The 243,793-nt window shown below is 39.8% G+C and overlaps 9 protein-coding genes, 3 long non-coding RNA genes and 2 other non-coding genes across 24 annotated transcripts; 7 read left to right on the plus strand and 7 right to left on the minus strand.

The window, feature by feature from the left end:
* Nucleotides 1–1,475: 1,475 nt before the first annotated feature.
* On the plus strand, nucleotides 1,476–10,427 carry shox2 (shox homeobox 2). 2 transcript variants are annotated; one of them, XM_086079782.1, is made up of 5 exons: nucleotides 1,476–2,079; nucleotides 3,067–3,278; nucleotides 5,307–5,364; nucleotides 7,306–7,394; nucleotides 9,281–10,427. In XM_086079782.1, exons 1-5 carry the CDS (start codon nucleotides 1,818–1,820, stop codon nucleotides 9,536–9,538), a joined length of 879 nt encoding a protein of 292 aa, XP_085935908.1. In that variant the 5' UTR covers nucleotides 1,476–1,817; the 3' UTR covers nucleotides 9,539–10,427. The 2 variants fall into 2 exon arrangements, with proteins under 2 accessions (XP_085935908.1, XP_085935907.1); XM_086079781.1 differs by having other exon boundaries at nucleotides 1,478–2,079; nucleotides 9,245–10,427.
* LOC147171274 (uncharacterized) lies at nucleotides 3,067–13,108 on the minus strand. Its single transcript, XR_015095491.1, has 3 exons — nucleotides 12,968–13,108; nucleotides 12,775–12,861; nucleotides 3,067–3,290 (listed from the first exon to the last, which is right to left on the minus strand). It is a non-coding gene; the product is annotated as an uncharacterized LOC147171274 (long non-coding RNA).
* A 61,472-nt stretch (nucleotides 13,109–74,580) lies between these two features.
* LOC147171275 (uncharacterized) lies at nucleotides 74,581–98,224 on the minus strand. The gene is made up of 4 exons (XR_015095490.1): nucleotides 97,903–98,224; nucleotides 96,669–96,705; nucleotides 74,714–74,863; nucleotides 74,581–74,654 (listed from the first exon to the last, which is right to left on the minus strand). It is a non-coding gene; the product is annotated as an uncharacterized LOC147171275 (long non-coding RNA).
* On the plus strand, nucleotides 97,793–164,122 carry dock10 (dedicator of cytokinesis 10). 8 transcript variants are annotated; one of them, XM_086079776.1, is made up of 58 exons: nucleotides 97,793–97,880; nucleotides 98,910–99,090; nucleotides 131,709–131,828; nucleotides 132,189–132,278; nucleotides 132,528–132,610; nucleotides 134,309–134,381; nucleotides 134,629–134,760; nucleotides 135,482–135,616; nucleotides 136,066–136,252; nucleotides 136,531–136,616; nucleotides 137,695–137,778; nucleotides 137,917–138,075; nucleotides 138,168–138,386; nucleotides 138,443–138,565; nucleotides 139,214–139,296; nucleotides 140,181–140,303; nucleotides 140,378–140,457; nucleotides 140,534–140,721; nucleotides 141,864–141,929; nucleotides 141,999–142,091; nucleotides 142,178–142,301; nucleotides 142,390–142,511; nucleotides 142,653–142,736; nucleotides 142,943–143,035; nucleotides 143,227–143,345; nucleotides 144,182–144,251; nucleotides 145,000–145,113; nucleotides 145,207–145,278; nucleotides 145,348–145,494; nucleotides 147,044–147,127; nucleotides 147,214–147,310; nucleotides 147,448–147,480; nucleotides 147,606–147,784; nucleotides 149,505–149,621; nucleotides 149,698–149,815; nucleotides 149,899–150,020; nucleotides 150,743–150,857; nucleotides 151,065–151,131; nucleotides 151,329–151,376; nucleotides 153,237–153,338; nucleotides 153,671–153,783; nucleotides 153,854–153,969; nucleotides 154,941–155,078; nucleotides 155,157–155,339; nucleotides 155,417–155,527; nucleotides 155,749–155,964; nucleotides 157,198–157,255; nucleotides 158,231–158,332; nucleotides 158,764–158,870; nucleotides 158,945–159,067; nucleotides 159,824–159,937; nucleotides 160,603–160,749; nucleotides 160,817–161,027; nucleotides 162,345–162,535; nucleotides 162,633–162,733; nucleotides 162,815–162,953; nucleotides 163,077–163,149; nucleotides 163,317–164,120. In XM_086079776.1, the coding sequence occupies exons 2-58, from the start codon at nucleotides 98,983–98,985 to the stop codon at nucleotides 163,370–163,372; spliced, it is 6,558 nt and encodes a 2,185-aa protein (XP_085935902.1). In that variant the 5' UTR covers nucleotides 97,793–97,880; nucleotides 98,910–98,982; the 3' UTR covers nucleotides 163,373–164,120. The 8 variants fall into 8 exon arrangements, with proteins under 8 accessions (XP_085935902.1, XP_085935901.1, XP_085935906.1 ...); XM_086079775.1 differs by lacking the exon at nucleotides 97,793–97,880 and having other exon boundaries at nucleotides 98,843–99,090; XM_086079772.1 differs by lacking the exons at nucleotides 97,793–97,880; nucleotides 98,910–99,090 and adding an exon at nucleotides 123,303–123,831 and having other exon boundaries at nucleotides 163,317–164,121.
* A 1,227-nt stretch (nucleotides 164,123–165,349) lies between these two features.
* Nucleotides 165,350–168,609, plus strand: LOC147171277 (uncharacterized). Its single transcript, XM_086081256.1, has 3 exons — nucleotides 165,350–165,925; nucleotides 167,153–167,378; nucleotides 168,404–168,609. The coding sequence occupies exons 1-3, from the start codon at nucleotides 165,586–165,588 to the stop codon at nucleotides 168,528–168,530; spliced, it is 693 nt and encodes a 230-aa protein (XP_085937382.1). The 5' UTR covers nucleotides 165,350–165,585; the 3' UTR covers nucleotides 168,531–168,609.
* A 783-nt stretch (nucleotides 168,610–169,392) lies between these two features.
* cep57 (centrosomal protein 57) lies at nucleotides 169,393–174,130 on the minus strand. Of its 2 annotated transcripts, none has more exons than XM_086080696.1 (11): nucleotides 173,937–174,130; nucleotides 173,544–173,709; nucleotides 173,214–173,402; nucleotides 173,020–173,141; nucleotides 172,831–172,959; nucleotides 171,085–171,162; nucleotides 170,890–170,988; nucleotides 170,488–170,550; nucleotides 170,175–170,410; nucleotides 169,781–169,925; nucleotides 169,393–169,663 (listed from the first exon to the last, which is right to left on the minus strand). In XM_086080696.1, exons 1-11 carry the CDS (start codon nucleotides 173,985–173,987, stop codon nucleotides 169,532–169,534), a joined length of 1,410 nt encoding a protein of 469 aa, XP_085936822.1. In that variant the 5' UTR covers nucleotides 173,988–174,130; the 3' UTR covers nucleotides 169,393–169,531. The 2 variants fall into 2 exon arrangements, with proteins under 2 accessions (XP_085936822.1, XP_085936821.1); XM_086080695.1 differs by having other exon boundaries at nucleotides 173,544–173,712.
* Nucleotides 174,131–174,358: 228 nt separating this feature from the next.
* Nucleotides 174,359–201,237, plus strand: mre11a (MRE11 homolog A, double strand break repair nuclease). Its single transcript, XM_086080159.1, has 27 exons — nucleotides 174,359–174,433; nucleotides 175,264–175,309; nucleotides 175,451–175,583; nucleotides 175,969–176,129; nucleotides 176,206–176,293; nucleotides 176,874–177,015; nucleotides 177,095–177,209; nucleotides 178,662–178,847; nucleotides 178,911–179,082; nucleotides 179,217–179,297; nucleotides 179,375–179,504; nucleotides 179,920–180,020; nucleotides 180,184–180,354; nucleotides 180,435–180,494; nucleotides 180,562–180,721; nucleotides 181,268–181,354; nucleotides 181,433–181,497; nucleotides 181,572–181,630; nucleotides 182,024–182,102; nucleotides 182,223–185,091; nucleotides 185,208–185,321; nucleotides 185,402–185,523; nucleotides 193,204–193,350; nucleotides 197,938–198,239; nucleotides 199,940–200,074; nucleotides 200,153–200,180; nucleotides 200,265–201,237. The coding sequence occupies exons 2-20, from the start codon at nucleotides 175,290–175,292 to the stop codon at nucleotides 182,262–182,264; spliced, it is 2,052 nt and encodes a 683-aa protein (XP_085936285.1). The 5' UTR covers nucleotides 174,359–174,433; nucleotides 175,264–175,289; the 3' UTR covers nucleotides 182,265–185,091; nucleotides 185,208–185,321; nucleotides 185,402–185,523; nucleotides 193,204–193,350; nucleotides 197,938–198,239; nucleotides 199,940–200,074; nucleotides 200,153–200,180; nucleotides 200,265–201,237.
* tmprss4a (transmembrane serine protease 4a) lies at nucleotides 182,953–195,841 on the minus strand. 2 transcript variants are annotated; one of them, XM_086080162.1, is made up of 13 exons: nucleotides 195,702–195,841; nucleotides 190,146–190,197; nucleotides 189,924–190,067; nucleotides 188,913–189,065; nucleotides 188,691–188,817; nucleotides 188,495–188,614; nucleotides 187,613–187,656; nucleotides 186,744–186,906; nucleotides 186,481–186,647; nucleotides 185,389–185,484; nucleotides 185,173–185,315; nucleotides 184,932–185,084; nucleotides 182,953–184,460 (listed from the first exon to the last, which is right to left on the minus strand). In XM_086080162.1, exons 3-13 carry the CDS (start codon nucleotides 190,033–190,035, stop codon nucleotides 184,449–184,451), a joined length of 1,290 nt encoding a protein of 429 aa, XP_085936288.1. In that variant the 5' UTR covers nucleotides 190,036–190,067; nucleotides 190,146–190,197; nucleotides 195,702–195,841; the 3' UTR covers nucleotides 182,953–184,448. The 2 variants fall into 2 exon arrangements, with proteins under 2 accessions (XP_085936288.1, XP_085936287.1); XM_086080161.1 differs by lacking the exon at nucleotides 195,702–195,841 and adding an exon at nucleotides 193,005–193,380.
* Nucleotides 201,024–207,528, minus strand: il10ra (interleukin 10 receptor, alpha). Its single transcript, XM_086080160.1, has 7 exons — nucleotides 207,254–207,528; nucleotides 206,857–206,977; nucleotides 206,559–206,728; nucleotides 205,447–205,604; nucleotides 205,211–205,373; nucleotides 204,625–204,743; nucleotides 201,024–204,108 (listed from the first exon to the last, which is right to left on the minus strand). The coding sequence occupies exons 1-7, from the start codon at nucleotides 207,342–207,344 to the stop codon at nucleotides 203,350–203,352; spliced, it is 1,581 nt and encodes a 526-aa protein (XP_085936286.1). The 5' UTR covers nucleotides 207,345–207,528; the 3' UTR covers nucleotides 201,024–203,349.
* A 1,222-nt stretch (nucleotides 207,529–208,750) lies between these two features.
* On the minus strand, nucleotides 208,751–208,872 carry LOC147171282 (5S ribosomal RNA). The gene has a single exon (XR_015095691.1). It is a non-coding gene; the product is annotated as a 5S ribosomal RNA (ribosomal RNA).
* Nucleotides 208,873–209,050: 178 nt separating this feature from the next.
* Nucleotides 209,051–209,169, minus strand: LOC147171283 (5S ribosomal RNA). The gene has a single exon (XR_015095690.1). It is a non-coding gene; the product is annotated as a 5S ribosomal RNA (ribosomal RNA).
* Nucleotides 209,170–210,734: 1,565 nt separating this feature from the next.
* On the plus strand, nucleotides 210,735–224,848 carry tmprss13a (transmembrane serine protease 13a). The gene is made up of 13 exons (XM_086079992.1): nucleotides 210,735–210,922; nucleotides 213,673–213,847; nucleotides 216,414–216,524; nucleotides 216,747–216,920; nucleotides 218,157–218,283; nucleotides 218,370–218,465; nucleotides 218,622–218,665; nucleotides 219,218–219,380; nucleotides 219,447–219,625; nucleotides 220,383–220,481; nucleotides 220,766–220,911; nucleotides 222,558–222,710; nucleotides 224,006–224,848. Exons 1-13 carry the CDS (start codon nucleotides 210,905–210,907, stop codon nucleotides 224,018–224,020), a joined length of 1,500 nt encoding a protein of 499 aa, XP_085936118.1. The 5' UTR covers nucleotides 210,735–210,904; the 3' UTR covers nucleotides 224,021–224,848.
* A 357-nt stretch (nucleotides 224,849–225,205) lies between these two features.
* On the plus strand, nucleotides 225,206–240,535 carry fxyd6 (FXYD domain containing ion transport regulator 6). The gene is made up of 8 exons (XM_086079993.1): nucleotides 225,206–225,355; nucleotides 228,611–228,664; nucleotides 229,783–229,806; nucleotides 229,974–230,009; nucleotides 231,374–231,448; nucleotides 238,611–238,647; nucleotides 238,758–238,807; nucleotides 238,933–240,535. The coding sequence occupies exons 2-8, from the start codon at nucleotides 228,616–228,618 to the stop codon at nucleotides 238,968–238,970; spliced, it is 309 nt and encodes a 102-aa protein (XP_085936119.1). The 5' UTR covers nucleotides 225,206–225,355; nucleotides 228,611–228,615; the 3' UTR covers nucleotides 238,971–240,535.
* Nucleotides 240,536–241,767: 1,232 nt separating this feature from the next.
* LOC147171286 (uncharacterized) lies at nucleotides 241,768–243,445 on the plus strand. Its single transcript, XR_015095517.1, has 3 exons — nucleotides 241,768–242,494; nucleotides 243,045–243,080; nucleotides 243,375–243,445. It is a non-coding gene; the product is annotated as an uncharacterized LOC147171286 (long non-coding RNA).
* The last annotated feature ends 348 nt before the right edge of the window (nucleotides 243,446–243,793 follow it).

Consider the following 243,793-nt stretch of genomic DNA (forward strand, 5'->3'; position numbering starts at 1 on the left):
TATTTGGCGCACCGCTCGAAAGAAACACAATGTGAGGATCATGCACGTGTGTACAACATATTATATTCATTATTTGCATTGACAATGATCTTTTATGAACCCAATGTTTCCTGCTAAATGTTATGCTGCCCTTCTCACGAGTGTTCAGTTAAGTGAGATGTGTTCATGTTTATGCAGGAGCACAGTAGGCTAAAGTGTGCTCACATTTCTCTGCACCCGCTCGTTTGCAACCTTGAGCTCATGTGCACGAGGTCATCATCGCAGTACATAAGGTGAGAGTGTTTTCTCTTTATATATATTTTTTTAAATTACAAAATAAATAAATAAATCACAGATGAATTCACGATTTGCCTCGAACTAATTAATTTGAGGAATTGGGGGGGCGGGGTTGCTGAGTAACAAGATGCGCATCACCTCAATTAGGCTGCTTTGCTGCAGGAACAACAGTAATTCATGCCTAAAGATTCGCACTGAAACGTCGTTAATATTTCATCTGGGGGAATTATTATCATCACTGCGTGGAAATTGAGATACATATAGATTAACAATAAACACGCCTCATTTAGCATCACGTTGCAAAAAAAAAATCCCTGCTCTTTTCTCCTAATTGCGCTCATTGTTTATTTACAAATATAGGCCATAATAATTCCAGAGGTAATTAGCGTGCCCATTGGCAACCTACTAGCAGAGAGGCGCGTTAATTGAACGTTTAGCTGTTATTTAACACCATAAGCATGCTTTTAAAAGCCCCGCTGAGGATTCGTGTAAAGCCATACATAGTATTCAATTGATTTGAAGCAAACATTGTCTTGCAGAAATGTATATATATATATATATCTCGAACATTCATTCAGATAAAGTGAAGATGCATTTCCATTACTATGTGACCCCCCCCCCCCCCCCCATGTGATAAATGGCAATAAACATCAACCCAAGACCCATTTTGGGCCCTGAGCTTTAGCTTGGGAAAACCTTTGAATTACACTCTGCTGTAATGAGGATCATTTCATTATTTGCAATTGCTTTCCGATCGAGTACCACATGCCCCCCAAATCAGAAATATGTACAAAAACTCTAAATAAAATGTCACTGAGTGACTCTTTTGTTTTTACCATTGATCAGAGATGCTCTCTCTCCCTCTCTCACACAAATTTGCAAGCCACTCCCCTGCAGAGAGAGAGAGAGAGAGAGCGCGATAGAGAACGAGCGGGATAGAGAGTGCAGGAGAGAGAGAGAGAGAGAGATTCATTGCATTCTCTCGGGTGTTTAAAAAGTAACTCGGGACAATAGCAGCGAATGAGCGCTTAATTAAATTAATTATAGTCCTTCTTGTCAATCTTGGATTAATGGCCAATAGTGGCTGTGGTTGTGGTGCTTAATGTTTTTGTTTTTTTTTCACTCGTGAGGGTGGATGAAGGGAAGAAAAGGAGCGAGAAGGAAGGAGGGAGGGGGAGGAGGGGTCGGGTGGGTGGGGGGTTGTTGGGTGCTCATCCCGGCATCCTGAGGGGAGGTAATTTGCACGGATCAAGGGGGCAAGGCGCCGCAAAGTATAAATAGTGTGACTTCAATCGAGGATCACCAGCAGGTTCCCCAACTCCGCTATACCAAAGGAGGGAGAAATTGGCCGAGGAAGACGCATCTTTATGTCCCATTTTCGGGCGCCTTCCCAGAGAGTTGGCAGCATCACCTCGTCTCGTGGCCGCACCATTGATGTCTTAAGCTGCCGTGGAGCAAAGGGAGAGAGGGGCTACGGCGAGTCTGCCTGACTGATTTTTCCTTCTTTGAGAGGAAAAAAAAACAAAAAACGAGAGTGTGTGATGGAAGAGCTTACCGCCTTCGTGTCGAAGTCTTTCGATCACAAAGTCAAGGAGAAGAAGGAGGTGATCACCTACCGGGAGGTGTTGGAGACCGGCGCGGCGAGAGCGGCCGGCCGCGGCGGGGAACCTTTAGCCCCGGAGCCCGGGAGCCGGGAGGAGGCGGCGGTCGTAGCCCGGAACGTGGCGCTCTCGCCGGGCAGGGAGACTGACATCCTCGGGCCGGAGAGGACCAGAGACGCCGGCAGTCCCAAACTCATTGACGGTAAGAGTCGATGTGGATCCGCTTGGAGAAATAGTCCATTAAGCGACTCAATGGACTCATTTATTTGGTTGCTTATCACATTTGGGCAGCGAAAGTCCATTGCAACTGTTGTTCAAATCCTTGTAGACACTTTTTTAAGTTAATCATCAATGATGGTGAAAAATCATAGACTATATATATATATAGCAATAGGCCTACAGCAAAATAAAAATACACAAATAAATATATGATTATAAATTACAATTCATTAAAAGTGGGTAACTTTTTGTTGAATGCACATTTAGTTGTCATAAAATATGTTATGCAGTTACAGCATCCACGTGTGCTTTAGGTGCACAGCCTGCTTAGATGGTGAGTGTGTTGAGTTTTACATGTACGCGCATTAAATAGCACGGATATTCGTTAACTGGTAACATGACAACAACAAAAATGGAGTAAATACACTGGATCAAACTGTGCCCTCCAAGTCTCCTTAACAAATAAACAAATACATAAATTATTTAATTCTGTTAATTTGTATTTCTGGATTATGTAAAAAAAAAAAATAATATTGGTCGTGATTTTTTTTTTTTTTTTTTTTAATAGATCAAAATGTGTCAACACATGCTTTTTAAAGCGGCTTGCCTGTTAAACGTGGCCGTGACCGGCAGCTTGTTTCCCGCGTGGATCTCTCTCTCACACGCACGCACGCACATGCAGAAAAGCCCCCCAGTAGTGGAGCACACTCACACACACACGATGGCCTTGCATATTTATAAGCACTTAATAATTAAAGAGCTTTATGTAGCTCGACAAAACATCCGAGCGGTGATCCGCTTTTTGAGGTTTTGGGGAGGGGAGGTCTGGTTCACTTTCCCTTGCTTTCACCCCCCCCCCCCAATTGAGGCCGACCGTTGCACCATTCGTCAAATAACGTGTGAAAAACGTGCAAGTCATGTGGCTTCACTCTGTCTGATTTTTATTTATTGTTATTATTTTTTTTTGAAGGCACCACGGATGTGAAGGAGAGGAAAGAAGAGTCCAGTAAGCCGATGGAGGACGAGGCGCAGACCAAAATCAAGCAAAGGAGAAGTCGGACTAACTTCACGTTGGAACAGCTCAACGAACTGGAAAGGCTCTTCGACGAGACCCACTACCCGGACGCCTTCATGCGAGAGGAGCTGAGCCAGAGGCTGGGGCTGTCCGAGGCCCGGGTGCAGGTCAGGAAACACCTGCTTGTCACACGCAGCAAGAACAAGGCATGCATAGCAAAGAAGTGAAATAATATAGCCGAAGAGAAGATATCCGATCCAGTCGTCTAAACAATAATAAAAAAAAATATTATTATTATATTTGCAACACATAGCAAATCAGGCATGCAGAACTTATCAATAAATATATGAAAAATCTGAAGTAAACATCTCAAAGATATTAAAATATATTCTAAATAATCGAGTCCTTGTATTTTTTTATTATTATTTTTTTCTATATAGGTCTCCGTGTGTAATATATAGTAACAAAGTTAATTAAATGAGAAGCAGATGCTCACACATAATAAAAACCTAAAATGTCATGTTTATTTCCGTTAATTTCAACCTAATAGCACATGTGGCTTACTTTTGAAAATAATAGAATTGTGTGTTGCGTGTAAAACAAATGTTGGGAACATAATTAAAAAAAATAACACGGAAAAAAAACAGTACAGTACACTTATCAGTTCAGTATTTTAATTAATAATAATTAACTCCAAATGACTTGATAAATACACTAACTGACTAAGTGATTTTTTTTTTAATATGGCAAAAAATAAGATATAGGCCTACATAAAAATACAATGTTGTTTAAAAAGTAATAATTGGCTTTAAAAAAAAATCAACATAACGTTTGTTTTACATAAGGAAAAAAAATGAATGGACAAATGATTGTATCACAATGCTTATATGTAAATGCACTTTCTTACACATATTCAACTAAAACTATGTAGTTTATTTGATTCCAAATATTGCCCCCCCCCCCAAAAAAGCCATGTATATCCTTTCGTATAGCAATTAAAAATATATATATTAATTTTTTTCCCCCCACTTCATTTTGATCTATTCTTCTCCAAGCAGCGATGCTTATTCAATTAATGCATCTTTAACGATCTCGCTTGGGGGGGGGGGGGGGGGGGGGCTTTGTTGACGTCACGAGTATGTGCACATGCTTTTCATCCTCAGCATCCAGCACGAGTGCAGCTTTGCCTTGCTTATATGTGTGTGTGCATGTAACATGTTGTTGGTGGTGAGGGCCCACGAGCAAAAAGACCATCTGGACAGAAACCCAATAGGGCGGTGGGAATTTTATAGCGGGGAGGAGGGGGGGGGGCATGGGGTGGTTTCTTCAAGCATGTATACGAAGAGAATTAACATACAATTGATCTTTTTGTGAAAATATAAATGCAAATAATAACTGTGGTCAACAGAAGAAGTTTAAAAAAAAATCTGGGGGGGGGGGGTGTCTCTCCCACATAATTGTGATGAGGGATCTGCATAAATGCGCTTGTTATCAAGGCATGCTGCGTCCTCGCTGTATATAATAGGCTATATATGAAACAGTCTTTATTTTCTATTTCTTCCTGCCTCAATCGATAGCTCTGCTTTTATCACCGCTATAAATTCCAAGTGGACCGCGCACAACATGTTCAACAAATGAAATCCGCCGACAGCCAAATCGATAATATTTTCTATATCACAACAATACATGCCACGGAGTATTTGTGTTAATTTAACTAAATGTGCTGTTCCGCCGTGTAATTTGCGTTGAAGTGTTTTTTATTAAAAATGTTTGGGCACGCAGTCATTAATGTTAGCGGTCATTTAATGAGAGGAAAGCGATGCAATGAGAGAAGAAGAAGAAGGGAAAAGCATCATCATGGCTCCTACTCGATAGCACAAAGTCCATTCAAAGTCTGCTGGGACACTCATGCAGATGAAAGATGACACCAGCGCTGACAAGGTTATTTATTACAACCCAATCTCCGCAATTCGCTTGAATAAAAAAAAAAAAAAGTCGATATTGTATTTTGTTTTCGTGCATATTGCCACGTTTGGCTGCAATGGCTCCCTGCTAAATGCACTGGGATTTTTCACTCCTCTGGGGATTTTTTTTTCTCTCCCTTTCTTGTGGTTATTGTCACTTAAGAGGGATTACCAAGACCCCTCCCCCAATCACACAATTAATATGAATTTATTTCACATGTGTTGCTGTAGGTTTGGTTCCAGAACAGAAGAGCTAAATGCAGAAAACAGGAGAACCAGTTACATAAAGGTACATGCACACGAGCACGCTGAGAAATGTGAATTTTCATGCTATGGTTGACATATGGTGCATTCTTGCATGATAAAGAACACAACAGACGCCAGGTTTGGTAATCAAGAAATTCAATGTTCTGGAAAATGACTTTTTCATTCCTAAATAGCAGTGTAAATGTAACAGTCTGCTTAATTGTGGGAACATAAAAAACTCAACTTAATAATAATTCAATCAACACGTAAAAATGATGTACAGGAACATTGTACCTAAACAATAATAATAATAAAAACAGTTCAAATGTATTGAACTTGAAGTTAAATCAGTGCTTTTCAATTATAGTCTGTTGCGCAACCCCCAAGAAAGAATAATGTGATATATAATTTGTCTGCGAAATTGTTAGAAGTACACTTCTGCATAAAAAAAAGAAATATAGATCAAATTACAACCATAGGAATAACTTCATGGGTTTTTTTTTGTCGGTCAGAAAATATTTTACATGAATCAATTTGCTTGAAATATATATTAATATATATATATATATATATATATATATGTGTGTGTGAAAGAGATCACCACTGCCGCCTACTGGTGTGGATGTGCAATTACACATTATTCTTGTATGAAATAAACAAAACAAAAAAACATGTTCGCCACCCCATTACTCGAGACATAGTTAGCTAGTTACTTAGTTACCTAGCTAGTTAGTTAGAGAGAGTTAAACACAACTGAACAGTACTCAAGATTGTGAGTCTTTCCACATTTGGCAAATCACTGGCTGACTGTCTCATCATGTTGGCTGCGTTGGTTTCCCCACTTTCACGTTATTGGGAGGAAAATAATTATTTACTAAGGTGGAAAATGCTAACTCGTTAGTAGCAAGAGACAGGACAAGCAACAATATAATGAAAACTTGCATGCAGCGAGAAAGTTCAAATACAACCTATGTCTCTTCAGACATTATACAGGGATGGAAGGGGCACCCAAAAAAACAACAAAAAAAAACGAACAAAAACCCCAGCCCTGTCATTTTGACTTTCACGTGCACCTACGCATGCTCACAGCCCATTTTGTACCAGAGAAGTCATTTTGTCATAAAATCCAGTCAGGGTTTCATGAAATAAATAACGAGATCAACACACTTGGAATACAAGTAGGATCAAGTCTAAGTAAAAAAAGCAACATTTTGCCGAGCTTAATTTGCTCACGCAATTTTATTTGCCTTTGGTGTAGGCTACTTCTATCTCGTGTATTTGCTAGTTAACGGCCAATCACAGCCCACACCGTTTTACACACTAGGATTAAAAACAAACAAAAAAAACCCACAATGACACAAAAGTCTCTTAATTCTCCACAATTCTTAAGTGATGCATTTTACGTGGGTCTAACACCGCTTGTATTATGAATTTGCCGAGCAAGGTTCTGGATACGTGTGTGTATTTTATTCCACGATGACTGGACGGAATGACAAAACAAAGACATCCTTCACTAATGTTGTTTGCTTGCTATGGTGTAAAAACAACAGATCTAATTGATAATGACTGTAAGAATCAAATGGCTTGCTCCCTCTGAATCGTGGGATAAAATGGAGGAAAATACGTATTAAATAGCAGCGCGTTGGCCCCAAAATATGCCTTGTATGCCAGAGGGCCAGTCCAGCCCTGATCGTGAACATGATGCAATCGGCGCCCCCAAACACAGACTCGTTCTTGCCTTCTCCCACACACTGGTCCGCTAACATACTCATAGTATATATTTCTTCAGATAGCATAAGGTACATCATGCACCTGTATATCCGCTTAATGTGACACATTTTTTTTTTTTTTTGTCCGAAGGAGTGCATAAAACACGTTTAATGTGACCCCTATTCCATTCTCGTGCTTATTTAGTATGCAATTTCCCACTCAGTGGTCAACTGCTTGCGGATGAGGCTCTCATCTCAGCATTGTTTTCTACCAGGAGTCCTGATTGGAGCAGCCAATCAGTTCGAGGCTTGCCGCGTGGCGCCGTATGTCAACGTGGGAGCTTTACGGATGCCATTCCAACAGGCAAGTGTCTCGTTGAAGGGGTCCTCAAATTGCAATCTTTGACTTAAAGCTTGATTGTAGAACATTGTGCTTCTTTCTTTCTAACACAAAAAAATACTCTTAGGACATCTGCAGTATGTTTATTGTTGTGATTGTGAACCTTCAGGGGACAGTGTGCTAAGGGCATAGCATGATAAAAATGTGTACAGTATTTCAAGCTGTTGAGTCCCAAAAGGCTGACTTGAGGATAGATTTTCATGTGTGTGTGTGCGCATTATTGACGTCTATAAAAAAAAGCACAAATTCCAGTTTCGTGGTGTAAAGTGGAAATGTGCACAATAGGTTTGACTTTTGTTTGAATGGATATTCCACATGCATTGAAAGGTTTAAAAACAAAACAAAAAAAAAACATAACAGGCCTATTTACATGTCATGTGAGGAACCCTATACCGCTTATCACCTAAAGCAATTTCTGTGTTTATATAATCGAGGGCCTACTGATGCTAATCGTATTGAAGATATTATTTGTCCAAATTCCAATTGATAAAATATTGAAAATATAATTAGTAGAATATGTAAATTTTTCATGCACAGACTGTATGGACGCCCATTGATCATTTACATTTTGGGGGCATTTTGTTTTATTGTTATTAATATTATTAATAGAATGGTTATTTAAATGTTTCATTATAAAATTGGACAGAATGCCCTATGGTCCACTAGTTTTAGTCTCCCCACCCATGGAACATTACATCAGCAACTGCTAAGCAGCGCAGTGAGAAACGATCCAATTTCATTTTATTGGCTAGGAAATTATTTACTTACCACAAATAATGCATCTTTTTCTATCAATGCCAGCAACTTACAGTGACAGGTAGAGCAAAATAAAAAAATTAAAATGAATGGCAGAAAGTATAATGAACCTCCTATCTATTTTTTTTGTTATTAGGACATTTTTATTTGTTAGTGTGCCTTGAGATAAAAAAAAAAGTTTAAAATATGTCAGTTCACTCTAAAAAATTAAGGTGTTTCAGAGGTTCAATATTATACGCCTGGTTCTATAATATATAGCAATACTGGGGTTATTTAGTGGTTCATTATTGGTACATAAAGGTGATAATTCTTTAGAACATGCAAGATTCTACATTGTCCTACTGAAGCACATGGAGTTCTTGAGATATTTATAGAACACAGAAGTGTATAAATATACCCACTGATGATTTGGGATTTACTGATTTTGTAAAAATAGAATTTAAATATATAAAATTAGATTCTAATTGAGTAATATTTAGAACCATTGCAAAATGGTTGGTTCAATGTACCACAATGAATGAGTGCAAAATACTACCGAAAAGTGTTTTCCTTAGATTTTTTTTGAGCATGTGCTTCTTCTAGTGGTATGCAAAATAATCACTGCTTAAGTACAGTTCAGTTGTATTTAACTTTTAAAGTACAACTAATTTGCACTCAAGCTTTAAGAACTGTTTGTTTTTAATATTTCATTTATGTACATTGTGTATGCAAATTTCATGTAGCCTATAATGCTTTTTACTCGTTACTTAAGTAGTTTTTTACTCAATTTGAGCACAATATGTCACTTATAAGAATAGAATATCTATCTCGTTTAGAGTTTGTTTGTTTTAAATAAAAGGTTTCCTCTGACGTTTGATTTGTTTATAGAATTGGATCACATCCTCTCAATGGCCCACTTATCTTCTAGCCGCTCCCAAATCTACACTAAAAATCAGCAGCAGCAGCAGAAAAAAAAAAAAGAAGACAAGTTTAAGTGAATGTCCCATGAGCCAATGCGAATTTAACGCATGTTCTTCCCCCCTTCTCTCCCCCCACCCCCTCCTGCGTGCGTCCCGTAGGATAGTCATTGCAACGTGCCGCCCTTCTCCTTTCAGGTGCAGGCGCAGCTGCAGCTGGACAGCGCCGTGGCGCATGCGCAGCACCACCTGCACTCGCACCTGGCCGCGCACGCGCCCTACATGATGTTCCCGGCTCCACCCTTCGGCCTTCCGCTGGCCACGCTCGCCGCCGAGTCGGCGTCGGCCGCGTCCGTGGTGGCCGCCGCAGCCGCCGCCAAGAACACCAGCAAGAACTCGAGCATCGCCGACCTGAGACTCAAGGCCAAGAAACACGCAGCCGCGCTGGGCCTGTGACGACGACGACGACGTCGCTCGGGAGCGCGCACGCACGGCGGACGCCACCGCCAGGGTCACGCGAGGACGCTATTTATGTTTTTCCGATGAAGGACAACTATAAGAATAAAGGCTATTTAAGAGATTATGAAAGGTGACTGCTTTGATAGCCTGTGGGGAGGGATTTTTCTACGCCAAAAACAAACAAACATGGACGGCCCTTGTGGCAGGAGCAGGAGGAGGAGGAGGATGCAGCTGGCGGTCGAAACTTTGTCAAACAAGTCGAACCATTCTGCAGTCTGTTTTAACATCTTATTATTAATAATATTATTATTATCAGGACTTATAGATCGAGGCTGGCCTCGTTGTAGTTCAACAGCTCCCTGCCAAGAAAGGAAGCGAAGGGATTCTTATCCAAAATGTTTGCATGAGTCAACACGCTGACCAATATGACCTTTTTTTTCTTTTCTTTTTTTTTAAAGGTGACGCCAGACACCACAAATGTGAGATCATAATATATGTTTTTTTTTTTTTGCTATTTGGTGTCACATCTCCTTTTAAAGGGGATGCTTATGTTATATATATGACAGTATATAACAAAAAATGACTAAAGTGGTACGGGCACATGTAAAATATGTTTATACACAAAAAACATGCATTATTTTTGGTTCATTCTTTTCATTTGACTTCATTTGTGTGTAAGCTACGTGCTTCCTGTATGTAATTTTATATATATATAAATATATGACAGTGAAAGTGAACTCACCTGAGGCACGGGTTTCTTAAAAAAAAAAAAAGAAAGAAAAATAATACTCATGACAATACCTTTTCCATCACATGTGAAACGTGAATCCATCTAACCAAAATGTTTTTGTTTTTTTTGTTCCTATAATAAATTAACTCAAAGTTCTTTAATGACTTGGCAATTTTATTGTAGCGGTGAGGGGCCCTTTGTTTGGATGTTATTTATTGGTAAAGAATTGTTTTTAAATAATTCATGACTGTGGCGGACGTCTTTTGATAACGTCACGAGTGACAGGTCCGTTTAGTGAGGAACATTGCTTGTTCCTCTGCCAAACTCATGCATTATGCATGCCTTTTGGTCATGGAACATTTGGAGAGGCGGACTGATCATTTTCACTATACAAGCGAACACAACAGGGAGATAACAGATAAAGAGCAGTCAAGTTTGGCACCCCCTTTCTCAATTCTTTATTTATTTACAAAACGTCTTTAGTTTTGTCTATGCTGCCAGACACATCCCGAAAGTAGTGATTAATTGTTAATTGACGTTGGCAACAGTTGAAACCGTGGTGGTCAAAAAGGGCCTGTCCGCCATTTTTGTTCAAATAATGCCTGCAGATCAAAAAGGAGGCGGCCTTTGTGTGAAAGCTTCATTAACGCCTGCGCCTCACAAATTCATTTCCTGACATCTTAATCGCATTTTATTGAACAAACACGTGACGCGCAGGCAGATCGCCTTACAATCCCCAATTTCCGCACGCAACAACAGTGTCCCGAGCTATTAATTAATAGCCAACTCGCACCGAGTCTGCGTGTGTGTGTTGGCATTCGGGGGCAGGATCTAGACGCCAAATCTATTGAATTATTGATCGCCGGCCTCGCCAGTAATGGAGGAGACGGAACTGGGAAACTGAACTGATCGTGGGAGTGTGCATTGTCCCACTCGGGAAGAGGCTCTCACAGGCCAAAACATTAGGAACACCCGCATACGGTATTGAGATCTAAAACAGGAGGGTATAGAACAGTACTATAGGAAACATACTCAGTATTACTCATCCATAGCCATCTTGACGGAATCAGAACCATCTTTATTGGCCAAGCATGTAAAAACACAACAAATTTGTGTCCGGTAGTCAACTTTCTAAAGGCGGAAAAGTGACCAAAGCTACAGCAGGCCGGTACAATAAAAACAACAGTAATCAAGACACTGGTTAACAACATGGCGTCCGGGTACTTCGGCTTCCTACCACATTCCAAAACATACGTTCGATTAAATTTAAGACTAAAAAGTCCCTGCGCTGAGTTTGGCGGAAGTTCAGCACCTTGCTCAAGGGTACATAGTTGGGAAGGAGACCAAGCTCTATCCAACTAATTGCCAATAACAGATTTGAAAACAGACCCTTGGTCTTAAAGCTTGCTGGGTTGGGGAATCTTTTTTCCCCCCAATCGGGTTCCATTTCAGTACTTTACATTTTGTACAGTGGAACCTCAGTTTTTGTGAATCATCTGTTCCAGAAAGTCTAACTTGTACCAAACCCAAAGTAATATTTCCCACAGCAAATAATGAAAATCAAATTGATCCGTTACAGTCACCTGATTCTCAAAAATACCAAAAAAAAAATACATTTCCCAGTGAATAACTATAGTTTCACATACAGTAATCAAAATAAATGACTGATAAAGTAGATAAATGTACATATTGGGTGAAATGAACTCAAAGCAATAACAATGTTTCCGGTCTGCGCAACAACAGTCGGATAAGTTGCCGCAATGCTGGCATAACACAGCCTTTCAAAAGTTGGACTTTGAAAAATAAAAGCACCTGAGTAACAAATTCACCACACTTTCTTTGGCGCCATGGTGGCATTTTTAAGCAGTCACATTTCAAACTATTATGTGCTTGTTTATTGAGTGAGATGGCAAAAAAAAAAAAAAAAAAGCCATGGGGCCAAGAAAAGTGTAGTGAAACTGTGCTTTTATTTTGAAGGTGTGACTTTTGACAGGATGTGTTACGCCATTGTTACCCCAGTTTCTACTAAGTTTACTGTTAAGTTAAACATTGACAAAGAGAGTTACGCTTAGCGACGACAAAGCTTCACCTTTCAGTTTGCTAGCTTAATGCTAACACGCCATCTGATAGGCTTTATGCCCATTTGTCCAAAAGTGGAGTTGTATTTTTCCTCGATAAAATACACATGACGCTTTTGGAGGACTGCTGGAACGCATTAATGACATTTACATTGATTTCAATGGGAAAATATGATTTGAGATGAGTTTTTGAGTTACAAGTGAGGTCATGAACAAGGGAACAGTTGAACTTTTTTTCTTTTTTTTTACGGGTTGGGTGCTTGGAGGTTTTAGCAGTTTTTTTTAGAATTGCATGGGCTGCATCAAATGCTTTTGTGGGCCAAATATGCACATAGACAATTTTTTTTTACAAACAGCTGTACAATTCAACAGTGTTAGTGATTCTAAAAATCTGGCAAGTGTTTGGAACATCTTTTCGACTTTACCTCCCAGGACCCGTGTGAAGGCTTCTGCCGAGAAGGGAGGTGGCCGCTATCAGGCCGCCCCAAGATGGGGTGCGGGAGTGGAGGGCCCTGGAGACAATGAGACGGGGACACACAAGTGCCCTGCTGATTAGACACACAGACGACCCCCACTCTCCTCTCAACACACTCTTAAGATACACACATACGCACACACCCAGTCTGACGGGAGCCAGCCAGGCTCTCACGGGCTTCTCGCTGTCTTTATTATAATCTCACATCGCCGCCTTCGCCTTCATTCCTCGACATACATGCTTCACCGCCCTCCATTGTGCACAGAGGAGACATGAGTAGTCAACTGCTGTAATCATTGCTTCTGAAAATGAATCAAATCCAACATTGGACGTTGCGCGCGCACACACACACATACACACACACACACTGGTGAGTCACAAACAGCACTCCATCCTTCATATCAACTGGTGCCGTCTTGTTGCTATATTTACCTCAGCACGGCCCCTGAGACAAATGTGCAATGCGCTCTCGTTTCCCCGCACTGGGCCCTTTTATTTATCAAATTAGAGCATGTTAAACACTCTCAGGCAGCCGCTTGCACTGACAGCCAACCAGATTGTAAATACTGCATTTATCTGCGTTGAATGAATTTGCGAGGGGAGGTACACTCAACGGCCACTTCATTAGATACGTGGACGCCATATTACAAAATTGTACAGCAAATTAATTTAAAAATATGCTTGGTTGTAGTTTGTAGTGGTGTAAAAGTGCATTACACGTTTTACCTAATATCTGAAATGCACAGTTGTAAGAAGATTGTGGTAGTATAGTATAGTATATCCAAATATTTTCATCATACTGTACAGTAAACCACCATCTATTGTGGCACCAGTGCAATAATTCAAATACCTGATATACTGTTAAAAAAAAAAAACTATATTTAAATACTCCCTAGGCATGTTTTTTTTCTTTTTAATAGCATTTATGACACTTGCTTTTTAAGGTCTTTAAACACACTTTAAATAATATAAATACATTCAAAAACATACTGGAAGCAAGCAAGAAGAAAAGATTATACAAAAGGTCTACCGCCCCCCTCAAAGTGTTTACAGGAAACAAATCCCAAACTAACAAACTTTATTTATCCTACAATATAGATTAAAAAAAACCTGCCCAAAGGTGTACATTATGAAAATAACCTACAACCATTATTTTATGTAGGCATAAAATCCAGGATGATCCAAGAGTGAGACATTCAATAATCTTTCTCATCTCTTTAGCAAAAATGAGGTTCATCTTGAAACACTTCCTGTTTTCTTCTCTTCTTTCAAATTCACTCTGTTAAACACAATTGTGCGTCGCCCCTTGGGCCCAAAAGTGGAATTACACAACCAAACTAAATAACAAAATTGAGTTATAACTGGACCCCCCAAACCTACCAATAAAAAGAAACCTCACCTTTCAGAGTGGCCTTTTATTGTGGGCAGTCGACGGCACACCTGTGCACTAATCATGGCGTCTAATCATCATTTTATGGCACACCTGTGAGGTGGGACGGATTATCTCGGCAAAGGAGAAGGGCTCACAATCACAGATTTAGTGAACAACATTTGAGAGAAATGGCGATATTGTGTATGCGGGAGAAGTTTTAGATTTTTGAGTTCATCTCCTAAAAAATGGGAGCAAAAACAAAAGCGCTGCCTATATTTTTGTCGAGTGTAGTTCAAATGTAGACAAGATGGACGCCATAGTGCTACAGTTTGAATCATCTTTTATCGGTCTGAAAACAAAAATGGTGTCGAACATCTCTACTTTTTTCGCAATATTTTTACTCAAGGTTATAATACCATCAAAATCTGATACTGGCCAACGCCTAATCAGCACTCAGAGCATTTTTGACACCAAGGTGCAATGTAGTTCTGCCACAATAAACATAAAATAGTGATGGTGTGAATCAGAATTAAGCATGATGTACTTATAGGCTACAGCTATGTCATGGCCCAGCGTCCAGTGAGCGCACGTCTTGTACTGCACCAGAGATGACAGCCAATAGATAAAAACCCGACTTCAAAGGCATCAAAAGGAGCCAAAGTGCTGAAACTCCCTCCCGTAGCACTCAGGCGAGCAATTAGGACGCCGCATCTCCGCCTGTTATCACATGCGCGCGGGCCCGGGTGGCTGACCGCAGCACTCGGTGTGGGTTGCAGTCTGGCGGAGGACTGCGGCATGCCGTATTTGATTTCACCGTCGGATGAAAAGTGGGTGTTTGCGCAGTTTTGACCCCTACTGCGATTCGAGAGGCCCCTCCAGCGGTGATTACGTGCACAAAAAAAAAAAAAAACAACAACAGCCGCTATCCCCTGCCTTCACACTGCTTAAGTAGCACCAAAACAGAGGTCAGAGGTGAATAACAAATCTAATTGTTTCACTGTTTCCTGTTTTAGGTCCCCTAGAGGCAACCTATACATTTGTATGCACTTGCCACATTTTTTTTTAACGTTATTCTCTTCCAGTTGCGACTGGCTGGAGATAACATAATGTTCAGTATACCTAACTCTCTGCCCTCACACGGCCATTCCAGATTGGAGGGGGTATTCTTTCCATTTGGCCTTCTCTACTGCGGATACGGCGGAAGGTTTAAAGTGCGGTCCAAATGAGACAAAGAGAGCGATGAGGGCTGTGCAGGAAACATTTGGCCCACGAGCTGGTAAGAAGTACAGCGGAACCGCGTTTGTACACACACTCTTATGTTACAAGAAAGCCATTTGGAACGCGCACCGCAGCGTGTGACTCGAGGCCGTCTGAAGTTGACAGAAACGCATCATTTTGAAAAGACAACAAAACAGCAGAAAATATTTGCATGGCAGCGATCAAGTATCTTTTTAATGTGGTGGAAAAAGCAGGGAGGTCCCCGCACCATTGTGTGCACAGTGAAACACTTTTAAACAGAGAGATGCATGCGGCGCAGTGTTAAAGTGGTTAGCACGCCTGCCTGACAGTTTTGAGGGTCAGGGTTAGAATCTCAGCTTGCATGTTCTTTCCGGGCTTGCGTGGCTTTTCTGACATTAATGTGATCTATAATTTGCATCCTATCAACAGGCCATTTAAAAAACAAACAAACAGATATATAGCTGTTGCACAAGTGTGCACACCCTCTTATAATATAACCCTCAGGACATGGCTGTGTTCAGAATTAACCAATCACATTCAAACACATGTTAAATGGGAGCTAGCACACACTTACCACCATTTAACGTGCCTCCGATTAACCGTAAATAAAGTTCAGATGTTCTAGTAGGCTTTTCGAAAGTCGAGCGATCATGTCAGAGCTTTCTGGAATGCAAGCATGTTATAAAAATGTAAAAAATAACTTTCATATGTGCAGAGAATTCACAAAAGCATCACCCAACATTTTTTGGGGCGTTTTATGTGGAGCTGGAATGTATTGATGGCATTTCAATTAATTTCAATGGGAAAAGCTGATTTGAGATACGAGTGTTTTGACCTCTGGGCTGTTGGGGTTTTGTCATAATGGAAAATAAAGCCTTCGTTTTTCAGTAAGAGCATCAATCACCTGTGAACTGTAAATGTTACTCTCTTAACGCCGCTTGTCTTGCCATCGCCGTAAATCTATGTTTGTGCCATAGAAAAATCAATACATCTTATTTAGGTTTGAAAAAATATAACTGCGCTTGATATACGGTTGCAATTGACTTTTCCTGTCCTTTGCTCTCTAACTGCAGACAAGTGCTAGGATTTTACGAGACTTAAATATGTGCATTGACCAAACATTAGCTCTACTTAGTAATGAAAGCACCCACAACTATTGGCATGTGTCAACAGTTTATTATCATGATGAAGTAAAATGAATTTGTGCCATGAAACCTCAAGGGCTGAGCTAAATATGTGGGCACATTTCATGTGAACTGCTCTGCGGTGTCCACTTGAGTTTATATGGGGTCCAGTTACATGCAGATCAGACGGCTGGAATCTGTTATTGATTATTTTTTTCTCATTTCCTGGCTGCCACAGTCTGTCTGTCCAATCTGCTCCTCAATTAGAATAGACAGAAGAACTCTTCTTTTTTTTCCCTTCAATGTACAAAGCTGACTACTTGGGACAAGGTTTTAAAATCCAGTAAAAATGCTGGGTTAGCGTTATAATAATTCATTAAAAAATAATATTATTACATATTATTAATGACATTTATTAATTTAATACTTATAAATATGATACTTGTATTAATTTAACATTATTTTAAATTATATTATTAATGACATTAATTTAATAATTAAATGAATAAAAATCCAGTAAAAATGCTGGGTTAGCGTTTGAATAGTTAATTAAAAATTTATATTATTATATATTATTAATGACATTAATTTAATACTTATAAATATTATAATTATATTAATTTAACATTATTTTAAATTATATTATTGTTATTATATATATATATATAAAATATATAATAAAATAATTAATTTATAAATAACATTTACAATTTAATAGCCCTGATTAACCTTAACCCATTTGCTGGGTAGATGTGTATTTTGCACAGATTACTTTTACCCAGCAGATTGGGTTGAAGAAGAGCTGAAGCTGGTCGGCATTTTTGGACAGTTTTGTGAATGGTAACGGTTGGGAAAACCCTTTACGCCATGGGCCTTATTTCCTAGACAAGCGCCTGTGCACTTGACGTAAAAACGGGCGCATCTTCATTTCTGTGCTGGGTCGGGTCAAGTCTAGTCTACCGTGTTTGGGACCCAGTTGCCCCTCGCTGGGCGTTCTGGTGGAAGGAGCAGCCCTGGCACATATGGCAATTTGTTGACAAACACTAGACTAGATTTTAGACTCGCAAAAAGCAGGTCTGATTGGTGACGAGGTGGTCAACCCAATTTTTGTGGATTTAATCAAGGCGCAGGCAGATAGATACGGCTTAACCCGTTTAAACACACTTTGCATGCGCACGCCCCGCGAGTCAATTTTTGCTTCTGCAATGTTAAGGACTGTGTGCGCTTCGACTACCCTGGTTTGATTTATTTGAATGGAAATGAGAGGAGCCGCTTTCACAACGGCTCAAAACATCATTATATTACTTATTTTAGTCATTTAGTGAGTTATTTGAACTCTTTCGTACTTTCCTGCCTTCATAAGCATTCACTTGTTTTTTCTTAAGCTGCCACCCTCTCCTTCCCAAGCCAAGCCATTCCCGACACAGTGAACAGCTGCTATCTTAATTCTAATTGCTCCTAATATTCTTTCCACACGAGCATCGCTTTATGATCATTTTTAGTCGTCATTATCGTCTCGTACAAACATGGATGATGTACCATCAACAGATGGATTCAGTGTCTAATAAATAATCTAAGAAGTTTTCCTAGTGCATATCAATAGTTGTGTGAGCTAGTGGAATATATGCTAAGAGTTGAAGAGCTTTCCATGTAATAGAATTTTAAAGCAGGAAAGTGCTCATGTTTTCCGAGTGCCTACTTTGGATTTCATTGATCCTGCCACTTGTGTCCCCTCACTGATACAGCAGTATTGACGGCGGCGCTAATTCATTCCTCAAGTCGGCATTGTCCCCAGGCAGACAAACACGAGCACACGTTGCGCGCCCACGCTTTTATTACACGCTCATAAAGACTGTCCGTCAAGGTGCAGTGTAAAGACGTTGGCCGGGATGGGCATGTTGAGTTGAACCTGCAGTGGGCTCGCATGCGTGGGTTGGGGTGAGCCACTGACGGGGAAGAATGCATCGTTTCAAGAACAGGCTGATGCAAATTGATGTCACGAGCTGAGAGAAGGGCAGGCAAATTTGCGAAGAGCTGCTGACTGGGCTGCATTACAGGGCCAAGGAGGCATCGGAGGAGGCAGGACCCCCTTTAGTGGTGCCACCTTCTATTGGATTACACTGTTGGCTCAACTATTTGCCAACGTCTAATTAAATAGGCCCGTGTGAGCTTCCAACACTGCGGGGGAGGGTGTGTGTGAAGGACAGTATCTCATTGTGAAACGGGATGTAAAAATAGATCTCACAAGTTAGCCACTTGCTCACACTTGGCGACCTTCATTTTGGAATATGCCACTACTACATTTCTGTTTGGTTGGCTGGTGAGAACAAAACGTGTTCTTTTAATAATCAACATTTCTGTTGAGCGAGATGTACGCGTTGGAAATGTTTTCATATAAATATTGATTGTGAACTGTAGCAGATGAAAAATGGCACAATACTTGATCATTGATTTGATCAGAAAATGGATAAATAGATCTATTTATTACTCTACAGTTGACACCTGCCATTGATATGTATTGGGAAAAAAACCCACACTGCAACATTTTAAAAAAATGCAGATAAGCGCTAAATATATTTAATGTTTACAAAATCTCCTTCTCTGACATTAATTTAAAAAAAAGGATGAACATCGCCAGTTATTCAGGTGGCTGAGAGTTTTGCTAAAGCCAACGCTATTGTTTTTTGCTATCTTAGTTCAACAGCTGTAAACAAGTTCATACACTTACCTTGCTATGTGGCTTCACATTCTGCTTCCGTTTGGCTCCGGCACAGATGAACCCTATCTACGCAAACTTGATTGACTTTCTAAGTAATCATATTGTGAGAATAGCTGAACTCACGTTGGGTATTGTCAGGGTGGAACGTGAGTGGATGAGAGATAGTGGTCCCAAATGCAGGGAAAAAGGAATCATTATGGTATTTTTATTAACCATAGGGAGAAAGGTGAGCAGCAAATCTTGACTGGACTGGTCGCCATGACTGGACGGGACGCGGGTGGACTGGTCGCCGTGAATGGACAGGACATGAGTAGACCTGTCGCCATGACTGGAACGAGCGTGACGTGACAGGACCTGATTGGCCTTGACTTGACTTGCTGTGGAGTGACTTCACTTGGCTCGGACTATGGCTTCTTGGCTGTGACGAAGACGACTTGGCCAGCTGTGGCGAGGACGACTTGGTCAGCTGTGGTGAGGACGACTTGGCTAGCTGTGACGAGGACGACTTGGCTAGCTGTGGCAATGATGACTTGGCTACCTGTGGCAATGATGGCTTGGCTAGCTGTGACGAGGACGGCTTGGCTAGCTGTGGCAATGATGACTTAGCTAGCTGTGACGAGGACGACTTGGCTAGCTGTGGCAATGATGACTTGGCTAGCTGTGACGAGAACGACTTGGCTAGCTGTGATGAGGACGACTTGGCTAGCTGTGAAGATGATGACTTGGCTGTGGCAATGACTTGGCATGTTGAGGGCTACTTGGCGGTAACGATGGCTACTTGGCGGTAACAATGGCTACTTAGCTGTGACGAAGACGACTTGGTTGTGACGAAGACTTGATGCACAAACTTCCACACATACTGTAACATATGCAATGCACACACACCGACTGGACAAACAGACTAAATACACCAACACTATTTAGACACATCTGGAGAAGGGAAGACACACACACAGGTGGACGAGGTTAGACATAACGAGACAAGGGGAGAAACCAGGAACACAAGACAAAAAACACAAATCATAGACAAGAACACCTATAACAAACAAAAAACCCAATCCCCACAGAACCGAAACATGACAGGTATGACCGCAGTTCATCTCGTATTTTCACTTAGCTAAGGTTTAGCTAACAGTGTTTCTATAACTGTAGTGTGTTAGTGGAGTTATTAATAGGTAGTTGAAGTTTGACCACTAACTCAAAGCTAACACAAATAAACCAACCAAAAATGTACTATTGAGATCAAGCCTGGGAGCCAATAGCTTGACTTTGGACTTCACTGGCTGCAGGGTGAGGATGAAGTGGAGCTAAGAAGGGCAGTGATGATATGAGCTGAGAGTGTGGTATGTTGGACAAGTTGGACAGAGTTGTCTGAGATGAGTGTGTCAAAGAGCCAGCACTTTGTTGCTCTAAAGCATGTTTAAGAGACTGCTTCTTATCTTAACGATGACAGACATACCCTTTAAAAGGGTCACATGAATCACACAGTGTGCAATGTAGGAGAGTCTGAGGTAAGTTTGAGGAAGGGCAGTGTACGGGAACGTCTAAATAAGGTGCAAGATGCTGTAAATAAAGAGCTAATTAAAGTTTGATGATGCTGCGGCACAATGCGGGACCCTTGGGACCCTAACACGAGTTCATAGCATTGTCATAGCCTTGATTGACACCAGGTGAAAGATGCGAGCGCGTGTACAAGGTTGCATCTGACAGTTACCTGGAGGAAGACATGTTGTTGACATATTAGCCATAAAGTCAAGGTCATCAATCCTCTTGTTAAACATCTTCCCAGTCTCTTCATTCTTCTGGACACTGAAGTGCAGATGAAGCAATATAAATGAGTAGTGCAATAGAGGAACCCGAAATTGAAACTGGGGGGGGGGGAAACATTAAGGAAAATTGGTGTCTATTATTTCAAGTGGCCTGTCGTGGCTGCTCAGTAGAATATAGTTGAAATTTACAGTAAGTCAATGTAAATAATAAATAACAAAATAATAAAATGCATACTGCGAGTGGCAATGCTACGTCAAAAGTCAAGGTGACTGTTTAATAGGCTACAATAAATGAGCAAAATGAAAACTATTAACGTGCTAATCTTTTGAATAAACAGGAATTGAGCTAATGAAATTTAAAATCTAATTTCAATACTTCTATCAGTAATTTTCCCAACTGAACTTAGAGCAGGCTAAAACACATCAATGTGGCGGCCATGTTGGCAGTGGCGTTGTTTCCACTAAAAGCAGTGCAGGGACAAATGTGGCGGCCATGTTAGCAAGGCCGATTGTCCCATCAACAGTAATGGACAGCATGGACATTAGCTTAGCATCTCAATAAGCATTCAGCTCAAAGGAGTGTGTCGTGTCTACGTATTAATATCCACGGCTGTTTTTTTTAAATATTTTTTTTTTACAAAAGGTGCTAAATGTACTCGTCTTTCGAACATGCTACTTGTGGTACAGTACACTTTTTTTTTTTTTTAGCATCTGATAGCAACAGCGTTAGTTAGCAAAAGCGCTAACATTGTGTCGAATAAAATGCAACCAGATGCTGCCATTTATCATCCCTACATACTGGTTCAAGCTTTATATATACAAAAAAGTGCGATACTGGGCATTTTTAGGCAAAAAAGAAAAAGTACTGCATTGAATTGAAGTACTTCGATGTAACGGACAATCGACTCTCATGGCCGAGCCCTTCCCCCAATTAGTTAATTCAATTCAGGTATTTAGAACTGTTGGGGAAAAAAATCATCCTTGAAATATTTATCCCAACTTAGACCAAAAATTAAAATGTATACAAAGATGTTAAATGACAGAAACCATATTGTAATTTCCCCCCTGCTATGGAGTGCTGCGAGAACATTAGAGCGTGACTCAATTCACAGCTCCTTTAGCACTCAAATGAGACTTTACGAGGTGTAATTGTAAGCCGCGCGCCGCTGCTAACGTCAACACTTTTTCATATTAATCACGTTTGTTTACTTTATTGCCCAAAAGCCATCTCTCTTTCTCGAGTGGGCTGGATAAATACTGCGCGCCCTGCTCTCCGAGTGCTACGAAAGCGGTGATGCAAATGTAATACATCTTTATAAGATTTCCTTTGGGTGATATTTACAATCCCGACACTCACATCCACAGCGATTTTCACTCAGTACAATTGGAAATAATTGTGTGTGTGTGTGTGTGTACAGTAGAGGAGGGTAACAGTAACATGCTGGAGAAGCAGAACTTCTCATAACAGCTCATTCAATTGGCTCCAGGATGGAAACATGAAACAAGACGCCGGCTTGCAGACCGCAGAGGGGCCGTGTCGTGCGTTTCGGGGTGTTCCGTGGACACAGAGAGGAGACGGTAGCGGTGTAAAAACACATCCCCGTAGCACCATTATATAAGCATACATACGGGACGGCAAAAATGGAAGACGACACTTTAAATGACATTATTATAAAATGCAATACTCCTGGAATGATCCTTTATTAAATTACGCCCTATGATCCAAGATGAATTTCTCGCTTCCCTAATCCATCAAGAGGGGAATATTAAAAGATAGGCCTCCACTGGCATTAGACGCTCACTCCGTCTTGACTTTCATTATTCTGCATTAGGTGGCTGCTGGGGGAGAGCCTCTTAATGAGAATTACAATGATTCACTGGCCTCGGCCCCACTTCTGACAAGTCAAATATTAACTCCTCAGTCACAGCTGTCGGAATTAAAATACTTTGTAACGCCGGACGCGCTAAATTAAATTGGCCTTTTATGTTCCTTACACGGCTGACCCCCGTGGGGCCGGCTCGCCACTCACAGCGCCTTCCACGGAGCGAGAGGGGCGCGGCAGTTCGCTCGCGCCGCTCTCACCAAAACAAATATGTCGATCTTGCGCGCGTCAACCTGTCATCTCCTCCGATTGGCCACCCTTCTCGATACCGGAGTATGGCGGCCCTGAACACAGCAGCAAATAACTGAACGAAATGTTACCAGCATATACAAAAAAAAATAAAAAATGACTAAACTAGTGCTGTAACTAACAATTACTTTGACAATTGATCATTTTTTTGTCAATTAATCGATGAAATAGATTTTAAAAACAGGTTTTAATTTTCATCCCTTTCAAAAATTGACAGTGCAGAAACTGCACAATCATAAATTCATTATGATTCAGTTGCTGGTTTAGTCTGTAAAGTCAGGGGAAAAAAGTGCAAAAATGTTGATTTCCAAAGGATCCTTGCAAGTGTTTTCTCTTTCCTCAGCACAAACAAGCAGTCTGCTTTCATAAGGACTACATCAATCTGAAAATAGTTACTGATGAGAAGATTTGGCCATTTTTTAATGAATAATTGATTCTCAAAAATAATAGTTAATTAATTTGATATTTGATTACTGGTAATTGATGTACCTCTTAAGTAAACACAACAGGAAATGTATAAACCCGAGCAGATAAAAAACGTGCAGTACACATATACATGCAGGTACAGACGTACAGATGAAAAAGACGGTCACAAGTGCTCAATAAGCTGCAGTAATATTATTTATTTTATTTTTTTCCCCGCAGAGGAAGAATAATGTATGCCTGTGAGTTGTTATATTGTCAAGTAGTACATTTGTTGCTGTTCAAATATCCATGGCTGAAAGGTTTACAATGCAACAATATGGATGCTAGTTTTCTTAGCATGTCAATGGCATTTTGCATTACGGGTTAGCATTGTGACAGCGGACGCAAGTACATAAGACAAAGTTTTTAAATACATAAGATGTAATTTTCTTAGTTTCATGTTTATTTTTACAGTAAACATCAACTGGAAACGACAATAAACAACTTTAATCCTATTTTCTGAACAACTGTTCACTGCCGAGCTGCTTGTTGTGAAGTTAGCTTATACCATAGCTAATTGTTCAAACTCAAATTTGAGCTTGCAACACAAGACACGAGTAACCAATGCAAGATCTCTGCCATTATTTTGGGAAAAAAAAAATCCCGAAAAATTGCGATTGTGATATCATATGCGATTATTTTTTTCCAAGGTCCTTTTCAATGACTTTTTTACCCGACAAAAAGTTAATTATAATAAGCAATATCAGATCTATAATAGATTACAGGATCTTAAGATAAAGGCTAATGAAGCCTTAATATCACAGTTTTTTCTACTAGATACTAGATGCCAGATGTCGTCTTGTTCGAGACACATTAATTGACATCAACACTTTAATTGTACATGTGCGGCACACATCTGTGGTCGAGCAGACACTCAGTTTACAAAATGAGCGACACAGCCGAAAAGTACAACACATAACGGTGAAGTTTTGTTTTAAAACCAAGATCAAACAGATTAACACGTTAGACACTCGTCTCAAGGTCTCATGAGACAAAAAAATATATATATAAATCACACCGAAAATGACGTGCACTTATGGCGCCAGGTTTTAGTTACAGCTGTGACGTTCCTGCTCCCCCCATTCTTTCCCTCCTTCCGCTCTGTTTCAATGAACATTTAAATCGCTGATTTCACGATTAATAATCACATTTTGTGCAATTAATCGTTGAGCCCTAATTTTCGGACACAAAAAAATTTAATCTGATGGGAGCGTCCAATCGTTTCTTGTTTCCAGTGGAAAAGCTTAATGTTCCATCTATGCTCCATCTTAAGTCAGGTAAACTTCTAGTTTAGATCTGAATTTAGGCTTATGCATCACTCCGGCCCTGAGGTCATGAGCATGAGCGGAAGGAGAGCTCCTCTCCCCGTTCCTCTGCATCTTTTACTTTCCCCCCCGCCAGCATTTTTACTCCGCTGGTGTTGCCAGCGCAGCGGCGAATCCCTCAACTGCACCGTTTTGAGCTCCTTACCAACAAACCATCGATTTCGCTGGGCAGCGAGAGTGAGCAGGGAAAAAAACACAACTGGCAGTGACCCCTCAGTCTGAGTGTCTTTTACTCGAAATCCCTGTATTAAACACAAACAAACAAACAAAAAATATTTATATATAAAACACACACAGATAGAGTTGCCCCGGGACATGTCACCTCTCCCCTTTCCAAAGTCAAGTGAATGAATAAAGAAGTGGATGGGCCTGATAAAGAAAGACAAAAACAGCCAAATGGAAGACAGTGGAGGATTAATTCAGTGGGCAGAAGGGTCCCGGTGTCAATTTATGCTATTCTGATCCACCCCACTGAAACCAGAGCCTCAGCCCAGCCCCGAACAAGCCACCTTTGACCCTCATGACAGACACGCTACAGCTACTCCGTATTCGTGCGCACTTTATTTGGACTAAAACCACTGCTCAGGCCCTACTTCACAACTCTGCAGCTTAGGTCACACCATTAGCATAAAGAAGTATACATAAGTCATGCGGCAGGCCCACTTTTCTTAGCCGCTGCATTTGTGCTCGTTGCTACGTTTTAAATCTAATTTATGAAATTAAAAACATGTTTGACCCAGGGTTAGCATAAAGGTTATTAATTACCACCAAGAAAGTAATTACTTCCCGTTCAAAGCGCATTCCGTTTGGTGTGGAATGAATCTCACAGTTGCCTTTAGGGGGGTGAAGAAAAAAAAAGAAGAAAAAAAAGAAACCCCTTATTATGTAAGCCATTTGAATTAAGCACCATTCTGACCTTAAGATTGAATATCCAACATTTTCATGGATCTCATTATGTGCTCATAATTAGCTTCAAGTGCGAGGAGTACATTTGAGCGCTTGTATTAAAATGGGTTGGAATGCTCCTGCAGGGATGCGCATAAACGGCCCCATTACGGCGCCGGTCGGTCTTGGGAGTGGGCCGTGATTTAGAGGGCGCATGCGGCGGAAAACATCAGTCACTATTTTAGCGTTAAATAAGCGGCGTGAAGGACTGTTAACGCCACTTGCTTAAGCTCTCATTCATCAGTGCACTCTGGCTTGTCAATACAAGCAGCGGCTCGCAATCAAACAACCATTAAGAGCAAACGGCATCCCGATAAAGGAGATTCCCTTATTGAGGTAATCACTGTGCGAGCGCGTCGCAATTAAAAGCGCGTGGTGACAGATCATCGTTTGAGGATGCCCTTTGAAGCTATGCAAATTGATGGCCAGTGAAAATATAATGTGTCATTAGCTCCAAAAGTTCTGATGCTAGCCGGCTGGTTTGACATTGGCCTTTTTAAAAGACCATCCACATTGTCCATATTGATCAGTTATTCCAATGTCTTTCACAGGGAATCTTCAGAACCTCCATTCTTCTCCACATGCCTCCGCCGCCAGTCCAGCTATTCCCCTATTGATCCCTGGCGGCGGGTGATTGGTCGAGCCGTAATTTGAGACGGACATTGACGGATGAGTGCAAACTGTTTTTCTTTGGCTGGGGGGGGGCTGATGATGAAGTCATAATGCGAGTGACATGGTCAGACGGGGACCGCAGCGCAATAGCGCAAACCTTTAGAGAGAACGATGTCGAGGAGAGGGGGTCGGTCAGGGTGGTCGTCGGTGGTCACAACGGTGGAGACATAAGTGTGCACAATTGCGCAACCACATGATTTTAGTTGCTTATTTTTCTGCCCCTTCTCAAAAAGTGTTGTAGGCTACACGTTACTGTAGGTCCCAGTTATGGTGAGAAACGTTTTAAATGCAAAAGAAAAGTTACAACAATACAAAAAAACGCAAAAAGGATTAGAACAGGGGTGTGCATACTTTTTATATACACTCTAGTTAAAGCCAAAGAGAAAGTGGAGTTGTTACTAAGGAAGGACACGAGTGGATTCTTGAGTTTGTTGACAATGAAGAAAGACACCTTGTGAGAAATCTAAAATGAGAAGACATGAACAGCTCGATAATCAAAAAAAAAAAAATAACACAGAGAAAGATAACGGTAATGTACATGATAATAAAATCAAGGAACGTGTGGTGTACAACCACAAGACCATTCTTCAAATTTTTTTGATTTTTTTTTTTCTTAATGAAACTGTATAGGTACCATGAAGGTTCTTTTTGGGCCATGTTGAGATCTCAAGTGCTGTTTCTAAGACACAAATTCTGAATGTGATCCAGCAAAAAGTCTGTTCTGTTTTCAGCGCACGGAATAAAAAGGTAAGTGACAAACGCACCATATTGAGGACAGTGTATATATATATCTTCTTTTTTTGGGGGGGGGGGGGCAATAATATGTTCTATACAGCCCCAATAGTCTAAATATGGTATTCTGGTTAATATTGCGTTAGTGGAATATCAGTTAAGCAGCACAATCCAGCAGTTTTTTATCCATCTCGGGGGGCGGCCATTTTGCCACTTGCTGTTCTCTGAAGATGACATCATTGTTGCTCAGGTCTCAGGTAACAACCAATCACAGCTCAGCTTTAGAAAACAGGTGAGCTGTTCATTGCCTGAGCAACTGTGATGTCATCTTGAGTCCACAAGTGGCAAAATGGCCGCCCCCCTGAGATGGATAAAAATGGTTGGATTTTGCGTCGTAACTCATATTCCAAGCATGTAATATTAATCAGAATGTCATGTTTAGACTAGCGAGGTCACATATAAAATATTATTATCAAGATATGTTTAAGGTTAACCCCCCTTTAATGATCAATTAATCGATAATCATGCTCATTCCTAACTTAATGATCCAACTCCTGCACTCGCGTCGTGGCCAGCGATAGTAGATTTTGCATGCTAGCCACATACTCCGTATCAAGTTGTTTCTCAGCACCATTTGTGATTACAGCCTGGCGTCGGGTTTTAGCAGCATCTCTGTCGGTGTAATTGCATGCATATTGGGTTTTAATAAAAGTGTCGAATATCATCACGCGGCGAACACAGTGATCACCAGGCCGCTTCCACTGTTTGACAAGTCAATCTTTCATCGCCGCTTTCTGCGCTAATGCTATTATACGCGCACACACAGGAAAAGGCAAGGGGCGACGCTAGATTTAGAAATAACATTTGCTATTTATTTTATATTTTTATACTTGTGTTCTTTTCCCTCCCTTACTGCATGTTTCTGATGATTTAATAATGCATGCACCGCGCGATCACGTGTTGTTGGAAAACGTTTTTTTGCCAGTGGTGAAAACCGGGGACATTTTGATTAATATTTTCCATTTATTTACCGCGCTTTGAGCTAAAATTAGAAGGCCACCTCTTCCCTCGGCAGGACAGCAGTGACTTTGGTTTCTCAGCCAGGCCAGTGCAACACACACATACATACACACACCCCCACACACACACAGGTTGCAGGGAGGGTAGGAAGGGAGGGGGGCTGGCTCGGGAGTAATTTCAGCGGATTGTGAGCGGACAGTAGCTCCGCTGGGAGAGCTGGCAATCATGGGGGAAACAATGTTTACATCGATCAGCTGTCAGGAAGATTTATGGCCTCATTTTGCTGTAATGGAGAATTAGTGGGGAGATTATCAGCGACTCAACACCGCCGCTTGTTACCCGTGTCCAGGCCTGGCAATTTGTCTCTCCCCAGGAGCGGCCCAAACACTTGTGACAGCACCGGCGCTTTGCCCTAATTCAATCAAGAGAAAATGTTGGAATTAATTTGTTACAAGAAAATTTAAATATCTTCCAGTTCAACAGTGGCCTATAGCCACCTGAGAAACAGATACGGGGCAGGGGGGAGAAAAGGGAGAAGGGGAGAGAAAGCGACTGATTTATTGTGCTGGGCAAGTTATTGATCCGGTTCGATCGAGGCCTGCGCGCGGAGGGTTTAATGTGTAATAATTTCCAATTTAAAGCTCCTTCTCAAGATCACGGCTGTAAGGAGAGCAGAGGAGAAGACAGGCTGGGGCCGCGTCGCCGGCCTGCTGCTAAGGCTTAGCCATACAAAACACAAATGGCTTCATCTGCTGGCATCTGCTATTTGACAGTTACAGTGAGGAGTAGGGATGAACAATTAATCAAATTCAAATTCAAATCGACATCACAATGTAATACAGTTAAAAGTCAAATTTGCAAACGCTACAATTGTGGGGGCTGGGGGCGTTTGGTCAGCTAGCCTGGTAGGCTTCATTTTTGTATATACCGTTTGTACAGTATATTTCCTTTTTTTAATGATATCGTGTCTAGATAAATTCAGTGCTTAAGAAGTGCAGACCACATGTATCATGAAACATGAAAATTGGAGGTTATAAAGCCACAGATTTGTCTGCGTTATTGTTGTAATCCAAGTACACAGCCTCCATCGAGCTCTTGTCACCAAGTTTATCATAGTTTTAGAATTTTCATCATAGTTAATTTGTTATTTCATTTTGAGTAACCTTTATTCAAATTTTTGTTTGAATTAGTCTTCAGAGCAGGTTTGTTAGTTTTTGTTTTTTCGAAAATGATGCATTTATTTTTATTAGTTTTAGTTTTTTTTAAACATTTTGTGTATTTCTTGTGTGCAAGTTTAAAAAAAAAAAACATCAAGTATTGTGTATGGTGTAACTTAAAAAAATATATAATTTTTTTTTTAAAACAATCATCCGCAAATCAAATACAGGTATGTCTTAAAATGGTCTCACTTTCCATCCTATTTGCCAAGTTGCCAACTTCCAAAGTGGACTTTGTCATGATGAGGGATGGTGGAACCAAATGCAGGGAAACAGGAATCAAGTTCAACGCGTGGTACTTTTATTAACCATAGGGAGGAAGGTGAGCGGACAACCATGAATGGACGGGACGTGAGAAGACTGGTCGCCATGACTGGAACGAGCGTGACGTGACAAGACCTGATTTACCTTGACTTGATTTAACTTGCCGTGGAGTGGCGATGACTTGGCTGGGGTTATGGTTTCTTGGCTGTGATGAGGACGACTTGGCTGTGGTGATGACTTGGCTGGGGTGAGGACTTGACACACGAACTTCCACACATAACATAGACAATGCACCCACACCGACTGGACAAACACAACAGACACCAATAACAATACACCAACACTAATGAGACACACCAACCAGGAACACAAGGCAAAAAAACACCAACCACAGACAAAAACAACAAGAACACCCTTAAACAAAAACCCCAATTTCCACAGAGCCGAAACATGACATATTTGTGACTTGAATTCCTGTTGCGAAGAATTAATCCCAGTTGTACAGTGTATTATATAATTTTTTATGAATATTATTTGTTTCATGTTAACCAAAAAATGAGAGCACTTATTACCGAGAGTCACGTTTCAGGCTGAGTTAAGTTACAAAATCAGGAGAGCCATAACAAACACGCAAGTTCATCTGGTGCTATTTTTTTTTTTTTATCAGCTGCTGCTGCTGCTAGATGACGTCGATTCGAGGCGACACACAAAAAAAGGACCAAAACTTCCTTCCTTCTTGCCAAACAGCAGAAAGAAAGATTTAAAACATCTTCACAATCATTTGCGTATGACAAGAAAGGATCAATTGCAACGTCAAGCACGCTGAACATTTCAAAAAACATAATGCTCATTTTATTTAGATGCTGCAAAAGCAGTGATTTATCAACATGTTGGAAGCTTTTGACCCAAGGTATCTATTTCCAAGCCATGCAGGTTAATTTGATCATGTTAAATTAATTTATTAAGGCTCATGTTTTCAGTATCTTCTCAGGGTGGTTCCTTCCGGCGTACGCTGGCAACACAATCACCCCAAACGCACCGACTTGCTCGACCTCAGCCTTTCCGCTGGCACCCTGAGGACTGCTGTCAGCGTGTTGACCTATTATTGATCAAGCCACCCGCCGGCCGCTAAGCAGTCCTCAATGAGAGCGGGCCTAGAAGGTTAACAGAAGACAGCCAGACAGCAAGATAAGCATCGCACGTCGTGGTCACATGACACGGGGGCATGTTCCTGACACCATGCTGGATTTGATTTTGTGCAACATTTAGAGGTGAGATGAGGCCAAGACAGATTACGTTGCGTGAAAATAAATCCAGTGAGAATAATTTATTCAGAATATATTTGCATTTCCTCTGCATCTACACTGCGTATACACTAAATTGCAATGACCTTAATCACAACTGCACACTCTAATGAGTTACAAGACTTATTATTGAACTGGTGTAGGACTGCACTGTATCATTTTGAGGATGGATTCTTATATTTCCTGTGTCCAATATTTAAGGACTCTTAAGTAGTTTAAGGCCACCAAAATATAACTATAAAACATTCAGAACATTTGTATACAGATGCAACATTTCTGGAGCTTTCTCTACAAGCATTACATGCCAGCTGTTTTGTCCACGAAAGGCACACCTGGCAAATAGGCGATGCCAAGAAGTGGGCAGAAAGCACATACACTACCGTTCTAGCTCTACCTTCGGTGGTTCGGTGTCTCACCAGCAGCCCATCGACGAATAAATGCCCCACTTGCCCTTTCGCTTCCTCCAACCCACTCGGCTCTTAAACACAGAAGACCTGGCATTTATTCACCTGTGTCTTTTACGCAGAAGTGTGATAGTGCTTGCAAGTGTGTACATGCTAAAAAAATTAATAAAAAACGCGGGGACAACCCACTCATCAGTGGGTAGTTGAGGATTTTGAGCAGATTGGGTTACTGGGTTAGACGAGTTGAGAATTGGATTTGGGCGGGCTGAAAAGCTGAAGATGGTCACCGTTTTGGACACAGTTTTGGGTTGTGCACTGAAGTTGATGGCGGCGGGTAACATCACTAAATTCACACACAGGGATTTTAGTTCAAAAGCCTGAACATATTTTGGGGGACTACTTTTGATTTTTGATTTTATTTTTTAAATGAGGAATTAAAGTAAAAACTGTCCTTAATGTGCAATCACAAATATATTAAACTAGTTGTCACTGCAGCTATGTCCCACTACCTGCGTCGCAAACTAACTCATCACTGCCGGCCGGCCCAGTTCAAAAGGAGCTTTGACTACAGCCATCAATGGCAGTGAGCTAAACTCTTGTCTTGTCTTTAGGTGTCCATAAAGCAACTGCAACTTTAGAGTGATCTCCAAGACAAGTTCATCAACTTTCTTTGCCACACACTCTAATGCAAGGGGTCTACAACATGCAGCTCTGGAGCCATATGTGGCTCTTAAGTCTCTCTCCTGTGGATCCCTGTGTATCTAAAAAAATATATAATAAATTGTAGAATTTTATTTTTATTTTTTTGGATAAAATATTCTATAAATGGACTAAAAAATTAAATATTTAAAAAAAATGTCAGTCCAAATTTTGATGTTGCCAGAAAAGGAAAGTTGAAAGGTAGATAGATGATAAAGCTTTAAAATTACCATAAAATGTCCAAAAAGTGACCATAAAATGTCCAAAAAGATATAAAAGCACAAAATTACCATAAAATGTCTATGAAATTGCTAAAAATACCACATAATTGAATTTAAAAAAGGCAGAAAATTTAATATTTAAAAAGTAACTATAAAATAAGCAAAAACAAAAGTAGAAATCCTAAAAAATTACCATAAAATGTCCACAAAATCGCCAAAATAGTCAGAAAATGTATTTAAGTAAAGGCAGAAATTTTTCATGCTCAAATGTATTTTTTTTTGTAATTTATTTGGTTCAAAATGGCTCTTTACACAGGAAAGGTTGCTGACCCCTGCTCTAATGCCTAAAAGGACTACTAACAAACAATAACTTACCAACTTACCAAGGAATCCAGATTTTACGTATCGGTGACTACTCAAGATTTGAGTAGTTGCACTCGTATGTTGAAATTTGCTGGCAATCGTAGCTGTTAGCCTCACACCCTGACCTATTCAAGCCACATTTCCTCTCCCCCCTCCTCCATGCAGCTTTGTTTATTAACATCTCAAGGCATTTCCCAATTAAACTCTGATTTCTAATTCCTCTAGCCTACAAGACGCTGTCTGTTCCCAACCGCTGACGTTTGTGTGAAACACTTTTTACAAATTACCAAACAGGCGGGCTCTTATTAAAAAAAAAATCTGATGCGTACACATTAGCATGAGTTAATTGATGCCTAATTACTTTCTGCTGCCATGCATAAATTTGGGCTGCCTTCCCTCTCTGCGCCACAAGAGACCTGAGACGAGGGCGATGATTTCCAAGCTTGCCATAAATAAATGAATAAACATCGAGACGGGCCAGAGAGAAGCTGGTCTCACAGAGTTGCCAGGTGGGCAGGGTTAAAGACCAACTATGTAGGCGTACACACACACACACACACACACACAAGCTTGTGTGCACACAGCGGGAGCAGGTGCTAATACAAATGATCTTTGAAACTCACGAGAGGTGCCAGGCTAAGCACTGAGGCACAGCCTCCACACTCCACACAAGTCCAAAAAGCACACTCGTCATTATTTATTCTACCTGAGCATCGCGCTTACATCCGGATCGGAGCGGACGATGGCGGCGGCCTCTCTGCCTCTCTTGCCTAATTTGTCGTAATTGGTCGCTCATTAGGTGAAGCAGGTCAGAGTCGTGGGGAGCAGGCTGTCAGGGCGCGAGGTTAATGACAGAGAGGAGAGACGCGGACAGACGCATTGTGAAGTCCTTAAAAGTCAACCGGCTATCCTGCACGCTGAGCTCTGTGAACGCAGCTCACGGCACGGCAAAAGCAGTTTCGAGCTATGAGACTTTATAAAAGTATGTTATGTGACTGTATTGAACAACTAATGACAATTTTTTTTTGGGAAAGTCAAAAAGCTAAAATTAAAAAAAGATGGCTCATTTTGGTCACAGGTATCAAACCCCCTCTCTCCGTAAAAATATTTTTAGGAAGGGCTAATGGAGGGTATTTTACAGGGCGATCGATCACATGCTCTTCAGCCTCCCTGGCAAGGTCTATTCAGGGGTGCTCGAATGGTCAAATCTCAAATTCAGGATTGCAAAACAATTCTTCTAATAGGAACTAATGGAAACACATCCCAAACCACCTTTATATGATAACGTCCAAAAGTATCTGGACAGTTCTCATACTTTTGCCTATGTATGCTACCATAATAATTTTAAATAAGGTACTTTGGAATTACAAACAGTTTTATCAGATTAGCAGTATTTATTCAATGAATTTACATACCGTAACTGTATAACCATTTTGAATGTGATGATGACTGCATCAAATCTAGTTCCCATCACTCAAATGTGAGCTTCTTCACTTGGGATATATAGCATCATCAGTATGGCCTGACCAATATGGATTTTTTGGAGCCGATGATGATTTTGAAAGAAAAAAAAATCCCGCTAACCAATTAATTTGGCCGATTAATTAAAAAAAATACATAATGAATAAACTAACTTTTGTTTTTGTTCTCTCAATGCTTACAATGATAAAGACATCATTACAGAAAGAACATTTGACTGTTTACACAATAGCTAGCCCTATGTATGTCACAAGTCAAAATGGTGGTCTTACTCAGTGGATACGAGCTCTCCACTCATTGAAAAGCATTGGACTTTGGTTCTGTGTAATTTGATTAGTGAGGATGTTTTCAAAATGTGATGAAATGACGACGACAACAATCTAGCTGCATAGGCAAAAGTGCAATGTGAACAGAAATTGGACAAAATTGGTCAAACGTTTCATGAATGTCCTTACAAACTGCCAATAGACACTTCTACATTATTACATTATTTAAAAATGAAATAATCAAAACCACTTATACTGTATATACAATTGAGTTCTTAGGTCATCTGAATATTGTGCATTATGATAATAATGTAAAAACTGCTCCATTGAAAATGGCAATGTGTGACGAGTGAGCCTGGCCAATGAAATGCCCGGATGTTCGGAATTGTCCATAGCATGTTTGAAAAATCTGACTTGGCCATGGCAGAATAATCCACGTATTACAAATACATCTGGAACTAAAATTAAGGGGCTTCCGAACTTGTACAAACTGTCTTAAAAAATGAGGAATTAAGATTAAAGCGGAGGATCATAGGGTCTAGCCCAACCGCTAAGCGACTATTAATCAATTAAGGGGAGTGCCCAACACTTTTGTACATATAATGTATACAGTGCCTAACTTTTCATAGCACATTAATCACTGCATGGCTGGCACACACATGCCTCTTGTTTGAAAATATGAGCCAGTTGGAGAGCGCCCGGGCTGCTATTAATTTCTTTCTAAACGACCACAGAACACATTAAGTGAGCTCTAGCAGGACATGGCGGCGTGAAACTGATAGCATGAGGAAGCTCAGACCGTGAGACTGCACTTAGCATGTGTCCCCCTCATCCTGGTCCAGTGCAACTGGAGTGCAACTGTAACTAAATGAATGAAAGTGAGCTTGTAAGAGCTCTTATGGGTTCTATAGATCTAACCAAAGAATCTTCATTTCGCCGCCATTCCTGTGCCTTTTCCCATCATAACATGGGAATGGATTACTGTACCTAATTTAGATTGTGTTTCATCAATTGTGTCTTTGCGAAGACTCAAAGCTCCGCTGTGCATTGCGGGTAATTATCAGCTGCCACTTTCCCCGACATAATCAGCTACTTTTGACAGCTGAGTTATTAAATTGTCCCCCGTACCTGATAAACATATTAATTTATTTCAAGATAGATAATTTCATCAATGCAGGATTGATATCGAATATGTGGCAGACGATGCCCTCTCCTTTTTAATTATACAAATATCACAGTTGTCAGAACACTGACAGATTTTTCTGATTTTCTTCCACTGCTGGTTCCCCTTAGTGAAGTTTTGATTAAAAGTGAGGCGCGCACACGGCGCTGATGCTTGTCTATAAAAGTCATTTTGAAAGCTTTGTTTTATTCTCAAGTGTATCTGATTTATAACATCAGGAGAAAAATAAAACATTTTATTCAACGTTTTTTTTTTCAAATTGATGGACTGTATTTAAAAGGAACATTAAACCATCACAACCTCTTATAAATCATCAGCGGTTTCCTCAAACTTGGGGCCACGTCAGTTGAACTGAAATGGATGTGGATCGTGCAGGTGAATTATTTGAGAATGCATGTGCATCTACATTCGTTTCAAGGTAAAAATCTGCTACTCAGGACGTTCAAGTTCTTTATACATACAAGTGGAACCTCGGAGTTTGAGCGTCTCGGAACATTGAACTCATTTTTGCAGTTCGAACACCCAAGCAAAGCAAGCTCAATCAAATGAATCTATTGCAAGGTCACTCAGGGTAACTAACATGTTTCTAGCATACAAGCGTGAAAATGAATTTTAAGCACTATTAATTATATACACAATGAATTTGTTGCTGAACTTGTGGAAGGTAGCATATATACTCGGCTCACTTTGTGACAAACCCTGTTTTTGTTGTTTTTTTGCTCTCGCTTGTATTATTATCATTATTATTATTGTCAACGTCCTGTCAATTTATTGCATTGAGCAGCCTGACAAGCGACACCATAGCTTATTTGCATAAAAGACTAATCCAACGCACAGGGAAATTAGACCACCCTATGAGGTAGCTCACTGACACAAAATACAACTAACTCCAAGCACCTCACTGAAGCAAGAACAGGGCAATCTTATCAAAAGTGTAGAGAAAAGGGAAAGTGTGCCCAAATACTGTCAATCCAAAAACCAGTAGGAACATTAACATTTCCTGTGAAGCTTCAGCTTTCCTGTTGTAGGAAATTTGGAAGCTACTGTAATGTGTGTGTGATGACCCAACGGCGACAGAGTACACACAGCTGCGCAGACATTGTCCTGAAGCCTCAAATATTGTTCCACGACAAAAAAGGATATCTGGGATCGGCGCTGATGTTTATACAGCTCATCATCTCTGTTAGCTTTGTGCGGCGTACACATCCACACATTTTGAAAAATGTTGAAGATGAAAATTGGCGATTTAGAGACACCATATAAAAATATATATTCTACATGCCGTATATACCTTCTGAGGGCGCACTTGTTCTGTTTTCTGTTCTCCAGATGTTCAATAAACAGTTGAAAAGTTCATCGGGGGACTAGTCGCTCTCCTTTCCTACATCTGAGGGCATTACTGTAGTAATGGTGCCTTGAGATTTAAGTTTAAATTGAAATTACTGTTATGAATGGGAATGGCATTTTATTCTAGCCTCCCCAGAAAACCCAACAAAAGCATTTGTAATGTAATTTTAAGAAAGTGTACTTTCAAACACATGTTGTCATAACCTAATTAAATAGAATGTAAACAATTTAAAAAAAAATCACTGTGGAACCTTTTGTCTACAGTCATGCAGCTACAAACAAAATAATTTTTTTTTCTCTGCACAATGCACTCTCTAACCCAGGTGTCATCATTATGATGCCTGTAGTCTCCAGGTAGTCCACTTGGGCTTGGTCTAAAAATAGCTCACTGCTCCCCCCCCCCCACCCCTTTTTTGTGTATTTTTCTTAAAAAAAAAAAAAAATTTTCAAAAAGGTTGGTGAGGTTGTTAGTATTGTTATATTGTTCGTTTGCATGTGTTGCTTCAGCGTTTGTTATTAAATCTCCGTTCAATCAAGCCAGAGCAAAAAATAAATAAATAAAACAGCCAAACGATGATTTGTATACTAAAAACTCGTAAGTCAGGTCACTCCTATCTCAAGACACCACAGTATATTATACAAATCATTAAAAAAAATGATGATTCCCAATTAATAAATTGTGATATTGCAAACAAACAAAAAAGGCACTGGTTTAACTTACAAATTGTCTTTTCTGCCCCACCCCTTGCCCTAAGTCAGCACCAATGAACGGTATAGAAAAAGGATGGATGGTTTGATAAGATTCAAAAAAATCGACTGGTAAACTAGTATCAGATTCCCCGAAACAAGATCAACTTAATAGTTGAATTCCGTGATTGATATTAATACGGTGCAGCCCAAATCCTCATCATTGCTTAAAAAAAGTTGACCTGATTAAGAAGTCAGGGGGTTTTGGTATGGTTTGTTTGAGGTGACCCTTGCAGACCGGGCCCTTGGCCCACAGCAGTGTGATTGACAGCTGAGGTTGACCTCATCAGTGGAGGTAGTTCCCTCAAGACTGATCATGATGAAACCCTCACTAACAACACCAGTGATGGGACACGGCAACACCTCAAGGGTTTTCTTTTTTTTTCTTTTTTTTTATCCACTTTCCTTAAAGGTAACTATTCCGTCCTTTGTGGTCTCTCTGGAGGTAAAACTCTCATCCAATGGAAGACTTTCCACACTTGCGAAAGCGTTGCGGGTAACAACTCAATAAAAGGATCGTCAAGTTGTAAACGAAAGTAGAACATAAGGTCTGTGTTGATCATTAGCTATTAATTTCACTCAATTACCTAAATGGTACGCGGTGCGTGTTGAGGAAACAGGATCTAAGACGGCAACATCAGTTAAAAGCGTCTAATGAAGTGCAGCTGAATTCATCATGAAACAGCAAATAATTAGCAAACTGCATCTCGGGGGAGCACTTCAAAAGGAACCTCAAAGTGGTTCGCTCCCTTCAAAAGGCGAACATAAACACACCGCTTAGGACTACACAGGCAGCACAAAGCTGTCCCCCGTGCCTTTCATTTACGACAATAAATAATGATTCATCACCAAAAAAGTTTAGAGGGTGTATTTGTTTGCGTCAGAAGACGGTGACCTTTGCGGCGCTTTTCGCGGAGATTAAAGCGGTGCGGCGTCCAAACATACACGGCATCAACAAATTTACATAAAACCAGGCCTGTCGCAGCTTTGGTCCACAGTTAGGATGGTTCAGCTCGTCGGATTTTGCGGGGCCCTGCTGGGACCCGTGCATGGCAGCAGTGCTGAGAGACGCGAGGATCACTCGGCCGCGCGACTGTTGGGAAAAGCGCAACGTAATTAAAATGACACAAACAAAGTGAATCTAATTAGGAATCCCCACGCTGGAGCTCGTTAGCGGCTGACACTGCTAAATTATTTCCCTCCGTGGAAATAAATGAGGCCACTTGTCTGTGCGGGTTTGAGGGCTGCAAGGTGCTCGGGGGACAGCGAACGCGGCGTGAGTAATTATTGTTAAAGTGCAACTTGCAGAGTCAAGTGCCGCCACACCAAGTCATATGCTCTTAACATATTTTGACAAGCACAGTGAATCTTCATTATTCACGTCGGTTGCGGAAAGCGGATTAAATCAAAACACTTTATCAAAACAATACTCAAAGGTATATTATGTATCCTTTGCGAAAAATGACTCATATAACTACAGCTTAATAAGATACTTACAGTAGTTGTGAAACTCTTCTTTGTTTGTGTCTGCAGGACTGCATTGTACTGCCCACGAGTGGCCAAATCGCGCACACTATAGTTATGACATGTTTGTATTGGGTAACATTATAGAGTCCTATTTTTTTTTAAATTAAAATTATTAAATGTTTTTTAATTAAAAAAAAAAAAATCAGAGTTTTTTAACAGATTATATGATTTTGAAAAAGAAAAAGGGCAGGCAACAAGTACAATTACTGATAAGTACTTTAACCATTTCATAAAAAAAATTTTTTATATGCTATTGGTGTCAAAATGAGAGGGTTAATTTTGAGTTAATTTAAAGTTCCTTTAACACCACAAATTTTTTTAACGTGCAATTAATAACCACCCCTTACTTGACAAGCCTGTATTGGGAGAATTCTAATCGCATTGCAGCAGAAGATCTGAGTAAATATGTAAACTGATGCATTAGCTTCTCGCGCTAGCAAGCTCACCACTGACCACAGTGTCGTATGCTTACGGAATAGCTTTAACTATTCCAGTGAAAATGTTGATTTAAAAAAAATTGTTACTGGAACACAGTTGATGAAGTTCTCAGTTTGGTGACAGTTTGTTCAGTGGAACCAAAGGTTAATGGGAATTTTGGTTTTGAATATTGACATACGTAACAAGTCAAAATGGCGGTCAACTTGGTAAAAGGAAGCTCTCCGCTGACTGAAAAGCATTTCAAAATGTGATGTAATGTCATTATAACAATCTGCCCGGTTTGTATGCTAGTCACAGGCAAAAGCAATGCCATATGTCGTTTGTTTGCATTGCGTTGCATTGGGGAAATATCAGAAATGCTTTATTGATCAAATCAAGTGATTTGATCAAAGTGAATTATAGTCAAATTTTGAGGTACCATACTATATAGGACACCTGAAAACATACTTTTTGCTTGGTGAACTGGGGTCATACAGCTCGTGATGACTCGCCCGCATGCCATTCCACCAAAAAAAAAAAACACAAAGTCATCAAAAAACAGTTGGTGATCCTGTCTCTCAGTCTGCAGTCTGGCATTCAGACTTGCACCTTCACTCGCTCATTCATCCGCGCGCACGCCTTTAGCTTGTGTGGTGAGGTAAGTGAATCCAGTGGCTGGTAGTTTTGAGGGAGCCAGGGGAGCCATTCAGAGCCCATTAGGAGGTTAAGTCGTGGAACCTCTCCATTGTTCTGCTGTTTGATTCCTGCCCTGTGACCCACACTCTGCTGGCCGGAGCCTGGGAAACCCTGTTAGTGATGATGAGGGGAAATAAAAGACGATCGCGCGTACCCACAGAGGCATGGCTCGCACACACACTCGGCAGAAATACACAAAAGTGTGGAAGCACTGACAGTCGGATGAGTCTCTGCGGGCCGATGGCTGATGTGTAAGGGCGGAGAGATTTCCGGCCAGACGACAGTAGCAGAACATGTGGCCAACACAAAGGACAAATGAGGAAGTTGGTGATGGTGAAAAAATGAGATGCCGGTCCAATAAAGCATCCTTTGCAAGGTTCAGTTACAGCTAATGGCTTTATGAATCATTAACGAATAACACGGCATTCAAATCATTAACATAAGAAAAATTACTTGTGGAAAATCCCTTAGTTAGGAGACGGATGTCATTATCAGAATGACATGAGCTATATTTTGTCTAAGCTTCCAATCATCAGATTGAGCTGCTACCTCTTAGTGGCCGCTGCAAAATGAAACGACCTCCAGTTTTGTTTTGCTCCATTAAGGGACAAATACATCTTTAGAAATCTTAAAATATTTTTCTGTTAGGGGAATCAAAGGGTTGCAGTTTGGATGATGGATACTGTAAAGCCACAATTTGAAGCTGTAGAAAATCCAGTAACTGATCTGTACTGTATGGCCTACACACATTGGGGGTTCCAACTACACTGTTGCGGTACCTAAAAAGGGCGTGTTAGACGCACATTATGTTTTCAGAACAATATAAGAAAATAAGCTTTATTGTGTGCAAATGTCACTATTTCCTGCTCACAACAAAAGCTCTGAACATATTGCAACACCTACCGCAATTTTTGTGAAATGCTGCCCCAAAGTCAGATATTTTTTGGCAGCAACAATCACAAAAATAGACCCTGAAAACCTGAAAGGACTGGTTAAGATTCACAAAAAGAACCATGGCGAAATGAACTCAATTCTACCACGAAAATATGTGGGGGCTAATCCGAGATATCGAGTTAGCATTTAGGTAACCAGTAGAGATGAGAAGTAACGAAGTACAAATACTTTGTTACTGTACTTAAGTACTTGTTTCAGTACTTTGTACTTTCCTGAGTCTCAACACTGTCGACTCGACGCAGGGCAGTAGCCGATGTAGACCTATTGTTGCTCCATTAGCTAGAAAAATCCGGTAAAAATACTTTTTATTTCTACTCGTCAAGTAGATTTCAAAGCCTGTACTTTTTTTTACTTTTACTTGCGCAATATTTGAGTATGCACTTTACTTTTACCAAAGATGTTTTTTACAGAAGTAATTGTTTTTGTAATTTTACTCAAGTAGAGAATGTCAGTACTTTCCCCATCTCTGGTTAGGGTTGATTTTCAACACAGGTGTGAAACTCAAGTACCGGGGGCCACATCCGGCCCGTCATATCATTTTACGTGTCAAAGCAAAATATGTGTCAACTTTTTTTGTCGTCACTTTAAAAATGTTTGCAAGCACTTTTGGTTACCAATGTTACGTTTAAAAAAAAAATCGAATAATATTTGAACTTTTTTTTTTACTGGCCTCCGACTTCAGAAGTAGTTATTCACCATTTTATTGTGTAAATGTAATATGAGGCAATCGTTTATTTAATACAGAGACTGTATTGAATACAGCAACGGCGAGTAGTTCGCCCTCTTTTCAGAGTAAACATGGAGCCATACAGCATTTCATGATGCATTGGCAGTGAAACAAGTTCCCCCCTGCTCAGAGAAGATGAAGTGCAGGTTTGAAAATGCCTTTAGATGAGATCAATATCACTCACCGCGCGCCGGGCATGAAGATGGAGCCATAACATAGCTAATCTACAAGGAGGCGCAAATAAGAGGATCAAACAACATCCCATCTCATTTCACAAGGAGCCCATGCGAGCCCGGCCGATGGAAATTAGTCCAACTGGATCGATGTGTTTATCTGTTTATTTATATCCTTGATCCACACATTTGGAGGAACGTCTTTAGATGAGGAGAGTGGACGAGAGGCGCGAGAGGGGGGAGGGACGGGGAGTCGTGTGGAAGATGACAGCCTGGTGGGTGGGAGGACATGCAGTGGGAAAGGGGGGGGGGGATGCTGGATGTCTTGTTTGGCTGATAGTAATCTGACAGCTATTAGAGGGCGTAGGGTTAGGGACCTGCTGGCTTGGGGTGGTGGGTGGCGGTGGTGCTGTGTGGGGGGGGGGTGATATGATATATGCTTCCCCTCACACTCAAACCAGCCTCTGTGTGTGTGTGTCTATGACTTCATTCTTCTACATTCAATTCCCTCTTAGCCTCAATGCCCCACCCCCCACCCGCCCCTTCGTCTCCCTCCCCCCTCCCCATCATTCATTCCTCACTGCCCTCACCACCACCGTCTTCCCCCGCTTCCACTGTACATTTGGGTGTCTCGCCACGTTACAAGCCGTGCCCTTAATTTGACAGTGTCACAGAGATCCATCTTCATTCTCTCACTCGTTTCATAATCTGATCCTCTTCCTCTAGCATGCAATTAGTGCCCCTCCCCTTTTTATGCCCACGCCGCGCGCCGTCACCGGTCCCCTCGCGGCCCCGAGAGCGGCGTTCCGCTGCCCCCGCTGAGCGGCCTGGATGATTGCTACAGCTTTCCCTGTGCAATCCATTTAGAGCCGGGGCCCTGTAATGAATATGTACATTGAGAGAGACCTCCGTGGGGGGAGGGAGGGTCACGAGCAATCAACCTTGAATTCAATTATGCCAGTGAAGGTTAATGACTGTGCTCAGTGGTCAGAGGCACGCGCCACAGCGCCCATTAAAGCAGCTTGTCAGAAGTGACAGCGCACGGGGGGAGGGATGGGGGAGGAATCGGCGGGATGGGGAGGAGTCATGTGACGCACACCGCCAGCTAGATGGACAGATAGATAAAACGCTGTCAGTCAGAGGTGCTAGATTACATTGAGTTGGCCCCAACAAATCAGATTGTAAAGTTCTGCAACCTCCTCCTCCCCCAGCCCTCCCCCTTCCTCCCTTCTCACTGTCTCCCTCGGGGTGAAGCTGAGCACGCTAGCTGTAATATGATTAGTCTACATAAAGACGTGTCTGGAGTGTAATTCACTGCTCACTAATGAGGCCCTGTCTGAACCCAGGACAGATGAATCGCCACTACCCACTGGCGGTGCTCGCTTACCTGGAGCCGGGTTGCACCCCTCCCCTCCCAGACCAAGCTCACCTTTATTCCCTCCTAATGTCCTTCCTTCACATCGCCCTACAAGACCACCAGCTGGGTCGCAAACCGTGTCCCCCGCAGTCTGATCCATCACACGCAGAGCTGTCAGTCATGTGACTTTCAATCGCCTCCCAAGGCTTAACTTTTGACTTTTCTTGGACTGTTAACTCAAATTTCAAGTGCAAAAAGCAAAAGTCTTTCCACTGGGAGAAAATCTCTCTCATTTGCTCAAATGAAGGGCGATTACCACATTTGCGATCCCTTCTTAAGGTTTCTCATTTTTTCGCCTGATGTTTTTTATTTATTTTTATTTTTAAAGTTTTTCCTTGCCCTCTTGCGGTTCGATCAGGGGATGTTGTTGATATTTGTCAACTGAGGGCATGTGAAGCCCTTCGAGACTCTTGTATGATTAAGAGCTATATAAATAAACTTGACGTGACTCAAGTATGTGACATAATTGAAAATTAATACTGGATTACACAGATGGTTTAAGCAAACGATACTAATTGACACAATTTAAGGTATTAGTCAAAAAGATGTTACAAGACGGAAATTGACAGGTTTAACAGTTACCGTAAAATCCCGTGAGCACGCACCCATGTACAATATGCCCCCCAAAATCACCCTGAAATGCATTTTTTCCTGCGTATAATATGATCTCCTGATTTGTTGGTATCATTTATTATCAGAGTGAATAATATGAATTAATAAAGATTCAAAACATACCAATTTAATTTCTGTGATTAAGGAATTTCAAGTTTCAAGATTTCAAAAATCATGTTTTTGATATATATATATATTTTTTGACTTGCACTGTATGTATATATATATATACCAACAAAAAAAATCTGAGGGGATGTAATATTCTGAGAAAAAACTCAAATTTGCTACGATAAAAATCACAAATTTGTGACTTTATAAAGTGGCCCTAATACGCCGCTGTACTTGAGTTATTTTAGCAAGCTACTTTTTTTTAAACGTTGCTTTTAAATCTCTTTAACTCCTTTTAATTTTAAAATGTATTTATTTATTTTCAACCGAAGGTACTGCCTAGGTACTGGTAAATGTCTAAACAGTGTGAAAAATATCTGTTTCTTATTAAGCCTCCTTAGTTTTGTTTACAAAATTTTTAGTGCTGCTCACGGTATTTAACAGTAAATTGATTCAAAAATAGATGTGGTGGAAAAGAATTGTCATAGTTTTTAAAAAACTAAAGAAATAACAAAAAATAGAATGGAAAAAACATTTTCGTTAGCAAATTAAAATAAAAAACAGGACCTTGAAATAAACGAGAAGTATTTGAAACTACTGTACATTTCCATTTATGAAAGTAACTGAAACTAGAATTCATCCATTTTCCGAACCGCTTATTCCTTCAGTCTTTGTTAATTAAAGGTAAATGGAAAACGTTATTGTCATCGTTTTCATATATGGCACACGAGGTGCAGGTTCCTCACTCGCATTCAGGTTTCTTGTAAATTTTCCACCTAAAACATGTCATTGTTTTAGTAGCAGTCAAACTATGTTTAGGTCCAAGTGCACACAACCTTAAGCCACTTAACTTCTTGCCTTCATACCAACTCATTAGATGGCATAAGAGATATGAGTGCATAATTAATTCAAATGAGATTTTATATGACCGCAGAAAATAGGAGGTTAAGTGGGTCAAATGGACGACATCAGCTCACAAACTGGACATTTATTGGCACCATCTGTACATATTGCGCGGAAGAGTTGGACCTGGCAGTGAATGCACAAGATTTATGAATGGACCATCTCGGGTCGTGGACATCTCCTCCTCCACCGCTAATGTGTGTGTGTAATAAATGTGTGTGTGTGTGTGTGTGCCGGAGTTAATACTGCTTAAGCTGCCCAATATGTGAATCTCCCTTGTGCTTTATTTCCACGGTATCCATCAAGACGGAATATCCAAAAGCAAATTTAGGGATGGGAGGGAAAGTTGGCCATCTCCTTTAAATAGTTTATGTTGTTCGCCGATGAAGAAAATATCAAATTTGCGATGAAAATGTATGGAAATTGGATCAATGCTATTACGGAGGCGACTTTTTAAAGCAATATCTCCTTTCCAGCGACAGTCCATGTGCGGATGATATATAGACGGTCGTCAGAGAGACTTGGGAGGTTCTTTGCTCCTGTGCAGCGAACCTCCTCGTCTGTTATTGCATTTCAGCCAAACAGGATCAACATGCATACTTAGGAATGAAGCTCCCCAAATAAAGCCGCCTCCCGACGTCGCCGTCACTCTCTGCCTCTCGTCTTCACTCACTTTATTTGTCATCAAGAATCTCATAGCCTTCTCGCCGCAGTGAAGAGTCAGGTTATTGTAAATAAGATGAGATTTTCCTGGTGAACGTGTGTGTGTATGTGTGTGTGTTTGCACAAGAAGACAGAATGGCTTTCAAATGGTGATTCATCAGCTTGTCGGAATCAGGCATCTCTGAGACACTAATAATTGTGTGTGCGGCTTGGAGTGACAGCCCCTCACACACACACACACACACACACACACACGCATCTTTTGCACTTGAGCTGACCCTGTCACCCATCCTACGCTCCGGCACGTCTTACAATGGGCCCGTCCAGCAACGTCAAGGCAGCCATAATTCGTATCATTTGATGGCCGCGCTCGCATTCTTCCAGTTAGTCTGCCAGCGGAATGGTATTGGCTTTCCAATCAATGTGCTGATTGTTATGAAGGAGGTGGCTATTTATTCAAAACGGAACACTTTGTCTGTCTTCACAAGCTCCTTTGATGGCGCTGATATCGATTTTGTATTCATCACAAGTGCCTATTGCATTTCTGCGTCCACAAACTGCAGTTTGAAAAAACAAAACAAAACAAAAAATATCAAATGATCGCTGCTATTTATTGTCCTTAGTCTGTGGATATCTGAGTATTGAGTACACACATGCACTATTTCTAAAATTGAATGTTTTTCATCTGAATTTTTCAGGTAATGTTTGAATTTGCAATGCAAACATGCATTTATGTCTCAGGTGGAGGTTTGTTAAATTTTTTATTTTTTTTTGCAGAGTCCTATAATTCCATACATGAATGGTCTGCCATGGTTATTCATGTTGCAACTATCTGAAGTAGGTACAGGTAAGTGCCCGCGAGGTAACCAAAACATTTGTCATGGCAGTCAAAGCACAGATGAGAAATCTGATCAGCTGCAGCAAAACTGGTTGCATGCAAAGCCTTTTTCAAAACTTTAAATAATAAAAAAAAAAGAAGGAAAAAAAAAGAACACCCAGCCGTCTGTCACTGTCACTGACCAATAGTATAGGGTTTGACTTATGAAAAATGGCCAACTATTCATTTTTTTATATTTATTATTATTATTATTATTATTATTATCATCATTAATATTATTATTATTTTAGTCCCCTAAAATAAAATTTCAATTGACATTTTCACTTCGGGGTATACTCACTTTGGCTGCCAGAGGTTTAGCTAATAGCAGGGTTTTTTTTGGGGTTTTTTTTACCTTTATTTAAGCAGGTAAAAATGTTTGAAAACATGACGTGGAATTGACTTGGATTTTGAGGGAACAATATACAGCAGGGTTGACCAATTTCAGTCCTCGAGGTCCGGAGTCCTGCAGGTTTGAGGTGTTACCGCCTACCAACACACCTGATACTAAAGATCAGGATCGTTCTCAGGCATGCCGATTATATCAATCAGGTGTGCTAGTGGGCGGAAACATCTAAAACCTGCAGGACTCCGGACCTCGAGGACCGGAATTGGTGAACCCTAATATACAGTTATAGAAGCTGTCCACTGATGACTACTTTTCATTGTGTCAAAGTGTCATTTCTCCAGTGTTGTCCCATGAAAGCATCATTAAATATCTGCAAAAATGTGATGAGTGTACTCACTTTTGTGACTCCTATGACATCATCTTCATTCAAGTCCCTCTTAATGTCTTAACACTCACAATCCCGTTTAAGGGCTGTTCTTGTCTTTTGCCGGCAGGCTACTCAGGACAATGAGGCCCTCAAATGAATGCAGGGAAGTGTGATAATTATTGCTATTCTGAGAAGCAGACCCAGAGAGCAGGAGAAAGAGGCAATTATTGTTCTGCAGCTAGGGAGGGGAAATACTTGTTTCCTTGACCGGACCTAAATATTTACTCTCCTCTAACGGACAGCTGACTCACGCTCGAGGACGACGGCACGCACGGAAAGACCCTTAGCCCCCAATCTGCAGCGGGCCTCCTCCACTCCACGTTCCATGCACACACACACACACACACATACAGGCATGTTTCCTCTCAGCACCGCACACACCCAGCTTCCTTAACTGATTAGTGGACTGCGGTGCCATGTTAGTGTGACGATAACCCATTTCCCATTTTCACCATCAACTCACGGTCCCTTTTCGTGTTGTGGCGGCGGGTGACAAAAGACTGCAGGAAATCAGCCTGCTTCTGTGTTATGAGCTTGTGCCATTCAGGAAGAAGCTTGCGTCATTAAAAACAAAACAAAACGATTAGGGCTCGCTAATTAGAAGTTAGTCTCCAGACATTTCACTCTCTGGTTAGTAACAAATGGAATGCATTTCTGTATTTAATGTGATACATTGCTGGTCAGATGTGTGTCAGCCTTATGGAAAATACAAACCTAAGTCAAAGAAAAGTGTATTGTGATTTGGAGCAGAGCTGTCAAGATTAATCGATTCATTGACAAGTAATCAATCATCACTATTTTAATAATCGAGTAATCGATTGGAGCCATTCTTGAAATTGTCCAAATCCTCCTTAGCATATCATCAGTACAGTCATTTATGGACTACAAGCCGTTACTTTTTTCACTTGCTTTCAACCCTGCGGCTAATAAAAAGGTGTGGCTTATCCATCAGATCACAAGGGGGCGCGCTATAAAGGAAGCGCAAGATCGTCAGGCAGAGCAAAACAAACCAAGTGAGCCCAAATGCAGTAGGAGAGACAGAACATAATACACTATAATGCAAAAATAAAATGAATGTGATTAGTTGATGAATCAATTGAATAATCAATTATAAAAATATTCAATAGTGACAGCATTATTTTAGAGTAAGGGTGGGCGGACATGTTGGTTGCCAACCGGGTTGTTGTTGTCCCTCTGTCCCATATGTTTAGGACATGTTTCTTCATCTTGTTTGGCCAATTTGTGTGTTTGTGTGCGGTCTATCTGCCGCCACGATCCTACACACACACCTGTTTGCTGCACAATATGGCATGCCTTCTGTGTTCAATGGAAGCAAAAAGTAATACAGTGCATGAGACAATGCATGGGCACAAGATGAAGCTAGTGTTCATATTTGAAGAGTTTTATTAGATTATTATTATCTTTAGTGCTTCTCCTAACTTTCTCCTTTTTTCTGAAATGAGCGTGGCAAAAAAACAACAACTCAAAAGCCAAAGACAAAGCAAAATGCTCGAGTTAATATTTTGGTACTCACTGAACTAAAATCTTGTGCTGAAATTTTGCATGATGCCAATTGTCTGTTGGTTAAAACAAAGATTTTGTGCAAATCCCGAAGAAATTTTTGTTGGTAGTGAAGCTAAGCGGAAACAAAATGACACATTTTCAGTAAATCTGCAGTCTCAGATTGCTACTCCTTGAAGCCTCCCTTGATGGAATCAGAGAAAGATCACATCTGTTTCTATATGATAAATTGTATATCTACGCATGACTCAGAGAACTTTTTCGTTCCGGCTGCATAGAAGCCTCGATTCTGAGAAACATTTAACGATTACTGCTGTGTTCACTGCCTCACTCCCCTATGAAAACAAGAGACAATAAATAATAAATGTTTCTCTTTAAGCTGTATTCCTAACATGAAAAAGTAATGCTTGCTAATACCCGTCTCATATCACATATTTTAGTGGGATTTAATGAACGCCGACGCTCGAGCAAATTAGGTGCAGTAAGTTCCTGTTAATTACAAGTTCAATTATGTAACTCGCATGCATTAATCACAATGTTGTTTCTCCACGTTCTATTTGAGCTTAAAACACAAAAGATGAAAATGGCTTGGCTGCTGAATGGTCTCATATTAACATTAATGACTTGTTATTTCTGCAAACACTGGAATCATATCTACTCTGATAGCTATTGATAGTGCCTAAATATGAAAATAAATATTATTTAAGCTGCTTATTGCCACTCCCAGTCGATGTTTACTTAACAGTTTCAAATAGAAAAATAAAATAAAAAATATGGATAACAGCTGCACAAAGTCACCAGCATTATGCCCATTGAATTATCCTGACACATAATCTTGCTATATACTTCATATTCTATTTAATATTACTGTAAGTTTTTATAGAGTACATTACTATAGAGTGCTATTTTTCTTATTAAATAAATGTGTAATTTTGTGGTGAGTGTTTTGGGGTGTGCTGGAACGGATTAATGGCACTTGCATGCATTTTAATGGGGAAAGACGATTTAAGATACAATTGTTTTGAGTGACAGGCATGGTCACGGAAGGAATTACTGTAATTTCCCAAGAATAAAATGCAAGAAAAAGAAAATGATATTATCATTGGATTCCGCTTCACTTGTTCTGTGAGAAAAACAATTTTAAATATGCAATTTTCACGATAACCGTGTAAAAGAGGCATTCGTTTGGCACGATCCTGAGCATGAACATTGGCAAGCCATTCAACACACTGGATCGGTAATACCAACTGCACAACAACAAATACTACATTCAACAAGAACAGCGGCTGGAGCGAGACAATAAATGTCTCCCTGAGGTCAAGCAGAAAGTGTATAAAGACACACTTCCTTCTAATCAAGTCCAGTAAAACAGTTCACTATTTCCTCTGTGTGCTTGAGTAGGAGGAAATAAGCAGCCAAACAGGAAATGTCAGATGATAAAACCAGGAAGTAAGAGTTAGATTATCATTCAACAGAGGAAGAGAAAGTTTAAACACTATGATAGTGTCCAAAATATCAGTTGTCCATCAAACAACCAAAAACAAGTGACCTGCCTACAATGGTAAGACTCCGGAGTTTGCTTCAGTCCACCATTTCTACTGAGCCTAATCCACTATTCAAGAACCAAGACAACCTATTGGCATCCATTAATCCTGAATTGGCTCACAATCAATGCCCTCCCCAATAGCTTCTTATTCATTCATTTGTCAATACTTGCAGCTCTTTTGGTGTGTCCAATCCTTTATAAGGCACACATACCATTTTTACACTGAGGTTGGACCTCTTACCATATATACATAAATATTAAGGAATTTATATACATTAACCCCTCAAAATTCAGCAAAAAACACCAATAAGCATTCAAGTTTTCCATGAAGAGTGGATGGAGAATGGGGGGTTAAAACCCACCGCCTCAAAATGATTATTATTATTATTTTAAATCAAGGACAGACAAAAATCTATGAATTAACTATGTATTATTCAAACATATTTTGAAGCTTTATACATATTAACAATACAAAATACTATGTATGAGAGGTGCACGTTTTATTGTTGTCCAGTTGGGGTCACCATCTTCACGTTTTATACTGTAGTATCTGTGATTTTGAATGTATGCAGCTGTTAAAGGGTGTGTGATGTAGAAGTCAGCGAATAAGAGTTGAACGTTGTTGTTGCTGTTAACTAGCTAACTGTTAGCTAGCGTTCACCAACCTGTTATTATTTTTTATTCAGAAAGCCCAATGCTTACCATTTCAGTATAATTTCAAAGCTATGTGTTTACTAGGTAGATACATGATAAGATACTTTAAAAATATATACTTTTTGAGTCGTGGTCTGGTTTTGCAAAGAAATCCTATCAAAAACCCGTTTGCCAGACTTTCACCAAAAAAGAACCTCTAAATTGCTGAATTCATATTCATTTATTCTAATTTGCACTTAGAACTTTACAATATTATTTAAATCGTATAGAAGCTACTGTATACGTTCAACATACTGAGTCGAGCCCGGTGATTAAGGTCCCTAATGGCTGCGTGTTGTTGTGAATTGTGAAACCTCCATAATGATGTTGTCATGTCCCAGCTGATGACCATCTGTTTAAGTGTTGTGCGCATTTGACAGGAAGCGATCCCAGCACGTGCCACAGACGCCATCAGATTCACGTGTGAATGGGCGTGTCATTGCGCACAAAGTAAATCAATTAAACGTAGGGGAATCTCTCGGGGGAGAGGCTGAGGGAGAAATGGGGGTGAAGTTTCCAACCCGCAAATCCCTGTAGACCTTTAAAATACACAATATAACTCAAAATGTAATCTGCGTTTCCATTACAAAGCCCAAGCGAGTCTGGTTGTCATGGTGGCAAGCACATAAATATCTCAGATTTATACTTTTGAAGATGATGCAGCTAAAAGATAAACGGAACATAGTCGGGTTTAATCAGAGGATATTAGTAGACATCATCTTGAATAAATAAAGACTGCAGGCACAGGTGAGGAATTGAAAAAGAAGTACTTTGGCTGCAATTAAACAACACAGTTCAAGGGGGAAAAAATACGTTATTTTCTCCCTTGTGGGACAGTTTGGATACGAGCTATGCCAGCACAAAGAGAAAAATAAAAACATATAATTGGATATCTTCAGATCAGAATCAGGCCAATTTCATATGTGCACGCAAAGCAATCAGAGGAAAGAGAAACTATGGTACAATTTGCAGAGAACATTAAAATGGGAAAATAATAAATAGCCAATATGTTAACCAACCGTTTCAATTGGTGATTCCCAACCACTGTGCTAATTTCACTTAATTGATGTAAAGATTAGGATTTAAAATGTCCTTGTGTGTCTTTCTTCAATTTCTATATCAGCGCTGTATTCAGATAAACATGCCCAGATCACACATTGAATAAGTCAATTTGTGAGTCAATTGATACAACCATTATTTCAGTATCTTATACTTTTGGGGACATTTTTGTTTGGTGATGTGCTGAAAATGTTCTAAGGTAAAACATAAAACTAAGGGGGGCGAAGCTGCAGTGTGAATCCAGCCTTTGAGGTTGTTGTGTCCCAGAGGGAAGTGGGCGGGGTCAATGGGGTGGTGGCGAGTGTGTACGCCTTGAACGAGATGGGGCAAGCGTCAAGGGTACGCTTAGCCTCTAGTCTTCAGGAGGTAGAATTTAATCCACCCCTGCATGGGAGGGGGGGGGGGGGGTCTCTCAGAGCATTGTCCTAAAATCTTAGACCGTAGCGCAAAAACAAGAGTGGTCAGATTAGTTGCGCTAAATCTGAGTATTTGATGCAATTCTTGGTAAAAGTCTTAGTTCTTTTTTATGTTTGTGCGATGTCACCAAAAGTTTAAGACTTTTGAAAGAGTTGAGATTTAAGACAATTTAATGGCAATTAAGGCTTTGTTTTTAAATTCATGGATTCTATGCCTTTTAAGATTTTTTTAAGGATCCGCAGGCACCTTGCAAGCTAGTATATACGTTCCCTTATGTCACAGTTTTTGGGTAGTTTGCGTCTTTATTTTCTTCTACTGCCATCTCCATTGCAGGTGTTGTGCAGTTCTGCTGCGTCATCAGCCTGGACTCTGCAATGTAAAACTCTGTAAAACTTTTTATAATATACAAAGCCGTATCAGTTGAAACCTCAATGAGTATTTGAGTCATTGCTGGTAAACACAACATTTTACATCTCTGAAACTTTTATATGTTTTAGAGAACATTTGTGAGTTTGCATTTCATGACAAAATTTGCTAGGGTCACATGAACTGTTAGATTAGGCCTCGTAATGATTAGCTTGGTGACTTGAGCTAGGCCGTTGTGTCGCTGTGACCTGTCAACTTATCCAGTTGAAAGCAGTTAAGACCATCAGGTCACACATTTTCACATGGGCTAGGCTGAGCCGTCCCCCATGTGGGTGGGTGGCCAAGACAGTATAAGAGATGAGACCATTTTGAATAGATTAGACCTTCTTCCGCATCCAGCAGAAAAGGTACACAAGCTGTATACTCGATCTTTCTGGCATCTAGTAAATAGTTCAACTGAGAATATGCAGTCTCCTGGTTGTTATTATTGGTAAAATGAGGATTAAAGATAAACGAACCGGTGAAAGTTCCCATCTGAAGTCAATTTCAAGGTCAAATTATAGTTTAAAAGATGAAGTAACTCAAATATGCACCAATCTTCTAAATGATCAGATTAGGCATCCTTGTTAAATACTCTTACCTTTTTGAGAAGGCAGGCGCAGTAGTTCCTGACATATAAGGGTCAAAGGACGAGCACCCCTTTTTGCTGAAAATGTCCAAATTTGACAGGCCGTGAATCCGAAACCACTGTGAATCCGAAACCACTGCAACAACTGACCTCAAATTTGAGATTTTGTTTTGTGCTGTCACTATCAACAAGTACAGCAAGTTTCCTTAAAATCAAAATCTGCTTGGGTGATTTGGCATGGAATGACCCCCAATCCTCTTTCACCTCCATACTCCACTCTGACCTTTCACCTTAACTCCCGGCGTGGCAGGGGGTGAACACAAACGAAAGAAAAGAACAGTGGAGACAAAAAAAAAAAAGAAGCAGCAGAATTTTAATTGACACCCTTTAAGTTATCTGCAAGATAATTATGGCCAACAGCTGTAGACCAGCGCAACATTCAACAATGGGATTTATTAGCATTCTGGTGCAAGTATGTCGGGAAACGGTTGGGCGGCAAGCGCATAAATATGTACACAATCAATATGCGCTGGAATCACTTGTACACAAAAGAGGAGAGGACCCACAAGAGAGGCTTGAGTTATTTTGTAACATGGCGGGGTCGCGTCTCTTTAAAATCCACACTCGCCGCTTTGCCTCAAAGCCACGGCGGAACCCACTGAGTTTAAGAATATGCGCTCGGCGTCTTAGTCCTAATGTGGGAATTAATTAGGAATTAATTAACATGACACTAAGGAGCTGCTACTTTTAAACACGCGAGGGAGGGGGTAAGGGGGGCAGAGTGAGGGATAATGCGGAGCGAGCGAGACAAAGAAGCTATGTATGTTCGTATGTATAAGATTGTCTCCAGGTTATGAATTAGAGAATGTGTGTTGAGTTTATTTCTCCCGGCGAGCTATTAAATATTTCATGCTCCACACACACACGCACACACACGAACCTGATCCACGCCACAATTAGAGGCCCATTATCCTTGTCGGGCCTCGTGCTCCCAACTAACGGGGCCTCCAAAGCAGCAATAAAGAGCCCTGTGATGAGCAATGATAACACAAGATGATGAATAGCATACTTATCTTTAGGATTTATAATGAAATGGCATAGTTCGGCTAACCCTCGTGACTCTGCGGGTCATTTGTGAGCTGAACTTTTTGGAGAGAAAAAAACAACGATTCACACTATTTGGTTTCATTCATTTGATTTGATTTGATACATCATGCTTCTGTGCCTTGGCAATAAGGACACAGCATTGCAGCATATTGGCAAGCTCATTTGCTTTTCATAGGAGAGTGTCGGCTCAGAAAAAAAAAAAAAAAAAAAAGTGCCCCCTGGGATAAACACGTGTACGGGGGACCGCGGGCTCGCCGCCCCAGCAGCAGGTGGCCCATTGCTGCCTAATGAACACCGCAATCTGTTACTATCGCAGCCGCGCCTTTCACCACACAATTAGGCGACTAAGCATGTCATTATTCCGGGCCAACAAGAAGAGCCTCTTCTCTAATTCTATCTTTTCATTCCTGTTTACTCACCCACACTCCCCTCATTAACGAGAGATTTTCCAGTCTATGCTAATTGCTTTCAATAACATTCATTTTAGTTGAAAGGAAACGATTCTGTTAATTGAGGAGCGTGGCGAGGGGAGGGAGAGAGAGGAAAAGAAGAAGGGCTCGGTTTCATTTTCAAGTGCGGCCATGAGATGACGCCTTTTGAAAAAGCGCTCCACAGGTTCACAGCTAATGAAATTAAGTGATGCCGGCCGTGGCAAAAAAGAGAAGCCCAAATTAAAAGCAATTTATTTTCATTGAGGCATGTGGCACTGTTCGGGCACAATTAATGGCCAGTGCGCTGACACAGGGATGCGGGCCGTGACAACGAAAAAGGTCGAGAGACAAAGATACAAAGAAATGACTGGTGGCACACAGCAGTCACAGAAAACAAAAGGATGAACCAGAATCATAACTACAATCAGTTTCATCTATTTTGTTTCAGTTTTTGCTTCATACTAATAAATACATAATGCACAACATAATGAGCAGCAATATTTTCAATTTAAAAACATGTTTCTAATATATGTTTTTTTTTATATATATATTTCATTAGGTCCAAAATTAATTACATTATTTTTTTAATTGCATTTTTATGGTCAGTCACATTTTTCTTCATTTGAAACTGCATTGTTCAAGGAAAAACAATTGGTCATTTTATTAAAAATACATTATTTTTTAACCAAAAATCTAACTATGATTGTAAAAGTACTGAAGTATAATGGAGCCAGAAAAGGTCATATGTCAGAATGTAATTGGGGGGTTGGGGGATTAAAAAAACATTTTTAACAAAAAAAAATTCAAGTTACAAGCATTTTCTACTTCGGAAACTGCATTGTTCAAAGAAAAACAATTAGTCATTTTATTAAAAATAAATAAACTATGATTGTAAAACTACTAAGTATAATAGAGCCGGAAAAGAACCATACATCAGAATGAAATTAAAATAAGAAAATTGAATTTCGAATCGCTGCTGCCACCTGTGGCCAAAAAAGGAAACTACACACACCCTTCTTCACGTCACATCTGCAGACAGAGGGCGAAAAAATTTGAACCCGAAAACCAGTCTGAAAACTATTGGTCAGAGGCTTGCAGGAGTAGCCATTAAGAACAGCGAAGGTGTTCATCTACTTATTAGAAGACGTTTCAGTCATAAATGGTCAAATAAAAAGGCTATTGTTACATAGAGCAACTTTAAACGTCCCAAATCAAGGTTATCTTTTAATGCTAATCTTTTTCAGACCTGGCATTCATTAAACACTTGTAAATCGGATATTTTCCATGCTACTGAGTCGTATTTTTTGTTTTATCTTTCAACATTCTGTAGGTTGTTCATGCATGACTGAAGTGTTAGGGCCCGATGTCACAGAGTCCCTAACATCTCCATAACACTCAGACACGGTCAGTCGGCTGCCTAACCAGCCTTTCTATAGTCGTTTCGTGACGGCAGACTGAGCGCGTTAATGGGGCTGTCCGAGCAGACTCAGCTGGGGGTGACAAACATAAAGAAGAAGGGAGGGTGGGGGCAGATGAGGTGCGAGGTATGTTCGCACTCCGCGTGCGGCCTGTAAAGGCATCTGGAGACCACAGGAAGGAATACCAGACAGAGGAATTACAGTGTGCTGTGGTGGATTGCGATAAGAGTGACTCGATTTATGAGGGTTTTTTTGTACTTGCCTACTTATGATTTTTATTGATTTAAAAACATTTTTTTTACCCGTCTTTAATGCATGACTGATTTTTACTCCATGCACAGCACTTATGCAGCAATGGCTGTTTTAAAGTGCTTTATAAATGAAATTGAGTTGAGTAAATGAACAAATTAATTTCATTGTGCTGCTGTAACCCTAAGGGGTGAGAAAGAAAATGGTTAATTTACAGTTCCAGTGGGCATTGGGTTTGTGTGCTGTTTCACCAAAACCATCCAAATCTCCATCCATCTCCAACTGTCATTCAGCCAATGAGAAGTCAAACTAGTACAAAGTGCGTCTCGGTGGAGGAGCTGGGATCGCAGAGCTAGCGGCAGATCAGTGCGCTTCATTTCCATAGCATTTGCATGATGTCGGGACATGAGCTACAAATAGGTATGAGTGTGGGGCTTAATTAGAAATGAGCCAGGCTTTTCAAAAAACATCCTTTTGCATCATAATTGAGTACGCTGAGCGCCGGGATAAGTGGCAGTGAAGGGAGGCGGCGATGTTTATTTCTGAACACGCTCAAAGACGCTTGGCAATTGCACCTAGCCGGGGCTAGGAGATACTTCTGCTGTTTTTTTTATTCGCTACTAAACAAAACAAAGATGGGTGCTTTGAACCACACCCAATAATATGACAACATAATGAAACAGTTTTGTATGCAGAGCTCGCAATTGTTTCTCTTTGTGGGTTGCTTATGATCAAGGGCAACAGAAAAAGGACCACAGCCAGTTAAGTAAAGGGAATTGCAGCATAAGAATGGAGTTGACGTTTGAAAAGTAGATATCATGCAAATAGATTTTGTCTTGTAAAAGGCTTCTAGACCTTAAGGCAGTCTCTTTATATTTCATATCTATATTCAAATCTCATCCTAAGACTACTCAAATTGCCCACGTCACACGCACGGCCGACTACATCATACGCAAGTGGAGATCTTCTTGCAGTTCTTTAACTGTCAATGCACTTGGCCGGGAATAGGCTGTGTTCCCTCCCACAACGGCGCACTACAAAGCTCTCCCTCTTCTTCTTCTGCATTAGTCTTGCAAAATACCAAAAGAAAAAAGACTGCAAAAATGTGCAAAGTTAAACTGCGCTTTGCGCTAGACTTGCGCTGAGCACAAAAATAGGAACCTACAGGGTTGAACTGATAAGTTGATTTTACCGCTCCGCAATGACGATTAGAGCTTGCAACAGATTAATTGCCAATCACATGTTTTCCCATTAACAACATGGACGACAATTTGCAAGGTAACTGATGAAGAGTATGGTGGGTTCGTGCAGCAAATTAGCAGCGGTGACTCAAGTATCAGGAAATATTTGACTAAAAATGACATTGAAATGACATGAAACTTGAGATAGACGATACCGATGCTGATTATTAGCAGCCAAGTAGGTCGATAACCGATATTTAAAGCCGATATTAATTTTCAGTAGAAAGAGGGGGGGGGGGTGATATTGGCCTAAATTTTTTTTTTTTATTGCGAATCTTGACTTTGTTGTAATGTCTTAAAGGATGTTTATTGAACAATTTTTCAGACTTTTCAAAATACAGATTTTTTTTTTTTTTTGACAATGGACTTCATTTTAAATTTCTAAAAAAGAAAAAGACAAAAAAAGTTCAGGGAGCTCCCAAGGTTATCAGTACGTCTTAAAAACTTGATAGTAAAAGTAAGTAACGTTGCTCTCTATAGTTTTCTACAGTATGGATTGTTTTTTAAAATTAAAAAATACCTGAAATCTTAAAGGTTCATATTTCTGTTTTAATGTCGAACAAAAATGAAAGGTTCAGAAGGTTCCTAGGGTGAGCAGCATCTCATAAAGTTAACTGGAAATTTAAATACAATAAATAGTTGCCTGAGATTAAAATGGTTTTAGATTGACCTTTTATCAGCCTTCTGAAGGCCGATACCAGCACTAATCAAAGTGGCCAATATCGGTGCCGATATCTTATCCTATCCCTACAAGGAACAACTACAATATTTGAGGAAATATGACCCACATAATTTTTTTGTCTGAAAAGAGCTTGTGCATACTTGACATTAATTTGCCCAAGGGTCACATACTCTCATTTGACCACCCTTATATGCGCTTTGGATGTGGAACATACGATTGGATCTTTGTTGCTGTTTGGCCCCATTGTGTTCTTATAGAGTAAAGAAAACCGGCTTCTAACGGCGTTTTGCTTTCGAGCTCGCCGAGAGTAACGAGTTGGGAAGCTGGGGCGTTTAGAGTACCTGGGGTTACCAAGGTTACCAAATTGAATCGTCTCCTCAGACATTGCTGATCTACATAATTTGGTGGTATCATTCACAGCGTCTCACAGCCTGGATGATGAATGGCACCGACAGAAGATAATATTTCTGCTTGGATGTAATAAATCTTATGTAAAGTGCTTATATACAGTAGAGAGGAAGGGGGTGAAAAAACACTCTTATTTTTTTGTTGATTCCACCGTCAATGTCTTTCCTGAATTTATGCTAGTCTAGGTCTTTTAAACAAAACAAAAAAATCCACATTATGTTTAGTATATTACAGGATGACTGAATTTGAAGTTGTGTTTTTAGATGCATATGTGACTATTTTCTACACTGTACATTTTGGACAGGTTGATCCCCTCAGAGACCTTCCCTCTCTTTGCTTGTTACACTGTGGCCCCTGGACCAGTTGTATTGATTGCCGCCCCTCTCCATCCTTTCAAAGAACAGCCCGCAGTGTCCCGCTATTACTAAAGGCACCCCGGGTGCTGTGATTCTTTGACCTCTGGCTGCTCAGAACCGCTGGGTGTGACCCCTACATGAGGCTTGGAGGCCGGGGAAAAAGTGAGAAGCCGGGTGAGGTATTCGCAGTTTTGTGATCATTGTCTGCTACGTGTTTATCATCACCATTTTATATTGTAACATTTAAAGCATCTTTTTGAGTGGACAGCAGTACATATAACTAGTAGAATAATTACGCAGTAAAAATGTTTTCATAGTTTAGTTTTTAACACATTTGTTCCCAAAAACGTATTCAAATGTTCCATTTTAAATATTGCCATGGTCCCAAAAGCCTTTGTTTTGTCTTTTTAAATTTTTTTTTAATGCAAGAGCATACACAAGGCTTTGATGCAGACTCTGAGCTGAAGCTTAAAGCAATGGTAGTTATAACAATAGGTAGGTGGCAGCAGAGTATAAGAGATCAACAAGGGCCATGTTGCAACAAGCTCTTTTCCCCAGAGTTTTGAACAGGTTTGTGAACAATGATGAAACTTAGCTATATTCTAATAATAATTGCTGCAAAACGGAAACAGATCAAATACCGCATACTTTTTTTTTCTGATGAAAAAAAGAGACTCTAATCTTTCTTTGGGTAGGTTCCATGTTTTTATAGCAATAGAACGCAATATTCTGCGGGCCTTGCAAAATCAGTCAAAATCCAGTAAAACGGCCAGGAGCGAAGGGGGTTAACAGAAAAGAAGCATTAAAAAGGCTGAACTCTTTTTCATGTGCATCAACGATGATATCCACATTTGACATGCGTATCAATACTACAAGAAATGTTTTTCGCCGCAGCTCTAAAACCTATACATTACTTTTAATCCAATTTAATATAAGAGTGGGCTGAAAGTCAAAGGCAGACCATGTCTATTAGAGAGATTACTGATCTAATTGTTTACTAATTACGTTTTTCAATCTTCCTATTATGTCTGTTTTTAATAACTCGGAATCAGGTGTACTTGACAGTAATGAATGGCTGATTTTAGAAGATTGCCATCTCGCCCATTACGGGCAGAGTGTGTATGCGAGCCTCATAAAAGGGATAATTGTGCCATCTTTGCTAGCAGACACATAAAGCGCTGTGTGTGTATTGACTGCCTGACAGGCTGTGATTCCAGTCACGCTAATGGCTTTCTCAATTCTCCCGCTCCATCCATCAGGCCCTGAGAGCACCCCGTCATGTTTCCAATTAATGGAGGGAAAACTATAAAAGTAAAAAGTCCGCTTGACACGGTGGACAACAGCGTGTATGAAAACACTGCCAACGCACACACTTTACATCAGCTTTAAAACATAATGACAAACTTTTAGCTAACACTTGTTTGGTTTGAAGCTAATCTGTGCCTCAACTTTACAGCCTTAGTTTGTGATCATCATAATGTACCGCCCTGCATGGGTGCAGCGGTGGGGGCTCCATGGAGGAGATAAAGGAAAACTTCCACTCTGCCTGGGTGAGAGATAGTAAAGCCCCCGTAATTTAGGCAGGAAATTACGGAGTAAGTGGCTCGGTGGCTGATAGTCAAATGAAGCCAGGGCGGCTGGATGCCAGCTCTCATTAACCGGCTGGCCGCTTTCAACGAGATCTGGAATCTTGAAGGCTAACTTAATGACAAGACCTGGGTGCATATGAAAACACTCAAAGGACAACATGAGGTGTCAGACACACAAATGAACAGCTTCACAACCTCCTCAAGTATTTTCCACCTGCAGAATCACTTTGGGAGCGAATGGCTTCATTCACATGCAGAAAGAGTCGACATTACACTGCACGAGTGGATCCAAAAAGTCTACACACCCTACCCAAATCCCATGTAACAGTATTTGAGATGTGACTTTTTTCAATGATGTGACCTATAACCTGTACAACTCAATTGGGGGGAAAAAAGTTTCAGGAGGGAAAGTAAAACAACTGAGACAATGTGGTTGCACAAGTGTGCACACCTGCTTAAATTGGGATGTGACGTTCACGCCTGCCACCATTCAAAGTGCCTCTGATACAAAGCAATCTTCAAACGTTCTAGTAGGCTTTTCCTGAAAGAATTTTGCTTTCAAGCCTGAAGGTTTTGTGCTAACACTGAATACTGCTATTATAGAATAGATAATTATTTATAGAAATAAATTTGTACTACTTAACTGTCAGGAGTTGAGTAAATTAAGGGGATACACAAAACGGAACCAACCTAAAATTGTTGGTATTTGAAACAAATGACCATACTGGATCCAATTAGTTTCTTATCATACATGTTTAGTTCAAATGGATTATATTGAGCAATATGAGGTTTTGCTTATTATAAAATGTAGGCATTTCTGTGAACAATTAGAGATGGGTATGATAATTGATAAGTCAATTCCAGTAACTGATCATTAATTGATTAATTGTCTATTTTAATGATTGAGGCAAAATGGAGGCGTGCTAATTCAGTCAAAGAAAAACAATTTATTGTCAGCTATATCCACGTTTTCCTCGCTAATCTTTATTTTATCCAGTCGAGTGAAGGAATTTACTTAAATACAGAATAGCAATCCTCAACAAAATCGATTGGACAAACCACTGAAATATCTATAATTTTAAAAAAAAGTCGATTTACAGTACAATAAAACTGTATGCAGTAAGTTACCCACCCAAAAAAACATGCTAATGAAAAAAGTAATATAATACCTCATTGCTGCTCACTTTCCATCTTGGACTAGAAATGGATTAGGAATTAAACAAAATGCAGACAACATTGTGCTCCTAAATTTCAACCAACAGAGAAAGCAATTTTCTCAATACAATTGTGTTGTCTGACGGCGGCTAATAGTCTGAGGATCAGCAATCTAGCAATAACGTCATCAGAGGCGTAACAGAATTAATTTTAAATGATTGACAGTCCTTCATATGCATACCACTAATCTCTGTAATTCCCCATTACCACACTGGACTGACAACGCGAGGAGGGAAATGGCTGTTGGCTGAACAATCAACTGGGACTCATTTTTCACTATGTGAAGTTCAATAACAATCAATTAGAAATTAAAACTATATATTATGTTTCATGATCGGCTGCACCATCTCAGGTCAACTCATTTGTGACATGAGTGTGCGGCTGAAAATTATAAAATGAGTAAAACTGGTTTATACAGCACAAGCGTTTAATTTGCTGGACCGCATTACCAGTAATGTCATCTGGAAGCTAAGAAATACCCGGCAAACATGAAAAACTGCTCGTTGGTAAATATTCATCCCGGCTGCCATTTTCTTGAGATTTGCAGGGAGTCGTTTTAGATTCTGCAATCGTATGTGAAAAAATGATATTCCAATGAACTGAACAAATGTATTTAGGGATGCACAGTACTGTATACTCGGTATATGGTAACAATTTTAACTACGGTACAGAGTTGAACGCTTGTTGATGATGTCACATTGTCACTGTTTCGGTCTAAGTGTGAAAATGGCTCTCAACACATCTGACCACGAGGCCGCTAGAAAATGGTGGAAAACGGTCCTTGCTTGTTGAACAGTCACTCATCTTGCTGCTTTCCCGACTGCTTTCTAACTACTACGGAATGCTAAACTAGCCTACGCTCAAGATGAGACTGGATAGCTAGCGGGGCCAAACATTTCCTTCCATGATACGGAGCCTTTCCTCTAAGTTGCTATTCCTTCACTAGCTTCTTCCCATTAGCTACTTGTCTGACAATGTATCTATCACTAAAGGACAACAAGCTAAACATGTGACACGTCGAGTAGAAGGAGAGAACAGGCGAAATGGAAAAGACACATTATCTCTAAGCTAACATGAAATGCAGAATATGTATAACATCAGTTTATCTTTGGTCCACAAAGGTTTATTCATTTCCATTAAGCCATTAAATTTGTATAATCCTAAAATACAATCAAACTGTAATAAAAAACATAACCTCCCAGGTGGAAAGCATCTGCGGCACGTGCACAGCAAATTGCTGATTTACAGCTTTGTTAGGATTTCACCGTCCAAACCCATTAACTTCCCGACCACTAATATGTTTAATGAGATGGCATTTAAAGGCAAAAATAAACAGAAGTCAACTCGCTAAGAAATATGCGAAATAATTAGAGCTGTGTTGTATTGTGCCCGCACGCCTCCTCACTTTACGCAAACGGAGCTGAAGGTGGGGTAGCTACTCGAGGACGGCGTGTAATGGTGCGTGGGAGTCCGACATAACCGCTGCGTGTCCATCATCATCAAGCATCCTCGCTGATGCGTGCAGCTTGACTCTTCCTAATCACTCAGGAGAAGTAGCATTCCAACTTGACACACTTGAGGTTATGAGATGTTGATGTAGTTATTTTTCACTTGACTTGTGCTTGTTGAATGTGACATACACTTAATTCTGTTCTCGCTTACACACTCACACACACGTACACAAACACACACACGCACACGTTTTCTGCTGCAATGTTTTTTTGTTGTTTTTTTAAACTGGGCTTGGAAAAATAAAAGGAACAGCAGCTGAGGGATAAATGCATTTTTCATTATTATAGATTCTCTACACTTCGACGCTGGCAGAGAGCGCAACCTCTGCTTAAACATCTCCCCTTTGGCCCGCGGCGCTTCCCCGCATTTGGATGCCGGCCAAGCAAAAAGTAATTTAAACATTACATGAAATTTAATCTCACATTTCCAATTTTTAGCCTTAAATTTAGGCACAATGAAAATGTCACCCATGAATTATGGAATCAAGCTGAATTTCTCTTACCAGCTTTAAACTAAACGTCCATGACAACAAGGTGGGACGCTCGGGAGACTCTGCTGCTCCCACATCCTGATGAGGCGCTACAACCAATCAGAAAGTGCTAAATGAGACGAACAGATAACACCATTTTGGGGGTTTTCCACCTCTTGACAAATGGCAGCAGAACATATCATCTACAGTAACCACCGGCAGCGTTGCTTCATCCAATTGATATTTCTCTTGCGGTGATGAGAATGCTTCACTTGAACCTATTGTTAAGACACTTTGTAATTGTACACCAAACTCTTACGAGAAGATTCCCTGTTGAGCCCCATTTATCACAGTATCTAATGTTAAATCTTATATTAAGACATTATAAGAGTGTTGAGAGTTATCCCAAGATCACCTGTTAAAACGGGTGATATTTCATTCTCTAAGCGGAGCATTACGGCAAAGATAATACATCCACTTGATGTGTCTCCCACCCAGACCAAATTATATTTACTGCTAAATCACATTCCTCACGGTGCCGCGTTATTAGAAAATTGCATGTTGTGCGTTTGATTTATGTCCCGGCGTATCTAGACACAAAAAAAAAAAGGAGACATCCACCCACCCACACTTGCAGGTGAGATGAGTTCTTGCAGATTGCTGTTAGTGTCATCCTGCAGGCTAAGTGTTGTATATTAAAGAGACATCGCTACGGATTGTCACCCGGGCGCCCCTCCACCTAGCAATGGGCCATCTTTAATTACGGCCCGACAGAGGAGAATGCATCAGAAAAGGCCTGACAGAGCAGGCAGCGTGTAGATTATTTTAATTTGTGCCCCGCCTCTAGGTGAGCAATGCGGCCGGCCTTGACCCTCCTCTGACTGCACGGATTAATGCTTGGTAATGACTGCTGAGGCTATCATTGCGGCGGGCATCATTAATTATCCTTATTGATTGTCGCTTTCAGAGATAAAGCGTTCTGCTGACTAGAAAATACCCTCCATGACCAAGGTCAAGGTAAGGAAAAAAAAAAAAGTTGGATAATCGCATTGATGTTCACCACACCCACAACAGACAATAAACATGGCTGCCACACATTGCACTGATGTCTTAACACTGTTCTGTAAATGTCACGTCATGTATGACGACAAGGTTATAGTAAAGAGTATACAAGCAATGTACTGTTCACAAAGTAACAATATTATTTACACTACAGGGCTCAAGTCACACAGTTCAGATTAGGGTTTGGATTTAGCATTCACTCTGAGAAATGGGGAAAAGTCAGGCACAGCTCATGCCCAGACACGATTAATTTTGACCATAGATTATCCTTAAGCGTGACAGCGGATGGCTACGTCTAAGGTAGCACGGGTTGTGTTTGAGCAATAAACAATTACATGCAATAAAGTAAAGCATTTAATAAACGTTTGCGTATGACATTTAGAATATTTGTTCATGTAAAAATATTATTTCTATTTAAAATTATGCGAGTAATTAACTAATTAGAAAAAGAGGAGGTTGAGCGTGTGCAGTGGATCAAAAAAAATGTTGAAGACGGCCTCATAACATTAAATGTCAACAGAATTAACACATAACTGGTGCTCTTCAAATTTGGCGGGAAAAATGTTGATAAAAAAGCCTTTTTTTATTGAGCGATTAATTGTGATTAATCAAAATTCTAAAATGGGATTAATCTGATAAAAACGCCTTACAAATGCAATTATGCCATCTAGTGGCAGACAAATGACCTCAACACAAATCAATATCACACTCGTTTTTTACAGTGCAGTACATCTTTTATTATTATGAAATTACTGTATCAATGACTGATGCTGCCATATTTCTATTAGTTTAAAAAAAATACACTTTTATGTTAATGAATTTTTTTTTTTTTTACATTTTATCGTACATTTAAAACAGATATAACATTTGCGATTAATTTTGAGTTAAATTGAAGTCATCCGATTAATTATGATTAAAAAATGTAATCACCTGACAACCCTAATTTAAATGTCTTTTAAAGCATGTGGGAGGGTGAGAGGGACTTTATTTTTATTTTACCTGATTTTGACAATCGTAAAATTACACACACATGCAAAACCAATGTCAACATCAACTGCCATCAAACTAAGAATGAGAATGACTGCACCAAATAATACAGTCAAACAAAGTAACAAAATCTAACATTAATATTTCAACGCAAACGAGGAAAAAAATCTGACGTTGTAAAATCCAATGAATTCAAATCCCACCCAAAAGTGGGAACTGCATGGGGATGGCGTAGATAGCGACAGGGGTGAGGCAGGCTGGCAGGGAGCTGCAGTGCTCAGCCAGATTAAGTTTCCATCGCTGCCATAATGGAGGAGACGGCAGGAAGTCAAGGTTTTATATTTACACGCCTCTACATCACCCTTCCCTCCCAACCAAAGAACTGGCCGTCCTGGTTCCCAATACCCAACCCTCCATATGTCCACTGAAGAGTCTTGTGCGGTAATGTAATGTTGTGTCATTTCCCGACAGGTGAAGGAGGGCCCCTGACGCCTCGTGAGTGTCTGACCGAGCGTCTCCAGTGCCAGACAAAAAAGAAAAGAAAAAAAAGACCAACGCTGCCGACGTGAAGTGAGTGTGACAGAAATGTATTCTCTTTTCAAACGCTGGCTGCAGCGAGGCCGGCGCAATATAAACCCCTTGTCCTCTCTCGTCTCTGTGATTGGCACATCTTCATATGTGGCACCCGGTTCTTCCTCAACCTCTCTCATGTCAAACGACAAATATAAGCATATATGCGCATCCAAAAGGGAACGGCAAGAAGGAGAAGTCAGTGAAGAGGAAGCACATTTGAAGTAACAAGGCCTGATGTATTTTTGTAGCCCTACAAAATAATACCTTGACAATCAAATTAGGAATGAATTCATCAGTTGTGGTAGTGTCAGATCCACCCCAAAAATGCATTTAGTCTTGCTTTCAAAGGGCAATCGGCAAGCAGACAGTGGCAGACAAAAGGTGAAAGAATAGACCTTCTTTAGTTAGTAGCCGTTTGAAGTGTATCAGAAGCAGCCGTCCAAGGTCTGAAAATTCATTACTGGTCAGGAGCTTTGAAAGAGGACTATTGCATGTGTGTGCGTAGCCCATTGTATTCAGAGCGGAATTGCTAAGTAGTTGCCTAAGGCCATGAGAAGGCAGCAATGGCCAGGTACGGCTAGCCATTACTGCAGGGCATCAGAGTCTTTCAGACTCTCTTGAGAAAAAGATCATACGGACCATACACACACATATAGGTAGTGTGTGTCTGTTTGCGTCTCTGCAACAAAAAAAGACGCGGTCGACGTCTGCATGGTAAATCATGAAAGATTTTAGGTGCCTGAAGTCTGGTTGTGGGTTAAAATGTCTCTGCCTGCTGTATGTCACATACGTAAACATATGAAACACAAGATGGAAAACCAAGAAAGTGTGGGACTGTTTTGTTGTACAACTGGCAACAAATCAATACATGACCACAAGACTGACAGGGCGGCCCAAATCGGAGGCCGAAGGCGCAAGGGTATGGCTAGTTTATGCTTGCAACACAGGGTTGTCTCTCTTTGTTACCTAATCTCTTCACAATTTGATCAAACATTAGATTTCAGATGGATGTTTTCATCAAGCGGGAATATCCTTGGGGTGCACGGTCACTTTCCTCCAGGACCTCTGAGACAGGCGCGACAGCAAAGACAGTCCCAGGATGCATCAATCATGGAAGACTTGAATGGGAATAGAAAAAAAAAACTATGTCCTTGCAGGGATGGTTGAAAATAGAAAACTGCTGTAATACATGGAAGAAAAAGAGAAGATATTTACAGGGATGACAAACCAATCACCTTATTTATGCAGTACGTTAGGTACGCACTGGAAGACTGTGGATAAGGACTAAAAATTACAATACCTCATCTGCCGTCAGCAAGTTTGTTGTCAAAAACATTACTCTACTTTTTTTCTATTTCGTTTAAAATAGGGGTGCACCGATCGATCGGCTGGCCCATTTATCAGCTTCGATTTCCTTAATTTTGGGTGATCTGCCGATAAAATAAATAATTAAAAATAAACCGATCTTTTGCACCGATCTGATCTCTCTTCTCAGAGGTCGGAAAAAGTATCCTCTTCTGCTGAGATGATTAATAGGCTTTTATTTGTATTGAAGAGAAATACTTAATGTACAACTTTATTTTGAAGAAATAACAGTCTGTGTACACAAGCAAAAAACTGTGCAACGTCTTAGCCTTTTCGCATTCTTTTTTTTACACACTTTATTAAATTCAGTAATATGTGCTTTGCGAACCGTGTTGCATTGTGGGATATGGTGGCCATTTTAGGCTAGCAGTATCCATTGAGAATGTAAAGAAATCTTTGAAATTTTGAAAGACAGCAAGTTAAAAAGAAATAGCGGCAAGGGGACTTACGAGTACAATAAACACAACCACGAAGCCTCACTAACCTCGGGATTATACCACATGCGCCTGCGTCTCCGCTCCGCTCCGGCAGCGGAGCTGATTAGTTTCTATTCTATCAGTTTGTTCAAATTATACCGGCTGTGTATGCGCTGCGGATCGACTGCGGATCAGCTGCGTCGTGCCGGAGCCTGCCGCACGGATAGACCTATTTTCTATTTTTGCCGGACGATGCATCCGTCGGCATCCGTCAAATGGCAAACTAGCACAGAACACATTGAGCGGGACAGGAAGACTGACGCAGTTTCAAAATAAAAAAAATCTGGTTACTTTTCAGAATAAAATACTCGCCAGATCCTATTTCGCAATCATGTCAGAAAAACGTCATAATGCTTAACGCTTAATTCACTGCAACGAACATGGACGAGGAGAATTTCATAATGGAGGTGGATTATATATGACAAAATTGATCCTGCAAGGAACATCATAGTAGAAGTTGTGGGGAGTGGACGGTGAGTTCAATCAAAGGAAGCCCACCTCTATTGAGCACAGACTTTGTGTGTTTGTCATTGTTTTTAATGCCACATTATGGCGCGCGATCACTCGAGACACGACGGGAAGTTGTCGGCGAAGGAGCTGCCGGACCGCAGCTGTGCGCGGCCGGTGAGTTTTGTCCATAAAATTGACGAGTCCGGAGCACACAGTCAAGACGCAGCGGAGCCGCAATGCACACGCATGCGGTGTAATCCCGGGGTAACACTATCGCCAGTGAGCTCTCGAATCGTGGCCAAAAGTCCTTTTTGAGCCAGCTAGCCAGTCATCGCTAAGGAAAAGTTGTTAGCTAGTCCTTCGGCGGATTTAGCTTTCCGCAGCCACGCCAAGACGAGTCGTGAACTGAAAATAGTGCGTTAACCGAGTTAATTTAAATTAGGACGGAAATTGAACTAACTGGCTCATTTGTAAAATGAGGTTTGACTATTAAATGTTTTGTACCTTGACAGCGTGCGTGTACGCTAGTCTGCATTCAAAACAATTGGAGCGGTGTAGGGGTGCTGTGGTGTCGCAGCATGATGCCCATCTATCTTTCTGACATCTCCTAACCCAATCCCACTGGGGCTAACTGAATTCAATCCTCGACATTAGATAAGCACACAGCCCTCCCCTACATGTGTGTAAGTGACTTGGAGCAGATCAGACACAGTCGCGCAAACACACGCATAGAAATCCATGTTCCTACAGTGAGGTGTCACAAAGCAGAAATCAAGAAGAAAGGAGGGGGAAAAGCCAAAGGGTCCACAAAGACAGACTGAAAGGGAGGGCAGGAAAAAGGTTTGACGTCCTCGGGATGCACATCCTCTGTTGCTTCCCTCAATCTTTCTCCCAACTCAATCTTTGACTCTCTTTGCCCCCCCCGTCTCGCACTCGCTTCCTACAACACCTCTTGTTCTCCCCTGCTACCTCTCCACTGATTGTTTGGGCTTCTTGGTGCCCATCGCTCTATGTTTCCATCAAACGCAGCATTTATCTTATCATTGCCTTGACAACTGCCTATTAGTCCAAAAAGAGTCTGCGGGCTGTGCGTTCCCATGGCGATGACACGGTGACATTGCCAAACAGCTCTGAACCCGCCTGCCGAGATAGTGTACACTTGTCCTCCCGCTCTGCGATTCCCTCTATCTTCCTCTTTGCTTCAGTAAGAACCCTCTTTGGCAACAGACCTCCTGCATGGATCTCACAGTTCACCGAGAGTGAGTCATACATCACAACCAGAGAAGCCTCAAGTTAAGTTAATGTCTTATGAAAGACAAAACTGTTTCCGGCGACATTTTTTGAAACCAAGTAGGCTTTTTCTGCCATTTTTTGTGCTTGGTTAATACGGAACACAGCTATTTCCCAGTTATAAAAGGCTGTGCATCCTATTACGTACACACATTACTTTAGTTGTTTATTTTTTCAATTGTGTTGTATCATCATAAATTATATTATGTATAGCCTATATGCCACAATAATGGTGGAAAGGGGTTTGAAATGGTTGATCTTAGCCTCATATTTTTTATTCCACAAAAAAAATGTCATGAACAGGGGTGTGTACACTTTTTAGATCCATTGTATATAGGAGGTAGGTTTCCATCCACCCATTGTTGTCCGAATTTTCAAGAAATGCGAAAATAAAACTGAATGGACACGCCAGATATTCTAAAAAGGGCCCAAAATTAGCAAAAAATGTTTTTTACGCTTAGAGTGGGTGGATTTTGAAGCATATCGAAAAAAGGAAAATGCGAATTTATGCTATGGAAACAGGTTTTGCGAATAACCGCTGGCGAGACCGGATACACGTCGCACGTTTTAACCGGATATGACATCACGCGTACGTTTGTAGTCCCAAAGTAATGTTGGATGATAAAGTAAGGTATGTTTGGGGAGACGACAAAACAGAAAACTTTTTGGAATTAATTAAAGAAGCAAATATTAACGCTATTTTAGATGGAAAACAGCAAAGAAATGCTACGGTTTATCAAGAATTACAAAAGTAAACTCATACGACGCCATCGTACGGCGCAGTTGCTTCCTGGTCTTCTTCTTCTTTTAAATTATTGGTGGATCACATCTCTATGGTATATACCGCCACCTACAGCGGCAGAGTTCCCTCTCAATATTCGCAAAAGAAGAACAGATGGAAACGGGCATAAGAGTATTTTCAGTAAATTTGCTTAAAAAATTTGAAACAATTGGATGGAAACCTGACTTATGTCATCTTGGTGGAGTCACGTGTGGCATTAGTGTACTTTTTTTTTTTTAATGTTGCACAATTAATCAGAGGCAAAGCCTGGAAAAATACATGTACTGAATACCAATGGAAGCAGGTTTACTTCGATTGAAGCGGGTCAGTACAGACAGTCCTTCTTATTTTGTTTATTTTTACGAGGCAACGCGTCATAAAGACGTCACTGAAAAAGCAGGTATTTTGACGAAAGCGTGGGCATCCGTCAACGACGAGCTGACAGAGAGACGCAAGTGCCCACCTCTACAATTAATGCTAGTTGATCGTTTCAGTATTGCTTTCAGTTTAGTGTGTATTTATTAGAAAGTCGGCGTGCCGTATGCACAGAGATCTACAATCTAAAACATGATGGAATTTATATCAACAAAAATAGTTTATATGTGAACTAATTCCTGATTTATTTATATTGTGTTTCTTCACCTTAAAGGGATACTTGACTCACTGAGCTATTTTCAGTAGTACAAAATTAATATGTTGTCCAGAATTAATTTGATAACTTCATTATTTTTCATGTCCTTTAAAAACATTTTCCAACAAAAGGAAAAATGTTTTTTTTGTTCATGAAAAATAATTATGTTATCACATTAATTATAGACAAAATAATATCTTATCTGTTAAAAATGGCTCAATGAGTCAAGTATCCCTTTAAGCACCGATACAAATATTACCATTAACACCTCTTGCAGGTGTTATTGTAGGTGATTCAAGTAGTTTACAGGGTAAACCAACAGATTAGGTGACGTGGCCTGCCACTGTTTGTGCACTTTCATTCATTATCTGTTTTGAGTGGATATAATGCCGAAATAATTAAAATTGCTATCTTGTAATCTGATTTATACTTTGTAAGTACAGAGAGAATGAACACACACATACACACCCAGACAATCAGTTTGCCGCTTATCAGCATGTTATCCTGCGTCTGGTGATTCACTACATTAGCTGCCTCATCCAGAACCAGCAGGAGAGAACGAGGGGTCTCGAAGGGCAACTCATAGGGGCCCCGGCTCTAATAATAGAGCGCAAATCTCAGGCATTACTGCTCTGACAGGACAGTGTGTCATCGTTGCCGCACAACTCATACCAAGTGGTGAGGCTTCAGGTTAACTTGTGCTGTTTATTGAGAGGCAGAGTTTAAATGAATGGATGTGAACTTGCTGCTAATCCAGCTAGACTTATGGCTTTAAAGGATTGGGAAAGGCTAAACAAAACACGACAACGACAGCTAAAAAAAAAAATGCTAAGACTGCTGTGCACTTGTATTGTTGAAACAGTGCACCATTGGGACTGACCTTCCATATCCGCCTAAGCAGGAAACCCTCATTGGTTTCAATGATGGCGAGCCATAATCGCATTTGGGCGTCCATTGATTTTAATTTCATAGTAAATGGCAGGTAACAAACCGCGGGGCCACTGAGCACAGCAGCCTGTGATAAACAGCTAAAGAAGTTCATCCACTGCACTGAACTACAGCTTGGCAACAGAAAAATCAACACTAATCGGATGAGAGGCAGCAAAACAAATTCTGCTGTTGTGCTTTCAACGCGGAACTCCTGGGAGGAGAGAACAGAGGTGAGAGGAGAGGAACGTGTGATAGGAAGAGGGATAAAGGTAGAAAGAAAAGTGCAGATGAAGTAAGAAAATATAAATGGGCAACGGCGGGAAGATGAAAGAAAAAAAATGAAGGGATGAGATCAAGCGGCTCTGCTTGGTTTCCCCCTTTCCTTTTGGATGATGCTTGCGCATAATTGACTAATGAACAACAGGGGAATTGCAGTGGATTTGCAAATTGCTACAAATCACATTCATTACTGATTTTCCAAAGCATACCATCTTTTTCCCGCAATGATAGAGCTTTGGTTTCTTTCTATCTAGCACACATTTCCAGGTTTATTCCTTTGAGAATTGTAAGGCAACACATAATTAATGGCTATGAATAATAGCTTAAAATGTCAAACAAGCCCTACATAGGTTTTTATATCTGGAATATGATATGACCTGTAATACTCCAATGCAAGAGATGTTCTCAAAAAGTAATTAACAGTGGCATGCGAAACAATCAATGGCCAAGTACAGTTCTGTTCTATTTAACTCATTTGCCCCCAAAAACGTATAAACATGTTCTATTTTAAATGTTTTAAGTGTCCCAAAGACATATTTATAATTTTTTTATGTTATTTGTAATTTATGCTAGAGCATTCAGAAGGCTTTGATGCGGCCTCTCAACTGCAAAGAACGGTTGAAGAAATTATAGTTATTACACAAGTGGCCAGCAGGTGGCAGCAGAGTATAACAGATCAACCAGGGCTACGTTGAAAAACGGCATTAAAAATGTACTGAGACTGCAGTCAAACTTATTTAAACATCTATTTAGCATATATATTTTAATGATTTGTTTAAGCTCCACAGAATTTGTGAGTTAAGTAGGCTAAAAATGAATTACAGGTAACATGTTTTTCTTTATGAAAATATGTCACAAATAAAATACAATTGTTGAGCCAAAGAGCTTGTGTTTTATTTTTTGTTTTGGTAGGCTGCTTTTTGTTTAATTAAAAGTAGTTATTCAATGGTCTTCCTAATTCTGGAACACTAATACATACAGTAAATAATCAAAAAATGTGATTCGTTCCCATTGTATCTCCTTGTTTTGTCTTCCCCCTCACTGTTTTACTTTCAGTAGCCTACATCCCACGTCTCTCCTCTCCTCAGTAAAAATGCCAGATCAACAGAAACGTCACATCCAGGATAAGCGCTTACTTTCTTTGCTATAATTGAAGTGCCTTCCTACCTTAGCGTCTGACAGCTCCTTTTGACAAGTGATGCGTTTTCTGAAAGCGAATCCGCTTTCTTGGGCTCTGAGTGCTATAGACAGCAGAGATCAGTGAGGGTCAAACTGAATGCTGGTCTCCGCGCTGACTTACTGCTGCCTCTTGCCATCGCCCAGCATGCCATTCATTTTTATCATTAAGCTAGTCTTCTTCCCCAAGCTGATATGGTCTTTGTGTGTTCTTGGCTTCAACTCCAGCCAACTCGTGCTTTACTAGAAGAGATTAGTGACAGTCCAGCACATACTGTAAATAAGAAGAGCAGACCTCGTCGTCAGCAGCAAAATGACAGCTATAATAAGCCTTTTGTCGAAATGTTTAAGGCCACAGTGATGGCTATAATTGCATTAAAAATGCATCATATTACAGTATATACGCCACAAGAGGAGTCATGTTGATGAGCCAACAGATCATTAGGGCTTAAAGCATCTGGTAAATGAAATGACCTAAATCTGGGGTGTCCAAGCATTTTCCTTTGAGGGCTGCATACAGAAAAATAAAAGGGTGCAACAATGGTTACTTCGACATTGCCCGAACACGTTAAAAGCAGCAAGTCGAGCAATAATGTAGACTATAATAATAATTAATTATTTAGCATTTTTTAACACCTTGTAAAGAGACAGAAAGTAGAGGAAAATATTGCTTCTGAAACTGACTTTTTAAATTCATGAGACATCATAAAGAGAAATGTTGCTACTGTTTTAGTTGTAAGTCGTTTCTTTGAATATATAGAAAAGCTTAATAAGTCAAATTCATTACTTGTACTAGAGAATTGTTGAACCAATTTAAGATTACACAGAGAATTGCTAACCAACTGAATAAAAGTGCTTCAGGTGGTACCACGCGATTGAATTAAGTTAATCCAAAGTTATATAAATTAATTAAATTAATCCAACTTGAATATATTAAGTTTAATTAATTATGAGTTCATTAAACTTAACATAGTCACCAGCCGGCGAGTGAACCTTCACTTGCTTCTTTGACCACTCCACAACAATCAGTCATCATCACTAAAGCCCCCCACACATCGAGATAGAATGAAAATACAAATCAAGTCCTGGAAATGTTCCTAAATTTTACTCCCTCTGCCACTTCCCCACTCTAATTGTGTGTGGATGATATTAAGAAGAACATATTTCCCAAACAGGAAATGAAAGGGCTTGTTAGCAGAGGGAAGCAAGTCAGGGAAAGACAGAGATCAGAGACAACAGCCCAGTTTGCATGAACCATAAACCCACCCAGCGAGCGAGCCAGCATTGGTCTGCATAAACCCACACATAGGTCACGTCTGCTTGCCTTCATTAGTGTTTACTGGCAGTTTCAAGCTTGAACAATATTGGTCAGATTGGAGGATTGTTCCATGTCAAACCAATTTAGCCGTTCTTGGTAAGGGTTTGTTGCTGAGACTAAAAAGATGCTGGCACTGAGGTGAGAGGTGTTACCGTATTATAAATCAATTCAAAAATGCCGATGAGAACGGGGCATGTGAAGTCACGCTCCACAAATCAAGACATTTGTATCTCAGATATTTTGTTTTCAGTGGACAGTTGATGAGATGGGCTTTGAGTCATGCCAGTAAACATTCTGCTCCAGCAGGGAAATACCCCAAAAAAATCCAAAGTGCAGTGGCAAATGGGAGAAGGGGGGGGGGGGGGGGCGCTGTGGCTTCATTGCAGTGCCACTTCCCTTGTGCTTTATCATCTGTGTAGAGTTGACTCTGAAATATGGCTTGTCAGTGTATTTTCTTTGGGTGGTGGACCGTAGCCATGTTTAACTCAACTAAGATATATTGCATTTTGATCAAATGCTTGAAAAGTGGCACAACCGATCTGTGCTTATTTGAACTGTAATGCTGAATACACAAATCAGATGGGGCGTTGTAATGAGACAGACACACACACACACACACAAACACACTTCTGCACATTCCCCTCTGCCCCATGAATAGTTGCTCCGGCTGGGCTGATGCTCATCCAAGGTTAAGCATCCACTGTTCTGTTCCACTCAGCTGCATAACCATAACAATTTAATGGCATGCTATTAGACGGCCATCACACTTAAAGCATCATGTTCACACCACAACCGCTGCCCGAGTCCCACACGCAGAATGTTAGTTAAATCAGCTTTAAGTTCAAATCGTGCTGATTTAACACTGGAACTCATAGGGTAAATGAAAATTTCATACACAATAGGTGCTGTTCCCTAAAATATTTCAATTAACAAATTTAAACTTTACATTTCCCTGTAACATTTCCACCTTAAACTTAACATACCAATAATGCTATCCTTTATCAGTACATTAGAACTTCTTAAGTTGAACACAATCTGTTCATTGATGCTGCTTCTCCAAGGTACCATTGAACCCCTATGTACAAATAAGTAATGTTTATTTATGGTTATTAAAGTTACATAAATGGTCCAAACTGGCAAAGGGACAATTTATGTACCTTTTGTTTACATGTTAAGATGCAAACAAGTGCTAATCCCAGGTGCCTTTTGAAAGAGCCCACTCTTGTACGGAATGCAGGTTAAAGAAATAAAAAGTAGTACTGTAGTAATAATCTAGAATCTAGATTACTTAACTTATTTGCTCCCAAAAACGTACAAATATGTTCTATTTTAAATATTGCCAGGGTCTGAAAAACATATTTTTATGTTGTTGTTTTTTTATGATAGAGCATACAGAAGGCTTTGATGCAGCCTCTGAACTGGAGAGAAAGCTTAAAGTAATGGTAGTTATTACAAAAACGACCAGCAGGTGGCAGCAGAGTATAAGAGATCAACCAGGGCCATGTTGCAACAAGCTGTTTTCCCCACTGTTTCAAACAGATTTGTGAATAATGATAAAACTTAGCTATATTCTAAATGCTAATTGCTGCAAAACGGAAACAGATACAAATGTACTTTTTTTGCTGATGAAAGAAGAGACTCATCTTTCATTAGGGTGGTGCTAGGATTTTGTGGCAATAGAACAGAATATTCTGTGGGCCTTGCAAAATCAGTAAAAATCCAGTAAAACAACCGGGAGCAAAGGGGGTTGCTTCAGCGAAAATGGCTGGGAGTGAATGAGTTAAGGACAACTAGATGCACTTTAAACTGTCAACAGTTCTTCTGAAGTAACAAAGAAAAAATTTGTCTTTTTGGCCGCTCTTTGTGGCATGCAATGTTGAACTTCTTCCTTCATAAGGTCATTAATAATAATCATTTAAGTATGTTTATGTTGCTCGTGCTTCGTTGAATGTATGTCTTAATTAACTGTCACATTAAATCTTCCCAATCGGAAACTAATCACCAATTGGGGGTTGGGTGGTTGATGACAGACTTTTCCAATGAGGATGTAAACGAGTAGTGAATCATTATTTCAAGACTTAAAATGTACTCAATTGACTCATGAAAGAACATTGTATTGTTTTTCCTGTCACAATATGTTGCTGGCATAGATAGATGGACACAGAAACATTTGTAAATAAATAATAATTTTCTGAAAAAATATTAAATAAAATCCTAGTGATCTTGCAATCACTGCTCTACGTGTAGACTCAGTACTTCAACTTACTGACATGTGACAAAGCTACAGTGGTATGTATATTTGGATGTATTTAACCTGAGCCCCAGTTTTGGCCACAACAGCAAAACCCCAAAGCAAAGTGAGTCACTTGTGATTTATTTCATATTTCCATTTGATTGGGGACTGTTGTGGGGCAATCAGGCACTCTGCGCTGCGGTGCGGCTGAGCTGTTTACATAGCACCGCTGGAGACATGTTGACATTGAGGAGGGCTGAGATGAATGGCGGAGCCACTCTCAAGGTCTGGACAGCATTTAGATCTTATTGCCCGTTGTTAGGAATGACAAGTCAACACGGGGAATAAAATGAGTGAGGGTGGGGGCGGGTGGTGTGGGGGTTCGGTTTCACAGAATGGGCATAAAAGAAAGAGGAAATTAGATTGAGCTGGAACAAAGAGGAGAGCAAGTGGGGAGTGTTGTCGTTCATTTTGTTGTGAGGTTTGCGGTTATTTTGGTTATTTGCCAGTACTAAGGTCGACCAAAGGATTCACATAATATTTCATTGAAAGGCACTATAAATGTCTCGGGCAAAATTATTATTATTAACTCATTCACTCCCAGCCATTTTCACTGCAGCAACACCCTTCACTCCCGACAGTTTTACTAGATTTTGACTGATTTTGCAAGGCCCACAAAATGTTGTGCTCTATTGCTATAAAAACATTGAACCTACCAAAAGAAAGATTAGAGTGTCTTCTTTCATCAGGAAAAAAATTATATTTCTATCTGTTTCTGTTTTGCAGCAATTATCATTAGAATATAGCTAAATTTCATCAATCATCATTATTACAAACCTGTTTAACCTTGCCCTGGTTGATCTCTTATACTCCGCTGCCACCTGCTGGCCTTTTTTGTAATAACTAACATTGCTTAAAGCGACCTCTTCAGGTCAGAGGCTGCATCAAAGCCTTCTGTATGCTCTAGCATAAAAAACAACAACATATAAAACAAACTTATAAATATGTTTTTGGGACCATGGCAATATTTAAAATAGAACGTTTGTATATGTTTTTGGGAACAAATGAGTTAATTGATTATTCAGAGTTACAAGGTTAAGGTGGAATTGATTGTTGATTAATTGTATCTTGAAGCAAGATGGAGTTCACTATAACCAGCAGGGATTGTGTTGGATCCATGTCATTGAGGTCCAATCATGATGGGAAATATAGCTTAAAATACATTAAGAATGCAACAATCAGAAAATGTAATGCCCACCCCTTATAAACACTTTTACAAATTCACAGTAGCTGAAGGAGCAGGACATAAGGTTAACACCGTGTTTCCTGCAGCTGCCATGCAAATTAGAAAGCCAGTTGACCGTAGCGTGTACCAAACTAAACGTGACAGTACCTAATGGGGTGTAACACAACTTGGCCGGGCAGTGAGATGAGAAGCATCCGTAATTACGTATGCCCTGACCTCTCACACTCGCCAACTTCAACTCTTCTTTAGCAAAGCCATGTGTTTGTTTGCTTTATGTTTTGGTACAAGAGATGAATTAGTGAATTCATTGTTGACACAAAACTAATATTTTGTAACATTTATTGAGCAGGAGAAGCACACGTTTCAAAGTTACCCGTGCACATTTTATCTGTACAAAAGCCTTGACAGAACGTGACAAACATCAGGAAGAAGGGATAGACTAATTATCGTCCCAGGCATTCATCTGTGCCGATATTTTGAGGAATAAGGACATCAGCCTTTTTGAAGAATCATACAGCCTATAATACTTCAATTTAAAACTTTAGTAAACTATTTATTTAAATTTTCAGTTAACGAGATGCTGCTGACCATTGGAACTCTTTACACGTTCTTTTTTTTTTTTTAACATAAAACTAATAGCAGTGCAGCAAAAACCAGTTTAAACCAGTCAGTGGCGGCCGTGGCTCAGGGTGTAGAGACGGTCGCTCATTAACCAGAAGGTTGGCTGTTCGATCCCCGCTCTCCCCAAGTCATGTGTTGTTGTGTCCTTTGGCAAGACATGTCACACATTTTGCCTCCAGTGCTACTCACACTGGTGTATGGAAGGTGCGAATGTTTGGTGGTGGTCGGAGGAGCCGTAGGTGCACACTGGCCGCCACACTTCCGTCAGCCTGCCCCAGGGCAGCTGTGGCTACTTAAGTAGCTTACCGCCACCACAGTGTGAATGTGTGAGTGCATGAATAATGTATCCATTCCTCTGTAAAGTGTCTTTGAATGTCTAGAAAAGTGCTATATAAATCAAATGCATTATTATTATTATTTGTAAAAATATATTATTTTTTTATTAAAAGAAGATGCAAGTGCATCAAATCTAACCGAATTGAATCATTCCACTTATATCGAGATACGTATCGAATTGTATTTTATTGGAGAGATATCTTAGAAGTACATGGCACGTATACAGTACTGACAAGTTCATTCAAATGTAAGTAAAATGACAACAACAACAAAAGTCATTCCATCATAACCTCTTGAACTTGGAAAAAAAAATCATAGTTGGAGTTTGTATTTAAAATTTTGATGTCAATATTTGACCTTTTAGTGTACATGAATATCGGCTCCAAATATCAGTTATCGACCTCCTCGACTATTAATCTGAAAAAAACATATCAGCCTATTTCATCCCCACCATTGCAGTGATAGAGTGTGAGAAAACTATGGAGAAAAAATTACAAAAAATCTACAGCGCAGCACATTTTGAGCTGCCGTGGCCATTTGGAACCTAAGTGTAAATCGCTGCCGTTGGGCCAAAACCTTGTAAATCACAATTTAGCAAATTTTATATTTAAAAAAATAAATCTATACTTCTGGTCAGTTCACACATGGGTGCCATATTTACGAATTATTGACCAGTCTTAAGTGTTCAAAATGGCTTGTTCTATTTGATGCAATGTTAATAGTTTGAAAAATAATAATAATTTTTGGGGTCTCCTGAAAAGTGATGATTTTAGAGGTACAAGGTTTTGGCCCGATACCAGCAAAATGTAACCTAAGGAAGACCCGCTTGGCTTAACATGAAGAATTTATGGCTGTGACATAAAATCTGATAGAGAGTTGGAGGATACTCATCCTGCAAACATCTTCCAGATAACAAAATGGAGCTACATTTAACAACATGCTCCCAAAAATTACATTCCTGATAAAGAACATACAGATGGTGCTGTCACACAAGCGTCTCCCATCTTATCCAGACTAAACCCCGGCGGGATACGTCAACAAAGCCTGTGGGTCACTGACGGTAGAGAAACAAAGAGCCTTCAGCTTTTTGAACTTCCTAGTCAGTGTTCAACTGTTCACATCGAGGTGCATCAAAAACCTGAAAAGTTTGGAGAGCCTAATCAATTTACCAAAAGGTTGTTGTTGTTGTTTTGTTTGACTGTCGAGCAAGAGTCAAATCTTTGAAAAGCAGAGGCTGACATCTTTGGGAAAAAAAGACCTGCACTGAACCCACGCCTTTGTGTTCTTTTGGTCTTTGTTTGTAGAAGGTTCATACATGGAGGAGGAGGTAGTTGGCACAGTGCACCAACCTCAAGTAGCCTACACACATGCACACACACACTTGAACGCACGCTCATTTGTTCTGTCCTTAAAAGCAATGTATAACGCCGTTAGATTATTATTTTAAGTCGAGCTACTGATTTCAATGCCAAATGTCAAATCAGATGCAGATGACTAGGAGGGTTCTTTATGCTAATACGACGATTAATATTCTGATGATATGTCTACATGAAGCCTGAGTGTGTTTTAATATCCCCGAGAAGGTGTGTGTCTGCGTGTATGTGCGAGCCGAGCTACACGCAGAGATGATGATGGTGGTGTACCCACGGGCGAGCCGACGCACCAGCTAGCCTGTGTCAGCTCGACGGGAGCGCCTTGCTGTTTTACCGCAGGAAGTAACACAAAAGAGCAGCAGGAATGTTTATGAACACCTCCAATCCCCGAGGACCTGCGGGCTGACCTGATTATCGCCGGTCTGTAATTCAACAGTCGGCAAGGTGCTGTTACGCCTAAAGGGGCCTGAAGGAGTGTGTGTGCATGTGTATTCCGTCACTGATAGGTATCATTAGACATCATTAGAGGGTTGGATAGAGTCTCGAGCTACTCGGCTTTTTGCATGTAAGGCTGTTTCTGTCAGACCCGCTCCGGGAAGATCACTCACAGCGTAGCCCTGAAGCGACGCATGCACACGTCGAAAACACACAAACAGACGCACGCACAGTGAAAACCGAGTATTTATCAGTCAAGCTTGTTTTGTTATTGCAGGCATTCTTTTGACATGAGCTCTGACTGTGGCCTTTGTAAAGGAGGAAATCAAATAACAGGGCCGAGAGGAGCGGCGCTACCATCCCCTCCAGCATATACAAACAGAAATAAACCACCGCAGTCTATGTCTAACAATAGGAAAACAACTTTTACTTCAAGGATATTGCAAAGTTTCAGCAGTCATGCTAAAAGGCATGTGTATGTATCTGCCTGCTTAGCCATTCTGAGACACTCATTTCCCTAGACAGCTATTTGTTTAGTTATATTTAGCATCACAGTTAGGATGTGTCATGAGTGATTTGGTTGATCAGCTGTGGATTCGTGGAACTGGTCAGGGAATGTAGCATTTGAACTGGTTGAGCATTTTTTATTTTTTATTTTTTTTAAGTAGGAAGCGGCAGTGAGGACCTTGCCCCCAATCATCCCGGTGACCTACACTGTGTAGTAGCCACCGAACATCTCAATACATCATTGGACCGAGCATATCAATGAACAGACCAGTGAAGAGGCTGAGTGGAAGTCAAAGCATAGCTGAGTGCTGCCATCTTCTGGCCAGTTGCCATACGGAAAGGAGAAAGACACTACTGTAAAGTGATTCAATAATCAATCAGGGGCTTGGCGAGGTCTCTTAGTTTTGCCTGAATGTTACTCAATCAGAAGGTTTGTTCTTGGGAACAATGGAAGTTGGACATTTTCTGTTACAGCATGACAGTGCAGTCGTGTACAAAGTCAACATGCATATCTCAGAATAGAGTTCTGACTTCAAAATCTATAAACTTTTAGAATGAACTGCAATACAAAAATACTTTTTATTTGAGTAATCACCTATGCCAAGTACGCTACTCTATAATGCCATTGTCTTGCAATTGTGATTGAAAAAAATTATACTGATCCCCCCAAAAAATTTAAACACCCAAGAGCCGAAGCATTAACTGTTGTCAACCGTGTTTGCCTTAAATGATCTCCATACGGCTGACATGGCTACTCCATTGAAAAATATTTGTGTGTCAGCTCGGTAAAGTGCCACCAGTATCGTATTCTAGGAGCATTTTTATGACTATAGTGGAATCTTTATTTTTATTATACCCTAGATTCAATGGTCAGAAAATAGTGTGCAGTCCACTCAAAATGCTCTTTCTAAAGTAGGTGTTCAGGTCTGATAGTTCCAGAATTGGCCGCAATTTACCACAAAGCCAGAAGATGATGCTTTGGTCACGTTTTCAGGTTGCGCTGCTCTTGTCATAAAAACATTTACAGTACAATTGAGCTAAAACACACGTCAATGTGGCGGCCCTGGCGGCCATGTTGGCAGCAGCAATGTTTCTAAGCTATCAAAAGTTTGATAAAAGCATGGACATTGGCATCGCTATAAGTGCACAGCTCAAAGGAATGTGTTTGTGTCAACCTATTTATATCTCCTGTATGGCTGTTTTTTACTTCACGTTTTTATATTTATTAACAATAATTTTGTACTCCACTGGGCATTTTAGGCTACAAAGTTCAAAACAATTTTGTACTGTATTAGATGTTTTGAGTCCACAAAAAAAGTACTTTAGTTTGATGTAACAATCTGCTTTAACGGATGACCCCTGCCTGCCCCAATCAGTCCATTAACTCGACTGTACAGACGCACGGTGACGGTATCAGTGCATCCCTGCAAATATAAAACTTAGCATCTTATTAAAAAACAATTACAGTAAACAAAGTTCTTCTCTTTTCTCTTCAGGTACGAGACCAGCTGTAAAAATCTCATGGCTACCTCACGCTCACCCCGGCACACTCGTCAAGCTGATAAGTGGTGACGCATAGTGAGTTATTGCACTGACTACCAGGCCGCTGGTTCTTCTCACAGCTATGGTTTGATCTTTTATTTACAGCTCTTTTTGCTCTGTATTTCAGGACAATTTTCCTATCTCTTTGCCGTCAACACACTACAAAGAAAGGCCAATGTCTTTGGGCAGTGGTGTGCAGAATCGAAGAAAACGGCTAAGGTGCTTACGAAACACAAATTTTCACTGGTTCAGTTGGCTACTTTGGACTCTGCAATGGCTTGGTAGAAAGAATGGAGATGTAAGGAGGCCGTGTTAGCTTGAAAGGCAAAGTAGCCAACAGATTAAAACATGCTGTAGACACAAAGACGAAACATTACATAGTCAATGTGGAGGACAAACCGTTTGACTTCAAGTGCAGTTGCATATTATTCACTCAAGTGGTTGTCTGCATCAGGGAAATAGAACCGCTACCTCAAACGATTATTCTGCCATTAGTTTTCTGCAGGTCACGATTGTGGCATAATGCAATAGCATTTATCTATTTCATTCATTTTAGGTCTTAGAGAGCGGCACACAATTTAATTACCCATTCTCCTCCCTGAATGTTGGAGCGGGAGCGAGCGTCTCGCCCTCCTCCCGCCGCTTGCTCACTTCTCGTAAAGGATCGAGGGTGCCGAAACAATGATGGATAGAGTCTGAAAAGTGCATTATTTCTGATGCATTTTTGATTATTTCTACCCTTTCCCTTTTTTTCCACAGGTAATGCAATAAGCCTGATACGCCCTGAGTTCTGTCAGAGACATGCTATTGCAACAGCTCGGGGATCGCTCCCTATCAGTGGGGAAGTCATTGTTTCTGAAACAAGGAGTCTTAGTTTTATTTTTCATTTACTTAGTCTTCTTTTCTTTTTCTTTTTTTCTTTTTTGCCTGTGTCTGTCTTTTCTCACAGCCTTTGAGACTTTGTCCGCCTATCTGTCTTCAGCTCGGAGACATTCTCATTTGGACCGGTGCCTCGGATGCCCCAACAGATAGTTCCTCATTGAAGCAATTTCAAGGACCTCTTCAAAGGGAACGAATCAATAGTGCTCAAATGTGGGGTTAAAGCAGAGGTTATGCTGATATTGTTCAACTGCAAACACTCCCTTAGCCCCTTAATGCCAGGCAAAGCCCGTAACCTTGCGTTTTGGTTAATAGAATTCAATCTGTAAAAAACAGCGGATCGATTTCTCCAAATATAACCCAAAACAAATAACTATATACTTTAAAACAAAGCAGACTATAATCCTCAGGGCTAATCCTCTCATGACGGAACTTCCGACAATCAAACAATGCAAATGTTTTCATCGTCTATAAAACACAGAAGCTGCCAGCAAGAATTGATCCCTAAGCCCCGCAAGCTTTTTGCAACCAAACCAACAGTGGGGAGTTCCTTTGTTTCGTGATACAAACGTGCATGTTTTGTTGCTTGACTTTATCAGAATTTATGCAGGATGGGCGGATTCACAAATTCTAATTTCTTCATTTAAATCCAACACATTTCCATTATGTGCAGGATTTATTTTTAAAAAAACAAGGCATTCAGTAAATCACTTCTTCAAATGTTATTTTAAGTTTGCTCAATTGTTAGTAACCATGTGAATTTTAGTATATCCAAACAACATACTTTGATGTAACAAACATGGTCTATTTTTGATGAACGATAAAAAGTAAAATTATGTTTTGCACAGTTATTCGCTCTTCTGGGTTGTTTCTTCCTATTCAACTATCATTTTATGTGCATGTTTTACATGCGTGATCTGAATATCTCTATCATTACATTCATTGTGTCATTGATTTATAGAGATGCCAACAACAAAGCCTCGATTAGATCTGTTTCAGCAATATGTAGCTACTGTTATGCTGTAATGCCTGTCAATACAAAGTCTAACACCAAAAGCTCTTTTGGCGAGCTTGACTACCTCCCATACTGTGACTGTACCATATGTCCTGCACCTTACTAACCCCTTTTTTGACAAATCGGTGTTCAGCGCTACTTTTCTTTGATTTGGGCAGGAGCTCTACACACGCGGAGCTGCATCGCACCACTGGGTCACGAGCGCAGGTGAAGCAGTCCAGGTGAGCTTGGCAGGAGAACGCAGACTGCTGCTGGCTGTCTTTAGGGTGTGAGGCTCAGATGGGCTCTGATGCCGACTTGGCATCCCGCTTCACACACAAACATCGTAACACCAGGTGAGGCAGTAATGTACACTACACAGCATTGGCCAGGCTCCATCAAGCGTGTGCATTTGCCACAGTCCTTTTTTGAACATACAAAGAAACTACCTGATCCCTCATTGTTTTATTAGTGTGTGTTAAGCATTATTGCTGAGGGAAGCAACAAACAAGAACCAGATCTATTAGGGGTAGGGTGTTTTGTTTTTGTTTTTTCTTCTTTTTTTTACCAAATTGTTACAATTCGACACTTTCTTCGACTAAGTCGTTTTTTTCCAGATTTTATACTAAACACACAAAAAAGAGCCATTTGCATCACGAGGAGATGATTAAGGCAAAAAAATGACTTTTTAAGAGGGTGACGAATTCATGTAAAGCATAATTGTAGTTTACGACAAAATATTATTATTTTTATTTTTTTTTATAGGACCACTATGGAGAAATGCAGAGAAAAGGCAAATATAATCACAGAAAGCATTACAGAAACACGTCATAAGTTACTGGAGGACGCCATCTCAACACAGCACAAGATCAAATTATAAATACTGCAGCTGAGAAGCTGCTCCCCCATTTCAGTAGGTGCTGTTATTTTGGTTAGCAATAGATTAATAATAGCAATATCAGATAATAACAACTTTACCAATGTAGTGTTTTGTATCTCAAGCAAGATGGTGTTTTTGTTTTATTTCTTCAAAAGTCGTGATTTTGGATACACTGGGATGGCAATCAACGGTGCTGTTACGCAATTTTTGCGGGATGATTTTGACATGCAACAGCTGAATTTTCATCCTTGTGTTATTTAGGGTTTTTCTTGCATTTCTTTTAGAATTTAGTGTACAGAAGCCAGCTTAGGGTAATGGGAGTGTTCAACTCTGCTGATTAGGATCAGGATGAGGGTTTATAAAGATAAGAACTGTTAATGAATCCAACCTAAAGATAATTTTCCTACCAATTTGTTTTAAAAAAAGCTAACAACAATCAAGATTTTGAATCCTTATGTCCTCAAACGAGTACAAAAGTTCTCCCACATACATAGAAACACACAGACACACACAGTCAGCAGATGATTAGCAGGCCGGATGTCTCCTGGCACGGCCTTCTCTGGTGACATTTTGTCAGTGGGTGAGTGCGGCACCGTGGCCGTGCTGATTTGATTGGCTTTGTACTTTGCTGTCGTGGTGACCTGCGGAAGATTGATGGAGGGGTGGGGCTGGGGTGCATGTGGGTGGGTTGCACCTCGGTGGATGTGTGGAGGCATTTTAGAGAAGGGACAGGCTTAAAAGGTCAAAGCTCTGAGGTGCAGCCTCTAGTATTGACTTTACAGAGATGCAACTCTGATGTGAGTTGAACACCTGCGATGATCCCACAGCTTTGTGGGTGTGTAAGCATCAACATGCTGCTCAGTGGGCTTTGGCTTGATTGCAATACTTGAGAGGAAGAAATTGCCTCTGGGATCAAGAGGGGAAAACATTATTTCCGCTTAGTCATAACTATTTAAATTACAGGATGTATTTCATGTTTCAACTTGCCACATTTTTATTTGTAATTGATACTTGTCTCGGCATCACGACTTGGACTGTTGCGTCATTTTGACAGATTAAGTAGATTCAGCTTAAATTCTAGCTTGTAGTAGTAATCGGTTGTAGCTTTTAATATTGATCACAGGGCAGTTGTCATGATGAAGGATGGGCAAAAAGTGAACTGGTCAGTTTAACTTTTATGATGGAATTAAACATCCAAAATGCTTCAAATAAATGGATGGAAAAAGAAAAGATTATTTCATAGTTTGTATTTTAAGGCCGTGTACGAGTGACATGCCGGAACAAAATCAAAGTGGCCATTGCAAAAAAAAAAAAAAAATCACAGTTGCCAACTCTTCGCCCTATAGCGCCCACTGAGTACCGAAAATCTACGGGCTCCACATAGGATAGTAATTCCAAAGCTTATGCATTTCTGTCCTGAGAAATATGTATGATTATTTCCATAAGATTTATGATGCATTTTAACGCTGGTCTGTGTCATGTCCGCACTTGAACTAAAGTAACCAGAAATTGAGACTAACTCTTCAAGCAATTAATCGGGGATGCTTGTTTGTGTGGACCAGGGCTCATATTTTCGTGTTTAAACTTTAATTAATTATGGTAAATGGTACTTCATTTATATAGCGCTTTTCCACCGTAAAAGGCCCTCAAAGCGCTTTACATTTGACTACTCATTCACCTACTGATGATGCAGCATCAGGAGCAACTGGGGGTTCAGTATCTTGCTCAAAGATACTTCGACGTGGTCACAATGGCATGGGATCGAACCCACAACCTCTGGGTTGGGAGACAACCACTCTACTACTGAGCCACGCCGCCCCAATATAACCAAATCAAAACTGTCAGACATGAACACACCCACAAATTAATTAGTTCCTTTGTAAACTATATTTTTCCTTCTCTTATAAGTCTGCATCTTTGGTTCTTCCCTCACATTTCTCGTCTTCCTTCTTCCCATCCTTCTCTCAGCACTAGCCAGTGTGTTTTCTCCAGGACGTTTCCCATCATTGTTCTTCAGTTCACAGCACTCATGCCTCTATGTTTCCTGCCCCGTCTCAGTCTGTGCCCGGCTCCATTCGTCTTACTGCCACCTGGCAGCACTGGCTGCCTTTCAGCGTTTCCTCGTCTGATGCCGCTCTGTGGCCTCAGGATCTCTCACTCTGGGCGGCCCCAAGGCTGGGGAACCTGCCGGGCTAATTGAAGGAAAACAAACGCTGCGCATTCCAGACGCTTACCGTGCAAAACACTGCTTATTAGGACTAAAAGTCAAACTTCATGATTCATTAAGAAGAGGAAATGTGAGCAGACAGATCAGCGAGGCTAGAGAGCCGTGGAGAGATGAAGCCAAGTAGGAAATGGAAAAGTGTGTGGGAAGGCGGAGTGTGTGTGTGTTTATTATTCTAATTGTTGAAAGTGTGGCACCAGAACTGATATAACAGATGTAGTTTTTGTATTATATCCAGCACATCTGACTTAGTACAATCTACTCAGTGGATATGTAGTCTACACAATACATCCATGTTTAAAATCAAGGTGTTGGTGAGAAAAGACACCAAGATAAATCATTTGAAAACTTTTCCCACTATTATTGTGACTTAAGAGTATAACCTGCACAACTCAATTTGAAAAAAAAAAAAAGCTTTTAGAGCGGGAAAGTATATACAGACAACTGGTTTCACAAGTGGCAACATCCCTGAGTAATTCTGGATGTGACTGTGTTCAGAATCAACCAATCTGGGAGTCAGCACACACCTGCCACCATTTAAAGGGGCTCCGATTAACCCAAATAAAATCCGGCTGTTCTAGTAAGCCTTTTCCTGGCTTTGGGGCGGCATTTTACAACACAAACATGGTCTACGGAGAGTTTCCACACAACATCAGAGAAATCTAATTGTTCAAAGCTATCATTCAGGGAAATAGTAGAAAATAGTTTCCAAGGCAGTAAAGAAAACAGTCAAGACCGTAATTATTAACTCTCTCAATACATATGACGTATCAATACGCCATGAGCTTTTATTTTCTTTTATGCAAGAGTGTACAGGAGTGTCTGCCGCATCTTCTGACTGAAGGATTCGGCTTGACTACAATGTTATTTTAAAAAAGGCCAGCAGGTGGCAGCAAGTATAAAATCAGCAGCAAGTATAAAATCAGCCAGTATCAAGCAAGGATCTTGTTAGGAAGAAAATAAGCTAGTCGTCTGTCACTACTACCGTGTTGTAGAGCAGCGGGGAGCAGCAAAGAGGAAGTAAAAAATAAGCGATCTGCAAAACAATGCATTCTCATCGGCTCATCAAAGCATAACGGCGGCGATCGAGTTGCTGCACGTCAAGGAACGACGCTTCGTTCGTCGAGCAAACGGCTCATTTTGTCGGACGACTGGATGCTGTGGCAGGGCTGCGAGTGAATTGTTTATTTTTATGTGCAATAAACTGTTATTTTGTTATCAAAAGCACTTTTTGGAACGTTGTTTTATTGCACGAAAACATTGTTTAGATGATTGAGCTATCACAAAAGTCGTTGTGCTTTGTGCGTTGTTTTTTTCTCAGGAATTGGAATTTCGACAAAATTTGGGTATATTCTAACGCTAATAACTAAAGAACAGAAAAAAATAGAAATACAGAAGAGATGAAAGAAGAGAGTCTAATCTTTCTTTTGGTATGTTCCATGTTTATATAGCAATAGAACACAATATTCTGTGGGCCTTGCAAGATCAGTCAGAATCCAGTAAAACGGCTCGTATTGAAGGGGGTTGCTCTAATGAAAATGGCTGGTATTCAATGAGTTAAACGGAGAGAATATGGTACAACAATGACTTTTCCAAAAACTAAACGTCCCTTCAGAATCAATGAAAACATGACTAACTGGTCAAAGAGGCTGACAGCCATATTAAAAGAGCGGCAGGAATTTTTTTTTAGTACATACAACCATCTCCTTTCGTCTGCTTAGGACTGACTGGACTATAAGGTACGCAACAGTTTGCAAATAATTCTACAGTTTAGAGGTCACGATGATGGAAAAAGTTTTAACAATTTATCTTGGTCTTTCTTTTTTTAGGTCACACAAATTTGCCATTTGAACATGTTTATGTAGTACATGTAATATATATCTGTGGTGACATACAAACTAACTTATCACCACACGTCACGTGCACAATGGGCTAACAGTGTGTGTTGCAAGCAGCGCATTTTGTAATTGAGCGCCTTTCTCTTCCACCTCCTTGCATGCAGCAGCTTTCCTTCGTGTGATATTTTGCTTTGCCTCTAATGAGTTGTAAGTGGCTAATACTTTCTTCAGCAGGAAACTCGTGTCAAACTAATTAACTTTTAATGAGAGGAAACCCACTGATTAGAGTGTTTTCCTTGGCAAATGAGCCTATTAATTCTGTTGGTTTGAGGAATCGGGTGAGAAGGCCTAAATCACTCCTCCTCTCGCTCTCTCCCACACATCAACAGACACAAACATAGATACAGAGATACAAACACTCTGACCAGCTGCGAAAGCTTCCCCACTCACAAATTCTTCCTTTAACCCACTGCCCACTACTGCTCTCTAGTGACGAAATTCTCAAGATTTTTTGTTAGGTATTTCTTTGTCTTTATTGAGTTTGGATCTAAAGTTGTAGCAGCAAAAGCACATTTAGTTATAAAACCTATTAAAACCTAGAATAGCAGAAAAGCACGCAAGTAATTAAACAACTTACTACCTTCTAAAGATGAAGGATAATATTCTAAGACTAATTATGTTTTTCCCCTGAGTATTACAGCTGTTTAAATATGTGGTTATTTGTTTCAAGGTCCTCTTTTCATGTATTTAAAATGATAAAGAAATTTAAAAAAATTGAGAAATGTGAGTAGTTTTAATTACAGAACAATACCCTAGTATGAGATTTTCATGACAATGTTTGTTAACCTGGTTCATTCAATTATATACAATATTTGATCGATTCAGCTGCAATTCTATTGATAACACTGGGGAAAACAATTTTTGTTGAGTTGGGTCTGATCAAAAAAGGACCTACTTTATGGGTCAATTTGACCTGAGTAGAGGATCGGTCCATTCTTGACCCGCAGTTGGGTTATTTTTGACCCAACAGTTTTTAGAGTGTATCTTGTGCTAGGCGAAGTCAGAATACCTCACTCGATCCTTCTATCTTTAATGCTTGCAATAGTATACCAACAACCAGAAGATTGCATATTCTCAGTTGAACTATTTACTGGATGCCAAAAAGACCGAGTACACAAATGATGTGGAGCGGATCAAAGGTCTAATCTGCCCAAAATGGCTTCTACTTTTATTATACTGCATCATGCCTTGGCCAACCAATTTAGCCCATGTGACAATGCATGACCCGATGGTCTTAACTGGTTTCAACTAGATAAGTGTGCCAGAATGCAGATAGATAGGAAGATGCCGAGCCAGGAGAGGTCACAGCGGACACAATGGCCTAGCTCAAGTCACTTCTCTAATAGGCCGAATCTAGCAACATCAAGATTCTGAGCTCTATTTATCCCGGTTTTCTTAAAAGATATTAAATAAATGTGCATGCATGGAAATAAAACACTAGTATGGAATAGTTATCCATCCATCCATGATCTAAACCGCATATCCTCACGAAGCTTTGAAAACTAAGAAAACGGCATTCAACGAAATGGAACTTAAAACAGTATGCCCATGGTTAAAGGTTAAGATGAAAAGCCAGCACTAATCATTTGAATTCTTACTATGACAGCATTGTGTTTGCAGATATTGATAGTATTGACCTACTGATAGCTGCACACATCTCTGACCGTCGCAATTGGGACTGCATGAACAAGTCGTCATGTAGCTGTAAATGAGTCCAATCACTTCGACGTGGCCACTAGGGGTGAGGATCGAACCCACAACCTCACGGATGGGAGATGACCACTCTACCACTGAGCCATGGCGGCCCTTGCAGAGGGTAAAATGTGGAGAAAAAACTTAACACGCTAGAAGAAAAAATGCAATTTTGGAATCAGCATGCCAATATTAGTTAATATTAGATTTTTTTTCCAAATTGCTCCTCAGTGTAATCCATGTGAGAAAAAAGCTAGTGCAAAATGTAGATAAAAAAAAAACATAGGTGTCAGCAGTTACTCATTTTGTGAGGCAGCATGTGTCGGAATTAAGCTTCCGTTTAGAACTCTGTGGAGCTGGCATGCAAATGACACAGACAGGGGGGTGGCATACGATGATTGACAGACACATTTTAATGAAGGTGGTTGATATTTGATTGGCTCGCTAAGGTGTGTGGGTTCAACTGCCAACAACGCATCAGAAAGCACCAACTTAGTAGAGCTGCATGGCATGCAATGGGAGCAGAGAGCCACTCTGCACTCTTCCCTGAATGGGCCGGTTTTGATGTTTTGTGATCGGCGCAGGCCTCTCAGAACCTGGCAAATGTGCCCGTTTCATCTCTCAATTACTGTCAGGGTTTGAAGCGCTGATGTTCCACCTTCATCTGTCACAATATGGCTCAAGTTTGTTGAAGTATGTGAAATAAAGGCGAGCCCAAAAACAAAAGCGGGAGACACGCGGGCCCAGCAGCTGTTGAGGTTTCAAAGCCTGCCCGAGCACTTAAGATGAAATCCATTTTGTTTCAAGTTGCGCACCCCGCCTGCCTGATGAGGGCTCAAGGGGTGAGAAGAGAGAGAGACAGATGGAGATTGAGAGAGGCAGAGGGAGCGCACCACAGAGAAATCTGTTTGATTTGTCAGAAGTTTTTTAATTTAATCTACAGCTGTCAGGATGCCGGCGATCCAAACCTCATCGTCGCCTTTTATCTGACTGATTTCACCCCAGGCACCAGACACTCGTCTCTAATACACACACACGCACGCGGCGCACAAATGAGAAACGGCCGTGAGAGGATGTACAACTATTCATTTGCTAAAGAACACAAAGAGAGATGCAAATAAAAGTAGAGGACAAACAGTGATTCTAGTATCCGGGATTTAAAGTGACTTTGTAAAGCTCCTGTGTCAAGCAGATTACAATAAAGTACACCAAGTGGCTCAAAGACAATTGTTTGACTACAAAATAGTACTGTCCTAATCAGACACTTGGGTAAGCACATCAAGATAGATGTGCATATATACCAAACGCAATGGATTAATGTGTAGGGCATGAAGAAGACTTGTACATCGGAACCTCCAATGTTGAATACTGTTTTCAAAATTAAACCAATTTGGAGTTCAAGCAAAATTTCCTGGAACAATATGCCTCAAAAGTCAAACAAAACTTGGTGCTCAAAGCAACACTATGACTGACTTCATGTAACAACATTAACAAATTAGGGATGGGTACCATTCGTTCGTTATGTTCTGCATGTGACGATTTGCCATGGTCAAAGATTTCTCCATTTTGCTATTCACTTTACATTGATGCTGTTTGTGTGTCAGGATCAACGTAAAAAATAACATTTAAATTCAAAAAAACAATTTTGTTAATAAAATAAAATACAAATGCTTTAAAAAAATGTTTTTAACTGAAACTACATTTTATGTTTACAAAACTAACTAAAACTAACTGTCATTATAGCAAACTGTCCTTAATGCATGAGCCTTTGGGGATGATTTTAAATGTGATTTTAAGTACATGTATCTCGATATTAACCGGAATAAGAACGTTTGAAAGTGTGTCACACATAAGTGATGTCATCTAGCAGCAGCGGCCAATAAAAAAGCACCTTAACGTTGTCGCTCCTAGGCCACAATTTTCTGTGCTTGACTTTTGGCCCCAACAATGGCTCTGCTCGCCTGCTTTTTCATTTAACTCAGCTAAAAAGCAATGATCTGTAAGAAATTAGTTACTTTTATCATTTCACGATGGTGTGTATTAAATATTGCTCACAAATATTACTTTTTTTTTTTAATGAAATCTAATACTGAAACTAACTAAAACTTAACTAAAATTAAGCATTTTTAAATAACTAAAACAAATGTTTTTAAACTAACAGAACCACCCTGAAAAGTAATTAAAACTTAAGTAAATAGAAAAAATAAAAAATAAAAACTCAAAACAAAATAAACTAACTAACTAAAATAAAAAATCCAATACCTACTATTGTAATCCTGACTCGTATTCGATTTTTCGGTTACTTCCCTTCAGAATGTTAAAATGTTACTCAATACACAGCCTGGATAGTCTAAAAAGGTTTTACAATATCAACAGTTTGACTCTGGAACAAACACATTGACATTTTGAAAATAAACAACTTGAAAGTCAACTAATGTCACAAATTGTAGATTGTGTTTGACTTAGGTTACGTTTTTTTTTTAATAAAATTAAAATTAAAAAAAGATAAGGAAAAAATCCATAAGCACACAATTATAAACAATTGACATGCAAATTCTGTATGAAGAAGAGTTGAAAATGTTGGTGTAAATACCAAGCATTCAAATGAAAGCCATTGCTCATGTTAATTCTTTAGCTCCTTCTGTGGCAAGTTGCTTTCAGCATAAAGTGTTGTTTTCGTGACAAGACACATCAGAACAAATGCTGGAATTTTTCCCACGACTTGTCCTCCACAGTTGGAGGCACATATGTTCAAAGCCGCTGCACTCCATATGTTTTATAGATTTACTTCCTTAGTGCCTATCAGCCGCCTACTTTTTATATACTGCGAGTGCATATCTCCCTTCATCTTAAGTCTCTGTCCAACAAGAAGTCGTCCACTTTCAGATAGAAAAAAAAGCTTGCTTTCCCAACACTTGTTCTCACATTATTTTTAATGTCTGCATTCTGCACTCACTAACACTTCTTTATAAACTCATGATGATCCTGTGGATGACAGCAGATTACAACTATACTTTAAAAAAAATATTTTTTTTAATTATTGAAGGCTTAATACAGCTTCAGGTTGTTTGTGAAATGTGAACTGGCTGTGTATATATTTTTTGCAATCCAGGTCATGAATGAAGGGAAGTGGACTAATGATAATATTCTCTTAAGAAGCTTTTTGGAAGATAAACAAGCACAATTAGAATATTAACTGTCCGATTATCTCTTTGCACTTTCTTGCATCATTATGTTTCATACTTATATGGGTACATTTTAATAAATTTGAATACAGAAGGGAAAGTATTTATTTCAGTAGTTCAATTCAAAAAGCCAAACTCATATTTCATAAACATATTCACAATTAGGAGATCTATTTATCGTAGGAGTTCCATTTTTTTATTGAACATCTGAAAAAAAGTTTCCCACAAAATTCTAATTTATTGAGCTGAACCCGTAGTAGGTAAAGCGACCAATGAAAGAGGGAGTGCAAAGTCCCTTGAAATGTCTATTAACGTTAACAGCAGATTGGTGTTAAAATTCCCCTGAAGATCCAATTTGTGCAGGGAGTCCAACAATTTCAACATTGCATGGTGTGATATTGCCACCCAGAGACCAAATATGGTATAACAAAAAGAAGAAAAAAAAGACTGGTTGGCTAGAGGGGCCTTAATAGCCAACATGAATTGTACTGTAGGGGCAGTACACCTGGATTCCTTACTAATTGGCCATTATGATGGCATCAGAAAGTTGTATTATAAACAATTTTAGCGGCAAAGTTCTGTTTCAACCTGGGATTTCAAACTTGTTCACATGCCACCTAGTAGTTACGATTGCTCTCAGGTTTACGTTATGATGGCGAAAACATTTGCTTAAGGTGTAACAGTTAGTCATTCAAAAATGATGATTTGGCACGTACCTTGGTTCCAAGCACACGGTTCGGGTGATATCGGGTACTGTGATAGAAGAAAAAGAAAATGCAAAACAGGCCGCTTATGAACAGATTAAATGACATTTTAACTGAAACATCAACACCTTAAATCTAATATTTTTAAGAAAGTGCAAGATCTTTTTTTTGTTAAGAAAATTAAGGATGCTTTAATGTCAGCATATGTTGCTCCAAAACATGTATGTGCCCTTCAGCATTACCCTTTACAGATGTGGGCAGTCACAGAACCCCATACAATCACAGATCATGGCTTTTGAATTTTGCGCTAATAACAGTCTTGCTGGTCCTTTTTCTCTTTGGCCCGGAGGACACAACGTCCACGATTTTTAAAACAATTTTGAAGCGTGGACTCTTCAGACCACAGCACACTTTTCTACTTTGCGTCAGATCATCTCAGATGAACTCTGTCCCAGAGAAGATGGTATTTCTGGGGGTTGTTGAATCATTGTGTCCGCCTTGCATGGTCGAGTTTAAACTTGCATTTGCAGATGTAGCAATAGAATGTTTTTGAAGTATTCCTAGCCCATGTGGCAATATCCTTTCACAAGGATGTCAGTTTTTTTATACAATGCCGCCGGAGGGATCGCAGGTCATGGGTATTCAATTCAACGTTGGTTTTCGATCTTGCTGCTTAGGTGCTGAGATGAATCTTTGGTATAACATAATGGACCATATATGTTGAAATCCCTAAATTCCTTGTAATTGTTCTTAAAATATAGAATATTTGCTGACACGGTTGTTCACAAAGTGGTGAACCTCATACCATCATTGCTTGTGAAGAATCGAGCCTTTTGGGGATGCCTGTTTTATACCCAATCATGACACTCACCTGTTTCATCTGTGTAATGTTCCAAACGGGTGTTTTTTTGTTTTTTTTACTTTCCCAGTCTTGTGTTGTCCATGTCCCAGCTCTTTTGGAACGTGCTAAAGGCATCCAATTCTAAATGATAGAATTGGGTACTTAAGGGGGAAATTAACAATGCCTCTTCTAACAGGTTATGAAGCAGAACAGTCACACTAGTTGAAGTAAATCTTAAATTGATTTTAAAGTCAAAATAACAACAACATGGGGATGCCTCGACACAGTAACCACAGCTTTCTTTAGCTGTGCGTAGCAATTGTTGGCGTTTTCTCCGTAAATATGCATGACAGCAAGTCACAATCCAACTATTGCGAAAAAAGGTAGAACACAAATTTGACTCACATTGTTGACGCTTTATGTTGTCTTCCACGTCGTGCCCTTTAGCCACGTGCCCGTCTAAAGCGATAGTTGTTGCTAATGGTAAATGTTCCACGCTAGCTAATAAATGTCCACACTAGTATAGCTAACTAGTAAGCTAACTCTCTTGATGGTTTATGAAAGCACTTCCGTTCAAATTGTGTTATTCCGTCTTTAATGGGATATTTTATATTAACTCTCTTCGTGGATGTTTTGTTTGTCACAAATCTATAATTTCCACGCACAATTATGTTTATTGTTTATAATTACCATTATTAGTCCGCCAACTTGAGCCCACCAAACTGAGTTTTACAGATAACTGATGTAGTGTTGCTGTTATACACCAGGGGGCGGCACAATACTTCCATTGTTTTGCAACATAGACTCTACTTGACACCAAGACAAACGTGAATATGAAAAAGTATTCACAATACTGTAGTCTACATGCTCTCCAGTTTGTTTAATTTGTTTGTTTTAATGAGATGCTGCAAATTTTGTAAGTAACCATTCGCTGCCACCGAGTGTCGCTGTGGACTCGTGTTGTAATTGTCTCTTTGATCGTGACTGGACTCTTGATTAATTGGCGTGCTCGTTTCATTTCATGTGTGATAATATGGACTCTAGAACGAACACATGAAATATGTTATCGTCATATCTGTAAAGCATTTCATGCGCCAGCATTAGATTGGTTCGTCACCGTTTAGCACGGTGGAAAATAAAAGCTGTTGCGTTAAGAAGCGATAGTGAAAATTACCTTTCCGTTTTACGGTGAATTACAAAAAGAGGATACATTTTGCATCCTGTGCGACCTACAAAATAAGCGTCACGTGCGTCCTCACGTGTAGTGTAACGACAACTGTCTGATTAATATTTTACTTTGAAACTACAACCAGGACGTGCTTGATTGAGTGTTTGTCGCCAAGCTCCCACTTCCCAGCGCGTATACTACGGTGTGTGCGTAAACAGAGGACTCTGTCTGCTCATGTTGGCAGCGAGGAGGAGCAGATCTGACTGCGGCACGTTTCACCGGACTGTACGGACCCCCGCGGCCGCTCGGATGACGACATGGCGTCCGAATCGACCCGGAGATTCACCAAGAACCTGCTGAAGCCCGGGACCGCTGCGGAGATACGCCAGACAGCTTGCAACGCTGTCAGACACTCTACAGTGGCGGTGAGTAAAGAGCCGGTGTGAATTGACAAAAAAATGTAAAATCGCATTACTACTTGTGGACCCACTTTAAAGGCCGAACATTTTAAGTGGAGCTGATTTTGAGAGGATGTCATGTGTACACATCCTCTGCAGACCACTGCCCCCCATCCAGCTGTGCGGGAGCTGCCATTGACATTCATCTTGCATCTTTCTATGCAGTGCAGGCATCAGTGCAGCAATGCTTCGTTTTTATTGATCCCACAGGGGGCGGATGGCATCCACTGTCTTTAAATGCTTAATATGTCTCACTGTTTCCTTTTATTTCCACTTAAACCTGGTGCAATGGCTTGTAATGTGATTATACACGTAGTGTGGCGGTAAGGATGTGTTTCCAGTGCGTCTGGATGAATGAAATAGTGGCTTGGCTGTAGGTTAGTGGGCTGCATCTGGAAAATGGAGGAAAGGACCCGACAGGGAAAACACGAGAGCAACCAATGCGCTGTATTTACAACCATTTCCCTCCCCATTATGTGACTATATTATGAGAAAGGTAGACTCCAGTGGGTGTGTCACGCCTCATAGCGAGGAGACTCTCATGAGATATAAATGGGGAGGAGGGGTGATCGGTGCAAAAAGAAAAAGAAAAAAGAAAAGGTACACAGCATATTATATGAAGCGATTCATGTTTTCGATATGCGTGGAGAACAAAATCTTGTGGGTTTTTTTTTCTTTCTAGTTATGTGTGTGTCTATTCTTGAGATTTGCATAAAGAAAGGTCACTCCACTCACTCCACTCTGCTCTGTTTCTCGTTCTCCTCACTGTGGTGTTAGTGTGTCAGTGGGACACAGCTCAGCGGAGTGCACGATTGATTGCAATACAAGAGTGGACATTCAGTTTAGTTTGGTTTGGGTTTTTTTAAATTGTAAATTGTAGAATGCTTTTGGTCTGCGGCGCCGCCCGGGAGACAATATAAAAACACGTATAATACTGTGTTCCTCATTTAAAAACAGAAATTAATGTGACTTACACATATGTTCTCATGATACTGAACACTATCGGATGTACACATTCATGATTCACATGTTGGGTACATTACAAAGGAGACGCTTGCACTGCAGTACATCAAAGTGGAGCTTTACCGTTGTTTAGCGCTTCAAGACTTATAACCGGACATATGATGTAAAATGGACTTTTAATTATTTGTATACAAATTGTTGGGTCTCCAGATTGCCTGTCTACCCATTAAACATGGAATTAAACAAGCATGCACATTTATTTTATCTGCCTATTGCTGTAAATGTGTCTATGATCTGTTTGGCACTGGCGCCCACTGTTATGTAACAAAAGTGGATAATTAGCAGAATTACCACTACTCCTTCACCGAGTTTCTCTGCCAATGACACGATCAGCTATCCTGGCCGAATTTCCAAAATGAAAGAACCACTTTGAAGTGGTGCCCGAAGCAGTAATTAACAATAGTGGCTTCAAGCAAGGTAAGCAGAGCTGTGGTGAGTTTTTTTTAAAGTACAGATTAGCTTTAGTTGACAATCTTCACTTCTAAAAAAGTGTCACTTGACTGCATGGTGAAGTTTCCAATGCTGTTGCGCAAGGCAGGGAGCATTTCCATTGTCTGAACTGCTACGGTCCATGAGTTGAAATGCCTTTATTCCAAATTCTGGGCTCTGCTCCCGCATGTAGAGGCAAGCAGCAGAAGAAAAAAAAGGAGGGCACAGACTTGCCTTTCATTCACCAAAAGTAACAATTCAGTGGATATCAAGTCGACACACTTCTGTTTAAATGGCAGGTTTTTGTGATATAAAAAAAAATGAGACCAAGATTAGTTAAATTTTCCACAGTTATTTTGTGACCTAAAACCAGCACCATTTAATTTGAACTCTTAGACAATCTGAAATGACACAACTTAGTTGATGTGGTTGCAGAAGTGTGCACACCCTTTTCAACTTGTCCATCTGTTTAGAATTCACCAATCACCTTCAAATTAACATTAGTTAAAGTACCTGTGATTATCATCAAATAAAGTTCAGCTGTTCTATTATGTATAAAAGGTCAATTTTAAAGTAAAGTGAAAGAACATTATTCAAATTAAGCGCACTCATACCTGTTATTAGTGGTGAACACAGCAGTTTAAGCACATACTGTACAATGCAAGTGGGGCCGATGTGACACTGGAAAACTTACATTTCTGTACATTCACACTGCCCTACTTTAAAATGGCCTTTGTGACCTCTCAGTGATTGATATGGAGTTTTCATCAGGTCCAGTCTTAAGTTTGTCCAAAATCTTGATAGTTTCCAAATGGAACTTGAAGTCAGCTGGCTTTATCTGGTGGAATCTTCAATCCGGGTTAAGCATGTGTCTAAATGTTGCTGGTATGAGGCGGCCGCTGAGCACAAGCTCCGACTAAGCGGGCGTGTAAAATGTCCACAGGCGTTGTGAGCGCGCTTGCATGGATGTTTTTGTCAGTGCGTTAATGCATGCCCCCTTTTTTTTTTTTGTTGGTGAAAGAAACCAGGTCAGCAGAATAAGGCCCTGTGGCGTAACATTCAATGAAGCGTGAGCCTCTCGTTCTCACTCTCATTGACCACACTTTCTCTCGCTTTCGCTGTCATTTCTGCTCATTCACCCATTTTCTAGACTTTCTTTAGTTTCACTGTTGTAGCCATGAAACAGAAATCTGCTTTTGCCTTCTCCTTTTGCGCCGTCAATTCACTGGATCCTTTGTAACTCCTCTTTCTTGCAGACCCCCCATCTTCAAATGTTTCGAGGCATCATGGTGGTCTTGATGATTTGTCTCATGGCTTCAGTCTGATCTACAGTACAAATATCGCGATTGACATGAAACAACCAACCGCACAATCGAATGAGATCCGATACAAGTGCTCCAATCAAAAATGAATACTAGAGCACATATATCAAGCTAACAAATCTGCTGCCTTTTGTTTATTGTGACTCTCACCAGAATACAGCAGCATATAGCCACACGTGTCATCCTTGTGGCAAGTGCGGCCTGCTGGGAGGAACCACATGACATATTGTGTTGTTGGATGCCAGCCACACAAACCACACAAACCACATTCCTGCCCTTGCATCCCATCCTATAAGCCTGTATCCATTTAGGCCGCCACGATTGAGACCTTGTTATTGGATGGATGCTGCGAAATTGCCACGGTTTTGCCCACTCCATAGATCTGTCATAATTGAGCTCCTCATGGTCCGAACCAGCAAATAGATTGTTCTGAATGATAATGTCACTCCCCTGTAAGTTATAGTCCCACATAGTTACCTCCCAATACCCACCACCTAGGCTTTGGAACTGTTTTGTTGGTAGTGGAACCTCAAAAGTTGATCGCCAGCACTTTCTGGAAAAAAATATACATGTAGCACAATATTTCAAGCAAGACTGTAGCATATTTTGCAAAACTTTCATCAAATTCCGTGAGCCTATAGATCAGTAAGTGTTGAAATGCTGATTTTAGGCACTTTTGTGTGCATTAAAGGGGAAGTCAACCCCCAGAATAGTTTCTTATGTTCTATGCAGCCCCACTGGTCTAAAAATGGTATTCTGGTTAATATTGTGTCAGTGGAATATGAGTTAAGCATCCAAAATCCAGCACTTTTTATCATTATCAGATGGCGGCCATTTTGCAGTCGACTGAAGATGACATCACATTTTCTCAGGGCTCAGGCAATGACCAATCACAGCTCACCTGTTTTCTGAAGCTGAGCTGTGATTGGTTGTTACCTGAGACCTGAGCAACTTTGATGTAATTTTCACTCGACAGCATGTGGCAATATGGCCGCCCCATGAGATGGATAAAAACGGATGGATTTTGCTGCATAACTCATATTCCATAAATGTAATATTAATAAGAATGTCATGTTTAGACTAGTGAAGTCACTTATAACATATTATTGTCAAGAAATGTTTGAAGATGACATCCCCTTTAACAGCAAAGGGACTATCAAAGCAGCACTGGAACTTATAGCGACGTAGCAGTAACGCAGCCCCCAAATTGTCTGTGGCTAGAACCGCAATTTTTGAATTTCCTGCGGGATGATAAAAGTAAGTTGACATCAGTAATAAAAGAACCAAATGTACTGTCAGGTGAGGTGCTTAAGCTTAACTCATTCACTGCCGTGGCCATTTGTTTTCATCAACTGGAATCAAAATCAAAAGCCTGTTGATGGTAACGTTGCATCACTTTGGTAGTAAATCTTGGCTTGTCACATCGATTATGAGGGAGAAAAATGCGAACAAAATGGAAGTCAGACAAGTTTAGGCAGCTCACATTTGAAAATAGTTTGTTTACTAAAAAAATATAATATAAAAAATAGCTGATTACTAAAGAGCCAAAAAAGCTAGAACCACACTTATTTTATTTCTAGTCAAAGAAAATAATTTACCGTATTGTCACAGAACACAACATTTTGTAGGTCTTGAAAGATAAGTCATGCCTGGCCTTGTGAATTCTGGAAAACAGTTCACAGTGAAAGAGTTAGAGCCAACATTACAGGCAAGTATCGTTGTAACAAGTCCTACTTTTTCTAAGGAAAAAAAATCTAAATTCAAACAAATCAGAGGTCAACCTGCAAATGGACTGTGTTGAGTTTTTTTGCTCTCCGCTTGGAAACAAACACAAAAGTCCAAGTCTGAAAAACAGACATCAGGAGAATATGAACAACATGGGGATTTTTTTTGTTTTTTTGTTTTACAAAACAAGGCTTTAAAGGCTTTGGTTTCAGCGTTCACACAATAATATATTATCACTTATTGTTGTAGCTTACTGGCCTCAGTCACCAAAATGATTACGCAACAACATAGCGGTTTTAGTGGCGCTCAAGTCACCCAAACTTTCATGTAATCGTTGACCACTTCAAATGTTTTCCTACGTCAATCCTAATAAACCCAAGAAATCTTGTAGTCTGATATGCGCTTCCCTGGAAGTAGGAGAACAGCTTACCAACGCGGTCGTGTGAAAACGTGAACGTCACCCTTAAAGATCGCAACCTTCTTCTTTCCTTTATTTTCAGATTTTTATCAATGACCTGAAGCATGTGACTGAGAGAAAGGTCACATCTGCCCAACATGTGTGTTTGTTTTTTTATCCACGCTCTTTCTTAAGCTTTGCCCAGTCTGTTGTCTTACTCCCTGCCAGAGAGAAATACGTGCAATTTATCAAGCATCTGCTCTCTGATCCTCCAAATGGACTCCTTTGGCATTCCATCTTGCGCTGTTTTTTTTTTCTTTCTTGCTTGCTTTTGGTTGAGCTCGGGGTGTTTTTCCTCTTGTAATAGTCTGTCTCTGTGATCTTGGAGTGAAAATAACACTACCGGGTATGTCTGTCTGTCTGGAGCTATAATGTGTGTCAGACAGGGTTTGAGCAATGGGGGCATTCTGGGAAGATCCGCCTGTGTGATATGAATGGAGCGTATTCGTCCAGGCTCTTCCATGTCAGTTTGACTCTGCTCTCTCTTCACGACAAGCTGATTTGCCTGGGGTGCATCTTGCTCAATTTGTGACCTGCCAAGTTATACATGAAGTACATAGCAGCGTGTATATGTGCTCCCAAAACCAAAAAACACGGAATAAGACCGACTCCTACGAAACAGACAAACTGTTGATGCTGAAAATCAATTGCCCCTGAGGAGAAGAACCGCTTATATTAACAGTGAGCTACCCTTTTGCGTAGATGTGCTGCTGTTACCACGGCAACAGAGGAAGGTCAATTAAGATGGAATTCTAACAGGAAGCCCTCCTATCACTCTTTGCATATCTCTTCTCCTTTGTCTGGTCCACTGTATGTAGTCCCATCTCACTTGTTGCAATTCCGTTCCTTTTGATGTTTTTTTCTGTGTATAATTGCATCTTTTATTTCCATATAATTCATATGTAGCTGCATAAGACAAGAATCAAACTCAGATCAATCATTATACCATAAAAAAGGGAAACACAAAGTAAAATGGAGATGGTTGATGTGGCCTTCATTAGGCCAAACCTGTTACTTGCGTCTCCTCTTAACTCGTGATTTACAAGACTAATGTTACATGCGGTATATCTGGTCGCGACACTGGCCAGTTTACTTGGGCGGCCCGCCCAAGTATTAACATGGTGTGGGAAAACACTGACGTGTTATAATCACGTAAGTGTGACACAAATATTGCAAATATCTCAGCAACGATGAAATGTAAATATTTTCATAATTCTAATTCGTTAATTGTAGGTTTATATTAAAAAGATTCTGAATTGTCTTAAAGTCAGGTTCTTCATAAATGTAAGAAAATACTTTTAAATTCATGTCAACAGTAAATTTCAAGAAAACAGTAAGAAGCACCAAAAAAATGGCCTTTAAAATTCAATTTCTTTTGAATTTATAGGAAAAGGAGATATTAAAAAAAATCTGGCTCGAAAAGGAGAATCGATTGGATATTGGTGATTCGATTTTTTTTGTAAACCCAGCCCTAATATTTATATTTATAAGTTCACATGTACCGGTGACTAAAAAGCAAAGCACAGAGAGTCTTTCGCCGATATACACAACAGCAGTCAAAGGGCCGATCATTGTCGACAGACTCAAAAACAGTGCTGAAGGATTTTGAATGTTGTTATTTTTCCTCAGTATTGCAATTGCAATTTTACATATGATTAGTGAGACTTTTTCAAGGTCCTCTTCCCGTGTATTTTTTTTAGCAAACACAAGCAATAAATTAATCTGTATTACAATAAATAAAATCTGGTTTATTATACCTAAATGTGTTGGGTCTACAGATTAGGCGTACACAAAAATAAAGGCAAATGAACCTTTGAAGTAATTTGAAAGACAGTTTATCTACTTCAGATAAACACTTTGACCTGCAGTGTGTTAAGCATTCACGACAACATCACAAATTTCGACCAGACAAATGTTGTGGCAAATGAAGTCAGTAAATCATAAACCAGATTACAACAATAAAGAAAACAAACCTGTGGATTTGACACTTTAGGCGTTATATGTACTGGTTAAACCAGGCAAGTCGAGAAGATCAATAAAAAAAAATTTGTTTTAAAAAATACAGAACAACTAATATGATTTGATAATAGTCTTCTAATGGTATAAAGAGGCTTTTTGGGTGTAGTCATCATGAGCATTTTAGTGCTTGAAAGATGCAGTTTGTTTCTCAAGGACTGTAAATCGCCCTTCCTGAGCATTTCCTGTCATTATCTTGCATAACTTGAATATCATACATGATTACAGTGGTTATTCAAAATTAAGATCTTCAGGATGACTCTCTTGTAATTGGAAATTTGTCAAAAGCTGCCGGAATAGTGTGACTCTAAAGTTTAATAAATAAACTCGGAGGTCAAACCATCTTCACGCTTGATATTCAAGATGTCAGCCAATCCAACGCAAGTGTTGTTACATTTTTTATTTATTTTTGCATTTTTGTGATGCCACAGAAGTCCATATACCCTGCAATAGACTCTGCCTCTCACCCAAAGTAAGCTGGAATAGGTTCCAACACACCTTTGACCATAATGAGGACAAGCAGTACAGAAAATGGATGGGTGGATAATCATAGAACTGGAAATGGAAGTTAAAGTCGTTCACATCCATCTGTCCTGGATGTTCAGTACAATCCAAATCCCATATAAATGTTTTTATTTATTTCTACCGGGCTTTGATCAGCATCCAAATGGTTTGTGGTTTGACCATTAAGCTTTCACTGTAAGTAGATAATTAAGGAGGACAAGCAAGACTCACTCTGGCATATTCTAGTGGAAGTACAGGGTTGCTAACAAAAACATGCATCCTCCTGCGGTTTTGTAGTGAGGGTGTGGACGTACTGAAATCACATTGTGTAGGTGGTCTCGGCCTCTTGTGCCCATATTGGCGCAGCGTTGTAACCGCCAATGTGACAGGGGTCACATTGACGCATCGCCTGGCAGCTGCCGTCCTCTTTGTAAGCTCAAGTACGTACTCGCACGGGTACAAACAATGTGATTTATTGTGTCTTTGGAACATGCGCCGTTGCCGTCGCCCCATTAGCTAAATGTACGCCATGTCATCGGACATTTCATTAGGTACACCTGCGCAATATCTTGAGATCTTGAGAGTACACAAGCTGCTTATCAAAGACAATAATGATTTAGGGCTGCTATGTTGAATTGAATAACTGGGATAATTTGATTGCCAAAAAAGGTTCAGAACTATTTTTTTACACCCATTTTAATGTTAATGCACTCCAGGTGAAGAAATAAGTTGGCGCATTGGCTAGATGCTATGCTAAATGCACTCACCATTATCCAACCTTTTTTGCTCGGTCCCGTCAGCTATTGGAAGCTGGATGTGCAGTTTATCTGGTACTGGTCCCACACGGTAACATTGGAAATATGCTGCTAGAAAAGCTCAGCTTGCCTTGTGTCTACCACCGACCTCAGTATTAGTATATATGATTCTTAGACACAAATGCAAGAAGTAGTGCTACTTCCGTCGTTTTTGAGCTCACGCCAGCGAGCGTTGACATTTAAATTGACTTCTGTCTTTGTAACAAATGGGGAAAGGGGAAAGTGACGTATGCCATAAAGCAATCAGCACATTTGTAGTTTTTGGTGTGGCAGTGTTCCTACCATCCTCCTCAAAGTTGCTTAGTGCCAGTAAAAATGATACAGAGGCCCTCAGGCCATGTAAAAAAAAAAAAAACATACAACTAGTTTTAAGTCAATGTTTCATCAGAAGAGTTATGAAAATACTTGATTAAGGTTGAAAAGTTCCTTAGTGCAACTTTAATCTCTGAAAAAAGCATAAATCAGGCTACCTTCTTTCTGTGCAGTCAGAATCTCAAATGTCTAATGTTCTATACTGTACATCTTGTGTTTGTGTCACCTGTGTTGAAACTTTTGAAAGCTTTCGTCTGCAGTCTGTTCTTTCACACCTCCAAGCCTCCGTTTGTATCACATCTTGGTGTCTTTGTATGTCAAAGAAGATTGTGAGTCATGTGTCACATCTTGAATTGTGTTTGTGCACTCTGTGACAACGTGGAACAGGAAGCCACTTTCTGCCTCTCTGGCTGCAGTCATTTTGAATTTATGCACACTCCTTCGTGTAGGGCCTTCATCATTAGTTGCATGCAAAATGTGTTGTGAGAGGCTCTCTGCAGCAGGACAAGTGTCTATTCACTTCCACCTGTAAAATCTCCATAAATTCAACTTCCTCTCTCCATTTTGACACTTTTTTTCACCCTTTACAAGTGATTTTCAGTGAGGGCCATATGGAGGGGAAAACCAGAAAAAAGCCATGGAAATAAAACAACTATTCTTTTTTTTTATGACAATTTCTCTTATTCAATAAATATTCAAAATACAAATATATGTGCAATATTACATTTGTCGCTTATATTTTAGTTGTAATCACATGATTACTGAAAAATAAAGGAAAAAATAATATTAAAAAAATGTTTTGTTTTTTTCAGCTAGGTCGACAAATACACAATAATTTTTGTGTGTGTATGTTTTAATCTAAACTGAAGAGTTTGGTCCCACTCTTTAGTCCCACTAAACAGAGTAAAATGTACACTTGCAAGAGAGTAAAATATTAATAAAATATAATAATATATAGTAAATTTTACTCAAAATAGTTTTACTGTGTACGAGAAAATGTGCCTATCCCATGAAAAAAATTTGTTAAAGATTTTTCATTCAGAAAAAGTACATTTTGTAAGGAGATATTTTGACTAATTTTTACTAGTTTATTTAAAAAATAATAATGAAGTCACTTAAGGGTTGAGGAACAAACCCATCTCATGCCGCTCCTATTGCGTGTTAGTATATCATTGGTCAGCTGGAATCTTCGTACCTCTGAGGAGTCATTTTTGGTCTCATTTGGATATCAGCAGACAGTAGGAGTGGCACAGTTCAGGTGGTGGCAGTCTCCCAAGCTGAAGGTTGTGAGTTTGTTCCTTAACTCATGTGTTTTTTTTATTGTATTGAGTCAATTTTACTCTAAACAGAGTCTATTTGTTTCCACTCTCTCGCTCTCTCTCTCTCTCTCTCTCTCTCTCTATATATATATATATATATATACTAGTATATGTTATATACTAGTAAAATGTACAAAAAAAAATTCCTTCTAAAATTTACTTTCTGAGTGAAGAAACTTTACTAGGTTTTTGTCATGGGGTAGGCCAATTCTCTTATACACCATAAAAATACTTTGAGTAAAATTTACTCTAAATATTTTACTCTCTTACAAGTGTACATTTTACTTTGTAAAATGTACTCGATACAATAAAAAAAATACAGTAACACACGATTTGTGACAACTAAATCTCTTTATATTCGAACTTTTTTTTTTTTGAATTTTATTCTCACAATGTTTACTTTAAACTTTACCTCTTCTTTCAGTCTGGATGGCTGATTCTCAACTTTTATGTTACGTTAACGCCTTGTTGCATCAGCAGCATTTGCAGACAAGAGAGTGTTGGGGATTAAACAAGATGAATAGTTCTTTGACGTTTGTTATGACTGAGCTGCAGACTGGGCCGCGTTAGCTTGATAACAGTGGGACCGTGCACGACCAGGACTTGGTGTGTTTCTTCTTCTCAATGACTCATTCAGACACAGAGAGGGAGAGAGAGAGAGAGAGGACAGAGAAATAAAAGCAAAGAGATGAGCAAGAGGAAACAAAAAGAAAGCCTGTGCTGTCTGTAGATGAATCAGGCCACTGTTTGAATGCTACACGATGCTGTACAATGAAAGTAAGCATGACATGGTTGAATGTGATCACAAATAGGAAACCTTCTGGACACCGATTTTCATCTACTGACAGATTGAGACGAAAGGGAGGTCACGGTGGGGTTTGCTACAAGTACAAGTCACCGACGACTCCGTTGGGTCTCAACCGTAACTTTTCGCCTCATTTTCTCTGAAGCCTCAAAGCCAGCCTCAACCTTAAAGGATGCCGCCGTGCACTCGGTTATCTAAGGTCTCTTCACAGGCCTCGGGGTGGAAAAGGGGGGATGTTGGGTCCACTCCACATAACTGCACTAAGAATAGTTCACTGACTCTCTTGTGTGTGAATTGAAGTGTTGTGTCTCTGCCTCACTCTGCATTCCAGAGTAGGAGGCCTGAATATGCTGCTGCCATTATCGTTTGCCCCACTGCCCTCGCCCTTGAGCATCCACACACACATTCATGCATGCTTTGGGACGCTTTACTGCAAAGTGTGTATCTGCGAACCCTAGCTTGACAAGAGTGTGGCGAGTGAGTGAGTATGAATGCCAGGTTGTGGTGATCTATAATAATAATAAGACTAGGATAAATAATTTCAAAACTTTTCCAAATTACTACGTGTAAACTCACTTGATTGAAAAAGCCTGTGATTAACACCAAATCAATTTCTGTTGTTTTAGTAGGCTTTTGAAGCCCGAAGCTTTTATACGAACACTGTTTAGTCTTCTGCTTCTTGAAATCACAGACGAGAAAGTGAGCACGAGCTCAAGCCAAAGTCTGGAGCTGTTAAAACAGAACCGTTAATCCATTTTACACCCTTTAAGATCCGCCTGTCTGACTGCTCCATGTAAGCTTTGATCAGCTTGACTCACTCAACAATAATCCTGTCCGGCCGGACCTGTCCCTTTTGACCCGATAACACAAGGTATAAAAAAAAAAACAGTAATTGAGACGAGCTGCCATTATTAATCTTTCGGCACTAGAGCCAAGCCCAGGTAGAGCTACGCTGATAAAAAGCATTATGTCTGTGGCACAAAGCAGATAAAAGAAAACTTCAATCTCTTGCTGCCAATGTAACAGAACTATTAAGAAGAAGTACCATTATTAATCTCATGGGTTATTGAATTCATTGGATTACTGTTTGAAATTGCAATCTATTCCCATATCTAGAAGACGTATTTAAGACATTTTCTCTTAGCATTACAAATGTAATTTGACAAGATTATCATATTTTCTAGAATTCTAATATAGCAGCAAGAAGCTGTAATTGATCGGTGGTCTCCCAACATTGCATTCTTGGCTAAACTGAGCATTCACCCTGCGGCATTTTCCGCACTCAACATAGGGTACGAGCCTACAAAGTAGATACTGAAACTACAGTAAATGATACTGTATGTTATAAATACATTCGACTTGCTAGTTTGATTTGTTCCGTGACCATGCTCGTAGTATTTCCCCATTTAAATGAGTGTGAAATTAATCTGCTCCAGCCTCCCAAGTATAAAATAAAGAAAAACAGTACTACAGTATTTTAGCGTTTTTTTTTTTTTTAAATAAAGAAAAACAGTATTAAAAAACATAATAAATGAGAATATAATTACAGTATGAACAGTTGTATTTTATTGGATGTGTGTCTTTAAGGGGTGTGGCTTATTGAGTGACGTCATGTGCACCCTACTCCCTATATAGTGCCCTACTTAGGGGTCGCGCCATTTTGTAGTGGCGTCCGAATGTCCAGAGAACGAAAATGTAGGGCACTCAAAATTACCCACAATGCACTCTGAAAAATAGTGAACATCGATGTTCACTAAACCGGGTTGATATAGACCACAATGCATTGCGATATGAAAAAAACATGGCGCAAGCGCGGAAATGAAATCTGATGCATTAATATATACTACGAAAATAATTAATTCGTTTTAGTTGAACATGTGTACAACAAAGGAAATAAAGTACAATTTTAAAACATTTTCATTCACGATTAATAGTCGGTGATTTATGCGCCGGTGCGTCGTAAGAGTTACGGTGGTCACGTGATATGCGAGGAGGAGAAAGTAGTGAGCTGGCTGTCTGAAACAGAATGAGGGCACAACATATTAAGCCACTATATAGTGGAGGGCAATGTAGTGAATGTGAGGGGTTAGGGGGACAAGGGTGGACATTCGGACACAGCCTCTGTGTGAGCTGTGGACAACAGCAAGTTTATATAACGAGTGTTGTTATTATTTATTTGTGGGTGTTGCCGTTGGTCCACTTCTTGCCCACATGTGATGGATGGCATTAGAGTACTTTGTTTAATGTGATGTCATTCGTTGGGTTTTTGTCTCCACCTGTTCTTGTCAGCCCTGTTGCTTGTGTCTCTTGTCCAGGTGTGCCTTTTTTTGGGCTAATCAGTGTATTTTTGTTTTTTTTACCATTTTGTAGTATTGTACTTTTTTTCCCGTATTAAATATTGTCGAGTTCATTCTTCACTCCTTCCTTGCTTCTACTTCGCCACGCCCCTCCACATTTACTTCCACAGCAACACCACAAAAACCCACTCCTCTGAAATTTGTCCTGATTGTCATTATGTGTGTACCTTTCTTTATTTAACTGAGAATGGATGTCAGCTGTGTTTCGTAATTGCACTTTCCCTGCAAAATGCAGTATATGAATGCATAAAATTTAACATATTCCCTGTGCTGAGGCCATCCATAACAATTTTTCCTGGACTATTGCTGTTCACAAAGAATGCTCAGGCTCTGTCTAAAAGCTCAAGTTATAACAGATTCTATTTCTAGTTGCCTCAGTCTGATACTAAAAGAGGCCCGCTGGCTTGCATTTTAAAGGCGACCTGGCGAAAACGCTGAGTCGCTGCAAGTCATAAAATGTGTGCTGAATTCAGAGACACGGGATTAACTCTTAGCTTTATGTCTGCGCTGATTTATCTTATGTCATTTGATTGTAGTTCTAGTGTACAGTGTATAAGTGAGCTGGAAGTAGACATGCAACGGAAACAAGACATGGAGGGGAGGCTCTAAATCAAGAAAATGGAGGAGGAAATTTGGGGAGATGAAGGGGGAGGAAGAGGATTCAGTAGGGCAAGATTATATGAATGAAAACACAGGTGGAAAAGTCTTCAGCAGTGTGGCGTCTTTGGTCTATAGTGGTAGCTCGGGGATAGAGAGCAGGGCTTAAGTGGGCGTCTGCTGGATAGCTGCTGTTTGTTTTAGTTTAGCCAGAGGTCCCGTGTAGGATTTGTGTAGGTGTTACATGCCGAGTGACTGATTAATCCATTGCGAATGAGGGCTTTTGCAGAGTTAAACTTTTTGTATTGCTTCCTTGATCTGGCTTAAATGAGGCTTATTAATGGAATATGGCATTAAGTACAATGCTAGCTTGCTAACAATGCTAACAGTCTTGTCCGTTTGACAAGTATGAAAATTCATGACAAAGCTATACCCTCCTGTAGCAGAGCCATCTACTGCATCTGGTTGGTCACTGCACCACTAAGCACCAATGCAAGTGGACTGTAACAGCAAAATAAAAAATAAAATCATCGTATTTGTTTATTTGATCGTGTATTTTATTCTTTTATGAAATTGTTAGGGCCGAAACTTTTTATCGAATTGATGCTTTTTTCTGTCTTTGTGGCTTTGTGATTGTTTTTCCTTCACAGACTAATGATACTGAGACACATGCATCGTTCAATGTATAAATAGGTTGGCCTGCTGGCAGTGTGCCAGGGGGAGTAGTCCATAAAGTTCGGGATTATTTAACACTTAAAAAAAATGCATCTGAAATGTGTCTACTGCAAACTGCAGAACTGGCACGTCTATGATTGCTGACACAGGCTAACATAAATAATAGCTACTTTAAAAAATGTACCGCCGCTAGTTGCTTTGACGCGCACGTCACGCACCAGGCCAGGTCCCGCCTTTTAAAGCCACACAGATATTATAATGTAGAACGTGAGGATGGTGACCCCAAGTGGACAAAAACAGTATGTGCGCCTCAAATGCTCTTCTATTACGTCAGAGGATTGTTTAATCCATGTAAAATCAACTTTTATCTGATTATTCAATTAATTGATGGGCTGGTTGGCAGAATACTCCGTTGTAAAAGTATTTGATTGCTGCAGCACTAGTAGAAATATTTTTTTTAAGTAAAAATAAAAGCCATGTATGTAAATGTAGTACAGTATTGTTTTCATTGTTGTAAATAATGAATAACAGAAAAAATATAACATTTGTGTTAAAATATGTCATTTCACAAGAAAACTATTTTTTTGTTTGCCACATTTTTTCTAGTTTTACAACTTTTTGTCAGTCTAATGTGTGTCCTAGCCATTTGTTCTCAAACAATTTTTCCCACACCAACACATAATGGCTCCATTCTTGGCCTATTCATGGACATTTGCTCAGATGTTCTCACTTAATCCTGCTAACAATTACACTGACAAAACTTTGGTGGGTGAAATTACACTATGAAACTGTAGAGAGAGCCAAACAACTCCATTTTTTTTACTTTGCATCTGCTTTAGCAGTTTGTAGTAGTGGACCACACTTTATTTTTACATACACTGAATCTACAGGGTTGATTTAGGATGAATATAGCAGGTTCAGGGTGAGGACACACTTTTCAAGCTGACAGAGTTACAGGAAGCAGCAATCATTGGGGATAATTTCCGAGTGACAGCGACCTCGACATGCGGTGGAACTGGAGGAGGGCTTGTGGCTTTTTCGGAGTTTGATTTGGCTCCAATACAGACACGTTTCATCGTGGTTGCTATGCTTCTCCCTTACCCCCTTACCTAGTCCGGAAACTAGAGCTGTGTTACTGGATCAAGTGGGATCGCAGTGAGGAAGTGGACAGATGGCAGCGCTGGGAGAAGAATCATAGTCTCATATTATTATATTGCAATCTTAGCCTTTGATGAGGAGATTAAGATCAGCACAGCAGGGTGAAGTGAACCTTTCATTGCTTTCCCTGCTTTTAATTAATGTCTCATGAAAGCCAGTGTTAAAGAGCGGCTCTGTTGCCTGCTGCTGCTGCTGTTGTTATAAACCATCCCTGGAGTACGAGCATTAACCTGTTTCTCATTTAAACGGCCTTTGTTTTCTTAATTTCAGTGTACCTCTGTTACCAAACAACCCTCTCTCAGAATGTTGCTGCCTCATCTGTTTGTAAAATGGTGGGTTTCATTGCGAATATTAAATGCAGAGTTTTCAGATGTTCGAACAATACAACCGAGGTCCGGGCCAGGCGTGAGCAGCGGGAGGGAAGTGGGAGAGTGAATTAATGAGGCTGCAACTATGTGACACTAGTTCTGTGTCTCTCTGGTGCTACTGTTGCTACATGCATTCGTTTGCTAAATAAAATCTCTTGTGTGCCCCATTTTATGACTTTGTTCGAAATATGCTTACACAGGACTTTAGGTGAACAGCAGGACAGAGTAGTGAATGAATGGAAATGTCATTAATCTGTTCCAGCCTCTTTGACATGTTAGGGAAAAAGAGCTCTATAATTTTGTACTAGGCATTGTCCGATTACCGGTTTGACGGTTTACCATGGTTTTAAAAAGTCAAGGTTTCAATAAGTACTAATACTGGCTGCCACCAATAATGAGCTATTCTTCTTCTTCTTCTTTTTATTTTTATTTTTTTAATTTTTTTTGAGGGACTAATCAGGGCACACTATAATTGGCTGCTTGCAGAGTTGAGTAAACGAGCTGCCACTATAGGGGCAAGCAGAAAGGGGAGGAGTGAGGACAAAAGACAAGACAAAATAGACACTGCAAACACGGCTGCCTTTTGCTCAGTTGATTAATGTGATATGTACAACAACAAAAAAAGGTGCCAGTGGTTACTAGTTAGCCCCAAGGACAACATGAGCAGTCCACAGTAGGGCTGCTCGATTATGAAGAAAATTGTAATCCCGATTAATAATTGAAATTACGATTAGGGTGATCATTAAATTTTTGGTACAAAACAAGAAAATATTTCAACATAAAAAATATATTAAGACACGTTATTCTCTTTGAAACACTATATTTATGCAAGTTCATTTTGGACCAAACAGGATTTATTAAATTAGTTATTTTTAAATAAAATAAAATAAAGATGCAAATATATACATTTAAAGAACTCAAAATAGTATTAATAATCTTTTATTTTTGTTCACAATTATAATAATTGAAATTGTAATTGAATTTTGATTAATTGAACAGCCCTCGTCCAAAGGTCTATTCACAAAATACCTCACCAGTCGTGGGACACTGTGACTTACTAAGAATCAAAACAGAAGAAGAATTAAAACTTTTTTTTTGTTTATTTACACTTGAAAAAGATACATATAAAAAAAAAAATTACCCAAACATTTTCCAAAACAGTTATCACGGTTATCATGGAGGGAGGTGCAAAACAACATATGGAAACAGTTGCAAGTTAAGCGTTCTGTAAGATGCAATAATATAAAGTTGTTTTATGTAGAGGATAAAGAAAACATGCCTGTTGCTCCACAGTTTGCGTTCAAATTTCCATTGCTTGAAGAGTTTTAACACCGTTGCACCAATGCTAGTGTTAGCATTCAAGCTAAGATGACTAAAGCAAAGTGTGGTTGTTTTTAAATACACAACAATCAAGCCTCTTTGTTTTATTTTTAGTATGCTGCTTGTTGTGAAATGACCATATACACTCTTCTTCCTCACACACCCGTTCCCAGCATTCCCATTCACAAATCTGTGCCCCATCTCCCTCTCTTGCGCCTTCCTTCCACAACATTCATACTGCCTCCGGATTTCACTTCTTGGTTAAAGACATTTTAATAGCTTCCTTTTCTAAATCAACCAGCAGCCAGCCACCAAGATAATATCTGTGTCTCTCGCCGCCTCCTGCAGATTGTGTTTTAAAGTAACAACAGATGGGCGAGAGTTGAGGATGCTTGCTCAGCCTGTTGTGTTTCGCTCTCAGCACTAGATGGCATCGATAGCGTACGATGTCCTGCTGTCTCCTCAACTTTAGAAGCCACAATCCTCAACAGGCAAGCGCCCAATTATAACAAAAAAGTAGAAGAATAGCTCTTTTTGATTTGTGATTTACAGTGAGGTGGAAGGAAAACTAAGAGGCCATTTTGTAGAGTGCAGATCTATACTGAGGGGGGTATATAAAAATGATGGTGTGTTCCTTGGATCTGCTCCAAATTGTCAGGAATTCTCCATTGGCCCATGATTTAACAAGGCCCGGGAGAGTTTATATATATAATCCTGTTCACAGATGGATATGTAATCCAGTAGTGACAGGTAATAGCAAAGGTTCCTTGAGTTTAAAAAAACAAACAGTCATTTGGCAGTGTTGTACCTTGTGTTTACCAACATGCTGTGATTTTATTTTTTATTTTTTACATTGTTAAGTAGAATCTCAGTAAATCATTTTTAACATGCCATATACAAATAACAAAACATCTTGGTTGTTAAAAACATACTGGTTTTTTTTGTTTTTGTTTTTTAATCAGCGATAGTTTTGAAAGTTCAGTACAACAGGTAACCACACACTCAGCTTGGAGTTTTACCACCTTCCTGTTTGTGCATGGTTGGTGTGCAGTAGTGCACACTGAGGTTTTACTGAGAACTCGGGTCACATTAAGAGTGCTACAAATACTTGGCAAATATCAATTTCTTGCATAGAATTTTTTTTTTAGAAATTGAATTAATCCATTTTAGGGACAAACTGAACCGTTCTGTAATGTTAATGTATCAAGCTCTCTCTCTCTCTCTATCTCTTTCTCTATCTCACTCACTCACTCACTCACTCACTCACTCACTCACTCACTCACTCACTCACTCACTCACTCACTCACTCACTCACTCACTCACTCACTCACTCACTCACTCACTCACACGTTTGTTTTACTATCTTTGTGGGGCCATCTGATTGACATAATGCATTTCCTAGCCCCTTCCCCTAACCCCAACCATAACAAATGATTACCTACCCCCATTCCTCAACCATAACCCAATTCAAACCTGAGCTCTAAAACCAAGTCTTGACACTCAAAAAGAGGTTTAAACTTGTGGGGCCCAGCAAAAATGCCCCCACGTGGTCGGGTGGGCCCCACAACTCTGTAAAGTCCCGAAATGTTAGCCCCACTAACAAAAACAAGACCACACACACCGACTGGCTAACAGCTAACAGCTAACAGCTAGTCAACTTTACAGTCTCTTTTGCTGACGCCCATGTCACTCACCATGCCACGTCCCGCATCTTAAAGCAGTACACACTCAGTCACTTGCCACATTAGAACGTTAAAATGGCACCCCCAAGTGGACAACAATAAAACACCTCTCATGCACACTATTGTATTTAATACTGTAATACGAAATCAAATGTTATCTATTTCTATTCTAAAAATGTTCGATAATTCCATAAATAATTTTTGCGCTTCTTTTGAGGCATATTTTTTTCATACAAATTGCATGAGTGTCCAAATTTTACAAGTTTCCGATGCACTGCCCTTTTCACCTTGAATGAATGTCACATTTGAATATGCAAGCATGCAGTCTTTCGTATGTAGTTTTCTACAAATATGTTCTCTTTGAAATGTTTTTTTCTTTAATCATCAAGAGAGCACAGCCATTAAGAGGCTTGCCGTGTGTACCCCATCTTTCTCCGCAACCTTGCGCCATTAAGTGCCAGCGTCCTTCCTGTGCCGGTCGCCATGGAAACCAGAGAATGTTTTCCCCATCGAAACTCATCGGTGCTCTGCGCCACATCAAACGGCATGTTAGTCCGCTGCCAGCTCTTCAGGGAGCCTAACTATAGCCCAGCTAACTGCTTACGAGGCAGTCTCCAGGAGTTTTATCAGGCCCACATAGGCTCGCCTTCTTTGAAGCCGGCAAAAACGGCACGCATTTATCTATTGTGTAAATAGTTGGACCACATACGTGATTGCGGCGCATGCGCACACGTGAAAAGCGAGCAGTAGTTCTTCATGGGACAGAGGAAGAGCATGCTGAGGTTGCACAGCTGTGAGACATTAGCCGCACAAATTGATGGCAGCACTCTACCCTGTATATCCCGATGATGTTATCTTTTCATTTTGATATACATGCATTGTGCATGTGTAACCCTGGTAACTAACAGTACGCCTATTTCAATTTAAACGCACACGAATGTGTATTAAAACTTCACTGGAAAGTAGCCAACAGCTGTTTTCATTTAAAATTGTAACCGTCAGCTGAATAATTGTTCGCTGCAGCCTCATTCTTTTATTTGAAGTCACGCTTTAGACTAATGGTTATTGCCGCACATATATCCTGTCCCTCCCCGCACAGAGAGCGGCTGCAAAATGTGTTGCATGTCTGGACGATTAAAGGGACAGTCAGTGATCCCTAGCGCCATCTAGTGGTGAATTAATAATTCATTCATAAAAATAAAAATAAAGAATTTTTATGTCACCAGTATGCAAAAAAAACCCATACTTTTTTACATATAATCGTAATCACTAATTATATTACATGGCTGTAGTCTCACTTTACTAGAGCTACAATGTTTCGCCGCCATCTTCCTGCTACAAATGCCCAATGGACAACTTGTAGGGGTGTGCCAGAAAATCGATTCTCATTTAGTACGATTCAAAATAAATTTTAAATGTCCCAAAATCGATTTTATTTAAATTATTTTATAATGTGTTCCCTTTGTCTGTGTGTGCCTTTATTGGGAGCGCTGTTCATGTTGTACCCGATTTGGCCACTTAGGGGCAGTGTGGTTCCACGAGGTCTGATACACTGTTAAGTTGTAGCCACATTAGAGAGTAGAAGGAAAAAGTCACGATCAAGTTATTCCAATAAAAGTTGTTTTTGCAGCGTGGAGCCGTTCTTTTGAGTGATAAAAGTGCCGCGAGTAGCGCACTAATTAGCGTTAGCGAGTCAGACTGGAGTAGATCATTACGATTCCTTGAACATCTATAAATTGAAGCAAAAATCATTGTGAATCAAAAATCGTTCTTAATTGAAAATCGATTCTGAATCGAATCGTGAAACATTCAAAGATTCCCACCCCTATTAGCCTGAGTGGTGTTTACATTGAGTGTCGGACCCAATGGGTCAACCGCCGCTTACCTTCCACAGCTGGGGCCTGCAGGTGACTGACTCCCGTGATTCGGGCTCCTGTCACTTGTCACCTTCTGGTCTGCTCTCGCAAGCTTTTACAAGCTCCTCCCACTAGCCACTCTTGTTAGCCACTGCAGCCTATGGCTCCGACTAACTCCCGCTAGCTGCTCTTGTTAGCTGCTCTGGCTAATTCCAGCTGGTGGTGTCTTTCAGCTTTGCTCGCCGGGCTTCACAACGGCTGCCAAGTCGCCGCCGCTCGCCGAGATGCTTGTTTGCTCGCGAAAAATAAGAATTGGTGGTTGGCTTCCGAATGAGGTCTCTCTGAGCCACCGTAGTGTGCGTGCTCCTGCGTGCTTCTAAATGTTATTCTTTGACCACTAGTTGGCGCTAAGGACTACACACTGAGGCTTTAAAGAATGTTTCAGTAAAGCAAGTGCTTTGTGGGCATGAACAAAATGTTTATTTATATATCCCACCACAGTAACTGGCCATGGAGGACCATGATATTGGGAAACTAGAAAATGGCATTCCCACCATGCACTACAGCTAATTTTAGCTAACAATAGTACAGTTTGGAACAGTAAACCTTATTCTGGCTCGTGTTTTCATCACAGGCGGGATGATGATAACTTTGTCAGCTATTTAAATACAGTCTCATTTCGGATTCAATACAATCCAGAATGCTGGCCTGGGATTTATTTTTATTTAGAATAATTTTTTTTCTCATAGGGCCATTCTCCCGTCACATGTGAAACATTCACAATTCTGTTGTTCTTCCCGGCTTTAAGCTTCAGCGATAATTGAGACCTTATAAATCAATATTTATTGTGTCTTAGCTTAGATATGTCAGCATAAGTAGTTTAGCTTGTTCACTTCCCTTCTCAGAGATACTAAAACAAATGTGCTGTGTCACGTATGTGACTCACAAAAATACAATTTTGCCAAGTTGCTTAGTCTGCCTCGCGGAGGAAATAGGCAACTGACCTGAAATTTAGGTCTGGCGAATAATTTATCCTTATATGTCTTTATTTGTATTCGTCTTTGAGTTGAGTGGGCGCTTATGATTTTTTTCTTCTTCTTCTTCTATTGAAGCTTTGTGCAGGCGATTAGTTGTAAGTCTCTTTGCTTTTGTCTCCATGTGGCTGGATGCACATGTGTTGTGCTGTTTATATATAGGTTTGTAGAGCACTATAATAATTCACGTGGGTGGTGGGCGGGGTGCCCAGAAGCAACTCGACACAGATCCATTTGGACTAATTATGACCTAAGAAGATCGCCATGGATACCTCAGCAGGAAGCAAACTGTGTTAGAATGTGTGGATCTATATGTGTCGCTTGATAGCGGTAAAACAATGCATAGCCAAATTATACGTTTTATGTCGAAACTGCTTCTAGTTGACCTGAGCTGTGCGTAACTGTTTTCCCCCCCTATTGTCTCCCTCCATTGCCTGCTTAAAATATTAGGCTTCAGAGGTACTTTTGTAGTTTCACTAAGATTATTGCTATAGTTGATTAGCATAATTATGCAAAAATAACTGATTTCCAGTCCAACAAACCTTATAATAGTAAACTATTAAAACACATTATAGTTGAAAAAGGATGAAATGATACTTAAACAAGAGAATGGTGTTCATGTGTCGGCTAGCGATAGTGTTAGCAAAGCTTCATGGGCTAATGTTTCCCAATAAATCCCCTTTCCTATTTGGCATTTTTACATGAGGTCTTAATTGATAGCCCAAAATGCCTACTGGACTGTATTTATCCCTATGTTGTTCTGTACTAGGAATACATCGATAGTGGGCGGCGATATTCAGCATTTTGACGAATATCGGCATTGGCCATTTTGAAGAATCATACGCCCGATAATAGATCCATTCAGGGAACTAATTATTTACATTTTCAGAGATCCTGCAGGCCCTGCACCTTCTGTTTTTGATAAGATAAGTAACATTTTGATACAGTACTTGAGATATTTTGAGGTTTTGGAAAATGTTATTTACTGTAGAAAAACAATAGCGAGCTACTTACTTAAGTTTTATATTTAAATTTTAAAAACATGCTACTGCCTCTGGGAGATCCCTGAGCTTTTTGTTCAATTTTTAAAACAAACATGTTTCATTTGAAAAAAAATTTTTTTAACTCCAATATTTAATGAACTCTAAAAGTTCACTTAACATATTCTTAAACATTCAAAAAAATTAAGAGCTGGAGTTTGTGTTTTTCAAATTTTGATGCCAATATTTTACCTTTTAGAAAATAAATATCGGCTCCGAATATCGGTTATTGGTAGTCAAGGACAACTACTAATAATCGTATCGGTGTTGGCCCTGAACAAACCATATCGGTCTGTCTCTATTCTGTACAGTATTTAATTGTAACCACACCTGATAAAAATAAGGGAAACACAACTTTGGTCTACAGCTGACACTAACTAACTAATTAATTGCATTTATATATATTTCACATGGGAAACTGCCTTGGTTCTTGAACAATTTTGGCTGGCAAAAGGAGTTGAACTGAGGTTCCATCATGCACTGTATTTCAATTTTCTTTAAAAACACAGGAGCCTGGTTGGTGGCCCGGTGGGTGGTGTCTGGTCGGTGCTGGATTTCACTTTGCTTTGTTTTCTTTGGTCCTTCCTCGGGTCTCCTGACGGCGGTGTTCGGTTTAGGTGAACGGTATGGAATTTATTTTAATAGGTTTTTGGTGAACTAACGAATACACACACACTCGCACACGCACGCACGCACACACATACACATACACATACTCACCCACATACAAAAAAAAAAAAAAAGAGCAATGATGATGACATTACCGAATGAACAATACTGAGCTCTTTAGAAAATAAAAAATAAAAACACAGGAGCCATGCACTGTAAAAAAATAAAAGCGCATTACAAATAAGACAACACCAGAGAGAATATTGAGAGAATGACAATGTTGCAGGATGTATTCTGTCGTCCACATGCTGCATGCTTCAGCCATAAAGCCGCCCACTCCTTATTTTCCCTCCTCTTTCTGCTCTGTCGCTCACTACTCTACAAGTCTGCAACAAGCTCCCTAGAGCCTCACATTCTGTTCATGTTACCAGAGTCTCTAGTCTGGAGCACAGTGGGTAAGCTTTATGTGTCACGGGAAGTAACACACCACTAAGTCTAATCTATGCACATTTAAAAAAAAAAAAAAGCTCAGTCTGCAGCAAAAGGGCGTGTTGTCATCACTGCGGCACCACCAATGGTTTCTGCAAAAGCGCAGCCAGGGGAACTGTAAGGAGTGGTGGGATTGGGAGGGTGAATATTTAAAGAAAGTGCAGCAGAATGACAGTGAGGAAAAGTGATGTGGGTTTTTGTGTACTGTAGCAGCTGCTTCTGGTCATCTGACGCTTATTGCATTCTGCCATTTGTCTGGGTGAGTTGGGCTGGGTTGGTCTGGGCCGTGCACAGATGCAGTCAATGTGTGTGTGTGTGTGTGTGACTGTGAGAAAAAGAGAGAGAGGGGAAGATAGGGAGAGACGACGCCAAGGCTGGCTGTGTGTATTCTCAGTCATAGCCACGGGAAGAACCGGAATCCGGAGCAGGGCAGTTGCGGAAGCTTGTCAAGGGAAAGGTTGCAGGCGGTTTAGTCGGGATGGAGCCTCCCGTTCTTGACGGGCTTTGAACAGGGCTCAGCACCACTGGCTGGACCAGCGGCTGCTATTGGACTCACCTACCGCCTCTTTTGACTGGGACAAGACACGCCACCAGGTGACACTTGCCCACCTCTTGGTGTCAACATCAAGGGATTATTATGGGCTGTTCTGCCAGTGTGGTCCTACTTCTACGCTCAGTGGGTGGGGCAGACTGCGGTTACATGTGTTCACGGCTGGACCAAGCGTCAATGGATGCTGCAACACCCGCCCTGGAAGGCTACACAACTGCCAGCTCACCTCTGACCATCGTTGTTATGGTAACCAGTACGGCTGCACCTCTGCCTAATGCATGTGTGGGTGGAACACTAGTGCTCCTTTTGTGTACGGTATCTTAATTGGTTGGATACATTTTAAGCATGCACTGGGGAAAAAAAAAACAATCTTTAGAATTTGCCCAATAAATGTAGGGTAACAATTTGCAACCAATTTAATTGGGTAAATATAAATTATACATTGTGGTTAATTAGCATTTTAATTCAGTAATTATAAAATACTTAAATATGTTGGGTAGAGTTTACCTCACAATTCTGATCACGGTTTACAACAAATGACTAATCATAATTGAGTAAAATATACTCACAATTTCTTAGTAGACTCAAAATAATTATTATTAGTTACTAGTGTTGGGCTACGGCAACTCCAATCGGAAAAACTACATTACACCCATTAAATTAGAGCGATGTGCTCGTTAAAACTCGTACACTGTAAAAAAATTAAAAAATAAAAATAATTCAGAAATACTGCTAGCATTTTACAAGGAGAGTTTTGAGTGCATTTTACCAGTTTATTAAAAAATAAATACATAAATAAGGCTACTCAAGGGTTGAGGAACATATCCACAACCTTCAGGTTGGCGGACAGCCACTCTTCCACCTGAGCCATGCCGCTCCTGCTGTGTGTTAGTATATTGCTAGTTTCAGGTGGAATCCTCGTACCTCCAAGAGCATTCTGGTCTCATTTTGAACACAGCAAGCAATGCAGTATAATGGCATAGCACAGGTGGCATAGCACAGGTGGTAGAGTGGCTGTCTCCCAAGCTGAAGGTCATGAGTTTGTTCCTCAATAAGTGTAAGAGTGACTTTTTAAAATAAACTGGTAAACTAGGTATTTTCTGAGTAACTATCACTCCCTATTTTTTACAGTGTAGAGTGGTGACTAGTGGCTGTTGGGTATATTTTACTACATTTTTTTCTGTATGTTCTATTCAGTTTTGCCAGTTCCATAATAGATAGTGTAAATTTGATTTACCCTACATTTGATCATCCCCTTGCTGTCAAGTAGAGTTTTGTGGATTACATTTACCGCTCTCTAAAATTGTTTTTTTACAGTGTGTGTACAGTCATCCTTTGCCATATCACTGTTCATTTTTCACGGTCTCGCTTTATCATGGATTTTTATATCATACATATCTTATTTTATCCTGCGGATTATAGGCTATAGCGCGGGATTTTTCAGTGATCATGTTTCCAAACGGAATGTTCCTGCAATAGAATGTAATAAAATCTTTAGCGTCATTGTAAAATGTACAACAAAATTAAAGTGCCAAACCAGGAACGTTTATTAGGGTGTGGGAGAGGTTAATAAGAGCGCGGGGAGTGTCATAATGCTTTAAAATATATAGAAATAATCTGATGTCTGTTGTGGCCCCTTCACAGCTGAGAGGTATAATGGGGAGGACGGAAATGAGGGGGGAGAAGAATAGAGGTGGAGTATGGGGTCATACATTAGGAATTTAGTTTCTGTGGGAAAAGTTTGCCGACATATGGAGAGAAGACTGACTGACTGAATGAATAAATAAATGCATGCAGAAGCAAGTTGGTCTTGTAATCAGTGATTGTATTACTTAAAGTCGAATGTTCCTAAACAACTTTCCAGTACAATGCTGTATGTCAGCCATCTGCGAGGTATCCGTGTATGGAATCTTGGCCTGATTTTCTTTTCACCCCAAGCAAGACCCAGGTTTCTGCAAGTCCAGTGGAAAAATGTTCAAGTTTTGGCACGGTGTGATTTTTTTACAGTCAATTCCCTCTGTTTCTCCCCTTGTTTCTTGCTTTCCCACCATAAACCTTTCACGTCTCCGTTCTTCTCTTTAGTCTCTATGGTAAACTGGAGTTGATGCTTTACACTTGCAAATCTCAGTTTTTACAATCTGGAACATATCAGCGTATGAGTGGGACTTTCATGAATCTGCTGTACTAGAAGGTCACATTTACTCAGCATGTTACAATGCTTTGCAGTTTGAAGTATTTTGATAACAATGCAGTGAACTACCACTGTTCATATCATGTGAAAAGCAAAAATGTGTGAGTAAATGACACCAGTCCTCAAAATGTTTCATTGCCAATATTAGTAGTTTAATAAGCACAATGTATACCCAAAATATAACTCCACACACACTGTAATATAATTTTGAACTTATTTTACATTACCCGTAAAAATACATACTGATTATTTGCTAGAAAAAAATCAAATTTACACAAGCAGTAAAACTACCTATTTTTGATCAGTTTAAAAGAGGTAATTTCCATCTTATTAACTTATTCACTGCCATTGACGGCTACAGACGTAAAAAAAAAAAAATCCCACTTTTGTTAACATGAGTATGAAAACCTAGTGGGTTTTTTTATATTGTATTGGAACAGATATAACATTTGTGATTAATCGTGAGTGAAGTCATGCGGTTAATTACGATTAAAAATAGTACTCGCCTGACGCCCCTAATTTTTTATATTATTTTCTTAAAAAAAAAAGGATTATTACAAAATTAGGGGCATCAGGCAATTAAAATTTTTAATCGTAATTATTCGCATGACTTCACTAGTTAACTCACGAATAATCACAAATTTTATATCTGTTCTAAATATACCCAAAAAACTTCTAGGTTTTCATACTCTTGTTGACGAAAATGGGAAAAACTAAGCTAATAGAAATAGTTCAAATACATTTTTGACGTCTATAGCTGTCAATGGCAGTGAATGAGTTAAGTCAGCGAGCCGATAAATCAGTTAGACCCTAGTACACATTAGAGACTTATCTTTTCAAAAACATGGTACATTTTTAAACACAATTATAAGGCTTCATCTGCGAGAAAGACATAGGCTTCATCAGTAGACCCTGGGGAACACCAAAATTCAATTGCAACTTCAGTCAAGAAGCAAACTCAAACAATGTTTCTTAAAATTTTAAATTAGTTTATCGTATTGTAATATTTTGGTAGCTGATGTCTGTGGTTTGTCCGATTATGAAACTTTTGCCATCATACCCACATTTTAAATAAAATTGCACTTCTTGCAATGTAACACCTGATGTCACCAATTACATCACCTTACAGCACCTTTCAGTAAGAGAATGTCATTAAAAATTAACAATTAAAACTTTACGGTGCTCATACATCCTCTGTAATTTACAGCATTTATTGTATGTTTTGTATTGTGATATTTAAGGAAACACTAAAGTCAAAAACTAAGTTGCTGTTTTATCACTTTTTCATTAAGCTTTGTTTTAATGATCTAAAGCAAGTGGATCATGCCTCTAGACTCCCTCTATAGTCTCCCCATCCATCTTGAGTACCTCCATCTTTTCTGCTCGAGACACTTTTCCCAACACCTCTTTCCCTTAGTAGGGCAATAATAAATATGCTCGACAACGATACAGACCACCAGGAATACATTTGGTTTCTCCCCAATGTTTCCATTCTTGGCAGTCTATCTGAATTCACCGTGTTGACGTATTCGGCAAGATTTAAAATGCTCTCGTTGTTTCCCAGTTACTCTGTTGGGAATCCCTGAGCTGCGAGCTGGCCAGTAATGGGCTGTTATGTGCCCTTCTCTCAGCTGTACTTCGTCAAGAGCGACGTCCGTCTGCCTCACGCCTGCTAAGTGGGAGTTGAGACAACCACGGGAGGCCGAGCAGAAACGTTGAAAGGTTAATAGGGGGTGAGCAAGGAAGTATTGAAAAGACAAGAAGAATCAAAGGAAGAAGTTTGATGAGTTGTGGACAAAACAGAGGAAGAAAGAAGTTGGTTGAAGCATCTGGAATGAGTAGAAGAAGAAGGAGGATGCGGACGATCAATACTCCTGAAGAGGATTTATCATAAGTTTATTAATGATCGTTACGTGAGGTTAGAACATTAAGATGGATGTCTTCCACTGGAAGAGCTTCAGTATATCTCTCCGCTTGGCAATATTGCCAACATTCAGACGTATAGACATAAATATATACTGTACGTCTGCAATGGCGGCATTCTAGCACAATACTATGCTAGAGTTAAGCAACCTTTGTTAAAAACGTTCCTTTTTTTTTTTACATAGCAGAAGTTCATAGAGTTTGTCTACTGTAGGTTATTTTTTGACTCACTCAATGGGTGGCCATATACAGTTGTAAATCCAACCTAGTGGGTGAGTTTTTCCAATTGCTATTCCTGTTGACTTTAACAAACGAGTTCCGGATCAACTCAAATAGGTTACTCATTTGTCTAATGCCCCCCCCCCCACCCCTGTTTTTTTTTCTTATTCGAACTTCATTAAAATGGTAAACAGAGTGCACATATAGCGCTTTATCTACAGTACACATTTTCCAAAGCCTCATATTTTTTTAAATTTATCATAACAACAACGCATTGATCCATCTGCGTCAACCTACATAAAGGATTTACTTTTTAGTTTAATATAACTTACTTTAACCTCCAGTATCCCTTGGCCAGTGGCAGAATCCCGTTTTTTTTTTTTTCCTCCTTCTTTTTGTTGATCCCATTTTAAATCCATCCGTGTTGTGATGTCCTAGCCTCATCCTAGCTAACTCGAAGCTAGTTCGTCTCTCAAATCTGGCGTCCAAGTTTGCGGATTCTTTTCAGTTGTTGCTCGGACAGCGTGAGAGGCCAACAGCGAAGTAATGACAGAGGCGTTGATACCTTGTCTCACTGGGCCTTGTTGACTGACTGTTTAAAAGTTAAATGTACTGCTCATTAGCCAGCTAAATATAATAGTTTTCTGTCAACAACTAATTATTTAGTGTGTTGTTCACATACAGTTCATGCTGCGCAGTGCTCTCTCTCTTTCTCTCATCCACTCCCATCTATTATGGTATAGTGTAGTGTTAAAGTTAAAGTACTTAAAGTAACGTTAAAGTCAGTCTTTAGAAAAATACAAATTGTAATGACGTTTGTGCTAAACACAAGCTTGCACCAAAACGTGCACTCTGTGTAACATGATACGAGTTCCAAGCCATCTTCAGAGGCTGTTTCCTCTTAATATTGTTCTGCTCTGAGGTTTTATCAGAGGAAGTGCATGTCTATGTGTGCACAAGTGGTTTATGACTCTGCCCATACAGTGCTGAGCATATTTATATCCGAGATTGAGTTTTCCGTTTTGCAGATTAGTTTTTTCTTGTAATGCAGACTTCAATTTAAAACGGAACGTTTTCACATTGTGTCTGCGTTTATGAACATACTGATGGGCAGTAATGATTGAATGCAGTGTGTGTTAACCAAATGTCAATCTCATTGAAATCTCTTATTCTCTGCCGGGGAATTTGGAACTCTGTGCGTGTGTGTGTGTGCGTGCGTGTAACAACTTCCTCTACGTCCACGTGCGTTGAATTGTGGTGCCAGTTCTGCTTGTGATAAGGCACATGCTCTGCAATGTGTGTTTTAGTTGTCGAGTATATTTTTGTTACTGTTTAAAGTTTTGCTTCTACCACTTGGATTATTTTGGCTTTATAATGAGCTTCAGGAGCAAAATCACCATAAGGAGAAAAATCAAGAGTAAACGCGTGAGGTCGGATTTCACCAGGTTGAGTATTGTATGTATTTAATAATACATTTATTGATGTTTGCCTGTTATATGCTGTTGCTTTTGGCATTTCTAGTATCTTCTGGCAGGGCCTCTGTCAATCACTGCACCATTTTGGCATCTTTAAGTACTTCAGTGCCCCCCCCCCCCACTCCCTCCCCCACCTTCAAGTGTTTAGAGTTCATTGAGTCCAGTTCCAGTCCAGTAATCAGCAGCTAACAGGGAATTTTATTTTCAAGATGAGAAGCAAATTCAACTGTGTCGATATTAATGATGCGTACAAAACAGGCTGAGGCAGGTGTCCTTAAAATCATTCTCCCGTGAAATGTGCAAGTGTCATGTGAAATGTCAATTCATCGGAAAATTACACAGTTGGTACTTCAATAATATGGCATGATTCACAAAATGTCTCAAATTGTTTGCTTCAGGTACTCTTTGGATGGCAAAACTCCAAAACACTATAAATAATAAATAATAATAAAATAAAATAAGCACCTTTTTATTGTTATGGCTTGGTCTTCGTAAATCTTGGCTATTAGTCTTCATCGGGGAGTCAACCAAAGCATGGTTGGTTGGAAGTATTTTTTATTAATTTTTTTAATCTATATTTAAAGTACCAGCAAGGAATATTTTGTTCACATGCTACTTTAAAGCTACTGTGATAAATAACTACATGGCGTTTTGGCAAAGTATTGAAGTCAATATATGAATAATTGCTGATTTGATGATGCTAGTGAAGCTAATGCTAACTCAACTTGTCTGAGCTGGTCCACCAATATTGTAGAACAGAAGTAAGTGATCTGCAGTTGTCGCGGTAACAACAGAGAGACCGTTCTCGTAATTACATGGTAGCATGTGCTAATAAAAACGACTATATTTTTTAAACTAAATGTTATGTTATGTTGAATAACTTTTTATTATTAGTATTACATCTTTGCTTCTGTTCTGTTTTTCATGTAATTCATTGTGTGTTATATGTACTACATTATGTCGTAGAATGGATACTGACTGAACTGTTGTTGGGTTACATTTGTTAATTCTGTTATCCTTATCGTCATTAATAAACCATTTTGGATGTAGTATGTGGTATTCTTTGGAGAAAAAAAGAAGACGACATTTTTCCAGTACTTCTAAGGTAGAAGTTTCCGGCCAGTCCAGACAAATAATAGAACTCAAAAGTAGATGGGAAACTTGATAAGATGTGGTTCATAATGGTTTTCTACATCCAATCATTTCTGGCTCGCGGCGCTATTGCTAAAACAACTTGAGAGGTATCCGCCGGGGCTTGCAATATTGTTAACCACTGAAGGTGAGAAAGTTGAGAAGTTGTCCGGTGGGATAAATTGTGTCTACAACCTAGCATACAAGCTTTTATAGCTTAACTGACATTACTTTTATGGCCCTGCAAATATTACAGACTGCTAAGGCTGTGCATGTTCACGGAGGCTAAGGCAGCCCTGTTTCGGACTTCTTTTTTTTTTTTTTTAAAGAACTTACAGCACTTAGTGGTATTTGTGCACATGTCTCTGTGTGTGGCGAGTGAATGTGGAGCTTTAAAAAGGGGGACCGAAATAATTCATTTTGTGAATATTTGTGTCATTCTCAGTTCATGTTAGGAATCGCGTTTTGCGTCAGAGTGGTTGCTGTGCGCAAGTGTAACATGTATTCTTGTACAGTGAGGAAATTCCAACCATATCACGGGTAGATTAAGTACAACGCGGATATCTTCTTTCGCCGCGATGTCATCAAGTGCTTTGGGGTGTGCCCCAGCTGGCCTTCAGCGGTAATAGCCACTCGGGTACTTCCTGCGTGCTGTTTTTAGGTCCTAATGATGTCACAGCACCACACAGGAAATGTTGTGATCATGACTTTTCCCCCCAGAATGGTCAGATTGTGTCGTGCATTACTGCTTCCATGTTTAAACCTTACGTTGTCGCCGAGGCTGCATTTACATCAGTCAGTGCAAAAAGGCACGTCATACTTGATGACTTTATAATGCAAATTTCAAGTCCCAGTTAGATGCGGAGGCTATGACAGACTTGCAACAATAGGAACAGGATAGTTCTACAGTACTTGTTGTAACCTTGTGAAAAGTAGAGGTTGGAGCATTAATAATACAGCCACACAATAAGCTGCAGTAATACTGTATTAGTCGTTTTGTGCAGAGGATAAAGAATGTCTGTGTCTGTATTGTTTTAGTGTCTGCCTACGTGTGTTGCTGAAAGGGATATTACACCGCAACATTAATACTATTCACTAGGCTGTCTATGGTGCCAATCTATTTGTGTTAGCATTCAGGCTATATACACATGAAGTTGATAGCTTGTGTGTTATTTGTTTTGCAGCAAGAGAAGCCCAGGCTGATTGATCCACTCGATTATGAGGCCGTCATCTCGGAACTGGGAGCGGAGCTCAAGCAAGACCCTCTTAGAGAGCTGCTGCTGTTTCCTGACAATGATTTCACAGTAAGTGTACGTGCGTGTGGTTAATGCAGTCAGAGTAGAAGGTTCGTCACTTAATAAGATCATAGCTTTCAGAGGGTATTCCCTTGTAGAATATGCAGGCGTTCTGGCAGCAAGCACTCACTTGACGAGAGTGGAAATATGTTTGACGTCAAAGTCTACATATGCAAGGCAGCAGTCGATAATTGCCGCTCATTGGTATTTACTTTAGTTAGTAATAATTCAATTTGATTTAATTTCTGTTTTTCTTCTGCTGGATTCCGCCCATGAATCTAAATCAGTGAAAGACAGCCCATTTTGTGCATTTTTTTCAAGAAGCTGTTGCCACGGTAACGCATCTCTTCACTTTCCTTATCCCCGCAGGTATCCACAGTGCCCCAAGAGAGACGAACTCTCAGGTCAGCTGTTCCTGAGGGCGCCGAGCTCCAGGCCGAATGTCTGCTGGTCAGACAGGTCAGTTGCACATTGATGCAAATGTTTGTGCTTGTTTATTACGGGGGGGGGGGGCTGGACCTCGTATCATATTGAGACGTTTTGGACAAGTGCAATATGTACCCTAAGGTACATATGTGCCGATGTATGGTACAAATAGTCAGGTTCCCAATATGTACCCTATTTTAAGGTGTTTTTGGGAAGGTTAGCAATAGCATCATATCAGTTGGAGTCCATTGAATCCTACATCATCTCCGTCCTCTCCACCAGGCCTGCAAGTATTACAACTCGGATCTGAACGTGGTCCAGTTCAAGTATGACGATTATGCTGGAGACTACCGCCTGCTGCCAAGGTAATAACGTCGCCGCCATTAACCTGAAATGCCATTAGGCCATGAAGTAGAACAAGATGGCAGTGGGTGTTGAGTGAAAAACGAGGCAGAGAATGCAAGGACAAAGCAATGCTTCATGGGTATGAGGCTGGGACTGATCCAAAACAGTCCAGCAATTCAAACCGCAGGAATGTCCTCTTTCTATATCCCATGGGTTGCCACTGTCAGTTCACATGACCTCTGAACTAACCGGAAGTGGATTTAAAGCAGGATGAAGACAGATGTTAATGCTTTTAGTTAGTTTATTACCAGACCCAAAGCCATTATTTGTGTTTTGGTGGAGGAAATCTGTCAACACTAATGGGTTTTTAAAAGAACACCACCAATTCTCTCCATATGAATAAATAAATAAATCTGAGGCCTCTCAAGTGTACGACAAAGCAACAGGTGGTGACAAAGAACATTTAAAAAATTTTATACTTGATGCCTGACTTAAAAATCACATTGTTTTCCAGTTTTGTGGATCATTTCATTTATTTCTTAAGTAATTTAACTCAATTTTTAATTTTGTTAACTCTAGATTAGGTAGATTTAGGAAGTTTCATTGATAATTGTTACAAGCCAAGCTATGCTGGCTGAAGTGTTTCATAGTTGTTAAGGTTTCTAAAAAGTTCTACGTTTTAACCCCTTTAGGTGCTTTAAAGAGAGTCCTTTTTGAAAATGGCACAATTGTGGCAATGGTGGATTGAGGGAAGTGGATGTTTAAAAAAACATATACAGTATATATTTGGCACATTGAGAAACATTTACCTTGTTAAGTTAAAATAAATAAATATATAAATATCCATCCATTTTCTCAACCGCTTAGTCCTCACAAGGGTCGCGGGGTTGCTGGAGCCTATCCCAGCTGGCTTTGGGCAGTAGGCGGGGTACACCCCGAACTGGTTGCCAGCCAATCGCAGTAAATATATACATATAAGCAAACAAACCTTCTGTTTTAATTCTTCTTAGTAAGTCACAATGAACCATAATTGGTGAGATATTTTTAGAACAGTGGTCCTTGGGGCTAACTAGTACCTACTGGCACCATATGTTTGTGTTGTTGTTGTATTTTTGGCCATTTAGATGTTTACATTGTCAGTAGTCTTAGCCCTGTCAGTTTCTCAAAATGTCAGTATCCAGTGGCCTGAACCAAACTTTGTGTAGACAAAAACCTAACATGTATAGAAAAATATACACTCATGTTTGCGCAAGCACAGCATTGAGTTAAACAAACGACATCCTTTTTGAGCTAAGTGAAATGGAGTGTAAACCGTTGGCTAGCCGGAATATACAGCTACTGTACGCATGTGGTGTTTTTACCGCTAAGTTTTGACTGCAGCGACATCCATCTGCCAATCGGGAAGCATTCCTGCGTCAGTCCGCAATCACCACAAATGCTCTTACTGCGCCGGTTATTTTCGACAGCTTTTACCACCACGTGACCTTTAGTACAAAGAAGAAAGAAAAAGTCTTTCCGGCAATGGTGTTGCGAGCTGCAAGCCTGCTCGACATTTCATCGTCACACACAAAGCAAAGCAACAGAGCAGGGCTTATCCATTGTTGACTCCTTGGAGCCAGAGAGTCACTCAGAGAGGATTAATTGAATCATCTCTTTGCATACTTTATCATCAGAATTCCACATCCTCTTTTATACCGACTCCTTTCCTCCTTTTCTAGGAAATTATACAAAGCTGAGAAGCTGCCATCCCATTCTTTTGAGATTGACTATGAGGACGTGGACAAGGATGAGGTTGGTAATGGCCTTTTTAAAGCGAATGCTGCATTAATGTGCCGGGAACATCCTGGCTTTATAATGCTAAAATCAGTTTATCCTGGAGCCATCAAGCTGTTAAAATATACTCCCATGGAGAAGTGAGCTCATCATTGTTTACGCACATCATTTGACAAATTGCCCAGTCGAGGATGTCTCCTTCTCTTCTATTGATCTCCAGGACAAGAGGATGTACTTTATGTGTGGGCGTGTTTGTCTTTTGCAGGACACCACCTCCCTGTCCTCGTCCAAAGGAGGAGGAGGAGGAGGAGGCGGGGGAGGAATCGGTGTGTTTCGGTCGGGCTGGCTCTACAAGGGCAACTTTAACAGCACCGTCAACAATAGCATCACTGTCCGGGTGAGGACGCACACTTGGCATGCACTTTTGCATGATCTTTTTGTTGTTATTCGTTGTCAACAGCCCTTGCAGTGCGCCCAAAATGAAAAATAAATAAATGAATAAATAAGTAAATCAATAAGTGAATGAAAGTGAAAATAAAAATGAATGAAAAAAAATAATTCAAAAATTAAATGCAAAAAAATGTCAATGGAATAAATATATATACATAGATAAACAAACTAATAAATAAACAAATAAATACATACTGTAAATAAATAGAAGTAAAAAATAAATACAAAAATAAAAAACGAGATTCCAAAAATAAATATAAATGTAAAAATAAATGTGGAAATAAATACTGCTAAAATACTCTGGTGTGTGTTTTTGTGTTTTTTTGGGGGGAGCAACTGTATCTGCATTTAAGAATGAATCAGTAGAAGGTGATGAATTGTGGAGGCAAAAACAAATACAAAAGACCGGGAGCTCTTGGTTCATCATAAAATCGTGTCAATAAAATACCATCAAAGCTCTTTCGAGATAACTTCAACATACTTCCTTGGTACCGATTGCTAATACAAAAATATGCCCAGAGCCACAATTTTTTTTCATTCTCTTTAATTTCAGGGAATAGTATAAGGAATGAATTTGTTATTGCATGAATAACGAACTGCAGATAGGCAGGGCTTCACAGTACTGTTCACCGCACAGTCTTGTATTGAAATGTATCATCGTCGCACAGTCCTTCAAGAGGAGATACTTCCAACTGACTCAGCTGACCGACAACTCCTACATCATGAATTTCTACAAAGACGAGAAAATCTCCAAGGAACCCAAAGGCTGCATATTCCTCGACTCCTGTACCGGTGTGGTGCAGGTATGCTCCAAATCTTACTAATTGATGCTCTAATGCGATGTGTATTTTAAAGGGAAAGTCAACCATAAACATTTCTTGATAATATGTTATATGTGACTTCACTAGCGTGTGAAATATGGGTTATGCAGAAAAATCAAGCCGTTTCTCACCATCTGAGGGGGCGGCCATTTTGCCACTTGCTGTTGACTGAAGATGACAGAAGATTACAGCTCACCTGTTTTCTGAAGCTGCGCTGTGATTGGTTGTTACCTGAGACCTCAGCAACTACTTTTACTTGACAGCAAGTGGCAAAATGGCCGCTTTCTTTTGCTGCTTAACTCACATTCCACTAACGCAATATTAACAAGAATACTGTATTTAGACTAGTGGGGCTGCATAAAACATATTATTGTCAAAAACTATTTTTGGGGGTCTACTTCCCCTTTAATGATATTAAATGGTCCACCTAGAATAACCGCTTAAGGAAGCACGCCTTTGAGCTGAAGATGAACGAGGTTACATACTTTGTGCTGGCCGCGGAGAGTGAGCAGGACATGGAGGAGTGGATCAGCACCTTGACGCGCATCTTGCAGATCACGCCGCACGACGGGCCGGCTCCGGATCGCAAGAGTCTGGATCTCTCTGACCATCGCCAAGGTGGGAATTGTAAACACATGAGTCACTCGTCTTTTAGCCTCTAAATTAGGTTGTGAGGCGTACATCATTATTCTCTGCGTGGAAAAAAATGCTGCATGGCCATGAAGATTACATTGCAGTAGACGTTTGACTGTTTTATAGTCCATGAATGCCACAACATTCAGAGTCATATTTAATCCTGAGTTTGATATATGCATCTCTTTTTGTGCTTAGTGTGCTGCTGGAGCTGTTATACAGAATTAAAATGCTTCATGATGCTGTGTTTGTTATTCCTCCAGATGTGTTTGACATGTCACTGAGCGATGGTTGCTTACAGGAGAATGAAGACACTACGGAAAACGGCATCAATCCCGAGCTCGCTAAGGTTGATTCTTTTTTTCTTTTTATTTGTATTATGCCCAAAAATCATTTTTAAGGAGATAAAATGTATTGTATCGTAGTATATGATTAGATATTTGAATTGATATTTACAGAGGAATATTAGGGCTACTCTGAAAGTGACAATTTTATCAAACCATTATTAGAAAATAATTGTAACAAGAATCAAAATCATTATTTCATTATTTTTTGTTAATGTAATAATGTAGAAATAATTACTAAGCAAACATGACTGCTACACTCTGTCCAATCACTTAAGGATTTTAATTCATTAAAACATTTCTTATAAAAATGCAACTTGTAGTCTGTGAGGCATAGCATCATTTTCTTTATTTCCATTACATCATGACTTTTTTTCATGTAAAAATATAACTTTATTTGTGCAACATGTCGACCTTTCTTCTCACAGTACTATGACTTTATTCCCATTAATTAACATTCATTGTTATAAGATGGCACTTTATTAGTGCTATATTACTTTATTTTATTGCCGTTACTGTACATTATCTTCTTACATAAATATGATTTTTAATTTCCATAGCTTTACATTTTTGGGTAATTTGCCAAAATATATTTTATTTTATTTTAATTTTTTTATTTTCCAATCATTATTACTTCTTTTTTTCTCATAATGTTGTTTCTTCTTTAAGTAAAAAGCTTGGAAATTTCAAAATATTCGCCTATTGTGGTCCTCACTGATACTTTTAGCCGTGGTCAAACAAAACAGCTGAGAACTGTTTATAATCTTGGTGTTTATGCTATAGTGGTTGCATGAATTTAACAATCTCCTCACAACTTTAAGTAAACAATCCACCAACAAGGATAGAAAATGAAGTCATGCAAACATGACAACTAACAGCAAAATAAATCCACAAATTATTGCTTGAATCTCATCTAATTGCTACGTCCTTGAAATGATCATAATTGTTTCTATTTTCAAGGAAAAGCAATCTAATGCTCATGGTGCAGACTTTAGAAGCGCCTGCCTATTTCGAGCGTGCACAAGCCGTGTGGTTTTTGGTTTTCTGTCATATAATTATCATATCTTGTCTCCGTTTGTGCAGTATATTTCAGAGACGGATGACGGAATTCGCTGCGCCCGGAGGGAGGAGAGGTTGAATCTCTTCTCGCTTGACCCTGACACTCCTGTATGTATCACTGTACCTGCGGTGTTCATATATTGCCGTTATTGAGAATAAGTACTTCCATGAGTTGCAGGTGTAATGTAGACTTTAGGTGTGCCTATTCTAATAGCCAGTAAGCAATCCGCAATCTGTCAACCACAGGTCCTGAGGAGCCCACGAGTGGAGCATTCATCGAGTGAAAACTCCACAGTGCGTCCTTTTGAGGAAAAATTAGGGAGAAGGTTCATGGTGACGTGTCGATCGCTGAACTTCATGCTGCAGGGCTGCATCAGTGAGAATGAAACGGGACCTGTCACAAATGTAAGGACCTTTTTTACACATTCTTATTTTTTCAATTAAGTGAGTGAAATGACACCTTTTTTTTTATTTAATCTTCCCGTATAATCCACCAGATCGAGCCCTTCTTCGTGTCGTTATCACTGTTGGACATTCGAGATGGCAGAAAAGTTTCTGCTGACTTCCACGTGGACCTCAACCACGAGGCAGTGCGTCAGATGCTCGGAGGAAGTGCTTCTGGAGTTCAGGAGAATGGCGTGTGCGCTACCGGGGACAAGAAATCCGCAGAAAGTCCGAGCCTGGACCTCGAACACTGGCTGTGCTTTCCCAAACAGGTATCAACTAGAATGTGGCTCATTCATAAACAGTCATTAATCATTTGTCGTTGTAGGCCATATTCTCCGTGACCAACCCTCACACGGATATCGTGTTGGTGGCCAGAGTAGAGAAGGTGCTGATGGGAAATATTGCTTGCGGGACCGAGCCGTACATCAAAAACACAGACTCTAGCAAGGTAAGAAAGTGCTTTTTGGTTCTAAATTTTGGCATCAAAATTTTCATATTTTTATGAAACTGTTATTTGGTGTTTTTTTTGCAACTGCAGTTCTATGCATATTTGATTTTCATAATGGGCTTGTTCTAACATCATACTTTGTTCTCGCCATAACTCATCTGTTTAAACTGCCTGCAAGCACAAATTCAAATTTTAATAATAATAATAATAATACAAAAGTATTGTGACTGCTGCAGCAATTGTGAACGGGAAGAAACCGTCCTATAACAGTTCCTTTTTTGTGGTAAGTCTTTCTACAAAATGTTGCCGTGTGACTAGGATTTTAGAAGAAACTTTGTGAGAGCAGGCCTGCCGGCCCACCATTTTGATTATACTGGTTCATCCCAGTGATTTTTGATGGGGTAAAGGTCTTCTGCATCTAATTCATCCAAGCATGCCTTTATATGGAGTTTGCCTTGAACACTAGGAGATCCTTTTACAAAACTGGAACCACAGAAGATCCCTTAGACGTAATGAAATAAACCAAGGGGTCTAGTACAAGCCTTGATTGCTTATTTAATTGATTTACATTGGCTTTCCAATACTCTGGTCCATATCATCAGCCCTACCTTGTTAATATTTCCTTGTGTGATGTGATCATGTCTGCAGATTGTCCAGAAGATTTTAAAATCCAACAAGCAGTTCTGCAGTAAACTAGGAAAGTACCGAATGCCATTTGCTTGGTCCGTCAGGTCAGTCCTAGATATAAGAACTCCTTGTACATTTCATGTATCAATGGCAACTCAATGTGCTTCACACTAGCAAAGATACAACACCTGATTTTACTTCTGTTGGCATCTTATTCCATTTGCGTGCGGCATAACAGCTAAATGCAGCTTCACCATGTTTGCTTTTAATACTAGCTTCAATTTGTTTATTGGTCTTCCCAGTTTAAACCTAAAATAAATAGATAGTTTAATGTTGACACACAATGCCGAATGCCAGAGACAGGTAAAAAAAAAAACGGGCATTTTCGTCAAACAAACAATATATACTGTACATGTAATATGACGTAAATCACATGCAAATATTCTTTCTTTTTTATAGTGAACACCCACTATTCGCAGGGGAGAGTGATCGAGCTGGCCTGCAAATAGCAAAAATCCACGTGTACTACGAATGACAACAGAGCAGGGAATAATTAATCAGATAATTGGAAAAAATCTAATGAAATTAATACAGTTATTTTTTTAAAACACAGATAAACTTTCAATATGCATTTTCAAGGAAAAAATTGGAAAAAAATAATGAATGTGAATCCGCGATTGCCGAAGCATGAGTATGCAAGGGTCCACTGAACTTTTATTACTGCAGCTTACTGAGTCACTTATTTGTGTAACTCTTCTCTGTGTATTATGCATTTTTGTATTATACTGCCCCCTGATGGCCAAGGCGTGTTCACCAGAAGGCACACAAAGTTAATACTCAAAAAATCATCATGCACATTTAAATATATATACTGTAGCATGCTATTTATTTATTAAGAAACTGAAACGTTGATTTGAGAGACAAGTGCTTGAGTTATGAGCATGTTCACAAAAAGTAATTAAACCCATCATCGGTCCATGTACACCAGGTCACTTTTCAAGGACAACCAGGGGGCACTCGACCGAGAGTCTCGTTTCTCGCCGCTTTTCAAACAAGAGAGCAACAAAATTTCCACAGAAGACCTGATTAAGCTTGTGTCAGAGTACAGAAGGTACACTTCACTCACCATCACGGTCGGTCTTCTCCAAGACAACTTAAATTCTTACAACATTTTCATCTAATCAGGGCTGAGAAGACCAGCAAGCTGCAGACCATTCCAGGGACTCTGGACATCACAGTGGACTATGTTCCCCTGGAGCTTCCAAGTATGCTTGATTACTTAAGATCATTTTCCTCGCTTTTGTAGCACCCATTCTTCATGCGTCGTATTTGTGCTTCTAGACTGCGTGACATCCTCCTACGTCCCCGTCAAGCCTTTTGAGGATCTCAGCAAACAGCAGCCCACGGTGGAGGTGGAGGAGTTCATCCAGGACACTACCAAGTTCACTCAGCCATACCGCGTCTACAGGAACCACATCTACGTTTACCCCAAGCATCTCAAATACGACAGCCAGAAGAGCTTCGCCAAGGTAAAGCAGTTGCCATCACGCTAATCATTTGTCTGCTCTCAATCCTTGGAGTTCCCTTTACGTTAATGACAAGGGAAATGTGGAAACTGTGAGTTTTACCGATTAAATGATTAACAATGACAATCATTCAAGATTTCATGACCTGATATGTTTCTCATAGGTGGTTTTTCATGACTACAAAAATGATGAATCGATTAGCAAAATTTGTTATAAATTATTTGAATAATCAGATAGCGGTCGAGTTATCAATTACTTATACACCGCTACTATTTTGTCACTATGTTATGCAATGTCATAATTTACTTGCGGACCACTTCTCTGTTTTTTGGGGAACACCAGTGGGCCGCAGACCACATTTTGAAAAACATAGTTTTTAGCACAGAGAAGTTTCTGACTGTCTGTTTGCTTCAAACTAGGGGTATCAAAATTAGTGCGTAACGCAACAATTTTTTTTTACGCGATTAATGACCGCCTCTTACTTTGAAAGCCTGTACTGGGGGAATTCCAGTCACAACGCAGTAGACACGTCCTCGTCAAAATTTAGCAGTGATGCATGTAATAATAATGCATATATTTGCGGAGACTGGGGTCAAGTTGCATTTTACCATTTTTAAAATGTGCAGAATTTCCCAATTTACTTAATGTTAAAGATTAGATAGCTCTTAATATGGAAAGAAAAATGCACTGAGCTGTCACCAATGTTTTACAAATGCAATTATGCCATCTAGTGGCAGAAAATTACCTCAACACAAATCAATATCACCCTCGATTTTTTACAGTACAGTACATCTTTTTAATTTTAACTCAGTTTTATGAATTATTATGAAATTACTGTATCAATGACTTAAAGATGCAGCCATACTTCTATTGGTTTAACATTTTGTCCACTTTTTTGTTAACGTTTAGAACAGATATAAAATTTGCGATTAATCGTGAGTTAACTATTGAAGTCAAGCAATTTAATCGCCTGACACCCCTTGTTCAAACAATATGTTGCCAGCTGAAACATTTGAAAATCTGCATTATGCACTGGAAGCCTCACACCTATTTTGTTTAGTTCTACACTCCAGGTGGTTCACTTGTCTTCTTCCAAGCAGTTTATTAGCCCATTATGAACGTTACAGTGCTCTTTTTGTACCCAGGCTCGTAATCTTACCGTCTGTGTGGAATTCCGCAACTCAGATGAAGAACCTGCCAAACCTTTAAAGGTAACACGGTCTCCCAAATAATTACACATTTTCTAAAAGTGAACTGAACGCTGTTTTATTTGTGTCCAGTGCATTTATGGCAAGCCGGGGGGTCCGTTGTTCACCTCAGCAGCCTGTTCCACTGTCTTGCATCACTCTCAAAACCCTGACTTCTATGATGAGGTGGGCTCGTTGCACGGAAATTGATCACGCTTTCAGCATGAACACATAACATTATTATTTTTTTGTTTGTCTTTATGCCAACGCAGGTGAAGATCGAGCTCCCTACCCAACTTCATGAAAAGCACCATTTGCTTTTCTCATTTTACCATGTCACATGTGACATCAATGCTAAGACGAACGCTAAGAGGAAAGAAGCACTGGAGACCCCCGGTGAGCTTCATTAGCATGTAGCGCATCAAGTCACAGTGTTGTCATTTTTACTATAATGAATCCTGTGTTGTGTTTATAACTTTGTTAGTGGGCTACTCTTGGCTGCCTCTCCTCAAAGAAGGCCGTCTGTCATCTCAGGAGTTCAACATCTCCGTCTCCAGCAACCTGCCTCCTGGATATCTGGCCATCAAAGAAGCCAACAATGCCAAGGTCTGTTAGAAGATTATTGGACATTTGAATATTGTCTCTCAGAGATGTACAGTGTCACCAATCTGTATCCATGCACTTATTATTGGAAAACTTTGAACTTAAGTGATCCCCTTATGTCTTCTCTGTTTTCTCTCTTGACAGAATGGAGCAGATGTAAAATGGGTCGATGGTGCCAAGGCCATCTTCAAAGTGTCAACTAATGTGGTGTCAACTGTGTACACTCAGGTAGGCCTAATATGTTAGTGTCTCACATACTATGGCTGTCCCAATGTCTTTTTCGAGCCAAACTGAACCACTTTGATCATCTCTTCTCTTTATATAATGCTTTTGAGTTGGAAATTTACTGTGCAAGTTCTAGATACTTAAAATGGAATGAGTCCAACTTCTAACTTGGAACTATTTCTCCTGGATTCCTCTCCCGCTGGCGCCAGGACCTCCACCTGAACCGCTTCTTCCAGCAGTGCCAGAAAAGAGAGCTGGACCTCTCGCTACCTCCTACCTCCAACTTCCTCAACTGCCTGAAGGTTAGAGGAAAAACACTTCCTAAAAGGCCAAACCGTTTTGCATCTAATCAGTGTATCATTCGCGTGTCCAACTTCATTTTCCTTTCCTCGTCTGAGCGGTTTATGAGCTTTATTTAATTTATCCTCCCTCCTCCTCCTCCTCCTCCTCCTCCTCCTCCTCCTCCTCCCCCATGTTTTCCACCCTCTCCCAGGGTCTCCTCAGTATGGAGAGAATCCCAGTAATCATCCGATTTCTGCCGGTGCTTTTCAACCAGCTCTTCAAGGTCCTGACTCAGAATGACAATGATGAGGTCACTACTGCCACCACCAGGTAAACATTGCCACTGCGGGCTTTCTGACGGCGGCATTTACAGTCGTTGACAGACTTAAGTGGAGTATGCACACGATTTGTAATATCTTACAGATGAGGGGGAAAAAAAGTTGTGCTTATTGCTCTTATTTTGCGTGGTGCACTTGAGTGACTGATACAGCACATCACACATGCACACAATACATATAAGGTGCACAGGACAATAAAATGACTAGCTAAGCCTATTTCTTTGTCATTGCTGTTATTTTAGTTTGAGCTTTTTTTAATACAATTTTGTTCGTTTTTATACAGTATTGTAAGATTTTTTTCATATCGCCAACCTCCCCTCAATATCATATCATGGTAATATCATATCATAACATTTGGATATCCTTACATCCCTAGCGTTGAACGCACACACATTGATTTGTGATTGTAAATGTTGAATAGGTGTTACATCTGTACTTGTTGGTCCTGACCGTTTTCCGAAACAGATTGGAGAAGAAAAATCAATCTTGACACACACTATCTATGAAAATCATTCAGGATTTAATCTTCCACAATTATTTGACAAGGAATTATCAGGAAAATTTGGGCCTGATTATTGGTATGTGTATACCCAGCTTTAGATGGAGAATGAAAAATGAGGGTCATCTAGCAGAGATGCGCAATGTAGATGGACAAAATTGGTCAGATTCTTTTTTTTTTTCTTGTTGCTAGGCAGAATTGATTCGGTGCAATTATTTGTGCTCCATATGCTGAGACTGAGTTTTGCTTCTAATCATGATGTTGCAATTGAATCACTGGTCTGTATTCAATATAAAAGACCATCTGTTGAGGCAATATTTTTTTTCCAGAGTGCTGCTCCACATTGTTTCCAAGTGCCATGAGGAAAACCTTGACCACTATCTGCACTCATATATTAAGGTATGCTATCCACTCGCCTGTGGGATGCATTTAATGATCCTTGGGAGCAGGTGTGCCGCACACACGTGGAGATCACTTGATGATTATGATAGCGGAAGGACTTCACAGACAATTTGATTTGCAGAAGGGAAAAAAACGCACGCAGAAAAAAAGGGACTTTATGTGTTTGCTTGTGTAGATATTTGTGTGTAGGAGCTGGCAGTAGTGTGCCGGCGGCCACGCGCCCAGAGAAGTATGCAAACACGCATGCAGAGAAAGCGGAGGAGGAAGAAGAGAAGCTAATTGAGTAGGACTTTGAGCCGTCTCAATGAGAAACACAAGGCCTGTTTGTTTTGAGTTGGTGGGGGAGAAACATCAGAAAGAGAATTAGCGCGGCGCGCAAGAGGAACCACAAGGGCTGTTTCATGTTGGCCGCAATGTCGTAAAAACGCTGCGGAACTTGGAAGAGCTTGTGGCAGAGACAAATGGCGGGAGGGCTCGCCGCACTAAATGGAAGTGTAGTTGCCGTGGTAACGCATTGGCACGATATTCGCTTCTCTGCATGTGTCCTCTAGAAAGGATGGAGAGGGGTGTAATTCACTGTAGCATGAATGGAGTGAGCCGCTATTCACGGGGGGAATGTTATACTGTTCTCAAATCACCTTACTGAACGACTTAAGTGAGCTCACATGCATTTGATTTTTCTGACTGAAATGTCTGTCCCTAATTTTTATCATCAATCGTGTCTGTGTCTGTCTTCATTTTGTAGTATGTGTTCAAGTCAGAGGCCCACGGCTTCAGGACCGTGCATGAGGAGTTGGCCAAAGGCATGACCTTTGACCTGCAGAGCAACGAGCAAACAGCCGTTAAGAATGTCTTGAAGGTTAGTCTTTCATAGCTTGATCAAGTGTTTCATTGCACAATTGTTCGAAATAAGAATAGATGTGATGACTACAATGACGACATCTCTTTTCAGTTCTCCTGGTTCTTCTTTGAACTCATTGTAAAGTCCATGGCCCAACATTTGGTTGACGGAGACAAAGTAAAGGTAAGCCGGCGAACTGATGCAATACCGTGATGGACGAGCGCTCAGTGATATTCCGTCTCTTCACGCCAGCTCCCCAGGCCGCAGCGTTTCCCCTCATCCTACCAGAGCCGCGTGGAGACGCTAGTGGAAAAGGTGTCAGAGCACATTTTCTGGAAGTACAAAGACCTGGCGGAGGAGTCGCGTAGTGCCAACTCAGCTGTGGCAGCGTTTGTCAAGGTGGGATTTTACTTGATTCATCCGTTTTCTATAGTGCGTAAAATTGAAAAGGCATTTCCATTAAAGGGGAAGTCAACCTTTAACATTTCTTGACAATAATATGTTATATGTGACCTCACTAGTCTATACATCACATTCTGATTACGCAAAATCCAGCCATATTTATCCATCTTAGGGGGTGGCCATTTTGCCACTTGCTGTTGACTGAAGATGGCATCACAGTTGCTCAGCACTCAGGCAACGACCAATCACAGCTCACCTGTTTTCTGAAGATGCGCTGTTATTGGTTGCTACCTGAAACCAGAGCAAATGTGATGTCATTTTCACTCGACAGCAAGTGGCAAAATGGCCACCGTCTGATATTAATAAAAACTGCTGGATATTGCTGCTTAACTCGTATTCCACTAATGCAATATAAACCAGAATGCCATATTTAGACTAGTGGCGCTGCATAGAACATATTATTGTCAAGATTGTTTTTTAAAAAACTAAAATAAAAGCAAACTGAAACTACTATTTATGTGTATAAAACTAGCTAAGAGTAACTACAGTACAATTATAGCAAAAATTTCATTTCTATGACCTTTTATCTTAACCCTGTTAATTAATTTTGTATATGAGCTTGTGTCGTTTTAAATGTATCTATTTTTGGTATTACTGTATGGCCATACAGAAGAAACAAGGGTGAACATTGACAAGGTTGATAAGTGCTTTAGAATTGTAGTTTACATTACTGAATTACACAATACTGTTTTTCTTGCACTCCACTAACACTCCATGTATTTAACTCATTCACTGCCATTGACGGCTATTGACGTAAAAAAATAATTTGAACTATTTCTATTAGTTTAACATTTTGTCCACTCTTGTTAACAAGAGTATGGAAATCTATAAATGTTTTTATTGTACATTTAGAATATATATAAAATGTATAATTAATCGTGAGTTAACTATTAAGTCATACGATTAATTACAATAAGAATTTTTGACGCGATTAAAAAAAAGAAAAGAAAAGAAAAGATGATTAAAAATTAGGAGCGTCATGCGATTAAATTTTTTAATCATAATCAATTGCATGACTTCACGAATTAACTCACGATTAATCATACATCTGTTCTAAATGTACAATTTAAAAAAACCTAGGTTTTCATACTCTTGTTAACAAAAGTGGGGAAAAAATAAACTAATAGAAATAGTTCAAATGAACATTTGACGTCTATAACCGTCAATGGCAGTGAATGAGTTAAAAAGAAAAAAAGCTAAAACTCATACTAAAACAGTAAAAATAAACTAAAACAAATAATTTTCTTCATTAATAAAAACGTAACATACTTGCTCAAAAAGACGAAATAAAAATGTGTAATGAAACATCCATAACTATTCAAACTCTGGCCATGATAAGAAGTACAGATATAGATACACTTGCGTGATCTGTAGAGCTGGAAATATGAGCATTTTTATACTGCTTTGATATTAAATCTTATTCGATTTTGTGTGTGTTCTACTTTGTGATTTGTGTCAACAACTACATCGTGTTGTGTCCCCGCAGCGTTGCTTCACTCTGATGGACCGAGGTTTCACCTTCAAATTAATCAGCAACTACATCAACATGATCACTGCGACTGACAGCAAGGTAGACACCCTGACAGAGAATCGCAAAAGAAAAACCACAACAAACGTTCTCTTTTGTGCTATGTATGTAATCTTGACGTTTTCCAGATGCTGTGCGAGCTGAAGTTTGAGTTTCTGAGAGAGGTGTGTAACCACGAGCACTACATCCCCCTCAGCCTCCCCCTGCCCTCCGCTCGCATCACAGGTAATAGACGGAGCCATTTTCCATCCGTGTTAACAATCACGCCCTCACTGCCATTTGTCTGTTATGGTGACAAGTTGTCTTTCTTTTTCATACCCCGTCACCACTTTCTGGTTTGTTCATGTTTGTGTTCATGTCAGACCATGCATCCCCAGAGCCACAAAGCACTCATGGTAAATATGTGCACTCTTGTTTGTGTGTCCAAAACATAGAAAATACATCAGGGAAGCATCGTTTATTTTCTCGAATTGTATCATGGAATCCCTTATGAAAAGCAAACACGTGTGCTATGTTGCAGCCTCAGTGCCAGAGTACAACCTGACCGGAGAGTTCTGCAGGAAGCACTTTCTGACGGGCCTGTTATTACGAGAACTGGGGCTGGCCTTGCAGGACGAGCAGGACCTCAGGCACCTGGCTTTGGCCACTCTCAAGACTCTCATGGCCAAACACTCGCTGGACGCTCGCTACGCCACCAAGGTAGACAAAACATGTCGCGTCTACAGAGCAGATACATTGCTTGGAAAAAAAGGATTTGGCTAGACCATTTGGACACATTTATGCTTCTAACCTTGTAAGAACGTTTTTTTCTAATCGACAATTAGTCTGTGCCCCAATATAGAAAGTAAGGTCCATCAAGTCTGATGGTTTTGAGAAGAACCAGAACTGAGATTGTGAGCCAGGCTTTCTCTCTGGTGCAACATTAGTGGCTTTTGACCACATAAATGTCATTCTGATTATGCCACTCCCACACACTTCCCAGACTCGCATCTCCTTTTCAGTAATGTGTTAGTAAGGTAATGGCCTGCTGTCCAAATACTTTTGTCCACATTGTATATGTCCAAATAGATTTGTATTCTGAAAGTAGGAATTATATTCGACTTGGCTCTTAGAAGTTCTAAAGTGTATTTTGTAAGGACTTGCTGTGGCTCGAATCGAATCTGCACCGTCTGCTTGAAAGGTAGCAGCATGTCAATAAATACAGTTAAAGTCAACCTTATACATTCTTTCTTATACGTGACCTCACTAGTCTAAACATGACCATCTGATTAATATTACATTTGTGGAATATGAGTTATGAAGCAAAATCCAGCCGTTTTTATCCATCTCAGGGGGCGGCCATTTTGCCACTTGCTTGCTCGACTGAAGATGACATCACAGTTGCTTAGGGCTCGGACAACAACCAATCACAGCTGCCTTCTGATATTGATTTTTTTTTTAAACTGCTGGATTTTGCTGCTTAACTCATATTCCACTAACACAATATTAACCAGAATACCCATTATTTAAACTAGTGTCAAGAATTTTTGGGGGGGTTGACTTCATCTCTATTAAATCAAGCGATCATCGATCGTTCTCGAATTTCTCAGTTCTCAGTTAATTGTCTTGAAAGCAGTGAATTACTGAGCACGGCACATCATTTGGACTAAATGTACTCTAATCAATTGAAATCCAATACATGGGACATTTGTTGCAGGTGCAAATTGAAGTACCGTGGAGCAGACAATTGCTCTGCTGTTTCTGATTATGTGCTTCCAAAAATCATAACAATATAACTATTAGCAATCATCAATTTGGAACAAATTGGACAGTACTGTGCAAAACCTTTAGGCCATTACTGGCTTGTTTTATGAGCTTTTTTTTTTCAGTAGTCAATAGGACATAGACTAATAGGACATAGCAGGATACACAAAACTTTGAGGAGGAATTGTGCAATTACTCATTACATCCTTTTTGATAAGGATCTAGATATGGGTGTGGTTTTTTGTTTGTTTGTTTGTTTTACTATGTGAGTCAACAGTTATTAAAGGAATACTTGACTCATTGAGCCGTTTTCAGCAGTAAAAAGTTAATATTTTGTCCAGAATTAATTCGATAATTTTTTCATGTATACTTAATACCTATAAAAACTGAAGATGACATCACATGTGCTGAGAAAGTAGGTAACGACCAATAATGGCTCAGCTTGCTGACCAAACCCAGAACACAGGTGAAAAATAAATAAATAAATTAAGTATCAAATTTATTATTAACTTTTTACTGTTGAAAATGAGTCAATTATCCCTTTAATAGTTCATCCTTGAAGGAGGTCTGCGCTCTACTTAAATGGCATTCCCGTTTTTATGATCTGAACTGATGCAATGGTGGGCTAGGACTTTTGTACAGTATGTGTTTGTGTTCTTATTATCATTCTTTCCAGGAGAAGCAGGCAAGAATCGCTTCACTTTACCTGCCTCTGTATGGTCTGATTCTGGACAACATGCCTCGCTTCTTCCTCAGGGACTTTTTCCCCATTTACTTGACCGCTAGTGATCAGGTAAAGTGAACTAGCAAAAAACGTATAGCAAGCTGTGAGCCGCTTTACTTACATTCAGCCCCCTGCTGGCTCGCAGGGCTCTCGAGACGACCTCAGCGTCGGCGGAGGCGTGGCCGGAGGGACGCTCCCTGTTACCCGCCACGGCAACTCTGTGGATGCCTCCTTCTCTAAAGAGGTGCTCAACTCCATCACAGGTAGTGTGTGCATCGACATTTTCTTGGAAGAAAAAAAAAGTGTGATTGAGGTCACTGACGCCCCCTCGTCTTCCCTGCGCTAGCTTTCTCGTCTTTGGTGGTTGCTACGGGCAACCAGGCCGACTCTCGGGGCTCCCTGATCAGTGTGGACTCCAACCCCAGCAACAGTGACAGGAACAGTGAGAAGATGGATGGATGTGAGAAGGTGAGAATTGCTTGTTGTGAGGCTTTTCAGTAAAGGTTCAGTTTGGACGTGTGATTTATTCAACTAAAAAAAACTCATTCAACTGCACATATTTATTTAATCAGTCAACTGGTCAGCAATTTTGTTGTCAATATCCACTTTTATCCACACTGCGCCATGACATTTTGGCAGGAGATTGCGTCGAGTGTGTTTTATTGAAGCATTCATGGCAAAAAGCCAACCTGCTTAATGTGCCCTCCCGTTTATCAGGATGATGCAGTGCGGTTCTGCACCACTGCAAACTGCAAACGCAATATTAAACATCGTGTTGAATCAATACGCCATGTAGGCTACAGTGTGAAAAAAATGATCTCCCTTGATTTACACCTTTTATCTCGACACCATGATACAGGTAACAACTAATCACAGCTCAGCTTCAGAAAACAAGTGAGCTGTGATTGGTCGTTGCCTGAGCCCTGAGCAACATTGATGTCATCGTCAGTCGACGGCAAGTGGCAAAATGGCCGCCCCCTCAGATGGATAAAAATGGCTGGATTTTGCTTCATAACTCACATTCCACAAATGTAATATTAATGAATCTGAATGTCATGTTTAGACTAGTGAGGTCACATATAACATATTACTGTCAAGACTTTTTTTGTGGGGTTCACTTCCCCTTTAAAGTGCACTCTTACAGACTGCTATTTTTCCTTATTAAAAAAAAACAAAAAAAACATTTTCAGTTCGCTCGGCCCCAGTCACTCATCGGCTACGGGTCTCGCTGTGACAAGCTGGACCAGGCCGAGACACGCAGCCTCCTCATGTGCTTCCTGCACATCATGAAAACCATATCTGAAGGTAAGAAGGAAAGACCAAGTGCTGAATATTCATCAAACAATTCAGTCTAAAACTAAGGAGTTTTAGAGCCGCAGTGAAAATAAAATGCTGTTTGTGTCTTAGGTGTCTTAAATACTTTGTGTTTGAATTGCATTAAAAGACTGACTATTGTTTATATACATTTCAGTTTTATTTGCCTTGTGTTTTTTTTTGTTTTGTTTTTTGCAGATGTACTTGTTTCCTACTGGCACCGGGCCATCCACCAGGAGATTCTGGACTTCTTTAAAATTTTAGAGTAAGCGCTTTTCTTTCTACATCATAGAGCACACTCGGGGAATGTAACAAGAGTTGATATCACGCCGCCCGAATAATTGTGAAAATGTACATGAGGCCTCAAAGCCTGCTGAGGAATGCTGTAAATTAACTCGTGTGTTTAGTTTTGAAGCAATACACTGTAATAGTGTTGTGTTTTTGTGTATTCCCTTTATTTAGGCTCTGTCTACAGCACTTCAGGTTCATGGGCAAACGCCACATCGCCAGGTACGCCTCCTTTTTTAGTCGCAACAACATCGCCTTATTAAGTCAACATACATACACATGACGAATGGAGCATGCATTATTTATGGCCCACGTACAAACTACAAACACAGGTGGAGCAGGAACACTAACTAATGTGCGCCGCGTATGCGTGTGCACACGAGAGACAAAAACGGGGAGGGGCGTCTGCACAGCTGGATATCGTATTTGGCAAGCACAAAGTGGGGGTTGTTTACCCGACAAGACGACTGGAACCGAGCCACTGGCGGCCCTCGCTCCAACTTCTGGTTCCACCCCGGCTAATTAAATTAGCCCCCACTCGCTGCGATACCATGCGGGCTGAGGGAACACGCGGCTTATCGCGCGCGAGAGCATTAAAAGAGTAAAGATAGCTGGAAGCCGAGCTCACTCTCAGATGTAGCGCAGCCTGTCTGGGAGGCTGTGAGCTACTTAACATTCGTCTGTGATAGCGGGCCAAGGGGGATACACGCCCTGCGTCTGCCTCGCTGTTGCCCTCGTTTGATGCTCGGCTGATTGCTCATTGAAGTCTTCCTGGGATGAATTATGCTGGCAGGGTTTTCAGCCAAACTAGCTGTCAACCATTCAGTTATTAATTTGACCAATGATTGAATTGCTGTTTGTTTGGTTTTTTTTACACATGCATAGTGCAGGCATGCATCACTGTAATAATGTTTCACCCATGTTGCAACTGCTTGCCTTGTAAGTGACTTTGTTTTGATGGATTGCCTTTGCATCAAGTGAGCATGTCACCATTTGCATATAATACTGTACATGCATGTGACCACATTTGGTGCACTTGCACTGTTGGCTCAGAAGACAGTAATGATCGGGAAATGAGTGAGAAGAAAGAAAAAGTGGATATTTGAAAGGTCGATGGCAATAATCGCCCTGTTCATATATACTTGCACTAGGGCATTTCAGCGACAGAGGCTCTACGTGCTTCACTTTTTAGAATTAATTTCATTATCCTTAGAATGTTAAATTTAATCAAAGTGTACCTAATGCTGACTTTGCGCTATTTTTTTATTTATTTTTTGCATTAGTGTGTGATCTGGCTTCATTCGGGCATCAAACAGCACCACCGTGCATTTTAAATATCTATTTGTTGGGATCCGGCTACTAAGCTGCAGTTTAACTGGTATTCACCCTTCCCCTGCCATGCAGTTTATTAACTCATTCACTCCCAGACACAGAAGCAATCCCCTTCACTCCCGGCTGGTTTACTGGATTTTGACTGATTTTGCAAGGCCCACAGAATATTGTGTTCTATTGCTTTAAAAACATGGAACCTACCAGAAGAAAGAGTAGAGTCTCTTCTATCTTCAGAAAAAAAGTATATTTCTATCTGTTTCCGTTTTGCAGCAATTAGCATTAGAATATAGCTAAGTTTCATCATTATTCACAAATCTATTTAGAATTGTGAGTAAATGGGCTATTTTTTCAACATGACCCTGGTTGATCTATTTTGCTCTGCTGCCACCTGCTGGTTGTTTGTGTAATAACTACCATTGCTTCAACCGTTCTATGCAGTTAAGAGGCACTTCTGTATGCTCTAGCATTAAAAAAACATAAATTTAAATACGTCTTTGGGACACCTAAAACATTTAAAATAGAACATATTTATATGTTTTTGGGAGCAAATGAGTTCATGTCATTCTCCAGCTTCTACTTACCACTAACATACTTGAATGAGTCAGTAACTATATGCCAGTAAAACTATGGGTCAAACCGGACCTTTTCGCAGCCTTATACAGTGTTTTGCCCTATTTGCACTCCACAGATGTTTTGCACACTCACTAAGCCCTACTAATGTTAGCTGTGATGTGATTGGCTCGTGAACAGGAAGCTAGCAGCGGCGCTAAAGCTGGCCCAGTCCACCCACGCCAATGGCACCATGAAGGTCCCTAACCATCCTTCCCAGCCCTCAAGCCTCCTCCCACAATGGTAACCAGCCTCTTGCCGCTTGAGCAGCAATCACACAGCCTCTGTTTTAACATTAAGCTACAAAACAATGCAAATTGTACTGCAAGCAAAATTAGGGTTAAATATAAATGTATTGCATTTATTCATCAGTGATGTGACCGTCACATTATGTATTCATGTGTAGCTGTTCTAAGCATGCCCCCATCCTTTTGTGTGATTTATTCTTGTTGTTCTTTATGTGCTAATAAACTGTTGTACTGCCATCCACTTTTAATTGTTCCTTGTTGGATAGGGATGAAGTACCTAATGAATAGTCCAGTGACTATAATAACATCTGCATATCGTTTCACCAGGATGGCTTCCGCCGGAGGGGACGGCCACCGACAGGCACGTTCCCAAACCATGCCCATCATCCGGGGCAAGAACGCCCTAACCAACCCCAAACTGCTGCAGATGATGGAGACCGGTAGGACATTGCCGCCAAACAATGAATAAAATGGCATTCATGTCATTAAATTCCACTCTCTGTCATCCAGATGGGACTATCCAGGACGGGGACAGTCTGAGTCCCACTGATGCTGAAGCGAATTTGTCTACTGAGGTCTCGCTCACTGTTCTCGATGTTCTGGAGTTGTTTGTGCACCATCACAAGGTGTGTGTTTTCCTGTTAACATTACACATTCTGAAATGACATCACACACTGTAACATAGAAAACAATGGAATGTTGAAACTTTTTTTTAATTCAGTCTAAACCCAACCAATCACAGGACCAGGCTATTATTAGACCCTTTTTGTCCCTGAGGACCAATTGATGGGGTTATTCAATTAACTAAAAAAACAAAAGTTGGTTCAAATAAATAACCCACATAACAAAAATAGGCTTGCTTTGTGGGTTATTCATTTAATTTTACCCATCTTTTTGGATTAATTACCTCAAAAAATTGGGTTGTTTAATTTTTGACTCAATTCAATTGGGTTGTTTCATATACCCAAAATGTTGGGTCAAATGAATAACCCACAAAACAACCCAAGAATTTGGGTTGTTTTGTGGGTTATTATTTCATTTGGCCTAACATTTTGGATAAAATAACTCCAAAAGTTGGATTGGTTAATTTTTGACCAAATTCAGTTGGGTTATTCAACTAACTCAGAAAGTTGGGTCAAACGAGTAACCCACAAAACAAGACAAAAAATTTGGTTACTTTGTGGATTATTCGTTTAATTTGTTTAATAAGTCCAGAAATTGGGTCGGGCCATTTTTGACACAATTTGGGTTATTTTTGACCCAACTGTTTCACGTATCAATATGTAACAATTAGCAATCAAAAAATACAAAACACTGTAGAAAGGCTAACTATTATCATTGATGTTGCGGTGTTATAACCTAAACTGTCGTTGGCAGTATAAATGTGGATACCACTGAATTGTAAAAATCACATTAATAAAATTTAAGTACAAGTACTATACTGCATTTATTTTTCTTCATACCTTAATTTTGAGAGTCCATTTATTAGTGCTTTCAGTTTTCACAGATCACCAAACATGACCTTGTTTAGGTTAGTCTATGATACACTGCCGCCCCCTAGTGGAAAAGCAACCATGCTTGTTGCCTTGACTTCCAGAAGCAGCTGCTGTTGGATGACGGACAGAACGCACTGATGAAGAAGGTGCTGGACACCTACTTTCTCTTCTTTCAAATCAACCAATCGACCGCCACCCTTCGCCACATCTTTGCTGCACTCAGGCTCTTCGTACAAAAGGTCTCATATTGATCTTGATACATTGATCCACTCTACCACACCACAGGTGACATTAAAAAAAAAATCTCTTCTTGTTAGTTCCCCAGTGCGTTCTTCCAAGGCAAGGCGGACCTCTGCGGCTGCCTGTGCTACGAGATCCTCAAATGCTGCAACCATCGCTCCAGCTCCACCCAGACGGAGGCGGCGGCGCTGCTCTATTTCGTCATGAGAAAGAACTTTGAGTTTACCAAGGGAAAGTCGATAGTGCGCTCACATCTTCAGGTAAACGTGCTGTTTTTGTATTCTCACCTGGAGTGCACTTGTGAATACATGTATCGTCTTTTCTTGACCAATTTTAGGTGATCAAGGCAGTGAGTCAGTTGATAGCCGATGCTGGCATTGGAGGCTCGAGGTTTCAGCAGTCGCTGGCCATTGTTAACAACTTTGCCAATGGAGATGCTCCACTCAAGGTGAAGCCGCTCAAAACCAACAGTAAACTAGTGCCGTTTTTTTAAAGTGTGATTTGCGAAAGATTCTGTGGTAGTGGAGGGAAATTCATCAAAATTGTTTCATTTGGAATTGGAAAGGGGAAGAGTCCAGGCCGTAGTGCAGTGGTTCTTAACCTTGCACTTTCACTGAATCCTTCTTTATTGAAAAATAAAATCAAGGCTCACCTTTGTTCCTTCTGCAGAATTCTCCCTTCCCGGCCGAGGTCAAAGACCTGACCAAGCGGATCAGGACGGTGCTGATGGCCACGGCGCAGATGAAGGAGCACGAGAAGGATCCCGAGATGCTGGTGGACCTTCAGTACAGTTTGGCCAACTCGTACGCCAGCACGCCCGAGCTGCGGCGCACCTGGCTGGAGAGCATGGCCAAGGTCCACGTCCGCAATGGGGATCTCTCCGAGGTACTTGGAAGGCGTCTTTGGGGCTTCCCTCCTGTGTGGAGTTTGTGTGTTCTCGTGCATGGGTTGTTCCGGATACTCTGGCATTTTCCAAAAACCTGCATCATAGGTTGATGGAAGAATCAAATTCAGTGGTGGGCAAAGTATGTATCTGGGGCCACAAACGGTCCACTCTGTTGTTTAATCCGGCCTCCCAGCAAGAGTCCTGAGCATTTATTTACAACCCCCCACCCCCCCCCCCCAAAAAAATTGGTTTTAAATGAAAATGTAATTAGTTATTTTATCTTTTCAGTGAAATAAGCAATTTAATTAATTAAATAAATCGTTAATTACTTGTGCAAAGATAGTTAAATTAACGGTATGTGAATCAGAATATTTTATTGTATTCATATTTGGTTAACAAATGAGTATTAAATCAATTAGAAATAATGCAATTGGAAATATGCTTACGTTGTTTTGTTTATGTAAAATGTAAACAGCAGTTTCGTTGAAAATTAAATTAGCTACTTCAAATAAAATTAGTTACTTCAAATATGTTCATATTTATTCAATTCTTTCATCGAATAATTTGTCAATCAATTTATTGTACATAATAGGATAAAATAATATTACTAGGATTAAAAAATATATATATATACATGCCAGTTCACTTATTTAAATGTATAAAATAGTTGGTTTAATTGTTAAAAAAAATAATTGTACATATTACAATTAAAAAAGTATGACGCATTTTATTTTAAAAAGATTTAAATTAATTTTGCTGTTTTATTCCAATAATTGGTTTGTTTAAAATTATTTTTGTTTTTATTTTTTATTTTTCAACATATGTGTTTATGTAATTATTGTGAATAATAATTTGATACACACATTTTTTATTATTATTTATGATTAATAAATTATGATGATTGCAAATTTAAAAATAGCCATGAGTTGTTTTATTACTAGTACATATTTAACACCTACATTTTTCTTTCTTTTTTTCTTTTTGTGTTTCATTTTTACATCCTCTACAATGTCCTGGCCTATTCAGCCCAAAACTTCACTGCTTTTAAATGGTCCCCAGGTGTGAATGTGAGTGTGAATGCCTGTTTGTTCATATGTATGTGCCCGTGATTAGCAGGCGGCCAGTCCGGGGTGATACCCAAAGTCAGCTATGATATCGGTTGTAATTCGATGGATAGAAGTGATTCAAATTACATTTTAATGCGAATCTTTTTACCCCCCCACCCCCCATAGGCCGCCATGTGCTACATCCACATCTCTGCTCTGATTGCCGAGTCGCTTAAGAGGAGAGGTGAGTGCGCACGCGCTCCTCCTGCAATAGCTCCCTTGCAGCATGGTTTGCATATGTATGCTTCTGCACATGCACATCATATGGACAAAAGTATTGGGACATCCAACAAGAAGTGAACATATGGAGTTGAATAGGTTTAGCTTTGATCAATTTGGATGCATGTCTCAATAGTTTTGTTCATATGGCATTTCTCTTAGTCTGAGTCTTTTCAAACATGGTCACTTCTAACCTAGAAGTCATGATCAACCAACCGTTTCTCTCTCTCTCTCTTTGCTAACGGTCCATTCTTGCGTTACGTGTGGGACATTCTTTCAAAAATTATGTTATTCTTCCGGGCTATAATCTTAGGCAATAATTGAGAATTTGAGACCGTATAAATTGTCTTAGGTGAGCTTCTCAGCATATAGAACAAGTTTAGTATTGACTGCCTTAGTAGCTCTGAGAAGGGAAATGAAAAAGCTAAAATACTTACACATGCTGACAGAACTAACCTAAGACTCAATAAATATGCTATTATTTATAAGTTTTTAATTATTGCCTTATCTCAAAAACCCTGGAAGAACAACAGAATTGTTGTGAGAACATCACACGTGACAGAAGAATGGCTCTAAACATGGTTACTGCAAGGTCGTGCAATTTTAGCTTTAGCATTGCCGAAAGGGGCGTGGTCACGGGTTATGATTGCATTGAACACTTTTGGATGTCGGACCACAGAGAATGACGATGGGCCTCCCTTGTTCATAAAGTTTTATCATTCCTGCGGCTGAATTCCTCTAGAATGAATCGACTAACATATTGCATGTCACCTCTTCCCTGTGTGCATTCTTTTTCATTTTTAACCTTTTGTCTGGCATAGTTTTGCATGCCCTGCACGCATGTGATGAACACAAGCTGTCTATCTGCTTGTGGACATTCAAATGTGTAAACCTCCTTCCTCCTACTCCTCCCCCTCCTCCCCCCCGTTCCACCAAACAGGCTACTGGAGAGCAGACAAGGCCCGGATATCCAACGTGTCCCCTGAAGAAAGTCCCGTCTTTAAATGTAGCTCCTTACTAACCACCTCTCGAGAACAAGACAGTGAGTGTGCGCGCCTGGGGGGATGTTTGGGTCAGGGCTTGGTGATGCTGAAGCAAGGGATTATGGGAGGAATTGTTGCGATGTGTTGAACAGGTGGATGCTGATGCACAGCCAATACCGTTTTCTTCAAATTGTGCCGTCAATTAATCACTGATTACGTTGTAATGCTAACACAATGCAATACACTGTAGAGAGGCTAACAATTAGCATTGATGTGGTGTTTTAGCCTAAACTGCTATTGACAGGTATACTTGTCAATTACTGTATGTTTTTCTGGGTTTTGTCACACAGGTCAAATGTCACACCCGTTGCTACTCTAAATGAGGAAAGAGAGTAATTGTGTTGTAAAATATTATAATCCTGTATGGTATGCTTCTGCCACGTGTGATTGGCCCACACTAATGTCCTTTTTGTTATTGCCGCGACCCCAGCATCGTTTTCTCTGGGCTGGGCGGCCTTCATGTGCATCAGCCCTAACGTGAAGGAAGAGGGAGCCATGAAGGAAGACACGGGTACACAAGACACTCCTTATACTGAGGTCAGGGGTCGCTCCAGGCTGCTTACGTCTACGACTGCCAGTCGAGTCTTAATGGGAACCTCCGTGATGTGTAGGACACCTTGGTGGAGCAGCTGGAGCTGTGCGTGGACTACCTGTGGAAGTCGGAGAGGCACGAGCTCATCGCCGATATCAACAAACCTGTTATCGTTGTTTTTGAGAAGAGGAGAGACTTTAAGGTATGATAATGATCTATAGCAGTCATTTAGTGGTATGCAAAAAAAAATCACGGATATAAATGTTAAAACTGTAGGGTTATAATAGTTTGGGATTTTTCTTTATAGTTAAATTATTTGTTTTAATTCATTTAGTTTGTTAGTTTTAGTATTAGGTTTTTTGTATGGGTTATTGCTTGTTTGCAAGAATTCAAAGGGCTGCATAGATAGATAAATTGAAAATAATTGACAAAGACGAAAACGTAGCACGTTTTAAAAAATTTTTTTAACTTTAGTTAATTTTGTAAACATAAAATGCAGTGTTTTAAGTTCTGTTTTTTTTTTAACAACTCATTTTTATTTTCTTTCATTTATGAAAATGCTTTTTCAATGTTATGATGTTATTTTATTCATTTGTGTTAACTTGTAAGAACACTGAACTGTGGAGAATGTTAAAATAGATTTTTTTTTCAGTGCAATTCATTTGTTCAATAAAGTTCAGTTGAATTACATTTTTAAGTAAAATAAAGTTGCATGTTTCATTGGGAACTGTTAGTTTTTGGAAATTTAATACACAAAGTAGGTCCAATTTTTAACCTATTTAAAATACATTTTAATTGGATTGGATGTTAATTAAATGTACTATTTAGGAAAAAAGCCTTTGCCTTTTTTATGTATTGCAATGTTAGCCATGATGTACTAAGTATTTTTTTTTAGGAGGACGTGTAAAAGGTTTGAGAGCTACTGTGATAGCTTTAAAGTGTGTGTTTGTCTCCACAGAGGCTATCAGAGCTGTACTACGACATCCATCGGTCTTACCTGAAAGTGACGGAGGTCGTGAACTCGGAGAAACGACTATTCGGACGTTACTACCGAGTTGCTTTCTATGGACAGGTGAGGGATTATTGCTGTGAGTGCCATCAACTAAATGTGTTGAATTCGACGAGTATCCAAGCCGCAACCCCTAAATAATAAAGGAGGTGGTTTGCTTCCATAAAGTGAAAACGGCTTTGAAACGAAAATACTGCTACTACCACAACAAAATATGTAAAACAGAAAGAAAGTCAAGAATCTGCTAGATCAGCTTCAATTTGAAGGCTGCATCTTAGCTGCATTATTATCAACTTGATGATGGTGGTTCAAGAGCCTCAAAGTGCTCAACATTATTTGATACAGCAACAGTTTAGTATCCTTAATTTCTCTGTTTGCTCTTTTCTTCCTTTTATTTTCGTTATATTCTATATCAAGATTGCGGTAAGTTTTGCAATGCGTTTGTTTGTTTGTTTGCTAACAACTTTGATCCCCTCCTCTCCGTTTGCCACTATTAACTCTTTATAAACTTACCCTGTCGGAAGGTTTGTCAGAAGCTTGCTGTGCTCCATTTGACTCCCTTTAATCCCTCCTCAACAACGAGAGCAGACAGGAAGTTATGGCAAATAAACCTCAACCAGTTTTGGAATTTAATACTGTGTTATCCTGACTGTAACACAACATCAAAACTGTTGTGTGCTGTACATGTAACAATATAATGAAAAGTATTGTGCTGTGTGTCCTCGTAGGGTTTCTTTGAGGAGGAGGAGAGCAAAGAGTTCATCTACAAGGAGCCAAAGCTGACCGGTTTGTCTGAGATCTCTCAGAGGTTGCTTAAACTCTACTCCGACAAATTTGGTGCTGATAATGTCAAAATGATCCAGGATTCTAATAAGGTCAGTGATGTCATTATTTATCGAAGGCAACAAAGTGCTTCATCAGCCCGTTTTCTCCTTCTCTTAGGTCAATCCCAAAGACCTGGACCCAAAGTTTGCGTACATTCAGGTGACGTACGTGCTGCCTTACTTCGACGAGAAGGAACAGCAGGACAAAAGGACGGATTTTGAGAGGCATCACAATATCAACCGTTTTGTGTTCGAGACGCCGTTCACACTCTCTGGGAAAAAGCATGGCGACGTGGAGGAGCAGTGCAAGAGGCGCACCATTTTAACTAGTGAGCAGTTGATTTATTTGCTACATACACTTCCAGGCCACAAGATTAGGTACCCAGAATATAATCTAATACAATCATTTCTTCAAATAAAGATAATGATGCCAAACATTTCTAAACAAAACAGGTTTTATTGAAAAAATATCAAGATGTGCTACCTATAGGAGGCGCTAATGAGCCACACAAACAGCTTTTTAGCATCAACTGGGTCTGGTGCGTCACTATTCCACTTGGCCCCGATGCAGGCAGACTATAACACCAAGATTCAGTTCCTTGGTCCGCACAGATTACTCTTTGACTCCTACACCCAACAACCCTCTACCAAAAATAAGACAGCTGTATTTTTTGTATTCTTTATAAATGAATAATTTACTAACCACCACTAACTAACTAACTAACTAACCAACTAACTAACCAAAGTACCAGCCCACTAATTGACCAACTAACCAATAATTCAATCATCAAACTAATCAGCTTAACTATGCAACTGACTTACCAACTAACAAAAAATCAGCCAATCATTCAAATCAACAACGAATTTGCCTACCAGCTAGCTAGATAGATAACTAGATAGCTAATTAACTAACTAACAAACAATGTTGAAAATGTATCAATCACTCACCTAATCCCAAACAACCATCCAACTAAACCATACAAGTTACCAACCCACCATTTAATGTAAAACCTACTAACTAATACTAGTAGTAGTAGTAGTGCTGACTGACTAACCTAGTTAGTTAGTTGTACTAACTAACTACTAAACATCTAGCCATCCATTTTCTGAACCATGATTCAAATTAGATAGAAAATTAAATAACTAACTAAACAACCAATCAACTAACCTTTAATTACTGTCCACCAAAGTAACCAACCTATCATTTAACGTAAAGTCTACTAACTAACTGTCCACCCAGGTAATCAACTAACCATTTAATATAAAGCCTACTAACTAACTAACTAACTCAACAAGCAACTGGACAACCAATCAAGTCAACTATCCAACTGATTTCACAACTATTAAATCAACTAACAAATATATTTTTCAGCCAGATAACCAACCAACCAATTGACCTTAACTAAATGACCAAGTAACCGACTAACTGCCCAACCAAGTAACCAACGCATCAACCAATAATTAAAGCATACTTGTTTTTATGCTCCGTGTGGTGGTGTAGAACTGCACTGTATACAACTGACAACTATCAGAAAATATTAGTATGTTAACCAGCAGTTCCCGTATTGGAATTCAGTATGCTGCGAGCAAAAAGCATGTCGCATGCTGAAGCATCATCTGCAACACTTTCCTCTGCCTTTCCTCAGCAAGCTCCAGCTTCCCGTACCTCAAAAAGCGCATCCAGGTGGTGGAGCAGCAGAGTACGGAGATGAACCCTATCGAAGTGGCCATTGACGAGATGTCCCGTAAAGTGTCCGAGCTCAACCAGCTGTGCAACATGGATGAGGTGGACATGATCCGACTGCAGCTCAAACTGCAGGGTAGCGTCAGCGCCAAGGTGCGTCTTCTTCTGCTATCCAAAAGCACACGCACGTTTGCAGAATTTGATGTTTTGTCTCTGGCCTCACATGACTTTTTTTTAAATTTTTATCCAGGTCAATGCAGGCCCGATGGCTTATGCAAGGGCCTTTTTAGAGGAGAAGAATGCCAAGAAGTATCCAGACAACCAGGTTAAGCTACTGAAGGAGATCTTCAGGTAGGACGTTTTAGCAATGCCCGACGCCCTCAGGGATCAAAGCTAAAATGTGAGTTGTTGTTTTTTTGTTCTTGCCTGCAGGCAGTTTGCAGAAGCATGCGGGCAGGCATTGGATGTGAACGAGCGTCTGATCAAGGAGGACCAGCTGGAGTACCAGGAGGAGATGAGAGCTCACTACAGGGACATGCTGAGCGAACTCTGCGCCATCATGAACGAGCAGGTTATTGCTTTGAAGCGTGCGGCCATTGCCCACATAGCATCCATTGTTCTCATCTCCCATGTCATTGGACATTATTGTTACTATTGCTGTCCTTGTACTTCCTTTTTTTTTCCCAACTTTCAGCTGCAAAAACGTGTTCTCGCCTCCAGCGCCACTTCTCTCTCTAACAGCTCACTTTCCAATCTGTCTAAGACTGGTATGTCATTACTCTCATTTTCACTCATTTTCGCACCATGACCATTCCTTGGCATCTCAAAAGTGTGTTAGGAACTTCATCCCACAACTTGGAGCTTTACTTTAGGTGGCAAAACACAAGTCAATCCATCGTTCCCATTCTTCCATGTTCATATTCTTTGTGTCCAGATTCCTCATTCAAGGCAGCCAGGAACGGAGCGCCACAGCGGCTTCTAAACGGCTGACGGGAAGTCGATGCTCCCGGTTGGACTCTTTTGCCTGTTTGTGATAGTAGAAGAAGAAAAAGAAGACAAGGGAAGAAGAAATGTGTAGACTGTGCTCGTGCTAGTCTGTTGTCCTGTTGTTGAACGTGGCATTAGCTGATGCACCGGTAGGTTCTGTTTATTTTTGGTTCTAGAGAGGCAGCCGTGAATAACTGGTAAGCAAAAAAAAAAAAAAAAGTTTCTTAAACACACATACAGATGCGCCTTCTCTCCACAGCCTTGCCCTTTAGATTCAGTGACCTTACCGAGCTGGAGGTGCGTTCAGCTTCTCCTTGCGTTGTATTCTTAATATTTTAGGAAGGAAATTTGTCCCCCTATTAAAAAAAAAAACCAATAAGCTATTGCGAAAAAACTGAATGTGTTATTTTCTCAAGCTGAATGCACCTCAGCTCGGTTTTCGAATGTAAAGCAACTCCACAGTGCTAATTTGTACCCTAGCTAACATTTCCCCAAATATCAGCGCGCCCATTTTCAAGCGGAACCGATTAAAAAAAAAGAAAAAGAAAACAAAGAGTTATGTTTTGTAACATTTTTAAATGCATTGTTACTGTTATTATTTACTGTTTTGAATTGTATATAAGAAATATTAATATTTAAAACATTTGAAATGTTCCCTTTTTTTAAATAAAATATACATATAAATATTTGTTTAGCTGACTTCACAAAAAAAGATCAAAACTAAAGTTTTATGTATAACATTTAAATAAAATTTTGTTAATGTTGAAAAGTCATCATTGAGTGTTTACTGAGTTGTACTTGTTTTAGAGTGGGCTCATTCTAGCTTGCATCCATTTTCTGTAAGCAACCTGGTCGCCAGTCATTTGCAGAGCAAAAACTGTAAAAAAAGAATAATTATAAAAAAAAAAACTTAAATTCACACTTTTTGGCAATTTAGTCTTCAATTCATGTAAATTGTTGCACGCTAAGAGGTCAGAGCGTCGAGTGATGTGGTATGTAGTGATCCTTTTCCCCACTAGTGTTTTATACAGTAAGTATTGCTTTAACAACATTACATGATATCACATTATGGCAGCAAAGCAGAGTAATGATTTGCACGTCTGACTCACAGTTGAGAGGTTCCGGGTTCAAATCTCAGTTCTCTACCTGTATTTTTGTTGGTTTTCTCCAGGTTTTGGTTTTGGTTTTGTTTTGATGTGATCCAAATGGTGAGACTGAACGGCACGGGAAACTTTCACTGAAAGGGAAGTGACATACAGTATTTTGGCATGAATAGAGTGAAGTAGTGAGTTGCATCCAAGTGATCTGATGTCAATTTTTTGCAGGTCATAGCAGAGCAGAGGGCCTCGTTAATTTTTTATGTCAATATGTCATACCGCAATCCCACTTTATGGACACATTTTCATCTTGTCACTTGGCCTGACGCCTATTCCGCACCTAACTGCGTCACTTGTAGCCCCTCAACGCTGGCCTTCATCACCACCATAGTCATCATCAAGGTCGTGCGCGCAACCAGTAGGCCGATTTGTGTTTCTCTCAGTCCTTTTTCGCGCCAAGCTTATGTGCGCCGCGGACTGTGGATGGCTCAGGTTGCTTTGAGCCAGCAGCATTCAACACAGGTAATGCTATACGGCAGTGATGCCCAATCACCAGACCGGTACTTGGCACTGGGCCACATAGATTAAGACATGTATTTAGTTATTTATGTATTTGTTTATTTGTTTATTGGTAGTGAAGCCAATACAGCATGAATCGGGAATTCGATTGAATCTAACAGTCCAACTAGCTTAATTCGAGCATATAGTGTGAAATGCCATTGACTGGCTAACGGAACACACTCACTTTTACATTGATTAAAAGCGCTCTTGACACATGAGTTTTAAAGATTGAGAACATACCACTGTTACTTTGTTACCATTGAGTGGCGTAATTAGCCTTGCGGGCACATTAGAGTAGATTATAAATGAAGAGAAAGCCGTTTCCCCCGATGTTGCATTCAGAACCACAAATTGGATTCAAGTCTCCACGTGCCACGCAAGGACCCCTGCGTAGTTTTCCAGAAACTAGAAACTATGCTGATGAATAAAACATCCTCCCCGAGGGCGACTGGCAGATCTGTTCCCCGCAGACAGATCAGCTGTATAGGCGGCGACACCATGTAGTCACAACCAAGATCCGCACTGAGATTGTACGCATGCGACCCAGGGACCGGCAGCATGTTAAAGGCCAGCCAGCACCATGAGCTCCTTGCGCACGACCCGCAACAACAACCCCCCGCGCTCTTTGGGAAGCCTTGGTTCTGGCAGCGGAGCAGCGGAGCCATGGAGGGAACCCGCAGCCTGGCCCGGGTCATCATGGAGATGCGGGAAGAAATCAGGAAGCTGGAGGACCAGAACCGAGCGCTGCCGAAGGACGGGGACCATCAACAGGACGTGGACCAAGATCTGGAGCAGACACGGGAAGCATTTGTTGAGGAAGAGCATGAAAACCCATATGGGAATCTCAGGAGGAATGCATCTGCTCCCATTCTAAAGGGACAATTTAAGGAATATCAAGGTAGCCATCTTGCAGTCTTTTGACTGTCATCCTAACCTATCACTCTAAAAACAATTAGGTCAAAAAATTACACAAATGGGTCAAAAGGTAACCAACCCAACTTTTTGGGTGTTTCATTCAGCCCAAAATTTTGAGGTGAAAATGTATTTGATAAAATTTAGTTGTGTTAAGAGTTCTTCATTTGACTATCCACATTGGGTTGTTTTTGACTCAACTGTTGTTAAGGTGATCAACCTATATCTACATCCTAAACAGTGTAAAAAATAAATTGGGTCAAAAAGGGACCAACCCACCTTTTTAGGATGTTCATTTAACTCAAAGAGTTGGGTCAAAAGGAATTTAAACAAATTGGGTTGTTTTATGGGTTATTCGTTTGACCCAAAAAAAATTGGGTTATTCATTTGACCCAAGAGTTTGGGTCAAAATAAATAAGAATAATTTAATTTGCCTGATCTGTCCCTTTTTGAGTCATTTTGGGTTATTTTTGGCCCAACTGTTTTTAGACTGATTCGCCTACTGTATATCTACATCCTAAAAACAGTTGGGTAAAAATATAAACCAATTTGGGTAAAAAAGGAATCCATTGGGTTAAATGAATAACCCAAAAAGTTGGGTCAAAAGGAATTTAAATGAATTAAGTTGTTTTATGGGTTATTCATTTGACCCAAATTACCCAATTTAAACAAATTGATTTGTTTTATGGGTTTGACCCAACTGTTTGGTCAAATTGATAACCCAAAAAGTTGCATCTGGCACTTTTCAACCCATATTTAGAGTGATCCCTCGATATCTACATCCTAAAAACAGTTTGTGTTAAGAAAAAAAACAACCGTTGAGATTAATTTTAACCCAATTACTGGGTCAAAAAGAGATCGACCACCATTTAGTAGATCAATTAGACCCAAGTGGGGGTCATTCGCTTTTTGACTGAAGTAATTGGGTTACTGTATTTAAATTAGGCCTACACTGTAGTTGTTTCATAATGTCTATACTTTATGAAACTAGACTTTCATAAAACATGATTTATTTGTAAGGTGTTATTAAAATCGGCAGGGTAGAAATTTCAAATTCAGTTTCCGTTTCAAATCTGTTTATTTTTGACCCAACAATTCATAGGGCGCATTTATCCAACCATCTACTGTATCAACATCTATCTATCCATCTAGACTCTGTCTGTCTGTCTCTCACTCTCTTGTTACTCTGACGTGTAATGTTGTTTTGCCCCAGACAATATTGGCATGACAGTGCGAAGGTACTCCATGAACTCCAGCCCATCTGTGGTGACACGGACCGAGGGTGTAGCAGACCCGTGGGGGCGACTGAGCCACTTTGGATGGGCGCGTCTACAGGAAGAGGACCAGGGAAGGAACGGCAACCCTAATTACTCTGCCACCAGTGACGTAGCCTCAGCAGGCAACAGAACCTCCCTTCAGAAATACGTGCATAAGACCAGGTAAACAAGCCAACGTGTGTTATTAGACTCGTTGGACACTTCATTAGGTAGTCCTGATATAAGGAGCTGAATCCAAAACGCTCCAGATCATAGCAAGGATGATGCCTGGTGGGACAAAATGGGGTTGCAGGACGACGTTATTGTTTATTACCTTGGGTCAAATGTTTCCAACTTCTTGATAAATCTACCTTCCGGATAAGTAAAATATGCAATATAGAGTTACATCCCAGGCCAGTTTTATAACATTTAGGGCACTTGCTTTTTCAAGCGCACACGATTTACAAACAAACACATTAAAACATATTGAGAGAGAGCTGGGCAATATTGTTTATTGGTTATTTAGTTAGATCAGTGAACGGATCCCTCCATGTGTTTACAGTAAATAAATCACCCCCGCTGCCAAACTCACAAATATATCATCTCATAATATTATTTAATAATTATGCCCAAATAAATATGGAGGTTACATAAAAATGAATTACTCAAAAACAAAAACTGGGTTGAGCTTGAAACACTCCCTATTTTCACTCTTCTTTCAAATATAAATAGTGCAATACAATAGTGTACCGCCATCTAGTGGCCAAAAGTAGTACATTTATTCTAAAAAATAAACTACACGTTGAACAAAATTTACGTCTTTAAAATACGATGAAAACTGTACAAAAAAATTAATTACAAATCTGAGAAATAGAAATGCAATTGACTTATCACCCTCCAATTGCCTAATTTATTGTTATACACAAAATAGTGAAAATGAAAACGATTCCACTAATTTCAAAAGTAGTGGAGAGGTCAGAAAAGTTGCTAAACATAGCGATTAAAATCGCAAAATTAAGCCACGGTATTCAATGAGCCTGTGCTAGATTTTCTTTTTTTTATTATTTACATGATCAGTTTGTATGATAAAACATGTTTGAATGGGGCTTTGTTTTGATTATTCTCTGATAACTTGGGATAGTACTAGTGTACCTAATGAAGTGTCCGCTGAGTTTCCGGTCTCTTCTTCACTTCTTTGTCCTCCTCAGAGCCAAAGTGAAAACAGTCACATTCCTTCTACCGGTGGATGACATCTACACCAGCAAACCAGTCCTGTCCAAGCCTCAGGAGCCCACAACCACCGAGCTGGCCCCCATCACTGACACGGAGTCGTGAGAGAAGCAAAAGTGCCCACTTGCAGGAAGACTTTGAAGTTACCCAGTTACACACTGACAATGAGACACATGATCACATGTCCTGTGGTTAAGTATTTTGAGACCCTGCAGGTGACTTTTTTTTTTCTTTTTTTAATTACAGGCACTTTAGGTCAATGACTAATGTATTATTCATTCACTTTTCTCTTGAAGCAGGGCCCACATGTGACCTCGTTGTGGATACTATCCATTGATCCACAATATAGTGTTGCTTGGGTTTCCTCATTAGGTATTTAAAACACAAACGCAACAGAAACCGCATCAGGTTAATATATATGGATGTTGCATGCATCTCAAATTTAGAATCTGATCTATTTCAGTCGTTTAAAAAAAAGTATTTTGGTTGTTGTTTTTTTAAACAATTTTGAGGACTAACTCACAGTTAAAAGCAAATATGATTTTGTAATATAGGATTTAGGTAATAATTGGCCTTTTGGAAATTATTTTCCAATGCATGAATCTGTGTAAGTTTTGCTTTTTGAACTATGAAATCCATTTTCACTATTCTAATTTATTTCGATGTACTTGACCCTAATATATACCGTAATACTAAAATAGTAAACAATGCCAAGCCACGAATGTCACTTTATTTAAGATACAGTCAAGTAAATATATATAAAATCATTTCTGTAGTTTCTAAAAATGTTTTTTTTTTTTTATAAAAAGACATCAAGCAACACAAGGAAATATTTTACAACACAAGCGAGACTTTATGTGCAGTTATTGGATACAAGTTGAGGTAAGTGCCCCAATGGATATAAAAAGTCTACACACCCCTGTTTAAACGGCAGGGCTGTCATAAACAGGGGTGTGTAGACTTTTTTTTTAAATCCACTTTCTTGTGCTGGTAGCAAACAGTGAGCCAAAGTGACAATAAAGAATGTAGTTAATATACACTTCAAAAGGGATTTGGGGTCCAGTGGGTTGCGAGTACTTCCTGGTCGCGACGAATAAAGTATTTATCTATCTTAAAGACGTCTGTAAGGCTTTCATGTCCCTGAGCAGCGTGAGATTGCGCTTGCTTTTCTCTCCTGGTTTGACTATGCTCACTCTGGGTGGATTCTTCCTGCATGCTTCCTTTTTTAATTTCTTCATCTGTTGACAGCACATGTAAATGAAAAAAAAAAAAACAACAACAAAAAAACATCCATGTCAATAAATAAAGGAGCATGCGAGGACGACGGTGTCGTGAGTGTGATTAGGTGTGCCCACCTGAATTTTGTGCTTGTAGAGTTTACTAATCTGCTCTCCTTTGCGTTCCATTTTGAGGAGCAAGGTCTCCTGCTCGCGCTCCAGTTGCTTTCTTTCCTGCAGAGAAACACTTCGGTCCAGCTCACGCATCAGCCCGTCTTGCTCTCTGAAACAACGAAACATAAAAAAATCCAGATATAAAAAGTCGTCCTGTTCAAATGCCAGGTTTTGTGCCATTACATCATCTCATTTGAAATTATTTATCATGGTCTCACTTTTTTTAATTCATAAAAACCTGGTAGTTTATAGTTTTACTATGTTTAAAAATGCTGTATATTTCTAATGCCAGCAGCAAAAAAATTTTTTTTTTTAATTATTTCAAATCAAAATAAATCATTTCAATAAATGTGCTCACAAGCTCATCACCCTGAGCTCCTCCTGAAGCGCCAGCATGAGCTCCGCCAGCTCGCCGCTGGTGGAGGAGGCGGAGCCGGAGGAAGCGTCCGAATGGTGGCGGTGTGTCCCGCTTGGGCGGACGCCGTAGCCGTTTCTGGCGAGGACGCGGCTGTTGCACAGCTGAGGCTGGTGGCGCTTCAGGAGGGACAAAACGGCCTGCACGTTGGCTCGGACCGAGTGACTGCCGCCGACGGACTGCGACCAATGAAGGCGATGTTAAAAGGGGGACAGCGAGTGGACGGGACGAGGACTCATTGGGGCTCGTTACGTACCGTTCCGGCCACAAAAGGTACATCGCTGAGGTTCAGTCTGTAGTGGGGTTCCCAGTGGGAGGTCTTATTAAAAAAATAAATAAACACAAAATAACATGATGAAGGTTAGTCATCAAGCTAGTTTTCTGAAAAGGTTCAAAAATGCAAATATGACTTGATGTTCTACCTGTACAGTAATTCATACCTTTATTGTTGTAAGTGTTAAAAGTAACAAAAAAGTTAATTTATTCATTATTTAAAAAAAATTTTTTTTTTTTTTAGATATATATATATATATTTTTTTTTATAATGAATACATTATTCACTGTTTTTTTTTTTTTTTTTGCATGCCAAGTATCAGAATTAGCAAAAACAGAGACAAAAAAATCCATATTGGACATATACTTCTCATGTCCAGCATACCTTTAAAATTCCCTTCTTCTCTTTCGGATGCGTGCTGGTCCATCGCGGCTGCGAGGCCGACTGCAGCAGGATCCTGTTGACCTCCAAACCTGACTGCAGCTGAGGAATGGATGACAAGCGTGATGAAGCCTCTGCAGGTGAGCGAGTCGCCGCTCATGTTAAGAGTCGCCTTGACTATTTTGCCAACTGGTGTACCTGGTTTGCTTTATCCTGGACCAACTTCCTCTGGTGCTCTTCTTCCTGCAGTTTCAACTCCAGCTCGTGAATCTTCACCTGAAATCATGTCAGAATACTTGGACTGGAGTGTGTTGTTTGGATAACATGAAACTTCCCCACCGTCCCAATACCTTATTTTTTATTTTTTTTTTAGAATCAGTATTAATAATAAATATTACAGATATGTTATTTGCTGTATAGCATAGATTAGATTAGAATAGCTCTTCATGGTCATTGTGATAACAATCGCTCTTGGTTAAGCAGCATATTATGAAGAGGTACAACAAATCAAGCATGACAAACTAAAGCACCCTGTATATACAACAACAATTAAATGCTAAATGGGAAAAAATGAATACAAAATAGGTAACATTTTGTAAATGTAAAAAAAATATATATATATAATCATAAAAAATGTTTTTTAAAAAATGAATAAAAACATCAATTTTAAAGGGTTTTAAAGGTGTTTAAAAAATAACATCACAATTTTTATACTTGTAGTGCAGTTTGTTTGTTTTTACATTTTTTAAGGGTTTGCCTTTTTGACACAGACGAATTCTGCCTAGCAACAAATGGCAACGAGTGAGCAGGAAAGAAAATGTAGCAATATGTAATAAAAAAACAACAACAACAACTCATAAGCATTAATTTAAAAATAAATGTGACCGTTTTAAAATTTTAATTGGGTGTCATAAAGAATCTCTTTTGACCTACTGTTCACAAAAGGGCAATGATTAAAAGTGTGGAACTAGTACCACAAGTCAGAGCCGTATAGAGAGAGAGTTTGGCCAACTCGGCTTCAGCGGGGTAACAAGATGGCGTCCATATGTCATGTGACCAGCAGTTGACCAGTCGCACTGTGAGTTGGCCAAACTCTCTCTATATACGCCTCTGCCACAAGTGGTATGTGGGCTCTCTCAGGTTCTATGTAGTTGGACTTAATGAATTTTTTCATGTTAGCATATGAAATTTAAAAACTGATAGTTGTTAAACATTCAACAGTTATTGGGTACCATTTTTATTTAAAAAAATAAATACAAATAAAAAATAAAAAATTTCTGTAAGCATAGTGTTAACTCATTCACTCCTTGCCAGAAACTAACACTGAAGCAACCCCCTTCACTCCCGGCTGTTTTACTGGATTTTGACTGATTTTGCAAGGCCCACAGAATATTGTGTTATATTGCTACAGAAACATGAAACCTACCAAAAGAAAGATTAAAGTCTCTTCTTTCACCAGGAAAAAAAGTGTATTTCTATCTGTTTCCGTTTTGCAGCAATTAGCATTAGAATATAGCTAAGTTTCATCATTATTCACAAATCTATTTAGAATTCTGAGTAATTGAGGGTTTTTTCAACATGGTCCTGGTTCATTTCCTATGCTTTGCTGCCACCTGCTGGCCGTTTGCGTAATAACTACAATTTCTTCAACCGTTCTTTGCCGTTGAGAGGCTGCATCAAAGCATATAAAAAAACATACAAAACGTATAAATACGTCGTTGGGACACGTTTACGTTTTGGGCAGCAAATTAGTTCATGTTCAAGCTGGAGAAATAAAAACATTGTTTTTATGCAGATTATGGCAGAATTTAGATCAAATTATTATTATTATTATTGGATCTCATTAGATTGTGCAGGTGTACTGTGACAAGTAACCAGGGATGGAGTACTATCTTATTTTCCAAGCGTCAGTACTTGCTTGTAAAAACGTTCTTTCCTTCATACCTCAGCTTGGGCCTGAGTGCGTGTGAGTCTGAGATATTCCTGCTCCAGTCGCAGCATTTTCTGCAGCTGGACGCGCTCGGACCCCGCGCTGGCTTGTTCGTGCGTGGACCTCGACGCCCCTATGCTCACCTGGACGCAAAAAACACAAAGTTTATAACTTGAACCAGGAATGCAATTGCTGTTACTAACCTGCTGCTTGAGAAGGCTCTTCTTCTCCCCCTTTGCGTTGTGCAACATCTTCCTCATATGATCCAGCTGACGCTCCAGGTTCAGACAGCGAGTTTCTGCAGCCGCCAGTTGGGTGACGAGCGCTGCACGACAGTAGAACGACGCGGTGAATAATATCGCTTTGAAGTGCCTCAGGGTGTCCTGATCACTCTCACCTTGGTTGCAGCTGGACGGATTATCCGTCACCCTCACCACATCCGTCTGGCTAGTTGAGGTCCTCACCCTCGCGCCATGTGGACGTGGCGTGTCTCTCCTTACGGCGCGGCCGCCAAGCTCGCCGCGTCTGTTCTCCAGCTCCAGCCTCCTGATCTTCTCCTGGAGATGCCTCAATGCCGACAGGATGGCTGCAGACGCAAGGGAGGGTGGGGAGAGCAGATGTCGAAGCAGTGTGGCATCATGTTGCAGTAACCATGGAGCTCTGAAAAAACACTGCGGTGCGGCAATGTAGTGATGTAGAAATTCTGCTTATAAAAATGCGAAATAACCTGCACTGCTGGTTTCAGGATAACCTTTGCTGGGTGATGAAGGTCGATAGGTGACATGAGAGTCACATGGTGGGTTGATGATGCATGGCCGGGGTGCGGGGTATTCCATAAAGGACGGCAATGACAGGCAGTCACCCGCAGCTTTATTAGGAAGTGGATGCAAGTCCTGCTGCAATTATATTCATATCAGATCGGTATTGATATTGAGTATCAAGGATAAAGTTACACAACACATTTGCATCGTCATAATCGAAGCACTGCAACAACGAACTGAAGATAATATTAAAAAATCACTACAATATCCGCTCGGAGCGATAAAAACGTCAACAACGAGCACGATAATGACTTTTGGTCATTTTAAAGAGTTGAAAAGACCACATTTAGAAAAGCTACCTCACGCGTGGACTCTCCAGCAACAGCGGATGTTTTTGACGCAGTCTCCATGAAGCACACCCGTTCGGAGAAGCAATAAAAGTCACAAAGCAATCGGTGGCATTAGGGGAGGAAAAATCACGAAAAGCTGTTCCTGATGCTAACTTATCTTGTGTGGAGCAAAAACAAAAAGCCAATTCTTTCAACCCGTGGTTTCAAAAAGGGTATGAGTGAATTATGCATAGGGGAACGCCGCGAGATGCGGTGCTAAGCGCAGCTAAACATACGTTTCCATTGTCGTTACAACGGTTTATTGATGTCGACAAATCAAACGCACATATCTAGTTTACAGGAAGTGTAGTTTTTTAACAACGGATATTCTGAATTCCAAAAAGACTGTACTTGAAAAGAGAACTACAATACCCATGAGAATAACGAAGGAAGGCGTGGAGGAGGTAGGGTTTGCAAGACTTGCCGGGAGTTTTACGGCATGTTCGGTTCTTCTGATAGAGTGGTTGGTGAGTGATTTTTCTTACATTGTGAATATGTATACGCCATTTAAGCACGTTTATTGAACGGCGAGCACTTTAATACTTGGAGTTGATAATAGTTTAGTAATGAACGCTAGTACATGAAAATAGTTTAAGCTAGTACAACAAACAAAACAAAGCTAATAATATACCGTGCATTTGCTAGCACTATATTTACGTGGTCAAAAAATTCTTTAGTTAGACCTTCTATTATGTGTTATGCTGCTAGCCACAGCTTTTCATGAGAAATAAGAAGATAGATCGATAAATAGAAAGCTACTTCTTCATCCGCTTGGGCTGTAGGGACAGTCACTGTTTCAGTAGATTTCACATCGTCAACCTGATCTCCTAATAATATTATTAAAACAAAACGAAACAAAGACAACATAAAACATAGTATTGGTACAAGACAGTATAGATTAAGATAGAGGTAATAATGCCAATCTGGTCTGAAAGTCCAGAGGTGCATGATGTTGAGGTAATACTAGTGGAAGTAAAAAAGAAAAAAGATGCATAGCATGGGAAAAGGAGGGTTTCCTCAATCTCCAGAGCTGGGCAGTCTTTCAATAAAGCTGCTCGACTGCCTTAGAGATGGTAATCCAAATACAATTCAAATGCTTAAACATACTTTATAAAATGTAAACAACATGGTAGTGTTGCTGTGATATTTATCTTGTCTTGTCTTTCAGTCAGTTAGGCCTCAGCCATGTATGGCTAATACAGTATTATTTGTTCTAACTGAATTTCAAATGTGTCTATTTACTATAATGCTCAAATGTTGTTTTTTTCTGTTTCATGCTGCACGCTCCTCAATCTAGTGTGAACAGCTCATTTTGTCATCATCATGACTTCAGACAACACCATGTGAGTCCGATAAAAGTATTCTTTCTTTAAAAATGTCAATGTAATTTGCCACGCGGTGATTGTGCTGGTCCTTCGATAGAGTCATGTTTTTATACAGCTAATGTGCACTGCTATGACTTGAACTTGTGTTTGGCTTTCTAGGGATGATGATGACACCTTTAAGATCCTGATTGCTACTGATATTCACCTCGGATACCTGGAGAAAGATGCCATCCGGGGTGGTGACTCCTACACCACGTTTGACGAGATCCTGGAATGTGCCAAGACAAATCAGGTTACCGTAATGCTCACCCATGATTTTTACACCGTCCAAGAGGTATTCATTTAGCTTGATGTGTATTTTTTGTGTTTGTGGTAATGTTAGAATATGTTGTTTTCGACTACTAAGTTTCAGCACAATTCCAGGATCCTAGTTGTCCACAAAACAGTTTTTTCACATAGAAAACAATGTGAATAGAAATAGAAATAATTAATTAATGGCTCAAACCAAGACTAAATAAAACATTTGATTGAAAATAGGGGCTTTGAAATTGAAGTGGATAAGAAAGTTTTGTTGCCGATACGAAAAAAAACCCTCCAATACTATGGCACAGATGCCACTTCACCAGCCTTTCTTCATACTCAGAATCACCCTCTTGTCTATCCGTGTTTACCGACAGGTGGATTTTATCCTGCTAGGAGGTGATCTGTTCCACGAGAACAAGCCGACACGCCGATGCCTCCACACCTGTATCACTATGCTGAGAAAATACTGCATGGGAGACTCGCCCATACACTTCAACATACTCAGTGACCAGTCGGTTAATTTCAACACTACACAGTAAGTCCATCTGCGTGTTTTCTTCTACGTCCTACGTTCAATGCACTTCATGTGATGTTTTCCTCTGCATATACAGGTTCCCGTGGGTTAATTACCAGGATGAAAATCTAAACATCTCCATTCCCGTGTTTAGCATTCATGGTAACCACGATGACCCGACTGGGGTGAGTCCCTGTCAGTTCACTTTGTAATTGCCCATCAATGCCACAAGATGGCGGAAAAACACCTCTTTTTTTTCCTGTAAACTTGAATAAATGAAGCTCCTCCCTCCCCCATGGATTAGATCTCTAAATGATTAGATCGGTGACTTAAGATAGGTTGTTGTGTCGCTGTGACCTGTCCTGGCTATCTTTCTGATAGCTTATCCAGTTGAAACCAGTTAAGACCGTCAGGTCACACATTTTCACATGGGGTAGGCTGAACTGTACCGTCTGTGGGTAAGGGGGCGGCCAAGACAGGATACGTTTACAGACTATTTTGAATAGATTAGACCTTCTTCCACATTCAGCAGATAAGGCTCCACGGCTGTGTACTCGATCTTTCTGGCATCTGAGAATATGCAGTCTCCTGGTTGTTATTATTAGCATAGCGAGCCTTAAAGATAGAAGAAGCGGTGAAAGTTTCTATCAGAATTTTACAGTTTCTTTGCCACACCCTGGCACCAAAGCATTATTTTTTACAAAAGATATGTGGCGGTTCACTGTACGCACAAGATTAGCATGTATTTAAATGTGTCTTTTGAAGGCTGAGGGTTTGTGTGCATTGGATCTACTGAGTGCGTCGGGTCTCGTGAACCACTTTGGTCACTCTCAGTCGGTGGAGAAGATTGAGATCAGCCCCATCCTCTTGCAGAAAGGAAACAGCAAGCTGGCTTTATACGGCCTTGGTATGTGTACATATCCCATTGCAATCACTTTTTTTACAAATGGATTGTAGTAACATGTGTTTGTTGGGTGTTTGTGTAGGTTCCATCCCAGACGAGCGTCTGTACAGGATGTTTGTCAATAATCATGTGACAATGTTGCGTCCCAAAGAAGACCAAGACGAGTGGTTTAACCTGTTTGCCATTCACCAGAACAGGTGCGGAACTTCCTAGTTTGTTCAACCAGCACGATTTAATGAGCCAAGGCAAGAGACGACTTTCTTTTACGCTGCCAGCGATGTATGCCTATTGTGTAGGGCAGTGGTTCTCACATTTTTGACACCAGGTACAACCCCCCAAAAAATTTACTCTCCAAGTCATGACCAACATTAAATTACAGTCGCCTATAATATTAAGTATTCTTAAAACATGAGACAGTCTTTTTTGTAGGCTGCTACAACATTATGTTTGAAGATTAATGCTGCACTTGAATATAGGAAAATAACAATTGACTAATTAATTGACTGATTAAACCTTACGTTAACTAAAAATGTACCGAAATAAATATTTAAATCAAGCAGTTCTTTAATATTGAATGTAACTGTATTGTACTTAAAAGTTCACTACAACTGAACTGTACTTGACAAATGTACTGTATGAGTCGAAAATTATGTTTACATCACTGAAACACTGCAGTTTGAATAGTTAATTCAGCTATTATTTTCTGTACCACTAGAGGGAGCCAGCATACCACTGAGGATACTTGTACCACACTGATAGGACAAAAGGGCATATTTGTCAACATAAACTTAAGTCAAACTTGATTCCAGATCCTCACAATAAGGCAGAACTATGTGATTGGGTTTCAAAAATGTAATAATTATGCGACTTAACTGTCCTTAACTCATTCACTCCCAGCCATTTTCACAGAAGCAATCCCCTTCACTCCCGGCCATTTTTACTGGATTTTGACTCATTTTGCAAGGCCCACAGAATAATGTGTTCTATAACTATATAAACATGGATTAGAGTCTCTTCTTTCACCTGTTTCCGCTTTGCAGCAATTAGCATTAGAATATAGCTAAGTTTCATCATTATTCACAAATCTATTTAGAATTGTGAGTAATTGAGTTTTTTTTCAACATGGCCCTGGTTCATCTCCTTTGGTCTGCTGCCACCTGCTGGCCGTTTTTGTAATAACTACCATTGCTTCAACCGTTCTTTGCAGTTGAGAGGCTGCCTCAAAGCCTTCTGTATGCTCTAGCATTTAAAAAAAACATACGAAACGTATAAATACGTCTTTGGGACACTTAAAACATTTAAAATAAAACTTATTGATACAATTTTGGGAGCAAATTAGTTAAAAATGCCACAGACAATATACTACATTGACATAATATGACTATAAAAATGTTTCATACTTTATATAATCTATCAAAATTATGCCTTGAAATTTTGTGGTCATATTACTAAATCTTAAGTGGTCCTAAATGTGATCCTTGATGCATTAAAAAGCCTTACATTCGGCATCTTCTCGAATGTAAAGTATTGCAAATTTAGTCAATGAAATGAAATCTACAACCACTACCTCAAAACTGAGTACTATTACCTCCATCCGCCGTTATTTTCCACCTTTAGACTAATTCTCTGCATTCTGTATTTATATTCAGGAGCAAGCACGGCCCGACAAACTACATCCCTGAGCAGTTCCTGGATGAATTTCTCGACCTCGTGGTGTGGGGTCACGAGCACGAGTGTCTGATAGCGCCGAGCAGAAATGAACAGCAGCTCTTCTACGTAACGCAGCCTGGCAGCTCCGTCGCCACTTCGCTGTCTCCCGGGGAGGCGGCCAAGAAGTAACAAAACACGCATGTAATCGTTGAAGGCCGTAGCAGCCAAATTGCTCTCTTTATGTGTAGACACATTGGGCTGCTGAGGGTGAAAGGGCGTAAAATGAACCTACAGAAGATCCCGCTGAAGACGGTGCGTCAGTTCTTTATCCAGGACGTGGTGCTCTCCGACTACCAGGATGCGTTCACAGTGGATACGCCCAACGTTATAAAGAAAGTGGAGAACCTTTGCCACGCCAAGGTAAAGAGTCCAATCCAATGTCATGTAGTTGTTCTGAAAATTATTTATTTACTATAAATTATTATTTTTTGTTCATCTATCTGTGCCAGAGCCGTATCTCGAACGACGTATCTGTTTCCTGTCTTGCTTTGCAGGTCATTGAGTTGCTCGAACAAGCCGAGAGGGAGCGACTGGGTTGTCCGCTCACCCCCGAGAAACCGCTCATTCGCCTGCGGGTTAGCTTGATGTCACGCCCAAAATTTTGCATCCGTTCCTATTCCTGCCACATCTCACATTTGAACCTTCTCCTTAGGTGGATTACACCGGCGGGTTTGAAACCTTCAACACTTCGCGCTTCAGTCAGAAATATGTGGACCGCGTGGCTAACCCCAAGGACCTCATTCACTTTCTCCGATGTAGAGAGAAAAAGGAGCAAATCAAAGGTTAAACCAATATTACATTAATTTGATATCATGTTTTCATTCTCATCCAACCACCCATCCATTTTCTATTCTTTTTTTTCTAAACATCTTAAAATACACAGCAAATATGGCTGATGGCATTTAAATAAAGATGGACAAGTAACTCCGCTAATAAGTGCCAGATACGCTAATCTGGAGTAAATGAACCCTTTTTGAAGAAAAAGTACAAATGGAATTTTCCTTTTGTGGCTTGTCACCACTTTGTAATGTGCATTACTGACACCAACAGGCTTGGGGTGGAACACGCGTGACAAATTTCACTGAGACCTCTTGCGGCTGACCCTGCTCATGTTGGCCAATCTTTTGTGTGTCATTTTGGGTGATGACGTCATCATGCTATCTCTTATGCTCTTGTTTTTACATGTATTCTTCTTAGATGAACTGAATGTTGACTACAGCAAGGTACTAAAAACGACTGCAGTCGAGGGGCTGCGAGTGGAGGACCTGGTGAAGCAGTACTTTGAAGCCACTGAGCAGGTGCAATACGCACTCGACTCCTCTTTATTCATATAGCGCTTTCACAACAGCTGCAGCTGTGACAATACGCTTTACAGAACGCTTGACATAAGATATTAACAATAATACAAATCAACAAATCTACGCACAGTGCTACACATTCTCTCATTGCGTTTTCCCACAGAAGGTGCAGCTATCCCTCCTAACAGAACACGGCATGGGCAAAGCCATTCAGGAGTTTGTAGACAAAGACGAGAAAGATGCCATCGAGGAGCTGATCACCTACCAGCTCGAGAAGACACAGCGCCACCTCCAGGGCCGGAGTGTAATTACAGAGCAGGAAATCGACGCCGAGGTCAGCGGTTGGCGTTTAAACGAAAAGTGTTCGGCAGCAGTAAGCAAGCTCACAAGTGTGTTTTTGACCGTGCGTTTCAGATCAAACTAATCAGAGAGTCGAAAAAGAACACCACAGAGGAAGAAAATGAAATCAAAGAGGTTTGTGAGCGGAACGATGATGGGTGTGAGACGTTTACATCCATTGCGCGCATACGTCCTCTTTTAGGCGATCAACAGAGCCAAGGCTCACCGCTTGGAGCGTGGAGAGACCGCACTGGACGTCGACATGTCTGACCCGCCAAGTGACGTGGATTCTGAACAAGACGCTGCACCCGCCAGAGGAAGAGGACGAGGGCGAGGGGCCAGAGGGCGGGGACGAGGAAGGGGTGAGTCCTTAGCTGATGATGCAAAGGTTCATTGTAGTTGTGTAGCTTTGCCAGCGAGAACAATTTGGCAAAAATAGTGTCCGTGAAAACCCCGCCTTTCCGCTATTTACGAAATAAATTTTCCATACATCATTTTTGGGGTACTTTTTCTGTAATGCCCTAAGATGCCACAGGTTTCTGAAGCCATGGCTCATAGGAAAGTTGTAATTTATATCAAGGAAGATTTGTTGACGCGCTAATCTCAACTGAGAAGTAAGATTTTTATATGTCGGGTGAGGTTAATTTTAGCCGTGGTTGTCATTAGTGGAAGTTATGGCGCATCTCAATGTGATAAGTGCCCCCTGCTGGCTGGGAAGTGTATAATTCTCAGCAAAGTGAAATAAAGCCACGCCGTTTAAACACATACCATGACCTAACTTTTTAGAGAGTTGATAGTTTGAGTATATTTTTCTATAAATAATAGAAAAGTGCACAATCATAACGACTTGTTCCAAAGAAGAAAAGACCTACAGGAGATTAATATCTTGATTTTAAATCATCACCCAGGTGCTAAAGCCTCTGAGCCGAAATCTTCCGCACGAGGAGCTTCCAAGAAATCCCCAATGACGAGCCAGAGTAGAAGCATCATGCAAGGTGTGTGAGGTCGTGTGACAGACGTGTGCGAGTGTTGTGTATATGCTCAAAAGGCACCCTTTGACCTCCATTGTTCAGCTTTTCAAGCACCTTCCCAAAGACCTTCTCGGAGCTCAGCGGCCATATCCTACGCAGCAGATGATGTAACGCAGACACTGTACTGTCATAGTTTACGTTAGTATTCTTCTGAATATTGTCTCTCCTTCTCACTTTTCAGCTAACCATTGATGACTCGGATGAAGATGTACCTGTAAGGAAAGCTCGGCCCTCTTCCAAGTATGTTTTTCTTGACTAATTATTCAAAGAATTGTTGTAATTCACGATTGGGGAAAATTAATGTTAAAATTTAAATTCAATGTAGTTGAAAGTGATACCAAACATATTTGAAGAAAATAAATGGATGCAATAAAAATGCACTTCCTTGTTAAAGAGAAAGGGAGAATGAAACATTTGGTGACATCATCGGGCGACAGCCTGACTAACAGGTTGTGTTCCTATACTTTTGCTCACCTAAAAACGTCACAGAGAAATAGTTTGTTAAATTTAACTCTATAAATCATCTCCCTACTTTAGTTTTTTATCAGCATCTTCCCTTCCCCTAGCCTCATATTCCAAACATGACATCCGAAGCAGTTGTTAAAAATTAGCGTCTCCTCTTAATCACCTCAGAACAACATCGTCGCCATCCTTGCGGCAGAGCCAGAGCCAGACATCCAAAGGAGTGAGTTTTGATGACAGCGACGATGAGGTAAACCAGTGCTACATTTCCTCTTATTATATATATATTTCATCTCCCGTCATCACCTTTTGCTTTTCTCATTTTCCCACGGTCAGTTGTTTATCCGTTTTTGTTATTCCCTCAATCCAGGATGATCCCTTTAAAGGCCGTGCCCAGCGTGCAAGGAGATAACTACAGCCGCTTCCCACATAAAAGCCCCTGTTTTTTAATGTTTATTGACCACAAACTAAGTGTTAATGCTGCTCTGCGTCTGTGTTGTTCTGAGAGCCCCCAAGCTGCATGTCAAGGTTGCCGACAGCTACAAAATTAACAGTTGCACTGTAGCACGAAGGATCAGTTAAAGCTGTTATTTGCATCTGTTTTCTCTAATAATAAAACGTTTCATACAAAATTTGATTTCTGTTTTTTTCTAAGTCAAAGCAGTGGGCGTTAAGTGGATCGCTGCAATGCAAAAAGGTTCAAGGTAAGAGACTGAAAATTGGGAGGCACAGGAAAAGGTGGGTGGATGCAGTCGCCAGGTTTCTATTTCCAGTGTGAAATGTGACACAGAAATGTTGTCTGGCTCCTTTTATTGTTCATAGTTTATATAGTGGAGTGCCCCGTTGTTACCATTGGGTCAGGGTGTGCCAAAAAGAACCAAAGACATACTTAAAGTATCCAGTTTCAACTACATTATAGGAATTTTTTTTAAGACGACCATTGTAATGTTTAGTCGATACTAAAGTCCTGACAGTGTAAAGTAGCTCATTGCAAGTAACAATCATGTTATTTATTTTTTGAAGAATGCTCAAGGGCATAGAAAATATTTGAAAACATTCAAAAAAAAAAAAAAAGTAAAAGCGACAAGTACGATATGTAATGAAGTGTCTGATGATTGATTTTATTGCAATTTTGGCAAGTCTTTTTTTACATATTTACAAAAATATACAAGTAAGCATATGTACAGCAATTATCTCTTATGGCAACTTACATTTGAATATTTCATAATTTCACATCGACTATTTAACCACCAACTACTGCTATGCTTTTATTATGTTGTGCCTATAAGTGGAACCGCAATTTTAAACCTTTAACGTCCACAAACATCAAGAAATACCTGAGAACAGATTATGAATATAACCCTAGTGAGTTTAGGCTTCAATTAACTCAAATCCTGCCTACTTGAATTATTTATGCACTCACACAGTAATATCAAGTAATTCTCATTTTTCACTTAAAGTGCTTGGTTGAATTATTCTGATAAGTGCTAAAAATGATGCGTCCATCCGTTTTTGCAAATGACTCGGTGTCATCAATGATTTCAACCAGTGCAATAATAAAGACCTGAATGGTTCCCTATGTGAGACAGTGTCATAAAATATCAATCATAAAACAATGTAAATAAGTTGTTAAAGAAAGATACGGGTCATTCCGGGATTGGAGGACATTGTATATTTTTCGTATAGTAAATAAAAAAATATTTAAAATTGTAGTAATTATGCCCTTAAGTTGTGTCAACACATATAACTAAAACGTCTTTGGCTTTCCAAAGGAAGAGACTACATGACCTAAGGTAAGTACTCTCTTCGACTGTTTTACATATTTATTATTATTTTAATGTTTTCAGCCGTAATGGATTGTGTCACGCAAACCAACGTTTTATTTTATTTGAAAAAGACAAAGGTTTCCTCCCGCCCATTAAATTTGTCCTTGGCCAATTAGCATAGCAGCTAACATGGTTAGCATGCGCTATTGAGCCAAAACTAGAGTAGTCAACCAAATATTAAAGTATAACCCTTTTTTTTTTTTACTGTTAAAGACTTATTTAACACATTTTTATTATTATTATATTTATTTATTTTTTATGTCTTTTTTTATATCAATATTTGTAACAGGGTTGTGGCGTTGCGCTCAGCCCAGTAAAATGTCTGATTTGACCAATTCAATTCTCATAAAGTGTACTTTTTGGTGACTGAGCTGGATAAATTATATGTTTTTATTATCTGTTTTTCTTGAAAAGAAAAGAAATACTCCGTTTTTCCAAAACCATTGTACCTCAATTGTCACCAATTATGGAATGACCCGCAAGAACTTAGCTTCAGTAGGCCTAGCTCAAATGCTTGGATGAAATCTATGCAGACATTGAACCTGACATATTTATTGCTGTGCTTTGTGCAGTAAAGAAAATGTCTGTTATGAAAATCCCATGGAACCCAGTGAAGCATTCAATTCACTTGCTCCATGAGAAACGAAAACCTGAAATAAGCATGAACGTATGTGCTTCCTTTTCCACATTGCTGTGTCGCATTTGTCCGTCTCTGAAAACCGCATCTTCACTTGCAGTCTTGTCTCGTAGTTGCTTGTCAGTGGAAAACATTATGGGTTTTTCTGTAGGATAAAATAATAATGACCAAATTTGTATTGAGAAAGCACATTTGAGATCCAATATTGCAAGAGCATCTGCCTTTACAAAGCATATAATGTTCAGGTTAAATTGAAACTATCAACGAGGCATTAATGTATAAATGTCAATACCCCAAAATTATTTATTTAGCTGTGCCAGCGACTAACATGACATGCAGAATAATTAAATCCTCATCCACTAGATGGCAGAAGGTACAACTAAACTGTCAAGTTGACATAGTTTATTTGTACTTTCTTATGTACCCTTATCTTTTAAAATAATATCTTTGATTGGATCTCATTCGATTGTGTAGATTCGCGTTGCTAAACTTTCATGTCAAGACCCAAATTAGCTCACAAATTGCACAATAACAGCTTTTTACAAATATTCTAAAGTTGTCAACTTTGTTTATAACATCTTCAAGCAGACACTTAGTGTTGAGTTGTATGCTTTACCTCCATGACGGTATGAATCCAGCTGAGCATCTCCTCCACGTTGGAGTAGACGCCAGGACGCCTCTCCCTGGCACAGCCGACGCCCCAGCTCACCACCCCGATCAAGTACCATTTGGATGAGGTGAAGTGCACCAACGGCCCACCGCTGTCGCCCTGTGAGGTACATCAGCAGTCGTGCTCACATTTGAACTCACTACAAATATAATTCTTGTTTTTTTTTGCGCTCTCGTGCTGCGTTTACCTGACATGCGTCCACTCTCCCTTCCATAAAACCAGCACAGATCATCCTATCGGTGATGGCACTGCCATACACGATCGGGCTGGCACACTTGGACCTTTCAATGAGAGGGATGTTGGCTTTCTGCAGCGATGAAGAGATGGCTCCTGAAGGTAGTAACATGAGAGTATGCAATAAGTAATTATTATGCATTATTATAATAGTGATGTGGTCGTTCACCATTTTCTTCCAGGTAGCCCCAACCGGTCACCACCATCGAGGCTGAGGGAGAAAGACCAAAGGCTTTTGGAGGAAGACAAACTGGCATGCGGCTCACTGGAACACATCGGGACAGAAGCGTGTTCATGAGGAAATGTAAGTCAAAATTTTGGATTTTCATTTTGATATGCTTTTAGTGCATCTGCATTTATCTCGAAAATAGCCAAAATAGAGTTATCCTATGCTAAGTTTATTGCAAACATTCGTAACAGAAATGCAAATGGTCTTCACTTTTAATAACGTTCAGTTTTTGAAAGCATTTGTTTTGGTCGTGAATTATCGTTCCAAAATAAATTTAACAAACTGTTGTTGTTGTTTATTTTAATTGGCTTCTGGGTTCCAAAACTATTTATCCATCAGTTTCATACAGTTCTATTGAAGGGGAGGGAAAAGTAGGCCCACTTTACATTTTTAAGATTCTAGTAATATTTGTTGCAGATTTCTCAAAAATTATGATTATTATTATTTATTATTTTTTACATTCATTCATTTTATTAAATCATTGGTTAAATTATTTATTGTATATAATCTCATAAAAATATTAGTAAAACGATAACTAATTGAATTTACATGTCTAATCGTGATGGACCTATTATCGGCGCTGATATTATACATTTTGGGGAATATCGTATCTGCCTTTTTTTCCCCTTAATTGATGGCCAATAAAATATCATTTTAAAACTGTGTAAACTTCAGGGAATTATTCATTTAAATATTTAATTAACATTGCTGATGCTAATAAGATGCTGCTGACCCTGGGATTTATTTATTTTTTTCATTAAAACAAAGATAAAATATGTGAGCGTTTAACATTTCAGTTGTTTTGAAATTTTGGAGAGAAAAAAATAAATGAGCTGTGGTATTGTTTAGACTTTCACATGTCTTTTTAAGACATACTGATGACCCAGGAAGCTCCCTGAACTTGTTTGTTCAAATTTAAAAAAACAGCCAAACTAAATATGTTTAGTTCCTCTGGCTTTTTCATTGTTTTGAGGAGAACCTTTTTTATTTTTATTTTTATTTATTTTTTTGCCTTTTACTGTTTGCACTTACCTCCCACTTTGATTGGACTGGTAAGTCTCATGAGTGCTATATCATAATCATTTCGAGCCGCGTCATAGTTTCCGTTCAGGATGATTCTGTCCACCGAGGAACCTCCCAGTGTTCCCATGAAGGTCCGACCCGACACCACTTTCCAGCGACTCAACTCCTTTTTACTACTGCAAGGCCCACAAAGGAAATGAGAAGGATCTGGCTTGAGTTTGACGACAAGTGCATGACATCATCAACCATCAAATGAAAGCAAAAGTACTGACCCGGTGAAGCAGTGAGCTGCGGTAACCACCCAACGTGTAGACACTAGGGAGCCTCCACATGTGTGTTGGCCAGCCTGCTGCAGGCTCACCTGCCACGGCCAGTCGTCTATGGTAGCGTCCGTACCGCCAACAATACGATTCTGAGGGTCCCCCTCGCCACAGTCTGACAAGAAAACACCAAACATGAACCGTTTCTCCATGATGTCAAATGCACTTCCAAAATTTGTACGCTTTCTCCAATGGTGCCACAAGTACACAAACCCTTACAAGGCAAAGTGATTGAGAAAAGAGGGTAAATGGCTTGAATGGTGATTTCAGCCTTCTTATCGAACGCTGTATTTTAAATGTGTGAAGTGTCAGTCAAAAAGATTGCTATGAAGAAAGATGGCATAGTTAACATTGGTATTAGGGACTGGCTAATTTAAATTGATTGTAAATATTTTATTCTTATTATATTTCGCCATTATTTTCATTTTGCATTTTCTGACTGGCTTCGAAAAATGGGATACTTTATACTCGTACGTCTATAGCCACATAGCAAGGCGTGCAGTGCCCATTATGGACAACCAACCAATTTTTCATTCTTTGAACAATTTAATTAAGTCAGTAATTGTGCTCTGACAGGCCAAACCAGGTTGAACTCGTTTCATTTCATCCTTGAACTGGATGGATCATGGATTATAATGAATTACAAGAAGCGCTCAATCATTTGTCTGCTAAAGGCTTTGCAGTGGCATGTTTGAGCCTGTTAGAGTCAAACCAGTTTGGCAATTGTGTCATCTTGCTCCCATAAACTACCATGGTGTTTAAAAAAAAATGCTATAAACATTATTAATTTCTGTGGCTGCTTTTCTAAAAATAGTACCAACCTGAACAGGATAAAGAAACCACAGCTCCTGATCTGCATGCACTCCTATAGGAGGGAGAAAATTGCTTAAAAGCTTTAAGTTAACCACACAGTGCGTCATTCAGTATGTTGACCAAAAATGCTTGCGTAAACATGTTTGTATTGTAACTAAAATAAGATGTCAAGATCACAGTCCCGGAGAAGAAACAGAACAAAAACTGAGAACTGTTTTGGTGTTGAGTAACAGAAACTTGTTTGCGAGCTTGTGGCAGACAGGGAGTGGAAGTTACCAGAGAGTCAAACTCCGAAAGAGGACCGTGCCGAAAATAAAACGAGGAATTATGGTTTGAGGTGCAGAAAAAAAGGAGCATTGGTTCCTGTTTTGGTTTAATGACCTTTCGAAAAGCACATGGTAAACCATTTCAGTGCCACCTCATCATACCAGCCTGGGTTTGTTGGTTTTGGTGTGCACCTGTCTTCAGATGATAGCATTCACACACACAACTGTTCTTAGCAAGACTTTTCTGACAAGTCTACACTTCCAACTTCAGGAATACACTCGTTGAGAGAAGACACAATGTTGTACGTTCCAACATGACTGTAACCCAGTACATAAATCCGTCCATCCATTTTCTATACAGTTTCACCGGTTCAGGGTCCTGGCAGATGCTGGAATGTATGCCAGCTGAGGGCTAAAATGGCAGACTACACCTCGGATTGTTTGCCATTCAATCACAAGGCGATTGTGAACAGTGTATTGCAAACCAAGAAAGTTGCTATCGGTTTTGGAAGAACTCTTGGATTAACTCTAGCAGAGATTGTGAGCCTGACCTCACTAATTCTCATCTAGACAAAATTTCCATTGGTCTACCAATATATTTTCATAAAGTGTAGTTTCACTCACCGGTCAACGGTAGCTTGGTGAATAGGCGTGTTTCCTGTCCCCGACCTCAGTGCAGTGAACGGTCCAGATTTCAAGTTCGATAATAACGTGTTGACCGGGACATTGGTGCTACGAGGGTTGCTGCCAACGGAGAAAGGACACGGCGTTAGGGATCGGATATGAGGTCACTCTCGCTGACTCCGCTCATGAAACTGACTTAGTGTATCCCAGTTGCGTGCACGCCGTCTGCGTGTGCTTGTCGGTCCAGTCTTCGATACACACGCTCCTCCACCCTGAGCTCGGATTATACACCTGCAGGACGCTCTGGCGGGTCATGAGGCGCACTGCCGGGAGGAAGCATCAAAAGTGATCTTTTTTTCCTCTTAAAGTTGTGGTGACAGACAAGCAAAGATGGAGGTGGTTCGGGTTTCTTGACTACCTGGAAAGGTAGTGTTGGCCTTGAAGCTTGACAAACACGTTTGTTCATCTTCTCCTCCTTTGCAATCATCCGTTCCATCGCAGGCTTTATCTAAGGGGATGAACTTAAACGACTTTGTGCAGAAGAAGTACTTGCTGTCGATCAGTTGCTTTACTGAAAGAAAGAGGAGATTAGGAAACATTGGGAAAAGGATGACTTGATTTGATGATGTAATCTCAGTTCTTAATGGTACGCAAAAATTGTAAAGGGGTGCAAATCGACGATGTGTATGTACCACTTTTTGGCATCTTACTATTCCGATACCAGTCAGGGTCTGGGCTGAACTACATTAAGTTTAAACCTGTGCCTACCAGGACATAGTTGGCTAGCCATCAACTAAAAGAACCCTATGGCTCACTTCCTGAGGAGAAATGGGCATCCAGCAGGACAAAAAATACAGTCTATCAAAAGATGGCCATGACTGGCCCTGTGCCAACAAATAAAGCTCAACGATGGATCCAGCGGAAGAGGTAGCACCTCAGTGACCCAACGGCTGCGAAGGCGAAGGAAGGCTGTAGCAGTCCTTCGATCGTTTGGGGTCATCAGCTATTTGATCGGATTGGAGGGCCGTTAAGACTGGCTTTCTCAGGGTACAGCTACATCTCCGTGTTCATCAGAGCCGCGCATGGGCATCTCCAAAGAGATCCCCTTGGAATTAAATGGAGGTCGTCATTCTTGACTTGACGGATAGCCTTAAGCAGTGTTTCTCAACCCCGGTCGTCGGGGAACACTATACAGCCTGCTTTCCAGGTCTCCCTTCACCAACGCAGGTGAGGATCGTTATCAGATTCTCCAGAGCTTGCTGGTGAGCTGATCATTGGGAATCACCTGCGAGACATGCAAAACATGCTGGATAGTGGTGCCCGAGGACCAGGGTTGAGAAACACTGGCCTTAAGTACTGTACTGAAAGCCTGAAGTTAGACTGCAGACGGTTGACCAACAGGGAATTATTCAGTAGCTTCTTGACTCACTGAAGTATCCCGCAGTGACCAGGATCCCCAGCAACACCAAAACTGCTGCAATCGTCAACAACACCTTCTTGGTCTTAGGCGCCTTCTCTTTTTGAGTCTTTGGAGCCGTCATGGGCCTTCTGTGGCGGCCTGGCCGTGGAACCACTGCAAGTGGTGCGAGAGATGAAACAACAAGCCATAACAGAAGTATTCTTGAATTTAGACGCCAGTGATTCACCTTACCTATGTGCTTTGGGTTCAACGGTCTTGTGCTTTCTTCAGGTGACGGATCGACCTGACAACAACAAATGATGAGCACAAGTGCGGAAGAAAAATGTTGTGCATGGGTGTGTTAAACTTAAGCGCAGCTGCATGTAATTAGTCCTTTGCTATTACTTCAGCTACAATGGCTTCACCAGCTCTTTGTTTTCAAATGTATAAGGCATAATTTTACCCCGTTTAGACAAACATATTGAGATAAATAATCAGTTTATCAATTAGGAGAGCCTGGATTCCCAGTTTGAATGTGTATTGGTACAAATTTTTTGTTTGAATTTTGTGGTTCTCCAACCCCTTCAAACTGCCATTAAAAATCCCAACGAAATCAGTCGTAGAACACTTTCCTGAACCACTCACACCCTTAACAACCAGACATCTCTGTATTACCCCCCCCCCCCCCCCGTTCGCTTCTTGTAGTTTTAATGCAATGTAAAGTGTACTGATAAATATTTCCATGTAGTGAATAAAATATTAATTAGGTGCTTTCCGGCGGCACGGTGGATGACTGGTTAGCACGTCCACCTCCCAGTGCAGAGGACGTGAGATCAATTCCGGGCTTTGGCCTTCCTGGGTGAAGTTTGCATGTTCTCCCCGTGCTTGGGTGGGTGTTATCCGCGTACTCTCCGGTTTCCTCCCACATTCCAAAGACATGCATGGCAGGTTAATTGAACACGCTAGATTGTCCTTAGGTGTGATTGTGAGTGTGGATGATTGTGTGCCCTGCGATTGGCTGGCAACCAGTTCAAGGTGCACCCTGCCTACTGCCGGAAGCCAGCTGGGATGGGCTCCAGCACCCCCACGACCCTAGTGAGGAATAAGCGGTTAAGAAGATAGATGGATGGATGGAGGTGCTTTCCATGGCCACAAGAGTAGGCTCTAAGGTATTTGTTATGATACATGCACTGCGCCACAGGGATGAGTTCAGGCTGTTTCCGCAATCTTGTCCAAACACGGCCCAGAAGGGCGAAGGTGTAGGGTAGTATTCTGACTGTATCCCTGTTGTGAAACTTCCTTTCAAAAAGCAATTGGTATCGCAAAGACAGAACATAAGAACCCTCTGGCAAGATATCATATGTGTCCCATTTGCATAATTGTTGGTAACAGTTGGTGTTGAGTGAAGGATCAGTTCCACGGGTGAGATAGCAAGTGGTTCGCACAACTCGAATTTTTCAAACGGTTCAAGCAAAAGTTCAGTTGAATTAAAACATTGCATAATTTCACAGACCTTTTGAATTTACTTGCATGCATTTGGGGAATATTCTGATGTTGGGTGAAAATTACTGCCTATACTTAGTGTACACTGAAGTGACGGGTCTGAACGTCAGGTACGCCTGCACAATCTAATGAGATCTAATACTAAGAGCTGTACCGAGTGTTTTTGAAAGTTGTGGATGTCATAGGATGCTAAAACCTTGACGTTTTCAGCGTCTCCCCCCCCCCCCCTTAACATAGATTTATTTCAAGTGCTCTCTATGATTTTGATAAAGAAAACTCACTTGATCTGAAAACGCAGTTCCAATAATATTATTTTACTGAGGCAGATATGCATCTGTACCTAGCAGAGCTCATTATTGAACTATAATGTAACCTATTGTAGCTTCATATGTTGTTTTGAAAAGACTCGAGGGTCCTGTACCACTTAGGTTACCTCCCCAGTGACAACAACATTGTGCCTTGATAGTTGCAATAATGCGCTTCTTGTTTAGTACAAGATGGTCCAGATCTCTGGCACTTTTGTATTCCCCCCCCCCCCCCCCCCGATTGGGGACGTGCACTCGATGAACACCACCTTGCTTGAACGGCTTAACACGTCAAAGCTTTTTACCTGACAGGTTGGCTGGCTTCTGCCTAACCTAGATTGGCTATCCAGGAGCTGCTCTCACTAACAGTGGATTAAGTTGTACAATATATTGACATTTAGATAGTACTTTTACATGGCATTGTTTTTAATAACATGGGGATTTTTCTTTCTTTCTCTTTCTTTCTCTCTCTCTCTCTCTCTCTTTCTTTCTTTCTTTCTCTAAATCATTGTATAACTTTATTCTATTATAATTTATTGGGGCTCTGTTGATCATGCATGTCATTGTTTATATTAGTCGTAGCATAGCGACAATGAAATGAAAACAAAGTCTAAAGACAGAGATTGAGTGAGTCATATCTATCTATCTATCATTATAAAGCTCAGACACTTTCAGGTGATCATGAATTGAAACTTTGGATTTCATTAATGAATACTTTTTTAGATAACTAAATAAAAAAAGTATTATACCCAAATAATGAAAACATAATCACAAGTATAGCAAAAGCGAAACAAAACAGTTGTAGTCATAAAATTGACAACGAACCAAATCAAATTGTCAATTTTAAAATGTATCAAGATACATATTGAATCGTCTTGTATTGGAGAGATGGATACCTGATAATTAGTAAATGAAAAATGCACCGTATGCAAACCTTGACTAAAATATACAAATTTGGTTGCATAAATTCAAAAGTCATCGTATGCAAACTTGTCAATACAGTCGACTGATACACTATCAAAACTACTTACTAGCAAAGAAAGCTACGTGTTTAGTAGCATTAAAAAGCCACTATATGGAAACTTCTGCTAAGCTATAAATCACGATTAACACCGTACAGCAGTGGCAGGTCGATGGTATCTCCCACTGCTGTTGTGAACCTGTATTTGCAGTTTACAGTCGCTGGGTGAGTGCACAAAGCCATCAGCACTTATGTGGTTTTGTGTTTGTGAACAAACCGGTTGATAAGGAGAAATACTATTGGTTTTAGTCAACACATTTCCTCTTTTAGCACAATACTCACCCACATGATGCAGTTATCACTGTCCTAAATCCAGATGACCGCTGTCCACAGAACCTCTTTGGAGGTAGCACCTGGAGAACTTCACAATCCACAGAAAATGCTGCGTCCACTTCCTCTCCTTTCCCTAACTTCACCTCCAAAGACCTGACTTGATTTTGTGTATGTGTGTGTCTCTCTCTCTCTCGTTGTCTTTCTACAGCACTGTAAGAAAATCCCGCTGGAAGGGGCGTCTGACTTCAGGCCTCTGCGACCTCCGGCTCGTCATAAAGTTCTGTGTAGCATTGGGTTTCGAAGCTGCGCGGATTCAGAAAGAGAGAGACCTGTGACCGAACAAAAACTATTCCAGGTAACCTGACACTTGAAGCCGCTTTTCTCAATCCCTACCTGTGCACCTTTGTCACTTAAGTCCCTCCCATGCATCCACCCACTCCAAACTTTTCATCCCCTCCCAGCACGTTGGACAAATTGCCGTATGTTCCCTTTTGGCTTCTCTCTGCCTCATCCTCGCCTAGCATAGCATAGCTATTTCTCACATTATGTGCACACAATGGTGGCACTTATCGGCATCATGGATGTCCCCCAAATGTTCAATATCTACATACCATGATGAATTACAACCATATCAAAACCTTGAATGAGTGAAAAGGGACCGTGTAGGAAACACACTCACACACAGCGTAAAGCTTTACGCGTTAGGTGTGTTTTCTTACCTTGTTTTGTTTTGACTGTCAAATCAGCTGGTATCAACTGTATGACTCACAGTGCGTGCCACGTCTCACCACATGTTTAACACATCTTTAGAAAACAGGTGAGCTGTGATTGGTCGTTACCTAAGCCCTAAACTAAGCTCATTGTGATCAGCAAGTGGTAAAATGGCCGTTCCCTGGGATGGATAAAAATGGGTCGAATTTTGCTGCTTATTTCGCATTCCACAAACGCATAATCAGAATTCCGTGTTTATTCAAAGGGGGGCAAAGTTAATTGGGCACGTGAGAGAAGGACTGATGAAAAGCTGAAGAGAAAGAGTCAGTTATCAATAGGAGCTGTGTTGTGCTTCTTTACCAGACCTATTAAAGTCACTGAACCTTTGCACTTAAGTCTAACTTTATGAATGCATAAATATGCGAGTAGATAGACACACAATGTGCTTTGAATTGCTTTTCTGATCAACCAAATGAAGGCATTTTACAGCCTGCAATAAAAACATGACGTGACTGTATTTAGTGGGTCAAGCTGGTTAACATTCAGTTGCCTTGCGGAGGGTATGTAGAGATGTTGCATTTCAATTTTTTACATCTCATAATCAAAATTCCCGCAGGTAAAAATGGACCTTAATAATAACTGTTAAACCAGCTTATTTTATTATGAAAATTATTGATCCAGTCCAAGTATTCAATGAGTGTAACATTCCAAGGCCCTTGTTAAAATAAACATATATTTTAAAAATTAAATTAAATCATGGTTAGCGAGTATCAAGAGAGTTGCAACAGCTTCAAAATAAAAAGTTAGACCACCTGCTCAGCTATAACTTCAGGAAACCCAAGGAGAGTCCCATCAGTGTGTTAAAGATAAATGAAAGAATAGTTTTAAACCTGCTTAATAGCTTCAAGAGGCAACCTATTCAAATTTCATCAGGGAAGGCGCAGCAGCTAAAGAATATCAAGAAATATAATGTTCAAGTTTTCAAACTTGTTGGGCTAACTTAAGGGGATCTACACAGCGGCTAAACATAGAAAAACACATTTTTCAACTTGCTGGGCTAACTTCAGATGTTCCGTAGCTTGAAATTACCTAAATTGTACTACTTCATTCTTAGTAGTCTTTTTTTTTTTCAACATGTAAAAGCTGCCCTGCCATTGGTTCAGAGCATTCAAGGACCAATAGGATATCCTAGCTTGACATGCAGTGGACACATCAGTGAATGCTGTGCACAAGTAAAACACAAGATGCTGCATCCAAAGTCCTATATTAGCGTCGGAAATAATAGTATCGGCATGTTACTTGTTAGTACTTGCCGATACCACTGTTTTTATGCAGTATCGGGGCCTCTGCCGATACTGGTATCGGTATCGAAACAACACCAATTCTTAGATAACCAGAAAATTCCATATAATTAGATTATTTTGTTTACAGATGCAGATATTAAATAAATACACAGAGACTTGAAGTTTCACAAAGGTTGGCCAATAAGTTTTGAAATTGTTGCTAAAATGACATTTTATGAGTAGGAGTTATGTTATAAATAAAAGTTCATTGTTATTACTTTTAAATAGCTCTCAGATATGTTTGGAAAATGTTTTAGGGTACACAATACCTTAAGAGGAAAAAAAATATTCTGACTGTATCCTTAATGTATTAAAGGAGTAATCATGTTATGAACTGTTGATGCAAATATACTTTCAAATAAAATAAACCATATAACCTTTGATATACGGCAGTATATAGAACACTATTCTTTGGGCTGCTCCTTATCAGACCCTCTGATAAGCATGACCCTGCATTTGTTTATCGGATCAACAATAAATCAAAGGCAATCTAAAGACACAATAACTAAAGAATTTATTACAGCAAACATGACTGCAAAAGCCCCTTCCATGGAAGTCGTCTGTGATCGACAAGATTGCTTTTTTTCATACTAAAAAAACAAGGAAAAAATTATGGGAAGCATACTAAGTTTGTCTGCTTACGCATGCTTACCTCTAATGTCGCTAACCAGTCCACTCTGGCTTGTCCAATCCGTATCCAAAGCTTAAATCGGTGAGCAAAAAGATTCCCAGTTCCTTATGTGGCGATACTCAGAGGTGCTTCATCCCACTGATGTGCACGCGCACACACAAACGCTTGACCAGCATCTCCGTGCCCAGACATGCCTGTGTGTAATTGGACAGCAGTCCTGATAGCCGCAAGAGGAAGTGCAGCTTAGCTTGAAAACAGCACTGGTTAATGATTACATTTGACCTTACCTGCAGTCAAAAGAATGTGTGTTGTTCCACCCTTAAGTCACAATGAAGTCACAACATACACTTGGAGTGTATGTTCAACAAACGTTCAACAGTGAAATTGTGAAGATGAAGCTATTTACCGGTCTACCGGCCCAAATGTTCATTTTGCCTTTGGATAGTTCAATGGCATGGCTGCCTCAGAGTGCAGACAAATGCGGACGAACGAGGAGGGCGGGGGGAAAAATTGCGCGGACACTTGAAAAAATATATAAGTCATGTGGATAGTTTAGAGTGCCTAGTTGTTGGCCATGATTGCATACATGTCAAAGAAAGAAGGCAAAAGTTTGACAGGGCCATTAATATTGTTCTCTGTGGTGTGTCAAATTTAGAAGACATTAATATTCACTTTATTTACAGGGACCTTAACTCATTCACTGCCATTGACGGCTATAGACGTCAAAAATTCATTTTAATTATTTCTATTAGTTTAATTTTTTTCCACTTTTGCTAACAAGAGTATGAAAACCTATAATTTTTTTATTTGTAAATTTAGAACAGATATAACATTTGTGATTAATCGCTAGTTAACTAGTGAAGTCATGTGATTAATTACAATTAAAAAATGTAATCGCCTGACGTCCCTAATTTAAAAAAAAAATTAAAAGTAAGGGACGTCAGACGATTAAAAATTTTAATCGTAATTAATCGCATGACTTCAATAGTTGACTCACGATTGATTAATCACAAATTTGATATCTGTTATAAATGTACAATAAAAAAAATCTAGGTTTTCATAAAAAATGAAATAAAATGAAAAAATGTTAAACTAATAGAAATAGTTCACATGATTTTTTTACGTCTACAGTCATCAATGGCAGTGAATGAGTTAATAGCAATTTGTGTGGAACAGGTTGACATAAAAAGTTACATTTCATTTGTTTAGCTTTTACCGGCATCGTGGAAGTTGTTTTGTAACGGTGTTATCAGCAGCCCATTCGTCATCAGCTGCGATCAGCTGAGGAATGGAAGGTGTATCATGCAACCTCAGTGGTCTACACGGATACTCCATGACATCATCTTTCATTTACACATATTAAGACTTCAATGGTGGTATTCTTTCCTGGAAATGTACGACAATCTGACCCAAACCAGAGATGGTGCAAAGATTTGCTTTATCTGTGAGTATTAGGCTCGTAACCTAAATGCTGTACAGAGAGTTGTCATAAAGATGCTAAAATAATTTAAGGTGACTGGTGTGATGATGCACAAGACACACTGAACACAATTTGTATAACTTCTGCTTGAACTCTTTTACTGCCAAACATATTTTAACTCATCTTTCAAGGCAAACAGAATGTTGTGTGTTTTGACTACATAGCATTGTGGGTACCAAATGGAAAATCGCATTTCATTAGAAAAAAAGATATGTTTCTACCTTATTCCGTTCTTTAGTAATTACCATTTGAAAATAGGTAATTTAAGTGACATTGAGAGAACATTGAAAAGATAAGGAGAAAACAAGCTTTTTGTGAAAAGATACATTTTCTGCACAACAGTGACTTTGACACTAATATTTTTTGTTTAGTGACGCTCTATGAATTAGATTTAATGTGACAAAGGCTTTGATCATTCACGTCATCCTTGAAAACATTCTATTTCATCAGATTCGTCATGTTTCATTGCAATTCCTTTCACCGGGAGCCCATTGAAAAGAGATACAATGCTGTAAACTGCTGTTTTGGGATTTTACTACCCAATGACAAGGCAGTGCTGCACAAGACGTTGCACTGCTCATTGAGAAAAAAAAAACGTAGTTGATGTCAATTGACGTTATTGGCGGCATTCATTAGGATTTTAGCATACGTCATTAAAGTTTTTTGGCGGTCAAAGAGTTAATATGCGCAGAAGAGAATTGAGTTTCTGCTGATGTGGCAACTCTCAACGAATCAAACAAATGTTGCTACTTGATATAACAAAGTACTTCACTGTAGGTGAATTGCAAAGAAAGAAAGCTGCCAATCACGACAAAGGAGCGCGATACACTTCCCACATTATCTTATGAAAGGAAACAAGACGACGACAACAAGGCAGTTGAACCGGTTTTGAAAAAAATGCCAGGTATGGGGAACACCAACACTCAACGTAAGATGTCGGAAGAAAGCACAGAAGGCAATATTCTGTTTTGAGCTTTCAAATTTGATGTATCACTTATCAGATTTGATACTTTGCTAAAGTCAAGCGAGGAAAGACGACAGCTGAAGGTTCACAAGGTCATCTGCTATGGGCAATAATGGTAAGACATGCTTATGAGTTATGACTTGTTTTTTTGTTGTGTAGTGTGGCGACATAGTGTGACTCTCTGTCGCACTTCTTCGATGGTCAACACGTTTTATTGTATTTTTGGATTCACTTTGGATTGTTGTGTGTACAGTATAGTACATTTTACACTTTCACTTCAATGTTGTGAATGTGAATCAAAATAACATTCAGCTGTATTTTGTCTTTAAAATGACAATGCTCAGTTTTTATTGATGTCAGTATTACTGTTGTTGCACCATAACCTAAAAAAAACAAAAAAACATTTGTTATCCACGAGCAACATTTTCGCCGAGGGTGCTTATTTACCCAACAGCTAGTTAGCATCTATTGTGTTGGGAATCTGTTCTATTTTGAATATTATTGAATAATTTAAACCATGTACTACCATTTATGTCAGATAATACATTTTAAAACAAAATAAAATGGACTCTTATGGAGAAATGCAGTGAAATGACAACAAAGTGAAGCGAACTGACTCGACGCATACTGTAGCTCCCGGCAATGTAACGTGATCAAGTCCAAATCTACCAGAATGCTGACTGTCACTAATGACACCACATGGCGCAAGATCATCTTGCCGTGCGGGGAACTTGTTTACAAAATGTGGTAAAATGTCACACTTTATCTGATCACAGTGGGCTTCCACTATATCGTAATATGTTGTATACACCCCCATGCGTTTGAACACGGCATTCTGATTAATGTTGTGTTTGTGGAATATGAATTAAGCAGCAAAATCCACCCTTTTTTTTGTCCATCTCAGGGGGCGGCCATTTTGCCACTTGCTGTCAACTGAATATTCCATCACAGTTGCTCAGGGCTCAGGTAAGTAAAGACCAATCACGGCTCACCTGTTTTCGGCGTTTGGTCATGTGATGTTTGCAAGCTGAGCGGTGATTGGTTGTTACCTGAGCCCTCAGCAACTGATGTCATTTTTCAGGTGGCAGCAAGTGACAAAATGGCCGCCCCCTGAGATGGATAAGAACAGATGGATTTTACTGCTTTATTCATAATCCATAAGCACAATGTTAATCACAATACCATGTATGAGGTTAACTATAACAAGAATATTTGTTTGGGCTCCCTATATCTCAGATTTTCATTCAATCGTGGTGGTGGGGGGGGGGGGGGGGGGGTTCTGGAACAAAACTCCTGTTCATTGTAAAATGACATGCATTCTTAAATTGTGTCCATGTATAAAGATAGCATATATGAACTGTGAAAACAACAGTACCTCTTTTTCTTCTATTTGATGGAGGTGTTTATGACATAAGTGGATCGTGTGCCTAATTGAGATTTATTTTATTATTTATTTATTTTTGTGGCGCCTTCTATTTGAGAAAATGCATTAATCAAATAAAGGCTTCCTCTCGTCAAACAAACTGCAGTCGTGTAAATAAACGCTCCTGGCATCTATTTTGCGGTAGACTAGGCCTGCACCTAGATCTGCTTTGGTTTCTAAATCATGATGCACTTCTTCAGAGCTTAACCACTGCGGATTAAAACCACAATAATAAGCATCTTGATACATCAATATCTCTTTGAAAATTGTCACTCAGAACAGAGCAGCATTGTATAGACAAGTAGTTGGATCAAGTTAATTTAAGAATCCTTAGAGTTTGAAATGAAAATGAATAATATCATGGCCTAATTTCTGTGTGTACGTGTTGTCAGGCAGTAGGGTGAACCCCACAGCGGTGGGGGTTGCTGTGGGCTTTGGCGTTCTGGCCATCCTCTTTACCATCGCCATCGTGCAGTTCTGCCATAAGTACAAGTGCAAATCGTGCAAAAAATGCTGCAAGAAGAAAGGTGAGTGAGCAGGAAACCATTTTCCTCTTTGGTTTTGTTCTCACGAAATCACATCAAAACCGTCTTTTGTTTCTGTAGAACGCCCAGTGACAGACAGAGTGCTCATGTAAGTATATTTACACACGGAAATGAAAATTCTAATCCAAAAGGGTTTGTTATGCACGAGTGTTTTCAACGTTCTTTTCCACAGCAAGATCGGCTTAAAAAAGTCTCCTCCTCCTTTCACCATTAGTGGCTTCAAAAAATGACCTGCCACCTCTTCATCAAAATACATATTCATAATGTCCTGATTGAACTTTGAAGGGGATGAAAGGGGATTTAGCTTCTAAGTCATCTGGACTCTTGGTGTGATCTGCCCGTTTGGACTAAAGTCACTGTGTAGTGCAAAATCCTACTGTGTATAGACTCGTTGATGATAGTAATGCAATGTGTTTCATCTGATAAAACACAATTAACGGCAAGCATGCTTCCTTCCAAATTTCACACATTTGCTTCCTTTTTTATGTTTTCTGTGTAGTGGAAATTTAATGAGTCAGTGCTTTTCTCATAATATGACTCGGAATTTTTTTTTTTAGATGTCCCAGCTGATAAAAAAAAAACATCATTACATTCTGTTTTCAACCACAACATTATTGCATAATAATATATGAATGTATTTTCTAACTGAAACTGAGAGGGGTTATTTTCTTCAGCAAGTTCAATGTTCACAAAAATGGAACTCTTACAATTCTGACTCTAAATGTAGGGTGACATTCTCCTTTGACATGTCCACAAAAAAAAAATACACACAGAGAGAACTACACATTGTTTATTTAAAACAACCACATACCTTTGCCTTAGGAAAGGCCGCTAGCATAATGCTAACACACAATACAAAATGCCATAGACAGGCTGATGAATAGCATTTGTGACTATATTTACATTAGTGTACTTAAAAAATGTAATTTTATTTTACTAATGTGAATGCTGCCTATCATCACTTTTCAACAACACATCTCCAAATTATTTTATTTTCATTTTAATCGTTTTAATTATTTTGTCTGTTTATCATGGTATTTTTTGTGATTGTTTGGATAAAAATAATTTTAACTGCAAACAAATCTAATTGTGGGATACATGTTGTTGTTTTTTTGCATGAATAATAAAATGTGTTTTATGCTCTAGATAGGATGATGATGTTGATTTCTTTTAAAACAAGCTGTTCCTTGAAAGAGGAAATGATTTCCTCTCATTTGCATGGCACAGCAAATTGTGGTCATGTTGGTTGTATCATGTCATATCAGTGAATATAAAGTTCACATGGCTTTTATTTAAACATGTATTTTTTTATTAAAAAATATAAATAAATATTTCAAACAATTCATCTTACATACGGTATATACAGGGTGACTATAGAAAGTCTCTTTGCATGTAAAAAAAATAAATAAATAAATTGGATTCATTTTGAAAGGCTACTCAAGAAAATTAAATAATAAGTAGGCTATAGTGGTAAAAGTGTTTTTCTGGGGATGAGCCATTTTTTATAGTGATTTTTTTTTTTGCGTACCCGAAATGCATAAGTGCAATCAATGCAACCATTGACTATATACAACAAATTGGATCTTGATTGCTTCTCTACTTATTTTTTAAATTTATTATTACTATTATTTTTTTACATTGTCAAGAGACTTTGCGGAACTCAGTACTTCTCCGTTTCCTGAGGAGGATTTGCATACAGGGCAGCAAGCTGTGTTAACTTTCGCTGTCAAAACATGTCGCCATGTCAGTGAATACAACATACAGTACAGGCTAAATGTTTGGACACACCTCATGCAATCCATTTTCTTTATTTACATGACTATTTACTTTGTAGATTCTCACTGAAGGTATTAAATATCAATCAATAAACACATGTGGAGTTATGTACTTAAAAAAAAAGGTGAAATAATTAATTTGAAAGCATGTTTTATATTCTAGTTTCTTCAAAAATAGTCATTCTTTGCTCTAATGATTTTTTATTTTTTTTGCACATTCTTGGCATTCCCTCAATGAGCTTTTAAGAGTAGTCACCAGAAAGAGGTGAGAATGCCAAGAGTGTAGGCCTACAGAGCAGTAATCAGAGCAAAGGGTGGCTATTTTGAAGAAACTAGAATCTAAAACATGTTTTCAGTTATTTCACCTTTTAAGTACATAACTCCACATGTGTTCATTCTTAGTTTTGATGCCTTCAGTGAGAATCCATCATGTATATAGTAATGAGAACACATTGAATGAGATGTGTGTGTGTGTGTCCAAACGTTTGGCCTGTACTGTATCTAGGCCTTTTCATTTCATGTGGCTTGCATCTAAAATATTATTATAAATATTTCAAACAAGGAAAGCCAAGATAGATAAGTCACAGAGTGAACCCTTACATACTGTTCATTTTCCTTGCACACATCAGTTTTGACCCGGTCTAAGAATATCTTCATAATAATTGTCAACTTATAAACTACAGCTCTCTCAAAAAGGTATTAATAGCCTGTCCTATTTTTTTTTTTTTACGCTACTCAAACTATTTTACATTGTTCTTCTCCCAAGATTCCCCCAAGACCCTTCAAAAACCAACAAGGTTGATGTTTTTGTGTCAACCTGTGCAAATGTGGTGAGACATTAAAATAAGAGTAACTATGAAAATACTTTATATTCACAGTTGATTTAATGGATGCCAGAAAGATCAGCCGTGGAGCCCTTTTCTTCCACATGTGGAAGAAGGTCTAATCTGTCCAAAAGGGTTGATAGTCGTGTGCTATCTTGGCTGCCCATGTGACAATATGTGACTCAATGACTCAGGACCGCTTTTTTTTTTTTTTTTTGTAATACCAAAGAAATATTTTTTTTAATGTAGTCTTATTGCTGTCAAAACGGTCAAATGTGTCCCGAACAGTATGTAAGGGTTTAGTTTAGTTGTCAACCGATCTTGAACTAAGCACAATGTCAAAACACTTCTGACAGTTTTTACCTGTGGGAGTTGAGAGAAGATCAAGAAACAAACCGTCACACATGTTGTCTGCATAAATTTCCATTAGGGTTTCACTTGTGGCCCACTTCCCTTTCGACATGTGTGAGTCATTCTGTTTGAAAGCGCCTTTACTTTTACATCATGTTTTTGTTTTGTATTTCCTATCCATGTATTATTATTTTTCCACTCACCCTCACCAACAACTGACTTAGAGATACAGAAGGGAAGGGAGTATTATTCCAAAGCAGCAACTATTTTTGTCAGCGTATTGTTGAAAGTGTCCCTAGTGAATCAGTCAGTCAGTATCCAGCTGCAAGTCGCCAAGCGAAATGGCCACAGTGTTCATGTTTAGGTCCATCCCTTGTGTCAGAGCTGTTAGCAAAGAGAAACCCTCCGCTGTTTCTGTCCGTGTCCTTGTATCATTTGAAAAGTCTTCTTTGCCCAGTTGGCTTTGGTGCTTTTGGGTCGTTGTAGTCCCGTTGACGATGCGTTTGAGGCACCAGGAGCATTGAGCTGCACCAGAGCAAATGCACAACTGAGGTCCCGCCCGGTAGCCTGAGACCACTTCAGCCAAAACCGGGCTGGGAAAAGTGTGTTGAGGCCCCTCGTCGTGGTAACTCTGCAACGCGGGGCTCTGCCTGCGATAACTGTCAAACTCTTTGAGGGACCTGCTCTCCTGTCCCAAAGTGTTCACGGAAGAGGATTCCAAATGGGACCCAAGGCCCAACCCGCTGTCCTTCCACCTCGTCTGAACTGAGTCATCCTGGTGGGGATACACTGTTCCTCCAATGCTCCCAAAACCGCTATCCTCTTGTCTCCTCTGAGGACTTCTCTCTTGTTTTTCCGTAACATTGCACTCCATGCTAACGCCGCTGTCCAAACTGGTCCTGTCGTCGGGTTTTTTCAAAATGCGAAGTGCAGCCTTGTTTCGAGGGTTTTCTGCAAAGTTTTTCCCTTCTGTTCTGCTGTCAGACAGGTACCAAACTTTGTCTGCGACCACTTCCATTGGGTCTTCTCCGAATGTCAGTGGATGCCAGCCCAGCACAGGGGATTTCTAGTAAGGGAGAAGAGAGAATCAGCCTGGGTTCATATTCAAATTGTGCACTTTTTGATATTTTACTCTGTTCTGTTTTCTAAATCGTGGGCCAGTACACATCCGTAATAGCCTCTGACTAAGCTTAGAAGGGAATTTAAATTAGTCAAAGATCCTCTTCAGAAAATCAAATGCGACTTTGTCTGGCATCTTTCTGCACATCATTAAAAAAAAAAGTTTTATCCACTTAAAGCCTCGGGTGATTGTAATATCCCACCGGGTCGTAATGAGGGTTTGGAATGCCCTGACAACGAGACACTCTAAAGTGACCATGCTTGGTGAAGCTGGCTGTCAAATCGTCTTTTCCACTAAATGGCGCTTCCGCTTTCTGTGCGGTCATGGCTCACGAGTCGTGCTAAATTGAACAAACCAGTGGACTATTCAAAGACAAGATGCTCACCCTGTTTTTTTTATAGGCTAATACATGGTCACCTGGCATGAACTGTGAGTTTAAGAGAATGTTTTCTGTTTGCATACCAACGCAGCAGGCGTTTTCGATGGACGTTTCAGGTGACAAAGCAGACCGACTGTTGAAATGGTGACAAGAGCCAACACGCCCACAACCGTCAGGGATGACACAGAAATGATGTACCATTCTGGGGGGGGGAAGCACAAATAGTTTACTTTAAATGGTTGTCCCGAATCACGTGTTTCTAAGTATACTACAAGAATCCATTGCAACATTAACCAGTTAGCATAGCTCAAGATGGTAACAATAAATATGGATGAAACCAACACATATCCTCAAAAGTTATTTTTCCACATCATGCTAAATAAATCAATTTGATAAAAAATTAGGACAGTTTAAAATAGTAAACAAGGTTAACTTTGTTTTAAAATTGTGTTGCTAAGGTGAGCTGCTGAGTTTCGGTGCTAGCAAGGTAACTAGCCAAAAAGCTAACATACAGAAGGATGCATTTCTGAGTGTTTAACTTTGTTTTATAGTTGTAAGGCAGCTAAGAATGTACTTAATGACTATACAGTACAGTATGATAGATTTAAAACGGTGAGAGTAATTCGCTATTTGCTATGGGGGGGAAAAAATAACTCATCTTTTGCCCACCTTTCTCTGGAAGCAGTAGACATTGTTCTGGGGATAAATTGCTTCTCGACAAAGCACCATTTCCCTCCACCATCATACTGACGCAGTACTCGACCCCCCACTTGAGAGAAGTGAAGGTTTTAAATCCTTGATCAACGCCATCTATCAGGTACGCTATTGTCTCCTGTAAGATTAGAACGACAATAAGGTCAATGATTCATTTTATTAGACATTTTCTATCTTTTTTCTTCACTTACTTTGGCTTCCACTTTGTCGTTTCTGCTTTTTTCATCCAGCTGGATAATGTAAGTAAACCCAAAGGGAAAGAGCTTTCTGAGGATAGATTTTTGATGAACGCGGATTGTGATCGTACTGGAGGTAGCGTATAACGTGAAGGAAGGAGGTTGCAGGTTGCCTGTGAGGTAAGAAAAGATGGTCATTTAAACAAGCATTCACAAGAACCGAATAAACAACTGTTATAACAAAGTTTTAAAATAACTGAAACTTCAAGGTAACACTAAAATATACTATTTAATCCTTGGGCAGTATTTTATTTTGAAATGGCTTGGTCAGAACCATCAAAAAGTCCAAAACAGGTCCCAATACTGCCTAGGGTTATGTAATCCATATATTCTTGGGCCATAGCTTAAGCCTCAAAGGAGTTTTGTCCAAATCAATCAAGTAGATTATACATCATTCTATGAACAAAACAAATCAATTATCCCATAACTGACCCTTGAGCAATGCTAGTAGGTCCTGACACTAACATTATGTCATAGCGTAACATAATAACATAGCTTCTTGTAACTCAGTGCAACGTAACTTAGCTAGAACTGGTTTGGATAACGTAAAGCAACATAACGTAGCATAACGTAATAACCTAATAGAAGGAAAGATAACATGTTATTTTCTTCTTCTTTTTGTTCTTCTTCTTTTTATTCTTCTTCTTCTTGTTTTTCTTCCTATTTATTATTATTATTATTCATTTGTATTACTACTACATGATAAAAAAATGTTTTAACTGCTTTGGATACCATAACGTAACATACATACATACTTAGCGTAAACTACAAAATCTTAGCGGAAACATAAAAACTTACATTAGCGTAATTCAGAGACCCATAGCAATATTTAGCATAAGCATGTCGCATAGCTATGACCCAAAAAAGTTACCAGGTAAATTAAAAAAACATAACACATTTGAAATTCTTGGCAGAATGTTGATATAAAATACATTATATCACATAACTAACTCTGTATAACATGACAACAATAAAAAATTATTTCCGTCCCAAAGTTTGGTAAAGGCTACCACAACGCAAGCTATTACGTAGCATACCATAAGGTACACCAACATAGTGTTGCTTACTTGCATTTGGGAGGAATTTCTTCACCGTCCATGCAGACGTGTTGTTTCTGTCTACCGCCTGAACCCTGACCTTATAGCCAGCTCCGTAGTCATGTATGAGTCCACTTAGGTCGCAGTAGGTATTGGTTATCCCTGTGCAGCTGAGCACCATGGCCCATTCGCCATGAAGCCTGATAGCACAAATCATATCTATCAATAACTGGACACGCCTCATTGTGTAAAAAAATATATATATTATTTTTTTTTTTAAATACACTGATCTTGGTGAGTGAGATTATTGTTACGGTGGAAAACATACTTGGCCATTTGCACATTATACTGGATGTCAGATGTGACGTTTCGGGGTTGCTTCCAAAGGACGACCACCTCGCCGTCCAAAACATTCACAGACATTGCGTCAACCTTAGGGACATCCACTCCTGTATTACAAAGAAAAGTCAGAAATAAACATTTTCTATTAGATACATTTAAACAACAACAACAAAAAATAACATCACGAGGACAGTCCAATTGAGGGGAAAATCTTACATGCAAAAGGTGAAGCACTGTGAATACTTTCTAGACGCATTTTGTATGTTAATATGTAACTCCATTTAATTTATAGAGCGCTTTAACAAAAACAATCGCAACAGAAACAAAGTGCTGTATATGATAATAATCAAAGATAAGACATAAGACTAACAAAGTGTTGTTACCTGACACATAATTGATGATAGAAAGAAGCGCAAGAGCGAGAACAAGCGTCTTGTTGCTCATAGCTATTCCTGGTACTTTCACAGATGTCATTATTCAGTTCCAAAGTGTCATCATCCAACTGTTTTTTAATTAGTCCTTATTCCGTCGAGCACAATAGAACCAAACCATTTCTGAGATTTGGCTGCTCTGATCTGTTAACATAAGAAGATGACGACGAGGAGATTGCTCACTTTTTGAATGAGCTCTCATAAAAGCATCCACTGCTCAACTGCCCTCCTCCTCGTCACATGACTCGTTTCCGGTTGTGATGTCACTCATAGGACCCAACAAGATGTTACCTTCCTCTTTTGCTTTTCCCTCTCGCTGTATGGATTCTTCAGCGATGTGTATGACGCAGATCACTTCCGCAAAGGGCTTTCGCAAAATGGCTTACGTGAGACGAGACTCTAAAAACGTTGGGGCTTCCCCAGTTCATCTCGTTTTGAATGAATGTTTCATGAACTACATTTATTGTCCACATGGGATTGAAAAGTGTCAGAGTTGTTGTTTTTAAATTATTATTATTATTATTATTATTATTATTATTATTATTATTTTGTTTTGTTTTAATCATCACAATAGACCTAAAAAATAAAATAATAATAATAAGCTATTTTTTTTCTCAGTTGTTTTTGCCATTCGGTTTATAAGAAAGAGCTCAGTTTCCCCTTCTGTTTCTCACCTTTTCTGCCCTCCCCCCCACCCCCCCCCCCTTGCTCAACTGACATTTTGGGTTTTTTCCTGCATGCAAACATCACACAGAAAAGGAAACTGCTGAGAAGTGGAAGCAAACTGAGTCACTGTTTATAGTTCTATGTAATTTCACATTTTGTATGACTTAGATTATTTATAAAATATTCTAGTTGGGTGAAGTGTGAATATGATGATATATATACAGTAGGCCTATAGGCGGATAAAACTCAGTTTGTTTATTTAATGTAATATTGTAATATACTGTAAAATGATGATTATTTTATTGGCTATAGGTGAAAATCATCAAAATTAAAAAATCATGACATCTTCCTCTGTACATTGCCTGTATCAGTGATTCTCTACTGTTGACACCCTTGTTTCATGGTTGTGAGACTTTTTTTTAGACATTAACTCATTCACTGCCATTGAAAGCTATAGACGTCAAAAACTAATTTAAACTATTTCTATTAGTTTAAAAAAAAATCCACTTTTGTTAACAAGAGTATGAAAACCTAGAATTGGTTTTGTACATTTAGAACAGGTATAAAATTTGATTCATCGTGAGTTAACTAGTAAAGTCATGCTTTTTATTAAATTAAATTTTAATCGCCTGACACATCTAATTTTTAATAATCTTTTCTTTCTTTTTTTAAATCTTTTTTTTTTAAAGAAGAAAAGATTATTAAAAATTAGGCTGTCCGCTAGCAAACTATAATTATTTTGTGAAAGTTTACTTTTGCGATGGAGGTGCAAAAAAAAAGAAAAGCTTACAGCACACCCTGGTATTCCCAGGCGGTCTCCCATCCAAGTACTAACCAGGCCCGACCCTGCTTAGCTTCCGAGATCGGACGAGATCGGGCGTTCTCAGGGTAGTATGGCCGTAAGCCGAGAAAAAGCTTACAGTTGACTGTTTTAAAGGTTACACGCGTCCCACATTGGGGCGGAAAAAGCATTTTGACTGCATTTTCAGCTCTCATCCTGTCAGTTTAGCGTGTGGCTATCCGCAAGCAAACTGGAATTATTTTGTGAAAGTTTACTTTTGCGATGGAGGTGCAAAAAAAAAAAGCTTACAGCACCTGGTATTCCCAGGCGGTCTCCCATCCAAGTACTAACCAGGCCCGACCCTGCTTAGCTTCCGAGATCGGACGAGATCGGGCGTTCTCAGGGTAGTATGGCCGTAAGCCGAGAAATAGCACACAGTTGACTGTTTTAAAGGTTATACTCGTCCCAAATTGTCAGGCAATTACAATCTTTAATTGTAATTAATCGCATGACTTCACTAGTTATTTTTTTTTTAATAAAAGAAAAGATTAAAAAAAAGAAAACATTATTAATAATTAAGGGCATCAGGCGATTACAATTTTTAATTGTAATTAATCGCTTGACTTCACTAGTTAACTCACGATTAATCATACATTTTATATCTGTTCTAAATGTACAATTAAAACAATTCTAGGTTTTCATATTCTTGATAACAAAAGTGGAAAAAAATGTTAAACTAATAGAAATAGTTCAAATGAATGTTTGACGTCTGTAGCTGTCAATGGCAGTGAATGAGTTAAGGAAAATCCTTTTTTTTTTTTATTTTTTTTTTAAATATCCTTATTTTAAAATGAGATTGATGTATCCTCAAAAGCATATCACTCACATTGTCGTTGACTAGCGAGAGTAAATGTTGAAAGATGTGCCGAAACTTTAAACATGTTTTTCTCAAAACTAAGGATTTCATTGTGGCAACATTAAAATAGCTGTAACTTCATCCATTTTTGAGGTACAGTACTTCCATGTATTGAATGTAATTTTAAAGGAAATTAAGTGCAGTGTTAAAATATATGAATATCTCAATTTGCATTTTTTTTTTTTTACCCATGAGGCACTTTTAGCTTGAGCTAGTCACATTTAAGCTATGCTGCCCCCTGATGGCGGAAGTTTATGCCACTTGCCATTGTTAAACAGTAGTTTCCACAAAGTTAAGTATTCAGCCAGAAAACCTATGTACTCTATAATTATACCTGCACAACTCAGTAAAAAAAAGAAGAAGAATACTTTCCAAAGGGGAAGTAAAAATAAACAATTGAGATAATGTCATTTCATAAGCGTACTCTTTGAACTGGGGATGTGGCATTGTTCAGAATGAGCCAATCATATTGAAACGTGTGTTAAATAGGACTCAGCATGCACCTGCCACCATTTAAAGTGCCTCTGATTAACCCAAATACATTTCAGCTGCTGTTGTAGGCTTTGCCTGACTTTTTTTTTTTTTTTTTCCAACAGCAAACTGAATGTTTTGTGCTAACACTGACTTTAGAACTGTTCATAAATCCCTCTACTTGACTAAGACCCCCAGTCTCGCTGGGAGAGAAAAAAAAACAGACCCTAAACATGTTACTGCCGTCACCGGGCTTCACTGTAGGTATGATGATCTTTGGTTATGAATAATGTAGTTCCACCAAAATACACCTTTTGTATAACCGTAGCGTGAAACGTCAACCTTGATTTTAAAAACGTTGCCAGAACACAGATGGAATCTCCCAACCATTGCAGTTAAACGAAACCATGATTATTTATGTTTTCAATTTGCATACTTCTGTGCACTCAAAGCTCAACCGATGTCTCTTGAGCCACACAATCCAGTTTCATTCCACTGAACCAGCAGTGGTGGTCTGTGGCTTGAAGGAAACCGGTCGGGCAGGTGTGTGTGTGAACTGGTGGTCACGCCCAACTTTGATAAACATGCATCCAGTCAATGGGAGGTGGTTAGAGGAAGGTCAGCGATAATCACAGCAGGGAAAAGAAAAGTCGCTTGAGAACAGATGTACCAAAGCTGCATTTTTTTCCACCTGTGGATGTGAACAAGCTCCGCCCATTTGGTGACGCCTCAACTACCCACTTGTCTTGCAAATCAATCATTAATTCCGATGGCAAAGCTTAACCCGGTAGGTTCTTTATTTTTTTGTCTCCTTTCTGGGTGCTCTTTTGTTCCTTTTGGATTTCTACTTCTTTCTCACACGTACTCACACTTCTTATCAACTGGAATTCTTGTTAACTCACAAAAAGGGTCAAATTGTATTAATTTGTACTTCAGACAACAAAAAGTGTGACATGATAGATTGTGGCTGGGTTTATCTGTACATACCATAATTTGTATACATTGTTTTGCACTAGTTTAGTCTGAGTTCTTGCTATTCTGTGGGAGTTGTTTGGGCCATGTATTCGTTTTCATGTAAAACAGTTCAGATCACTTATTTAACAATGATTTGATTGATTATCAGTTGAAATCATCAATTGAACTGTATCAAAAGGTCTCGAACACACCTGGTCATGCGTGCTCTGTATGATCATTATCGCTCAGCGTGAAACTGTAATCTTTCAGGTGTGGTGTAAACCTGTAAAAGTGGCATTTAACAGTCCTTTTCATGACAATGGTGGCCGTGAAAAACGATCCGTGTACAATAGCTGCGAAATGAGATAAACCTGCTACTCTGCCTGTTTCATCAGTAATTTTGCCTGCGATTTTCCTGCGGGGCTTTATTCTTGAAACTTGACCATTGAGAAGATGTTACGAAACACCTTTTGTTGAAAAGTCAATTCAGAGCTTGAGTCTTTTCGTTTTCCCTTCACCTGTTTAGAAATCCCTGAGCGCATTTTATTTAGCATCATGTCAGGTGACATGATGCTAATCCTGATTACAAACAAGTTTAGCCGCATGTCATTGTTCGCCTCTGACGTTTATTGCTCAAAATATTATTCAAAAATTCCACTTGTAAATTGCGGAAGCATGCATTGGACTTACTTCCTCCAAAACGTGCCGTTTTGATGGCTACAGACATCAAAAGGCCTTAAAGTTAATATTCATTTATTGAAAGAGGCTAAATATGTGGTATATTACATTTTCTTTTCACATTTTGACAAACGTGGAAAAGTGTTCAGTCAATTTATTATCTGATATTATAAATGTTTCCCAATGTTTTTAGGCAACGTAGCTCCTCCAACTTACCTGTAATGCTTTAATTGCGAGGGATGTTCATACACTGTTTTTCAGACCAATACCTGCATGTACTGAACTCTTCAGTAGCCACCAGTACCGATACCACTAGTATTTTTGTTAATAAACAAGTTTTGCCTATTTGCCTGAACTCAACTCTTTTTTTAATTTTTTTTTTTAATTAATTAATTTCTTATTTATTTTATTGACTTATTTTACTTGCCTACTTATATTTATTAATTAATTGTAATTTGTTTTACCTGTCTTTATAGCAAGATTCATTTTGACACCAAGTACAACACTTTGAATGCAGCGATAGTTGTTTTAAAGTGCTTAATAAATAAAAAAAAATTGCCTTGAGTTAGCTCAAACGACCAACATCAGGTGTCTTCAGCCAGGTGACTAAATCAGTTTGGAAAACTTTAAAGAAAATATTTACATAAATAAACTCAAGTCATCAGCACATTAAGTTCCTAACACGTTGAATAACTATCCATCCATCCATCCATTTACTACCACTTATCCGGGGTCGGGTCGCAGGGGCAGCAGCTTTAGGAGGGAAGGCCAGACTTCCCTGTCCCCAGCCACTTCAACCAGCTCTTCCGGTGGGATCCCAAGGCGTTCCCAGGCCAGCCGAGAGACATAGTCTCTCCAACGTGTTCTGGGTTGTCCCCGTGGCCTACTGCCTGGTGGGACATGCCCAGGAGGCATTCGAACCAGATGCCCGAGCCACCTCAACCGGCTCCTCTCCACACGGAGGAGTAGCGGCTCGACCCCGAGTCCCTCCAGGATGACCGAGCTTCTCACCCCATCTCTAAGGGAGAGCCCGGACAACCTGCGGAGAAAACTAATTTCGGTTGCTTGTATCCGGGATCTTGTACTTTCGGTTAACTCATTCACTGCCATTGACGGCTATAGACGTCAAAAATTCATTTGAACTATTTCTATTAGTTTAATGTTTTTTTTTTTCCACTTTTGAAACAAGAGTATGAAAATCTAGAATTAAATTTAGGACAGATATAACATTTGTGATTAATCGTTAGTTAACAAGTGAAGTCATGTGATTAATTACAATTTAAAAATGTAATCGCCTGATGGGCTTAATTAAAATAATACATTAAAAATAAGGGGCGTTTAATCGTTATTAATTGCATGCTAATTTTATATCTGTTGTAAATGTACAACAAAAAAATCTAGGTTTTCATAAAAAAAAAGAAAAGGAAATGTATATATATTTTTAACTAATAGAAATAGTTCACATGAATTTCTATAGTCTATAGTCGTCAATAGCAGCGAATGAGTTAAAAAAAAAAAATGTTTAAGTTCCAAGCAGCTGGTACTGGATAGATTCCCACCGATTGCCCCTTTTATAATGGTGCTGCACCTGACTGGCAATCCTCACAGTGCGTACGAACACAAAATTGCCCCTGAATAGTGACGTGCGAAGGAGATCGCATGAGAAAATTATATTCTTAATGCTGTTGCTAGGATACAAGACTTCTTTGTGCTGTCAGGTAGGTACCACATAGGCGTGGACCTGGACTTAATGTTTGTATTGCATGGAAGAAAACATGCCACCATCATGTACTATTATTATACCTAAAAAATGTCAAACTATGTGTTTTGTAACTGACTGTAAAAGGCCACCTTATTTTCCGGTATGCCTTAAAATATCAATAACAATCCTCTTCTTTCCCACAGAACGATCTTCCTCCTCCTTACTATTCTGTCGCCGTGCACACCCAGCCCCCCCTCAAGTCCTATGAAGAGGTGGTGTACGGCGTGGGTCCGGGCCAGACCCCTGCCAGCCAGCCACGTTACATCCCTCAGTATGCACCGCCTGTGGCCGCTCCCCAAGTAACGGAGTCAAGTTCGCGTGAGTCGCTGCCTTCTGTATTTCTGTATGAAATTATAGAGTGCTGTTACCTCGAACGACCTCAGGTTGAACTTTTGTTGAATTTGCTTACCAGTTGAATGATACATATTTGGAATGATTTACACAATCATTTTAACGACTGGCCATGTTTTAAGTCTGTCTAATTGGTATACCACTTTCCCTCATTAGCTATCGAACTAGCTAACTGGCTATCTAGCTAGCGGCTATCTACCTACCTAGCTAGCTAGCTATCTAATCTATGTATGTAAGCAACCATTCACAGTTACATTCACACCTGTCAACAGCTAAGTGTCGTGTTTTCAGGGATGTGATTTTTCCGCTAATTCGCGGAATTCCGCTTTTTTTATCTCCAAAAATAAAATGTTACAATTTAAGTGGTAAAAAATCCGATTTCGTCTCTCAACAGCGTTCCATTTTAGTGTTTCCGTAATTGAAATGAAACTGATCTTGCGATTGGCTGAAGTCTCCGTGTTGACCAATAAACGCGCTTCTTATAAAGACATAGGCGTATGCCATTGTTTGTTGACCAATAAACGCGCTTGTTATAAAGGCATAGGAGTATGCCATTGTTCATTTCTCAGACGTTTTTGCCGGGTGTTTAAAGAAAGATGTCCGTGATCGAACGCAAAGATGCTTCGCGAGTTAAGGAAATTGACAAGATCGTAAAAAACAAGTTTCGATGGGACTGGTGAGAGAAGGATATATCTACAAATGTTGGAAAGAAGACTGTGACGAATTTGTTCAGTGACTTTATTCGGAAGATCGATCGTGCCGGGAAAGCGCTTTTTTCATTTGGTGCCATGATACCATTGACTATGGTGGGAGAGGTTTCAAAGCTCTTGAAAGTCACGCAAAGAGCAAAAAACACGTGAAAGAACTCCAGTCAAGAACAAATTATTCCATCGCTGGAAGTTTCGGTGCCCAAACGAAAACTCCAAAACTTTACGGCCTCCATCCCTTATTGACATCACAATCGGAAGCGGTAATCGAGAGACGTGATCCACCCCAACAACCTGCACCAGTTGCTGACAGAGTCGTGAATTTTGAGGTCGGTGGTAAACGTTTCAAATTAATCGAAATCAAATTTTCGAAAATATTATAACGTAATAAAAATGGCCATAAATATTTAACATGGTTAATCATTGACACAAACTCAAATGAATGCTGCATGTTTGCACTTTTCAGCTTTCAATATGTTGACTGTCTTGATGTATGCAGTTACAGAGATGATCTTAGTCAATCATGCATTCGACGAATGCATGATTGTGTTTTTACCAGAGCTTGCTGCATGAGGTATTTTATGTTTTTGTTATGCATTATGTATTAAATTAAGAATGATTGATTAAATGATTTATTGCATTGTAAATATATATGATGATATTCTCAGTGATAGTTTTTAAAAGCAAAGGCAGTCCAATGTTTTTAAATGTGACTGATTTTGAGTTGACTAAAACTGCAATTTTATATGGGATAGTTCAATATACATTGAAAATTTATGCTGTTGTTTTGTCTATTTCTTTGTCATCTGAGTGCATTGAAAGTACTTAAAAACACGGAAAACCCATGAGCTCTGGACCTAGCTGAGTGCCCGCGGCCCCCAGACCCCGGCTAAATTTTCAGATAATTTCACTTTGGTCTAATCACATCTCTGTGTTTTCCAACAATCTTAATGTCACTAAGTGGATACCCAGCTTAATTGAACCTCTTGCCATCAAGTGGAACAGCATATAATTGTTCTACCTATCAAAATATGTGGCTAGCATAGACAGATGAATGGCCAAAGATACATTGATTAAACCCAGGAAACGGGTGAGCCATGACGCTGATAATGCGAGCCCGAGGGCATTTTGATGTCAATTCCGGTCGACAGCAGAGGGCAGTCTTGAAATGGATGAAAATGTGTGGATTAATCTGCTCAATGCTTATTCCACAAACACATGTATTAATCCGAAAATTGTGTTTCAACTAGCGGGAGCAAATGGAATCTATTATTATCCTCTTAAAAAATGTTACCAAATGTTTTTTTTTTTGTTTTTTTTACACATACAATATAAAAATCTTTGAAATATACAAATATTACAAAATAAACTATTTATGAACAAACCAATGTATGATTTTTAAAATGATTGTTTACCTCATCATACCACCTACATTTTTAAATATCTTGTTATTAGGGAAGATTTTGTCTGGGACAGACAAATGTCACGTAACATGCAGTTGGTCCTTTTGATGCTACCTACTGGTGTGTGGTGACTGCTCATGTGAAAAATTTTTTAGGGCACATTTTCAGAAAAATTCTGGTCCTATTCCAAATGAGTGTGCCCTTGGATCTTCATTTTTCCACTGTATTATTTTAGAGCTGTTTGATTTGTTGCCCTGCGATTGGCTGGCAACCGGTCCAGAGTCTACACTGCCTCAAGCCCACGTCAGCTGGGATAGGCTCCAGCTCACCCGTGACCCCCCCCCCGTGAGGGTATGCGGTTTGGAAAATGGATGGATGGTTTAGATGTTGACTTTGTATTGTGTATACTGTGTTTCCATGCAGCCTCCAGGAGCAGGAAGAGAGGCTGCTGTAAGAATAATGGTCATTGCTACGGAGGGTCATGCGCCGCCTTTATTCTCGTCGCCCTGCTGGCTGTTGCCATCTGGCTCGGAGGTTGGCATTCATATTCATTTGTTCGTCTTTTCACTGGGCTGTCTTTGGAGGAAAGGCGCTTTTATGGATATTGTTGATAGAAAACATTCTGAGCTTTCTATGGCGCCAACTTTGTAGGATTAGTTTAATGATGGCACTTAGTATTAATCTGCTCTGGGGGTTTTGCTACTCAATTCTCAGTCGTGTTATTCCTGACTTTTGTTACCTTCTCTCCAATGGCAGTGCAATACGGCACCAAGGTTTTAACACAAGGCCTTTTTAACGATGACGACGGCCAGCTAGATGACGACCTCGATGACAACCAGTCTATAATGAGAATTGACAGCTGCCCCAATACTACCATAAGTTGTGATGGGATCAGGGACTGTGAGCTGGGCTCTGATGAAATGAACTGTGGTGAGTGTGCAAGTAATTCCTGATGATTGGCGTCCGACCATTTGCAGCCCAACATCCATTTTTTTGTCTCCTTCTAAGAATAATAAATTGGTTCATCTAGCTTTTCTATGTATGCAAAGAAACTATAAATATAGTAACAAAATGTCTCTTAATAAATAAATATAATTCCTTTTCAGAAGCCACACTTTTTGCTCTATCAAGGTACAACTCTAGGGGGCGCCAAAAATCGGCTGAAAGTTCACCTGTGATATACTGTAATTATAATCAAAAAGTATAACTCATAATTTCCTTTTTAAAAGGATAGAGGAGTAAATTGTAATCATGATAAACAAATAAGTGAAGAGGAACATTGTGAATTAATTTGAAGTCGGCGTTACTGCCCAGGCATCTGTATTGAATAACATCTTGAGTTGCCTACCTTAGCTGCTGCATATTTCTAAATTCATGATGGTGGTAGTTGCACTTAAAATAGTATTTGAAAATGAAAGGGATTCCATGGTTGAGTTACAAAATAAATGTAAATACATTTAAGCTAAAAAGTTAAGACTGTGACAGCCTCATTTGTTGTGGAGAAAAGTGAAACATGAGTATAACCAATGCTGCCAGAATGTTTTTTTCTTTTTTTAAGTGTTATGTTTCTGTTACTGCTTCACAGTAAGCCATTTCTCTTATTTTTGTAGGTTTTTCTCAGTCCTAAATTTAATGCAAATGCACTTTAATGCGCTGCATTAACAGTGACTAATCTGAGGACTGAAACTTCTTTATGAACTGTCAAACTACTGAATGGTAAAATAAAAAGAGACAAAAGGTAAAATGTTGCTTGATCATGAAATAAAACCCAGATTAAATCTTCTGCGGATGAATGAATCTCAAGTGGGGAAGCCTGAAAATGAAACGGTTAGCAATGATTAAAATTCAAACTAATGCCCAATTAATATTTCTACAAATGATAATACACTGAAAAAGAAGTTGGAATTGCATGATTTCAAGATATTAAAATCATATTTCATCAACATTTACTCAAACATACTATGTACAATTGTACTACAATATACAGTACAAACAATACACTATTTCTTAATGGTTTGCTTTTAGTGTGCTTAATAAATGAAAGTCAAAGTTAGGATTGTTAGTTTCCTGTCAACGTGAGAGTTGGCACTGCATTATGAAACGGAAAAATTGTATTAGACTGAATGGCCTTTTTTTTTTTTTTTTTTTACCATGCCTCTTCGCCAGTGAGATTCGGAATTCAAAATCGTCTGGAGGTCAAGACGGCCCAAGATGGCCGCTTTCTTCCCGTCTGCGTCAACGGTTGGGACCAGAGCACTGCTGACCAGACGTGCGCCCAACTTGGGTTTAGGAAGTAAACACTCAGCCCTCTCTCTCTTTATTTGGCATTCATGCCAAGCTACCAGACCTTTTATTTCAAATGTGTCCCTATATCTGTAGGTCTTACAGCAACATAAATACCACAACACAGAACTCCCTTGGACTCATAGTGACCAACAGATTGTCTGACTCCATCCAGGGTCAAGTTGAAGTCAGGTAAATAGATCACCTTTCTAGTACATCCACATGGGCAGTAAGATGATGTGTGGTGGAAATTTAAAACTTTGAAGTTTGACCAAAATTTCCTGTAGTCCACAATCAAGTGTATTATTGAGACGCTTGACATGTCTCTCTCATTGTGACATCGCATAGTTCCTCCTGCCCGGATCAGAGCGCAGTCTCCCTGCAGTGCGTCGGTAAGCAGCCGCCATCTGTGCCTACTGTTCTGTGACGCACACACTCGCGCAATTCGCACCTCAACACAAAAATGTGATCCTTTGAGCTATTCTGTTTGCGTCACTTTAACATTCATTCTTAAGATGGCAGCTGATACAATGAAAACTGCAGAGGCCCTATGATTGAACCCTGTGGAACACCATACTTCCGTTCCACGTGAAAATTCATATTGCACATATTTGTCCAACCTTTTTTTAAATTTTTTAATCTTAGTTATGAAGGGAAATGTATCTCAAGGCACCACTGTAATGGAAATCCCTTCCCCTTACTTGGTGAGCACAGAGACACCACAAGATGGCGCCAAAGCACTATTTTCAATTATTGTTTTGCTGAAACTGACCACTTTTTAGGGCTGACCGTGTCTCGTGCAAGTGATTGACTGCAACGCTAATGCTAATCTTTGCATCTGCTTAACTTTTGGCTTTAACATGATAGCAAAAGTGTTGCACCTGTGGGGGGGGGGGGGTGTTAAGTTGTTCCTGCATGCCAGCATATCTCCTTTGTATCTTCAGAGTGCGGCAAGCAGGAGTCCACGTCTCGCATCATAGGGGGCAGCGTTGCTGACAGGGGTCAGTGGCCGTGGCAGTTATCGCTGCACTTTCGGGGCTCCCACGTGTGCGGAGGGGTCCTGATCTCTCCCGATTTTGTGCTGACCGCCGCTCACTGCTTCCCGAGGTAAACTTGACAGCTTGGCATGTCACCAGTTCCACAAATGGATGACTTAATGATGTCCTCCTACAGGAGCAACCCCTTAATGCTCTTGCCACAGTTCTGGCGAGTGTATGCAGGCGCGCTGGCTCTCAACAATTTACCTGCACCTTTGGCGGTGGAGCAGATCATCCTCAATGAAAACTACAACAACCAGACTAATGATTACGACATCGCTCTGCTCAAACTTGCAGTTGAGGTCAACTTTGATGGTTGGTAAAGCTTCTTTTGCTCTTCCCGAATTAGTTTGTTCACTACTTGGCATCTCAACATGGACCGTTGGGATGCGTTTCTTGTTCAAATTTCTTCATGCTAATGTTGTTGGAATCCGCACCGTTCAAGGATTTTAAAAGCAAAAAAGCATACATTAATTCAGTCATTATCAATTGTATAAAATTTTTTATCAAAATAATACAAGGGGAAATTGCTTTATTGGAGGTTAGTGTTTGACAGAAGTTAAGTCAACAACATTAATAAAAGATATACGCTTGGTCTAAGCTATACTATATTTCCAGCTTATTTTATAAAAAGTTTAACTTCCACATTTAAATATTTCCAAAATTTCCCCCTCACTAAATTTGGCCATGGGAAAATTGTAGAGATATACCGATGCCAATTATTAGTAGTCATGGGGGCCGATAACTGATATTTGGAGCCGATATTAATTTCAGTAAAAATAAAATAAAAAGGAAGGGGGGGGCTAAAAATACTGGTGTAACATTTTTTGAAAATGCAAATCTTGACAATCTTGTAATGTCTTAAAGCACATTTATTGAATTTTTTTCTGACTTTTCAAAATTTAGAAGTATTTAAAAATATATATTTTTTTAATCTTAGACCAGAGGTTCTCAATTTCGGTCCTCGAGAGCCCCGATCCAGCCTGTTTTCCATGTTTCTCTCCACTAACACACCTGATTCATGATCAGAACATGTTGCATGCAGATATGTAATCTGCGTTCCTCCTCTCAGATGATGTTCACCCGGCGTGCCTGCCAGTTACTGCGCAGCGTTTCCCCACTGGCACCGCTTGTTGGACGTCGGGCTTTGGTACCACCGTGGCCGGATCAGGTAAGCATGGAAACGGTTTCTCTCTTATCTGGACCAAAACAAATGATGGCGCTCGCTCAGCAGTGACAATGCAGTCAGACCAGAGCAGGCGTCCTCCCTGTTGCTAATCATAGTATGTACTATAAATTCCCTGATTAGCATGAGAAGCTAATGTAGTCAGAATTAGCCATTTAAACAAGTCTGCTGGTAAAATCTTCTTTTACTACCTTCCTGCTTTTAAAAAAAGTCAAAATCCTTTCAAGCTGTCTAAAATGTGCTCTCATGACATTGACATCCCAAAACAGGTGAAGTGTCCAATGAGCTGATGGAGGTCACTGTTGACATCATCAGTACTCGAGAGTGCAACAACCCTTTGGTGTACGGAGGCGCTGTGACAAATAACATGGTCTGTGCCGGACATTTGGAGGAGGGAGGCAGAGATTCCTGTCAGGTGAGTCGCTGGGTAGATTTGTATTTGTCATTTGACTACGCTGTCGTAAATTTGAATTTTTAAGAGTAGTCAAGCTCTCCTTTTTGAGGTGTGGATGAGTAAAAATGAAATTTTCAGTCATTACAAAAAAAAAAATAATAAATTGCTTTGAATATCCACTTATCAGTTTTACAAGATCTTTCAGGTTGAAAAGGAGGGTGCCCTTTACCAAGCTATTTTAATTGCCAATAATAACCGATTTTGAACGGCCCATTTTCTCCATTTATTACTGCTTATCCGGGGTCAGGATGCTGGGGTAGCAGCTTTAGGAGGGAAACCCAGACTTTCCTGTCCCCAGCCACTTCAGCCAGCTCCTCCGACGGGATCCCAAGGCGTTCCCAGGCCAGCCCGAGAGACATAGTCTCTCCAGCGTGTCCTGGGTCGTCCCCGGGGCCTCCCGCCGGTGGGCCATGCCCAGAACACCTCTCCAGGGAGGCGACCAGAAGGCATCCGAACCAGATGCCTGAGCCACCTCAACTGACTCCTCTCCACTTGGAGAAGTAGCGGCTCGACCCTGAGTCCCTCCCGGATGACCGAGCTTCTCACCCTATCTCTAAGGGAGAGCCCGGCTACCCTGCGGAGGAAACTCATTTCGGCCGCTTGTATCCGGGATCTTGTACTTTCGGTCACCACCCACAGCCCGTGAACGGAGATCAACCGGTAAATCTAGAGCTTCGCCTTTTGGCTCAGCTCCTTCTTCACCACAATGGACCGATACAGAGTCCGCATCACGGCAGACGTTGCACCGATCCGCCTGTCGATCTCCCGCTCCATCCTGCTCCCACTCCGTGAGCAAGACCCCAAGATACTTGAACTCCTCCACTTGGGGCAGGATCTCATCCCCGACCCGGAGAAGGCACGCCACTCTTTTCCAACTGAGGACCATGGTCTCTGATTTGGAGGTGCTGATCTTCATCCCAACCGCTTCACATTTGGCTGCGAACCGCTCCAGTGAGGTTTGGAGATCACGGCTTGAAGAAGCCAACAGCACCACGTCATCTGCATAAAGGAGAGATGCAATGTTCAGGCCACCAAACCGGATCCCCTCGACGCCTCTGCTGAGTCTAGAAATTCTGTCCATAAAGGATATGAACAGAATCGGTGACAAAGGACAACCTTGTGGAGTCCAACCCTCACTGGAAACGAATCCAACTTACTGCCAGCAATGCGGACCAAACTCTGACACCGGTCGTACAGAGCCCGTATCAGGGGGCTCGGTACACCGTACTCGTGAAGCACCCCCCACCCCCCACACCCCCACAGGACTCCCTGAGCACTGCTTTCCTCTCCTGAGACGCCGGATGGTGGACCAGAATTTCTTCGAAGCCATCCGGAAGTCGTTTTCCATGGCCTTACCGAACTCCTCCCATATCCGAGTTTTTGCCTCAGTGACCACTGAAGCCGCATTCCGCTTGGCCAGCCGGTTTTTGTCAGCTGCCTCCGGAGTTCGGACTCCTTCTTCAGCTTGGCGGCAACCCTTACCTTACCGCTGGTGTCCACCAGCAGGTTCGAGGATTGCCACCAGGACAGGCACCGACCACCTTTTTTCACCCATTTTCTGATTAACATAAAATATGTTAAACTGTCTTTTCCAACATGTTTCCTAGGGTGACAGCGGTGGACCCCTGGTGTGTCAGATCGACGATGTGTGGTACCTGGTGGGCATCACCAGCTGGGGGTATGGATGCGCTGAGGTAAACAAGCCAGGTGTTTACACCAGGGTGAGCCGACTTCTGCCTTGGGTCTACACCAACATGCAGGTGAGACTCTCAAATTTAGGAAATGAATCAGCCAAGTCAGGACACTAAATGCTTTTTTTTTTGTGACCCGCGGCATATACTAAAATTAACAATTGAAACGACCAGTGTCGTTTACCTGCATTGAATTACTCACTTTCTACACTTGTTGCCAAGGCAGAAGAAAAGACCAGTTATTTGTCACTTCCTCGTTCTCCACCAATCACAATACAAAAACATATAGAATTTATTGGTATGAATATAAATTGACCACATTTTACTGTACATTTATAATGCAAAATAGATTACCATTTATTTTTTAATATTAATTGGCAAGTAGGACAGACAATTGGCTCTAAAAACAATTGGTTAAAAAAAGAACTAGTTTGGAAAAAAAAAAAAAAGGTTTTCACTAATTTAACCCAAAAATTAAAGCAACCCAATTTGGGGGAATTATTCTGTGGATTATTCATTTGGCCCAAATTTTTGGGTCAATTGAATAACTCAATTGAAATTGGTCGAAAATGAACACAACCCAACTTTTAGTTATTTACCCAAAAAGGCCGCTCATATTATATAAATAACTCACAAAGCAACCTAATATTTGGGGTAGTTTTGTGGGTTATTCATTTGACCCAATTTTTGGGGTTATTCATTTAACCCATTAATCCCTTTTTGATGCACTTTGGGTTAATTTTAACCCAAATGTTTTTAGTGACATTACTATTTAGTCAATAGCAATATAAGAACAATGCTAATTATAAGATAACATTGTTACTCATCTTTAAAATGTCACTGACATTAATGGAAGTGTGTTTACAATTAATAGAAATGAACACAATTAAAGTTTGTTTGTAATTGTTGAATATTAAATAGAACTGAATTAAGACCAAATGTTAACCATGTTAAGCAAAACCCTTTAGTGTGTCAGATGTTTGTAAAAATGAATTGAATATAAAATGTAGCCCATAATAATTTGAATTGATTAGTATTCTTCCATTCCTTTGTATATTCTCTAGCATTGCCTCTCAAACTCTTTTAACATTACGCACACTTTGAACATCAACAGTGATCTTAAATTGAGGGAATTAAATGGTTCAACTGGCTGAAAAAAATAAATAAAAATAAAATAAAAGGCTGGTGCTGCAGTACATTTCTTTAAACGCAGTTTAGTTGTTTTTAACAAAACTTTTTAGCTTAAACTTGTAGAACTTTTTGTTTTGAACATTTCATTCAGTGATTCTTTTGTGTACCACTAGAGGGAGCCAGTTTACCTTCTGTACTTTGTAATTGATTTGTATTAATCTGATCTCTCACAGCACCTCAGGCCTTAATGCCACCCGTTTACCTCCTCCTCCATCAAGTACTGCACTGTGAAGCCGTCTTGAAACGGGCATAGAGGGCGCCACATGTAAAAGAGATGGACGGATAAAAGATTGTATGGAGCGGAGGTGACGAGGCGCCGCCAAAGTACCAAGCAAGCGCCGTGTTTACAGCTGTGTGAATGTTGCCACTTGATGCACTGATGACTTGCCTTGCATTCTTTCCTGCTTCTGCCACGTTTGCCTTCATGTAACATGCTTTAAAGATGGCCGGCCATTCGCTTATTTGTTCTCTTCCAATGTGATGCTGTCACTGGGATTTTTTTCCTCAAATATGGTGAAACCGCTACAGTTGAAATGCTTCTGAGAATTCGAGTGGGCTAACGCCACTGTGGTCATTTTGCCACTTGCTGACTGAAAATGACATCACAGTTGCTCAGTGCTCAGGTAAAGACCAATCACGGCTCAGCTTGAGGACATTATGTGACCAAACTCGGGGAAACTGGAGCTGTGATTGGAGCTGCGCCGCTGTGATATCATTTTCAGTCAACAGCAAGTAGCAAAATGGCCGCCCCCTGAGATGGATCAAAACAGGTGGATTCTGCTGCGCAATTCAGATTCTACAAACCGTTTTAATCCGAATGGGTTTCGACTAGTGTGAACGCATACAACATATTTTACGCACAATTTTCTATTCATCTTTTTTTCTTTTGCAACTCTTATTTTGAATTAAAATGAATGAATTCCATTGCTGTTATTACCTGTGGGAGGAATGTTTCCAAATCCACTGTAGAGGTTCCACTATGAATAAGATAAATAAATGATTATATGCTTTCCTTCCTCCTGGGGGCACATCTCAGACTTCAAATATTTAAAGGGCACTTTAAGGGGTGTGTGTGCGCGTGCGCGTGCGCCTTTTTTTTAATGCACGCTGTGATATATTGTCAAGAATCCCCAATGTATCATTTGTTTTTCTATTTATTTTTTTTTGGGGGGGGGGGATATTTTATTTGTGTAATCACTACATTGGCCAAATATGAATAAATAAAACGTAAATGGAAAAATCTCTGTTGCTGCTCCAAGTAATGAAGCTCTCTTGACTTCAGGAGAGAGAACGCGAAAGGGGGAGGGGAAAAAAAAAAAAAAGCAGTCATTCCAGGAGATGATATTGTTGTCCATCCCACCTTCTCTTCCTCTCCCTCCTCCTCCTCATAGTTGTTCTTACACTGGTCCAGCTTGCCCCCCCCCCCCCACACACACACACACAGATGAGAAAAACACTGGAGAGCAGCTGAGCGATATCAGTGGGTGGATCATCTATTTGTTGACCTGCTGGATAAACAAAAGGTAAGTCGCTCGTTATTAGGATTAACATTCATTTGCAGCTGCAACAGGTGATTGACATTTTTTCAGCGTGACCCCCCCCCCCCCCCCAAAAAAAAAACAACAAAGAAAATGAGTGATGTACGACGAGATTGTGTTTCCTTGCGCAATAAATGGCTTCTAATTGTCAATAGGCGCACGTAGAAACACAGTCGTGACGCTTCGACATTGAAATGAGATACGGCGGGTGGATAATGGACGCGCTCCCATCCGCCATCAGGCGATCCACAGGTTGAATGCGCACGCGGGCGACGGGTGGGCTCTTGCGTTCGAATACACATATGCCCCTGTCTTCTTTTTGTCTTTGTTGTCGTCCTCTCATTATATATATATTTTTTAATTTGACGCTAGATCAAACCGTTTGTACGGTGATTCACCGCCACGCCCCTCGCCTTTCACCAGTGGACTCCACCGCCCCCCCCCCCCCCCACTTTCCAGCCGGACACAGTTGCCATAGTGATTTCTAAAAAAAAAAAGAATAAAAAAAAAAAGGACATGCAGTAGTCAGACCGTGCGGACGGTTGGTGACGTCACCGATCGGAAGTCCTCTGCTTCTTGCGACCTATTCATGTGACCCACTTGAGTTGTTCAACGGGGGAGACGATGACGTCATGACACAATGCAAAATGTCTCTGTATTTTTTTCCAATGGACACACTTTGCGCTCAAATTATATATAAATATGACCCTAAAGGTGCGATTGAATCAGGTCAGGGTGTGTGCACCCATTATTACATTTTTGTACACTTGACATAACTGTAAAATTATTAGTTTAGGTCTAACTGTAAAATTATGTTGTATTTACTGAAAATTTTAACATAAATGCAAGAGAATCATACATATTAAAAATAACCACAGTTTTGCCTCGGTAAAATCCGCTTAGCTTTATGCCAACAACACCATTCACATGCTAACGGTTAGCATTGATCGTTGTGTCTTTCAAAGCAACGGATATTTAAACACGGTGTCGAAGCAGCACATAGACAGAAACTATTACTTAACCTTAATGAGCCATTTACAGTAGTATAGAAGACTTCATTTGTGTCTGCATGGCTGGATTGCACTGCCTTGGAGCAGCTCAAATAGTTGGATTGCTTTAAATCATGATGCACATACTGTTTAATTCTTTAAAACATTTTTTTAATTATGTTAATCTTTTATGAAGTATATTGTATAACTATTTAAAAAAATTACTTTTTTGTTGGTTGAGACACTGGAACAGATTAGTGGCATTTCTATATATATATTTTTAAGTACAATAATAAAGTGCTTTCGACTTCGGTTTCAAATTACAATTAAAAGTATGATACAATTTGTGGGTTATGACAGATTATTGTGAAAATCAGCCATGCCATTAAAATGTATTTTTTCTTGCATACTGGAGCATTCAATGTAAAATAGGCTATGAAAAACGTACTGTATTTGGGTCCATATGTCATCCTCCCTTTTAAGATTTACAGCACTGCATATATTACTTTTAAACAAAAAAGTCCTTCATATCTCATCACCATTGACTTTGTGTTTACTTGAGGTAGACCAGACAGTAAAAATGACATTTAAAAATATTTATGACACTTAAAAGGACCTTGAGGAAAGACGACCTTAGAATAAAACGGCATACTTACTTAAAAGTGCTGTTGTTTATTGGCATGCCGAATGGTGCATTTCAGCATTAAATGATTGCCGATCCTGCATGATAAACCACTGGCAACAAAAGTGAGTACACCCCTGCGTGAAACTGTCCAAATTGAGCAGTTCGTCCTTTTCCCTCCCTAGCGTCATGTGACTTGTTAGTGTTACAATATCTCAGGTTGAAAAAGGGAGCAGGTGTGTTCAACAATGCTCATTATTACAATTTACGCGCGTATACCCGATCAGAAGATTTTATTTAGGTACTTGAGAGTGCCTAAATATTAAAAGCAGCTCTCTGTTTGATGAGTTGCACTTTTACTGTGGACAGAATATTTTTGTTGGTTAAAAGTATGCAGTATAGTAAATAGTAGATGATTACGTCAATAAAATAATAAAAAGACTCTCTGGAGAAAAAAAAAAAAACATCCTTTGTTGTCAAGCAGCCTTCTTGCCAAAGCTAAGTGGGCAGGAATGCTCCTGCCGGCTGCCACTGATAATGCCACTCAATGTCCCTAATAGAATTAAGGAGACGCGAACATCTTGTTAGGTGAAAGGACTCAAATGGAGTCCGACAGAGGGCACCTACAGCCTTCAAGCACCATCAATTGTATTGACTTGAGCGTTATGTGAAAAATCACATTTTTCAAACGAGTCGTCGGAAGTCGTGTTTGACGTGAGTGGCACACTTCGTGGCCTGCATGAAAATAGGCCAAGGTCGCGTGGCGTCCTTGGGGAGTATGCGAGTAGACTTAGAATTAGGATGTATGACTTTATTTAAAAAAATATAATAATAGGAAAAATTGAGGTGGGGGTTGGCATCTCTATTTTTCATGAGAAACACTTACCGGTAGATTTTTTTTTTTCAGCCTGGGGGGGGGGGGGGGGGGGAAATACAAATAACTACGCAAATTTGTGTCCTGCCTTGGCCTTGGTCTGCTCTCACCTAGACCAGGGGTTGGGTACACACTCGGTCCTCGAGGGCCGGAGTCCTGCAGGTTTTGGGATATTTCCCTTTTTCCAACATCTGATATATGATCAGCTCATCAGCAAGCAGCAACGATCCCGTTGATTGGAATCAGCTGCAGGACGCCGGCCCTTGAGGACCGAGTTTGCTCACCACTGCTCTAGACGATAACTGTCTCTCAAAGACATCCTGTTCAACTGTAATGAACCATTAGTGGAAATTCTTTCCTGTGAGCTTCATCGAGATTACATTACAAGCAAATCGATAAGACCACTCAAAGAGAGACTTCACTACGGGTGCGTGATCTGGTTTTGGATATGATGTCATATAGCTCAAGACACTTTTTTAAGAAGAAAACCCCAGTAATTTTTTTTTTAATTTGGTAATTAAACGACGAACGATGAACAGCAGCTCTGCCCTTATGAACACAATCATGGTCTGCTTTTTGTAACAATGCTCGCTGATTCGTTCAATTGCCGTTTTATTCAGGAATTTGTTGCCCAGTGATGAATGCGCAAGGGGACTCGCTTCCCAAAATGCAGCACAGACATTGCCATTTTTTTTCCTTTTACGCTCATTTTTGTTCCCCTCACCCTCCACTTTTTTATTGGTCTTTATCAACAGTTGCCATGGAAACTACTTCTCTCTTCCTCTCGTCGCTCCTCGTGTGTGTGGCTGGTATGTACGCGCGCATGCGTGTATGCACGCACAGACACTCAAAGAGTCCTGCTATGTTTGTTGCAATAATGTAGCCTCATTTCCTAAGATTGGCTATTTAAAATCAATTGATTTATTCTAATAATTTTTTTAAATTAATGTCATTCCATAAATTGTTAATTTAGTAAATCGTTGGAGCAATTTTTAAATTAAACAAATAACTTACAATGACATTAATTATAAATAATATATTTAAAAAAAAATCAGCATGCATTATTTTATTAATAATCACAATTTTACACATGGATTCATTTTTCTTTTATGAAATAAATAAGAAATTATAAATGCATGATGTAAAAATTTAGTAAATATATGAGTGTGAATTTTTTTTTGTATCAATTCATTTTTTCCCCGCTGAAATTATTCTGTTAAAATATATGTATTGATTAATCGGATCAAAAAATGTGGTAAGGGCATTATTTTTAATAAAATAAAAATAAACAACAAATGAACATCTCCATTAAAAAGTTGTAATTGACTTTTTAATTAAACTTTTTATTTCATCAATTTAGCAGTCCCCTCCCATAAATTTGATACATTAAAAATGTACTTATCCAGTTACTATTAAGTTGATAAAATATTAATAATACACGAATTTGCATGTCTATAAAAACATTTTAATTATTCACTGAATTACACATAAAATTTACTATATGTTAAATTAATTATATACAAGAAAATAAAAAAATGAGCACGAATTGTTATTAAATAAAGTCATTTACATATTTTACCAACACATTTTTGTGATTACAAAATAATCCACTTGTATGAGATTATTTTTACATAGAGGTAATCCTAAATGATGTCCCTGATTGTCACTCACATAAAACACACACACAAATTCATGCACACAAAACAAAGTCCCAAGTATGCGTGTGTGCAAATTAGTCCACAGGCAGGCAGTGACTTTGGAGCGACTTTCACACACACGAACTGAGTGTGAAAGTCGCGCAATGCTGACACTCTGACACATGCTTGATGTCTGATGCTGTTTTGTTAACTTGTCAAGCAACACACTGAGGCTCTTTTTATGTTTTTTTTTTCCTTTTCAATCTGGGGTTTATGTGGACGACTGTCAGCCGTAGCAGACGTCGATGTTCAGGGTGAGTACGACCAGGACAAACATCAGTACACATTTTGAAGTTCATTGTGTCGGCGTTTACAACTTTGGAAGTAGGCTATATCAGCTACAGATAGGTACAAAATAATAAAAAGAAAGAAAGTAAGAAAAAGAAAGTGTGACTGGGAAAACATGTATGTCTCTCTATAGATGAACCTGAAAAGGAGGAAAACCCTTTTGTCTATGGTAAGTATATATTTTTTTGTTTCTTTCATACATTAATTGCCATTGACGGCTATAGATGTCAAAAAGCTGGCAGTACACACACACACACACACACACACACACACACACACACACACACACACACACACACACACACACACACACACACACACACACACACACACACACACACACACACACACACACACACACACACACACACACACAAATGATGGGGGGGGATATGTTTGCCCAAGGTTGGGTTAATTATTTTGACACAGCAGATTGGGTTGAAGATTTAAGTTGCAGTCTAAAAACAGTTCAGTAAAAAAATAACTCAATTTGGGTCAAAAAGGGGTTAAATGAATAACCCACAAAACAGCCCAACTTTTTGGGGGGTGCTTTATGTACAAAGCAACCCAATTTTTGAGTTAAGTACAAAAGTTTTGGGGTAGTTTTGCACACAAAAACCCCAATAGTTTGGGGTGGTTTTGTGGGTAATTGAATTTAACCGTATTTTTGGGGGGTTAACAGAGTAACCCAACAATTTGGATTGGTCCATTTTTGTAATTTTTATTTTTACTTATATTGGGTTAATTTCAACCAAACTACTTTTAGAGTGTGGTCATTATTTTGTATGAGTTTATGTGCTGAAGTTGAAGTACATTTAATGTAACATTCTTCAACAACATTGGTGGTGACTGAATGGCCGCAGGTTAGGGTTCTAACCCTGGTCAGGGTGGATTGTCCATATACATTCTTAAAACTGCAGTGAAGAGTCAACAAAATCCCCATTTTGGGTCAAAAATGGACCAAACTGCTACTTGGGTCCGTTTCACCCAAATTTCTGGGTACTTTTGCATAAAACAATCCAATTCTATAGGTTGTTTTGTACAACCCGATTTTGTACAAAACAATATAGAAAGTTGGGTCCTGTGGTTGAGGTCCACTTTTGACCCAATTTATTATTATTATTTTCCTGATCCAGCAGTTTTAAGGTGTAAAAAGGGTGTCAAACATCTCATTCAAGTGACGTACTGTGACAGAGGAAAGTTGCTTCTTAGAAAATGATCATAACATTAGTATTATTTTGAACCAAAACTATCCTGACAACCTGGTAACTCCTTTCTTGGATCAAAATCTTGACCCAGCGTGCTGTGTGAAATCCTCAACCCAATGTGGTGGTTATAAATAGCCCAGCATGGGCTCAAGTCTTCTTTAGACACAGCGCTAGTTTAGCTATTTCACCCAATTTGGGTTATTTTAACCTGGCAGTTTTAAGAGTAGAACGCAATGCAAACATGAGTGATTGTTTGTCAATATGATAATAAAATGAAATGTTCGCTTCTAACTTACTTTGCCACTCGCCATCTTGTCGTGTATAGACTACGAGAGCCTGAGGATTTGTGGATTGGCTTTAGCTGTGGTGCTGTTCACGCTGGGAATTCTGCTCATTCTCAGTAAGTAAACCACCTTGTCAGTGTGTTATGACATTTTTCGTTGTCCATCAAAGAACACAAAGAGGGAATTACAGTATGGCTAATGGATTTTGTATAGCTTGCTAATATTTGTTTTGCATAATAAAAATACCTCACTGACAGTTTCAGTCAAAAATAGTGTTTGCTAATGGAAATTTCCCACACAAGAAAGTTGTAAAGTTGGAAGAATAAATTGTTTAAAGGAAGAAAGAAAGAAAGAAAGGGGGGCCATTTTGCCACTTGCTGTCGACTGAAGATGACATCACAGTTGCTCAGGGCTCAGGCAAAGACCAATCAGAGCTCACCTGTTTTCTGGAGCTGCACTGTGATTGGTTGTTAATTGAGACCTGAACAAACGTGATGTCATTTTCACTTGTTAGAGTAGACAATATTAAGTATTGTACTCTTTGCGTGTTCAATTAACTGAATGGTGAGATTCTGTTGAAGGAGTTCCTTTGCAAAGGTTTTAATTACCAGAAGCTTCTGGTCGCACATTTAAAGTCACCCAAGCGATGTCTCTGTTCAAATGTGTCTCCCTCTCTCCAGCTCACATCGTTATTTATTCACAAAAAGGGTTCAGAAAAAGGTCAGCCCACAACACACCTGGTTACAACTGAATACAAGAGAATCCGTTCCCATGGGTATAAATCAGATTAAAAGAATACAATAATAATAAGCCTGTGCCTCCCTTCCGACCGGCAGAGACCGAAACTCCCATAAAGATAGCAAATGTACAAACCCGTTGCCCTTTCTCTCATGAAAGTAACACAGATAAAAATACAATTCTATTCATTGAGCCATACTGAGTTAACATAATTATAAACGGCTAAAATATAATTTAAAACTAAAAAACAATGTTAATAACTCATCATTCCCTCATTTGAGCTCATAAGAGCTCAACACATTAAAACATTTTTTTTTCAATGGTTGTGTGGTAAAAATAGTTATCCTTAAAACATCCCTTTAGCAGAAGAGGAGGTAATTTAGCAATCATATGACATTAAAAAACAATTTGATACATTTAAAAGATTTTTAGTGAAATAAGCATAGCATATGTGAGGCTTAACATAAAATGTTGTTCATTAAAAAGTGTCGCAATATATCGGCAGACAAATATGTGTTCTTTGAAGCCATCTTGTGATGAAGTTCTTTGAAGGTCTTTTTTTTTTTTTTTAATGAAAAGAGTGTCGCAATAGTTCGTCTCTTCTTTAAGAATTTGGGGTAGACTACCCAAATTCTTCGATTTGTCACCTGGGATTATTCTGCCCAAAATGTGACTGATCAAAGGAATGATTGCCCAAGAAAAGGCACTTGCTCTTGATCCGTTGACTGATGTCCTCAAACGGCAGCTCCGGAACCGGGCACGGATTCAGCTGACGTGGCTCCAGGTCGGAGGTGATAAGATTGATGCTCCAGTTGTGGAATTTCGTCTCTCCTTTCAACCTGAGAGCATCAGTTGATGAGATGGCCGAGCCTGGCACGTCTCCGGAAGCCTTGTAGACCAGATGTGGCATTTTCTCTGTGCAGAGAACTGCACAAGATTTCCTCACCAACCCCCTGGGGCCGTTCTCCTGAGTGCAAAAACTTTTCATTTTTAGTTTCTCATAAACTCACATAAATTTTATTTGGAGGAAAAAACCCTGATAGTTTTTGTTAGTTGGGATTAGTAAATGTTATTTGATTAAGATCCGTAGGTCCTGTGCTGTTGGAACAGGAAAAGATCTATTTTTGTGACATTAAAATAGAGCCCAGCCCTTGATTGAGTTGAATGACATTCGCTCATTCATTAATATAAGACAGAGCTTGTAAATATTTATCTTTCAAATAGGTTTTGTTCAATAATAGGTAATTTTTTACCATGACTAAATTTGTTCTAAATTTTCATAACTGTGCCTTTCATATCTCTTATTCTCTTCCCAGAATCCCATGACCGGCCGAATCCTGGCATGCTGGGAAAAACTCACATATATTCATATTATCTATACTCTTTTGCAAACACTGGGCTCCAAACATTACATTTTTCAAATATGATTCTGAGATAAAAGATATAATATAATATAATTACCTTCATTCGGCGAATATGCATTATTGTCCTTGCTTGCTTCAGACTTACTTTGCGATCGATTTCCTCTGATAGATTTCTTCAAACTGTGGATTATCATTTTCAAACTCATCCTGTCAATTGGAGTGTAGGCCGATACCCCACAACCTTTTTAATTTCGTTTTTAAGTTTGATTTTAATTTTCTAACTCGTCTACATTGGTTAAATTCTTAAACATAAACTCCCTCATTTGACAAAGATCCACTGATTTTTTCAAACACGTCAAGACAAAGGGAGGACAAAATAGAGACCTCATGACTCAAAAGACGTCATAAATAACTCAACCCTCTAAATCAGGCTATGAGATAAACAAAAGAGCTACAAAACACTATAAAACTAAACATAAGCAGATACAACTTAAGACACTAATATATATGATGACTTTGGGACCACAAAAAATAGAGGTAACCATATTACTCTAATCCTCCTAGAGTCCCAAAAATTATTTAAACTGCCAATCAACCTCACCTCTTTTACAGATTAGTGGGGCTGAGGATAAAATCATCTTCAAACTGCTAATCTTTCACATATTAGCGGGGCTCATAAAAAACACAGCACACAAAATATTTCTGGGATTTTATAAATCACAGTGCTGTTAAAAAAAAAATAATAATCAAACTTAGCCATCAAACTCTTAGTTAGTCTTTTACTCGTTACTACTCATTCTATTCTATTATTTATTTTATACTATAGCTGCAGCTGGACGAAGTCCAAAAAAGTTCCTCACGGGGAAAATAAAAATATATCATATCATAACATATTAATAAAATTCCCATTGTACCAATTCAGAAACTGATTCTCCCAAAAATATAGGCAAAAATTTAGTAGGCTATAGATTGAAATAAATTTTCTCAATCCCTCATTTCAAATTTACATATGTCGTTTTCAATTTCCTGAAATATCTTGCTATAGATCACAGTTCCCCACTCAACACATTAAAAATGCCTTGCATATCACTATGTAGCATTTTACTGAATGGATCACATCTCATTCCGACCACCAACTTTCTCAGTCCAGACCCCCAGCAAAAGGCAGGACGGCAGCTGTTGTCAATGTTCAGTCCTGGCCAGCATGGCGGCTGTTGTGGCAGCAATGTTCAAAGCAGGCATTTAGATTTCCTCTGGATGCAAAACAGCCATAGGGGAGAAGTCACTAGAATGAGGCGTATACACAGTCACTGGGCATTGAGGAATTTGAACATCATGTTTTTCTTAGGCACAGGACTTACTGTTGCTCTGCGGCTTTAGACCTTTGATCTCTGCCACATCCATTCAGACGCTGTCTGCAATGTGGATCCGATGACACACAGTCTTTCTGAGAGCTCACCTGATCAAAAAATGCACATTCGTTGATACAATGCTTTAAAAATGCCAGACTGAGGATATGGGATCATAGCAAGACAGTTCACTCCCTGCTTTCTCAAAAATGTTTCGTAAAAAACACAGCCTCTTTATTCATTTCTCTTTTTTTTTTTTTCAATACCCCTTCAAATAGCTACTAGCCATACAACGTATCAGCAGCTGGGGCGCATCCCGTTCGCAGTTTGTAATCAGTGAAGGCCATCAAACCCTCATCTGCCTTGGAACTCAAACATCAGTTTCTGAAATGACACACTCAGAGAAAAAACAAATATTAAAAATCATTATCAACATGTCAATTTCAAAAACATTCATAACTCCTTATTCAACTATCTTACTTCCAGCCACAGCTATAAAGATGTAGGCATAATTATATCAACTCTCAAACAAAATGCCATTATTTTATCATTACTCTTTATTCATTTGTCCCGAAAAGGGAAAGTTAACAAATTAACCATCGTCATCAATCATTAAAGTGTAAAGATTTATTAGCTCAGTCAAATACTATTACTTATTTTATATTGTTTATCATTCCTCTCTTACCATTTTGACAAAAAAAGAGTCCCATTACGAGGACACATTATGCTCACAGCGCACAGCTCAGCCCCCACCTTTTTTTCTAACCTAGAAACGGGGGAAGGGGGGGGAGGGGAGGAATCTTAACATTATAAATCGCAAAACCTATTTTATCATATTCCCATTAATAAAACAAACGCCACTATCACAACAGTATCATCTCACACAAAACAACACCAAACTTAGTTAAAATATTAAAGAAAAACAAACAAAATCCCCATATGCACACTTCTCACTTACAAACCCCCACCTTTTTTTTTTAAGCTAGGTCACACACTCAAATGCATACGCACACACTCTTCAGTCATTATAAAAAAAAAAATATTGTTATTCCTTCAATTCGTTGTCTACAAATCTTATAGCATTTAAACTGCAGTTTTATACGGTGATTTCAGTAAACGGGTAACTTTGAAAAACCCATCCGTAAACTGCTTCACAAATGCTGGAGTCATTTTAGCATCAAATTCAGCCTTTTTCCATTACCAACAAAGAAAATACAAAAGTCTGACATACCATTTTGTCCAGCGAAAGCTTTGTATACAATCGATCCATAGTTCGTTTTTTCATTGTTCGTCGACGCTTTTATTTTTCGCTGAACCGGAAGCGCATTCAGGACAAACCATTCTGTATCCGGGTCGAAATCGCCTCCATTTTTGTTTGTAGTTTTTATGTTTACTTCCGGATTCAATACAGTGACGTCTCACTTTCAATATTAATAGTTCAATATGTTAACACATATGGCCACACACAGACACACATAAGAATCACGTGACCTCTCATTTATACACAGCGGTTACCCAATCCCGCTGAGCTAAACTGTTCTCCCTTTATTGCAAAATTTCTGCAAGGCGCTTTATTAAATAATGAAATTTATCACGTGCTAACGAACTCAACCGTGGAACAAAAGAAATTCAAACGGGAATCCTGACCTCAAACCACAATAAAAGCGCCAAAAAAAAATAAAAGTTACACGTAATCTCTCGATTGCAAATACAGTGATACAAAAATCCAATCATCGCTGTAATCAACCTGGACCCCTTTCTGTTCAATTTCAAACAGGCGCTTTTTCAAATAAAAGACATATTACGTGCAGAGAACTTTCACACCAAGAGCCATGAACAATTATGTTACTTGTCCTCAAATCCGGCCAAAACTGCTTAAAAAACAGAAGCGCGTACCATAATCTTCGCGATCCTTAGTAACCAAGAAGGACTTGTTACGTCATCCGGCAAACCCTTTTATATATTATGGTCTAAGGATTCTTCATAGCGTTGACGAAAAACAAAACAAATCAAAAAATTAACCGCTATTTCTTCCTGTACAAAAAAGCTTCATCACTTCGAGTCTGCATTACGTCACCTTCAAATGCACCACTCCACGACGTGTTTAGTTCAATATCGTCGGAATTATCACAACTCACAATAGAACGACATCAAACTACACTCGTTCACACAGATCTCTTTTAAAATTTAGATAATTTGCAAGACGAAAAAACCAGCTGCAGCGGACCAGACAGACAAAACTTCTTCTACGTGGATAAAGATCTCCACTTACCGTACTTTATTTATTTAGGCCTAGAAGTTCCGCCCGTCTTTGAACGCCGCAGCCTGTTCCACGTCAGAATAACACCGTCCGTTTGGTTCAACGGAGGAGACCATTCGTTATAATTCAGCGTCGGCGGTCACCATTTGTTAGAGTAGACAATATTAAGTATTGTACTCTTTGCGTGTTCAATTAACTGAATGGTGAGATTCTGTTGAAGGAGTTCCTTTGCAAAGGTTTTAATTACCAGAAGCTTCTGGTCGCACATTTAAAGTCACCCAAGCGATGTCTCTGTTCAAATGTGTCTCCCTCTCTCCAGCTCACATCGTTATTTATTCACAAAAAGGGTTCAGAAAAAGGTCAGCCCACAACACACCTGGTTACAACTGAATACAAGAGAATCCGTTCCCATGGGTATAAATCAGATTAAAAGAATACAATAATAATAAGCCTGTGCCTCCCTTCCGACCGGCAGAGACCGAAACTCCCATAAAGATAGCAAATGTACAAACCCGTTGCCCTTTCTCTCATGAAAGTAACACAGATAAAAATACAATTCTATTCATTGAGCCATACTGAGTTAACATAATTATAAACGGCTAAAATATAATTTAAAACTAAAAAACAATGTTAATAACTCATCACACTCAACAGTAGGTGGCAAAATGGCCGCCTTCTGATATTGATAAAAACTGCTGGTTCTTGCTGATTATAAGTTACCTCATATTCCACTTACGCAATATTAACTAAAATACTGTATTTGGACTAGTAGGGCTGCATAGAATATATTATTGTCATTGTCATTGGTTTTGGTGCAGGAGTTACAAGTAGATAGATTCAGAGCTCCACTGACATATTTAAGTCACCAGTGGCTTTTTGTAGCTTCTTTTAATATTTAATATTTCCACGTCATGACCAAAGCAGTAACAATGCTCTACTCACGCTTGGGGTACTTATCGCTGTGATTATGGTTTCATGTCGCCAGGCCAGACTGTGAGTCTGCCACATTTAATATAAACACTCAGATACACTGACCTACCTCCGGCATAAAATGGACTATATGCCACGGAGGAGGCGGGACTTCTGACTTCCGTGTTTTCACATGCGTGGGCCGCGTCCCAGTACTTGCGCTCACCCTCCCGCCGATGAGGGGGAGCGCGCGTTTGGGGGGGGCGCAGGGGTGGGGGTGCGAGTGTTGGAACGCGGCCAGCAGTGGCCGAAACGACGCTGATGTGTAAAACCCGGAAGTCGGAAATCCGTGGCATCTACCCCATTGCGCAACCTGCCAGCCGGTGGAGGAATTGAACAGTCGTATCTATAACTGCGTTATACTGCCCCCTAGTGGTCAAGACACGCGCACCAGAAGGAAGCCCATTGTATAAAAAAATAAATAAATGAAATCATGATTCAAAAACCGTCTAATTCTTTGCATTCTGTTTCATTACATTACTGCTAGTGGAGATAAGTGAAACAGATAATAGATACACGTAGGACTGTAATGCACATTTACATTCCTTTTTTATTAGTAATATTATTCTCCAAATGTGTCTCCTATTTCCATTTCAAGGTCGACGGTGCCGCTGCAGTATCAACCAGAAACCCAGGTATGCTGCTGTGCCCTTCTGAATGACTAAAAGTGCTTTAGTCACGCCACTTGACACATGTGGTTACCATGGCAACCTGTGCCCCCCCCCCCCTCTCTCTCTCTCTGCAGGGCCCCCGGAGATGAGGAGGCGCAGGAGGAAAACCTCATCGTCTCAAAGGGTGAGCTTCCCCTTTTCACCTCCCTTGTCGGCTCCCCTCACCTCTGACATCCACAAATTCAAAATGGCGGTTCACTTGAGGGAGCTAAATTAAACATTACTTTTTTTTTCTTTTTTCTTTTTTAGCCGCAGCAGCTGCCAAAGAGACTCCGGCGGAAAACTGAGGCAGCTCCTCCGGCGCCAGCTCACACTGCCTTCTGATTTTATTTGACATGAATCCACTGCATCATAGCTATAACTATTATAAGTGGTGACACAACAAGGTAAGGGTATATATATATATAACAAGGTGTACATAAATCATATATACCCTGAAGACAAACCTTTAGCCCGTTGTGCTTCGTTGTGACCGTAGCAGTCCTCAGTGCTCTCGTCTCTTCTTGTGCCTTCATGTAGACGTCGCTCACTTTGATTATACTCTAACACTGTCTATGCTGTCTCAGCTAATAGCACCTTTGACATAAGACGGTCTTTTAAGCTAAAACGCGTGTCTGTGTGGTGTGGTCCCGTTTGTTTTGTACTCCCAGCTACTGCTATTATAGCCTTTTAGGTAGCACTTTAAAAAATCACGAAAGGGCTTATAAATAGTTTGCACATGTGTTATAAACATGTTATTAAGCCTTAATAAACTAAAAAGATGACGTTGAATCTTCATCACTATGGTTGTTGCACAGATGGTCCATATCAAGTTCTACTGCTTTGCCTCATTGCTTGCATCAATGGTAGCAGGCTACTAAATAGACCTCTGCCAAGGCTCAACATCCCTAAACATGACCCTTTGACTTGTTTAATTCAGAATTAAAGCCAAATGTGATCTCACTCCATCCCCGGAGGTGGATTTCCATCTGTTGGCTCTTGTTCTCACCGATGCAAGTGGACTGTAATTTTATTAAATCCTAGCAGCAAATTTTACAACGAATACCAAACATGACCTGTTTGATTGAAATAAAAAATATGTGAAAGCCCATGTTGTCACCATAGGTGGAGCTCCATCTGATTGGCTGATGCCCCACTTGGCCCTGATTCAAGTGGACTGCAACATTATTAAATACCATCGATTTATGGAGATCAGTTGTGTAGTTTGGTGTAAACAAACAAACAAGCAACAATGGCGTAAAGCCTTATTGTTGAAATCATCTATGACTGTTTATTAAGGCTTTGTAACTTTTAACTACTTATAAACTCTTTATAAGTGCAGTGTGTCACTCGATTTAGTACGTTTTTTTTTATGTCGTCAATTGTCCTTGAACGTGTTTGTTGTATAATATATGTATATGTAGTATTTCAAAGTACAGACAGCTTACAGACAACTAGATAGTTTGTATGGATGGAAGTGTGTGTCTCTGCAAAAACATTTGTGTGTGTGTGTGTGTGTGTGTGTGTAGGTGTGATGTATGAGACAATCGGACCTGCTTACATCCACGGCATGAATTTGACAATATTGTGCAAGTTACTGCATCAGCTGTCTCACTGCCGTCCCTTCATCGCTCCTCCACTGGTTCCAAAGCAAACATCTTAGACATTCACCATCTATTTCTTTTGTACTTATCCCCCCCCCCAAAAAAAAGACTTTTGAATGATCATCAAAGGTCTCAAACAAAACATTCACTCATCTGAAGTGTGACTATCTGTTTTGAAGAGACAAACCCGTTGTCCAATCGCCGCATGAGGCCTTGTTGTGTCGTGCTTTTGGCATACAATATGAATAAATTGGTCTGAAGACTCGCAACGATGCCTCGTGTTCATTTCGACACCACAGCGCCACATGCTGCGACACTCGTGCAGCACCCCCACCACCGTGCTTTGTACTCTTCACCTGGTTGCCGCCACACGCAAGTTGATCTTGGTCTCATCAGACCGCAGCACACAGTTCCAGTCATCCATGTCCTTAGTCTGCTTGTCTACCAGCAAATTAAGAATCTGCCAATTTTTGATGATGAGGCGAATGGTTGGTTGTAGAATAGGCGCTCTGTTGCTGGAATTCCAAAGGTTATCTTAGGTTAGCTTATTTATTGGCTTCAGAGTTCAAACTTTATAACATTATAAATACATAACTGGTGCTGCTGTAGGCGTGGAAAATACGTGCGCGTTAGATAGAAGGTGGACCTGTGGAGCTGAGCCTGCCCCTGATGCACACACAGCCCGACACGCACCTGAGCAAAAGACGCTTGCAGAGCAGGTGAGAGATTATTTACTTTTTCAAATGAATAATTGGAGATCATGTTCAGTTTTTCTCTGCGTGAATTAGAAATGAAAGGCAAACATGGCTTGTGAATTTGACACTGACGTTTATTCAGTATAGGCTGGATTCACGTATGTTTCCCACCATTTCACGTATTACTTTTCTTTGTTGATTGGTGGGCAGAAACCAGTCCATTTTGACCTATAAAATACGGTTCGGTGTACCCAACCTCATGCCCACTCTCCTGGCTTTATAGTCAGCTCCCCAAAAAGAATGTTACTTCTTAAAAAAAAAAAAAAAAAAAGAAATAAAAAAAAGACTGAGGAATCCGTTTTCCTTTCAATATAGCTACAACCCCCACACCTCAATTCCTTAGCCATGTGATTGTGCAAGGTTCAAGGTTGATGAACATTGTGGCAATGATTTATTAATGAATAACTATCAAGAATGCCCGCAAGGAGAAAGCTTAGAATGAGCGCAAAGAAAACCACAATTCACACAAGCTTGAAATGGAGCATTGTAATCAGTGTAGTTAATCATTTTACTGTAGTGTGTGCACAGCGAACACGTGTGTTCTAACTGCGGACGTGTGTACTCTGAAAAGTATTGGGTAAAAAATAACCAGAGGTGGCAAATCCAGGTCCAGAAAATAAAAACCCTGCCACAGTTTAGCTTTAGCCCCAGGTGCTAGCTTGAAAGCTCCCTAGCTAGCTCCCCGGGTGCTTGTTTACCTGTTAGAGAGCTAGCTAGCTAGCATAAGGGGCTAAAGCCAAAACGTGGCAGGGTTTTTCCTTCGTGGACCCGGATTTGTCACCTCTGAAAATAACCCAATATGGGTCAAAAAGAGCCCAAACAAAAAGTTGAGTCAAAGAATAACCCAAATTACCCAATTTCTTAAAGTTTTGGGCTTGTTTTGTGGGTTGTACATTTTGACTCAACAGCATTTTGACCAAACACTTTAGGGTAAATGAATACCCCAAAATTTTGTGTCGGTCCCTTTTGGACCTATATTGGGTTATTTTTGACCCAATTGTTTGTAGAGTGTGTTGTCTGTGCATGCATGTGCATGTGTGCAAACAATTGTAGTGCAAAATAACCCAAAATATGTCAAAAAGCAACTGACAGACTTTTTGGGTTATTCTTTTAAAGCAAAAGTTAAGTCAGAAGAATAACCCACGAAACAACTCATTGTTTTTTCTGTTGTTTTCTACAAAACAGCCAATTATAGATAAATAAAAACAATTTTTTTTGGGGGGTGGGGGGTTGTTCATTCTGACCCAACTTTTTAATACATTTCAAAGCACACCCACATCATCTTTTCACATAAAAAACAAGGCTCGCGATGCACTTACAGTTAGCATGCTTGACAGTCTTTGAATGCTAACTGATTAACTGCAAAGTGTGACCTGATCACCAGCTGCTGTTACTGCATGTCTGCCTTATTTATCTTTGCAGTTTGGACCACCCCACACATAAACAGACAAAGGAAAATGTCGCCTCCTAAAGGTAGGTGACACAAAAGCGACTGATTGAAATATGTCACACTTGCCTGCAGCTGACACGATTTAAGCTTGAAACTCTGAAGCGAATGTTTCAGGTAGGTTAGCGAAAACCACAATATTTGGCACACCTGTGTACGATAGTGGTTGAACTCATTAGTCAACGAGTTGACTTTCCTACTCCGCATCAATGTTTAAAGCTTGAAATCACTAATCCTGGGTTTCTGGCATCTCGTCTTCCATATGGCCAACTCGAGTGGACATTTGACTCAGCTGACTGCTGCTAACGCTAACGCTAACGCTAACGCTAACGCTAACGCTAAGTGGAGCAGCAAAATACCCGGCCAAAAAGGCAACACGGTCTTTTTGGGTTAAAAAAATAAGCTTTGTAGTTTTTCCCATCGTATAAAGGATGATTTCACTGGTTCGTATCATTTAAATCCTGTGAATTAATTGCACAATTCATAACATAACCAAATTCTACGTTGTGGACTTTATATGCTGGGAAGTTGATGGAGATACTATCTCACTGGTGTTTATTCAATGTCCTGCCCCAGGTGCCGAAGTTGACCCTGATGCAGACTTTGTTTATGGTAAGCGAGGGCCATTTGTGAACAACCGCTCAAATGTGACACGTGTAATGTTTACGTATATTTTGAGTGTTGAGAGCCACTAGCTATGAAATATGTTTGTTTCAGTCAGAATTATGCAAAAATGTAGATTCCCCAAATACAGGTACAGTATATTATAAGTTCCCTGACCCATTAAGAGCCAAACTTTAGTTTGATTAATTCTGTCTTTATTCCTGTTTATTCCCTGAAATGTTCATGGGAAATCCCTGCAATATTGTAACCTTTGCAGTGACACTGTACTCCTTGCATTTGCAGACTACTACACACTGCGTGTCGCCGGCCTGACCGTTGCCGGAGTCATTGTGCTCCTTTCAATCATTTTGCTGACAGGTAAGTCAACGCTTTTATCGAAACCTCCTCCTGTTTCATCCCACATTTTAAAAACATAAATTTTTAGGTTCATTGAGCACAAGTGCTTATATTAAAATGATGGATGAATATAAACAGTATGCTTATCAGCACCTTTAAAGTTCATAACATGCTGAGGTGATTAATGCTGCTCGATGTACTACTTTAATGTTTATTATTATTGATTTTTTTTCTTCTTACAGGCAAAAAGTTCCGCCACTGTCTAACCAAGAAAAATGAGCGGTAGGTTGTAGTCTATGAGGCAACATTCCTGATAATATAGAGACAAAAAGGAATTGTTAGCTAATTTTCATTAAATAAGATGC

The sequence above is a fragment of the Leptonotus elevatus genome, chromosome 7 (assembly GCF_054856555.1).
Source record: "Leptonotus elevatus isolate MCC_2025b chromosome 7, RoL_Lele_1.0, whole genome shotgun sequence".
NCBI lineage: Eukaryota > Metazoa > Chordata > Actinopteri > Syngnathiformes > Syngnathidae > Leptonotus > Leptonotus elevatus.

What these genes read in the sequence shown, in the direction of transcription:
- LOC147171277 (XM_086081256.1), top strand. Translation starts at nt 165,586, where the DNA reads ATGTTAAAGGCCAGCCAGCACCATGAGCTCCTTGCGCACGACCCGCAA. An exon ending in ACAATTTAAGGAATATCAAG is followed by an intron (nt 165,926 to 167,152) that starts GTAGCCATCTTG and finishes GTTTTGCCCCAG; the next exon opens with ACAATATTGGCATGACAGTG. An exon ending in AAATACGTGCATAAGACCAG is followed by an intron (nt 167,379 to 168,403) that starts GTAAACAAGCCA and finishes TGTCCTCCTCAG; the next exon opens with AGCCAAAGTGAAAACAGTCA.
- tmprss13a (XM_086079992.1), top strand. An exon ending in CAGGGTCAAGTTGAAGTCAG is followed by an intron (nt 218,466 to 218,621) that starts GTAAATAGATCA and finishes GACATCGCATAG; the next exon opens with TTCCTCCTGCCCGGATCAGA. An exon ending in TACCACCGTGGCCGGATCAG is followed by an intron (nt 220,482 to 220,765) that starts GTAAGCATGGAA and finishes ATCCCAAAACAG; the next exon opens with GTGAAGTGTCCAATGAGCTG.
- dock10 (XM_086079772.1), top strand. Translation starts at nt 123,673, where the DNA reads ATGGGCTGTTCTGCCAGTGTGGTCCTACTTCTACGCTCAGTGGGTGGG. An exon ending in GTCACTACTGCCACCACCAG is followed by an intron (nt 143,346 to 144,181) that starts GTAAACATTGCC and finishes TTTTTTTTCCAG; the next exon opens with AGTGCTGCTCCACATTGTTT. An exon ending in ACTTGACCGCTAGTGATCAG is followed by an intron (nt 149,622 to 149,697) that starts GTAAAGTGAACT and finishes GCTGGCTCGCAG; the next exon opens with GGCTCTCGAGACGACCTCAG.
- fxyd6 (XM_086079993.1), top strand. Translation starts at nt 228,616, where the DNA reads ATGGAAACTACTTCTCTCTTCCTCTCGTCGCTCCTCGTGTGTGTGGCT. An exon ending in GCTCCTCGTGTGTGTGGCTG is followed by an intron (nt 228,665 to 229,782) that starts GTATGTACGCGC and finishes GACGACTGTCAG; the next exon opens with CCGTAGCAGACGTCGATGTT. An exon ending in AGCAGACGTCGATGTTCAGG is followed by an intron (nt 229,807 to 229,973) that starts GTGAGTACGACC and finishes GTCTCTCTATAG; the next exon opens with ATGAACCTGAAAAGGAGGAA.
- shox2 (XM_086079781.1), top strand. Translation starts at nt 1,818, where the DNA reads ATGGAAGAGCTTACCGCCTTCGTGTCGAAGTCTTTCGATCACAAAGTC. An exon ending in GGAGAACCAGTTACATAAAG is followed by an intron (nt 5,365 to 7,305) that starts GTACATGCACAC and finishes GTTTTCTACCAG; the next exon opens with GAGTCCTGATTGGAGCAGCC. An exon ending in TACGGATGCCATTCCAACAG is followed by an intron (nt 7,395 to 9,244) that starts GCAAGTGTCTCG and finishes TGCGTCCCGTAG; the next exon opens with GATAGTCATTGCAACGTGCC.
- mre11a (XM_086080159.1), top strand. Translation starts at nt 175,290, where the DNA reads ATGACTTCAGACAACACCAT. An exon ending in AGGGCGGGGACGAGGAAGGG is followed by an intron (nt 180,722 to 181,267) that starts GTGAGTCCTTAG and finishes ATCATCACCCAG; the next exon opens with GTGCTAAAGCCTCTGAGCCG. An exon ending in AAAGCTCGGCCCTCTTCCAA is followed by an intron (nt 181,631 to 182,023) that starts GTATGTTTTTCT and finishes TAATCACCTCAG; the next exon opens with AACAACATCGTCGCCATCCT.
- cep57 (XM_086080695.1), bottom strand. Translation starts at nt 173,987, where the DNA reads ATGGAGACTGCGTCAAAAACATCCGCTGTTGCTGGAGAGTCCACGCGT. An exon ending in CTGGAGAGTCCACGCGTGAG is followed by an intron (nt 173,713 to 173,936) that starts GTAGCTTTTCTA and finishes ATATAATTGCAG; the next exon opens with CAGGACTTGCATCCACTTCC. An exon ending in AGAGCCTTCTCAAGCAGCAG is followed by an intron (nt 172,960 to 173,019) that starts GTTAGTAACAGC and finishes TTTTGCGTCCAG; the next exon opens with GTGAGCATAGGGGCGTCGAG.
- il10ra (XM_086080160.1), bottom strand. Translation starts at nt 207,344, where the DNA reads ATGACATCTGTGAAAGTACCAGGAATAGCTATGAGCAACAAGACGCTT. An exon ending in TATAATGTGCAAATGGCCAA is followed by an intron (nt 206,729 to 206,856) that starts GTATGTTTTCCA and finishes TTGTGCTATCAG; the next exon opens with GCTTCATGGCGAATGGGCCA. An exon ending in TCTACTGCTTCCAGAGAAAG is followed by an intron (nt 204,744 to 205,210) that starts GTGGGCAAAAGA and finishes TCCCCCCCCCAG; the next exon opens with AATGGTACATCATTTCTGTG.
- tmprss4a (XM_086080161.1), bottom strand. An exon ending in GGTCACTGCGGGATACTTCA is followed by an intron (nt 189,066 to 189,923) that starts GTGAGTCAAGAA and finishes TCTTTCTTTCAG; the next exon opens with TAAAGCAACTGATCGACAGC. An exon ending in GGAGAGTGGACGCATGTCAG is followed by an intron (nt 185,085 to 185,172) that starts GTAAACGCAGCA and finishes TGTACCTCACAG; the next exon opens with GGCGACAGCGGTGGGCCGTT.